General features: G+C 46.0%; 4 protein-coding genes across 4 annotated transcripts in view; 1 reads left to right on the forward strand and 3 right to left on the reverse strand.

Annotated features, from left to right (window-relative positions):
* Nucleotides 1-82,455, reverse strand: part of LOC311228465 (CLIP-associating protein 1-like) — a 257,076-nt gene extending 174,621 nt beyond the window's left edge. Inside the window, exon 1 of the mRNA XM_084314370.1 lies at nt 81,720-82,455. Coding sequence (XP_084170496.1) covers nt 81,720-81,914 — 195 coding nt within the window. The 5' untranslated portion in view covers nt 81,915-82,455. The remainder of the gene's footprint in view (nt 1-81,719) is intronic.
* Nucleotides 82,456-88,202: 5,747 nt separating this feature from the next.
* Nucleotides 88,203-103,494, reverse strand: nifk (nucleolar protein interacting with the FHA domain of MKI67). Its single transcript, XM_084313844.1, has 6 exons — nt 103,254-103,494; nt 100,149-100,277; nt 95,633-95,741; nt 94,788-94,999; nt 94,403-94,456; nt 88,203-89,181 (listed from the first exon to the last, which is right to left on the reverse strand). The coding sequence occupies exons 1-6, from the start codon at nt 103,371-103,373 to the stop codon at nt 88,912-88,914; spliced, it is 894 nt and encodes a 297-aa protein (XP_084169970.1). The 5' UTR covers nt 103,374-103,494; the 3' UTR covers nt 88,203-88,911.
* Nucleotides 103,495-106,846: 3,352 nt separating this feature from the next.
* Nucleotides 106,847-218,587, forward strand: LOC311228467 (high affinity cGMP-specific 3',5'-cyclic phosphodiesterase 9A; the record flags this gene model as incomplete). The annotated part of the gene is made up of 14 exons (XM_084314373.1): nt 106,847-106,880; nt 124,734-124,883; nt 125,340-125,391; nt 125,630-125,732; nt 129,222-129,364; nt 130,180-130,239; nt 162,026-162,203; nt 163,148-163,270; nt 164,551-164,643; nt 196,777-196,844; nt 197,747-197,849; nt 199,447-199,551; nt 199,780-199,926; nt 218,408-218,587. The coding sequence occupies 14 exons, from the start codon at nt 106,847-106,849 to the stop codon at nt 218,585-218,587; spliced, it is 1,539 nt and encodes a 512-aa protein (XP_084170499.1).
* Nucleotides 218,588-230,396: 11,809 nt separating this feature from the next.
* rpe (ribulose-5-phosphate-3-epimerase) overlaps nt 230,397-248,000 on the reverse strand; it is a 25,238-nt gene continuing 7,634 nt past the window's right edge. The window contains exons 4-6 of the mRNA XM_084314587.1: nt 237,740-237,874; nt 232,801-232,887; nt 230,397-231,246 (exon numbers count right to left, since the gene is read on the reverse strand). Of these exons, the coding sequence (XP_084170713.1) occupies nt 231,124-231,246; nt 232,801-232,887; nt 237,740-237,874 (345 nt within the window). The 3' untranslated portion in view covers nt 230,397-231,123. The remainder of the gene's footprint in view (nt 231,247-232,800; nt 232,888-237,739; nt 237,875-248,000) is intronic.

Genomic DNA, 248,000 nt, shown 5'->3' on the forward strand with positions numbered 1-248,000 from the left:
AATAATAATTTTTTTTTATATAAATATCCTCAAACTAAATCCTCAATTTGAATAAAGTGTTTAATCTGATTAAATTAGTCTTTTTCTTTTTTATAAACTTTCCAGCCCCAGCCCCAGCCCAGGGAGAAGCCCCACCCCAACTAAATCAACTTTCTAATGAATATAACTCATCAGTTTCTTTTAATACCATAATATTAGTGTAGCCTAATCTTTATCTGCAACTGTGAAGAAAAACCCCATTGGTTTAAACAGAATGAATAGAAATGTTATTTTTATTTGAATGTTGATTTAGAATTCGAATGCCAACGTAACGAACAAAGGTTCAAACGTTCGAACGTTTGGGCTCAGCCCTACCCCCCTCCCGCACCGCACATTATCTTCTGAGAACCAAACACCTTGCGGCGTGTTACCCCTGATTTACATACAGGCCACTCTAGCCGCGCGCCGTACGTAATGTGATACCGTTTTGGCTTTTCTTCTTCTGCAGTCTGGATGTGTGCGGCTGCTGAGCTCTGCTGCACCGACGACGACGACTGCTTTGATGTCTAGTTACACCTTTGATGTCTACAGGGGTCAGGAAGAGTCCAAGAACAAAGATGACAATACTGTGTGTTCGCATCTTTATCCCCCTTTACACATATACACACACGCCTCGCACACGCACACACACACAGCTGATTGGTTTGGTTTAGGGTTCAACCCTTCACCTTCCTCTAATCTCCGGCAGAAGCCATGACTGAAAATGACACACACTGACACACACAATCGGCCAGATTCAGTCAGTGGTACAGGCCGTGAGCTACCTGGGCCAGAGGACAGAGTAACTGTTGCACTTGCTGACCACATGCATTCCCCTCATACACACACACACACACACACACACACACACACACACACACACACACACACACACACACACACACACACACACACACACACACACACACACACACACACACACACACACACACACACACACAGACACAGACACAGACACACACACACACGCACACGCACACGCACACACACACACACACACAGCCACAGGACCTGTCAGCCAGGATAGGCCAGCGCATCACTCTGCAGTCAGACCAATGTCCCAGTGGAACAAACACAGCTACCAAAAGTGCACAGACACACAGACCCACAGACACACAGGCACACAGACACACAGACACACAGGCACATACTGTAGACATGCAGACACACAGGCACACAGGCACATACTGTAGACACGCAGACACACAGACACACAGACACGCAGACACATACTGTAGACACGCAGACACACAGACACGCAGACACATACTGTAGACACACAGACACGCAGACACGCAGACACACAGACACGCAGACACACAGACACACAGACACACAGACACACAGACACATACTGTAGACACACAGACACACAGACACGCAGACACGCAGACACACAGACACACAGGCACATACTGTAGACACACAGACACGCAGACACACAGACACACAGGCACACAGGCACACAGGCACGCAGACACACAGGCACATACTGTATACACACAGACACACAGACACGCAGACACACAGACACACAGGCACACAGGCACACAGGCACGCAGACACACAGACACATACTGTATACACACAGACACGCAGACACATACTGTATACACACAGACACACAGACACACATGCCCACAGACACACAGACACACAGACACACAGACACACAGGCACACAGACACACAGACACACAGGCACACAGACACACAGACACACAGTCAGGCACACAGACACACAGGCACACAGACACACAGTCAGGCACACAGACACACAGTCAGGCCCACAGACACACAGACACACAGGCACACAGACACACAGGCACACAGACACACAGACATACAGGCACACAGACACACAGACACACAGACACACAGTCAGGCACACAGACACACAGACACACAGTCAGGCACACAGCTGAATCAGGATGTGATCATGTGGACACTGCTGCTTACATGACAGGACCTGGGGATGCGTTAAACACAACTCTACCCTTAATACACGTTACAGCAACATCCAGACAACATGATGCTAGAACAGGTAGAGATACATTAGAACTGTTGCTCCCTCGGCTGTCATCTCTCTCAACTCCGTACCACGATGACAGCCCCAAGGAAACTATAAAATAAGGAAGGGTCATTATTACGTCGTCACTGTGTAGCGCCTGAACGCACATTGGTGCCAAGTGAGGAAACGTTCAGCTCGGCCTACATCGAGTTGAATGGAATCAGCCGTCTCCTCGTTTAGGTCATTTAAAGAGGTTGCTGTTACCTCGGATGTCAGAATCATCAGCAATTCATTGCATTGTTAACTAGCTAACGTTTGATATATTGGTTGATGTATATTTTGAATTTTAATACAGGCTTCGGTAGAACTGGCACCAAAGTCTGACACCAAGAGACCAAGACATAGAACCGCTGGTATTCTGACATGATGACCCTTCCTTCTTTTATAGTTTCCTTAGACAGCCCCACCCCCATACTGTATATAACTTTGAACTACATTGCCTATACCCTAGGCTCTGGTACTCATACTGTACGAATTCTCTGTTGCCTATACTCAATTTATACCTGCCTACAGCTTTCACTGTCTACAGGATTGTTAAGCCACGTTAGGAAATTGGGCCACATATATTGGGGCACCGATCCTGTCTGGACATTTTGTCCAGAGTTTTGTGTCATTGGGTGCATCTGTGCATGTAGATTATGATACAACTTTATTTAAAAAGTTGCCTAGATTTCATTTCCTTGACAGTTTTCTGCAGAAAAACACACAAGAAATACAGTCAGTTTAGTGCGCGCTATGGATTCAAAACCGGGAGCGAGAACAGCATAACTCAGTGCTCCCCTGTCAAGTCAAGTCAAGTCAAGTCAAGAGTTTTATTTGTCACGGCATACAAGTATACAATGAAATGCGGGTGGTCTTGCCCGCAACGATGTGCAATACAGTGGTACAACATATAATAGAATCCAATAAAAAAACATCATTGTGCAATAACAGGTAACAGGTAACATGGTGTGACATCTCGGTATCTGTACATAGTTATTTACAGAGCATATAGGACATTGGTAGTGCAATACACTGTTACTGTTGCTATACTAATTTAAAGTGGCCTTTCCTTTTGGCAATAAGTGTGGGTGAGTGCGGCATGAGTGTGTGCCCGCTCTTGTTAAAGTGGCTGCTAGTGCACAGCGTGCGTGTCGTGTGTGTGCTCATGTGTGCTTGTGTGTGGATAGTTCAGTGTTCTGTGGCACTCAATGTTCATTGTTCAAGGCTCTGATGGCCTGGGGGAAGAAGCTGAGCCTAAGCCTCTCTGTCCTAGTAGCTGGGGTTCGCAGGCGTCTGCCTGACCTCAGCAGCTGGAACAGGCTGTTATTGGGGTGGTGGGGGTCTTTCATTATTCTGCAGGCTCTGGATTTGCACCTCTTGTTGTATAGAACCTGCAGGGGAGGTAGTGCAATACCCGTGGTACGCTCGGCTGAGCGCACCACTCTCTGTAGGGCCTTCTTGTCCTGTGCCGTGCTGTTTCCATACCAGGCAGTGATGTTCCCGGTCAAGATGCTCTCTACAGCTCCTGAGTAGAAGGACTGGAGTATCTTCCCCGATACTCTGAACTTCCTTAACTGTCTCAGGTGGTAGAGGCGCTGCTTCGCATTCTTTACTACTGTGTCTATGTGTGTTGACCATGTCAGATCCTCTGAGATGTGGACCCCCAGGTACTTAAAGCTGCTCACCCTGTCCACGGTAGCCCCGTTAATCCTCAGTGGTGTGTGTGTCTCCTGCTGTCCTCTCCTATAATCCACGATCAGCTCCTTGGTTTTACCAATGTTCAGGAGCAGGCTGTTGTCCTGGCACCAGCGTTCCAGTACCTCAACCTCCTCCCGGTAGGCCTTCTCGTCGTTGTCCGAGATCAGCCCCACCACCACCGTGTCGTCTGCAAACTTCACTATGGAGTTGGAGCTGAACTTGGCCACACAATAGTGTGTGTAGAGTGAGTACAGCAGGGGGCTCAGAACACAGCCCTGGGGGGACCCGATGCTCAGGGTGATGGTGTTGGAGGTCTGACCCCCCACCCTGACCGCCTGGGGTCTTTCACTCAGAAAGTCCAGTACCCAGGCGCTCAGGGCGGAGCTCAGACCCAGCTCGATCAGCTTGTCCACCAGTCTGGTGGGGACTATGGTGTTGAACGCTGAGCTGTAGTCAATGAACAACAGTCTCACATAGACCCCCTTCTGACGGTCAAGGTGAGAGAGGGTGCTGTGCAGTACCTGGGAGACCGCGTCGTCAGTGGACCTGTTTGTCCTGTATGCAAATTGCATAGGGTCCATATCACTGGGGAGGGAGGCACAAATGTGGTTCTTGACCAGCCTCTCGAAACATTTCATGACCACAGAGGTGAGTGCCACCGGTCTGTAGTCATTTGGACATGTTGGGGAGGGTTTCTTCGGTACAGGGATGATGGTAGACATCTTGAAGCAGGCAGGGACCACTGACTCCGCCAGGGATTGATTAAATATGGCGGTGAACACTGGGGCTAGCTGGTTGGCACAGGACTTAAGTATGCGTCCTGTTATACCATCTGGGCCAGCAGCCTTCCTGGTGTTCACCTGCATAAATGCTCTTCTGTTCCGACAACAAGAGAGCACCCCCGCCCCCCCGCGGTTGCCCCCCCCCTCCACAACAGCGGGCGCGCCAGTGACGTCACTAGCCGGAGAGCTAGCAGCGCCACTGTCTACACCAAACCGAGCGTAGAAAGAGTTGAGCTTGTCCGTGAGGGAGGCGTCGTCGCTCCCCATTGAGGGGGCGCTGACTTTGTAGTCAGTTATTGTGTTCAGTCCCCGCCATAAGCCTCTTGTGTCGTTTTGTGCCATTTGTGTCTCCAGTTTGTCAGCATAATGTCCTCTTAGCAAGTTTAACAGCCTTGCGTAGAGTATAGACTGAAGCCTTATACTCCTCCATGTTTCCTGACTCTCTGCCCAGGTTGTAAGCGGTGGTGCGAGAGTTCAGAGCTGCTCTAATAGTACTGTCCACCCACGGTTTCTGGTTTGGGAAAACCTGCACCTTTTTCGTGGGGACAATACTATCAGCTATTGTTGTTATATAGCTCACCACTGTGTCTGCGAGCTCGCTGACGTCACTGGCGCTGCCTTGGAACATATCCCAATCCGTGTCTGCTAACACATCCTGGAGCGTGGCCTCTGATTCGTCAGTCCACTTCTTTGTCTCACGTGACACGACGGCGTCACGTGATCTTTGCTTGTAGGCGGGGAATAACAAGATGGAGTCGTGATCGCTCGAGCTTGAAGACCCCGTTAATGGCGGAGCTGCTACCGCCTTGTAGCCGGCTCTGAACGGGGAATAACAGTGGTCTAGCGTGTTCCTCCCTCTGGTGGAGCAGGCGATGTGCTGAAAAAAGGACGGCATCACTTTCTTCAGGTTCGCCTGGTTGAAATCGCCAGCCACGATCATCGCCGCGTCCGGGTGTTTGATATGGTGTCTGTTGAGGTGATCGTGTAGTTCCCCCAGCGCTTTGCCAGTATTCGCCTGTGGGGGTATATATACGGCGGTCATGATGACCGCGGTAAACTCCCGGGGGAGGTGGAACGGACGGCACAGGATTGAAAGATGTTCCATGTCCGGGGAGCACGAGCTTGAGAGAACATGCACTTCTTTGGGGTTAACCCAGACATTGTTCGTGAAGAGGCAGACCCCACCTCCGACGCTCTTTCCAGAGGCTGCCGTTCGGTCCGCATGTAATACGGTAAAGGCGTCCGAGGGAGAGACGCTGTTGTCCGGAGTCGCTGACTTGAGCCATGTTTCCGTGAAACACATGATGTTGATGTCTCTCATCTCCCGTTGGAAGCGGACCCTCGCCCTTAAGTCATCCATCCTACCCTCCAGCGAACGTGCATTCGCCAGAAAGATGGATGGAATTGCTGGGCGGTAAGCAGCTCTTTTTAATCGCAGCCTGATACCTCCTCGTCTCCCTCTGTGCCTCTTCTTGCCGTGTCCTTTGTTCTTTTCTTTGTCGCCGTTCTCCCTTCTGATCTCGGTTGGCCATTCTAGGCATAAAGTGTCTCCAAACTCCTCTTTGAGCCTGGGGTTTAGGTCCATAAGTGTCTGGCGGTCGTATGACGTACCCGCCAGTGTTGCATTAATAAAAAAAGTAGAAAAAACAAACATAATAGCTAAAAGTGTGTACATCGTTGCGGAGCTAAAACCAGAGGCGTCTGACCGGGGTCGCGTCCTCACTATTGCCTGGGGTGTGTGTGTGGGCTGAGGATCAGCCAGGGGCGAGCAGATAAGCCTATAGGGGCTTAAAGAGACCAGCTCCAGTCGCAGACATACAGGGTTAAAGGAGGTCACACAACTGTCTCCGTTTCCCCAAAATAAACGTCCTTGCCCCCTTTCCACTACTTTTACTTGTGTCTGAGGGCACTGGGGCATGTAGAGGGGCAGGGTAGGGGGGGGGGGGCATGTAGAGGCACAGGGTAGGGGGGGTGGCATGTAGAGGAGCAGGGTAGGGGGGGGCATGTAGAGGAGCAGGGTAGGGGGGGGGGCAGTGTGACACAAGGTTTCATGTTACCTCACCTGCCACCATGTGACGCCGCGCCTGTCAGTGCATCTCAGGATCATATCGATAGGGCTCCCTAATTAGATTAGATTAAAATGTATTGTCATAATGTATTGTCATTATAGCAAATTTTTATAGCTATAGGGTGAATGTGTACTTTTTTTTTTAAATAAAGTGAACACATGAGACAGCACATTCTCGGCGTTTAGACTTATACGTCTCAGACTTAGAGAGCGGAGTAAATGATTTCCATCTAAACAAGCATTTTTAACACACCGCCCCAGGAAAATATTTCCATCTAGCTCTCCTGAAAAATCTCCTGAAGACCTTTCACTCCACTGGCGCGTGCCACCGTGCCTCTGTAAAGCACTTGAGTTGCGTTCTAGCAGTGTGTGCCTGTTAAGGCTGTTTCCCCGAAGCCTGTTTTTGGGATTCGAACTTCGTCAGGGTTTTTCGAAAACGAACGTTTGAACCTTCGTTTTTAACTAAAAAAATATTTAAATAAAAAAAAAAATCCTCAAACTAAATCCTTAATTTGAATAAAGTGATTAATCTGATAAATTCGTTTTTTTTTATTAAATCAACTTTCCAGACCCAGCCCAGGGAGAAGCCCCAGCCCAACTAAATCAACTTTCTTTAATGAATATAACTCATCAGTTTATTTTAATACTATAATATTAGTGTAGCCTAATCTTTATCTGCAACTGTGAAGAAAAACCCCATTGGTTTAAACAGAATTAATAGAAAAAAATTATTATATATATATTTTTTTTTATAAAAAATAAAAAATGTGAATGTTGATTTAGAATTCGAATGCCAACGTAACAAACGAAGGTTCAAACGTTCGAACGTTTGGGCTCAGCCCTAGTGCCTGTGTATTAAACTGTCAATGGGGGAAGATTAATTGAGCACACGTGAAGTAGCCTACTGTAAACTGTGTGAAGTAGGCGAAATGGGTGACGTGTAAAAATACTTATATATATATTCATATGAAAATGTTACATGGAGGGGTACGTGTTTAAATATGAAACACAATGGATCAATAATGTGCACAACTTCACTCCCCAAGAGACTGTTGTGATTATTTCAGCCAAGCAGCCTAACAATGGTGTTGAGAATCAGGGGTCAAAGGTCACAGTGCAGTAGTCTGTAGGATTCCAAACACAGGCTGAAATTCCATTGACCACAGGAACAACCAGCTGTTAGGTAACCAGTCTCTTTGTGTGTGTGTGTGTGTGTGTGTGTGTGTGTGTGTGTGTGTGTGTGTGTGTGTGTGTGTGTGTGTGTGTGTGTGTGTGTGTGTGTGTGTGTGTGTGTGTGTGCACGTGTTTGCGTGCGTGCGTGTGCGCATGTCCCCAGTGTGCAATGCGTTTAACACAACCAGGTGTAAATGGTGCCTCTGAAAAAATAACACAGTATAACAGATACTAAATTTTTTTTTTTATATATATATATAGCCTATATATATCAATATTTATTCAACAGTAGTAGGCCAGGTCTCCACCAAAGTAGGAACATTACCACCACTGCTACAGAAGACAGGAAATATTGGGGGGGGGGGGGGGGTTTGGTGGCTTTTGTTTTTGACTCAGGCTTTCAAAGTTTTCTTTGAGCAGGGCATGCTATAAATAACCTAATAAACACGCTAGACAGTAATCCGCCAAACTAAACTCCTATACAGGATCATTCAAAACTTCACAAATCTCTATCGCATTACAAAACATTGGTCCAAGCGAGCTAATGGTCTGGCTTGCCACGAGCTCACTTGTGGTCTACAGATAATGCAGAGCAGTCACAGAGGCCACACAGCTCAGAGTCATGTTCTTCAACTTATCCAGCGCTTTCAATACCATCCAGCCTTTGTGGCTAGCGGAGAAGCTCACGGTGATGCGGCTGGAGCCTGGCCTCACCAGCACACCACAGTACGTCAATAGCAACACTGGCGCCCCCCAAGGAACTGTGCTGTCACCCTTCCTGTTCACCCTCTACACCTCCGACTTCTGCCATAACTCGAGTGGGTGCCACCTACAGAAGTTCTCAGATGACTCCTCCTCCATTGCGGGTTATGTCACAGACGACAATGAGGATGAGGGGGCGACAGTGGCTCAGGAGGTAGAGCAGTCGCCCGGTAATCGGAAGGTTCCCGGTTCAATTCCTGTTCCTCCCGGGCAGCGTGTCCTTGAGCAAGACACCTCATCCCTAATTGCTCCCGATGAGCAGGTTTGCCTCCTTGCCAACCTTGCATGGTCGCCTCCACCGTTGGTGTTTGAATGTGTGAGTGAATGGGTAAATGTGAGGGGCAAAAATTGTAAAGCGCTTTGGATAAAAGCGCTATATAAATGCACCATTTACAATTTACAGCGCCCTGGTGGAGAGCTTTGTAGGGTGGAGTGACAGCAAACACCTCCAATTCAACATCAGCAAGACCAAGGAACTGGTGGTGGACTACCGGAGAGGCAAGAAGAGGGCCCCCCCAACTGCCATCACAATCCGAGGGGACATGGTGGAGTATTACTGATCAACAAATTAGACTGGTCGGACAATTAGACTGGTCGGGGGCTACATCAACTCAAGGTACACTAACAAACTGAACAAGCTGGTGAGGAAGGCTAGCTCCGTGGTGGGAGTTGGTCAGACTAGAAGTGGTGGCAGAGAGGAGGATGAGAAGGAAGTTGGCTGCTATCCTGGAGAACCCCTCCCACCCCCTTTATGAGGAGCTAGCCAAGATGAGGAGCACGTTCGGCCACTCATACACCCGCCCACCCCACCCCCGACACTCCACTAACCACCTCGGCTAGTCCTCCGTGCCAGCGACCATCATTTATTTATTGACTATATTTATTGTAACGTATAATATAACCAATAGGGCATACAGATCATCATATGTCCCTTTGTTTACACTGTTTATTATTCTCATATTTTTATATTTAGATACAAATTTTATTGCCTATTATGGCTTTCTACTATTACTCTGCCCATACCTTTACCTCCCCTTCCCCCTCCCCATGCTGCTATGATGACGGCCGACTTTCCCCAAGGGGATCAATAAAGAACCTATGTTTCTTTTTAGAAGGAATAGTCTAATGACATTTTTGGCCAATTTTGACAGCACTATCACACAAAGTACATTTCTGCTGCAAACACTCCTTTTCATTCATGATAGACTTACTGGACTTGAGCCCTTAAAGGAGCATGATGGGCTGCTGACAAATGTCCTCCATTAATAATGGAGCACATTGCTATACCGTATAATTTCATGACACAACATATTTCTACAGTGTACACTTTCTGCTTTGATTATGCAGCACATTTACGTCCTGTACAGATACTTTTCCTTCCATGACACGGCAGCACATCCATTGGTCCCCCTGGAGTGGACTGTGCTGACTGAGCAGAACCAATGGCCAGCTGACAACATGATACAGCTGATGAAGCCCCAATCCCATTCATTTATTTATTTATTTTTACCATATCAATTATTCAAAAATTTTTTTGAAGAGTTTGATTTTTCGCAACATGGAACATACACTTTGGATGAAACCTTCTTTTAACCCGTTGTAAATCAGAGCATACACTAAAAACTTCAATTAATCATTGAACACAACCGGCTTATATTTGAGACAGGCGTCTATATATGGGACCAGCTTTTGATTCCTTTCGTCCCAAGATTTTAACTCAGAAAAGATGGGAAATACTATCAAGTCAAGTCAAGACAAGTCAATTCAAGAGTTTTATTTGTCACGGCATACAAGTATACAATGAAATGCGGGTGGTCTTGCCCGCAACGATGTGCAATACAGTGGTACAACATATAATAGAATCCAATAAAAAACAACATTGTGCAATAAACAGGTAACAGGTAACATGGTGGGACATCTCGGTATCTGTACATAGTTATTTACAGAGCATATAGGACATGCTGGGTCCTTTGGTAGTGCAATACACTGTTACTGTTGTTATACTATTTTTAAAGTGACCTTTCCTTTTTGGCCAAGTGTGGGCATGTGCGGCATGAGTGTGTGCCTGCTCATGTTAAAGTGGCTGCTAGTGTGTGGGCGTGCACATCGTGCGTGTCGTGTGTGTGCTCATGTGTGCTTGTGTGTGAGAAGTTCAGTGCTCTGTGGCACTCAGTGTTCATTGTTCAAGGCTCTGATGGCCTGGGGGAAGAAGCTGAGCCGAAGCCTCTCTGTCCTAGTAGCTGGGGTTCGCAGGCGTCTGCCTGACCTCAGCAGCTGGAACAGGCTGTTATTGGGGTGGTGGGGGTCTTTCATTATTCTGCAGGCTCTGGATTTGCACCTCTTGTTGTATAGAACCTGCAGGGGAGGTAGTGCAATACCTGTGGTACGCCACTCTCTGTAGGGCCTTCTTGTACTGTGCCGTGCTGTTTCCATACCAGGCAGTGATGTTTCCAGTCAAGATGCTCTCTACAGCTCCGGAGTAGAAGGACTGGAGTATCTTCCCCGATACTCTGAACTTCCTTAACTGTCTCAGGTGGTAGAGGCGCTGATTCGCCTTTTTTACGACTGTGTCTATGTGTGTTGACCATGTCAGATCCTCTGAGATGTGGACCCCCAGGTACTTAAAGCTGCTCACCCTGTCCACGGTAGCCCCGTTTATCATCAGTGGTGTGTGTGTCTCCTGCTGTCCTCTCCTATAATCCACGATCAGCTCCTTGGTTTTACCAATGTTCAGGAGCAGGCTGTTGTCCTGGCACCAGCGTTCCAGTACCTCAACCTCCTCCCGGTAGGCCTTCTCGTCGTTGTCCGAGATCAGCCCCACCACCACCGTGTCGTCTGCAAACTTCACTATGGAGTTGGAGCTGAACTTGGCCACACAATAGTGTGTGTAGAGTGAGTACAGCAGGGGGCTCAGAACACAGCCCTGGGGGGACCCGATGCTCAGGGTGATGGTGTTGGAGGTCTGACCCCCCACCCTGACCGCCTGGGGTCTTTCACTCAGAAAGTCCAGTACCCAGGCGCTCAGGGCGGAGCTCAGACCCAGCTCGATCAGCTTGTCCACCAGTCTGGTGGGGACTATGGTGTTGAACGCTGAGCTGTAGTCAATGAACAACAGTCTCACATAGCCCCCCTTCTGACGGTCAAGGTGAGAGAGGGTGCTGTGCAGTACCTGGGAGACCACGTCGTCAGTGGACCTGTTTGTCCTGTATGCAAATTGCATAGGGTCCATATCACTGGGGAGGGAGGCACAAATGTGGTCCTTGACCAGCCTCTCGAAACATTTCATGACCACAGAGGTGAGTGCCACCGGTCTGTAGTCATTGAGACATGTTGGGGAGGGTTTCTTCGGTACAGGGATGATGGAATTGCCAACCTCACGTACAAGAAAGAGATAGAAGTCTAGGAGTCTCTAGAGGAATGGATGTTGTTCTCAGAAGGTTTTATTGAGTTTACAAGTGTTGTTACTACTGGTGAGTGACATTAGTCATGCGGGTGCGCTGTGTTTTGGTAGTTAACATCATGCACTAGCAAGCATCGTGTGTGATGATAAAGAGCAGTGTTAAATCAGGGATGATGCTGAATGTGTTATGTTGTGTGGGTGCACGCTAGATGGATTTGTTTTGTACTGTGTGCATTAGGGCTGACCTTAGAATCTTTTTTTGGAATTCGAAGCTTCGGAGCCGAGATTTGATTTTAATTCGAAGCTTCGAGATTAAAAAAATATATATATATTATAAATATATAAATATTTAATTTTTTTATGTTGTGGGACTTGTACAGCACTGTGTTCAACTTTGTCAGTGCTGTAAAGTTTTTTTTTTTTTATCAATTTTTTTTTATTATTATTTACATGAAAACAAGACAACACAATAACCACAATAACAATACACAGAACTTCACAGGGAAATAACAGAAACAATAATAATACAGAAATAACAAATTATAAAGACAAAAAAAAGAAAACAGAGTACAACCTTTTAAAATTTAAATCTAATAAATGGCCTTTCCCAGTATTCAGCACCGTTTCCCGGCCGTGTGGCCCTATATTAATAAAACTTATATCTCTAATTCTCAAAAAGGCCAATTCTTCCAATTCACCTCACAACATTCACCCTCACCGAGTTGAGTCATCACAAAATGTGCATATCAGTGATGTCAGAGATTTCCCAGCTGCATAACAATGTGGCAGATGCCACCGGGTCACACAGTGGTTGGAGCCCAGCCTCAAAACGGCCTAAGGTCCTGAGGTAGAAAAACGCCGCTTTTGAGTACCCGACTAGAAAAACAAAACAATGAACCTTCTTGAAAAACAAAAACCTACAGAGGTGTTCCATAGACTCACAGGAACCGTGTAAAAGTGTCCAAATAGTGAAGAAATAGCAAAATAGCCCCCCCCCCAATAAAATCCCCCAGTTAAAGACAAGAGGACAACACAAAAGACAAGACAGACAAGACATTTCCTCCTCCCCCTCCCACGAGACCGCCGGACTCCCCCGAACAAGCACCCCAACCCTGCTCAGCCGCACACGGCGGTCCTGACCTTCTCAGCTGCTGCGAACCATAGGTCAATCCCAGCCTGCCCCACCCCAATCACCCGCGCCGTGGATATCTCAAGATAAATCACATCCAACAGTGTTAGGGACCAGTTAATCACTGTGAGCTTCTCAGGCTCCTTCCATCTCAATGCTATTAGCTTCTTCGCTGCTGTGACGCCCGCTAGGACAACCCTTTTTTGTTGTACGGACGCGGGTAGTGTTGTTATATCGTTCAGGAGTAGCGTAACAGCTGTGAATGGGATAGTTAAGCCACACAGATCTGAAAGTTTGTCCGTTATTGACCTCCAGAAGCGGGCTACTGGTGGGCAATCCCAATACATATGCATATAAGTGCCAGTGGCCCTTTGAGAGCACAAAGTGCACCGAGAGTCGGTTACCAGTCCCATATTACTGGTGATTGGGGTTGCGGGAAGACAATGCCACATTTGCCCAAACATCATCCCAGTCAAACTCGGGGTCCAACTCCGGGATATCCCCACGCCAGATTGTATCCAATGATAAATTTTTATACGTGGATTGAAATAAGAGCGTATAAAAGTCAGAGACAAACCCTCTGGAGGTCGTCCTGTCCACTATGAGCCTGAGGAAGGGGTGGGGTTGCAAAGCTTGAGCCCACGGCACGCCATGCGCCCTCAGCGCTGACCTCAGTTGAAGGTAAAGAAAGAAGGACTCGCCGGGAAGATCATAAAATAATTTTAAGTCCTGAAACGCTCGAAGGCCGTTCTTATCATAAATATCCTCCAGAGTATGAACTCCCCTCTTTTGCCATTGAGGAATACTAACCGGCTTGTGCCCAACAAGTAGTTGCTGGTTATTAAAAATTAGAGAGTCCAGGTGCCATGTGCATTTAACCGCACACGACTTCTGTACATTACGCCATGTTTGGATCACGTGAGTTATGATCGGTCCATACCTCAGTCGGCATTTCGAAATAGGGACAGTGGAGTACACTACATCCTGCAATCTTAGCGGTGAGACCGCCGCCGCTTCTAAGGAGCACCAAGATACAGCATCTACAGGGTCTAGCCAGCACATCAGAGGTCTTAGTGAAAAGGACCAGAAATAAAGCTTAAAATCAGGGATTGCGAGGCCCCCATCTTGTTTTCTACGTTGAGTGGTAGCTCTTTTGATTCTCGGGCGTTTGTTATTCCAGATAAACTTAGATACCATCGATTGTACATTGCGCCAGTGGTCTATTGGAGGGGGCAGGGGGAGCATTGAGCTAACAAAATGTATCCTAGGCAGGACGTTCATTTTGATTATGGAAGCCCGGGCTTGTAAGGAGTTAGGAAGGGACGACCATCTGTCTAGATCCTGGCGTATTTTATCATAAGTACCCGTGAAGTTGTACTTAGTAGTTTGACTTAGCGTGGGGAATATCTCTATGCCTAAGTATTTAAAATGTTCCACTATGGGGATATCAGCTGGTAGTCACACCGCCTTGGCCAGCTCATTAAGAGGTAGGCAGGCTGATTTGTTCCAGTTAATCTTAAAGCCTGACAATTTACCAAAGTCGTCGATTATTCCCAGTAATTTTGTGGCTGACTGGGAGGGGTCATCCATAAAAATCAGTAGGTCATCTGCATAGAGAGCAATTTTGTGTAGTGTATTATTGACCATTATGGGGACGATGTCCTCCGATTGCCTAATAAATTGGGCCAATGGTTCGAGGGAAAGCGTGAATAGTCCTGGGCTCAGAGGACAACCCTGTCTAGAAGATCTGGAGACTGGAAAAAGTGTGGAACAGTTTTTGCCTGTCAGTATCATTGCCGACGGCGAGGCATACAGGACTTTAATCATATGAATAAAATTCTTTCCAAGACCCATAACCTCAAGTACCTTCCACAGGTATGACCATTCTAGTCTGTCAAACGCCTTCATGGCATCCAAGGACAGAACTGTGGACGGAGCTGTATTGTCTTTACTGTTATCGACTACATGCAACAGCCTCCTAAGATTATCTGCAGCCAGGCGCCCCGGGATAAAACCAGTTTGATCGCAGTGTACCAATACCGTCATAAACCTCTGCAGGCGGCGGGCCAGCACCTTGGCAAACACTTTTAGATCGGCCCCGAGAAGACTCAAGGGCCTATAGCTACCACAATCATTGGGATCTTTATCCTTCTTGAGAAGTAAAGAAATCAATGCCATGTTGACATCTCTTGAGAACTCCCCTTGTTCGATAGCGTAATTGATCATATCGAGCATCAATGGACCCAATTGGTCCCAGAAAGCTAAATATACCTCGGGTGGAATCCCATCCCAGCCTGGTGCCTTACCCCTTTGCATTTCAGCAATCGTCTCCCTAAGTTCCATAAGAGTGATCGGTTTCCCCAGTTCCTTAGCCTCTTCCTCAGAAATGTGGGGTATCTCAAGCCCGCCAATGAACGATTCAAATTTAGAGTTATCGAAATTAACCTCTGAGCTATATAACTGTGAGTAAAACTCTTTAAAAGTGTCGTTGATCTTTTTCGAATCAGTAGTGACTGTTCCCTGTCGCGTCTTGATCGAAGGGATATCCGAGAAATGATCATTCAAGCGTATTTTCATTGCCAACAGATGGCTAGGCCTGGAACCGTGAAAGTAGTAATTTTGCCTTGTCCTATGTATCAAGAACTCAGACTGTTGTTTAAGTATGGAGTTTCTTTCTTTCTTGACTATCTTGCGTTGTGTGTTTAGTCGTTCATTATAGTTAGTTTGCAAAGATGCGTATAGGTCCGCGTATAATGTTTCCAGTCCTTCTAGTTTTTTTTACCGGGATTTACGCAAATCTATGCAATTTGCATACAGGACAAACAGGTCCACTGACGACGCGGTCTCCTAGGTACTGCACAGCACCCTCTCTCACCTTGACCGACAGAAGGGGGGCTATGTGAGACTGTTGTTCATTGACTACAGCTCAGCGTTCAACACCATAGTCCCCACCAGACTGGTGGACAAGCTGATCGAGCTGGGTCTGAGCTCTGCCCTGAGCGCCTGGGTACTGGACTTTCTGAGTGAAAGACCCCAGGCGGTCAGGGTGGGGGGTCAGACCTCCAACACCATCACCCTGAGCATCGGGTCCCCCCAGGGCTGTGTTCTGAGCCCCCTGCTGTACTCACTCTACACACACGATTGTGTGGCCAAGTTCAGCTCCAACTCCATAGTGAAGTTCGCAGACGACACAGTGGTGGTGGGGCTGATCTCGGACAACGACGAGAAGGCCTACCGGGAGGAGGTTGAGGTACTGGAACGCTGGTGCCAGGACAACAGCCTGCTCCTGAACATTGGTAAAACCAAGGAGCTGATCGTGGATTATAGGAGAGGACAGCAGGGGACACACACACCACTGATGATAAACGGGGCTACCGTGGACAGGGTGAGCAGCTTTAAGTACCTGGGGGTCCACATCTCAGAGGATCTGACATGGTCAACACACATAGACACAGTTGTAAAAAAGGCGAAGCAGCGCCTCTACCACCTGAGACAGTTAAGGAAGTTCAGAGTATCGGGGAAGATACTCCATAGGGCTGGGCGATAAAACGATAATGATAAATATCGCGATAAATAATTTCCTCGAAATAAACATGAAACGTGGTCGCAAAGTTTCGATATATCGATTTTCCAAGTTTGGATATCAGGCTCAGCATAATTATTATCCAGTGGCGGTAGGCTGCCGCTGCCCCCTGGTGGAATATAATAAGGGGTATATGCACTGGGGTCTTTAGAAGAAGGTGCGCGGACTGATGATGACATCAACTCCAGACAAGACATTCAGTTTTGGTGGTTTGAAATCACGCTGCATAATCACAAGAGAAAACATTCATTCAGACTGTGTTGGAACAGTTGGATATAACAAAATGGATTTATATGGATTATGGACTTGGACACATTCATGGAGAATTCCAGCCGGGACCACAACGCTTCTCAAAGGGTTGGCTCGACACGCGACGGCTCTCCAACTCGTCTCGTAGTGACCGCAGCAAAACAAGTGAGTCTATTAATAGCCTGTCCGTCGGCGCCGGGCATAAGAAGTTAATTAAACTTGGCAGAAATGTATATCGACGATAATTATCGATATCGAGTTATATGAAAATAATTTTATAATTTTTAGGGCTGTCAGTTTATCGCGTTAATTAGATTAATTAATTACACAGCAAATTATCGCGTTATGAAAATTAACTCAAAATTAATTACAAAAAAAAGTTTTTTTTTTTTTTTTTTTTTTATAACTTTTTTTTTTCATAAGAACGTAGAATACACATTACAGACTTTTTTTATATGGTCCATTTGCATGTTCTTGGTATCTGATTCTAGGGACATCTATGGATCTCAGGGAATGTATTCCCAGTGTCAGAAATACTGTGTCTGTTACTAGGCTTGAGTAAATTGTAATGAACCAAATGAGAATATCAATAATTTTTTTTTATCTTTGACTGTGAATAACACTATGCTCAAATTGACCAGACCTGAAAAATCTAAGCAAATTAATAGATGGAAGATGATTAAACAGAAGATACAGTACTCAATTCTGCCATCCGGACACATGCAATTTGAAATATGATTATAGAATATCAGGCATAAAATGGTTATGCGATTAAAATGCGATTAATTAGATTAATTAATTACAAATCCTGTAATTAATTAGATTAATTTTTTTAATCGCCTGACAGCACTAATAATTTTATCACGATAACGTTTTTGGCCATATCGCCCAGCCCTAATACTCCAGTCCTTCTACTCCGGAGCTGTAGAGAGCATCTTGACTGGAAACATCACTGCCTGGTATGGAAACAGCACGGCACAGGACAAGAAGGCCCTACAGAGAGTGGTGCGCTCAGCCGAGCGTACCACGGGTATTGCACTACCTCCCCTGCAGGTTCTATACAACCAGAGGTGCAAATCCAGAGCCTGCAGAATAATGAAAGACCCCCACCACCCCAACAACAGCCTGTTCCAGCTGCTGAGGTCAGGCAGACGCCTGCGAACCCCAGCTACTAGGACAGAGAGGCTTAGGCTCAGCTTCTTCCCCCAGGCCATCAGAGCCTTGAACAATGAACACTGAGTGCCACAGAACACTGATCTATCCACACACAAGCACACATGAGCACACACGACACGCACGCTGTGCACGCTCACACACCAGCAGCCACTTTAACACTTTAACATGAGCAGACACACACTCATGCCGCACACGCTCACACTTATGGCCAAAAAGTAAAGGTCACTTTAATATTAGTATAACAACAGTAACAGTGTATTGCACTATCTAAGCTACCTAGCATGTCCTATATGCCCTGTAAATAACTATGTACAGATACCGAGATGTCCCACCATGTTACCTGTTACCTGTTACCTGTTTATTGCACAATGTTGTTTTTTATTGGATTCTATTACATGTTGTACCACTGTATTGCACATCGTTGCGGGCAAGACCACCCGCATTTCATTGTATACTTGTATGCCGTGACAAATAAAACTCTTGACTCTTAATTGGAGGCGAAAAGTGTGACATGACCCCTGATAAATCCCTTCAATGCGTTCCACAGGACCCTAGGGTCTTCGACTGTGCCGACATTGATCTGCAAGAATTCAACTAGTTTACTCCTGAACTCAGTACAGAAATCATCGTTCTTTAATAAGGTTGAGTTAAATCGCCATCTGGGAGCTCTCGTGGAGAGTCTGCCAAAGGTTGCCATAAGGAAAATCCCCTTGTGGTCCGAGAGAGCTAGGGTAACCAATGAGACGTCGAAACTATCAGTCAGTGCTGTAAAATTTAAACCTTTTTAAATCTTAGACAAACAAAACACTTTGCTTTCATGAAATATTGTAAGCCGCCATTTGAGGCTTTATAAAAGCAGCACAATGAACACAAATCTGTCAGTGCCGAGTCCGACCTCATCTTAAATAACAAACAGCATTGCTTGTTGTAGTTAACAAAGAGAGGCAGAGTTGATTTTGCACCCACATTTTTTTATAAATAAATTCAAAGATTAATTTTTTTTCTTTTTTAATAATCACATTTTATTTTCATATTCGAATCCCATGCCCATCGAACAAAGCTTCGAAGCTTCGAAGTATTTAAGACAGCAGTAGTGTGCGTACTGGAGAGGGAGAGAGAGATGAAGGAGAAACGTCTTGCTGCTGCATTTCCAGAGTTTTTACGGTAGGTCTAATTTACTCCAATGTTTACAAACATCACCAGCAAAAACAAAACTTTTATAGCCACAATACAAACAACTACTGATATTTACCAGTTGTCTATAGTGTGTGTCCTTGTATCGTGTTCTCAGTCAATCAGCTAGAGAATGAAAATCTGTATTCATTCCTAGTTTCTTGCTTAATTTTAGTTTGGTGGTGGGTTCTACGACAGAGCCTTTAACCCTTTCACTACCATACTACGGAAGGTTAACCCTTTACTATCACACTACATACAGACGGTTAACCGTCTGTAGTGTGATAGTAAAGGGTCAACCTTCTGTAGTGTGGTAGTGAAAGGGTTAACCTACTGTCACATGGCAGTGAAAGGGTTAACCTTCTGTAATGTTGCAGCGAAAGGGTTAACAATTTGGTAGTGTGGCAGTGAAAGGGTTAACGCTCTGCCAGGCTTACATGGAAAATTAGCTGATCAAAGGACAACTCGCTAGATGAAAAGGGCTCTTCTTGGACATCCTTTTGTAAGCTGTTTTATCATTCCAAAGAGCAGGGACGAACACATATCTGTAATTGGGAATAAGATTAATCTGCCCTGGTCCCTGGCCGACCACTGTATTGTTTCTCCTCATTGGTGAAATTGATAATTGTTATTATTAAAAAGATTATTGTAGGTGGTAAGTAATCTAACAATACTATGAACTAAAGTGTACTGTCTTAATTTATTCTATATTTTCAGTTGCTGTTGACTGAATCAGCCCCATCTTATTTGTATAGCATCTATCTATTATACTTTAAATATATATATATATAAAAATTATGATTTTAAAATAAAAAATGAAAAATAAAATGATCAAAATTTAAGATTGTATAATGCATTGAATTGTCGCCTTGATAATCAGAGTCAAGCAGAATTGTTATTGGATTGAATAATTATCCCCACTCTCTCTCTCTCTCTCCCCTCTCTCCTCTCTCCTCTCTCCTGTATAGACGATGGCCTAATAATGTAACAGAAAGTCTTTCCAGAACACAACCGGGTAGTTTTTCAGGCACCACAGGGAGGAATGCATTTGCATCACTTTTCATTGTCCTGTCAAGCAGTAAGCAGGTTGTGCAAGCAGACAGGCCTGTCTTGTCTTGAGGGCTGCTTTTCTACTGCCAACACCCAGGGAGGGACAAAAGCAGAGAGGCGGGGCAGGTGTGGAAGGATCCCTTTTGTCGGATCCAAGACTAACATCTCACACCTTGGGAGTCCGGTGTGCCCTTCTCTCCCTCAAAGCTCATTAAGAAACTTTGCCCTGGAACTAGAGAGACTTGTTCAATTCTTCCCTCCCCTGTCTCGAACGTTGCTAGACCATGCCTCCCACTGGTCGGCTGCAATGTGGACGAAGCCTTGCATCACGTGTCCCATCCGGTACACGAGGAGGCAGCCGTCGCATCTTTTCACCTGTACAGCGCGATCTCTCAGTGGCGAGGAGTAACGCGTGGGAGGCTCACGCTGCCCCCGCTACTTCCTGATTCTGCTGTACAGGCGTCACCCAACCGACCTGTAGGAGTCGCTGTCCAGTGTCCACAACGTCCGATCCCCACCCACCGACTTTCCCACCCCCTAATACTGCCAATTGTATTAGTATGAACGACCAGCCAAGCCGGAAGCAACCCCGAGAGCTGGGCTCGAACCCAGCATCTCCTGCGTTAGTGGCGAGCGCCTTGCCCACTGCGCCACTTAGCCGCCCTACCTAGAGACTTGTTCAGGACCAGGGTCTAAAAAGAAGTTCCGGGATTATTTTACCCCAAAAAAGACCCTGCTCTGGGGGCATGCAGCGCTGAACATTCGGAATGATCAAGTACTCACAGTATTTCATTTCAACCGACATTTCCAAAGATCTGCAGCACAAACCAGTTTTTTGTTAATTGAACTATGCATTAAAAGCCCCCCCGCGAATATTTTAGTTACATCAATATTCTGCTGTCAGAACAGTCCTAGGTTTGTAGCTTAAGTATTTAATGAGACATTTAACGTCCATTTAGCCAATGTCATCTCCTTTCAGCAAGGAAATGCGATAGTGTAATGCAATTATAAACTGATATATCTAGTGATCTATGAACAAAAGTGGTTGTTGTTTCTTTCAACAAATCTCTTAGTTACAATTAGATTGTATGAACTAAGCAATTTGTAATGTCATCTGGACATGTGGTGAGTTGCCAGTGCATTTAGCACATTCCTGTTAAATTTAATTGTTTATCATTTTGTCATAGTATTTTGTTTTGTCTGGAAGTTGTTGACTTCTATGTTTTGTGCATCTCTAGGGGTTTATCCTCAAATACAATTTCAAAATTTTAAATTAAATATAGATCTGTCCACGAGTGTGATTGATGGATCCGGTTTCACCACAGAGCAGGACGGGGCACAACTGCACCACTGATATAATCCAATTACTTAAAGGGGAAATCCACCCAAAAACAAATCACACGTGTTATTTAGCCTATATTTTATTATGATCTTGGACAGTTCATTCATTATTTCTGAACACATCTCTCTCCTAAAGTCCGAATCAAGAGAAGCATGACTCTAATCTTTGATGTGAACAAGAGAGACTCTCTGGAACTGACTATGGATCAGAGGCCCATGTTGGGGTCTCGTAGAAAGTTTGTTTTCTTTTAAATGGTAAATATATGGCAAATGGCTGCATTTATATAGCGCTTTTATCCAAAGCAAAATTACAATTTGTTCCTCACATTTTTACCCATTCACTCACACATTCACACACCGACGGCGGAGGCCATGCAAGGTGCCAACCTGCTCATCAGGAACAATTAGGGGTTAAGTGTCTTGCTCAAGGACACTTCGACATGCTGCCGGGGAGGAGCGGGAATCGAACCGGGAAGCGTCTATATTAATCCCAGCCGAAGAGTGCAAGAGCGCTTCCGCATTCTTCGCCGCGCATGCGCATGAGGTCCTCGCTTGGTTCAGACGCCCCATTCAACACGGTTAATCACAGATGCCAGCACGCGCCATATTAAAGCCTTTGGTTCATATTAGCAACGCTGGTCACATTAACGCTGGTCAATCACATTAATCACAGAACACGCCATATTAAAGCGCTAATACGGTATATATAATAATATAATATAATAATAATATATATACGCGATGGACGCAGCAGGCGATGTTTGCATACTTCATATATGTGTCTACCTCTTCTTGCTGTCATTACATCCATGTATGTGATTGATTGAAAAGTTTATTAACAGATTGCAGAATGGGTACAGTACAGTACAGCTCAATGTGCATCTTCTGTGTTTGTTTCCTTATTTGATCAATTGCAGGTATGAAAAGTACCTGCGGTACATTGAGCGCCTCTACAGTCGCAGAGAGTGCTGGGCACTCAGTTACCGGGGCGCGCGCGGTCTCCTCACCCGGGGAAATAACACAAACAATTATGCTGAAGCAGCGATGCGGTTATGTGGTCCTCGTTTGGATAATATGTAACGCTGCGTTGTGTTAACGTTACAATGTACAGGGAAATAACGTTATGGCGTGTTATAACTTTTCAATCAATCAATCAATCACGTACATGGATGTGATGACAGCAAGAAGAGGTAGACACATATATGAAGTATGCAAACATCGCCTGCTGCGTCCATCGCGTATATATATTATTATTATTATATTATATTATTATATATACCGTATTAGCGCTTTAATATGGCGTGTTCTGTGATTAATGTGATTGACCAGCGTTAATGTGATTGACCAGCGTTGCGACCAGCGTTGCTAATATGAACCAAAGGCTTTAATATGGCGCGTGCTGGCATCTGTGATTAACCGTGTTGAAACTTTATGACTCTTATTGGGGGGAATGTGCAATATCTTGGTGTATGACATCTGTGCAATATCATGGTGTAGGACATCTGTGTAATATATTGGTGTAGGACATTTGTGTAATATGGTGTAGGACGTCTGTGTAATATGGTGTAGGACATTTGTGTAATATATTGGTGTAGGACATTTGTGTAATATATTGGTGTAGGACATCTGTGTAATATATTGGTGTAGGACATTTGTGTAATATATTGGTGTAGGACATTTGTGTAATATGGTGTAGGACATCTGTGTAATAGCTTGGTGTAGGACATCTGTGTAATATATTGGTGTAGGACATTTGTGTAATATGGTGTAGGACATCTGTGTAATATCATGGTGTAGGACATCTGTGTAATATATTGGTGTAGGACATTTGTGTAATATGGTGTAGGTCGGACATCTGTGTAATATCATGGTGTAGGACATCTGTGTAATATATTGGTGTAAGACATCTGTGTAATATCATGGTGTAGGACATCTGTGTAATAGCTTGGTGTAGGACATCTGTGTAATATCTTGGTGTAGGACATCTGTGTAATATCTTGGTGTAGGACATCTGTGTAATAGCTTGGTGTAGGACATCTGTGTAATATCTTGGTGTAGGACATCTGTGTAATAGCTTGGTGTAGGACATCTGTGTAATAGCTTGGTGTAGGACATCTGTGTAATAGCTTGGTGTAGGGCATCTGTGTAATAGCTTGGTGTAGGACATCTGTGTAATATATTGGTGTAGGGCATCTGTGTAATAGCTTGGTGTAGGACATCTGTGTAATATATTGGTGTAGGGCATCTGTGTAATGCTTGGTGTGTATGTTCTGGTGTATGTGGATCTGTGTATGATACTGCATGTTAACTGTAGTTTGATGTACATATACAGATTATTGTGTGTGTGTGTGTGTGTGTGTGTGTGTGTGTGTGTGTGTGTGTGTGTGTGTGTGTGTGTGTGTGTGTGTGTGTGTGTGTGTGTGTGTGTGTGTGTGTGTGTGTGTGTGTGTGTGTGTGTGTGTGTGTGTGTGTGTGTGTGTGTGTGTGTGTGTGTGTGGAGAGGCTGTGTGTGTGGAGAGGCTGTGTGCTGCGGCGTCATCTGTGTCTCGACAGACAAATCTCTCCTAAGGGAGACAATATATAAAAAAGAACGGGAGTGGTTCTTGTATAGTAAATAGATGGATATAGCAAGATAGCATAAGGATATATACTGTAGTATAACTGTAGATTGTATAGTATAGTATTGTATAGTAGTGTACATAAGACCCAGTGCCTCATCCGTAGCTAACACTGTATTGCACTATCGCAGGATCTTAGCATGTCTTTTACCATGCTTTTTGTAAACTTTATGTACATTATACACCTGTTATGTCTTATTCTTATTACTTGTATTATTGCACAATCGCTGCGGGCATGACCACCCACATTTCACTGTAAGCTTGTATGCCGTGACAAATAAAACTCTTGACTTGAATAAAGGCTAAACTAATCTTATCTTATCTTGTCGTATCTAACATCAGAGACTAGCCTGACAGACAGCTTGTCCCGTCACTCAAATAACAAATTGACTGACTGACAGAATGGGGTTTCCTCTGTGCTGAGAGCATTCTGACAGGTCAAGTGGCTTGGAAGACTAGACCACGGGCACATTACCCAGTTCTCCCTGGCTTCCAGAGAGGCTGAGAGCTGATATGGGAACATTGGCAGTGTTCTGTATTCTGTGTTCACACGTGCGTACAATTCACATTTCACACTTTATTTAGGTTTACAAGCCAGCAAGGGTGTAATGATTGGTGATTAGTGTAAGGAATGTGTTGTCAACTCTGTCTGTCCAACAAATGGATACATTGAAAATGAATTAAAAAGGTGGCTGAGTGGCGCAGTGGGCAAGGCGCTCGCCACTAACGCAGGAGATGCTGGTATCGAGCCCAGCTCTCGGCGTTGCTACCGGCTTGGCCGGCCGTCATACTAACACAATTGGCAGTGTTAGAGGGTGGGAAAGCCGGTGGGTGGGGATTGGACGTTGTGGACAGCGACTCCTACAGGTCGGTTGGGTGACGCCGGTGCGGCGGAAACAGGACGTATCGGGGGCAGCGTGAGCCTCCCACGTGTTACTCCTCGCCACTGAGAGTTCCAGCTGCTGCGGTGAAAAGATGAGACAGACTGCCTCCTCGTGTACCGGAGGGGACACGTGATGCAAGGCTTCTATCCTCACTACAGCCGACCAGTGGGATGCATAGTCTAGCAACAGGGGAGACAGGGGAGCGTGTACCACTTCCGCAACGCATTTGATTTCCGGGGTTGGCCTGATTGGCCGAGACGGCCACGTGACGCGCGTGGCACGCCCCCGCGGCAGCCGCAGCGGCAAGCGCGCTACTGCTGGAGTTCACTTCGCCTTTCACATCGCTGCCGTTGGCGAAAGCAGGATGAGAGAGCGTAGATTTCGCTGTGTATCATTTAATCATTTATCATTTAACATTTGAAAGGCATACATTGTTGTCATACAGAAGTACAGAATACTTTTATCCAAAATGCTTCTTACTGTTACACTGTTAGAGACTGTGCTAGACAAATGAATGACTAATTCGGTCAGAAATAACGTAACTAATAACGTTAGTAAGCACTGCTTATATGCTTATCATGTCTGCGGGGTACAGTAAACGTTTCTCCCGGTACATTCTGAAGAGCACACCGCTGTATGTTGGAGAACCAGCGGTCTTCCGCTCCTCCTCACTCGAGTGAGAGCAAAGCCGTGCACAGCTCAGCCCTGTGTGAGACGCGAGCAGGAAGGAGGAGATGGGAGTCCTTCCAATCGGAATATGTTGTTTCTTTACACATATGTTGGATTATGAATATGTCTTTATAGCTACAAATGAATGACTAATTCGGTCAGAAAGCAGTAACACAACAATGTACCGGGAGAAACGTTTACTGTACCCCGCAGACATAATAAGCATATAAGCAGTGCTTACTAACATTATTAGTTACGTTATTTCTGACCGAATTAGTCATTCATTTGTCTAGCACAGTCTCTAACAGTGTAACAGTAAGAAGCATTTTGGATAAAAGTATTCTGTACTTCTGTATGACAACAATGTATGCCTTTCAAATGTTAAATGATAAATGATTAAATGATACACTACACAGCGAAATCTACGCTCTCTCATCCTGCTTTCGCCAACGGCAGCGATGTGAAAGGCGAAGTGAACTCCAGCAGTAGCGCGCTTGCCGCTGCGGCTGCCGCGGGGGCGTGCCACGCGCGTCACGTGGCCGTCTCGGCCAATCAGGCCAACCCCGGAAATCAAATGCGTTGCGGAAGTGGTACACGCGACAGGCGTGGGAAGGATTGGAAATACGAAATTGGGATGGGAGAAAAATAGAAAATGGGGAGAAAAAGTGGATAAAAAAAGAAGAAAATGAATTAAAAACAGACTAGACACGGCGGATGGATGTAGTGCTGTAAGCAGCGTTTCCCTTAGCCGGTAATTACCGGTATTTGACCGGCAAAATATGTTGAAGTCCGAATATTTAAATCTCTCCGGTCATAATGTCCGGGGAAAATTATTCCTCTAAGCACAATTGTATTATTTGAATTGTATTAAAATAGGCTAAAATTAAATAGCCTATGCGATGAACGAAACAATCATTACATTTGTTTCATTGTTGCTTCACTCTGATAAAGCGCGGATGGCGCCGCTCAGATGTGAATGTTTTTTTTTCTTTCTTTTTTTGAGCCTGTCTGGCCAGCCACCATAACGACAAACAGGTATACGAGCGAGAGAGAGAGATGGCCAAACAAGCTAAACTTAACAAATATTTCATGAAACCAAGCACAAGCAGGTCTAATAATAATGACATTGACAACGAAGATGAGTCTTCTGAAGTCACAGAGACCGCCGATGCTCCCGCGGAAAATAAACAGAAATGTCGAGCGTTCAGGCGGCGGCCCGAGTGGAAAGTTAAATTCTCCTGGCTGAGGTACGACATTATAGTCTAGTAGTCTAGCCTCTATGATGTACGAGAGATAACATTGATTGAACGTACACAAAGTACACTTTATTGATTGAACCACAAAGAGCATCCCCAGTCTGCTGCTACCGTTGCGAGCCTCGCAGACGTCCACCTGTTCCAGTGGGGATATATCAAAGTCGAACCAACCAGACGACCCGCTGTTCTCGCACAACGAGAGACGGGGTGAGTGAGTGTTGACATTTTTTAATCATATGCAACTGTTGGTTGACTGCCGTGTCACATAGTAATGCATATTATTGATTATAACTAAATGTAATGAAATCAACAAATGCGTTACGAGCATGTGGCTCGTCCTCTCTGCATGTGGCGACGAGCTAGCAAACGAGGCAATGTGATGATCAACTACAGTTTGCTGTGTGTGAAGTTGAACATTATGATATGTGTGACGTGTCTGATACAACGAGGTGAAGCGATGTCGACTCGAGATTCATTTGGGGGTGCGTGTGACAGCTGCTGCAGCCACAAGCCTGCGGGGCGGGAGCTTGATGCTGGATTAGCGTATCGCACTAACTTGGGAGGCGATAGATAGTAATTTGATTCTGCAAATCAATTTCTCATTCTTCGCTTGATGTAATTAATACAAATGTCCAATATAACGGAATTTGTTAGCTCATAAAAATGTGATTATAACAGACTGCTGTTTAAAACTCTGACCGGAATTTCTCGAATATGTCCGGGGATAGAAATCTTGCAGGACACCCAGACCGGCACGAATATGTTCTAACGGAAACGCTGGCTGTAAGCGCTCTACAGATATTAAGCATCATTATGTAAAATGTCCGGTGTCTCCGGTATTACCAGTGTTGTCATGAGTTTATTAGCCACAGGAAATTTCACATCACTGCAGCATTATTCCGACACAGGATTCCGACAAATCCACACGCAGGCTAACGCATTGTCTGCAATTCACATCAGCCATCCGGCGTCATATGCAGTTGTCTTAATGGTTTTTATTGATTTTAAATGCTCAAAGAAATGTCCTATGACTCTGTTGCACTTGACTATGTTAACATATGCTAGCGCTGAAAAATGTATGCCAACATATTTAGCAAGAACATCTTATGAATAGACTTTAGAAATAACACAACAAAGGATAACATTTCAATTCTTCCTGTCCACTGATCCAACATTTTTGTCAAAGTCTATAACGGTTCAGTAAAAGTAATGGATTGGATTGCCACACAGATTGGCTTACTTTTCACACCCTAACTAACTAGGCAGAGAAAACCATCATGCAGCTAGTCAAGCAAACAATACACCACACTATCTGAGGTATGTTATCTTTGCTATTTATGGTGCACTCATGTCGGATAGGAGATGGATTTACCACAGTGCATAGATATAGATAGATAGATATGGATGGGATGACTCAGCTCTGACACAAGACTGGATCACGCAAAAGAGTTAAATGCAAAGACACAGAGACACAGGAGAGGGACGGAGGGAGAGGGAGAGAGTGAGGGAGGGGGGAGGAAAGAGGGGGAGAGAGAGAGGGAAAAGGTGAAAGGTGAAAAGTACACAATCTCTGGTCTAGTTTGTCATGTCATCTGCCCGCAAATGCATTGGTTACAAGCGGCATAAGAGGTGGAGAGTGCAGTTCTGGGATCAGCTAGCAGCAGTGTTTTTGAACAGTAGTCTGTGGAGAGTGGAGCACTGGGATCAGCTAGCAGCAGCGTTTTTTAACAGTAGAGATAGTATTAGATACTCAGGCTCAGGTCACAATGCCTTTACATAAGAACTCTTATGTACATCCCGTATATCCGTCTTACATAACGCTTGATCTGTGATGCTGTGCTGATATGGTCTTCAGTTGAAGCCCTCACACACGTGCATGCACACACACGCACACACACACACACACACACACACACACAAGGCCCAGTGTTTGAGGTGAGAACACACAACACACAAGCTGATGCTCAGCTGATCCAGCACCCCCAGGTTCTCTGGACACACACACACACACACACACACACACACACACACACACACACACACACACACACACACACACACACACACACACACACACACACACACACACACACACACACACACACACACACACACACACACACACACACACACACACACACACACACACACACACACACACACACACACACACACACACACACACACACACACACACACACACACACACACACACACACACACACACACACACACACACACACACACACACACACACACACACACACACACACACACACACACACACACACACACACACACACACACACACACACACACACACACACACACACACACACACACACACACACACACACACAGAGGCTAATGTTCTATAAAGGGATGTATTTTTCACCCATAAAATGGCATATCACACACCCCAGAACAAAACAGAACAGAACAGTGCTGGGAGGCAAGGATAGGAGAGGAGAGGAGAGGAGAGGAGAGGAGAGGAGAGGAGAGGAGAGGAGAGGAGGAGAGGAGAGGAGAGGAGAGGAGAGGAGAGGTGGGGTGGGGTGAGGTGAGGAGAGGAGAAGGGAGGAGAGGTGGAGAGAGGAGAGGAGAGGAGAGGAGAGGAGAGGTGAGGAGAGAAGAGGAGAAGGGAGGAGAGGAGAGGATGAGAGGAGAAGAGAGGAGAGGAGAGGAGAGGAGAGGAGAGGTGAGGTGAGGTGAGGTGAGGTGAGGTGAGGTGAGGAGAAGGGAGGAGAGGACAGGACAGAATAGGAGAGGACATAATATGAGAGGACAGGAGAGGAGCGGAGACGAGACGAGAGGAGAGGACAGAATAGGAGAGGAGAGGAGAGGAGAGGAGAGGAGAGGAGAGGAGAGGAGAGGAGAGGAGAGGAGAGGAGAATCCCTAGCTAGGAGGCCTCCACTCACTCCAGGAATTATCTGGGATAATACCATGTGCTCTGCTACAGCTACTGTAGGTAGAAGGCATTCAGACGCAGAACACGCTCACACTGCCTGTCCTCTCTTGGACCAGACATGGGCATGGCTTAATGGTGCGAGACAGTGAGTGTGTTTACATGCACATTCAAGTTCACATAAGGTGGAGAAGCTCTTTGTCTTGTTACCTAATCTTCCTGAATGTACTACACAGCTATGTACGAACGAATGCCAAGACATTTACAGATTTACTGCATTTCATTGTATTTTTCATGAAAATATATCATTACTCCTCTATTCCAGTGGAAAGAGGCTAAAACAATTCCCTGAGCCATCCTGCACCTGGGGGCGTAAAAGAAAAACTCCAATCCAATGGAAATATGATCATAATATTTAAAAAGTTATATTTTCTTTTGACTTTCTTTCCACCTCTGAGGGTATAGAAGTGTCTTCATATTGGTCTAAAACCATGGAGTTTGGAGGCGACGATTGCCGTCACTCCATGTTGCCATGATCTTTGTTATGTCAACAGTAGGCAGAGCTTATCATCATTATGCATTCGGTAGCAGCTCTGTGTGGGTGGGTGGGAGTGTGTGGGTGGGTGTGGATGTGTGAATCTGCACAATATCTTGCAAACTACAGGGCCAATCAACCTGTGCTTTGGCGCAGAAGGTTACAGAGGCACAAGGATAGGCATGTGGGAATATGTTTCACATCAGGCAACAGGAAGTATTTTACAGGGTTTATGGAACACCTTTTTACCGCCAGAGGGCGACCACAACGACATTCACGGGTGTGCCTCAGCCAATGTGATCTCATTAACAGTCCAATTGTTTAACCTGGCAACAGCTTGGGGCTTCAGTTAAGTTACAATATAAATTAGACATTTTGGGAGGGGGGAGTTCATTTTGTGATGTGAATAGAGAGTGTGGCCATAGACCTCTTGGCTGAGCCTCACCCACCAGAGCACCTCTTGTGTCCAGTAACCAGCTATCGTTACTCGTTTTGAGAAATGATTGGTCCTCATTCACGAACAGACTTACGAGAAAAGTTACAAGCTAATTTCACCGTACAGTAACTCCACTTACAAGCTTTCCGGGCCGATTTTGTCATTCTCAAACGGTTCCTTCTCTGGGATTCGCTCGTAGCTAAGAGCAGGATTTACGAGCGCGGAAAGGCAGTTGTAAGTCGGACAGACTGGTGTGCGCCCATGTTCTTAAGGGCTTCATTTAGGAGAAATCATGGTGATTACATTCACGTAGATTCTACAGACATCATCGGATTTAAATAATTATAATAATCAATACGACAATATTTGTATCATTAAAAAAACAGTGTGGCGCTCAAGGAGTTAATGTGCAAGACAGTGCACTAGAAAATAGCATACTGAAAGACACACAGGCTTTCATTCAAGCTTTTAAATCCCTGCTTAAGACCCATGTTTTCTCTCTCTCCTTCAACCTACCCTGATCTCACCTGGTCGGGGACTGACCCTTAGATTAATCTGTCTAGTTAGGATGTCTATTTGCTCCCACCTTTTTAACCTCTGTCTGTCTCAACCGGTCCCATGGAACAGCTTCATACCGCCTTCTGTCTGGCCTGCAGTGCTGAACCTTACCTGCTCTGCCCTGACCAATTCTGAGTGGTTTCTCCTGCCCCCCGGGGCATACGGCCCTGAGCTATTGTCTTGTATCTCATCCTGTACACTTGCCCCCCCCCCCATCTCTCTGAGTGGTTGTCTCGTAGTGTTGACCAAGGTGGTGGATGTCTCGGGGTCTTGGCCAAGATTGCAGTGACTGTTCTACGTGCACCACCGAGGCCATGGATCAGCTTCTTACCATCTTCTGTCAACGTGGTTTAGATGTGGAGTTCATTGCTGGGTTAAGTACTTCTATTCTATTCACATAATATGCTTACTACATATATCTATTCTATTCACATATATGCTTACCACTTGTATCTATTGCTATGTCCGCCCATCACAATCACGCAAACTGTCTAACGCCTGTCCCTGTCTCCCTGTGAGTGGCTATCTCGTAGTGATGACCGGAGTGTTGGACGTCCCGTGATGATGACCGGGAGGATGCGACCCTCTCTGCGCCGCCCCCTTGCCTCAAATAGATCCGCCATCAGCTCTATTGTTAAATCTTTAAAAATGTTCAGTTGCTATTGCATGCACTTATCTGTGTTTCATTACACATATGAGTGCATGCTTACCAACTGTTTTGCCTGTTTTATTGCAACACTACTATCACCGAGATCTAAGAAGGGAGATCCCCCCTTGAATGGCCCTTCTAAGGTTTCTCTCCTCCACATTGCCTGTGGTGCATTTTTTCCTATTACTAGGTTTTAGTGAGTTTTTCCTTACCTTCGCGTGGGGTACGTCTGGGAGTGTTGCATTTATTTTATTTATTTTACATTTATTGGACTTTATGGTGTTTTTTGTTTTGTTCTTGACTTATGTGATGTTTCTTCTTGACTTGTTTAAAGAAGACGTGTCCGGCCCATAGGGACATTCACGTGTGTTGTCGGGCCTTACAAATAAATTTGATTTGATTTGATTCAGTAAGTTCCTTATTATTATTTCACGATTATTAAAAAACATTTATGCATTTTTGCATCACCAGGCATCGCTCACAAGATAACATCAAGGTACTTCAAGTGTCTTCTGAGGCTTGGAGAGATCAGGCCTCTCTCGGCCAGCTGACTCCCACCCCCTCTACGACGAGCTAGTCAAGATGAGAAGCACGTTCAGCCACAGACTCATACCCCCCGACACTCAACTAACCGCCTCTGACAGTTCTTCATACCAGCGGCCATCAGGCTCCACAACAGTGGGCAGGGACCGCTGCCAGACATCCAACTAGAACTAATAGGAACCCAAGGAGGACAATAACACCACCTTTTGCATACTGCACCTTATGTGAATTCTGTATTTTCAGTTAGTTAGACAGTAAATTATAACACTACCTTATGCGACCTTATGCACCTTATGTGACACTGTGAATACTGTATATTTCAGTTAGTTAGATAGTAAATTATATTGACTTATTTGTTTACACTGCTTGTGTTGTTTTTACTACCTGTCAGAATACTGAACACTGATCTCTCCACACACACGCACACATGAACACACATGAACACACATGAACACACACACACACACCCCACACACAAATACACTACAAAAAGGTCACTTTAAAAACAGAACTGTATATTTGTATATTATTGTATATATTACTCATTGCCTTTATTTATTAAGCTTTACATTGTATTTTATGCGTATTACTTTTTTTATCATGTCTATTCTATTTAATTATCTATTCTATTATTTGCATTTTTGCACAATCGAGGCGGGCATGGCCACCTACATTTCACTGCATGTCTCGTGTATGTATGTGACAAATAAAACTCTTGAATCTCTCTTGACTATAACGTATATATATAGGATACAGACCCTCATCTGCACCTTGTGTATACTTTTTCCTTTAACCTTTTTTTTTTAATTGCCTATATTTATTGTAAGGTATATTTACCGATAGGGCATACAGACTAGTGCACTGCAACCTTGCCCAGGCCCGACAGGGCCCGGCCCGGCGGGTTCGGGCTGGGTAGGGCTTTTTTTTTAATAAATCATTCAGGCTCGGCCGGGCCCGGGCACCGCCGTTTTTTATTTTTTTTAATTTTTTATTGTGTTTTTTATTATTATTTTTTTTTCATATAACTAGGGTTATATGATAACCTTCGTTTTAAGATTCGCTTTCTCTTTTGCGCCAGAGAAACATTTGGATGTAATTACTGCAGCGCGCAGGGAGAACTCAGGGGACAAGTTCAACTCGATTGGTTGTGTTGGAATATAGCCAGTTGGCAAACGTTTTAATTTGTTCTTGGGATGTATGTAGCCGGTTTTGTTAACGGTGTTCAACGCGTTGCTGACGTCTGGTGAGTGATGTTTACTATTTGCTGGGTCGCGACTCTCTACTTGTTTTGTTGTGATTTTCATTACGTTGCTCTGCTCGAAATCTGATTTCTGTTTTCTGTTTGTTTGTTTGACTGAGTAGGCTATTGTGTGTCGTGTGTGTGTGTGTGTGTGTGTGTGTCAAAGAAGATTCTATAGCCTTCAATACGTTTTACGAGGCTGATGTGTGAGTCTTTGATTGATTGATTGAAAAGTTTATTAACAGATTGCAGTCTATATAAGCGAGCACTGGGAGAGACGGCATTGCGAAACAGGCTATGTAAATGCTTCTTAGTTTTGTTTATTTATTACGTTCATATAAAACCGTGTTTCGAATATTTAAAACAAATACAAAAAAAATTATATTTTAATAATAATAATAATAATAATAATAATAATAATAATAATAATAATAATAATAATAATAATTTTTTCCGGGTTTTCACGCGGGCTAGGGCTTAAAATATTATTTACAGTCGTGCTTATTTTCAGGCAGGGCCTGAAGTTCACGGGCTCGGGCAGGGCTCGGGCTTTATTTCAAGGCCCTTGCAGACCACTAATACAGACCCTCAATCTGCACCTTTGTTTATACTGTTTAATCTTCTCATATTTTATATTCAGATTGAATTCTATTGCCTATATTTATGTCTTCTTCTATTACCCTGCCCATACCTGTACTTCCCCTCCACCCTCCCCCATGCTGCTATGATGCCAATCAATCAATAAAGGAATATATATTTTTTTCTTTTTTCACTTACATTTTTATTTACATTTATAGACATACAATACTTAGACAATACTTAAAATGACATCAAACACATAACAATACATTGACATGGGTCCCTTGAACTCCTACGTAATGGCTGTGTTCAGCAGCCCAATCACCCTTAACTCATTGGACGCCAGTCACGAGTATAGTCGTCTTAACTCGCCGACGCTTGAGCGCCAATCACGAGTATAGTCGGGTTTTAATCATTATTTCTTTTATTAGCGATATCCATTCATTTTCATCCATCCAACCTGATGTTATCGTTGGGAATGGGTCTGAGCTCGCAAAAGGGCAGATACCGCCGCCTATTGTCTCCCGGATGGTATTGCACATCATTGGATTGGATTGGCTGGGACTGTGCATAAAAAAAAAGTCCGGCCCAGGTTTTCCTTCTCGGGCATGCAGTATCGTATACCACATTGACTGGGGACACTCTGAACATTGTGGATTATGTGTTTTGGATATAATGTTGGATCAATAAACGCGATCAATAGTTGGAATGGCGATCAGGAATTGGATTAATCTTTTTGCAGATGTGAGGTAAGGACTCTATGTTACCAATCTTGGGTGAATCAAATGTTTCTTTCACAGCGATCACAACGTGTCTGTGTGTGTGTGTGTGTGCGTGCCTTTGGTGCCGACCCAAGGCACGGATAAGCGATTTTTCAGCCCGCTTCTGTATCGTGCATGAGGACACATATACTATAGATAATCTAGCGTTTATTTGAAAACGATTCATAAATCAGCCGAAAAATTACAACGTGTTTTGTGTATTCCACTAAATGGCTATTATCGCATCTTTCTCTGGAATTACTAGAAATCACCAAAACTATACTCGTATTCAAAACGGTATAAAACGGAAATGTACCGATGAAAATACTATCCGTTTTGTACATGTTGACTGCAAGCAACTCATTGATAAGCGACAGGGGTGTATTAGACCCATAGCCATAATTTAAGATATATTTTAAGCACTCGCAAATATCCCCGTCATCCCATTGATTAAAGCGGTGGCCATCTAGGCCTAATTTTGTCATATAGCTCCGGCGCAGAATGAGTTAAGAGGGACCCCCCCTCCCGCCATCCACCCCGAGAAATAGGACTCCCCCATATCCCAGGTCCGCTATACTCTGGGCCGAGCACCCAGCGACACAGGACGCTTGAATTAAATTGGGCTAGGCTCAGTGGAGGGGAAGGTGGGACTCCCCCCACCCGAGCCAAGTCCGCTACCCCCCATGTCACCAAGAACCCCACCCCACGCACATCGACCCAATAACATACAAGACCCCACCCTCCCGGGCCGAACAGTACCCCCCACTGAGCTAATCCCGTAGGACCCCCCCATATCCCAGGTCCGCCACGCGCGGCGCTCAGCACCCAGCGACACGGGTCCCTTGAATTAAATTGGGCCAGGCCCAATAGAGGAGAGGAGAGGGCACTCCCCCCCACCGAGCCAAGCCTGCTACCTCCCATGTCACCAAGAACCCCACCCACCCCAAACCCACAACACACAAGACCCCACTGGGCTAAGCCCAGCCGCTCTCTGACCCCCTTAAGAGAAACCCCTCCCTCCCGCAATCCTCCCCTAGAAACAGAACACCCCCATATCCCAGGTCCACCATGCGCAGAGCCGAGCACCCAGAGCTGCCACCCGCCCCCGCCCCGACCGCCAGGCCCTTGCCCACGACAACCTCAAGCCCAGACCTGCAGTAGGCCAGGGCACCACGCCTCAATGGCCCCCAGACCCCCCACGACCCCCAGCCTGGTGTCCCCCCGGCCCGGCGACCAGACCGCCCAGGCCACGGCGGCCGAGGGCCCCAAAAAACCCCACCCCACACGTACCAACCCCACAACACGCAAGGCCCCCCTCTCCCGGGTCGAACCGCCGGAACGATGGTCTCTCCCCCCGACATTCCCCCCCACTGAACCAAGCCTGCCCCCTTCTGTACCTCCCATGTCACTGATATCACTATGCACATTTATAGCAACAGCTATTCTAACATGACTTAAAAAATGAAATGAAAATAAAATAAGCTATATGATTAGCACTTTTTGCCCCCCGTTGGTGAGTTGGAGGGGAATCAGCTCTCCTAGGGAGAGGCCCCCCCCCTAGTGACGGAGATATCCCCAATGGAGATTCTCCAAGCCTCTATTATTGTCCACATTTTTTTGAAAATAAAGGAATATCTTCTTTTTTAAGTCGACCAATAGTCGACTAACGGCAAATTTTTGCCAATCCTAGTCGACCATCCAAATCCTTAGTCGGGGACAGCCCTAAAAATTTATAAATAAAAATTTTATAAATGAGAAATTAAATAATAAAACTAAAATGTAAATGTGTGTCAGGAGGAGCTAAACTTGATTTGCCATAAAGCCACATCCCTCCAGCAGCGAGCGCACAGTAAGTGTACAGGCAGGGATTGAGATACAGAACGCTGCTCCTGCTGCTGCTAGCCCAACTCAAGATTAAATGAGGCAGCAGAATACCGGGAGGCCCTCCGAAAAACAAAGGCCCTCCTTCAGTCAGTCCATCAGACCCCCAGCGCCAGCGGCAGCAGCCCAGGAGCAAGCAGCTCCAGCTGGGAGAGATCAGGAGGAGGGGGGGGGTTAATGGAGCTGCTGGTGGTGACCCACAAATGCCTTATTGTAACCACAATGTGTTTGGTTAGGAGGACAGGAGGTGGCGGGCATGGTGTGGTTAAAAATATAGGGCAGGGGGAGGGATGGAGGGAAGGGGGGTATTTTGTTAGAAAATGGGTTAAATGAGGAAAAAAGGAAAGAAAAAACAAGGGCAGTGATGTGCGAGTGTTTGCCTGTTTGCTTGTCTGTGTGTCTGTGTGTCTGTGTGTCTGTGTGTGTGTGTCTGTGTGTGTGTGTCTGTGTGTGTGTGTGTGTGTGTGTGCACGTCAGTCAGGCTATTTCAAATGCTGGATCACCTACTTGCTAAGGTCTACAGTCTTTTCAATTCTAAAATCTACTCTGGCTGATCAGAGTCCACTGAGTCTGCCACATAGAGGCAAAATTCTAGCTATTCTAGCTATTCAATGTGACTTTACAGCGAGGCAATATGACTTTACAGTGAGGCAATATGACTTTACAGTGAGGCAATATGACTTTACAGTGAGGTAGTATGACTTGTAGTATGACTTTACAGTGAGGCAATATGACTTTACAGTGAGGCAATATGACTTTACAGTGAGGTAGTATGACTTGTAGTATGACTTTACAGTGAGGCAATATGACTTTACAGTGAGGCAATATGACTTTACAGTGAGGTAGTATGACTTTACAGTGAGGCAATATGACTTTACAGTGAGGCAGTATGACTTTACAGCGAGCGAGCGAGCGAGAGAGAGAGAGAGAGAGAGAGAGAGAGAGAGAGGGGGGGGGGGGGCAGATACAGAGAAGAGCTGGGAGGCATCCAGGAGATTACGGGCTTTCTATAGCAGCACGTTCATCCTTTTTTAGTTTTCCTTTTCCCCTCCTGCTCTGTCTGTTCCTCCTCCCTCCCTCCCTATGTTACCCCCCACTGCCTTTCCTCCACTCACACCACCTCCATCACGCTCCTGTTGCCAGGCTGCTGTCGTACCAGGACAGTAGCAAGAAGGAACACAGCCGCGCTGTGACTCACATAGACACAGCGGCTCGCTGCATGCGCATCAGGGACGGGCGATTAATCCAGTTTCAATTTCAATTCCGATTCCCATTTTGCCTTTTTCCCGGGATCATGAAAACAAGATACAATCGAGATAATCGAGATAAACCAATTATTCTGCTGCATTGCCGTGTTGCTCTCATTTTGTCTTGTGTTGTAAATGCAGCGCTCCCTTCCTTCACAGCAGGGGGCGCTCCCCCAAACAGTAGCTTCAGCTGGTGTTGAGAGGGAGGATGGAGCCATGGCACGTTCCTCCAGTGTAATGGGAAATATTAAAGGGACAAAACAATGAGCCGTTTACATTAATGATTCTGAGTCATTATTAATAATAGAAAAGTTTATTTCATCCGTGGCCACAAATGAAAGATCAGTTTACAATCAGAGACAACAATGTTCACACACAAGCGTCTGACCATAAAATGATAAAGAGCCCTGGTCAGACATACAATTAAATACATGAAATGACGTAGAAGAAACAAAATGGCTGGTTAGAGAAATTAATAATACGACTATATTATGGCTATAGCCTGGAAGGAAAACAGCTTCGTCTAACAATTCCCATAACCTTGGGTTATGGCTCTGAAGAAACACAATCCTTGCTAAGAGAGAAAAAGATTTAAAGGGACAGTAGTGTCTGCCATATCTGAGCACATTATATGGCTGGTCAGAGTGCACCAGTCAAGCTGTCTAATGACATGATAATATATTCCACGACACCAGTTATTTTTAAATGTCTTTGGTAACTTGTAGAAGATGACAGAAAGGCAGCTTTTGGTTGAGAGGAAAGGATAAAAACAAAACGTTGATGACACGATGTTCTCAAATCAATCAATGAGTAATCGTGTTTAACCATTTCACTATCACACTGCAAAGGGTGAACCCTTTCACTGCCACACTACAGAATGTTAACCTTTCACTACCACACTGCAAAGGGTTAACCCTTTCACTGACACACTACAGAATGTTAACCTTTCACTACCACACTGCAAAGGGTTAACCCTTTCACTGCCACACTACAGAAGGTTAACCTTTCACTGCCACACTACAGAAGGTTAACCTTTCACTGCCACACTACAGAAGGTTAATAATTGTGATTTCTATATCACTCAAACTTTGATTGAAAATATGACTTTTGACATAACCGAGCAGCTCTAAATCGAATCAAATCAAATAAAATGTATTTGTAAGGCCCGACAACACACGTTAATGTCCCCATGGGCCGGACACGTCTTCTTTAAACAAGTCAAGAAGAAACATAACAATAAATCAAGAACAAAACAAGAACACCATAAGGTCCAACAAATGTAAAATAAATGCAAATAAATGATTGACTGCAAACACTCCCAGACATACCCCACGCGAAGGTAAGGAAAAACTCACTAAAACCTAACAATAGGGAAAAATGCACCACAGGCAGTGTGGAGGACAGAAACCTTAGAAGGGCCATTCAAGGGGGGATCTCCCTTCTTAGATGTCGGTGATAGTAGTGTTACAGACTGACAGTTGGTAAGCATGCACTCGTGTGTGTAGTGAAACACAGAACATGAGTGCATGCAATAGCAACTGAACATTTTGAAAAATTAAAGATAGAGCCGATAGCGATAGCAACTGAACATTTTGAAAGATTAAAGATAGAGCTGATAGCGAATCTATTTGAGGCACAGGGGGCGGCGCAAAGAGGGTCGCGTCCTCCCCGTCTTAATCACGGGACATTCAACACTCCGGTCATCGCTCCGAGACCGCCGGAGACAGGGAGATAGGGGGGCGGCGCAGAGAGGGTCGCAACCTCCCCGACATCATCGCGGGACGTCCAGCACTACTCCGGTCACCACTACGAGACCGCCGGAGACAGGGAGACAGGAGGGCATGTGCATTAATGTGCATTGCTCTCCCAAACGGCAGACGTGGCAGTAGAGTATAGTACCGGCTGCTGCTGCGCGAGAGGAGAGCAGATGAAAGACACTACGGTGGGAGAGATAATAGATCCCATCCTGTCCTCCTCCGGTGAGCACTGGTTGATCTCAGACTCACAGAGCAGAGCACAAAGAAACCGGCTGATGCAGTGCTTCCCTGTAGTAGCGGTGGGGTAAGGGTGTGGGGTGGGGTGGGATGTGATGGGGAGGGTGAGTCAATGTTATCGCAAAGACCAGCTCAGTTGAGATCGAGTCAAGACCAAGACGGCTCCTCCAAGTGTTGTGCAGAGATCATTTCAAACTGCTCTCTTAAAGGTGCTGTAACTGGTCTTTTCTTTTGTTGAAATAAGTGTTAAATAGCTCTACATTCCGTACAGCCATAACTGTATGTTTGGTCAGTAACATGGGTCTCCCAGTTCCTCTGCTCTGCAGTAAACAACACAAAATACATTTCCTGGTATGGTATCCCTTCCAACTTTATCCAATCAGGAGAGAGAACCCAAGATATTATTTCAAGAAATCTTGCCAAGCCAAATTAGCTTACTGCACTGGTAGATCATTTTACTTGTTTCAAGGACACATTTGCTTAAAACCAGTTTTTATTTCTTGATTTTGTCAGACCATATTTGCATTGTGGAGTTCTCTCTCCGGATAAAGTGGGAACAGGATACCAGGAAATGTATTTTCTATTTACTGCAGAGCGGAGGGACTGGGCGACCCATGTATATATATATATATACAGCAAGCAACTACAATGCCGCAAATGTATTTTCCATGTGTGATCATTAGGGATGGGTACCGAATTCGGTACTTTTGAGGTACCGAACCGAAACACGTCGGTACTACCGAGTATCGAATCAAGTGAGATACCAAAAAATAAATAAAAATAAAGACTTTTTTTTTTTACTTTTTTTTTTCATGTCAACGTTCACACGCACAATATATGCTTACCTAGGATTTGACTTGATTCAACAACAAAGCAGTCGGAGCAATGGCAAGCCGAAAACTGTCGACGAGACTGAGACAGTGGAAAAGGATGAGGATATGGAGGAAGAGAAGGAGGTGACGGCGTGAGGAAACATAGAGAAGGAGGCGGAGGAGGAGGAGAAAACTGGCACACAGTAGTGCACTGAAGTAGGTTTGAAATTGAATTATTTCCACATGAAGTAAAAAAGAAACTGGAGAAAATTAAGGTGGACAAACTTTGGGAACGAGTTGAAGTCTTCCAGTAGTGCCTTGCTTCTAGTGCGAGGTGACTGAGAGTACACCCTCCCCCCCCCGTTAGTTAGTAAGTAAACATCTCCTGACTAAAGCCCTGTACTCCCTGACACACTGGCGTTCTGGTGTGTTTACACTTAGGCGCTTGTTACACTGACTGTTTTTATACGTTTTTGAATACGTTTGCTGTCCCTTTTACACAGAAATGCGTTTTTTGGCGGATACGTTGTGGCCCTACTGAAAACGCTAAATTGTGTTTTCCGTTTTGGAGTAGCGCCAAAACTCGCCGACAACAGTCGTGTAATTTGCACGGAGCCGTTGTTGCGAAAACGCCCATGCGCAGTAGATACCATCTGCGTGCCCTTCCGGTGACAACAGAGTGTGTGTGTGTGTGTGTGTGTGTGTGTGTGTGTGTGTGTGTGTGTGTGTGTGTGTGTGTGTGTGTGTGTGTGTGTGTGTGTGTGTGTGTGTGTGTGTGTGTGTGAGAGCTGTCCCAAATAGCTGCAGCTACCATGTGTTGTCAAGTTATTGTTATAAGGACCCCAGTCCAAGCTACAACAGTCTGCATTCCCTTAACAATTGTTTGTATTGAGCCGTATTGTATTGTACCCATTATGCAATATGTTAAATAAAGTTTACATCCATTCATTCTGCTAGCATTACCGATTGCATGAGCACTGCCACTGGCTAACATGAGCTAGCGTTAGCTATCAGACCCCGTTAGCTCAAAGCTCCTCTTTCAACTTAACAAGCATTAAACAAAATGGCCCAGTCATCTATTCACCTTTGTTTAATACACACGGCGTTGTCTCTAATGTTATCTAGCTACTGATAGCTCCCGATATCATCAGGTTGGTGCTGGCTAACTAGCGTGAGCTAATGTTAGCTTTTAGCCACAATGCTATACTGTTATAATGGCATATTCCATCCACGTTAGCATGCAGCTAACAATGTAGCTAACAACGTCACAATCTTTTTTGAGACTAAACTATCCGCTCTTGGTGGTCACTTGTGTTGATGTTAGTTTTGTTTCTCAACAAATGAGAGGCAGAACACACAGTGAATGTATCCGTTTTGTTTATTGCACTTTTATTACACTTTGCTGAAAAAGAAGTGCTGCATTGGGTAAATAGGCAAAGATGGCGGCACCCGCCTTGTTGACATTTTCTTTGCAGGAAGTGTATTGGCACATTCAAGTTCTGATTGGTTGAAAATTGCCTTCATGTTCGCCACCTACTGCCACAGCTTACTGCTTTGGCAGTGTACTACATCACTGTGCTCAGGTGACAAAAACGAAAGTGTGACTGGCCTCCCGCTACGTTGCGGCGAAACTCATCTGACAATGAAACGAAAATTAAACGAAAGTCTAACCGCAGCCTTAGTAAACCCAGTGCGTGCAGAATGGAGGCTCTGTGAGTCGTGATGCTCGCAGCACAGCCAAGGCCCCGGCCCACACAGCCATAATGCTACAATGTTACAAGGATTAACGTTTAACGCCAAGAGCACAAAGTCCTCCATCCACTTCAAATGAACCGCCTGGTCAGCCAGCCAACGCACTGTTTAACGTGTCTCTGTCACATGTGCGCACGCGCACACACACACACACACACACACACACACACACACACACACACACACACACACACACACACACACACACACACACACACACACACACACACACACACACACACACACACACACACACACACACACACACACACACACACACACACACACACACACACACACACACACACACACACACGCACACACACGCGCGTTGGCTTCTAGGCCTAAATTGTGGACATTGCGTTGCTGACTTACTGTACATTTATTCGCTAGGCCATAACCCTGACCTTCACCAACACATACATATGTTTCTTTATTGAGTGAGTGAGCCCTTGACACAAGGATATCCAGTATGTCCCAACTGAGCTTTTAATGTATCTTAATGCCGTCATATTTTTGTTTCCATTTGTTCCCTAACATACACACACACACACAGGTCATCACCCAGGATCTATAGGCCAGTGACAACCAGGATATAGGCTAAGCTGACTTTGACAGGCCAACGGTTTTCCAAGGAGCCTGCATTGTAGGGCTGTCCCCGACTAAGGATTTGGATAGTCGACTTTGATTGGCCGAAATGAGCCGATAGTCGACTATTAGTCGACTATGAATTTTTTTTTTAAAGTAAAAAAAATAATTATCATTTAATTTGGGCTGTGGGGGTCTGAAGGAGTCGACTGAAGGCTTCTTGTCCTCTGCAAAAGCATGCAATTGGTCCACTGATGGATACATCTTGATATTTGTCTAGTCTAGTGTGTTCATTAGATGGGTGAAATCCTCTTTCTGTGCCTGTTTTCTTAGGCAGTTAGCCTCTGGTATGTGTGTCATTATTGTTAGCCACGCTTCTAGGCCTCTTTTCTTTTGGAAAGAATGATACAAAAAATATATATAATTATAATATATATATATATTTTTTTTTGCGTTCGACTAAGAGGTTGGCAGTCGACTACGGCTCCTTTCGATCGATTAGTCGACTATTCGACTAATAGGGGTCAGCCCTACTGCATTGTATTACAGAGTAGTGTCTCCAACAGGCAGAGAGGAGGAGGAGGAGGAGGAGTGTGGTAGAGGTGGTCGTCTATCCAAGGTCGACTAAACTCTCTGAGTATTAGCGCAGGGCTTTGGACAAAAGTTAGAGAGTCTTGCCTATCGGTGCTGCCGCTGTCACTCAAACTCGCTCAGTGGGTCCTTGCGCGCGCGCGCGCACACGCGCACACGCACACACACACACACACACACACACACACACACACACACACACACACACACACACACACACACACACACACACACACACACACACACACACAAGCATACACATAGGGCTGGGTGGTACGAAAACAAGACTAGGCAAGCCTAGTTAAAGCCGTACCCTGGTACATGCCAGTGGGGACTCAAGATATACGTATGTATGATTAATGTAAACAACTATGGGTGTACTACTGTATATCCTGTCTAACACTCAGTGGCACTTGATGTATGCACTACAGTTTGGGGGCTACTGGCTAGCAAAGGTTAAGCCACTAAAGCACCACAACCACCCACCACACAATCCCCATGTGCTTTGCTGCTAAGATGCAAAAGAAAAACAAGCTATAAAATCAACGATGAATTGATACACATTACAGAACTGCACGGCCTGCTGGTGCTAACGTTAGCAGCTAGCATCCATCACTATCACTAACATTAAGCCTGCTGGTGCTAACGTTAGCAGCTAGCATCCATCACTATCACTAACATTAAGCCTGCTGGTGCTAACGTTAGCAGCTAGCATCCATCACTATCACTAACATTAAGCCTGCTGGTGCTAACGTTAGCAGCTAGCATCCATCACTATCACTAACATTAAGCCTGCTGGTGCTAACGTTAGCAGCTAGCATCCATCACTATCACTAACATTAAGCCTGCTGGTGCTAACGTTAGCAGCTAGCATCCATCACTATCACTAACATTAAGCCTGCTGGTGCTAACGTTAGCAGCTAGCATCCATCACCATCACTAACATTAAATTAAGCTAAAGCTAGAGGTGACTACTAGGAAAAGCTAAAGCGTTACCCCCAGGCCATATTTTTGCTTCGATAAGGGCGAGTAAAATAGTGTCTAATACACGTTAATTAAGCAAAGATGTAACAGGAAACAAAGCAATGCAATTGTTGATGAATTGATATCCTATGCAGGCAACTGATAGTACTGAAGACTTGCAGAGTGAATGTAGCGTTAGAAATGCACTGCTGTGCTGTTAACGTGATTAACGTGTTCCTTTATTTTGCAACCAAAGTTGGCATTTTGTCAGCCAGCCACCCAGTCAGCCAGCCAGCCAGTCAGCCAGCCAGCCACCCAGTCAGCCAGCCAGCCAGTCACCTAGCCAGCCAGCCAGCCAGTCACCTAGCCAGCCAGCCAACCAGTCACCTAGCCAGCCAGCCAGTCACCTAGCCACCCAGCCAGCCAGTCACCTAGCCAGCCAGCCAGCCAGTCACCTAGCCAGCCAGCCAGCCAGTCACCTAGCCACCCAGCCAGCCAGTCACCCAGTCAGCCAGCCAGCCAGTCACCCAGTCAGCCAGCCAGCCAGCCAGTCACCCAGTCAGCCAGCCAGCCAGTCACCCAGTCAGCCAGCCAACCAGTCACCTAGCCAGCCAGCCAGTCACCTAGCCACCCAGCCAGCCAGTCACCCAGTCAGCCAGCCAGCCAGTCACCCAGTCAGCCAGCCAGCCAGTCACCTAGCCACCCAGCCAGCCAGTCACCCAGTCAGCCAGTCACCCAGCCAGCCAGCCAGCCACCCAGTCAGCCAGCCAGCCAGTCACCTAGCCAGCCAGCCAGCCAGTCACCTAGCCAGCCAGCCAACCAGTCACCTAGCCAGCCAGCCAGTCACCTAGCCACCCAGCCAGCCAGTCACCCAGTCAGCCAGCCAGCCAGCCAGTCACCCAGTCAGCCAGCCAGCCAGCCAGTCACCCAGTCAGCCAGCCAGCCAGTCACCCAGTCAGCCAGCCAACCAGTCAGTCACCCAGCCAGCCAGCCAGCCAGCCAGCCAGCCAACCAGTCACCCAGCCAGCCAGTCACCCAGTCAGCCAGCCAGCCAGTCACCCAGTCAGCCAGCCAGCCAGTCACCCAGTCAGCCAGCCAGCCAGTCACCTAGCCAGCCAGCCAGCCAGTCACCCAGTCAGCCAGTCACCCAGTCAGCAAGCCAGCCAGTCACCCAGCCAGTCAGCCAGCCAGTCAGTCACCCAGCCAGCCAGCCAGTCAGTCAGTCAGCCAGTCACCCAGTCAGTCAGCCAGTCAGTCAGTCAGCCAGTCACCCAGTCAGTCAGTCAGTCAGTCACCCAGTCACCCAGTCACCCAGTCAGCCAGCCAGCCAGCCAGTCACCCAGCCAGCCAGCCAGTCAGTCAGTCACCCAGCCAGCCAGCCAGTCAGTCACCCAGTCAGTCAGTCACCAAGTCAGCCACCCAGCCAGCCAGCCAGTCACCCAGCCAGCCAGTCATCCAGTCACCAAGTCAGCCACCCAGCCATCCAGCCAGTCACCCAGCCAGCCAGTCACCTAGCCACCCAGCCAGCCAGTCACCCAGTCAGCCAGCCAGCCAGTCACCCAGTCAGCCAGCCAGTCACCCAGTCAGCCAGTCACCCAGTCAGCCAGCCAGCCAGTCAGTCACCCAGCCAGCCAGTCAGCCAGCCAGTCAGTCAGTCACCCAGCCAGCCAGCCAGTCAGTCAGTCAGTCACCCAGCCAGCCAGCCAGTCAGTCACCCAGTCAGTCAGTCACCCAGTCAGCCACCCAGCCAGCCAGCCAGTCATCCAGTCACCCAGCCAGTCAGTCAGTCACCCAGTCAGCCAGCCAGTCAGCCAGTCAGCCAGTCAGTCAGTCACCCAGTCAGCCAGCCAGTCAGCCAGTCAGCCAGTCAGTCAGTCAGTCAGTCAGTCAGTCACCCAGTCAGCCAGCCAGTCAGTCACCCAGTCAGCCAGTCAGTCAGTCAGCCAGTCAGTCAGTCACCCAGTCAGTCAGTCAGTCAGTCACCCAGTCAGTCAGTCACCCAGTCAGCCACCCAGCCAGCCAGCCAGTCACCCAGCCAGTCAGTCAGTCACCCAGTCAGCCAACCAGTCAGCCAGTCAGCCAGTCAGTCAGTCACCCAGTCAGCCAGCCAGTCAGCCAGTCAGCCAGTCAGTCAGTCAGTCAGCCAGTCAGTCAGTCAGCCAGTCAGTCAGTCACCCAGTCAGCCAGTCAGTCAGTCACCCAGTCAGCCAGCCAGTCACCCAGTCAGCCAGTCAGTCAGTCACCCAGTCAGCCAGTCAGTCAGTCACCCAGTCAGCCAGCCAGCCAGCCAGCCAGCCAGCCAACCAGTCACCCAGTCAGCTAGTCAGTCACCCAGTCAGCCAGTCACCCAGTCAGTCAGTCACCCAGTCAGCCAGCCAGCCAGTCAGTCAGTCACCCAGTCAGCCAGTCAGTCAGTCACCCAGTCAGCCAGCCAGCCAGTCACCTAGCCAGCCAGCCAACCAGTCACCCAGCCAGCCAGTCACCCAGTCAGCCAGTCACCTAGCCAGCCAGCCAGCCAGCCAGTCACCCAGCCAGCCAGTCACCCAGTCAGCCAGTCACCCAGCCAGCCAGTCAGTCACCCAGTCAGTCAGTCACCAAGTCAGCCAGCCAGTCACCAAGTCAGCCAGTCAGTCAGCCAGCCAGTCAGCCAGCCACCCACCCAGCCAGCCAGCCAGCCAGTCAGTCACCCAGTCAGCCAGCCAGCCAGTCACCTAGCCAGCCAGCCAACCAGTCACCCAGCCAGCCAGTCACCCAGTCAGCCAGTCACCTAGCCAGCCAGCCAGCCAGCCAGTCACCTAGCCAGCCAGCCAGCCAGCCAGTCACCCAGCCAGCCAGTCACCCAGTCAGCCAGTCACCTAGCCAGCCAGCCAGTCACCCAGTCAGTCACCCAGTCAGTCAGTCACCAAGTCAGCCAGCCAGTCACCAAGTCAGCCAGTCAGTCAGCCAGCCAGTCAGCCAGCCAGCCAGTCAGTCACCCAGTCAGTCAGTCACCAAGTCAGTCAGTCAGTCAGTCACCCAGTCAGTCAGTCACCAAGTCAGCCAGCCAGTCACCAAGTCAGTCAGCCAGCCAGCCAGCCAGTCACCCAGCCAGCCAGCCAGCCAGCCAGTCAGTCACCCAGCCAGCCAGCCAGTCACCCAGCCAGCCAGCCAGCCAGTCAGTCAGTCACCCAGCCAGCCAGCCAGTCAGTCACCCAGCCAGTCAGCCAGTCAGTCAGTCACCCAGTCAGCCAGCCAGCCAGCCAGCCAGTCACCCAGCCAGCCAGCCAGCCAGTCATCCAGTCACCCAGCCAGTCAGTCAGTCAGCCAGTCAGTCAGTCACCCAGTCAGCCAGTCAGTCAGTCACCCAGTCAGCCAGCCAGCCAGCCAGTCACCCAGCCAGCCAGCCAGCCAGTCAGTCAGTCAGTCACCCAGCCAGCCAGCCAGCCAGTCAGTCAGTCAGTCACCCAGCCAGCCAGTCACCCAGCCAGCCAGTCATCCAGTCACCCAGCCAGTCAGTCAGTCAGCCAGTCAGTCAGTCAGTCACCCAGCCAGTCAGTCAGTCAGCCAGTCAGTCATCCAGTCACCCAGCCAGTCAGTCAGTCAGCCAGTCAGTCAGTCACCCAGTCAGCCAGTCAGTCAGTCACCCAGTCAGTCAGTCACCCAGTCAGCCAGTCAGTCAGTCACCCAGTCAGCCAGCCAGTCAGTCACCCAGTCACCCAGTCAGCCAGTCAGTCACCCAGTCACCCAGTCAGCCAGCCAGTCAGTCACCCAGTCAGCCAGCCAGTCAGTCACCCAGTCACCCAGTCAGCCAGTCAGTCACCCAGTCAGCCAGTCAGTCAGTCACCCAGTCAGCCAGTCAGTCAGTCACCCAGTCAGCCAGTCAGTCAGTCACCCAGTCAGCCAGCCAGTCAGTCAGTCAGTCACCCAGTCAGCCAGTCAGTCAGTCACCCAGTCAGCCAGTCAGTCACCCAGTCAGCCAGCCAGTCAGTCACCCAGTCAGCCAGTCAGTCAGTCACCCAGTCAGCCAGCCAGTCAGTCACCCAGTCAGCCAGTCAGTCACCCAGCCAGCCAGTCAGTCAGTCACCCAGTCAGCCAGTCAGTCACCCAGCCAGCCAGTCAGTCAGTCACCCAGCCAGCCAGTCAGTCAGTCACCCAGTCAGCCAGCCAGTCACCCAGCCAACCAGTCAGTCAGTATCGCAGCACTTGGGTGGCAGGCAGGCTTGTGTTTCTGAAATTGCAAAGCCACCTTCAGAGACGGCTACTAACGTTGAGTCATACATCGTTCTGTTTACATTGGCACAAACGGCAGAGAACAGTTTACTTACTATACTAGGGGTGGGGGGGGAATCCATACAGCAATATATCCCAATAGTTTGCGTGCCGATATTATATTGATTTGATACAGTGTCACCAAGTATCGATAAAGAAAAATGATAATATTGACAATCCCATTTTACTGTAATAAAAATGATTGGAATGAGGTGAACAGACATTATCGTATTAGATAAAAACAGAAGATGTATATATATTTTTTATTGCAGTTCTTCAGTTACACGGATATCATGATGTATCGTAGATTACATTTCTTGTAATAATATATTGATTATCGCAGATATCGTGTAACGTGATATTATCGTTATCGAGGGCCAAATATCATCATAATATCGTATCATATTGTTCCACCCCTATTCTATACAGATAAGTTAGATAACTAACAAAGGAAACCGCTCAACACCACCCTGAGGACCAGCACCAGTTCCCTGCCGCAGATTTGAGAAACAGCAGTAGTGTAGTCAGTGACAACACTTCCAGGCCACATGGCACCCCGGCATTGACGGCACAGTCAATCTTTCAAAAATCTGTGTAAAAGACAGTAGCGATATATATCTAGCTTATTGGACAACATTGTTTTCAAATGATGAACCTGTGTGACAACCTGCATGGGGTCCTGTTTAGCTCAATGTGTAGAACATGGCATTTAACACCTGATTCCCGGCGTGGACACACCCACATCAACATCTGTATACAGTTATACACCCACATCAACATCTGTATAGTTATACACCCGCATCAACATCTGTATACAGTTACACACCCGCATCAACATCTGTATACAGTTACACACCCGCATCAACATCTGTATACAGTTATACACCCGCATCAACATCTGTATACAGTTATACACCCACATCAACATCTGTATACAGTTATACACCCACATCAACATCTGTATACAGTTATACACCCACATCAACATCTGTATACAGTTACACACCCACATCAACATCTGTATACAGTTACACACCCACATCAACATCTGTATACAGTTACACACCCACATCAACATCTGTATACAGTTATACACCCACATCAACATCTGTATACAGTTATACACCCACATCAACATCTGTATACAGTTATACACCCACATCAACATCTGTATACAGTTATACACCCACATCAACATCTGTATACAGTTACACACCCACATCAACATCTGTATACAGTTATACACCCACATCAACATCTGTATACAGTTACACACCCACATCAACATCTGTATACAGTTATACACCCACATCAACATTTGTATACAGTTATACACCCACATCAACATCTGTATACAGTTATACACCCACATCAACATCTGTATACAGTTACACACCCACATAAACATCTGTATACAGTTACACACCCGCATCAACATCTGTATACAGTTATACACCCGCATCAACATCTGTATACAGTTATACACCTGCATCAACATCTGTATACAGTTATACACCCACATCAACATCTGTATACAGTTACACACCCACATCAACATCTGTATACAGTTACACACCCACATCAACATCTGTATACAGTTACACACCCACATCAACATCTGTATACAGTTATACACCCACATCAACATCTGTATACAGTTATACACCCACATCAACATCTGTATACAGTTATACACCCACAGTGCTGTAAAGTGCCTGGGATAAAAGTGCCCATACCAGTATGTTAACATGCAATCCACAACAGCAAAGAAAGACAGGGGCATCTAGGTCTAAGCACTAGGGCTGAGCCCAAACGTTCGAACCTTCGAACCTTCGTTCGTTACGTTGGCATTCGAATTCTAAATCAACATTCGAATTTTTTATTAATAAAAAAAGAAATACAAACAAAAGATTAAAAAAAATTACCCCCTATTAATTCTGTTTAAACCAATGGGGGTTTTCTTCACAGTTGCAGATAAAGATGAGGCTACACTAATATTATAGTATTAAAAGAAACTGATGAGTTATATTCATTAAAGAAAGTTGATTTAATTGATTTAGTTGGGCTGGGGCTTCTCCCTGGGCTGGGTCTGGGGCTGGAAAGTTGATTTAATAAAAAGAAAATACTAATTTAATCAGATTAATGACTTTATTCAAATTGATGATTTAGTTTGAGGATATTTAAAAAGAAATTAAAAAGAAATTAAAAAGACATTTACATTTTTTTAAATTAAAAACGAAGGTTCGAACGTTCGTTAGAAAAACCCTGACGAAGTTCGAATACAAAAAACGCACTTGCATACCCCGGCAGAGACCCAGGTTTGATTCCCGGCAACTGTACCTCCGGCTTGTCCAGACGTTCCTTCGAACACAATATTGTGTTCGTGGGTGGGAAGTCGGTGGGGTACGAGCCCTGGTCGTTGCAATAGCGACTCCTACTGGTCAGTCGGGGCACCTGTTCCGCAGGGAGGGGATCTGGGGGAGGTGGCATGAACCTCCGTGCGTGTCACGCTCTCCCAGTGAAACTCCCAGCTGTCTGGTGAAGAGTAGCGGCTGGCGACTCCACATGTATCAGAGGAGGCATGTGGTAGTTCTACACCCTCCCCAGACTGACAGTAGGGTAATCTACACCCTCCCCAGACTGACAGTAGGGTAATCTACACCCTCCCCAGACTGACAGTAGGGTAATCTACACCCTCCCCAGACTGACAGTAGGGTAGTCTACACCCTCCCTAGACTGACAGTAGGGTAGTCTACACCCTCCCTAGACTGACAGTAGGGTAATCTACACCCTCCCCAGACTGACAGTAGGGTAGTCTACACCCTCCCTAGACTGACAGTAGGGTAGTCTACACCCTCCCTAGACTGACAGTAGGGTAGTCTACACCCTCCCTAGACCGACAGTAGGGCAGCGCAACGACCAGGAGGGAATTGGCATAACGACTAAATTAAAAAAATTTAAATAAAAAAAAAGACAGAGGGAACATATTTAGACTTTTCTTGCATATCGATTTAGACCATTATTTTGGGGTCGCAGGACAAAATAAATTAGCTATATTATAAAGAGAGCAAAATGAGATATTCACTTTTCTCCATTAAGAGAGATGTAACATGCCACGTGTGTCCCTTGGTATCGGATTTTAGTATTAAGGAAATTACCCAATACAGATATGTTTCAGCCTGGTACTGGTTCCCGCATCCCTTCCTTCTCAGCTTGTTATTGTGTATGATACGGGCCGACTGCCTCATAATCAGGGGGTTTGTTTTTGATTCCTTGGGTGTTTCATGCAGACTCATTGTTCCTATAAGATGTCGTTGCCCAAGGCTGAATAATTAAGATTACATGATGAACGGCCTTAATCATAATCATAATCATCGGCCGGACTGGACCAGAACAGGCGCTAAAAACAAGATTACAAACATCACAAAACAAACTGGTCAGACTTCTACTTGACCTTACTCCTAGAACCCACCTCACCCCTGCCCACTTTGACAACCTAGGATGGCTTAGAGTAGACGACAGAGTACAGCAACTTGCAATGGGCCTGGTCTACAAGATACACTATACGACTAAGGTACCCATGTACATGTCAAAATACTTCCCAAAGGTCAGTGAATACCACAACCACAACACCAGAGGAAGCTCAACAAATCATGTTAAACCCAGATTCGGCTCAAACAAGGGACTAAACACGTTTCGCAATTATGCCACATCAATGTGGAACACCCTACCCAAAGCTGTAAAGGAATGTGAATCCCTACCCACATTCAAAACCGCTCTAAAAGAGCACCTACGGGAGGCTGCAATTCTAAACTGGCCACCGTATATGTCCAAACCCCCCCACCACCTCCTAATAGACAGTCTCCTTCCCTCCGTATGTATATATTCTCTCCCCACCGTATGTATATTTCTCTCCCACCCACCCACCCCATCCTAATGTACAGTCTCCTCCCCATCATATGTATATACTCTCTGTCAGGATCTATGGGTAACAGTACTGTATATTTGCATATCATATGTCACAAATGTAGCAGTACTATATACCTGTATGTCATGTATGTCCCTATGCCATAAATGTCATGATGTCATGTATGTTGTGTAATGTCATAAATGTCACTATGAATTGAAAATGGGGGACCCTGATGTAAACAAGACAAACGTCTTTCTCTGGTCTGCATCCCCTTAACAATTGTGTGTATTGAGCCGTACTGTATTGTACCCATTCTGCAATCTGTTGAATAAAGTTTTCATTCATTCATTCATTCATTCATTCATTCATTCATTCATTCATTCATTCATTCATTCAACATGTAATCAGGGTGAGAGGTGAGAGATGTGAGAGGAGAGGTGGTCTGAGCTCTGGCCGCCAACACACCAGGATCATGTTCAGAGTTCAGAGTTCACCAGAGGATCCTAAATTAAGAAGGAGGATTACCCTGTTATTAGCATTGTTATTATTGTGAAAAATAATCAGGCTCATGTGTAGGGCTGACCTTCGAAAAAAAATTGGCATTCGAAGCTTCGGGGCCGAGATTCGATTTTAATTTGAAGCTTCGAGATTAAAAAATATATATGGGCGGTCAGGTGGCGTAGCGGAGATTGTGCTCATCACCAATGCAAGAGGCTGCGGTCTCGACTCCCGGAGAGTCAGCAATGCCTTGGCTCGGGCGGATCGCTATACTAACTCGTTTGGCTGAGTTAGGGGGAGGGGAGCCGTGGGTGGGTCCTGGGCGTTGTGGACAGCGACCCCTACAGTTCGGTCGGGGCGTCTGCTCAGCGAAGGTAGGATCTGGTGAGAGGTAGTGCGGCCTCCCACACGTTACACTCTCCCAGTGAGAATCTGCGCGGCCAGGCTGGCTGCCGGCTGGCTGCACATGCGTCGGAGGAAAGCATGTGACAGTCTCCGGCCTCTCGGACCAACAGTTTGGGAAAGTGCGCAACAACCAGGAAGGGGGTTGGGAATTGGCATAACGACTAAACAGTGGGATGGGAGAAAAATCGGGGAAAAAAAAGAAGGAGGGGGAAAAAGATAATAAAATAATAATAATAATAATAATAATAATATATAATATATATTAATATTATTTTTTAATTACATTTATTATTATTTTTTTTTTATGTTGTGGGACTTGTACAGCACTTCGTTCAACTTTGTCAGTGCTGTAAAGTTTAAACCTTTTTAAAATCTTAGACAAACGAAACACTTTGCTTTCATGAAATATTGTGAGCCGTCATTTGAGGCTTTATAAAAGCAGCACAATGAACACAAATCTGTCAGTGCCGAGTCCGACCTCGTCTTAAATAACAAACGGCATTGCTTGTTGTAGTTAACAAAGAGAGGCAGAGTTGATTTAGCAAAAAGCAAAAAGAAATTAATATTTTTTTTCTTTTTTTTTTTATATATATTCGAATTTTATTTTCCCATTCAAATCCCATGCCCATCGAATGAAGCTTTGAAGTATTTAAGACAGCCCTACTTATGTGACGCTATTGACGTTTTGAATACGTTTTCAAATATTGTAGCAATTCCTACTACTAATAAACAATACAATGAAAAACTCTGCAAGGGCTAAAACAATCCTAGTCTACTAATAGTCATGGAATTTGTCAACTAATCGAACTAATCAAACTAAGACAGTTTTTCCTGAAATTCCCACATGCAACCACGCAGAAGGACCTCTTTAATTCTAATTCTTACCAGAAATGCGCTCATCATTTATCAGGAAATAACCCATTCAACGTGGAAAAAGCGTAAAATAATAATAATGTCTTGGTCGATTGCAAATCAACCCCCCCCCCCCCCCCCCCCTACCCCTACCACCCTCAGGCTTGAAAAGAATCCGAGCAACAGGCCCAAGTTAAGGCAGAAAACACATGTGATGTCACAACAAGTGCTCATGGGATACTGCAGCAACATGAACGTCAATTTGGGCGTGGCCGCTGCATAGCACCAATAAGACCACAGACACCATTACACTTACAGGCAGAGTGATAAGCACACGCGCACACACACACACACACACACACACACACACACACACACACACACACACACACACACACACACACACACACACACACACACACACACACACACACACACACACACACACACACACACACACACACACACACACACACACACACACACACACACACACACACACACACACACACACACACACACACACACACACACACACACACACACACACACACACACACACACGTACATGCATGCATGTAGACACACACACATAACACACTTGCACACACACCTGGGTTTTCACTATATGCATGAATCACAATAGGGAGGTGTAGTCTGACGTCACTGGTTGTTCCACCCGTATAGGGATTTATCATTGGGAAAATGGATTATCGGCTATTGTAACAATTCTGCCGCATGGAAATTGAAAAGCTTTCCATTTTTGCACAAAACGAGTTCCCTTCTATCACTAACATTATTGTTTAAGCATTTTTGGTTGAAATAAAATTTGACAATTTTTTTTTTATGAACAATTGCGAATATTTTCATGTTGAGCTATAAATTGTGGATGAATAAGCACAGAAAAGTACACCATGCCAATGTTAATGCTTTATTTGTTTTAAACGAGGCGATTTAGAAATGGGCAATGGGGAATTACATTGCGTTGGGACGGACGGACGGACGGTATTACGGCATCTAGACCTGCTGTGTTCAAGGCCTCGCCCTCTCTTTACAGGAAAGGGTTTTGCAGGACTGCAAGCTGCACAAGGACATGGGTGACGGGTCGACTCCATCTCTCATCGTTGCACTGACACCATTCCAGAAAAAGGGGGGGGGGGGAGATGAACTACTTCAGTTGTCCTTTGCCTTCTACTGAACTAATGAGGTCCACACAGAAGTGGCAGCAGAACAGTATATAGGCTACTGAACTAATGAGCAGTGTTGCGATGCTCATATCAACACTGGTTGCACGCACGCTAATGACGCCATGTGCACGCGCGCATAAATGGTCCCTCGCATAAGGACAGACTAAAGAAAGTGCCTAATTGCCTCTACGAATGGAATGTAACACCTGACGACCGCCGCTATTGATATGCAAAGTAGCCAGGTGGGTACTGCGAGTTGGCGCATCAGTCGAGTGCAGCGCATTCCTGTGTGCACGCGCGTGCACATCCGTGTGTGCGTGCACGCGCTTCTGCTCACAAAACTTTGGTTGCACGGAGTGCAACCTTGTCCCATGAGCAACGCATCACTGCTAATGAGGTCCATGTAGAAGTGGCAGCAGAACAGTATCAGGGTTTCCCATTAATGACCTAGACCAGTGGTGCCCAACCAGTCGATCGCGATCGACCTGTAGATCGTGTGCTGGTTTCAAGTAGACCACGAGATTATTTTGGAAAATCATTTAATTTGATTTGATTTGGAGGGGAGGACAAAAAACGTTCGAGCAGTCCTGTGTATAACAGGCAGTCAGGCAGCCTGAGCCAATCGATACCGTCTACATTCCGTACATTCCGGACAGCGAGCTTCACCCATAGGGATGCAAATTGGTGCCTTTGTTTTCATGGAGTGGCACGAGTGGGGGTCGGGCCCATCACCTGGCAGGTACAGTATAAACGTGGCTCTGAGACCAGCCTTGAGTCACTCGAAACTGCAAGATGAATGGAACACCACCAGCAAAAAAGAGGTTCATTCAGAGGACGCTACTTTTCAACAACGCCAGCAAGACCTCACTGCCGCCAGCCAGGACCCTCCGAGGAGCTGCCGCCACCAGGGAGCAGCTCCAACGCCACCTCCGACGAGCTGCCGCCGCCGCGGCCAGGGAGCAGCTTCAAGGCCGCCTCCGACGAGCTGCCGCCGCCGCCGCCAGGGAGCAGCTCCAACGCCGCCTCCGATGAGATACCGGATAGCACCAGCGTCAGCGCCGCAAGCAGAACCGGAGCAGCCAAAAGACCAAAAACATATAATTTCCATGAAGAGTGGGAGGAGGCTTCCTTTTTTGTTTATTTCAATGCAAAATCAGTCTGTCTGATTTGCAAACAAACCGTGGCTGTGCCGAAAAAGGGTAATTTGGAGCGGCATTATACAACGATGCACAAGAAACACTGCGCGGATTTTCCTCCTGTCGTGGAAATATATTATCATACCATTGTGGTGTTGTATGGGAGGGGCTGTCATCATATATCAATGTAATGTGTGCGTCTCTCTGTAGTCAGCCACAACAATATTAAATCTATCCTTGTACTGTATTAAACCCTGAATGGTATAAGGCTGTAGGTCACACTGTTGTGGAAACTGCTTTGTTTTCCTTAAGAGTCAGTCATAACAAGGCATTTCAGCTTTCTCTCCGGGTAGTTTTCCAGTCCCTTCCACGTCATATGCATATATTAACTGTCTTTTCGAACGAGAGCTCGCTCTCACTTGGTGATCAGACATTTGTTTACATGGTCTGATTTCCAACTGTGCATTCCTTATCAATTGATCAAGTGAGGAATTAAATCTATCTTCTATTTCTTATTTCAACTTTGGACTCAGAAAAGTTATTTGCTCATATTATATTATAAATCTCCCACAACAGATGGCGACGAGGTGTTACAGTTACATTAGGGTGTCAAGATAGACCAGACAGCGGGAGTTCAGAGCGGTGCATTGCCGACGAGCAATCCAGGGGAATACTAATTATCCCCTGCCCTAAGCCTCCGGGAAAAGGATCAAGGAGAAGGGGGGACACCTGGAAACAGACTGTTTTGTCATCTCTGGCAGGTAAACCCATATGGATGCGTGCGGGAGTTGGACGTTATTTTGAGGCTCTGAGTCCAGATGTTGTCTAGGACTGGAACATAGTATTGTTTTTTTTGGGTACCCTTTTTATGGTTTTCCTCTGGACACTTGGAATTAAGAGGTATGTTCCGATAATTAGGCGGGAATTACATTTGTATCCGAAATAACAGGCGTGTGCAAAGGGGTACTGTGGGTATAGTGGAGTTCATGCAATAATTTTAGGCACTGATTCTGGTTTTTGGTTGTTTTTTTTCCTCACAGAGAGGCGGGAAGTTGGACCGTGCGTGGGAATACCAAGAGATAGGGGACAGGGGCTTATGTCGTATGATTAGTTTTCCACTACCTTATCTGGTTGAACTGCAGTTTTTCTGAAAAGAAATAAGATAGGGGCATTGTTAGTACGCTGCGTCACAGAGCTTTTTTCTCGAAAGTGTTCAGAGGAAACGATTTGTCTGCCACATATTTTATTGTGGTTTTAATTTTTTGTCTTTAATTTTTTGTTTGGTTTTGTTTGTTTAGTTTGTTTTTGTTATATTTGTTATCTTTATTTTATTTGCGCTATGGGAAGAGGCAGGAGCAAGTTGGCGGGGCCACAGGGTGAGGAAAGTGGAAGAGTGAAGTATATGAGAAGCACTTATGGTTTAGATTCGGTGGCCTACGTCGACAAGTGGGTAAAGGAAAACAATTTTCCGATAGGAGGTTCTTTCTCATTGACTAAATTGAAAGAGCTAGAGGAAGCATTGAGGGAAGTGAGAAGTCGGTTGAGGAAAAAGCAGCGTGTTAAAATAGAGGTTGTGGAGGATTTAGAGAAGCAGGAGGCTTGTTTAGGTCTATGGAAGAGAGAGGCAGAGAGGAGAGAGGGAAAAAGAGCGATGAAGCTTTTGCCTGCAGACGATGTAGAGGATAACATTTTGCTGTCTGTCTCTTCCCCCACGGCGGTGGTGTCGCTGCTGTGTCTGGACCCTGACCTCGATGCCCTTCCGTGTGTGAGGCCTCCCCTACGTCAACCACCTGGATTACCGGCGACTGGGCCTCCCCTGCGTCAACCACCTGGACTACCGGCGACTGAGTCTCCCCTGCGTCAATCACCTGGACGACCGGCGACTGAGCCTCCCCTGTGGCAACCACCTGGACTACCGGCGCCTCTCCTGCCACACTTGGATCCCTCCTGCCCTGGAGATCTGCCTCCCCCTCCGCCTACGCTGTGGCTACGTTCCCCCCCACCTAGACCGTTCACACCAATGGCTGGATTGACAACAACGGATGACCTTTCCAAGCAGATGAGGGACCTCCAGCTGACCGTGGAACGAAATACACGGGCTACGTCAAGATATATAATGGGGGGGAGGTCCGCTTCGGAGGACCCCTCCTCTTTGGTGTTGTCTTCAGGGGGAAGTCCACAAAAGAGGAGCAGGGGGGAGGGTATGAGGGAACAGGAGAGAATTGACTATAGTAGCCAGATGATGAAACATGCCATGGCCCCTTCTGAGGTAGATCCGCTACTCGTCAGTAACCAATTTCCTATGGTTCAGGTAGCGGGCCCTGAGGGGGTGATTCTCGTTCACCGCCCATGGAATTATGAGGACGGAGAAAAGGCTATGGGGCATTTACCGGACATAACTGCATCAGGCCAGCGTTTTGCGGACCAGCTGTTGAGTTTCTGCCAGGAATTCATGCCCACTAACACAGAACTGCGACGGCTGCTAATGAAGAGGCTGGGACCAACTCATTACGCAAAGATTAAGTCAGCTTTGGGTGATGGAGATGTGAGAATGGGCCACAGGGATTGGACGCATGCGAGCAATGGACCTTATGTTGTCGTCATACAGGCAGTAAGGGACAGAATAATTGAGGTTTTCCCACTCAAAGTGGACATGAAAAAAATCACAGCTTGCAAACAGATTGTGAGTGAAAGCACAGAGGACTATTACACTAGATTGTATGGGGTTTTCACTATCAACAGCGGATTACAGGAAGCGCATGATCTGCCGGACGAGCCTGATGTGTGGGAGAGTCACATGAGCAGAACATTTTTGGATGGACTGATTCCGCCTATCGCAGAAAAAGTGAAGAACTATTGTGTGTGTGTCGCGGATGCCAGACTGGCAGATGTGAGAAAACATGCAAAGCACGCTGAGCAAAGATACAGAGAAGAAATGGAGGAGAAAGGGAAAAAAGCCAGCAAGTTACATGAGCAATCGCAGTTGACTTTGGTTAGAGCTGTTACACAGCTTTCGAGGGAGGACACAGCTGGCCAGACCGTTCCGAGAGGATATCAGAGGGGAAATGCCTATAAAAAACAGGGACAGCGTCAACGCCCTGGAGCGTGCTTCATTTGCGGCGAAAATGATCATTGGCACCGAGATTGCGATCAGAGGGACCAATTTGAGATGAAAAAGGAGCAGTGGCGAGCTGAGGTTCAACAACAGCGCCGCAGAGGAGGAGGACGAGGTGGAGCGGGGGACAGAGAGAGAGAGGGACATGCAGCGGAGCCATCGCATTGACTAGGAGGGGGATCACAGCGGATGGGTGTCGAGGCGAGGAGGGCCGGGCAGAGCAACAACCGCAGGCAGAGTATAAACACACACACACACACACTCAACCGACTTCGCACACATGCAATGTGCAATGAAAAACAAAGTGAAGGAATCCACACACTGATAGCGGAAGCCATTTCGCATATTGAAAGTAGAGTGCCTGTCTTATACATATTTAAAGTTTGAGAATACAGCTTACTTAAAGATGCCAGTTATGACTTTGTATATTTCAAATGAACCGGTGACATTCATTGTTGACTCAGGGGCAACACATAGCGTGCTTACTGAAAAAAGTTGTCCAGGGGCAAAGATAAGCGGGCGCTATGCTTTTTCCAGGGGGGCATCTGGGACTGTAATCAGAGAAAACTATACATTGCCGATATCTTGCGTTATACAGGATGGAGGGAAGGCAGACTTGAGTTTTAAACATGCATTCTTGTATTCATCTGCCTGTCCGTTTAATCTCTTGGGGAGAGATTTAATGATTTTGCTGGGTATTCAATTAATATCAACGCCGGGGGGGGTGGAAGTGACAAAACCAGAGAACACACTTTTGAAATCATATTTCCCTTTTACATTTTTGTATCAATGGTGGGCAGAAATGGAGATGGCGTCTCAATTAATTGAGATGGCTCGCTCAGTTGTTCCGCCAGATGCGGATTTTATGGGGGCACACCAGATACATATGACTGCGCAGGTATCACAAGACCCTGACCCTGAGTTTAGTGATCGTTTCTTTTCCAAGATAGATGATGAAATCCTTTGTTCTGCTCTGTATTGGGATAATCAGAGATGTATAATGGGGGTGGAGCTGAATCGGGAACAGGGGGAAATCTATAGCATGCCAGACTCAAGGCCTCACATGTGCTTGTCAAAACATGTGACGGACAGATGGGAGGACTTGAGCTCTTTTGCCGCAAGGTGTAACAACGTGTCTGATTGGGGGCCGACTGAGCGACCCGGGGTGATGTATTCTGCCTTGTCGGGCATTTACAAAATGCAGATGGCACCGTTTATTTGCAAAGTGATAAGAAGTGTGTACATTCTCCCTGACTCGGAGGACACTCAAGTCGGGCAACAGTACAGTGATGAGTTCTTGGTAGATACAGGGGTGCCTAATGAGCTTGTGGGAGTGAACCCTGCTCTATGGGCATGTGGCAAGTATGACGTGGGGCTCATTAAAAATGCAGAGCCTGTTGTCATAGTGCCTAAAAGTGACTATAGGCCTGTAAGGAATCAGTATGCGCTGAAAAAAGAGGCTGTGGAGGGGATCCGACCGGTGTTTGAGTCTTTACTTGAGAAAGGAATAATAGTACCATGCTCAAACTCCTCGGTCAGAACGCCTATATTTCCAGTTAAGAAAGTGAGAGGAGAAGGCCAGGCTACAGAATGGAGATTTGTTCAGGATCTCCAGGCCGTCAATCAGGCTGTCCATAGTAGAGCCCCGGATGTGCCGAATCCTCACACCATCATGAGCCAGATTCCAGCCAATGCTAATTGGTTTTCAGTGGTGGATTTATCTAATGTGTTTTTTAGTGTTCCGGTACACAAGGACAGTCAGTTTTGGTTCGCTTTCATGTTCAACGGTAAATCATACACATTTACTAGGCTCTGTCAGGGGTTTTGTGATAGTCCTACGATTTATCATCAGGGGCTAAGGCTGAGTTTAGACCCTTTGATTCTTACGGAGGGAACGGCTCTTTTGCAATATTGTGATGATTTATTAATAGCAGCTCCTACTAGCGAGCAGTGTAGGGAGGACACTATTGCTCTATTGAATCACTTGGCAGAGGAGGGTCACAAAGCTAGTCTAACAAAGCTACAGTTTGTCAAACAGCGTGTCACTTTTCTGGGGCATATTCTTACTCTAGAGGGAAAGGAGTTATCACCTAACAGAATAGAGGCCATTGTCAGACTCCCGCGTCCACTCACAAAGAAGCAGGTCATGTCTTTTATGGGCACATGTGGGTTTTGCCGGTCGTTCATTCCCAATTATTCAGAGCTGGAGAGCCCTCTAAGCCAGGGGTTCCCAAACTTTTCAGGCCGGGGCCCAGAAAATAAGGCGTCAGAGAGCCGCGGCCCAATGCACATCGTCTGGCTTTTTCTTTTTTTTTTTTTTTGCCAGGCGACCGATTTTTTAAGCCAAATATCACTTCAATCCTATTAAGTTAGTTCAAGTTAGTTATTCATTTATATGTGCTATTTATGAGAGGGCTAACTTGTTGCAAAATAATAATGATAATAATAATAGCCTCATTAAAATACTATTGTTGCTTCGGTTGTTTTCAGCGTTTTATGTGCATAATCTGTTATTTAGTTTGAAATGTTCGTTGAAATAAGTAGATTTTTCGTTTTTGTTTATTTATTAAGTTAATATAAAACCATATAGTCACATTTTAGAATACAATAGAATAGAATGTTAGAATACAACTAGAAACACTGTCCTGGCCTGCTTCTAAGTTCAGTGGCCTGACAAAAAAAATTTAAATAAAAAATTTAAAAAAAAAAAAAAAAAAAAAAAAAAATTAGTTTTTTTATTTTATTTTTTTATTTTTTTTAATCGTCTCGCGGCCCATCCGTGGCTGCTCGCGGCCCACCTTTGGGTCGCGACCCCGACTTTGGGAACCACTGCTCTAAGCGATATGATTCATGGAAAGGGTCTGGTGTCGACCGGCAAGGTCACGTGGACATCAGAGGCAGAGGCGGCGTTTGTAACATTAAAAAAGGCATTACAGACCACTCCTTCTCTGGGAATCCCAGATCCTACACAGCCTTTCACACAGACAGTAGATGAAAAAAATGGTCATATGACGTCTGTTCTCTTGCAGGCACATGGAGACAGGCTCCGCCCTGTAGCATACTACTCAGCCAGGCTCGACCCAGTAGGGGCGGGCCTCCCTCCTTGCCTGAGAGCCGTGGCAGCAGCTGAGAAGGCTGTCACAGCCTCACGTGATATAGTGGGCTACAATGACCTCACACTTTTGGTACCCCATTCAGTCGCTCACATCTTGTTAGAGTATAAAACTACACACTTATCGGCGGCTAGGTATCTCAGATATCATACGACGTTGCTTGATTTGCCCAATATTACTGTGAAACGATGCACAGTACTTAATCCAGCAACTCTGCTGCCATCTCCTGACGATGGAGAGCCACACCACTGTGTGGCAGAGTTAAATGAGATTTGCACACCAATGGCTGACCTGTCATCCGTCCCACAAATTAATCCTGATTTTGTTTTCTATACAGATGGGTCGGCCTCTAGGGATCCGGAGACAGGCAGGGCCAGGGCAGGCTATGCTGTAGTATCTGACTGGGAAACAGTGATATCTGGTCCTCTCCCCTCACACTATTCCGCGCAGGTTGCTGAACTTGTTGCATTGACTCAGGCTTGCATAAGTGGGAAGGGCAAGGTGATAACAATCTGGACAGACTCAAGGTACGCGTTCGGGGTAATTCAGGACTACGGGGCGTTGTGGAAGCACAGGAAGTTTCTCACATCCTCTGGGAAGATGATTATGCATCATGAAAAAATTCTGGCTCTCTTAGACAGCATTTTGTTACCCGCATCAGTTTCAGTGTGCAAATGCACAGCGCATAGGAACACACGGGACCCGGTGGCGTTGGGAAATAGCAGAGCAGATGCTGCGGCAAAACTAGCAGCAACTCTACCTTTTTTATCAGAAGGGGACCCACATATTCTAGTATCAGTTCCATCTCCTTCCCCATTGGTTGAGGTACAGGATGCCTCCACTTCAGAGGAGAGAGCAGCATGGCATAAAGCGGGGGCAGTATTTGAGGGCGGAATTTGGGTGGGGTCAAATGGTAATCCATGTCTTCCGTCTGCACTGTTTCCAGCGTATGCAAAACTGACGCACGGCCTAGACCATGTGTCGAAGGGGGGTATGCAGGCATTGATTGACACAGAGTGGTACACGAGGGGTTTCTCAGCGTATGCCCAGAAATATTGTCAGGCTTGTGTTATTTGTGTCACCCACAATGTGGGGAGGGGCACAAACGTTCCACCTGCAGCACATCCGCCCCCCACTAGAGCATTTGAACATGTGATGATGGATTTCATTGAATTGACTCCATCAGAGGGGGAAAAAATTTGTTTGGTGATGGTAGACATGTGGTCAAAGTGGATTGAAGTGTTCCCCTCTTCTAGGGCGACCTCTGCTACAGTAGCAAAGGCACTACTCACTGAAATTGTCCCACGGTGGGGGTGTCCCCGGACTCTCAGTGGGGACAACGGAAGACACTTTTACAATCAGGCTATACGACAGCGCGTTTCTTGGGATCAATTTACGGTTTCACTGTAGTTATCACCCGCAGAGTGGGGGGGCAATAGAGAGGGAGAACGGAACCCTCAAGAACAAATTAGCAAATATATGTGCACAAACTAATTTGCCATGGACGAAAGCATTGCCTATCGCGCTAATGTACATGAGGATGCGACAGAGATCAAGGACTGGGCTTTCTCCTTATGAGATACTGTTTGCCACGCCCCCATGTGTGGGAAGTAGTAACCCAAGGGAACCTCTTCCTTCAACAGCATTGTGTGAAGACGCGTTACTAACGTATTGTATGTCTTTATCACAGGCATTGGACAAAATCAGGAAAAGGGTGGAAGCAGTGCTCCCGGTTCCAGCCTCTCAACCCCTCCACAAAATACGACCAGGGGATTTAGGCATTGGACAAAATCAGGAAAAGGGTGGAAGCAGTGCTCCCGGTTCCAGCCTCTCAACCCCTCCACAAAATACGACCAGGGGATTTTGTGGCCATTAAAGATTTTAGGAGGAAGAACTGGCGATCCAAACGGTGGTTAGGTCCGTTTCAAGTTCTTTTAACCACCCATACGGCTATCCGTGTTGCAGAGAGACCATCCTGGGTTCACGCAGCCCACTGTAAAATCTGTCCGAGCCTCACAGAGGCCTCTGATAACGCTGAGTGAACAAATTAATTAGCAATTAACGTGACTTGTATTCTTAGCGGGATGGGGTACTCAGTCACACTGACTGTGCGTGTTACAAAGGTCACCTGTTTTTATTTCTCATTTCTTACATCCATCATACTTTTGTCACTGATGACATGCAGGAGGGCAATAGCTGGCCTCAGACTAGGGCCTGTGTTTTTCCCCTTAGTGATCATGTGTATTTTCTCAATTTCAAGCACGATGATGAATGAAAAGGAGGTTCCCGACTGCCATTCTTCGAAAGGGAGAGGCTCATGTATTAACCTGGCTATAACAGTAAGATCTGTGGAGAAAATAGATGACGGTTATTGGGTATTAGGCATAGAACATGCTGGCAAGGATATCATGGTTGTTTTCAGAGTCCTGGTGGCAGGGGGCTCAAACACCCTAGACCAACGTCCGAGGACCACCCCACCTCCCCCCCAACCAGGCGACCACCCTACTCCCCGTGTTAGTGATATGCAGGGACCGGAGTTCCACGCGAACAACAATTATTGGCTCAGTTGGGCAAAGTATACGGCTCAATATCACTTACAAGATGACTGCTATGTTTGTGCAGCAGCCAGACCAGCGCTGGCTACGGCTCCTTTTCCCCTAAATGGAACCAACTCACGTGATGCATCTGAGTGCATGTTAATGTCCGCCGCGGCCACTGTAACAGATAGGTTCTGTCCCGGGCTCAACCTTCTTTTTCCCATTCCAAAGGCCATTTCATCACCACCGCCCTCTACATTTGCACAGGGGGATTATGAGTGTTTCACAGCAATAAGGTCTGGGAAGAGTAGCCCTAGAGGTAGATTCCCTTATTGCACTTCCACTTGGGTGATGGAGGAGAATGACATTTCCTCATATTCCACTTCGGAGGGGGCTCCCTCTCGGTTGTCACAGCATGTTCCTACACTGTCTAACTTCGCGCCCCGAGCTAGGTCTGACGTGTGGTGGGCTTGTGGCGCTGCAAAAGGTTTGATACAAGTTCTCCCCGCTGATTGGTCAGGCACATGTAGTCCAGTGATGTTAACGATGCCCGTGTTCATAGGTAAACTTGCGTCCATCGAACCCCTTACAGCTAATCATGTGAAGAGGCGTGGTCTCTCTCCGCCAGGGGTCCCTGCTTCTCCCGTTTGGTTTGATTCCATTATGGTACCTAGGGGGGTCCCTGATGAGTTTAAGGCCAGGAGTGAGATAGCAGCGGGATTTGAATCCATTTTTGTTTGGCCTACTATTAATAAGAACGTAGCCTGGATTAATCTAATATTTTTTAATCAACAGCGGTACCTGAATTTGACTCACTCTGCAATTGAGGGGGTGGCCGAGCAACTCAGTGCGGTTTCTCTTATGACATGGCAAAATCGTATGGCGTTGGACATGCTGCTGGCTGAAAGGGGAGGGGTCTGCGTGATGATAGGGGTCAACTGCTGCACTTTTATACCATCGAATACGGCAGAGAACGGGTCTGTGCACAGGGCTTTGGAGGGGCTACGCTCACTCAAACAGGAACTGGCTGAGAGTTCGGGTGTTAGTGATCCTTTTTCAGGATATTTTGAGAATCTATTCGGTAAATGGAAGAGGCTGGCTGCCACAATAACCACTGCGGTTTTGGTCGTTGTGATTTTATTTGTGTTTGTTGGCTGTTGTGTGGTACCTTGTGTCAAGGGCCTTATCAAACGAGTGATAGACAGGGCAGTGGCAAATACCATGGTTAGAGCTCAAATTTCTCTTTCTCCTTCCGCTCGTTGCGACACAGGAGAGGGGGAGGTTTCAGATTCATCTGAGGATGAAGACAGTGTGTGATGTCTATTTTCCTTTATGTGACAACTTTAGGTGAAGCACTCTGCAAAATTTGAAGTAGAGCCGCACATTCAGAGAAACTGACAGACACATAGCCGACACATTCTGGTACATTATTTCTTAAATATTTGGCATGTTGAATCGTTTGATGCTGGAATTAGTGTGTGATGTATTTTCTCTTTTTGTTTTCCGAGGGAGAGATGGGGCGTGTCCTGCTGTTCCATTCCCACCGTGGTTGGCTTACGCGGGGAGCAGACCGGGCCGGCTGTGGACGCTTTCCCAGCCCATGACTGCCAGACCACGAACAATAGGATGGTGGGTGGGGGGGTGATAGGTCGCATCCGTGGGTGGAGACAGGCTTTCAAGCCCTCTCGGGTGCATGATTTTTTGGCACGGCGGGGCACCTGTATAACAGGGATCTTTTGCTGCCCATTGAAGTTACAGTGCATAAAAAGCCCCCCACAGCGGCGAGAAGATGAGGGGTAGCTAGCATAGTGTTGTTCGTGGTTGTCAAGCTCTGGTTTGTCTACCTGTGAGATGTCCCATCGGCGCTGGGTTTTTTTTTTTTTTTTGGAATGGTGTGGACGTGTCCTGTTTCATCTCCGGATTCTACAATGTCAAGAGGCAAGTTGTGGTTAATAATACACATTGGAGATTGTGTTGTCCTTAGAGTTCCAGAATGTTTTTGTGTCTGTCAGTTTAGACTTAATTAGACTGTGCCACCACAGTCTAATTAATCCCGCCACAGTTGTATAATGAACCAAAAAAAATATGTAATTCAAATTTTTTTTATTTTCTTTATTTAACTTTTTATTTTATTTTACTATTTTTTTTAAATATAAAGTTTGCCAATAGGGATGTGTCAGTAGTATTGGCAGTGGTAGTAGTCGTAATAGTAATCCACTATATTTTTTTATTTTCTAAAAAATAAACCAGTTCAAGGGTAACCACTTTTGCTTCATTTCTTTGATGGCTCAAATGTATGCTCTGGTCCAGTGGTTCCCAAACCTCTCCTCGATACACTGCAGCCGTTCCATGCATTTGTTAAATTCCACCACAAGCACACCTTGATTCAACTAATAAAGGGCTAGTTAAGTTGAATCAGGTGTGCTGGTGGTGGAATTTAACAAATGCATGGAACATTGAACGGCTGGGGTGCTTCAAGGAGAGGATTGGGAAGCACTAGTCTAGTCGATTTTGTGTTTTGAGCACAAAGTTCTTCATAGATCTAGCCTCTTTATTTTGCTCTCAAAGTGCACCAGATTGATGCATTTAACTTTAAAATGTACACACACAAAAAAAGTCCCAGTATATAAAATACTGAACTAATGAGGTCCACACAGAAGTGGCAGCAGAACAGTATATAGGCTACTGAACTAATCTAGCAACAGTTGCAGCTAGCTGGGGGGTGGGGGTTGGGAGGGCGAGACAACAACACCCTGGGGCTCAGCAGCTCGACCTTGGTGGGTCGTCCGGAATTTGTTTGCTGGCTGGCATTCATTTCTTCCAGCCACGTCGATTTAAATTTGATTTTGAGTAGAGTGAATTTTAACTCTATTGATTGATCCAGTGTTCTGTCTTAACCCTTTGCAGTGTGGTAGTGAAAAGGTTAACCTTCTGTAGTGTGGTAGTGAAGGTGTTAACCCTTTGTAGTGTGGTAGTGGAAGGGTTAACACTTTGTAGTGTGGTAGTGGAAGGGTTAACAGTTTGTAGTGTGGAAGTGAAAGGTTTAAACATTTGTAGTGTGGTAGTGAAAGGGTTGACCCTTTGTAGTGTGGTAGTGGAAGGGTTAACACTTTGTAGTGTGGAAGTGAAAGGTTTAACCCTTTGTAGTGTGGTAGTGGAAGGGTTAACCCTTTGTAGTGTGGTAGTGAAAGAGTTGACCCTTTGTAGTGTGGTAGTGAAAGGGTTGACCCTTTGTAGTGTGGTAGTGAAAGGGATAATGGTCCAGTCTGGCAAATGAAGGATTCAATATTATAGTAATACCTCCCATTGTATCACTGGGCCTGGCCAGCACTGTCCACCTGCACAAAGCCAGCTAACACGCAGGATAAAAATGTGTTGCAATACCAAGTTACAATATGGAGTGTAAAGCTAAAAAGGTCATGCATTAAATTTCAAAGGTTTCCTTGAAAATGGCATGTTAAGAGTGTTCGCATTCTGCATTCAATTCAATGGACACTGTTAGCCATACTCTTGTTAGCTTGGAGCTAGCAGTATCCATTGGTTTCAGTTAGGAATGACAAAGAGGTTTTTAAGGTTGCAGATGGAAAATGTAGAATAAATGTTTCTCGTACCTGGCAACACAATCATGTTCAAATTTGAAATGTGAAATTAGCCTATCCCTTTAAGGGGAGCATGTCTATTCTACACACACACACACACACACACACACACACACACACACACACACACACACACACACACACACACACACACACACACACACACACACACACACACACACACACACACACACACACACACACACACACACACACACACACACACACACACACACACACACACACACACACACACACACACACACACACACACACACACACACACTGGAACAGTGTCTGTCTCTCTGCTGTCTGTCACCCTGCTGGGGTTCTACTAATCACCCCAAAGTACCAGAAAATACCCCCAAAATACCCCAAAGTATACCCCAAAATACCAGAAAGTACCCCAAAATACCCCCAAAGTACCAGAAAATACCCCAAAGTATACCCCAAAATACCAGAAAATACCCCAAAGTATACCCAACCCAAAGTACCAGAAAATACCAGAAAATACCCCAAAGTATACCCCAAAGTACCAGAAAATACCCCAAAATACCCTAAAATACCCCAAAGTAGAAAATACCCCAAAATACCCCAAAGTACCCCAAAGTATACCCCAAAGTACCAGAAAATACCAGAAAATACCCCAAAATACCCCAAAGTATACCCCAAAGTACCAGAAAATACCCCAAAGTACCAGAAAATACCAGAAAATACCCCAAATAGTGTGTAATAGTGTAATAGTGTAATAGTAGTAATAGTGTGTAATAGTGTAATAGTGTGTAATAGTGTAATAGTGTGATAGTCTGTAATAGTGTAATAGTGTGTAATAGTGTAAGTGTGTAATAGTGTAATAGTGTGTGATAGTGTAATAGTGTGTAATAGTGTGTAAAAGTGTAATAGTGTGCTAGTGTAATAGTGTGTAATAGTGTAATAGTGTGCTAGTGTGTAATAGTGTAATAGTGTGTAATAGTGTAATAGTGTAATAGTGTGTAATAGTGTGTAATAGTGTGTAAGTGTGTAATAGTGTAATAGTGTGCTAGTGTAATAGTGTGTAATAGTGTAATAGTGTAATAGTGTGTAATAGTGTGTAATAGTGTATAATAGTGTAATAGTGTGTAATAGGGGGCGACAGTGGCTCAGGAGGTAGAGCAGTCATCTGGCAATCCGGAGGTTCCCGGTTCGATTCCAGCTCCTCCCGGGCAGCGTGTCGATGTGTCCTTGAGCAAGACACTTAACCCCTAATTGTTCCCGATGAGCAGGTTGGCACCTTGCATGGTTGCCTCCGCCGTCGGTGTGTGAATGTGTGAGTGAATGGGTCAAATGTGAGTAACAAATTGTAAAGCGCTTTGGATAAAAGCGCTATATAAAAAAGCAGCCATTTACCATTTACCATTTAATAGTGTGTAAAAGTGTAATAGTGTGCTAGTGTAATAGTGTGTAATAGTGTAATAGTGTAATAGTGTGCTAGTGTGTAATAGTTTAAGTGTGTAATAGTGTAATAGTGTGTAATAGTGTAATAGTGTGTAATAGTGTAATAGTGTGCTAGTGTGCTAGTGTAATAGTGTGTAATAGTGTAATAGTGTAATAGTGTGTAATAGTGTAATAGTGTGTAATAGTGTAATAGTGTAATAGTGTGTAATAGTGTAATAGTGTGCTAGTGTAATAGTGTGCTAGTGTGTAATAGTGTAATAGTGTGTAATAGTGTAATAGTGTGTAATAGTGTGTAATAGTGTGTAATAGTGTATTAGTGTGTAATAGTGTAATAGTGTGTAATAGTGTAATAGTGTGTAATAGTGTAATAGTGTATTAGTGTGTAATAGTGTAATAGTGTAATAGTGTGTAATAGTGTAATAGTGTGTAATAGTGTAATAGTGTAATTTTGTGTAGTGTGTAATAGTGTAATAGTGTGTAATAGTGTGTAAAAGTGTAATAGTGTGCTAGTGTAATAGTGTGTAATAGTGTAATAGTGTAATAGTGTGCTAGTGTGTAATAGTGTAATAGTGTGTAATAGTGTAATAGTGTGTAATAGTGTGTAATAGTGTAATAGTGTGCTAGTGTGCTAGTGTAATAGTGTGTGCTAGTATAATAGTGTGTAATAGTGTAATAGTGTGTAATAGTGTAATAGTGTAATAGTGTGTAATAGTGTAATAGTGTGTAATAGTGTAATAGTGTGCTAGTGTGTAATAGTGTAATAGTGTGTAATAGTGTAATAGTGTAATAGTGTATTAGTGTGTAATAGTGTAATAGTGTAATAGTGTAATAGTGTAATAGTGTAATTTTGTGTAGTGTGTAATAGTGTAATGGTGTGTAATAGTGTAATATTGTGTAATAGTGTAATCGTGTGTAGTGTAATAGTGTGTAATATTGTAATAGACACTATTACACTAGCACACTATTACACTATTACACACTATTACACACTATTACACTAGCACACTATTACACACTATTACACACTTACACTATTACACTATTACACAATATTACACTATTACACACTATTACACACATTACACTATTACACTATTACACTATTACACTATTACACTATTACACAAAATTACACTATTACACTATTACACACTATTACACTATTACACACTATTACACTATTACACTATTACACACTATTACACTATTACACACCATTACACTATTACACTAGCACACTATTACACACTAGCACACTATTACACTATTACACTAGCACACTATTACACTATTACACTATTACACACTATTACACTATTACACACTATTACAGTATTACAGTATTACACTAGCACACTATTACACTAGCACACACTATTACACTATTACACTAGCACACTATTACACTATTACACACTATTACACACTATTACACTATTACACACTATTACACACTATTACACAAAATGTGCACATTTTAGTTTTTCATTTTAGGTATTTTGTGGTACTTAGTGGTATATTTCCAGGCACTTTAGGGTATTTTGGGGTACTTTGGGGTATTTTGGGGTATTTTCTGGTATTTTCTGGTACTTTGGGGTATACTTTGGGGTATTTTTGGGTATTTTGGGGTATTTTGGGGTATTTTCTGGGGTATACTTTGGGGTATTTTAGGGTATTTTGGGGTATTTTCTGGTACTTTGGGGTATACTTTGGGGGTATTTTAGGGTATTTTGGGGTATTTTCTGGTACTTTGGGGTATACTTTGGGGTATTTTAGGGTATTTTGTGGTACTTAGTGGTATATTTCCAGGCACTTTAGGGTATTTTGGGGTACTTTGGGGTATTTTGGGGTATTTTCTGGTATTTTCTGGTACTTTGGGGTATACTTTGGGGTATTTTGGGGTATTTTCTGGGGTATACTTTGGGGTATTTTTTGGTACTTTGGGGTATACTTTGGGGTATTTTCTGGTATTTTGGGGTATACTTTGGAGTATTTTGGGGTATTTTCTGGTACTTTGGGGTGATTAGTAGGACCCCTCTGCTGTCTCTCTCAAAATAGTATAAGTGGCTATCTTGGCCCTGAGAGCGTTGCTCTCCGGCTATGCAGCTGGACCCTTCTCAAATAAGCATGAAAAAGGCTATAAGCTTATAAAACGATTTAATAGGCTAAACTTAGTTTAAAATTATTTAATTCACATTTGTTTATTTCATAAAAATGTTCCCGACATAATGCTACCTGCCCCGACCAGATCTGTGACTCTGTTCAGTTCAGTTTCAGTTCAGAGTTTTTATTTGCCACATGGAATAATACAATCATAGTTTCTTCATTAAAAAAATCATAAATAGTCATTCCATGGACAAAAGGAGCAGGAAGAAGAATAAATCTTATAGTTACCTGCCCCTTATTCCTAAACTAACATGTATTTTCTTAATGGTCGGCGTACAACCTTATTTACAAAAATAATCATTTATACCATTATAAAAGAAATACAATCCACAGTTAAACAAGACAAATTTAAATAATAATAATAATGATAAAGAAGAAAGAAGAAAAGAAAGAGAAGAGAAAAAAAAATCTCACTATTCAGATCACATTTTGATTTTCATACTGACTAAATTTTTTTTTTTATAAATGTTTTTGAATTGATAAACACTGTTACATCCCTTAAGCTCGCTATGGAGAGAATTCCACAACTTTACACCAATAACTGAAGGACACATCTGTTTAAGTGTGGTACGTGCAAACTGATGTTTAAAATTGTATTTTCTCCTACTAAACTCACTTTCTAAATGAAAAAGATTTTGTAGTTTTTCTGGCAGTGTATTATTTCTTGCCCTAAACATAATTAACATTGTTTGAAACTTAACCATGTCTTCAAGTTTAATTATTCTAGATTTAATAAATAATATATTTGTGTGTTCTCGATAACTCACTTTATGTGTGATTCGTACAGCCCTCTTCTGAAGTATATATAATGGTTTTATATTTGTCCCATAAGTATTCCCCCATACTTCAACACAATAACTGATATAAGGTGAGATGAGTGAGCAGTAGAGTGTTCTCATTGCCTCATACTCTAACACATCCTTTACTTTATTCATAACAAAAATACTCTTGGACATCTTTTTTTTAACGTGTGCTATGTGCGATTTCCATGTTAATTTATCATCCATAATCACACCAAGAAAACGAAATTCATTAACTCTCTCTATATCAACTCCATCTATGGTCAGTACTATATTTTCATCTAGTTTTCGATTGCCAAAAATCATAAATTTAGTTTTTTTCAGATTCAGTGATAGCTTATTTACATCAAACCATTTCTTTAGCTTTGTCATTTCATACACAATATATTCAGCTAGTTCCTTTAAATTATTTCCAGAACAAAAAAATTTGTATCATCAGCAAACAAGACAAACTGTAATAGTTTTGAAACATCACAAATATCATTAATATATAAAAGAAAGAGTTTGGGCCCCAAAACCGAACCTTGCGGTACCCCACATTCAATCTTCATGAGCTCAGATTTAACATCTGCCAACTGCACATATTGTTGCCTATTGTGGAGATAACTACTCAACCATTCAAGAACCATTCCTCTCACACCATATGAACGTAATTTAGAAATTAGAATATTATGATCTAAGGTATCAAATGCCTTTTTTAAATCAATAAACACCCCTATTGTTAATTTCCTTTTATCTGTTGCTGTTGTTATTTCTTCAATAATATTCATTAAGGCAGTCGCTGTTGATCTGTTTTGCCTAAAGCCATACTGGCTTTCGCTCAGCAGTTTGTTCTTTTCCACAAAACCACCTAACTTATGCGAAAACAGTTTTTCAAGCACTTTCGAGAACTGTGAGAGCAATGACACTGGTCTATAGTTAGTGAAGCTGTGCTTATCTCCTACTTTGTAAAGTGGGATCACTTTTGCTACCTTCATCCTGTCTGGAAAAATACCTGTCTGAAAAGAAAGATTACAAATATAACAGAGAGGTTTGATTATACAATCAATTGTCTTCTTCACTATAATCATATCTATCCCATCACTGTCAATGGATGTCTTATTCTTTGACTTTAATACAATGGACATGATTTCTGCTTCACTGACATTTCCTAAAAACATAGACTGCAGTACTTTACTATCTCCTCTCCATCCTTCCTGTAATGGTTCATCGTGTTTTTGAATGGCATCTGCCAAATTTGGCCCCACATTCACAAAAAAAGAGTTGAATTCATTAAGACTATGTTTTTTATAGTCTTACTATTACTAATGAAATGGCTAGGCATTTTTATGGACGCTGATTTATTTCCCATTACCTTATTTAGAATGTCCCATGTGCCCTTTATATTATTTTTATTTTCGCCTAACAATCTATTGTAATAATCTTTCTTGGCCCGTCTCATAATGAATACTAACTTATTCTTATACACTTTGTATTTAGTTTCAGCAGCCTTTTTTCTACATTTGATAAAATCTCTATAAAGTTTGTTTTTCTTTTTACATGCATTCTCTAACCCCTTTGTTATCCATGGTTTTCTATTGTCATTACTTCTTTGTTTATGTTGAACCATTGGGCAGTGCCTATCGTAAAGTGTCCGATAGATATCCAAAAAAGTATTGTAAGCAGCATTGACGTCTTCTACATAGACCCCCTTCCATTCCTCATTCAAAAGATCATTCCTGAACATGTTTACAGCATCATCCCTTCTTAACCTTTTATATCTGTACCCATTCTCCTCCTTTGTTCTCTTCAATTGACAATCAAAAGTAACAAAAACAGGTAAGTGGTCACTTATATCATTTATGACTAATCCACTTATGATGTTATCCTTAAAGCTATTAATAAAAATATTATCTATTAATGTAGCAGAGGTTTCTGTTATTCTACTTGGCTTGCTGATCAGTGGATATAACCCTCTTCCATACAATAATTCAAGAAAATCTGCTGAAGCCTTGTGCTTAGAAACCTTTAGTAGGTCAATATTATCCCACAAATAATAAATGTCTTATTTCCGTTTACCCTACTCAACAAATCATCCAATGTATCTGTAAATGTTTCTATCTTTGACCCAGGTCTCCTGTATATACAAGTAACAATTATATTGCTTATTTTTTCCATTTCGATTTCCACCGTTAAACATTCCATTATGTCATCAATAGCCATTGTCATATATCCAACTGGTTTACATTTAAAATCTCCATCCACAAAAAGTGCCACACCTCCTGCTTTCTTACTTGTTCTGTTTATATGATATAGTTCATACCCGTCAATGTGGAAATCAACACCCCTTTCATCCTCCAACCATGTCTCCGATAAGGCTATCAGCTTAAACTTGCCTTTAAGAGTATTCAAATAATCATTAATCTTATCAAAGTTTTTGTAGAAGCTTCTACAGTTGAAATGTATTAACGAAAATGTGTTATCTAATACTATACATTCACTAAATTGTTCCTCAGTATAATAATTACAATTGGCTTCAATGGAATTAAACACATGTCTTTCTGGGTCGATATCGCATTCAAAGTCTTGTATTTTATCGTCACATAAATATTCGATTTATGTGACTTTTTTGTTGCGATACAGATGAATTATCTTCTCAAAATAGTATAAGTGGCTATCTTTTATGAGTATTTTACCACTGGTTGAAAACCACTGCTGTAGATCACTGCCGGTACGTGCGCTGGGGTGGCGAGCCTTTAACGCTACCAGGGAACATAGGACCCGGGGAACATAGGACCTTATTTCAGCATTTGGCGAGCCTTTATCGCTACCGGGGAACATAGGACCCGGGGAACATAAGACCTTATTTCAACATTTGGCGAGCCTTTATCGCTACCGGGGAACATAGGACCCGGGGAACATAGGACCTTATTTCAACATTTGGCAAGCCTTTATCGCTACCGGGGAACATAGGACCCTTTTTTTGTTCGGGAGCGTTCGGGAGCGGGCGGGACCGGGGAACATAGAACCCTTATTTCGGGAGCGGGGAACATAGGACCCTTTCTTTGAAAAAAAGCGGGGAAATTGTACAAACTTGCTTCACCAATAAAAACTTTTGTTAAAAAAATTATAAAAAAGCGGGGAACATAGAACCCGGGGAACATAGAACCCAGGGAACATAGGGATGACCCCCCCCCTTTAAGGTATCAGCTAAAGACCACTTTCCATTTTCGAAAAAGAACTTCCGTTTTGATATTGTGTGACGATATCATATCGCATCATATGACAGGCAAGTAAGGCGGAAGAACAAAGCCAATGTTTGCCATCTGAACACAAAAAGATACGCCGAGTGCAGGAAACACAACTAGGCTCAATGCAAAATGGAAGTACAGGTTAGTGGGCAGTGAGAGAGCCTGCAGTAAGTCAGTAGAACGCCAGCCTTAAAGAGGAAATCCACCCTCATCCTAGAAACATAGACGACCGTCTCCCGAAGCTGCAAATCAGAGACTTGCGTTTGTGACGACATCAAGCGACACTCTTTAAATCAGAGACATGCGTTTGTGACGACATCAAGCGACACTCTTTAAATCAGAGACTTGTGTTTGTGACGACATCAAGCGACACTCTTTAAATCAGAGACTTGCGTTTGTGATGACATCAAGCGACACTCTTTAAATCAGAGACTTTCGTTTGTGACGACATCAAGCGACACTCTTTAAATCAGAGACTTGTGTTTGTGACGACATCAAGCGACACTCTTTAAATCAGAGACTTGTGTTTGTGACGACATCAAGCGACACTCTTTAAATCAGAGACGTGTGTTTGTGACGACATCAAGCGACACTCTTTGGAGTTGGTTTAGCTGACAGTGACCTGACTTTGTGCGCTTGCAGAATTTTAGTTTGAGCCATTACAACCAAATTAGTTGTATTACAGTAACGCAGGGCTTACAGCCCAGAATCAGAAAATGTACACATACACCAGTAGAATCACCATGGGTGGGGTGCTCCAGTAGCACACCATGTTACCGCGCTGCGTCGCGGGACTCCGTGCTGCGTCACGGATCTGGTTGACTCCGAGTTCGATTCCCGGACTCGCCGTCATTTGCCGAATGTCTCCCCCTGCTCTCTCTCCCGTTTCACCCTACAACTGTCGGTCATGCTTGACCAGAAAAGCGATAAACGCTAAAAAATAAAGTTTAAAAAAAGAAAAAAAATAATCACCATGGGTACTGTCTGTCATAGTGTCCTAGGAGTTGTTATGTTATTCACTGTTCAGGATTAGTCTCTCGGTGATGACATCATCATCACTAGAGCTTATGAAATTATGTTAATCTCCCATAGCAACCGGTCACACACTGGTCCCATGTGTTTGTTTACATTTGAAAGCTGTGTATTATGATACTAACTTGACATTCCCTTTCAGTAAACAGAAGGCCACGCCCCCTCAACGTACTGGCTGTGCTCAGAGAGGAGGGTGCACTGAAACAGTTAAATAACAAATCAAATGATACATCTGAAGCTGAAAGAATTACACTCCTGACATAAAAAAAAAAAAAAAAAAAAAAAACGAACTAACCTTACTGTCATGCACTTGTCCTAATAAACTAACCTACACTGTAGCACTCAGCACTTTGATGAACATTGTTGCTCAGCTGATAGAGTTGTGCCCTTCCTGATGGCTTGTCGTACAGAACATGTAAGTCGCTTTGGATAAAAGCGTCAGCTAAATGACTAAATGTAAATGTAAATGTAAATTAGTAACATTCCACAATAGGCTTTTTTCCGACCGAACTAACATCATTGTACTGGTTCTTTAAGGTGAGAGACCTTTTCCTATTCACAAATCAAAACGGAGCTGTACAAATATTACAGAAACAAATTATATTTTTACGGTGGATTTCCCCCCCCACCCCCCCCCCCCCCTTAACTTGCTGTTACAGGCGTCTCCCCAAACCCAAACCTCCGTTTAAGGAGAACGACTCTCTCCCCCTCTCACTCTAACTAAATACTTTCCACATTAGTTGCCTGGTGATCAGATTCAGCCACAGCCTGCGTCCGGGCGGCCCGCTCAGGCGGCTGCTGCCTGAAACGCTGCGAGGCTTTCGCTGGTGAGTCAAGTCAGACCACGGAGAGAGAAAGGCTTTCCTGTCAGGAGCAGCACACAAGTCCCATCCGAACATGAGAAAAGACTCCATCGTCACCTGCTCGGACGGACGGACGGACGGACGGACGGACGGACGGACGGACGGACGGACGGACGGACGGACGGACGGACGGACGGACGGACGGACGGACGGACGGACGGACGGACGGACGGACGGACGGACAGACAGACAGACAGACAGACAGACAGACAGACAGACAGACAGACAGACAGACAGACAGACAGACAGACAGACAGACAGACAGACAGACAGACAGACAGACAGACAGACAGACAGACAGACAGACAGACAGACAGACAGACAGACAGACAGACAGACAGACAGACAGACAGACAGACAGACAGACAGACAGACAGACAGACAGACAGACAGACAGACAGACAGACAGACAGACAGACAGACAGACAGACAGACAGACAGACAGACAGACATAGATAGATAGATAGATAGATAGATAGATAGATAGATAGATAGATAGATAGATAGATAGATAGATAGATAGATAGATAGATAGATAGATAGATAGATAGATAGATAGATAGATAGATAGATAGATAGATAGATAGATAGATAGATAGAGGTTTAGGTTAAAGGAACACGCCAACATTTTGGGAAATTACCATATTACCGTATTGTCTTCTCCAGAGAGAGACAAGAAGATAGATACCAGAATATTATATTCCTCTCTGTGCGTTGAGTAGAAAGCTATCTGGCTGCATGTTAGCCTAGCTTAGCACAATGAATGGAAGCGGACATGACCGGTTAGCCTTCGGGAGAGGTCTTAGGTTGGACAATGCTTAGGCTAACCGGTCATGTCCACTTCCATTCATTGTGCTAAGCTAGGCTAACGTGAGGCCAGATAGCTTTCTACTGAACGCACAGAGAGGAAACTGGTATCTATCTTCTTGTCTCTCTCCGGAGACGACGATAAGTTAATTTCCTCAAATGTTGGTGTGTTCCTTTAAAGGATACGTTGGCTAGACAGGCCTCATCCAGGACAGATGCAGGTTTTGGGGTAATAGGCTATACAAAGTAGGCTGCAAACAAAAGTAAGATAGAGCCCTGCCCTGCTCTGGCCTCCTACACCCTGTCTGAACTGTAACCAGGTTACACCCAATTAATCCAACCTTCTCTCTCTTACTCTCTCTCTCTAACTGATTCTTGATCACTCTCTCCCTCTCACCACCACTCAATCTCATACATGTCCCAGCAGGTTCTAAATAATGACCACCTTGTGGGCATGCAGGCTAACACGCAGCGTGTAGCCTGTAGCCTGGTATTGAGTGGGGGAGAACCAGGAATAGCTCTCCACAGACAGAAGTAATGGGAGGAACACCCTGCCTGGAGGCTCGACTCGTCCCTGAGATATGTTGGGCTGGCATCAGGGGCAAGCTGGCTTTGTTCAGATACAGATCTAGGGAATGCCACGGTTTTTCAAATCAGCACCAAACAAAAAGCGGTATCGCAATGTGGAACCACCGCCTTTAGTAAACAATATGAGAAATGTTCTCACAGCCAATGGGGGGGCACTGACGAGGCTGCTGATGTCAACACAATTCGGGGTCAGATAAACTGATGCCGGTGCCCCAGATCCAATTCCAAAACACGGCACAATCAATCATGCTAAAAGAATGTAAGCCAATGTCACGAAGAAACACAAGAAGTCTGCAGTATTGTTCCGTGACTCCTGGAAACAATGGAGTAAACGGCCGCTCGACGGTGGAATTGCGGCCTTAACTTAGCACGATTTGAAATTGTGAATTATCTTATCTCAGTAGAGTTTGGATTTTCTATTTGTACTATTGGAGTCGTAGGTTAGTTATAATGTGTTAATCTCCAAAGAGGGCACCACTGAACAACTAAACCTTGTTTGTTGCTACATTAGAGCATAGACATATCTAATGTATGTATCGACATTATAAATCATTGCTTCAAGCCATAAACCTATTGAACCCACTTATCTGCTGTTATGCTTCCTCTGCTAAATCCCCTTAAGTAATGTATCCGTCTTATGCACCTTGAAAGAGGTTATACAATAAACACATGGCCAAATAGAGCACAGAATCTGGGTTGTCAAAGAGTTCATCAAAAGATGTCTTGTAGATCTGGTAACAGAAGATACAATTCACTATATATCCTGAGAGCCTCTGTGGGTGGCGGCTGTTGCACCATTTGTCAACAAGTACAACTCTGTATTGGAAAAGATTACTTTGCATTATCAGAATGAGAACTTCCAGCTGAAAAGAAATGAGAGCAGGTAGCTGGTTGCAGATTAACGTCTAGATCCATATTTAGCTAATTAACTTTCCAAATAGCCAGATGCTGTTTGGTCCGACAGTACCAAACCTGTGTGCCTATTTGGGAATACTTCCCACCACAGTAACTTATTACAACCTATTTCCAACCTATCCACCTCCATTTGAGGACATCATTTACCTTGAAGTTGCTGCAATTGACCCAAGTGGTGGCGATACCGTCCACCATCTTGTCCAGCGCTGTCTGGTCGTGCTCCAGGTCATGGGACTTGTCCTTGTCCGAGATGTAATCGATGATTTCCTGGCCCACCTGTAGGCGCCGGCCCATATCCTTCTGCAGGACCTGGGTCAAGCAGTGCTCCATGCTGGGCTCCATCCTGGCCTCTGACTGCCCCCCTCCGCCTCCCTCAGTTTGCCTGGCTGACTGCCCCCTCTACCACCTATCCTCCACTGCTCAGAGCAGCAGACACAACAGCTAAAGAGACACGTGTGGGTGGGTGACCCGGATAAAGGGAAAAAAGATTGGAGTATACACTCACTAGCTATATTTGTATTCCTGAAGGCAGGCCTTTTATGTGTGCCAACCACTAGCTAGCTAGCAAGCTAGATGCCGTACCCTAGAGATGGGTGGAGTAGGGCTTGGGGAGCTAGCTAGTGAGTTAAGAGACCGTACCCTAGAGATGGGTGGAGTAGGGCTCGGGGAGCTAGCTAGCGAGTTAAGAGACCGTAGTCTAGAAATGGATGGAGTTGGGCTCGGGTAGCTAGCTAGTGAGTTAAGAGACTGTACCCTAGAGATGGATGGAGTAGGGCTTGGGTAGCTAGGTAGCTAGCGAGTTAGAGATTGTACCCTAGAGATGGATGGAGTAGGGCTTGGGTAGCTAGGTAGCTAGCGAGTTAGAGATTGTACCCTAGAGATGGATGGAGTAGGGCTTGGGTAGCTAGGTAGCTAGCGAGTTAGAGACCGTACCCTAGAGATGGATGGAGTAGGGCTTGGGGAATGGCAGCAATGCAGCATGTGTGTGTCTGGACAGCAGCTGGAGAGGCTTTTCTTTTCTCTGCCTTTTTCTTTTTTCCCTCTGAGAGTCACAGCCACTCTAGTGGGAGCAGAGGCAGTGGTTTGGAGAGCGGCAGGCTAGTCTGCAAATGGAGGTAGATGGAAGGAGAGGGCTGCTCCACAGCTCACTGGTCTATGCCTTGTCCCGGGGTCCTCCCTGGGGAGCCCTGTGAGGGGAGATAACAAAACACACCCTGGTCAAATCTCTTGATCAAATCCCTTCAAACACGTTGTGCTGCAACAAGTCATGGCACAGTCAAGGTTGGACAAAATCGAAAATGTCTACATCAGAGGAACGGCCCATGTTGAGCAGTTCGGGCAGAAAGTGAGAGAGGCAAGACTGAGAGGGTTTGGACATGTGCGGAGGAGGGAGGTACATCGGGAGGATGATGGAGATGGAGCTGCCAGGAGAGAGGAGGAGGGGAAGGCCCAAGAGGAGGTTTATGGACACCGTGAAGGAGGACATGCAGGCAGCGGGAGTGACGGAGGACGACGCAGATGACAGAAAAAGATGGAAACGGATGATCCGCTGTGGCGACCCCTGACGGGAAAAGCCGGAAAAAAATAAGATTGTGGCAAACAATAATAAAAACAAATAATAATAATAATAATAATAATAATAATAATAATAATAATAATAATAATAATAATAATAATAATAATAATAATATATAGAATTTAGAGAGAGGTAGAACACTGGAATCACTAAGGTAAGGCCCCAATGGTTTCCAACAGATAGAATGTTCAATGTGCCAAAAAGGAAATATGATATATATATTTTTTAGAAGCAGCACCAAAATTGTCTTCCCAGCGGATACAAACAAAATCACTGGAGCTTAAACTAATTCCAGACCCTTCAATGTCACACGACTGTCATAAATACATGGCTCTTGGTGACACTAAACACCCCTTCTCTGACAAACTTCCAAATGGTCCAGCTTGGCAACACGCTGCCATGATAACATCATGGCGGGGGCGGGGTGGGAGGTCATCGGTAGTGCCAAGTTCACATGAACAAAACACATAGATGTCACTGCTGCAGTGTTTATGTGTTCCACATTGCACTGTCACACATGATGTCAGAGCTCCCTGCCTTCAGATCATCGTGTGACAAGATCATGTGGCGGCAGAGAGGATTATGGTTCAACCTCTTCTAGATGTGAGAATTGGTCTGAGGTATATTAAGGGGCGGACCTTCCTACAGGCGATATAGGCGGTCGCCTAGAGCGCCACCCAGAGGGGGGCGCCAAAAAAAAAAAAAAAAAAATTTAATTTTTTTTTGTGCAGTTTTGGCGCCCCCTCTATATCTGCAACCATTATTTTTACATAAAAAAAATTCTAACATAAGGGAAAATGAGCCAAAAATCTAAAACGGTTGGTCGGTCTGAGCCTCAGCTTTAGGTGTTCACAGTCAGAACATGCTGGAGCGCTGTGCATTGATGGGTATCGGTCAAGTGTTTATAGAATTGAGCGTTGAGGAAAGAAAGACTAATGGTAGAGAACTATGAAGAGGCAAAAGCCATAAAAAAAAGGCTGCCATACTCTCTCAAGTCCCATAAATCAGAACAAGTCGCTCACTTTCACTTATCATCAGTGCAGTCATGTCTTTCTGCCCTAATCATCTCAGCAGCACATTCAGGGTTGGTTGTTAACCATTCATTCACTACATGCCAATGTCAATAAACACGGAAGCCATAAAGTGTAACACAATGCAACTAAAAGAAGATTGTTTTACTCCTCCTAGCATACTACTATACAATAACAACGTGTAAACCATGGCTATATTAAATACAAAAATACAAACAGTGCACACACGGGCCGTGAATATAACAGATTAGAATATAATAATAAAGCAGAAGACAATGTAATGGAATATTACATATTCGTGCTATTATTATGGGCAAGTGCTATTCTGATGATTTCATTCAAATGTGTTGTAATAATTTACCAGCAATAATTCGGGGAATATTCCTTGTAGGGTTGGCGACGAGCGCCATTATTACAGTATGTACACGTCACCTGTCATATTTTTACAAGGCATTATTTGTGCAGCTTTGCCACGCAGAGGTGTGTGCGCGTCTGTGTGACGTCAGCTCGGGTCTGACCAGCTTTAATAAGCACACAGCTATAAAAATACAACATTCATATTCTAACATAATTATGTTGATGATAATATTAACCAAACGACTTTCATTATTTATTTAGTTATGATTACCACGATACATCTTTTTATAGCCAACCGGCTGGATGTTACTGACTGTATACCAGACAGTGTGTGTTTGTGTGTGTAATATAGCCGTAATAACGTCAGTCCGTACTAGCAGCAGCAAAGCCCTTCCTTTCATTGAAACGTCAGATCACAGCTACATCACAAAGAAAAGGGAACGCTGCAAGAAGAAGCCGCGGCCACACATGTCATCAAGTCATTATAATTTACGTACTCACCATAATCCTATTCAGATGTGTCGGTAATGATGATTCAAACATATGGCCAGTGCGTTTGTTATTGTAAATAGAGCAGATATTGTTGTCGGTGTGAATAATGTGTGGCTGGTCGAGGCTCCTCTCTCTCTCTCTCTCTCTCTCCACCCCGGAATGCTGCTTGCAGGACAAGAATGGGATGGCCACGCCGCGCAGGCGCCGTCAGAGACGGGATGGTGTTGGGGTTGTGTCGCATGATGCACGCCCCTGCTGCTGTCTCTGGTCCCCAGCGACACCTCCTGGACAGACCAGCATGATGCACGCCCCTGCTGCTCTGTCTGTGGTCCAGACAGTCCCCAGCGACACCTTCTGGACAGACGAGTCTAGGATCGAGGTGCTCTAGCAGTGATGCCACAGATTACTTGTAAAAAATAATCTGATTACTCCTTTAAAAAGTAATCTAGTTACTTTACTGATTACTTTGAAAGTAACTAGGTTACAAAGTCGTCGCCGTCCCCCTGCTGCTGCCACAACATAATGACAATGATAAAAAAAATTCAATTGTAAAACCGTTGTGTAAAATAAAACATGGTATTATAGTTTGTTATTCTCATGTGTGTGTGCGTGCGCGAGCGCACGCCCCATCTCCGGTCTAGCTGACTGTACCCCTGGCTCTCTTATCAGCATTATGAGATAGTAACTAAATAGTAACGCACAGCCACTTGGTAAAGTAACTGTAATCAGATTACTGGCTTGTAAAAAGTAACAAGTTAGATGATTATTTACTGAAAAAAGTAATCAGATTACAGTAACTAATTACTTAGTAACTAGCATCACTGTGCTCTAGTAATGCCTCGCCAGTTTGACTAGGATTCTCCCCACGCCAACCCATATAAGGTCCCTTGGTAAGAAAAGTGAGACCCTTTAGCAGATAGTAGGATTGTTACCTCTGTATTTACAATGATTATTTACAGCATGCTAGCTTTTTTTTTTTTATATATATATATATATATATATATATAAAGCTGTGGCCTACTCTGCCAGTTAATCACCCAATTTAGCAATGGCAGCTATTCAAATTTAAGATCAAATCCTGTAAACACAATTTAACTCACCCTTGGTAGCTAGTAGGATGTCAACCTAAAAAAATTCTCCTACCAATAGATTTTTGGGCAGAACATGACCGAAAGCAATGCAGCTTTGTGTGCTGTACATACAATAGAATAGAAATACTTTTATTATCCCTGCAGTGTCAAATTTCCCTCGGGATAATAAAAGTATTTCTATTCTATGTACAGCACACACAGCGTTTGTTTACTATAAGACAAAGATAATATGCACAGGAATTTTCAGAACACATTGGATCACCTTCCAAAAAGTTAGAGAACCTCTGTACTACGCAAACTACCTGCATTCAGTTGACTGTTTAAGCCGTTCTTGACAATGCAAACTTGCAGTGTACCGTGGTCTTAAAATAAAAGGCTTTCCTCCTAGTTGAGGCAATCAGTGCCAAGTTAGTCCTTCACTCTTGTGTAGTCATGAAAGACATTGTGACATTTTCAAGCAATCAATCAATCGGTTACTCACTGTTCAGATTTATTGCTTTAGCTGAAGGTGTTTTAGCAGCAAGACCGAGAAAACCATTAACATTATGGCTCATTAAATGTGTAGGGTAGCTACTTGATCTAACCAGTACCTGGTCATGATACATAGTACCGAAAATGTAATGTAGTGATAGGCCTAATATATTAATAGTCTCCCTTTACCATCATACGTCTTGCACAGCCTTGGGAGGTCCTTCCGTCCTCGTACCACATGCAGAGCTTGTACTGTGAAACCATGTCAGCTGCACAGACACTGCAAAGGAACACTCATGTACACTTACTGTATTTGGCAATTCAAGATACAGATGATCTATTAGTATTTACTTGCAGCAGATGAAAATATGTATTGCCCTCCTAGAGTATCATAACTTCACGTTAGGGCTGACCTTCGTTTTTTTTTTTTTTTTTTTTATTCGAAGCTTCGGGGCCGAGATTCGATTTTAATTCGAAGCTTCGAAAGAAAAAGAAAAAAAAAATCTTATTTTATTTTTATGTTGTGGGACTTGTACAGCACTTTGTTCAACTTGTCAAAGTTTAAACCCTTTTAAATCTTAGACAAACTAAACACTTTGCTTCCATGAAATATTGTAAGCCGTTATTTGAGGCTTAATAAAAGCAGCACAATGAACACAAATCTGTCAGTGCAGTCTGACCTCATCTTAAATAACAAACAGCATTGCTTGTTGTAGTTAACCCATTCTCTGCCACCACTTTGACCATCCTAAACCATCCTCTGCCAGCGCCATTTGTCTATGGAGATGTTCACCTTCTTTGCAGGGCTATAACTTTTTAAATTGTATTGCTAAATTGACATTACTATGGCCCATTCAACATCAATTATCTATCGTTCAGGATGTAGGAACGTTTTACTTTTTCATTCACACTAAAATACCGTCTAGAGTATAAATATGTTATCGTTTTCTGCAGTATTTCATAGAAACGTGAGATATAGGCATAAATGCATATATTAGATTATCAAATGCAGTTTGATACCGATCCATGCTATATTAAAAATTTCAACTGTACATGGTCCTAAACGTCATGACTGATCATCTGCGGGTGAACAGAGAGGGGGGGGGGGTCGTTTATAATTCGTATGGGTGATATATTGATCAGAGCAGTTTGTATCGAAAATGATAAAGAAAAACACTGAAACTCACGTCAGTCTCCTCGTAGCATTGGGCGATGAGAGTGGAGCAAACGGATCACAATTATGTGATGTTGATCGATGCGATCCATTTCCGGTTTGTATATTACTAATACACGTCCAAATCATGTTGAATATTGAGTTATGGCAAAGATCCATATCCACGGTGTCTGTATTGAGCCCCGGGATGATAAACGAGTGGCCGGACGAAATTAGGAGACGGACCGAGCTCCCCTAATCGGCGGTTTTGCAACTTGCCGATCGGCCACCAGGTGGCAGTAGTATTGAAGCGTTGCAGAGTTGTGCTGGCTCAGACAGCATCAGCCAAGACTCCGTGGGTGAAATATAAATACCATGACGAAAATATGAAATATTGATCTCAAACACGCCTTACGCCGTGATTGGCAGACAACGCATGGCGGAGAAACACGCCTTAACAACAACAAATATCGAATTTTATTTTCATATTCGAATCCCATGCCCATCGAACGAAGCTACGAAGTATTTAAGACAGCCCTACTTCACGTATGATAGGATTACACCAAAGTAGATTCTTATATTTATTATTAAAGGTCACGGCATGTGCACATGACCATGCTAAAACAGTTTTTTTTTTTTTTTTTTTAACAAGAGTAGAAGTAAAGCATGTTATCAAATTAGAGGGCTAACAGGAGCATGCCTTAGGTCAATAATACTCGAATCCACGTTTCCTGAAGGACACAGCCTGGTCTAGACTGAAATTAACATTTGACATTCGGAAAAGGTTCAGTGACTCCACACACAACCTGTGTAAAAAGAAACTCTTCCTTAGGTGCCATTATGAGTAGCATCCACAGGGTGGAACTCACTCCTACAACACATACAATAAGGGGTGAAAAATTCCTAAGAGCCTCTTTCAATAGCAAATATCCCCCTTCGTAATGTAAAATTGCGTAGATGTGAATTCAATTTCCCCCCCAAATATTCAATTTTCACAAATCAAAAGCGTCCCTGATCAGGAGGCAGATACATATAGACTTATATAAACAACAGTCCATCGCTGTCCTGCCAATCCCAAAGCAATATACAGAGACCATTACCATGCATGACCAATGCATGTGTGTCTCTGCCTCGAAAGCAAGGGAACCCAGTCCGTCAGTCGAGACATTCACACTGCCTCCCCCTCCTCTGTCGTCGCCATGTCTCCTTCTGAAGGCTCCTCTGTCATCGCCTTGTCTCCTTCTGAGGGCTCCTCTCTCTCTGCAGAGTCCTCCTCCTCCACATGGTCGTCCTCGCTCTCTTCCTCCTCGGAGTCAACGTTGTCACCACCACCAAGAGCCGGAACCTTGATGATGATCTCGTCGTCTACGTCGTCGTCGTTGATCACCATGGATTTCCTCCGCTCCAGATAGGACGGGGTGCAGAGCGGTGTGACGTCCTGAAGGAAGACAGGATCAGTAAGTAACACTATAAAAATGTCTTAAGCCCAGAGGAAGCATGCAAAAATAAACAACTCAACACTGCAGTAAATACTGCAACTAGATCACTTTCAAGCTGTTGCATCAGTTTTTTTTTTTTTTTTTTTTTTAATATATATATATCTCTCTGCTCCTAATGTCCTGTGAAAATTATTCCCTTATTTTTTTATTTGGTTACCATGTAACGCATGTCCAAGTGTTTATTTTTGCCACTGAAAGAGAAATCTTGCCTAAAACAGAAGTATCTCTGAAATCATGCGAGAGGTGTGCTCGCACAGAAGTAGAAATGTGCCATATGTAGTAGGCGTTTGTCAGGATTATCTCAGGGAGAGTGTGATCCAAGCTGCTGTTTTGAGACTAAATAAATATGGCACTTTTTTCCATAGCCTAACTTAAGTTGAAGTAGTTGTCATATTTTGCACAGATGTTTACATTTAGAAAGCCTTGTTGAATGCATCCAGTGAAATTAACACATCAATGCAATCAATCAAATCTATTTGTATAGCACATTTGCTTCACAGTCGCATAGCAAAGAGAGTGCTCCTAAAGTATAAAATAAACAGAAAATATCAACAACCAACAGACAGATAAAGGGGGATTTCACACTAGCCATTCGGGGTAAAATCAGAGCGTGATCGCACCAAAATATCACGTGATGAGAAATAGCTACACTACAAAGAACACTACTTGGTTAAAAGAAGCAACACTATTGAGAAATGTAGTTAAGCTATGTGGCATTGCTAGTGCCCCACGGAGCTCCCGTGCTGTACTCTGTAGTAAGGCCAGTGGCCCCCCACACGGAGAGTGACTGACAAGGGGTACTGGGACCGCCTCATTAAAACAAACGCGCAAATAGCAATTAATCGCGCCCCGTCAAAATCATTGCATTCATTTTAATTATCGCGCCAATTAATCGATTTATTGCTTATCGCAGCAGGCCTAGCCATGATCAACCGGTAGATGCAGGCTGATTTTCAAGTAGAACGCAAGATTATTTTTATATAACATCGAGTATGTTGTCAAGTCGCGGCTGAGATGAGACTTGCTTTAGCGCAGAGCTTTCCTCTCATTTTATTATAGACACAGACCAGCGCAGACGTTCAATGACCTGCAGTATAATTGACGCGAGCAATGGGCTAACGTTAGCTGCTAACAGTTATCCAATAACTAGGCTAAGCAAACTAGCGTTAGCCGCTAACCCTGGAAAACGCTCAAAGCGGACTCCACGACACCAGTTCCATTCGTGAGAAAGGGGGGTGGGTTATATTGACATGGCTTGACAGCAGAGGTTCAAAGATAAATTCATATTTATTGGTTATTTGTTTCTTTACATCGGGCATCTAGTTTCCATCACCGTGTGTTCAACTGTGATGTGTTGACGTTCGAGTGTGACATCATTGCCTACGGCAGCTTACACGCTCAAAACACAAAACCGTAAACAAAACCCGGAGGGAACCAAGACTGCAGTGTGTACACAAACCAGAGGGGGGAGAGGGAGTTCGCAATCAAAGACGGAGCGAGAACGGAGCGGAGCACCCGTTCCTAATGAGAAAGCCCCCAATGAAAGAGAACACCACGTCAAAATACATAAGGCAAGAGTCACTGTCAGAGTGAGTCAGGGAAGGCTAGAGAGTATAGATGAGTTTTGAGTTTAGATTTAAAGGACTCGATGGAGGGGGCAGATTTGATAGACATGGGGACGCCTATTGCTTAATAACAGCGGAGCAGTGCTGCCGTTGCTTCCGCGTTTTCCCTGATTGGCTGCGACACGCCCCGCGGCAGGCGTGGCAACCACAGAGCGGAGCGGCAGAGCTTGCGGCATTATGTAACCGCCCTAATCCGCCATGATTTTCATTCAGCGCTCAGCTCACCTGGCAGCGCAGCGGTCCGTTGTTGACAAGTTCGAATCCCATCAAATTTTTTTTTTAACGTGTATTCTTTCGCCGGTCAAGGTTAGGCATGGTTAAGGTTAAGGTTAGGCATTGTTTCGGAGTTGGTTAAGGTTAGAACGGTTAAGTTTAGGCGCTGTTAAGGAGCTGGTTAAGGTTAGAGTTTGTCTTAGAGAATGGCAATATTCTTTCTATGGTTAAGGTTAAGGTTAGGCATGGTTAAGGTTAAGGTTAGGCATTGTTTCGGAGTTGGTTAAGGTTAGAACGGTTAAGTTTAGGCGCTGTTAAGGAGCTGGTTAAGGTTAGCGTTTGTCTTAGAGAATGGCAATAGACAGCCTATTTCCGCACTGCCGCTCTCCCGCGGTCACATGGTCAAATTGTCACATTCTTGCACTGCTCCGCTGTTAAAAAGCAACACGCCATGGGGACGCTGTTCCAGAGATCAAGGGCTGCGACAGCAAAAGCACCCCCCCACCCAGGCTGTAAATTGGACCTACGGGTAGTTAGGAGACCCTTATCAGCCGATCTGAGGGCCCCCGACGTTGGTATAGGGGAGGAGGAGGTCTGCTAGGTAAACAGGGGCCTTACCATTAGGGCTTTATAGACTAATCGGAGAACCTTATCGATCCTGTAGCACACCGGGAGCCAGTGAAGGGAGGCAAGAACAGGGGTGACGTGAGCTCTCTTCTGAGTACCTGTGAGCAGTCTAGCAGCAGCGTTTTGGGGTAGTTGTAGGCGGGCTATGGTTGACTTATTAAGCCCCAGGTACAGGGAGTTGCAATAGTCTAATCGTGAGGATATGAAGGCGTGAATGACTCTTTCAAGGTCTGAGGGGGAGAGAATGGCCTTGATCCTAGCTTTGGGCTGTCAGTTTATCGTGTTAATTAGATTAATTAATTACACAGCAAATTATCACGTTATGAAAATTAACTCAAAATTAATAACAACAATTTTTTTATACTATTTTTTTTGTATCTCATTCATTCCACAAGAATGTAGAATACACATTTACAGACTTTTTTTTTTTTTTAATATAGGTATTTGCATGTTCTTGGTATCTGATTCTAGGGACATCTATGAATCTCAGGGAATGTATTCCCAGTGTCAGAAATACTGTGGGCTAGATCCACAAAGAATGGATTGCACGGTGCAAGTTGCACCCTTACTTACAATTCATGATGAATTGAAAATGGGGGACCCTGATGTAAACAAGACGAAAGTCTTTCTCTGGTCTGCATCCCCTTAACAATTGTGTGTATTGAGCCGTACTGTATTGTATTGTACCCATTCTGCAATCTGTTAATAACATTTTCATTCATTCAATCAATCTGCGCAGTGATTGATTGAACATTTTATTTTGAGTAAATTGTAATGAACCAAATGAGAATATCAATAAATTTCTTTTATCTTTGACTGAATAACCATGCTCAAATTGACCAGACCTGAAAAATCTAAGCAAATTAATAGATGGAAGATGATTAAACAGAAGGTTTTGTAGATACAGTACTGAATTCTGCCATCCGGACAAATGCAATTTGAAATAGGATTATAGAATATCAGGCATAAAATGGTTATGCGATTAAAATGCGATTAATTAATTACAAATCCTGTAATTAATTAGATAATCTTTTTAATCGCCTGACTGCACTATATATATATGAGTTTTTTTTTTTTTTTTTTTTTTTACTTTTTTTTTTTTTAGCGTTTATCGCTTTTCTGGTCAAGCATGACCGACAGAAACAGGTTGAAATGGGATGTAGAGCAGGGGAAGACATTCTGAGAAATGATGGCGGGTCCGGGAATCGAACTCATGTCCCCCAGATCCGCGACGAGCACGGTTTTCCACGACGCAGAAATAGCGCCGAGATATGCGGTGAGCTACGGGAGCTCCCCATGAGTTTATTTTCAAAAGTATGCATAATGTTGTGTTAATTAAGAGATATGTAATGTTAGTTACATGAAATTATTTATTTTTTGGGGGGGGTGGAAACCCTGCATATATCGGTATCAGTTGATATCGGTAATTAAGAGTTGGACAATATCAGTATATCTGTAAACAAATTAAATTAAAAAAAGCAAATATCGAACATCCCTAGTCATAATGTAATCACAATGTCCGCTCCGCTCACTGCTTCTGCTTTCAACTCTGAAATATGTGATATATGTGGATATAAAAGCGATTGAATAATTTTACAAGTACCTTAGGAGCTCAACAGTGCAATTGTTTACGTTTATAACCAGGAATTATGCTAATTTAACAGTGTTGATGGGAGACAGGCAACACATGTAAAGTTATTCCAAAAACAGTCACCTAATGTTACAATTATGGTCAGCCTCTTGGTAAGTGAGGGTCATTATATTACATTATTATACAACTCTTGCCCATCTGATGCAGACATTAAACCCCACTCTAACTAACAGCTAGCCACAACGTCAGCGCATCCTTTCGTATCAATAGTAATAATTAACGTTACATTACTATCCGCTCTTGTCTGCACTGCATGGTACAACCAGGTTGTCTTGAGTGTTTGGGTCCATGAGTCATGACCATGTAGCACAAACTAGCCACAACTTGCATGTCCCATCTGTATCAAAAGTTCATGAAGTAGGCGCGAAGTAGGCGATGTTGGCACAATTCGGAACCATTATTTGTATCCGATTCCAACCTAACAAACGTTTAGTGGTTAAAGTTACTCCATAGCAACCTTGTTTGTTTTCCTGACATATCTCGTGCATCCAGCTCTCGTGCTAAACAATCGCAAGCTAAACACAAACACGCCTCACAGTCAGGGCGAACACAACCACACAGGTACGGTGGCTCACAATGAACAAACTGGACAATCATTTAGCCAAATGTTCTACACACAGTAATAATAATTTTTTTTCTTAATAATGTCAATATACCTAACAAATTCTGAACCATTTGAACGTTCGGGGGCCAACCCAACATCAGAAATAGGGACTTGAGTCATGTTGAGACACATGTAACTTGACTTAGACTTGCCGGTGTGTGACTGAAGAAAACAAGTCACTCATTCTCATTGGCAACTATTATTTATGACCATGTACAAGTATAATGGGCTAAAAACATTTTTAAACGCTTTAACCATTTGGAACTTGTATGAAACAAATATAAGACTTGGAAAATAAAAATATAGACATAACTTTTAACTCTGACTTGAGACTTACTCGAGACATGCCGATAAATACTTTAGACTTAACGATACTTTTCTGCTTTCTCTACTGCTCCACCTACACAGAACTAGATAGCCATGTAATATCTGGTCCTTACCAGACTACAAGTCGAGTCATTCATCACATCCGAGGACCTTTTGTTCTGAGCAGCCTGTAAAAAAAATGTAAAGGTTTTCCAAAAGATTAAACCGATGCCATCAAAGTTAACATTCAGATACATTTATATAAAAGCTGTCATAATTTCCATTAGGGTTGGGTGATTCATTGAGTTTCAACCAATTTTGGCTTCCCATGATCATGAAAAAAAGACAAAATTATTATTCTGCCATGTTGCTCTCATTTAGTCTTGTTGTAAATGCAGCCCTCTCTTCCTTCACAGCAGTACACTCCACCCTGCCCAGTAGATAAATCAACAATTGTGATTTAAATAATCAAAGATAAATCGAGCAGCCCTAACATCCATTACAAAACGGAGTGCTTACAAATCCTGGGAACTCGTAGTCGATGCCGTGCGCCGCCAGCCTCTTGCGGAGCTTGGACTCTTTGCGCAGGAGCTTGTTGGTCATCTTGGTCACCTCCTCCGCCGTGTGCGTCTTGTTGTAGCGCGTCACGGCCGGCAGCCTGGGCTTCTTGAACTTCCTCTGAGAGCCCACAAACAGCTTCTCGTGCACCTTCTCCGGGGGCAGCAGCTGACCTGGGTCACGGTTAAGAGGAAACGGATGTATGAATACAATTTAGGCCATTCACGGGCAACAGCAGTCCAGAACTACTAGGAATGTCTGATCACCACAAGTGTGTCTCGGCTCTCAACACCTAAACTGCACACTACAACGTATATCATGCCAGTTGGGGTATCTTATGCATACTGCACCCGTGTATACTATACTTAGTCATAGTATATATATTCAGATTCTAAGTGTTATTGACCATATTTATTGTAACGTATAATATAACTGATAGGGCATAAAGAAAGGGCATAAAGAAAGACCCTCATCTGCACCTTTGATTACTGCTAACTTATGTACGTCTTCTACTACTCCCCCATGCTGCTATGACGCCTGAATTTCCCCAAGGGGATCAATAAAGGAATATCTCATCTTAAAGCTCAAATCTTAACTTGAAAGAGATGCCGATTGTCAATGTTTACAATCGCTGATTGTATTGAATCCTGACCCTTTTCTTCAATTACACAACTGTTCAAGTTTGTTTATTATACGTCACAACAAAATATAGAATACTTTATATGAAATGCTTATTTCTGAAAGAGCTATAAATGAAGTCACACTGGATGTTAAAAGATATGAGCCTCATTTTGCAGAATGCTCACATTTGATCAGTCTCTCTCCCATGAGGTAATTGTTCATGGTCTCCGCAACGATCTTGGCCACTTCATCACACTCAAACTCCACGTACGCATAGCCTTTACTCCCGCCCGTCTGAAAGACAACAGAAGAGGGTAGACATAGTAAAGAGAAAGTTATCCATCCCACTACACATCCTACCAGGGACCGAAATTAGAGAGCGCCACCCGCCATTTGCGCTCAGTTTTTACGTTTGGCGCCTCCCACTGAGACGTCTGAGCGCCGTGTGGCGCTCAATCAAATAGTCATGTGAAAACCGAAAATCATGATCAAATTCTTTAGCGGAGTTCTCACTCGCTGTCTCAGCAGACATGAAGCGCGCACCGAGCACTGCTGCTGCTACCCCCTCCCCACCTGTTTCTGTATGCTGCATGTAAACAGAGGCTATTGCCTCCGAGTCACCGTGACGTTAGTTAGCACTTAGCACTGCTGCTCCTACCCCTGTATGCCTGCATGTAAACAGAGGCTATTGCCTCACTGTGACGTTAGTCTAGTCAGTGTGGGACCTTCGTGAGATAACGTTAGCTACCGTTACAAAATGACCCAGTCAACTATTCACTTAGTTTAATACACGAGGCATTGTGTAACGTTATCCAGCCGGCTAGCTACGGATAGCTCCCGACATCAACAAATCCTCCAGCAATAGTCCAGTGCATAATACCTCCGTTGGCTAGGTAACTAGTCACTACGAAATGTCGCAGTAAACTAAATAGTTCACTAAGGCGTTGTCCCAACGCCATCCAGCAGTAGCTACAGATAGCTCTTGGCATCAATGTCCTAACAACAACCAGGGCTGTACGCTAAGCTTTTTCACTAGGGGCACACTTGCCCCTAAATGAGAAATTTAGGGGCACATTTTTTAATAACAATTTTACCATTATTAAAAAAAATATGTTCCTGCCTCATTACTGTGGTCCTTTTATTTAACATTTAAGTGCGTTTGTTTTCAGGTTTGTATCTTTTATAATGAACCAACCGAGAAAGTGTGTAAATCACTAATAGAACAAAAACAACAAACTGTGTGTGTGTGTGTGCGCGCTTGTGTAGTGCTCCTTGAATGAGATCACCACAACACACACACCATTGCATTAATCAGGAGGACAAGAAACTTTGCATACATTTGTTTCACAATGAAAAGTGCTTTAGAAATCAAATTAATTATTATTGTAAATAACCCCATGAAAGGTTTATTATTTGTATGGGTAATTACCTGCTTCATATTTGTGATGTTACTGGTTTCAGTGTGTGCCTAAAGTGATCAATGTGTTGGGCCGTTTATAGAGATCTATGCCAATTAATGTTTATGTATATCCGGGACTTTTTTTTATGTGACCTTTATTTTGAAAACCGTGTTGCGACGCAACCTTATTTACATTTGCGCTTTTGACAGTGAAATGTTCAGTCCAACTTAGCTCGAAGGAAAGACTAATCAAAAAGGTTTAATTGACCCGTATGAGGCTCTTACGGTAGGACTTTGATTGTTTATAGAAGTGGAATGTAATACTATGCTAAACTAGAAATAAACAGTGATTTTACCAGCAGTAAAGTTGCAAGCCACTTTCATTTCATATACGGGGACACCGTGACAATTATTAGTATTATCTTATTTGCATATTGTCTCATTATTAGATAGATAGATAGGTTGATATTTTATAAATTTAAGTAGACAGTATTTCACGTCCTAATAGTGGGCTACTACTACTCACCAAATCGATGGCTGAACCTGAACGTTAGAAGTGTCCGTGTCCGACTCCCCGTCAATCAATCATAACATCATCATGTCAATCATCATCATCTTATCATCTCTCCACATCGGACGTGGTTGTCATAAGATGGACTGATATCCACTCCGTTGTTCTTGCAGAGCAAAATTTGCGTCTTAAATGTATTGAAATGAGGTGCTTCTTTGGCGATGCAATAGCCCATATTGAAAGGAAGAGAGGCCACATTCAGTTTCGTTTTGCTAGGAATTATGGGATTTGGTGTTGGATGTATAGACTACGCAGATAGGGACATGGTCTTTAATCGCACGATAGACTACAAGTACCAAGTATATAGCGTGACCCAGATTCACTCCACGCGCAAATCTTTTTTTTTTTCACTCAGGCTATCGGTGATCGCAGTAAGTAGAGATGTTCCGATACCATTTTTCCCTTTCCGATCCGATTCCGATACCTAAGCTTTGGGTATCGGCCGATACCGATATTTATCCGATACCAGTGCATTAAAAAAAAATTTAAAAAAATTATATAAATTATACATTTTTTTTTTTTTTCAGATACTGTTATACTGTTTTTTAGTAATAACTAGAACGTATGGTATTTATTCAACAACAGGTGATTGTATAGATTTGTATTAGTATCATTAATCAATGAGTATGGGCTGCAGCACTGCAGATATACCCTACTCCAATGATCCACACGGACATTAAACGGTGTTGCACTCGCTACTCAGTGGCTCTGCAGATATACCCTATTCAGTCTGTAAGCTAGTGGCAGATAGAACGTTCATGTTGTGATTTTTGATGCAAAATAAATATTCAACTTTCTCTTTTGAAACTCCGCCTCAGACTCTTATCCTTTGGCACTTGCTGTACTTTGCTTGCAGGTCTGCAGCCATTATTGCTGGATTATGTGAATAGCACCAACTTTAGACACGGTAACGTTATCAAGCTAAGCTAACTGACCTAGCTCGCCTTGCCGCATTGACATTAAGATAACGTTAGTAATAGTCAGCTAACGCTAGTCCGTAGCTACTTAACTTAAATACAATTCACCGTGGGTGCATTATTGTTGATAGACGGTCACGGACAGTGTTAGGTCCTGGAGAAAGGACAGGCGATCATCTGATTTGATGTAACGTTAAAAGCGGATGTTGTTCCAACTAGCTATCTTTCCAGCTAATGCTATCATAACACCAGCCAAACACATCCCGATTCCCGTCCGAGCTCCCCGTCACACCGCACTGTCGGGGACAATGGAATTTAAGAAAGTGTATCTGCCGTTAAAATGACACAGCATCACACTTTAAAACATGTTCATTTTATAATCCTCACTCTCCGCAGGACTCGGCAGGAGATAAATTACATCATGGGATCGGAGGCTAGAATTTACGTGTACTCGCCGATACCGATACCAGCATTTTAGGCAGTATCGGCGGCATTTCCGATACTAGTATCGGTATCGGAACAACTCTAGCAGTAAGTTCATTCATTGCCGACAGATTCTTTCATAGCACCACGACATACACTGTGCACTGTACAGCCTTGGTTGTAGGCTAATGTTTTTTAAAAAATGTATCCAATTTGTATGGATTAATTTAGGAGTGAAATGCGAATGAAGGGTTGAAATCACAACTCGCAACGTTGCTCCCAAATAATATTTCCAACTCGCAACGGCCAAATTAAGGGGCAATTTGCGACGAGATCATCGCAGTGTACAGGCCTGACAACATGCGTATTCGAGTCCCTGGTTTACATCGCATGAGTGAGGGCTGCTGACTAGGGTCCAGGTGCAGCGCCGGAGAATTCTTTTGCATGCTGAATGTAGCGTTTAGGGTCCAGCTGCACCCCCGGAGAATCCTTGCTGGAGCTGGAGGCCACTCGAGTATACACACAGACAGTGGAGCTGTTTGCAGACAGCGAGGTGGCGATGTCTCGCAGATAACACAACCACAAGTATGATTATATAATATATATATTTTATTAAAAAAAAATCTATATAAAATAATAATAAAAAAAATTATCAAAAAAAAGTTGGCGGGTAAGAAATATGCTTGGCGGGTAGATTCTTCCCATCTACCCGCCACTGGCCGGTGAGTCAAAAAGTTAAAGTTAAGACAGCTAAAATGCACTTAACAGGAATGACCTTTTCACCGGCAATGCTGATTCAAAGTACTTAGAATTCTTGGCCAATACAGCATGAAAGTCTCTTCGACAGTGAGTAATCGTGTTAAATAATCGTTCTCAATATTGACCAAAAATAATAAGTATTATGATTTGCGCAGCCCTACTATAGTCCTCTATGGCTACTGATATGCACACAGAACATTGTTACTCAGCTGAAAGAGTTGTGCCCTTCCTGCTGACTTGTTGTACAGAACTTGTAAGTCACTTTGGATAAAAGAGTCAGCTAAATGACAAAATGTCATGTAAATAAATGCACACAAAACAGATCCGATTCAAACCTAAGCCCCATCCTTGCAAAAAAATAACATACTGTAAAACCACTCAGTCAGCACCCAATAGTGGATTCTTCTCTGAAATTACAAGATCCCAGGCTGGGCCACGCCAGAGTAATCATCAAATGTCACATGGCCCCATGGAGAAACCACGCTAAGTTCATGGGCACGATAATTCCAGACCAAATTGTAAAGAAAACATTTTCCAGCGAGTAAGAGTGCGTCATTAGGTTACAGGGTTTCAGGCAGGGTGTCTTTGCTACAGACGCCAATAAACATCTAATGTGAGGCACCCCAAGTTACCTTTTTACTCCTTGCCAGACGTAATCTCAGGACTTTTCCAAACTGTTGGAAGTAGGCTTTGAGCTGATTCTCGAAAAGCCCAACAGGCAGATGACCGACATAAACAACTCCTGGATTCAAATGAAAACCCTGCAGAAAAACAAGATTTTATAGAGACAAGAGACAGTTTAGGAGTGGATTCTTCCCATTGGTCATTTATAGTAGTGGTGGTAGGTAGCAGGCTGGGGACAGAGTTGAGCAGTAACACAAAGTACAGCATGCGACACAACACAACTACTGTAACATTAATATGTAATTTGATCAGTTTTGGAAACTGTTGCACTTAAAGGGTAAATAAGCCCAAATAAAAAGTTATATGTTACCGTCTAACAGTCCAAACTATTAGTGGAAACAAACAACTCACGAATCCAAAAACTAGAGTGCTTAAACGCACATTTAATGTCTGGGGCAGCTGCTCTATAGAAAATGAATAGGGAAGGACGGTGAAGGTAACAGCAGAGTATGGGTCATTTTCTGTTTCAGAGCTGAGAACACTACCAGAATAACTCTCGTTTGGGTATAAAATAAACTTTATGTGGGTCCACAAAATCAGTCTCATGCATCGTCTATGGAGCAGCTCCAGACTATACCCGACGACAGCAGCTTTATTAAGAGTGCATATCATGTTCAAATATTGACTCAAACTTTCCTGGGCCATGGCGAAAACATATTTAAATTCTTAAAATTTGGGTGGTGTTCCCATTCAATAATGCAACCAAGCTGGGCCCTGTTGCGGGCCGTGGGACAGTGTGTTGTGTAGGAAACAGTAGTCACTAGTCAGTGTCAAGGATTCATACGGGCGCCGAAATGCGGCAAAGTTAAGTTGACATGTTGCATTTTGTAGTCAGAAACGTTTTTCTGAATTAACATTGTTTTATTGTCCGCTATTATAGTTAGATGTACAGTTTTGCTTGTACAGTTGTACAGTTTCTACGTCAAATGTATATACTCTTTTTTTATAACACAAACAGTACTGTATTTGCAAATCTGGTATGTCATAAATGTATAGATGTAGCAGTACTGTCTATCTGTATGTCATGTATGTCATATATGTTATGATGAATTGAAAATGGGGGACCCTGATGTAAACAAGACGAAAGTCTCTCTGGTCTGCATCCCCTTAACAATTGTGTGTATTCTATTGAGCTGTACTGTATTGTACCCATTCTGCAATCTGTTAATAAAGTTTTCAATCAATCAATCATAGCTGTACGTGTTGGCCTCCTCATGGTACCAAAGCACCTCAAAGGCACGAAAAAACAAATTACAAACATCTCTCAAAACAAGCTAGTCAGACTACTGCTTGACCTGACTCCTAGAACCCACCTCACCCCTGCCCACTTTGACAACCTAGGATGGCTTAGAGTAGACAACAGAGTACAGCAACTTGCAATGGGCCTGGTCTACAAGATACACTACGCGACCAAGGTACCCATGTACATGTCAAAATACTTCCCAAAGGTCAGTGAATACCACGATCACAACACCAGAGGGAGCTCCACAAATCATGTAAAACCCAGATTCGGCTCAAACAAGGGACTAAACACGTTTCGCAATTATGCCACATCAATGTGGAACGCCCTACCTAAAGCTGTAAAGGAATGTGAATCACTACCCACTTTCAAAAACACTCAAAACACCTACGTGAGACTGCAATTCGAAACTGGCCCCTACAAATGTCCTAACCTAGTTGTACAGTAAATGACCAAGTAAGGCTTTGTCAGTATTCCAATGTACAGTGTAAAATGTGTGTGTGTCCTACCCCCCCCCCCCCCCCCACCTCCAATGTACAGCCCTCACCCACCCACCCAACCCCACCCACCCAACCTCCTCCAATGTACAGTTTCTACGCCAAATGTATATACACTCTTTTTCTGGACACTTTTGTATCACAAACAGTACTGTATTTGCAAATCTGATATGTCATAAATGTATAGATGTAGCAGTACTGTCTATCTGTATGTCATATATGTCATGATGAATTGAAAATGGGGGACCCTGATGTAAACAAGACGAAAGTCTTTATCTGGTCTGCATCCCATTAACAATTGTATGTATTGAGCTGTACTGTACCCATTCTGCAATCTGTTAATAAACTTTTCAATCAATCAATCAATCACTGACCACCAGCGACACGACGTCCATCATTAACGTAGCAGGATAGGAGGAGTCAACAAATGTGACTATAAACGTTAGCAGCAGCATTAATACATAACGTTCGTTTTAAATCATATCAAATCACATAACGCTAAACACAGCCAGGCCAGCTAAATGAGAGCAGAATATAAGCTCACGTTTTAGTTCAAAGTTTCAGCTTGTTTTGTTTGTGCCAGCAGCAGCATGGCATGACGTCAGTCCAGGGACCTGCATATACCTTATTGATTGATGAAAACTGTATTAACAGATTGCAGAATGGGTACAATACAGTACGGCTCAATACACAGTACACAATTGTTAAGGGGAAGCAGACCAGAGAAAGACTTTCGTCTTGTTTACATCAGGGTCCCCCATTTCAATTCATCATGTGGTTTCACCTTATTGTGGTAACTTCACTTAGTTATCAGTGAGGTATAGACTCGGGGTCCAATCTTTGCAATGCAGCTGATTCTATACTACTGAGGACATCTCCATCTCTGCTTATTTTTTTTTTAAAGCAAACTAACTGCTAGCAAAAAAACTAGCAAAAAAATGCTCATATCCAAAAGTAGTAGATATAGATAAATAGGTCATACGTGTAAGGTAAGATGTTAGGTATGCATTTGGTTATGTGGGTGGGTAGGTTTGTAGGTCATTATGTATTATTATTATTATTATTATTATTATGTAACACAGCATGTATGTATGTTTGTATTAACACGTATCTTTTGAATGTATTCTGGTATTTTATAAACATGTATATTTGTTTGATTTTACAAAACAGGGGAAGTTCCCAATATGCCTCTCTAGGCTTCTAACTTCTCCTTCACAAATTGGTTATAACTCAGTATGTATTGTTTAACTGTGTTAATAAATAAATAAATAAATAAATAAATAAATACAAAATACAAATGGCAGCATGTTACAGACCTGGCTGGGCTGCTTCTTCACCGCCTGGACCTTCCTCTTGAACTCAGCCTCCTCCTTCGGGTTGAGCGCCAGCAGCGCGTTAGGCGGCTTAGCAGCAGCCGGAGTTTTACCTTCAGTCATTGCACTAAATAACTGATACCGATTATTGTGTGTAATAATAAAGTGAAACGAACAACTAACAACTGCGTTTATGTTGTCGACCAACTTTCCACACAAAAAACAACCACGCTGGTCTTTATAAGTTCTCTTCCGGCGGCGTCTGTGACCATGAGGTAACAATCAACGAAGTGTTGTAAAGAGAGGATGCGTGGACCTGGCTCTGTGGCGCGATGCGCTCTAAACAGCGCCATCTACCGCCACGGAGGTCTGTTTCATACTCAACCAACCAACCACACCTCGAATAATAGACCAATGTGACTGGACTGCCGTGACTGGACTGTTGTAGCCATAGATATATATCTGTTCTATAGATATCTATGGTTGTAGCTACGTTCTATAGATATCTATGGTAGCTACCATATTCTCCAAGACACACTGACGTCACGAGATCGCCGCCATCTTGGTATTGGGGAAACAAACGGATTTCTACTGATCAAATGTATGCGTTGAGCTCCGTTTTTATTTTTATCACATTCTTGTTTATTTCATAACCTTTTCATATAATTTGTTTTGAAAATATTGAGGTCTGTTTCAATGTGTTCTGTCTGTGTCCCGACTGTACACAATGAAGGGTTAAAGCAGACTTGCTTACTTGTACTTTATTCACAGTTGTTATGGTTACAACATAAGCTTGGTTCCACCCTAAGCGAACCCTCGGTGTCACCTCTAAAAGAGTCCTACGTGCAACAGCACTTAAATAGAACAATCCTATTGTTACATCTTTCTTTTTCTTTTTCCAAGTACAGATATATACACAATCTCGATATTTAACTTACAGCTACTTAACCTGTGTTCTACTTACTTACACCAGATCCAAACAACAACACTGTGTAAATGGCTCATTAGTACCCCTCCACACTCAACCGCTCAAAACATGATTGTGCACACATAACCCATTTCACTATTTTTTTTTTCTTTTTTTTTTCTCTCTCTCCAGTCCATTCTCTAATCACGAAGTATAGTCCTTCAGGTATTGAGGCCTGACAACCTGTCGACCAGACCTGGTAGTGACCGTACCTTGGCTCCCTACCGGGTTGACTGGCGGGCCGGCCTTCTCAGTCACTGGTGACGCAGGTGTGATTGTACCTGGTGTGTCTATAGTGGTGTGATCGTGTCTGAGGTGGCGACGATTTCTTCTCAGAACACCTCCCGACTCTAACTCCACCTCATATGATCTGTGGCTCACTGGTTGGATCACCTTTGCCACTCTCCAAGTCCTGTGTGTTTCACCAGGCTGTACTCTCACACTGTCTCCTCTTTTCAGAGTGTCCATGTCCTTTGCTGTGCGATTGTAGTATTTTTCCTGTCTCTGTCTGTTGCGTTTCAGTCCCTGGTCATTGTCCGTTACCTCTGGCTCCAGCAGAGTGTCTTTTGTAGGAAGCAGGGTTCTGGTCCTCCTGCTTAGGAGTCTCTGTGCTGGACTTGTGTTGAGGCCCTGGCCCCACGTGTTACGATGGTCCAACATAGCCAGGTACGGATCCTCTCTCGCCGCTGCAGCCTTCAGCATCAGGCCCTTGGCTGTCTTTACCGCCGACTCCGCCTTCCCGTTACTCTGTGGGTATCCCGGCGAAGATGTCCTGTGTTCAAAACCCCACTTCTGACTGAAGTGTTGAGACTCTTGTGATGCATACTGTGGCCCGTTATCAGACATAACGACATCAGGTATCCCTTGCCTGGCAAAGTGGGCCTTGAGTTTTCTGATTACTGTGTTGCTCTTAGTGTCAGACAGATAGTCAACCTCCCAAAAGTTAGAGAAGTAGTCTACAGTGATCAGGTAGTCTTTGTTGTGGAACGAGAAAAGGTCTGTCCCTACCTTGGCCCAGGGTCTGCTGGCCATGTCATGTGGGTGTAGTGTCTCCCTCTGTTGCCTTGGGTCCACTGACCTGCATATACCAGATTTAGCGATGAAGGTCTTTAGCTCCTCGTTCATCCCATGCCAGTATACACACTCCCTCGCTCGCCTCAGACATCCTTCTACTCCCAGATGCGAGGAGTGGATCCTGTACGTGATGTCACCCCTGAGTGCATCTGGTATCACGGCTCTTTCTCCTCTGAAAACGATGCCGTCCTGGAAACTCATTTCCTCCTGGAATGAATAGTAGTGCCTGATGTCACTTGGCAAGTCTCTTTTCCTCTTGGGCCACCCTGACAGTATTCTATTTGCCACACTCTGTAACTTTAGGTCATCCTTTGTTGCAGCTCTGATAGCGCTCAGCCTCTCTGCTGAGATGGGTAAATAGCTAACCATGTTTACCGTCTCTACCTCTGTCTCACTGTCTCCCTTAGTGCTCTCTGGTAAGTATGCTCTACTCAACGTGTCTGCAAGCAACATATCCCTTCCTGGCACATATGTCACACTAATATCATAGTGCTGCAGTCTGAGTAGCATCCTTTGTAATCTCTTCGGTGCACTAAGCAGTGGCTTGCAGTGGATATTTTCTAGAGGCTTGTGGTCGCTTTGCACGGTCACCGGTCTACCATATGTATATTGATGGAACTTTTCCATACCAAACACTATGGCTAAACACTCTTTCTCTATTTGGGCATAGCCCTTTTCAGTTGGCGTGAGCGCCCTACTACTAAATGCTACAGGCTTACCTTTCTGTGTCAGGGCGGCCCCCAGTCCTGTGTCGGACGCATCACATTGTAGCGTCAACTCCTCTTCTCTGTTGTAATACTGTAGGACTGGTGCTTTGGCTATCTTGTCTTTCAGCCTTTGAAACGCTTCCTCTTGGACATCTGCCCATTCCCACATGTTTTCCTTCCATGTGAGTTGTCTAAGAATCTCGCAGTCATCTGACAGGTGGTCAAAGAACTTCGCCAGGTAGTTGACCATCCCAACCAGTCTTTGTACTCCTTTTACATCTGTTGGCTTCGGCATCTCTCTGACCGCCCGTACTTTCTCCGGGTCAATTCTCAGCCCCTTAGCCGTGAGCAGATGACCTATGTAGGGCACCTCTTTTTGTCGAAGCTTGAACTTATCTGCGTTCAGCTTGATGTTGCGCTCCCTGCATCTGGTTAGAAAGCCTCGGAGTTTCTTGTCGTGGTCCTTTTCTGCCTCCTCCTGCATTGCTCCTTCCCCTGTGATTAACATATCATCTGCTATGACGTAGACTCCTGGTAGGCCCTCTAGGGCCTGCATGAGCTTTCTTTGGAACACCTCCGGTGCTGGGCTTATTCCCATCGGCATCCGGAGCCAACGGTAGCGACCAAATGGAGTGGCGAATGTGGTCAGGTAGCTTGACTCCCCTTCTAGCTTGACGTGCCAGAAACCGTGCTTCACGTCGCAGACTGTGAATACTTTTGCCTTTGACATCTCCGGCAGGATGTCATCTATAGTCGGGAGTGGATAGTGACTTCTCTTTAGTGCCCGATTCAGAGGTTTTGGGTCTATGCACAGCCTTAGTTTCCCATTCGGCTTCCTTAATGAGATCATGCTGCTGATCCAGTCAGTGCTGCGTTCCACTGGTGTGATAATCCCTCTTCTCTCCAGATCCTTGAGTTCCTCCTGTATCGGTATGATCATCGCTACAGGCACTCTGCGCTTTGGCAGTTTCACTGGCGGCACTCTGTCATCTATCTCTATTTTATACTCCCCCTCCATGCATCCATCTCCGGTGAACACATCCCCAAACTCAGCATTTATTCTGTCCCTTGTCATGTGACTGTCACTTTCTCCCCCTGTCACTGGACTCTGCTCTTTCCTCACTATGCTGTCTATAGCTAGGATATTTTCGTACTGTACCTTTATCAACTTCATAGCCTCACTGTCTTTCCTGCCCAGTAAACGGATTCTGCTACTCTGGTCTACCACCTGAAACTCTAGCCTGTAACGCTTGTTGTTTCTGGGGTTTCTGATCCTAACCTTACATGTACCCAGAGGAATCACCCTAGTCTTATTGTACATCACCAGCACTTTCTCAGTGTGTTCTAGCTGTGTGTCAGGGTTTAACAAATGTATAGGGATGACATTACAGGTGGCCCCACAGTCTATTTGGAAGTTAACTAGCGTTTCCCCCAACATCATCCCTGCAAAAAGCTGTTGGCCCTGCCTGTGGCCGTCTTTTAACTGATTAACATTTTCATCCTCTCTATTTACTTCTGTTATGCAGCAGAGGTCTTCCTCATAAGAATCACTATCACTGTGCTGTTCTGCTACTGCATGCACTTTCCTAGTTTTCTTGCTGCTCTCCTGTTTTGACTTGCATTTAGCCGCAAAGTGATTTTCTCTCCCACACTTTTTACACTTTTTCCCAAAAGCTGGGCATTTCTTCTTGTTCCTCTCATGTGTTTTCCCACAAAACATGCAGTCAACCTCGCTGTCTTTTTTCCACTCTTCTGACTGTTTTCCACTGCCTGCCCTTGTTGCAGTGTCCTGCTATTAGACCTTGACAGCTCATACGCTCTACATATTTTTAGGCATGTTTCCAGAGTCAGCCTATCCTCCCTGAGCAGTCTCTCTCTCAGTTCTGAGCTATTTGTACCACATACAATTCGATCTCTGATCAGGGAATCTCTAATGTCCTCAAAGTTGCAACTACTAGCAAGCATTCTTAAGTCTGTTACATAGCTGTCCACGTTTTCATCCAATCCTTGGTTCCTGATAAAGAATCTGTATCTTTCCACTGTTTCATTTACCTTTGGATTGCAGTACTCGTCAAACTGCTTGATGATAGTTGTCACTGTTGTCTTCGCCGACGGACTCGGGAGAGTTGACCATAGTTCTCTGCCCTTTTCTCCGACGAGATATTTAAATAGCTTGCCTTTAGTTGTCTCTTCGGCGTCGGGCATGGTAAGGTCTGTATACAATGTGAACTCCTCCTTCCAACTTTTCCATGCCTTCGCCAAGTTGCTGGAGTCCAAAAGTAGTAGACCAGGAGGTCTCAGCGCATTTAGCCCTTCCATCGCCGATAGCTAGTAAGAGTTTTCTCCCCGAAGTCCGTGTTAGCCACAGCTCGCCAGCTCAACTCTTTACTTCTCCCGCTACCGCGCGAATTACTTTCCTGATCTGTACCCAGCTGTCACCATGTTTCAATGTGTTCTGTCTGTGTCCCGACTGTACACAATGAAGGGTTAAAGCAGACTTGCTTACTTGTACTTTATTCACAGTTGTTATGGTTACAACATAAGCTTGGTTCCACCCTAAGCGAACCCTCGGTGTCACCTCTAAAAGAGTCCTACGTGCAACAGCACTTAAATAGAACAATCCTATTTTTACAAGGTCAACATGGCATTTCACTATTTCGAAATCCAACGTTTCTGGTGATTCTAAGTGCATGTTTCCCCCAAGCCATAGACATGCACTTTTAGACAGAAAGTTAAAAAGACAGAAAGTTGACTTTGAGAATATTAGATATAATTGATTGATTGAAAACTTTATTAACAGATTGCAGAATGGGTACTGTCGTATATTCCTAATGAATATCTACGGTTATTTACAGCACAATGAGGTTGCTATCTGGAAGGAGGGAAAGATCACAGAGTGATAGAATGGTCTCCTCACCTGATTTAATCAGCTGAGAAATAAGCTTGTATTAGCCAGACAACCAGGAGCTTTGGTCCAAACTAATTTATTTGCAGCGCGGCCAAGAGTTAATGCATTGGTTACATACAGGAAATGTATTCAGCATAATACATGATTTGTACAAAAGGATTGATGAGGTAAATCCCAATAGCCCTAACACGGTGGCTCTCTACATCAAGACAGTATTGCACATTAATAATATTCATGTTATGTTATGAAATAAGACCATAGTACTCCTTGTCACCACATGATTAAACCTGGGTCTAAGATAGGCATCTTACTCTAGTTATCACAAAACAGTGATTATTCCATATACAGTTTACTCACGTAGGGCAAAGTCGAACCATGGTCTGTGGAAGTGGTGGAGACGCAGCCCCAGACCCCCTGGGGAACGGTCGTGGCGGGTCTGAGCTGGCCTGCCTCCCCCTCACCAAATACATTGTTTTATACCCCATTATTTCCCCTTGCTTCCATACATGGCGTTTCTCCTAAGATGACCGTGTGGGGGAGGCTGGTCCGCCCCCCCCCCCCTGACTTCCTTGTTGGTGTCTTCTTCCAGTTTTCAACATCGAGGAGGTCTGATGACTTCAGACTTTTTAACATTCCCTTAATAGGGCTTGTGTTGATCTAGCATTAACCCAGTACAGTCATTGCTTCTTAGGTTAATACCATTCAGTCCACAAGAGCCAGCACCAAACCCCATCTACCAAACTGACACTTTGTATTACTCTATGAAAGGAACCAGCTTTGGCATTCCTAAAATGGTAATCTATTATTGTATAGATTCAACCACATTTGTCTTGTCTCACAGAGGCATCTCCGCTTTCAGCCTCTTGTGCTGTGCTCAACCGTCACATGTCTAGAAGGTGTTTGGTTCTTGGGGGTTTGGAATGGCGCCTCTACAACTGTGTAAACAACCTTATCATTAGAGGGGGTTTGCCTGAAGGCTCCCCAGAATGTCACACACCACTGACGCCTGCTACTGTTTGTTCCATCACTCTGAGAGTCCATGTAATGAACTATTACCACAGATATTTTCAGTTTTCAGGGTTGATCTAACAGTTTTGATTATGAAATCTCAGTCAAGGGTACCACAATTCCTCCCTTTGACATTTTAATAATGTCATATACAAGTACCTTGACTTGATTTCTATACATACTAGCCATACAATTTAACATAATAACAAAAAGCATAATTTCTTCAATTTTTTTTCAATTTTTTCTTTTCTCTCACATCTTTTTTCATTATTCTTTGGTACATATCATCAATGAGTTTTTTCTTCTTAAGGCTCATTAGCCAGAGGCCCACCTTTTAAACAACAACTTTCGGGTTTGTTGAAAACAACAAAACAATTCAATCTAAACATTACACCTTAAAATAAAACACAATTTTTAACAACCCAATTTTCTTAAGTTACAGAACGTTTGGTTCCACATTATTTTATATGATCTGGGGGAGACAACATGCATTAGTATTCATTTTTACATTACATTCATTCTCTGAAATAATCTCTTCTTTCTGCTAACTTTTTCTTAAAAATAGTACAATCACATTTGCATAATCAATCAACTGCTTCCCACCTATCCTCCCCCCTTTATGACACATATAATGGTCATAACCTACCACCTTGGTTTCCACAGCCCAGTCTGGCAGAGGAAAGCAGATTTTCAACGAAAAACTTCTTTCACTTCCTAACCTCACTCTGGCCATAATCGATGTGTATGTTCTTACTTATCCCTGCGTTGTGTAATCTATCCGCCCTTTGTTTGCGCGTCTTACCAATCAATGTGCACAAAACAAAGCCCATCAGTAGCTATTTGTACAGTCACCTCCCTGTCCCCCACAGTCCACTCCATCCATAACCTCTGAGACTCTTGCCCACATTCTTCAGCTCAGCCCTCAGGCCGGCCCGCCCCCCAGGCCAGGCGTCCCCAGGTCCAGTCATCCATCTTGGCATGACAACCTGGTCGTCAGATGAGTTTTTTAGCCTGGAAATTTGTCCCAAAACCCCATCTGTTCAGTTATCACAACCTGGCCCCACCCGTAGAGATGGGGGCGAATGCATACAAGAATTCTCCTACCACAATTTGGTAACTGACCACCGCTGGACTGCAGAGTAACAGGGAAGATGAAATCCTACGTTACCGCTCTAATGTAATGTATTCATGTGTCTCCCACCGCTGATCTGCAATCCCCCTCCTTGACTGAGCTGTTGAAGAAACACAAGCACAAAGCAAATCCCATTACACCATATGTCAACATACTTTATAAGGGAAGCCATTAATTCCATATGCAAAAATGTGGTGGCACTACTTATCTGTCATCGACCTGTTCCAATGCATCCCAGCCTTCAACAGTCCTCTCCCACCAGATCATAACAAAAAACATTTGGGAAGAAAAAGAGAAAAAATCAAACAAAGCCACACACTTCAATAAACAAACACCTCCAGTCTGTTGTGGCCCCAGTCTATGTAACAACCATGCACACCCAAAAACATGAAAAAAATCCACGAATTTTTTAAACATGAAAGAAAATAAAAACCACGTTTCCAAAACCATCCATTCAGCAACATCCCTGCTGCAATTCTCACACACACTCTCAACCGGAACAGCATCCTGTCCCTGTGACTTGACACCTCTAACGCTTTGACCTATTCAACCTCCTTTCAGTTAAGAGTACCCTCCTCCCGTTCGGATGCACTCCTTGCCCTACTTAGATGCACCTCTCCCCAAATGAGTTTAGGTAGTCCGCTACGTCGGTACAACCTGCTTCTCAGGGTCGCCTTGCCCGACGCCGGCCCCTCTCCCCCAACAGAGATGCAGGTCTCCACTTCCAGGCTAAGGTCTCCTCTCATGAACAGAAGAAGTCCCCTTATTTTACCTTCAGGTGCAGTTTAAGGCTGGGTCCCTTTCCAATCTTAGGAGAGACAATCCAGATTCCTCTGAATTGACACCCCTCATCCCTCTGCTTCCCAGCATTTTCTTTTCAAAAACACTGATCACAGAAGCACAACTCGCCTACTAACCCTGTATCGGCTAGTAAGGTTACTGTGGCCTGACTGTACATTGAGCCAGGTGCATTTATGGTCTCTGCCATAACGCTCTCCCAACCGGCTGGCGACCCAGTCGATAGCGACCTCATAGTCCGTCATCAAGTCAGGACCCCAAGCGGCTGACTGTCCGTAGTACCTATCAGCCACTCAGTTTAGAAACCGACAGTCTTGTCCCCATCCCGCTTGCTCTGGGCATGGAAATATTGACCGTTTTCGCCAGCCTTGCCTGTTCACGGCAGGAGCTGTGCCCCCTCCGGTGCACTGCCCTGCTCCTAGGTGTGGACTGTCGTCCACCTACCACCCAGTGCCCACACTTACTTACGTGCAACGTTTCCTGGGCCGACTAGACGGTACCACAGTGGTATGTTAATTCATACCTCGTTACGCACGGAGGCCTTCAGTAACTACCCAGCACTATAGTTTGTGTTTAGCGTGCGCCCAGACTCTTGCGAGCCCACTGCCGCCTGCTAGTGTTTGTTCCATCACTCTGAGAGTCCATGTAATGAACTATTACCACAGATATTTTCAGTTTTCAGGGTTGATCTAACAGTTTTGATTATGAAATCTCAGTCAAGGGTACCACAGTACAATACAGTACGGCTCAATACCAGGGCCGTAGCCAGGGTTTAGAAATTAGGGAGGTCCATTTGTTTGGCCCAGACCGGCCCACTATAATCGGTCGGACACCACCCACCAGTACACCATCCTTGCGGTCCCCTTAAATATGCGTACCTACTGTACTATTCCCCCAACCCACTACAAAGCTGGGTAGTAAGTGCCATGGACAAGTGGACCAGTGTACTCCCTCGCTCTTGGCTGAATCTTGTTTTGGGTGGTGATGTAAAAACACCTGCATCATAGCAGGCTCAGGATGGGCAAAGTAGTCTATAGCCTGTTCATCCCTGTCTCTCTCCTCCACAATCTGGCTTGACTAGACATAAGGAGAGAGAGATGATTACAATTAACTGGTACATTCAGGTCCCGAATTGTTGGAATTCCCTGACAAAGATGTGCAAAAAGCTGTACAATTTAAACAATACCATACTGGTAATGAGCAAATAGTTGTTTATTCAATGAATGCATGAGCTGTTCCATCTTATTTCATTTGATACTAACTACTCAGTTCATACAGATTTCAAGTATTCAAATATCAATGATGAATATTGCATAAGGTTTACACAGTTAATAGATCACCTTCTTGTTTTATATTCATGTTCAGAGAGGAGTAATAGTCAGATCTTTGTATGTGATTTATATGGCAATTAAATCAATGGTGTGTTTGTTTGGGGAGTTTGACCTACAGTTAATGTGCCTACCATGTGAAGGTGCATGATCAATGGACAGCACAAAAACTATTTGTGTAGGTGGAGACTAGAGCTACCACAGATAGTAATAAGTTATTAAGAGTAAGTAATCCATACCATATATATCCTAATAGTTACCTTATTACCATACTTGGCTGAAAATAAACTTTGCTGCCTGTTGTGAATGTGTTTTTCCCTGTAGGCTAATACATAAGTAGGCATACATCTTTGCAGTTGAGGAAAAATTTGCAGTTGAGTAGGCTATGTGCTGTGTTTTTATGTCTTCCATCGAGGACCACCTTGGAAATAAGTGTTTTAATGAATGCTTTTAGGTGATATCCTCAGGAATACAAATTGGTCAAGATCATTTGTTTTTATGATGTGTTTTTAATTTCCAAATAAATCTAATCAAATCAAAAAAGCAGTTTTTGCAGTTGAGCTACAGGTGTTGTATATTATACAGCCTTTTCATGCATCTTTATCAAGGGAACCCTTATCCTAATGATTTAAAAAATAATATTATGATGATACGATATGGACCTAGTATTGGGTCATCTCTGGCACTTCGTTTCTCAATGGATTTGTCATCTAGGAGAGTTGATAAACTAATTTAGCCGGGGTGTATTTTTTTAAAAGGCAGGGGAAATTTGTGAGAGACAAAATCCAAAATGGCTGCCGTGGAAATTAACTTTTAAATGGTTTGACCTACAATGATGCACAATACATGGTACCAGCCCCCTCTCAGTCATGTACCAGCCAACCCCCTCTCAGTCATGTACCAGCCAACCCCCTCTCAGTCATGTATACCAGCCCCCTCTCAGTCATCTACCAGCCCCCTCTCAGTCATGTACCACAGCCCCCTCTCAGTCATGTACCACAGCCCCATCTGAGTCATGTACCAGCCCCCTCTCAGTCATGTACCAGCCCCCTCTCAGTCATGTACCAGCCTCCTCTCAGTCATGTATACCAGCCCCCTCTCAGTCCTGTATACCAGCCCCCTCTCAGTCATGTACCAGCCCCCTCTCAGTCATGTACCACAGCCCCCTCTCAGTCATGTACCACAGCCCCATCTCAGTCATGTACCACAGCCCCATCTCAGTCATGTCCCACAGCCCCATCTCAGTCATGTACCAGCCCTTCTCTCAGTCATGTATACCAGCCCCCCTCTCAGTCATGTACCAGCCCTCTCTCAGTCATGTACCAGCCCCCTCTCAGTCATGTACCAGCCCCCTCTCAGTCATGTACCAGCCCCCTCTCAGTCCTGTATACCAGCCCCCTCTCAGTCATGTACCAGCCTCCTCTCAGTCCTGTATACCAGCCCCCTCTCAGTCATGTACCACACCCCCCTCTCAGTCATTATACCACAGCCCCCTCTCAGTCATGTAGCACAGCCCCCTTTCAGTCATGTACCACAGCCCCCTCTCAGTCATGTACCAGCCCCCTCTCAGTCATGTACCAGCCCCCTCTCAGTCATGTACCAGCCTCCTCTCAGTCATGTATACCAGCCCCCTCTCAGTCCTGTATACCAGCCCCCTCTCAGTCATGTACCAGCCCCCTCTCAGTCATGTACCACAGCCCCCTTTCAGTCATGTACCACAGCCCCATCTCAGTCATGTACCACAGCCCCATCTCAGTCATGTACCACAGCCCCATCTCAGTCATGTACCAGCCCCCCTCTCAGTCATGTACCAGCCCCCTCTCAGTCATGTACCAGCCCCCTCTCAGTCATGTACCAGCCCCCTCTCAGTCCTGTATACCAGCCCCCTCTCAGTCATGTACCAGCCTCCTCTCAGTCCTGTATACCAGCCCCCTCAGTCATGTACCACAGCCCCCTCTCAGTCATATACCACAGCCCCCTCTCAGTCATATAGCACAGCCCCCTCTCAGTCATGTACCAGCCTCCTCTCAGTCATGTATACCACCCCCCTCTCAGTCATGTACCAGCCCTCTCTCAGTCATGTACCAGCCCCCCTCTCAGTCATGTACCCTGCACGACTGGCGGGGTGGGTGCTTAGTAAGAGATGTGATTGGGCCAGCCCAGTGTCAGTCAGTACCAATGGGCCGCTGTCCTAGCCTAGTAGTGGGCCGGTCGTTGACCAAAAACAATTTTTTATTTTTGTAATTTTTTTATAATCTTTTTTTATAATTTTTTTTTTATAGTTACAAATAGTTACCGAGGTCCGGACCTCAGTGACCTCATAGCTGGCTACGGCCATGCTCAATACCAACAATTGTTAAGGGAATGCAGACCAGAAAAATACTTTCGTCTTTTGGTAGCTAAGGCTCACTAATCAACATTCATTCACGTGCTGTGTCATTTGGACAAATGTGTGAGAAGAATGAAATGTTTAGGAGGAAGAGGGGGGTGGAGCTCCAGTAAATTGATGCTGAGAGACCCTTATAGATCAGTGACTGAGATACAGAAAGTGAATTCAGAACATCACTGAGCACAGCAACATTCATTAGCTCTGACTGGGACCTTGATATGGCAACAAAAATTCTTTATTTTACAGTAAATGGAAGACCAGAGCAGGCAGAGTTCCCAGTGGATTGTCCTGCCCAGGATGTCAAAGGTAGGTCTTTATTATTATTATTATTATTATTATTATTATTATTATTATTATTATTATTATTATTATTATTATTATTATTATTATTATTATTATTATTATTATTATTATTATTATTATTATTATTATTATTATTATTATTATTATTATTATTATTATTATTATTATTATTATTATGTTGTTATTATTGTTATTATTATGATTATGATTATGATTATGATTATTATTATTATTATTATTATTATTATTATTATTATTATTATTATTATTATTATTATTATTATTATTATTATTATTATTATTATTATTATTATTATTATTATTATTATTATTATTATTATTATTATTATTATTATTATTATTATTATTATTATTATTATTATTATTATTATTATTATTATTATTATTATTATTATTATTATTTGAATTATACAGTAGCCTCTATGTATGTATGTTTGTATGTATGTATGTATGTATGTATGTTTGTATGACTGTGTATCAAGGTAATTACAGGTAATTGAAACTAGGCATGAAAAAAAAAACTTTAACTGAAATAAAAACAAAAGGAAAGCTTAAAAAACTCCAATCCTTCATTCAAACTTAACTTTGCCCTACCACCAATTTACCACCAACCACCAATTTACCACTAGTTGATTGACTGAGCCCTTGATATAAGGAGTAAGACAACAGGTGAACCAGAGTTTCTGTTATGTGTCTGTGAAGCGTAAAAACAGTAAAACAGACCTTGTATTTGCATTTGCAATGGGTTACAAATGTCCAAAATGCTTATTTTCCATTTTAAACTCTTCGAGAATGTTTGTAAATATAGCCCATATCTATGTGACCAAAAAGCATCCAAAAATGATTGAAGCTTTATTAATAAAAAGAAAAAAACTGAAATGATACAAAAACTAAAAAGCTCTTCCTCCAAAACAAATGTAAATGCATTAAGGTGAAGCAGAATTCTCTACAATTTAGTCCTTTTACAATTGTGTGTGAAGCAGAGGACTAGTGCTCAGCTGGTGATGCCATTGCCAGATCAACTATTAATAGTTACCTGATATGCCTACCGAAAGACTAGGTAGGTTGTCACTAGATTATGTGCACAAAAGAGGTACTGAACATGCTACATAAAGGCAAGACCGTTGAAAAACTGCAACTATGTGAAAACTAAACTGAACATTTCTGGAAGATAAGAAATAAAAGCAAAATTGATGTACTGATGTATTCTATTGTTGTGTGTGTGTGTGTGTGTGTGTGTGTGTGTGTGTGTGTGTGTGTGTGTGTGTGTGTGTGTGTGTGTGTGTGTGTGTGTGTGTGTGTGTGTGTGTGTGTGTGTGTGTGTGTGTGTGTGTGTGTGTGTGTGTGTGTGTGTGTGTGTGTGCGTGCGTGTGTGTTCTGCGTGTGTGTGTGTGCGTGCGTGTGTGTTCTGCATGTGTTCTGCGTGTGTGTGTGTCTGTACTCTGTATATACATGCATATGTATAATGATAGTAAATGTAATATGGGAGTAATAGTTAAGAAGTGGTTCCTTTCACACTTATTTGAAGTATTTTCTATCTATGATCTATTCTTTATATAATTCAGAAATGTATCCACATTTTTGCTATGAACAATTGTCTGTAAATCTGAAATATTTTAGCTGGTAAAGGTCAAATCTATTTCACAAATAAAAAGGTGGGTTAAGTTAGTCGTAGGCGGGCTTCTCAGCAGAGGGCTGTTTCTGACAGCTCCTCAGTCGCAACAGTATCTATCGTATGTTGTGTCTGAGTGGTAAGGGTCTCTTACCGTTGTTTTGGGTGGAGTGGCAGGATGAGTGAATCTTATTATGATGAAAGATTGATGAATTTCATGAATAGAAATCAGGATGGCAGCACATGTGAATTAACAAAATAAATCACTGACTAATAATCATACGCTTTTGTATACTCGTTCCATTTAATCGACAAACCTGTGCCTGCCGTTCTGCCTAACTGATAAACTGCTTTAGGTCATGTATAGTTGGGGTGGTTCACTACAAGCTACATATTTCCCTAGAAATGTAGCAGTTTTCTTTACTCCTCCTCAACAATTGCTCCCTGTTCTCTCCATTAAAACACCCTCAGGCTGCCTAAGTGGGGTTATATTTCGTATGGCTATCGCATCCCGCTCAAGCCTATGGAGATACCCCTTATCTCCTTGTACCTAGTGTACACCACCACGAACAATTTATGCACCCACACCTGACCGGGTCCCGCCTCTATGGAGGCGTAGCCTATAAGACCATGGTACTGGTCACCAAACACCCTTCCTCTATTTTCGTTCCATCATACTGGATGCTGTGCACCTTATGTAACTAGTAGTATGAAAAGATTAGAGAAGGTTCGTAATGTTGAAAGCTTACCGGAGGTTTGCTTTTCCCTGGCATCTTCGGAGTATGTTTCAGCGACACATTGGGCCGGTGCTGATGTTTCCTCGGCTGATGACGGCAGACCGAGGGGCAGCGTACAAGGTTTGACTATCAAGTCGGCTTGTACAAAGGTAAGGCCTGTGTCATTAGGCATCAATGTCAGTATTGGTAATGCTGTGGAGTATGTTTCGGCGCCAGGGCCGGGGCGGCTTGGTGATCGTTCCACTGCAGTGGACGGTTTCCTGGCAATCCTGGAGCACGCTGCTAACGTTAATGCTACTACTGCTACTTCTGCTAATGCTAACGTTGACGCTGAAATGGGTCGTTGTTCTAATAATCCCCGCCGCGGGATACCGCTTTTCCCTCCTCTTACCAGCTTCATTGATGAAGGTCAGTCGGTGGTTGATGTGGGGGGTTTCGCTGAGTCCTATTTACCTTTTTTACAGGTGAACAGGCTAACAACAGGGTGCAGGCCGGGTGTACCGTGGCTAAGCAGCCAGGTAGCTTTGTTCCTGTGCCCGACGTCCCGCCCGGCCGTGAACGACGTCCCGCCCGGCCGATGCTTGATAGCGAATCGGCTCGGAGGGTGGCAGTATGGACGGATGAGTTGTATACTGCTACAGGATGGTATTTGGCGGCGGCCAGTGTTATGGCTCAGCTGGCTAGTTTCCTATCCATATTGGCGTCGGGTAGTAGGACTTTGGGTCCAGCCGACATTGTAAACATGTTGCATGTTTGTGGTGTTATAGAGATCTTGACTCAGTCGCAAGCTATAACTGCGGGGAGGATTAGGATGCTATCAACTTTTGTTGTTAGGCATGTTTGGTTGGAGCAATCTCCTCTTGGGGAAGAGGATAGGTTTTCTCTCCTCACGACTCCTTTTTCCACAGATAGTCTTTTTGGGCATTCTGTGGAGGCGCAGGCGGCTGCTGATCTGGGTCCTACACCGCCTCACGCTGTGCAGCCAGAGGTGGGAGCACGGTCTCGTCAACGACTGTGGCGAGATCCTCGACAGGCGGCCATGTTTCCCCCGCCAGTGGTGCCCTGGGTGGAGAGTCAACAGGGTACCACAAGGCCGACATTTTGGGTGAATTCGAGTTTGGTAAAACAAGCCGTCGTCACTTTGCCACGAGCAGCCCGCTCCCCGTTCAATCCTCTCTCTGTTACCCACGGAAATGGGGCTCTGATCGTTCTCCTTTGGCTGCGGGCCGCGAACCTTCATTGAAGCGTATGCGGCCCCATTCTTCACTTCTCATGGGGACAGGGGCTGACACCCAGTTGATGGCTGAGCCTGGGTCTGTCCATGAGAATGTTCCGTCGCGCGGTTCCTGCACCACACGTTGTGTGTTGGATGAGCCTGGTGTTATAGCTGCCACTAGCTACAGTGGTCAGCTGGGGGACTCGAGGCCTCTTCTGTTGAATGCACAGCAGGGGTTACCCCGGCTTCGCCATCGCCAGGCGGGGTATCGCGCTGGTGCCTCCCACTCCCGTCACAGCGGCAGTGGTCTGCAAAGATTTGGGTGGGAGTGTGATTTGGGTGGTAGCAATATCACTGCAGGGCTTCGGCGTGTAGGAGCCCATGGGGTCCTCATGCCTTGCGTGTCTAGCTGCGGAACAACTCCTCAGCATGCGCTAGAGGGGTGTTCAGGGGGGGGGGGTGTGTCAACCAGTTTGATGACAGCTTCTCCCGTATCAAACCGGCCCTTTCTGTCGGGGTCCCCCCTTGGGTGCGTCGCACAGCGGGAGGGACCGGGCCAACAATCTACTGTTCCTTGCGGCCCAGCGTCAGTTGACGGCGGGTGCGCTGTGGGATTATTTTCCCAATTGGCGACAAGAATGCCGTTTGGGGGGGTGGATGGAGAGAACGTTGAGGGGGGGGCTTGTTTTGCAGTTCGCACAACCCCACCCTCCGTTCTCAGGTTTGGTGCCGACCCTATTGTCAGGGTCAGACGCAGTGACAGCCCTGGCCGACGAGATCCAATCTCTGTTGGCGAAGCAGGCCGTCGTCGTGGTTCCGAGAGAGGACGCGATGTCAGGCATCTACTCCCGTTATTTTCTGGTGCCCAAGAAAACAGGGGGGGTCAGACCTATACTGGATCTGTCCGCGTTCAATCGGTTGATTGTAGCGAGACCGTTCAGAATGTTGACCGTCAAACTCCTTCTGCTTGCTGTCAGGAGGGGAGACTGGTTCACCTCCATAGACCTGAAGGATGCGTATTTTCACATCCCCATTTACCCTCCTCACAGGAAATTCCTACGGTTCCTGTTTCAGGGCGTAGCGTACGAGTACCAGAGGATGCCGTTCGGTTATTCTCTGGCTCCCCGCACATTCACCAAGTGCGTGGCGACTGCACTGGAGCCCTTACGTCGTCGGGGGTTACGAGTTCTATTCTATCTCGACGACATTTTACTCCTCAGTCGTTCGGAGGAGGTTGCCAGGTCTCATACCAGGCTGGTGGTGGAATTCCTCACCAACCTGGGTTTTGCTGTGAATTGGAAGAAGAGTACCCCTCTTCCCAGTCAACAGGTGGAGTACTTGGGCTTGACGTTGAGGTCAAGGCCCATGATTGCAACCCTCTCGGAGCAGCGTCGGGTGGTTCTCCGTCACGCGCTCGGGGGTTTCCATCTGGGAGGGACGGTCACGGCGCTGCAAGTGATGCGTCTGCTCGGCATTATGGCATCTGCTCACACGGTGGTTCTTCTTGGCCTCCTCTTCATGAGGAGGATACAGAGGTGGTTTCTCTCTATGAGAATAGATCCGGTGAGGGACAAAAGGAAACGGTTGACGGTTCCTTTGTCGATATGGGGAGATCTCGCCCACTGGAGGAGGCTGGGTATCCTCACCATTGGGGTCCCCATAGGCAGCAGGAGCTCACACGTCACGGTCTTCACCGACGCCTCTCTCACGGGTTGGGGAGGGACGTGTCGGACCCACGCAGTGGGGGGCAGCTGGACGGGTCATGCTGGCGCAGCTACCCCGCATATCAATGTGTTGGAGTTGAAGGCGGTCCTCCTGGTCCTCAAACGGTTCGACCACCTGGTGGTAGGCGAACACGTTTTGGTCAGGACAGACAGTATGACGGCAGCGGCGTATATCAACAGGCAGGGTGGGACTCGTTCCATCCGCCTGCTCCGGGCGGCGGTCGAACTTTGGCTATGGGCATCCCGCAGGCTGCGCAGTCTGAGGGCGCTCCACATTCCTGGTACAGAGAATATGGGTGCGGATATGATGTCTCGGGGCGGTCCTCATCACGACAAGTGGGAACTCCGCCCCGACATAGTCAGACTGATCTGGGATCGGTTCGGGGAGGCCTCGGTAGATCTGTTTGCGTGCCGACGCTCTCACAAGTGCCCCTTGTGGTTCTCGCTCACTCGAGCAGATCATCCCCCCTTGGGGGTGGATGCCTTCTCGACCTTTCCATGGCCGCCCGGTCTTCTGTACGCCTTTCCTCCTGTACATCTGTTGAGTCAGCTGTTGGAGCGGATACGGAGGGAGCGCAGGACGGTGATCCTGGTCGCGCCGGACCGGGGCAAGTCAGTATGGTTCCCGGTCTTGATCCAGCTTCTGGTCGCTCCTCCTTGGGTCATTCCTTGGTCGGCGACGGCCCTCTCACAGCACGACGGGTCACTGTTCCAGTTTCCGGCGTTGGGCCAACGGCTGTTGGTGTGGCTGGTGGGAGGGTGAGTCTGGAGAGGATGGACCCTTCGGTGGTTGATACCATCCAGAGTGCGCATGCTCCCTCCACTGTCGCGGTTTACGTGGGCAGATGGCGTGCGTTCCAAGAGTGGTGTAAGGCGGGGGGCCGGGACCCAGTCTCCTGCCCCCTGGATGCTGTCCTGAGTTATCTCCAGTCTCTCCTTGATAGACTGTCGGCTTCGATGGTGAGGGTATATGCGGCAGCTATATCCTCCTATCATGAGGGGTTTGAGGGGACTGTCTTGTTCAGCCACCCTCTTGTGAAGCGTTTCCTGCTTGGCGCTTGACGCGTTAAGCCGGTGCAACGCTCCTTGGCTCCGACTTGGGATCTTCAATTGGTCCTCGGTCGGTTGTCCTTGGCCCCATTTGAGCCACTCGAGCAGGCGCCGTTGGAACGGCTCTCTTTCAAGACTGCGTTCCTGCTGGCTGTCACTTCCGCTAAACGCGTGGGTGAGCTCTGTGCTCTCTCGGTACGTCCAGAGTGCCTGTCTTTTCGGGCCGATTGCGGTGCCACTCTGCGACCTTAGGCTTTCATGCCTAAGAATATCCGGAGTTCCTTCCGCTCCCGGGATATTGTGGTTCAGGCGTTTCGTCCTCCCCCTCACGCTAGTGAGTTGGATGCGGGCCTTCACCTGTCATGTCCGGTCCGTGCTTTGGGAATTTACCTCAGCCGTACTCAGGACCTCAGGGTTACCGATCAGCTTTTTGTCTGTTACGGTGGTTATCGTGCCGGTAAGGCACTGTCGAAACAGCGCCTGTCCCATTGGTTGTGCAAGGGCATTACCCTTTGCTACACATTGGCTGGGCAGGATCCCCCTGGGGGCGTCAGGGCGCACTCCACTCGTGGGGTGGCTGCCTCTGCCGCTCTCCTGGGTGGGGCCTCGGTGGAGGACATCTGTGCTGCAGCTTCATGGTCCTCCCCGGGCCCCTTTGTAAGGTTTTACCTCATGGACATGACCGGGGGTTCTGTCTCCCAGGCGGTTCTGGGGTCTGTGGCCTTTCCTGCTTCCCGTCCTTTGGTAGGGTAGCAGGAGTGTGTGGGTATGGGCCACAGTGTGTTAAGTCACACGTGGTTCCGCCTGTGCTGTGTGTTCAAGGGGTTCTAGTTCCCTCTTGTTCGCACTCAGGTGGAGTTGACTGCGCCCCCCCTTCATTAGGAAGGATGGGGTGACAGGGCTCCCCGCACCCCTTGATGTGGGCTTACGGGTCCTCAGGGGGTACATCTGTCGGGTCTTGCATCCGCTCTAACCCATATCTCAATAGGCTTGAGCGGGACGCGATAGCCATACGAAATATAACGATAGGTTATGTAGATAACCTAGTTATATGAGTATTGGCTGAGCGTCCCGCTCTAAGCGGCCCTGAGTTCCCTTTTTTTGAGGGATCTTTTACTGGAACGGGATTTTGGCGAGGAAGGGTGTTTGGTGACCAGTACCATGGTCTTATAGGCTACGCCTCCATAGAGGCGGGACCCGGTCAGGTGTGGGTGCATAAATAGTTCATGGTGGTGTACACTAGGTACAAGGAGATAAGGGGTATCTCCATAGTCTTGAGCGGGACGCTCAGCCAATACTCATATAACTAGGTTATCTACATAACCTATCGTTTTGTCTGCTTTGCTCACAGGATCGAACACACCCACAGTTTACTCAGTGTTAGTTCAGATGTACCTCTTTGCAACTATAGGAGAGTCTAGACTCGGACTGTGATGCTTTTCCGCAGTGTAGTTTGGATGTAGTTGAGCTGCTTTTTCAAAGTGGTTTTAGGTCGACAAACACATTTATTTTTATTTTTTATTTTTAAATGACAATTCGAATTTGGCTGCGCTTCTTTCTATTGTGGTGTCTCTCGTGGTTTGGTGAACTATATTTCTAGTTGTGGAGTAGTTTCCTAAGCACTGTGCACAAATATACATGTGTAGACATATATTGACATACACTGTTGTTTTGTATGTCTATTGTCTATGCCTTGTCTATAATTTTGTATTTGAAAAGTCACAAATAAATCTAAAAAAAAGGCCATTGTAAACAACGCATTGACCAAAGATTTGTTGATTGACTAAGAATATAGCTGATTGATTATGATGGTAACAAAGTTAATTTATGATTGATTCTGAACATGGGACAGAGTTAATTTATGATTGATTCTGAACTTGGGACAGAGTTAATTTATGATGGATTCTGAAGGGGACAGAGTTCATTTATGATGGATTCTGAAGGGGACAGAGTTCATTTATGATTGATTCTGAACTTGGGACAGAGTTAATATTTACGATTGATTCTGAACTTGGGACAGAGTTAATTTACAATGGATTCTGAAGGGGACAGAGTTCATTTATGATGGATTCTGAAGGGGACAGAGTTCATTTATGATTGATTCTGAACTTGGGACAGAGTTCATTTATGATGGATTCTGAACTTGGGACAGAGTTAATTTATGATGGATTCTGAAGGGGACAGAGTTAATTTATGATGGATTCTGAAGGGGACAGAGTTAATTTATGATGGATTCTGAAGGGGACAGAGTTAATTTATGATTGATTCTGAAGGGGACAGAGTTAATTTATGATTGATTCTGAAGGGGACAGAGTTGATTTATGATTGATTCTGAAGGGGACAGAGTTAATTTATGATTGATTCTGAACTTGGGACAGAGTTCATTTATGATTGATTCTGAACTCATGGGACAGAGTTAATTTATGATGGATTCTGAAGGGGACAGAGTTCATTTCTATAGGTTATAAGCCATAGCATCTGTACCATGTGGTCTGTGTTATTATTCCAGACCTGTTCCGCTCTGCAGCCGAGGCCGGACCCCATGACATTCTGAAGCTGTACAACCCCAAAGGAAACATCATCAACATCTCCCCCTGCCTGGAGCCCAACAGCCCCGGCTCCCTGTACAAGCTGGAGGTGGTGGCTGCCAACTGCAACAGTGAGCCGTTAGGTATCTTTGTTATGGCTGCACGGGGCGCGTCTATTCTTTTACCAACTAACTTGCATTTTTCCGCGATCTGATTGGCCACTGACGTTTCTGGTCATGTGACATCTGCGCCAATCGTGTGACGCCTGTTTCTATCACTGGTTAAGCTTAGGCACTCTTTCGAAGTTGGTTATGGTTAGAGTTTGGAATCAGGGCTGGTGTTCTATCGCCCTGCTCTAAGACACACTCTAACCTTAACCAACTTCGAAAGAGTGCCTAAGCTTAACCAGTGATAGAAACAGGCGTCACACGATTGGCGCAGATGTCACATGACCAGAAACGTCAGTGGCCAATCAGATTGCGGAAAAATGCAAGTTAGTTGGTAAAAGTATTGAGTCGCACGGCGTGCCGTACGTCACCTGTTGATCTCAGTGTGTTGATAGTCTCCTTCGTGCCCTCTGGTTTCAGGCGTGGAGCTTGCCGTGGCACTAGGATTTGACCTCTCGGACATGGAGAAAAGGTGAGGGGGGCGGCGGGGGCTAAAGTTGCATCTAATCAATATTATCGTGTGTGTTTATGTATTTAATTGTTTCGTTCAAATAATGCTGTGAACTTGGTGAAAGAAACCCAAATGAATACGGCATGCATTTTGCAGATTCCCATCCTGAATCCTGTCGTTCTGGTGTTGCGATGAAGACATTGTGATAATGAGACGTAAAAAACATGTCATAATGTATACCCTGTGTGTCCGTCTGAAGACTTCAGGGCCTGGAGAAGAAGGTCCTGTTTGAGGTCGAGGAGACTCCTGCGGTGGTGTACGAGATGAAGAAGCAGGTGGACTCATTCCGAGAGAAATTAGAGGTGCCTTCAAAGCATCCGGTGGTTCAAAGATGCAATAATGGATTTCTGGAATTAATTAGAATAAATAAATAAATAGAACAAAACTGAATAGCGCCCAGAGAGAGCTTGTAAACCCTCCCACCAGAATATAGAGGACAATACCAAGTAGACTGAGAAGACTCATTATATTATTTTAACATTTTAACATTATTACATTATTATTACATTATGATTTTTTTGTACATGTTTGTCCCCACACAGTGTCCCTCAGGTCTCAGCCCTTAGTACTATACACTAATGGCTAAATAGTTTACCTTGATCTTTGACTGAAAAAAAATCAATAATTCAGATCATTGGCTGACTTATTTGAGCCAAATCAGATAAGAAATCCATATGATATGATTATTAGTTATTAAGGGTATACACTATGCAGTTTTGGAGGAGGGAGGTTTGTTTGCAGAGCCTGCAAAATACATCTACTGTAATTCTCAGAATTATTCTATCCCATGTTATCATAAATAAGAAGTACAAAGAAAAGATAAATAGACAGTATAGCACAGTTTAGTAGTATTGCAGTTTAGCATAACAGGATAATATAGCATTACAGTATAGGCTAGTAGGAGTATAGTAATATAGTATATAGCAGCTTAACATAGAATAATAATATATAAAAATATTGTATAATACTGTATACCAATATAATATAGTGTGGTATAAATAGAATGATTTAGTTATATTATAATAAAATGAAAGAAATACAAGTATATAGTATAATAGTATAGTACATAGAAGTATAATATAGAATAATACATTATATAATAGAACAGTGTGTGTGTGTGTGTGTGTGTGTGTGTGTGTGTGTGTGTGTGTGTGTGTGTGTGTGTGTATAAATTAATGGTGTGTGTGTGTGTGTATAAATGAATGAACCTCAGTAAATATGCAATTTAACTGATAGATACACAAAATGTATTTATTTATGTTAATTTAATTGTGTTGATGTTTTCATTTCTGCAAAATAAGTATGTATATTTTGTTTGTTTGGTAAACATTGCACTATGAACAGTCTGTACTGTATGTGTATGGGCAGGTACAATAAGAGTTGTCTTCTTCCGGTTCCTTTCGGCCATGGAATTTAGTGGATCATATTAAGTGAACTCTATGTACTGAAGACATTGTTGAACTGTAACAATTCCATGTACGAATACAAAAATAAAATATATATATATATATATATTAACAAAATAATTTTTAGGCACTGTGAACCAAATGTAAGCCAAGCTGCCTTTGTAAACGTCAGCAATGAAATAGTAGCTTTCCCTGGTGGTAGCTTTATAGGATCAAACAATGTTCCAGGGAGCGTGTAGCCTTTTTACAACGCATCCGCGTTTCCAGCGCTCTGATTGGCCAGGTCATGTGACATGTGCGCCCAATAGTGTGTTTGCCCATTTCCGCGTCGAACAGCCTGCAAACTACCTGCCGTTCTATCGCCATGCTCTAAGACAAACTCTAACCTTAACCAACTTCGAAATTAGTGCCTAAGCTTAACCGGCGAAAGAACTTGCCGTCACGCTCTAAGACAAACTCTAACCTTAACCAACTTCGAAGAGTGCCTAAGCTTAACCAGTGTATAAACTTGCCGTCCCACGATTGGCGCTCATGTCACATGACCTGGCCAATCAGAGCGCAAAACGGGAACCCGGAAACGGCGATGCGTTGTAAAAAGGCTTCAAGCTTCCAGGGATCCAATTTTCCCCTGAGGACTGTTTGTATATTCAGTTGTGAAAATATACCTTGGATATTATTCACTTCTCTGAATCTAAAACTATAGGTTATTAAAATACAATTTGTGCACAAATGTAGTAAATAAATACAATAGAAGATAATTATATAATATGATAGAGATTATTTGCAAATGTTAAGAATTAATTTCTAATCCTATCTAATTTATAATCTCTTTGAATTTCTAACCTAATCTTCTTGATGCTAAGGGAGCCAACAGTGAGCCTAGCCCTAGAAAAGAGGATGCTTTTTACAACTGTAAACCGCCATTGGGGCAACTTACTCCTTGGATCAAACCCGAAGTTACAAGTCTTGGTGTTATAATAGACTCAGACCTAAGCTTTAAATCACACATCAACAAGGTGACAAAAACATAATTTCCACCTTAGAAACATATAAGGTACGGCCGTTGCTCATTTTATGCCTGTCTTTTTTCTGTTGTGAAGCACTTTGAGCTGCAGTTTCTGTATGAAAGGTGCTATACAAATAAAGTGTATTATTATTATTATTATTATTATTATTATTATTATTATTATTATTATTATTATTATTATTATTATTATTATTATTATTATTATTATTATTATTATTATTATTATTATTATTATTATTATTATTATTATTATTATTATTATTATTATTATTATCAGTGTGTGAATGTGTGAGTGAATGGGTGAATTTGAGACATAAATTATAAATCGATTTGGATAAAAGTCCATTTAAATAGGATGTCTTTTTTGCTGTTTAAAGTGGTATAAATGAGTTTGAATATGGCCACCAGTGTTATCATTGGGGACATTGAATCCTTGTGTTATGTTAATTACAGCACCATGAAATGATGTAGATGAAACTATTTCAATACCTTGTCTTATAGGGACTGCTACCGTATCATTAGGTATCCCCAATGACATCACAGGTGGCCATATTCAACCTCATCTACTCTCAATAACAGTCAAACTAAATTAATGTGTGCAAAACTGTTTATAGTTTTTAGATGCGTGTGAAATTATGTGCAAAATAAATCGGCATTGTTTTCTGGTGAAGTGCCCCTTTACCACACAGTAGTAGTAGTAGTAGTAGTAGTAGTAGTAGTAGTAGTAGTAGTAGTAGTAGTAGTAGTAGTAGTAGTAGTAGTAGTAGTAGTAGTAGTAGTTTATTCAGTCATCATCTCACACAATACAATATACACCATCATTTAACAATATTTGATTTTACAGTGACTGAAAAGGCATACAGACTGAAGCATAATGCTTATATATGCCTGTCCTATATTCTTAACAAAAATAACAAAAATTTAAACTCCAAAACAGTATTCTAAAAGAAAATAGCAAAAATAGCAAAAAAAACAGTATTATGACCCCTTGTAGTTTTCAAAAATAGCTTTACAAACCATTTTCTTAAAAACCAAAAGCGAATTACTCATTCTTAACTGTATATCAGCATTGTTCCACAAGTTAACCCCAATAATAGAAATACACCTCTTTTTAATCCCTTTCTTAGCTTTTTGAACAGTACATTTACAAATATCTCTCAAATCATATTTTCTTTCATGTATTGAAAAAAAACCTTTGCACCCCGTCTGGGAGTAACTTTGCTTTAGCTCTGTACATTATTTGCATAGTTTTATAATAAACCAAATCATAAAATTTCATAATATGAGACTTTATAAACAATGGATTTGTGTGTTCATACTCGTAACCAGCCTTGAAAAGTATATCTCCGTCTCCACAGAGTGTGGAGCATTTGAGCTGGCTGGGCCTGTTCAAGGAGCTGTCGGAGGGAACACACAAGCCATCCCCGTTCTACCACAAGAGAACACTGCGGAAGACGCAGGAGGAGTGTGAGCGTGTACGGGAGACATTTCTCCAAATGAGGCAGGTTTGCAGGCAGCGATTACTGACAATCTTGTGATTTATACATTGAATGTAGTACCAGCACGTGCACACATAGAGCCCAAGGGGTGCTTGAGCACCTGCCTTTTTGAGCCTCATAAAAAAAAGTGAAATGTTTTACCGTTACGCATCGACTGCCCTTCCAACTGAAGAATTTCAGGATCGAATCAAAATATTAGGTAAAGAGAGAGAGATGCCCCATATTCCATTGCAGTTTGCACGGCCTCCTCAGCGTGCCTCTCCACGGACCTATATATTTTATGCATAGCGTGGGTGGTGATGATGATGATGATAGAAACCGCTGTGGCGCATACAGTTGAAGTCAAGTCCGATGGGATTTGGGAATCTCAAATACAAATCGGGATTGGAATAAAAAATGCATTTATATTAAACAATACAGAATATACAGCACTTATTCCCTCCACCCTGAACATTTATGGAGATGTATGGGCCTTTTAAGTCAGTGATAAAAGTGTCTTTCAATGATAAGTGAGCTCCTGCACTGATTATTATAGTTCAATATTCAATATTTGATCACCAAAACCCCCCAAAAAGCATAAAAAGCCCCCCCCCCCCCCCCCGGCCAGAAAAGGGCCCTTAAACGCGCGCTCGGTTAAAACACACACACACACACACACAGGTATAGTGCCCTTTTTCAGCCTTTGAACACCTGCCCCTCTAAAGTCCTGTGCACGTCCCTGCAGAGGAGTCATACGTGCCAGAGATATAGAGATTCTCTCACTTTGATGACTACAGTAACTGGGCCCTCGAACAGTTTTTTCTTCCCATCTTCACAGCTCTCTGGAGGTATCGGAAGAAGTGAGGCAGTATCTAAAGACTCCGACCTTTGATAACTGGTGAGGTTTTATTTTTCATTCTCATATGATCTGATGTGTATAACAATGTCGGGTGTTGTATGAAGTACAGTAGAGGCATCAGAGTAACCAGTAGCTCCCAGCCTGCTCTCTGAGTAGTTCATTAGCAGGGCTGTCCTCGATTGAAGAGCTTATTAACTGATCATAATAATCATAGGACTTTGTTGACTTGCTGATTTGATCATCAAATCTATAGAATGATGTTTCCTACATGCAGTTGTGCAGGAGGACCTAAATCTAGTGCTTACCAGTTCATTTCTTTCCATTGAGTTTGGATGCATTTGTGCTCTGAATTTAGTTTTGCATTGTATTTTAACATACTGTAATGAAGCTATACTTATTCAGACTGATCTCATCTTTATTCCCTAAACAACTGGCTGCAGTGGATGTTTCTTTGTGTGAAACTTGACAGCCTGACAGTTTACGTTTAGTTTAGGTTTATTTGCACATAATATAAAATCAAATGTATTTGTAAGGCCCGACAACACACGTTAATGTCACAACCCCCCCCCCCCCCCAATGTACAGTAAATTACCAAGTATGGTCTTGTCAATATTCCAATGTACAGTTTTGCTTGTTCAGTTGTACAGTGTCCCCCACCCACTCCTCCTACCCAACCCCCCCCCCCCCCCCCCCCCAACCTCCTCCAATGTACAGTTTCTATGTCAAATGTATATACTCTCTTTTCTGGACTCTTTTCGTATCACAAACAGTACTGTATTTGCAAATCTGGTATGTCATAAATGTATAGATGTAGCAGTACTGTCTATCTGTATGTCATGTATGTCATATATGTTATGATGAATTGAAAATGGGGGACCCTGATGTAAACAAGACGAAAGTCTTTCTCTGGTCTGCATCCCTTTAACAATTGTTTGTATTGAGCTGTACTGTACTGTACCCATTCTGCAATCTGTTAATACAATTTTCAATCAATCAATCAGTCCCCATGGGCTGGACAAGTCTTCTTTAAACAAGTCAAGAAGAAACATCACAATAGATCAAGAACAAAACAAAAACACCATGAAATCCCAAATAAAATGTAAGATAAATAAATGAAATAAATAAATAAAAACACTCCCAGACATACCCCACGCGAAGGTAAGTGTAGCTAAGGGGCTACACAACCCTGACTGTATTTAGATGTTTAGATTAAACCACTGCTAAAGAATGTTAATGGCCAGACAGTATAAGTACACAAAATGGCGGACACTCTATTAACGGCGCGGGGACAGGGATACAAGTTGAACAAGCATTTTAATGTTAATAGTAAACATACATATTATATAACACAGCTCTCCTTTAATAATAGAATGTCAGTGCAACAACGTCAGAGGTAACGATAGTTCCTATACTACGGGTACCCGACCGGTGGAGCTCTGAATGGAGTGAGACGGAGCAAAGCGGCACAGGGAAAAGCAAGATGGTGGCTGGAGACGGTGGTCCTCTGGAGTTCCTACTTCCAGAGGGCTGCAGACACACTTAGGATAATCCGGTCGTCGCTGGGGAGGAAAGGGTCTCGTACGGACCGGTCCTTCCTAGCGCCCGATGGCAGGATTAATAGCTATTAGTCCGAAAGCCCGTTGGCATGGATGATAGCTAGTTAGCTCCGTTTGTACTTAAAGCTAACCCGCAGGAGGTCTTCAATGAGTAGTTATGTCCAGAACGTCGCTGGGTTCAACTATAAGTCTCTCCACGTTACTTCGCTTACACAAGTCACTATACTGTGCCAATAAGGGCTCGACAATATTATGGTTGTATCTAAGTAGCCGTGCGGCTCGCTAATAACGATACGTTGCCTGGCCGTCCTGTTTACAACTGCGCCAAACGTTACTTCTCTCTCACTCTGTTAGATTTCCTGTGGACTGAGCCTGTTCACCCATACAGATCAATACGCTCTCTCAATTGTCCGGGCATGTCTGAACATGTTCTGAAACATGTCTAGAGGGGCGCGCGCACTGGCGCCTACGGCGTTAAGAATGGGACATATACAAATAAGCGAATGATGAATCCTGTTAGGCAAACAGATGACGTGAAAGTATATATCTTATATATATAAACAATATATAAGTTATACAAAATAATAAACGCAGACTTTCAGTGTTAATCTGGACCTTCAGAACAGCCGCCCCCTAATTAGTCCGAACCTAATTAGCAAATAAAATGTGGGGCACAGATTAATATTAAGGGTCAAGTCAAATTCTCCATAATAGGCTATGGGAAGTTGGAAGTAATCTATAAAGTCAGTGGGTTATCGTCGTCGTCAGGGGGGTCAGGGAACGCAGGAACTTAGCTACTGGTCTGGTATAAGTCCGCCCTTGTACGATGACCTCTGCCGCTCTGACCTTCCCATCCGAACCATTGATCACTCTGCTCACACGGCCGGCTGGCCACGTAGCTCGGGGTAGTGACTGGTCTATGATCATCACGACGGTCCCCACGGTCAGGTTGTCCCTGTCTTTCACCCATTTCTGACGGGCTTGAAGGGAGGGTAAGTAGTGTAGGAGGAAGCGGGCCCAAGACTGGTCGGCCAGTACTTGGCTGTGTCTCCACATTCTCCGTCCGTTCATCCCGTCCTGTCTGTACACCGTCTGAGAAAGGGCAGGGTCCGGCCGCCCCATCAAGAGGTAGTTTGGGGTGATGGGGTCGATGTCAGCTACGTCGCTTGGAACGTAGCCGAGGGGCTTGGAGTTCAGAACTCCCTCTTCTCGAGCCCTCAGGTAGGCCACTGATCCGTACGCCACTTCTGAGGCGTCGCTGAAGACGTGCAAGTCGACCTCACAAGTCTCCAAGCGCACGGTAGGAGGGAAGTAGCTCCGCGGGATGGCAACCTCGCGGAGTAAGACAAGTTCATCCTCCCACTCTCTCCATGTGGTGGCTAGGTGCTCGGGTATGGGGTCTTCCCAGCCCTGCTCCTTGGCCCACAGTTCTCTCACCAGCATCTTCGCCCGGGTGGTGTAGGGGAGGATACACCCCATTGGGTCGTACTGGCTGGCGAGTGTTCGGTACACACTCCGCCGAGTGGTCAGTCTAGTCGTGGACGTCTCCTGATCCGTCCTCAGAGGTGTGTGTCGGTAGTGAAGCGAGTCCGTCTTGAAGCGCCAGACGAGGCCCAGAGTCATCTCTTGCGCTTCGCCTGGGGTGTGCGCCATCCAGGTCTCGCTGCTCATGGCCTTAGTCTCTGGAGGGAGGTGCCGGAGAACTTGAGGGTCGCTACTGGCCCACTGTCGGAGGTCGAATCCACCTTTGGCTAACGAAGCCCGTAGCTTCAGTAGGATGCTCTCTGCTTCTTCTGGGGTGGATACGCTCTGTAGACAGTTGTCCACGTAGAAACTTCGTTCAACGCTGTGTCGGACATCATCGTCGGCTCCGGGGTCTTCGGCCACGTGCTTCTGTAACGCGAACGTGGCGCAGCACGGGCTGCAGGTGGTGCCGAAGGGGAGTACCTCCCATTGGTATATCGAGGGTTGTTCGTCGTCGAGCCTCTCCCTCCACAGAAACCTCAGTAAAGGCTTGTCTTCCTCCATCAGTCAAACTTGTAGGAACATTCCCTTGATGTCGCCGCTGATGGCCACTTTGTCCTGACGAAAGCGTATCAGGACGCCGAGGAGGGAGGGTCCGAGTGTCGGGCTGGGCAGGAGTAGGTTATTCAGATTCTGCTGTCCAATCTGATAACTGCAATTGAACACGATGGGGTTCTTTCCGTTGTGGGTGACCTTGTGGTGGGGCACGTACCAGGACTCTGTCGTCCCTTCTGCCTCGTGGTCATCGATTTTCTTTATGTGGCCGGCCGTTACCAGCTTCTCGATCTCGGCGCGATAGATCGTTGCTTGGGGGGGATCCTTGGCGAGGCGCCGCTCAGTGCTCTGTAGGTAGTGGTGCGTCGCTCCCTTAGGCACATGCAGAGTGGGCATCCCTTCCCGCCTCAAGAGTGGGGTTGCGTATCTTAGCACTCCGTCGACCTCGACCCTCATAGTCTTCTGCTCTAGTAGAGCGATGGCATACTTGTCCTCCTTGGACCGAACCATCTTGCGTTCGTTCTTGAATGGCAGTGCGTCTAGTGTCCATAGCCTCTCAACATGCTGTAGGAGAGTGTTGTTTGTGTCGCTCACCTTGGTGTAAAGGCAGCGTGTGGACGTTGGTCGGCTGGAAGGCCCGGAGAGGGGGCCCTGGAGCGTCTACCCCAGTCGGGTCTTAACCGCGGCTGGGCATCCTCTGGGTCCGATGTGGACCGCATCAGTTGGGACAATGAGGTCCGCGTGGTCGGAGCCAATGAGTAGGGTCGGTGTAGCGCCGCTGATGAGCGGTATGGGCAGTTGGCGTAGGTGGTCGTACCTTTCCCTCAGCTGTGGGATGGGGTAATCGTAGCGTGACAAACCTATGTCGTAGCTTGTGAACGCCTTGCTGATGCTGTACCGCTTCTCAGGCTGGTCGATCGCTGCAATGGTGAACGAGACGTTTTCACCTTTGATTGTCTTTAAGTCTCGACGAATGGTACGGAGGGTCATGGTCTCCTCTGGGCCCCGCAGGTACAACTGGGTCGCGGCGTAGGCGAGGAGGAGTGTCTTCTCCGACCCGTCATCGACGACTGTGTAGGTGTCGAGTACCTTGTCCCCGTGACTGAGGAGTACTCGTACCACCTTGAGGAGCACCCTGGAGCTCCCACTCTTCGCGGGGTCGATGTAGAGTACTTCTGCTCTCGAGTTGCTTTGTGGAGCTGGGTTTCGCTTGTTGCTCTCGTGCAGTGCTTCGAGGTGAGCGCCGTCACACTTGCCACACTTCTTCTTAAGGCGGCATTCTGCTGCCATGTGGCCGCGCGCGCAGCGGAAGCAGCGGCGGTTAGCTTTAATCCACTGACTCACTTCGACGGTGGTCAGTTTCTTGAATGCGTCGCACTGTGACAGCCAGTGTTCGTTGTCGCAGTATTGACATGCAATCTTCCATTTTCCCTTGGCGGGGGGGTTGTGACTCTTCTGTCGTGACACCGACTCGGCCTGGTGCATCACTGTGATGGGCCTGCTTTGGTCTTTAAACCTCCTCGGTCCCTCTTTAATGTTCGAGCCACACCATGCGAAGGTGTCAATTCTTAGGCTGCTAACCTCCCTGGCTAGGAAGTCAGCAAGATCCAGCAGTGACTGTTCTGGGCCATTCGGGTCACAGTAGTTTCGTTGCCGCCGAAAGCGTTCTTGGCGAAATGGGGGGAGCTTCTCCAAGATGCGCTCCACGTTGGAGTTGGCGTACAACTCGTACATCCCCTTCTCTCGTTGGGACTCGAGCATCCCTACTAGGGACTGTACTTTGACGGATAGGTCGTCCAGGGCTCGGTTGTCTCTAGCCGGGGGGAGACGTTCGATCTCACGTATCTCCTGAATGACATAGTCCCATGTGCGTCCGTAACGTCCGTCGAGGGCCGCCAGGGCGTCAGAATAGGGAGTCCGCAAATTGGAGTATGCCAGCGCAATGTTGTGAGCTCTAGTTACCTTGAGATGCTTAAGGAGAATGGCGTACTTGTATGACTCGTCTTGTACTCCTGACATGATTGTCTCTAGGCACATACGCAGCTCGGTATACTGCGCTCGGTCTTCTCTTGTGAAGTCTGGGAATGTGGGTGTCCCAATGTAGGGTGCCATGGATGGCTGTGACACTGACGCACGTGGGGGGAGAGGCATCCGCGGCGAGTCTCCCTGTACGTTGGGTCGTTGGTTCGTGCTGGGCGGGAACCAGGGGCTGGGTTCCCAGGCACTATTCCTCTGTGCCGTCTGGTGCTCGAACTCCCCACTGGGACGTGTTGGGGGTTCATAACGCAGCGTGTCGGGACTGAGACCGGGGCTGCGCTGAGCCTCCTGGTCTGAGATGGAGTAGTGCGGGTGGGCTTTCTGTCCTCCCTCGTCCTCCGTCAGGCTTTGTAGTCGCTCGGCTAGCTGCTCTGCAACGTAAGCAGGTTCTTCCCGTAGGCGGGGTCCCGTGTAGCTTTGTCGGGGAGGGGAGGGTGCCCTCGACCCTTGTCGTGATGATCTCCGGGAGCTCCGGGTGGAGGAGTGGGGAGTCCCATTCTGGAGCGCTTGCGCCATCATTTGTGCTTGTAGATGGTCTCGCTCCGCCTCGCGCTGCGCGTTGGCGCGGTCTCGCTCCATGGTTTCTTTTGCCTGGAGGCGCCTCTCTTCCAGTCTGTGGTCAGCTTGGAGGCGTCTCTCTTCCAGTCTGAGATGTTTGCGCTCACTCTCTCGTTGCGCCGTGGCGTCAGCCTGTAGGCGCCTCTCTTCCAGTCTGAGGTGTTCGCTTTCACTCTCTCGTTGCGCCTGGAGGCGCTTCTTTTCCACTCTGAAATGTTCACGCTCACTTTCTCGTTGCGCCTGGAGGCGATCCCTTTCCGTCGAAGCGGTTTTCGTGGCGATCAGGACTTGCGCTAGCCTCTGGTCGGCCTCGCTTGGGGATGACGCTGATGATGGTGATTTGGAGTTGGCAGGGCTTGGCGGTGACCTGGTCTCCTCACGCGCTCCGAGGTCCATCTCGGAGGCGCTGTACTTTGTCTTCTCCCGCGCTCCGAGGTCCATCTCGGGGGCACGGTGCTCTTTACTTTGGTGCGCTCCGAGGTCCATCTCGGGGGCGCGGCGTTCTTTACTTTCGTGCGCTCCGAGGTCCATCTCGGGGCGCGGCATTCTATGGGTATAGTCAAGTCATGCCCCGCTTGTCCCCCCCCGTAAGCTAAGTCAGTTTCACTTAAACTAGCTTGGGTCTCTACATCTGGGGTTGACAGGTCGATAAGGTTGGGCATACTTGAGCTACCAATGTTATCCTTGCTTAACGTCCTCGTAGATAAGCTAGGAGGTAACTCTACAGCGTAGCCCTCCAAGTGGTGAGGGAGCTGACGCTGGCGCCTAGGGTGCTCTAATGGGGGAGAGCCGATTGGAGAGTGTCCGCCGCTGGCCATGTTATCACTAATATTATTATTATTACTGATACCCTCCGGCTCGAAGGACCAATTGTAGCTAAGGGGCTACACAACCCTGACTGTATTTAGATGTTTAGATTAAACCACTGCTAAAGAATGTTAATGGCCAGACAGTATAAGTACACAAAATGGCGGACACTCTATTAACGGCGCGGGGACAGGGATACAAGTTGAACAAGCATTTTAATGTTAATAGTAAACATACATATTATATAACACAGCTCTCCTTTAATAATAGAATGTCAGTGCAACAACGTCAGAGGTAACGATAGTTCCTATACTACGGGTACCCGACCGGTGGAGCTCTGAATGGAGTGAGACGGAGCGAAGCGGCACAGGGAAAAGCAAGATGGTGGCTGGAGACGGTGGTCCTCTGGAGTTCCTACTTCCAGAGGGCTGCAGACACACTTAGGATAATCCGGTCGTCGCTGGGGAGGAAAGGGTCTCGTACGGACGGTCCTTGTATTCCTAGCGCCCGATGGCAGGATTAATAGCTATTAGTCCGAAAGCCCGTTGGCATGGATGATAGCTAGTTAGCTCCGTTTGTACTTAAAGCTAACCCGCAGGAGGTCTTCAATGAGTAGTTATGTCCAGAACGTCGCTGGGTTCAACTATAAGTCTCTCCACGTTACTTCGCTTACACAAGTCACTATACTGTGCCAATAAGGGCTCGACAATATTATGGTTGTATCTAAGTAGCCGTGCGGCTCTCTAATAACGATACGTTGCCTGGCCGTCCTGTTTACAACTGCGCCAAATGTTACTTCTCTCTCACTCTGTTAGTTTTCCTGTGGACTGAGCCTGTTCACCCATACAGATCAATACGCTCTCTCAATTGTCCGGGCATGTCTGAACATGTTCTGAAACATGTCTAGAGGGGCACGCGCACTGGCGCCTACAGCGTTAAGAATGGGACATATACAAATAAGTGAATGATGAATCCTGTTAGGCAAACAGATGACGTGAAAGTATATATCTTATATATATAAACAATATATAAGTTATACAAAATAATAAACGCAGACTTTCAGTGTTAATCTGGACCTTCAGAACAGTAAGGAATAACTCACTAAAAACCTAGCAATAGGAAAAAAGCACCACAGGCAATGTGGAGGGGAGAAACCATAGAAGGGCCGTTCAAGGGGGGTTATATATCGCATAGCTCTGCTCAGCGTCATAGTGCAATACTCTTCATATCCAGTATTGAACTGAAATAAATTCTCACATGTACCTTTACTACCATCATCTGTCTGGCCACACCCCCATCCGCTACCTACATAAGCAGGGGTGTGGCCATACCATCAGCTCCTTCTTCAATTTTCACCACATTGATTGCCTGTTTACACCACTTTAAGTTTGCTGAATTGTTTTTGAAGAAAGTAGAAGATCAAGGAGCTACGTTGACATTATATCTTTGTTTTCTCTCTCACTATTTTCGAGAAAATACGGCGATAATGTCTTCGTCACTGGGGTGTCTGGAAGATGATCATCATTCTGACCTCCACCGGCATTTTCGTATTAGGGGCTCGCGTCGCTGGTCTAATCCCCACCTGCAGTCCTCCAAGCTGCAGCTGGACAGGTATTACCTTCGGTTCTGCAGCTGGACTATGCAGGAGGCATCAGCTGTTGTGAGAAGCTAGCTACCTCTGGGTGAGTGATGATTTTGCTACGCGAGCGGCAGTTGTGTTGCTATGAGGGGGTTAGCTGCACAATTTACAAAAGCCGGCCCCAGACTAGTATCCTTTTTCTGCCTCTTAGACGGCAGAGGGAGGGTCCTGGTTTGAAGCCCACGGTAGTCTATCTAGTGGGCCGTGACCAAGATCTGTGGTTAAAACCCGGGATCTTTGGACGAGCGGATTCTTCTCTGTCACGTGAAAGGCCCCATCTTTCAAGTTGAAAGTTACCCTAAACACGAGGAAAAGTGGGTTTGGTGCTTCGTTATCGGAAGCTCCACGCTCAAGTCGGCTGCAGCCCATGAGGGAATTGTGCCGACACCGCTGTATATCTGTTAATCACCGTTCTGGAAACAGTTGACTTCTTTTTCTCTTCTCTCTTAGGATGAGGAGGAAGTCAGACGGCGGCTGTCTGAAGTGTTGGCTTATTGTGTTCTCGTGTGCAGTTCGGTGATAGCTGCTTAGCTTGCGTGCTAGCTGGGTGAGCTAACTGTTAGCCAGTTAGTTGTTAGCTGCGGCGCTGGCTCGTTACGTTCACTAGGCCAGGAGCGTTAGCTTGTTGCTATCAGTCGGCCTGAGTTGGCTGTTAGCTTATGCTACACCGTTGAACATTAGCCGTGAGAATAGCAGGCCATAACACTCTGACTACGACGTCATCTTTGACAGAGGATGTTAGTCGGCCCTACACGGGTTGTCCCGCCAGCGAGGACTTTCGTCAACATGGAGACCAGTGTTTGCAGTCCTCTTAGCCTGCGTTCATGGTGTAGGTAAGGGTCCTTCTGGACACTTAACGCCTCTTCCTTCTTTCCCTTCTAAATGTTTTGTAATAACGATGTTTTTTTCCAAAACGTATGTTGCTTCACTACATTGGGGATACGACATGTGATGTGTGTGAATTGTCTTGTCGCTGGTATAGTTTCTCTCTACCTAGAAAAAAAAGTTGTTTTTTACGTGAGTAAAAATGAACTGGTTTGGTTGTGATGAGAACTTGTGTGTTCATGTAACGTTAGTTAACGTGGTTGAGCTCACAACTAGTTGGGTTAATAACCCTGCAAAGCTATGCTTAGTGACATATGATCGAGGGGTGAGTCCTTTTCTCAGCCTGTGATGACAATAAACAGGTAGCGTGTTCACATATTAACAGGGCGGTACCTGTTCAACCTAGTCGTATCAAGGTGGGGAGGGGTGATCCCCCCGGTTTCCCTGGGGCTTCCCCCCTCCTCTCAAACATGTTTTTGTTTACAATATATTGTTTCACTATGTTTGTGGGGACACGGTGTAATCCCTCAGCTTCTGCTGGGGTTGTGCTCCTGCTTGGGAAAACGATTTTTTCCTAGGGAAAAGATTGTTTTGGTCGCTATCATGTGGACTTAGCAAGGCCTGTGGCCAGTACTTAATCGAGGACTTGTGTCTTCTCAGATTCAGATTCAGATGACTTTATTCGCCATTTTATACAGGTACAAAATGGAACGTGATTTGACATTACAGTGCATACTTTTTTCACAATTAAGAACAATACAACAGTAAATAAATAATTTTAAGTAAAGTGCAAGACAGGACAGAACAGTGAGACAACAATAAGACTGTGAAAGTGCGGTGGTTGGGGACATGGATACAGTGCAACACAAAGTTCAAGTCCAGAAGTCCAGCCCTAGCAGCTTGCCATTGAGGGGGGGGGAGCAGGGGGACACCTGACTCGTTTACCAGGCGGGACTTTAGTGTCTTGGGCAGCCGTAGCCGCCTGCCGTGGGGGAGCATGTTGAAGAGGTTGTAACCCGGGTGGGCGGGGTCTGCCATGATCTTCCTCACCCTCCTCAAGGCGCTGGTGGAGTGTAGGGACTCGAGGGAGGGAAAGGGGCAGCCGATCACCCTCTCCGCCGAGCGTATCACCCTCTCTCGTTATGAAAAACGGCGTTCCTCTTACGGTAGTGAGAGTGTACTTTTGCCTTTTTTGTTGTGATGGAGGGTTGTGTGTGTCGTTAAGATCCACAACTGGGTTAGGTGTTGGCCTACAGAAGTCACATGTGTAAGCTCTGGTACCGGGGCTCTTAAAGGGGCCCTCTCTGGGTCTGTGTTTTTCTTCCTTTGTAAAATTCAGATGGCAGGTTTTTCGCACATGAGTCTATGTGAAGCTGTTAAAACGCTTCATGTAGCATGCTATGACTGGTGTCATGGCTCTACTTTGTCATTACATCGTATCAGGGGTGAGGGGTCATAAAGGGGTGAACTGGTAAAACCTTCCTCCCCTTTTTCTGATTGGTCAGGGGTTAAAACCCCCTGTCCTTCGGGCTTCCTGTCACGTTGCTGGATCAGCGCGTTACAGGGTGGGGGGGGGGGGGGGGGAGTTTCCTGGTCCCACACCATATTGGGCGGTGGGCCACGGAAATTCCCCCGCCATAGAGTACGTCACTGGGCGCGTTTCTATTGGTAAGACTTCCGTGGGTTATTCAGGCTCCATGTTATGGACCTCTGTTACAGGGACTTTCAGAGCCTCCTCCTCAGGGAGTTCAGAGCCTCCTCCTCAGGGAGTTTCAGAGCCTCCTGTGAGTTCAGACCCTCCCTCCCAGTGAGGGAGCCTCCTCAGAGTTTCAGAGCCTCCTCCTCAGATTGTCAAGGTGAGTAGAACTTAAAAAGAAGTTCTGCTCTGTTGTATGTGTATTGAGCTTGGTGGGTGGTGCAACGCAGTAGAGACGTTTGTTCTTCTGCTTTGCTCCCTACTGGTAGTGTGTGTATTGGGTCAGAGCCTCCTCCTCAGGGTGTTTCAGAGTCTTCTTCTCAGGGAGTTCAGAGCCTCCTCAGTGAGTTCAGAGTCTCCCTCTCAGTGAGGGAGCCTCCTCAGAGTTTCAGAGCCTCCTCCTCGGGGAGTCCTAGTTACATAGCTCAATGTTGCAATATGTCTTTTCAATCTATTGCTCACGTGGGAAGTCTCTCTGGGGGTTCCCCGTCCCCTCCTTTATGGAGCAGGTTGACGGGGTAGTGTTTAGGGAGTTCCCTGACTCCTCGCCGGTAATGGTCTGTTGAGTCATGGTTTTCCCCCCATCATAGGGTACGTCGCTCCCTGTCCCCTCTTTTATGGAGCATGGTTGACGGGGTGTTGTTTTTCCCTCAGCCGCGTCGTATGGGACCCATGACCGTATTTTTTTCTGTAAAAAAAGCGGCTTCTTGTCGTTCTCCCAGGCGGCTTGGAGGAACGGTATCTGGTGTCTTGTTAGACTATCCATTGATATGTTTTGGGTCTCGACGTGTGCATAGTGCTGGCCCTGGGTGCTTCTGATAGGAATCACGCATGGGCTTGCGCGCCTTGGTTGCTCATCATTGAAACAGCGTTTTTATGGGGCAACTGGGATGGAGTTTTGTCTCTTCCGAGCACCAGTGTTGTCTCGACGAATTCTCGTTCATATCTGGGGGATGTTAATGGAATAGATCAAAGCATAGGTAGAGGGGTCTCACGGCCTTGGGGTGGACCACCGAGCACGGTACGAAAGGGACCGTCTGGGTGGCGCCCTCTATAATGTTTTGGATCGACACGCGTACTTACCCCCCTCCTAGGGTTGGGGATGTCGGCGTGATTAGGGCACAGGACTGATTCTGGTCGCACCGGTCCAGGTCAGTTAACCCGTTGTCCACGCAGATCTGCTGTTCTGGTACCCTGAGGGACTTGTGCTTTTTTCGCGGGGGGAAATGCCGGGTCGGCCCAGGTGTTGCAGGGTTTGACGTTATGGAGATGTTCGTGGTTGTGTTACTACGTATTACCCCTCACTGTTGCTTGGTCCATGTTGTGTTGTACCTTGCGCTGTGCTAAGGGGGCCTGGTCCTTCTCCATTCTTTTCGCCCCTCTCTTCTCCTGCTTAAGCATGGCTGGGAGGGGGCTGTTGAGGTGATTCTTATAGAACTCCTCTGGCATCCCTGTGTACGTCCCGGTCCACCGGGCCCGGTCCGAAGTTGTTTCGTCGACCCGTAGGCCTGGGATAACCCCTTTTTGAAAACTGAAACACTTGTACTGTGGTATAGCCAGTGTATACCCGCAGTTGTGTTTTGGAGTTTTTTCTTGAGGGGTTATAGGAACAACCACCTCATGTTTGAACCAAGGGGGTGGTTGGTTCCCTGGTATGTTGGTAGCGGAGTCAACTCTCGGGTTAGGCCGGTTGAGTGTGCCCCCGCACGTTTCATGACGTCTGCCAATCGTGTCAGCCTTCTCTGCCTCGACCCCTCTAGAGAGTCGGGGGGTTTTGTGGAGGCTGTGACATGGTGCACAACAATACCAGCATACGCCCCTTCCGCCGGGGTGCTGTTTCAGCAGACCCCTTTGGCGCCTGTCTAGTCCGCAGTGCTCCAGGCTCAGGTCAAGTGCCTGTTGCCTGGATTGAGGGATCGACCTCTTCTGGGGGTCGTCTCCCCGGTGCGCTGCCTGCTCCCACTGTGGGTGTAGCCTCTTGAGTGCTTCGAGCTTACAGCCATGTCAACCTGAACACGCCCGATCTCGTTCGATTTCGGAAGCAGTATAGGTTCAGGCCTGGGTTGTGCTTGGATGGGTGACTGCCTGAGTATGCCAGGATCAGTGAGCTAGGCGGCGTGCTATAGGGGGGAAGGGCCTGCTCTTGGATGGGCCCTGTCCGAATACGCTGGCGATGTGGGGGGCGGTGTCACTAGTGACCGCCTGGTGAGGTCTTGATGCTGTGGCGTCGTTGGCCTCTCCAGGCCCCCTTTTTTCCGGGGGGGTCCAGTCCCTTCTGGGTCTGGGTCCTCCTTCGCGCTCCGCTGCTACGGCCTTGCCACAGGGTTGGGCTTTGCTCTTGACCCTGTGATATTAGGGGTGGTAACGGGGGTTTGTTCCATTCCGTTCGTTCCCTAGTGGCATGCGGGTTGTGCGTTTGTGTAGTCGTGGGTACGCCCCACGGTCTGCTCACCCTGTGCGTTGAGTTGCTGAAGTCTCCTCTTCGCGCAGTCGGATCCGACTCCCTCCCATCCTCCACTAGGGGGGTTCGGGGGGCTCGGGTCCTCCCCGGTTCTGATGGTTGTGGGGGGCCTCAGCGAGTACATTTGTCGAGCTCAGCTCTGCTCAGCTCCTGTGTTGCACTATGACGCTGAGCAGATATATAACGTACGGTTATGTATATAACCATAGTTATATGAGCATAGTGACGCTCAGCGTCAGGACTCACTGAGGACCCCTTGATCTTGCCTTGTGGTGAAAGATTGGGAAGGAGCTGATGGTATGGCCACACCCCTGCTTATGTAGGTAGCGGATGGGGGTGTGGCCAGACAGATGATGGTAGTAAAGGTACATGTGAGAATTTATTTCAGTTCAATACTGGATATGAAGAGTATTGCACTATGACACTGAGCGTCACTATGCTCATATAACTATGGTTATATACATAACCGTACGATCTCCCTTCTTAGATGTCGGTGATAGTAGTGTTGCTATGGATGATCAATGGGTGGAGAATAAAACAGGCGAAACAGTTGGTATGTATGTACATATACGTGTAATAAAACACAAATATGTACATGCAGCAACTGGGGTACATAAGAACATTTTGAAAGATTGAAAATAGAATAGAGCTAATAACGGATCCATTTGAGGTATGGGGGCAACGTAGAGAGGATCGTATCCTCTTGGCCATCACCAAGTACGTCCACCACTTTGGTCATCAGCACGAGACATCCACTCACAGGGAGACAAGGAGACAGGGAGACGGAGACAGTTTGCATGTTTGTGATGGGCGGACATAGCAATAGGTACATGTAGTAAGCGTATATTATGTCATCATCATCTTTGTTTTACGTCCTTTTTTCCCACTACAGTGAGGTTGGACGGGGCGATGACTCCACACCACTGGGCACGGTTTTGCGCCATGTCTTCATGTATCTCCAGATCCCTCATATAATTTCCCACACATCCCCTCCATGTCTGCTTCAGTCTCCCTCTCTGCCTTCCTTCCATCCACAATCATCCCCCCCTCCTCCGATCTTCTCACATGTCCAAACCACCTGAGACGTCCATATCTCACCTTGAAATCAATTTCCCTGACACCACAGATCTCATCCACCTCGGCACTGGTCCTCCCATCCTGCCATCTGACTCCCGCCACATACCTCAACATTTTCTGATCACAGCTCCTTAACACCACCATCACCCTTTTTGTCATTGCCCACGTTTCTGAACCATACAGGAGAACTGATCTCACACATGCTTCATATATCCCTCCTCTGATTTTTACCTCTATGTTTCGATTCACCAGTAGCCTACTAATTTCCCGCCACTTCCTGCACCCCGCCGCCACTCTCGCCCTCACCACTCCCGCCTCACAGTCCATCACATCTCCCAGATAGCGAAACTGCTTTACCTCCTCCAGCACCTCCCCTCCCACCACTAGACCACCATCTCCAACCACCTCCTCCTCTTCCAAACCTGAACATCTTTGGTGACACCATTTGTCACATTCTCTACACCTCACAGAGTTTACTCCCACTCCTCTTCCACAGACTCCACATGGGTATCTTCCTGACTGAATTCTCTCTCCTTCACTCCCTGTTATCATCACCTTCGTCTTGTCGATATTTATCTTCATTCCCCTCTTTTTCATTCCATCCCTCCACTCAAGATACATGTAGTAAGTAAGCATAATTATGTGAAGCGCTTTGTAGTATGTCGGGGGGGGGGGGGGATAAGTCTGTGGCTAAACGTGGACTGCATTGCGGTCAGCTCATCATGGAGGGGGTGGCAGGGGTTCTCAAGGATAGCATACAGCTTCCTCCTCGTCCTCCCCTCTGCCACCACCAGACTGTCCACCAGGTCCGCTCCCACCATAGAGCTTGCTTTTTTGACCAGTTTGTTTATTTTGTCTGTGTTGGTGTTGCGCCCCCAGCATACCACAGCGAAGAAGAGGGCACCAGCAACCACAGACTGGTAGAACATCTGCAGCAGTTTGCTGCAGACATTAAAAGACCTGAGCCCTCTCAGGAAGAACAGTCTGCTCTGTCCCTTCCTGTAGAGGGCCTTGTGTTGTCCGTCCAGTCCAGTTTACTATCACTTGACCCAGGGTTGTTCCCAGCCTAGTGCGACTCAAGGTTCTTTGGTAGACTATTGCATTGGTCCATTCATTGAAGATGAACGCAATGCCACATCCTTTACTAGGCTCACCCACCAACAGTTCAGGTGCTGAATTGCTGATCCGAATGTATAGGTAAAAACCATATGCGTGGGGAGCTCCAGTAGCTCACCACGTACCGCGAGTGCTATTTCAGCGCCGTGGACAACCGCGCTCGCGCGGATCTGGGGCTGAGCGCGTTCGAATCCCGGACGGCAGCCGTGCCTTTCCCAGAGTGTCTTTCCCCCCCATCTGAACCCTTTCAGCCTGCTCTGTCGGTCGAACTTGACCAAGTATGAATGCGAAGAAAAAGCGATAAACGCTAAAAGAACCAGGTGACTGGTCAAAGTTAAAAAAAAAAAAAACATATGCGTTTTCATCAATAAATAAATGGCCAAATTTTTTTTGGGTTGGGGGCCCACAAATACATTCTTTCATGGGGGCCCAGAATCTACAGCTACGCCCCTGTGTGTGTGTGTGTGTGTGTGTCTGTGTGTCTGTGTGTGTGTGTGTGTGTGTGCGTGTGCGCACGTGCGTGTGCCTGCACTTGCATCTTCAATAGGCAAACAGACGAGAGAGGTTCAGGCCTCTGATTAATTTCTTCTGAAGAGGCTGAGAGTTTAAAACTCATCCCTTTCATCTGACCAAGACGTGTATACTATCAATATGAATAGGCCTGTAGTGTGTTTACGAATCAAAAGCAGCTCTTCATCACAGGCTCCTCATTTACACGGCATGTTTGAAGTGGGCCTCGCTGGAGGAGGTGTGAGCTACAGATCTGGTTGTTTCATTCACCCCCCCCGGCCTTTTAGGCAAATGTGACCAGATGGTTATAAGGAAAAAAGAAGCGATGCATTTCAGCGTAAAATTACTAAAGAGTCCTGGTGAGACTCGCCTACCATTTATTTTTTATTTTGTATTTAACCTTTATTTACTCAGGCAAGCAATTAAGAACAAATTATTATATACAAAAGCAGCCTGATCAAAAAGCAAAGGCCTTTTGAGGGAAGGGGGGGGGGGGGTGGGAGGCTGTAACAAAAACAAGTTCTGTTTCGTTATGGATCTCGCTCAGCATCATACTGCACTGTACTTCACTTCGTGCACGAGCACGGAATAAAAAATTCCACCATGTACCTTTACATCCCAACATTCGTCTGGCCACACCCCCATCCGCTTACCTTCATAAGCAGGTGTGTGGTCACCTACTCGCCTCCTTCTTCACTTTCACCACAAGGAAGTGCCTTCGGTAGATCCCCACTTGACGAGGTTGTTAGCTGAAGAAAGTTGAGACGTGCTTATTTTTTTCTTCTCTCATATTTTCGATAGAAAAAACTAAGTCATAATGTCTACTCCGGAGAGTCGTGTTCACAACGCTACTCTTCACCAGCGGTTCTCCATTTCCGCCTCCGTCGCGCGTCTTGGAGCAGGGCTGTTACCTCTCTCGTGGTTGGCAGCCACGCCCGGTAGGGGTCCGATGGGTAGTTTGCCTCTCCGAGGAGCTGGTGCACCGGTGCCGTCGCCTGTGCGATGGCCTGGTTCCGGCTCTGGTTCCTCTGTTTCCACGGAATCGTCCGCTGTTGGGCGGCCGGTTCCCTTGGTTGCAGGGGATTTGAGACGCAAACTTTTTGCGTCGGCTCGCTCCCGTCGCAAGATGGTGGCTTGCAGACGCGAACGGCCCGGTTTTGGTGAGTTGCTGGAGCCAGGTGAGGATGCGTCGGTCTCTACATGCCCGATGGAAACAGAGGACTACATGATAGAGGCGGACGGGTTCTTATTTGAAGGCCCGGTGGAGACAGGTATCCCGGCCGTCCAGGTAACACTGGAGGGGGGTGAGATGTCTCCTTGGGGCGCCTCGTTCGAAGACGTTGAGGAAGAACCTCTGACTCGTCGGCGGGATGCCCTGCTATCAGCCACATCGGAGTGTGGCTCCTTGACCAGTGGTAGCCTGCTGTATGTGAGGGATGCGGGCTCGTGGAGGAAAGTCTGCAGGGGGAACTGCAGGCTTTGTTTCCCGAGCTCATGGCGGCGGCAGTCACAAACGGCGTGCCGCTGCCGCAGCCACTGCCTGTTCCTGTCCCTGATGATCTCATAGGTCATCTATGGCAGCGTCGCCCGGTGAGAGGGGTGGACGTTGTCTACCCATTTTTCCCCTCAATGGCGGCCTATGTCCGTCAGGGCCAGGTGGTCTCCCACATCATAGGCCTCACCCCCGCCTACGTGCCAGTCACGCGGGTGGCGGGTTTGGTCGACGGTATGAAGGAGGACGTGCCATGGCTTGATAGGCCGATGGCCGCGCTCCTTTGTCCGGAGGTGGTGTGGGAACCGTTACGGAAGCCAGTTCCCCAGGGGAAATCGGCGAGGCGGTTGGCATACTGGAGTGACCAGTCATTTATTTCCGGAACACAATCTCTAGCTGCCACGTCTAACATCGCGCAGCTGGCAAGATTCATGTCCGGGATATTGACGGGCGGCATGGAGCTGAGTGATGTACAACATGACCAGCTCGCCCAGGCGGCAGGAGCTATCCTGCATCTGACTCAGCCGCAGGCTATAGCCGCTGGGAAAGTGCGCGCCCTGGCAACTCTGGTCCAGCGCCACCTTTGGCTGGAGCAGGCTCGTGTGCCGGAGAAGAAGAGAGTTCCACTTCTGATGGCACCCCTCTCCGATGCTGGACTATTCGGGAAGGCCCTGCAGTTGATGACCTCGACGTGCAGAGAGATGCAGGAGGAGCGCTCCGTGCTCCAGCCTCATTTTCCCCCTCCCGATGTCGCCGGTGGAGTCAGACGGCTGCCACGTCGTCGATCAACTTCTGCCGTGGCCGCTGCTGCCACCACAGCCACTGCTGGTCCTTCGAAGAAGAAGGCCAGGAGGAGAGAGGGCGTCTCCGCTACAGCCGGCCCATCTACGCCCGGAGGCGACGGTAGGGACTGTCGAGACCAGCCGCCGATTGTTTACCGTCCCTCCGGTGCTCCCCGGGGTGGCAAATCCCGAGCGGCTCGTGGCAGGCGTCGCTAGGACCCAGTGACTTTTTTCCCCTGCGGTCCCCTCTGTTCCCTTCCCGGCCCACCATATTATGATTTTGTTCAAAAATAAAGAGTCCCCTCTAAAGGGGGACTGTATTTTTTGTTAACAAACTGTGTGTTTATTCACCAAACATATGATGGGTTGCAACGTGTGAATCTTCACTAGTATGGGTTGATAGGAGGGTTACGTTCATGTTAAGAGCTTAAGCAAGGCCTGCAGCCTACACTCGGTTGAAAAAGGTTTTTTTCTGCCTCGGCCTGAATCTCCACATAAAGGTAGAGGCTACTTGTATGTTCTGTTGCTTACACAGTGATGTTGAGCTACAACACTGTTGTGTTGGGTTTGCAGTAATGCTTGTATGAACACGTACCACGGCTCAGCCGTTCTCTCTCTCTCTATCAGTGTTTTTTCTGTGTTACAACATGGATGCGGGTGTAGGATTCACACACACACACGACTTGGTCTTGTTGTAAACCCTGTTCACAGATTGTCTGTGGTTAGCGTGCATTGTATTAGCTTGCGCTATTCATTAGCATTGCTACAAAAGGTATCATATGGCTAAAGTTGTTGTTGTATGCAAGGGCTGGGCTTGTGAGGGGGTACCGGATAAACCCCTCCTTCCCTCTTCTGATTGGTCAGGGGGTTTATTCTTCTCTTGTTAGTCCAGTCAGGGCCAAGCTGTTAGGCGGCTTGGCAGGGGGGGGGGGGGGGGGGGGGGGCGGAGAGGGTTTCCCTGACTCTGCACCTATTAACAGGCGTTGAGTCTTGGGTTTCCCCCCGTCATAGCACACGTCACTACGCACGTTTCTATTTGACGATGGCTTCCGTGAGTTAGACCCATATGTAAGGTCTGTTATTGTCAAAGTGTCGGGATAGAGCGTAGGAACTACGGTTCCACTACGCTCGATATATGTGTAACTTGAGTCGGTTGGTCACATGACTCAAGATTACCATGGCTTTTTCACTCTATGGCTCACGTGGGAAGTCTCTCTGGGGAGTTCCGTCTATCCTCTTTGGTGGGGATGACGGGATATAAAAATGTAAACAGTTTTTATCCTCAGCTGTGTCAAGTGGGATTCATGTCAGTCGGTGTTTCTTTTCTTTTTTAATAAAAGAGTGTGGAGTATATGAAGCACCACACCCTTCTTGTCGTTCTCCCAGGCGCCTTGAGGATTCAATGGGGGGTCTGGTTAGACTGTTCATTGATGTGTTTTGTGTCCCGACGCATGCATGGTGCTAGCTCGGGATGTTTCTGATAAGAATCACGCGGGTGGCTAGTACGCCTTGGTTGCTTGTTATTGAAACAGCGTTTTTATAAAGCAACTGGGATGGGGGTTTTTTCCTCTTCCGAGAGCCTGTTACTGGGTCTCGACGGATTCTCGTTCATATCTGGGGGATGTTAACGGAATAGATCAGAACATAGGTAGAGGGGTCTCACGCCCTTGGGGTGGGCCACCGAGCACGGTTCAAACCGGCCCGTCTGGGTGGCGCCCTCTTTTCATGTTTTAGATCAACACGCATATCTGCCCCTTCTCCTGGAGTAGGCATGTCGGCGTGGTTAGGGCACGGGACTGGTTCTGGTCACGCTGGTCCAGGTCAGTTAACCCGTTGTCCGCCGGGGATGCAGATCTGCTGTTCTGGTACCCTGAGGGACTTGGGCTTTTTTCAGGGGGAAAAATGCCGGGTCGGCCCGGGTGTCACAAGGTTAGGCGTTATGGAGACCCTTGTTGGGTACATGTTGTACTCTGCACTATCATAAGGGGCTGGTTCTCTTTTCTTTGCTCCTCTCTCACGCATGGCGAAGAGGGGGCTGTTGGGGTGGTCTTTTGGACCTCCTCTGGTAACCCTGTGCTTCCCGAGCCGCCGGGCCCGGTCCGAAGTAAAGTTTTGTTGATACCGTAGGCCTGGGATAACCCTTTTGGGAACTGAAACGCTTGTACTGCGGTATAGCTGGTGTATACCCGCAGGTGTGTTTTGGGGGTTTTCTTGAGGGGTTATAGGACCAACCACCGTCTGTACCAAGAGGGTGGTTGATTCCCTGGTATGTTGGGGCAGTGTCAACTCCCGGGTTGCCCGGTTGAGTGTGCCCCTGCACGTTCATGACGTCTGCCAATCATGTCAGCCTTCTCTGCCTCGACCCCTCTGGGTGTTTTTTTTTTAATGGAGGCTTTGTCATGGTGACCAACAACGCCAGCATACGCCCCTTCCGCCGGGGGGGCTGTTTCAGCGGACTCCTTTGGCGCCTGTCTCGTCCGCAGTGCTCCAGGCTCAGGTTACAGCCTGCTCCCTGGTTTCCCCGGTGCGCTGCCTGCTTCCGTTGGTTAACCTTTTGAGTGCTTACGGCCATGCTGACTGCCTGTGTTCAGAGTCAGTGTGCCAGGCGGTGTGCTATTGGGGGGAAAGGGCCCGCTCTTGGAGGGGCCTTGTCCGAATATGCTGGCGATGTGGGGGGCGGTGTCACTAAGTGACCGCCTGGTGGGGTCTTGATGCCTGGCATCATTGACCTCTCCGGGCCACCTTTTTCCAGGGGATCCAGTCCCTTCAGTGGGTCTGGGTCTTCCTTCACGCTTTGCTGCTACAGCCTTGCCACGGGGTTGGGTTTGCTCTTGACCCCGTGATTTTGGGGGCAGTAACGAGGTTGTTCCTTCCGTTCGTTCCCTGGTGGCATGCGGGTTGTGCGTGTGTAGTCGTGGGGTCAAGCCACGGTCTGCTCACCCTGTGCGTTGAGTTGCTTGAGTTTCTCTTCGCACGTCGGATCCGTCTCCCTCCCGTAAAGCCTCCAATAGGGGGGGTATCCTCCATTAGGGAGGGTCGGGGGGGCTCGGTCCTCCCCGGTCTGATGGTTGTGGGTGGCCTCAGCGGGGTACATTTGTTGGACTATGGCTCTCGCTCAGCCTCCCTTGTGCAGTATGATGCTGAGCGAGATCCATAACGAAACAGAACGTAAGGTTATGTATATAACCAAGTTCTGTGAGTTATGGTGACGCTCAGCATCAGACGCCGCTGCGGCCCTTGATCTCGCCTTGTGGTGAAAGTTTGGGAAGGAGGCGAGTAGGTGACCACACACCTGCTTATGAAGGTAAGCGGATGGGGGTGTGGCCAGACGAATGTTGGGATGTAAAGGTACATGGTGGAATTTTTTATTCAGTGCTCGTGCACGAAGTGAAGTACAGTGCAGTATGATGCTGAGCGTCACCATAACTCACAGAACTTGGTTATATACATAACCTTACGGTTATGTACATGCATGCAAGTAAATAAAATACAAAATTACAGTAGCAATAGTATACAAGGACAACAATAAATAAGGGAGAGAAGAAAAGAAAGAGAGGGGAAAAGAGAAAGGGAGAGTGAGAACCAGAGGGGGAGAGAGAGAAGAAAGGGGGAGAAGGAGGGAGGTAGGTGAGGGGGCCTAGGGGAGGAGAGAAGAGTCTGAGGGCTATGCGTGCGATTGGGAGGCAGTCAGCAGGTGCAACAGTCGGTTATGATTTGTTGCAGATTTTGTTTAAAAGCAGTGAGCGATGTGAGGGTAGTGAGTTAAGGGTGTTTTGTAATGTGTTCCAGTCAGATGCAGCAGCAAATCGGAAGGCGTTTTCAGCCAATAATAATCATCTCAATAATAATCATTCGCCAACACGCCAGCGAAGCAAGCACGTCTGGCATCATTGAAAATTCAGACTTTCCCACTGGCAATTGCCACTTTGTTGAGGTTGCTATTGACCTCTCAACTCATAATTATAGTATATCTCTATGACTTGGAAGTCTTATCCACATGGGTCACACAGTTCCCCATAATTTCCTATGGGACGGCGGTAGGGGTGTAACGATGCGACCTCACAATTAATTTCGATTACGATTATTCAGGCAACGATTCAATGCATCATAAAATCTCTTCATTTGACCACGATTCGATTCGATACATTTTCGATGAATTTTCTCAGTTAAAAATCTGTTAATTCCCCAACAAATTTTGAATACACAAATGTGGCTGGGGTAACTGATTCACTCAGCATGAATGGACTACAGGTCCATAAAAACAAAAACAAAAAAAGAAAAGAAGTTATTTCGATTAATTTAGATTATAATCGATTCTAACATATTCAAATCGATGCAGTTGAATCGTCACATTAGAATCGATGCATTTCGATTAATCGATGCATCATTACACCCCTAGACGGTGGATATCTTCCAGTCAAACAAAGCCCCCCCCCCCGAGGGATACTAGGCTTACTGAGCTTCAGAAAAGGATATTCCTTTTTATAATTTTTTTTATTTGTATTATTATTCTTTTTTGTATTTTATTTTTTTATTATTTTTTAAACAAACACATAAACAAACATGACAACACACAATAAGATATACAAGCATTAGTTGACAGTGCACATCCAATGAAATCACATTTTAGTTAATTGTCATATATAGGATATACCCTTAATACCTGTTATCTAAAAACCTACACACATATGCTCCAGCTCGTACCCCCCCCTCTCCCGGACCCCCCATTGGATAATCCATCCATTTTCCCTCGCTCCTAACCAGACATTACCATTATATGCTAGCTTTTATTTTCTCCACCACTTCTAACCACAATGTCATTTTGGATTCATTAGACCCAAAATTCTTGCTGTCGATATCGGTATTATTATTCTTTAATTTATTATTATTATTATAATTTTTGTTTTTTTTGCCTTTTTATTTTGTCCTCCCATCCCCCAATTTTTGTCGTTATGCCAATTTCCTTCCTGGGGAGGGTATAGACTATCACATGCCTCCTTCAATACATGTGGAGTCAGTCGCCATCTGCTTCTTTTCACCTGACAGCGAGGAGTTTTAGGGGGAGAACGTAACGCGTGCAGAGGCTTCACGCTATTTCCCCAAGATCCCCTTCCTGCTGAACAGGCGCCCCGACTGACCAGTAGGAGTCGCTGTTTGCAATGACCAGGACTCATATACGTACCCCGCCGGCTTCCCTCCCACGAACAATTATGTCGGTCTGGGTTTCACTTTCTCCTGTGACACACCTGGACTGCATTCAGTTCAGATTCAAATGTCCCCTTTTATTTGCACCATCCCCTCAAGGGGAAATCCTTTAGAACAGTGTTTCTCAACTGGTGGGTCGCAACCCAAAAGTGGGTCGCAGGGCCATTTTGAGTGGGTCGCGGATGTGTGTGTAAATTTTTTTTAAATAAAAAATAATAATAATAATAAATCTTTACAAAAATAAAGAATTTGCACTACCTATCTTTGTGAAAGTGGCTTCTCAGCTCTGGTCCAGCTGAAGACGAAGCAGAGAAACAGATTGGACATTGAGCATGACCTCAGAGTTGCTTTGTCTACCATCACCCCAGACTTTGAGACTCTTGTCAGGAGCAAACAACATCCCCAGTTATCCCATTAGTTCCCTGGGATGTAAGAAGTCTGCTAAGAAGGATATATTATTTATTATTATTATTATTCTTTTATTTCATTGTGTTTTTAGCCCTTAGTTGCACTTTTGTTGCAACCCCAGTTATCCCATTAGTTCCCCCAAACTTAGGTCTGTTATGTTAAGCTAAGAAATCTGCTAAGAAGCATATTATTTATTATTATTTTATTTCATTGGGTTTTTAGCTGTTATGGTTTGACACCGACCCCAAACGCAACGACACAAGAGAGTTGATTCAGAGTTGCCAAAAACAAGGGCTTGTTTATTTACACTAAATAAACAGCATAAACTTGGGAGAGAACAAACAAAGACTGGGATACAAGCATAGGTGAATGTTGCTGCTCTGCAGCTTCTCCCGGGATGGTTCGTCTGGGGAAGCAGATGGTGATGTCAGAGCCGCTCTGCAGACTTCTCTCGGCAGATCTCCGAGGTGGTAAGCGGGACCGAGAGGGAGAGAGGGAGCGGGTTAGCTCGGAGTACAGTGGGGAACAGAGCAGGTGACAGGAGAAGTGACTTGTCCCAAAAACAGAGTTATCCAAGTGACAGAATCTTCGGTGTATATACACACTGTGAGTAACGTCCCAAACACAAATCCGCGTGATTGAATCTTCGGTGCAAATAAACACTGTGAGCGAAGTCCCAATAATTATCCAAGTGACAATATCTTCGGTGTGAATACACACAGTGAGCGAAGTCCCAATACAATTCCAAGTGATAATATCTTCGGTGTGAATACACACAGTGGGCGATGTTAAGGCCAAATATTATCCCAATGAACAATCCAAAAAAGCTGACACTGGGTGAGTGACAGTCTGATAAAAAGCAGGATATCTTCAGTGTCCTTAACCACAGGAAAAACTAATAGGAGCAAAGACAGTCATAAAAACTCACCCAGGCGCTGTGCGTAAAGAGAGTAGGATCAAAGGGGCGAGCGCGTCGCCACGGGGAACTGGTTGTCCAAGCGGAATACTTCTTGAATATCCTGGAAGCAAAGCACAGGGAAAAACAGCAGGCAAGGAAGGAACAGCGAATGCAAATGAAATATCAAAACGATCCAACAAAACTTGAATGGGGAAACGGGGTATATATAATCAGAGGAATGCTTAATTGACAAGCTGTGACAGCTGCGGGATGAGATTGACAAGCGTGAGGTTGGGGGAGCACCAATCAAACGGCGTCTACGGGAAGAAGCGTGTGAATAGGGGAATGCAATTGATTAACAGAAAACTAAAGGAACAGAGCGAGTAGGTGAGCAACGGACAAAAACCTCACAGTACCCCCCCCTCCACGGGAGCCACCCGGCGACCAGGCCGACCCGGCTCGTCAGGATGGGCACGATGGAAGTCAGTGATCAAGCCGGGATCCACGATGAGCTGTCGGGAGACCCAGCTCCGCTCTTCAGGGCCGTAACCCTCCCAGTCCACCAGGTACTGGAACCCCCGACCCCGCCGTCGAACGCCCATCAACCGGCGGACCTGCCACTGGGGGTGACCATCCACCATCTCGGGAGGCGGAGGATCAGGAGCTGGAGGCATCAGGGGACTGAGGGAGACGGGCTTAACCCGGGAGACATGGAAAACGGGGTGAATGTGCATGGACGCAGGAAGTTTCAGACGCAGGGCCGCCGGACTGAGTACCTTCAGGACCTCGAAAGGTCAGACGAAACAGGGGTTAAGCTTCTTGGCCGAGGACCGAAGCGGGAGGTCCTTCGCGGAGAGCCACACCCTCTGCCCAGGGTGGTAAATCGGCGCAGGAACCCGGCGCCGGTCGGCCCCACGACAGGCGCGCTCAGATGTCCGGAGCAGCGCGGTCCTGGTGATCTCCCAGACCCGTCGGCAGCGGTCGAGGTGGACCTGCACGGAGGGAACTGCCACTTCCGTCTCCTGTGCGGGGAAAAGAGGGGGTTGGTAGCCCAGGGAAACTTCAAATGGTGAGAGGCCGGTGGCGGAACTGACCATGGAATTGATGGAGTACTCAACCCAGGGAAGGAAACGGCTCCAGGAAGCTGGTCTCTCGGCTGCCACACACCGAAGAGCAGACTCCACGCTCTGGTTCATCCTCTCCGTTTGTCCGTTAGTCTGGGGATGATAACCAGAGGAAAGACTGACCGTCGCCCCCAATCCCTTGCAAAAAGCCCGCCATACCTGGGAGGTGAACTGGGGCCCCCGGTCAGAGACGATGTCCTGGGGAAAACCATGAAGGCGGAACACGTGGTGAGTCAGGAGGTCCGCCGTCTCGGCCGCCGAGGGAAGCTTGGAAAGGGCCACGAGGTGAACCCCCTTGCTGAATCGATCCACCACGGTCAGAAGGCAAGTGTTCCCCTGGGAGGAGGGAAGACCTGTGACGAAGTCTAGCGCCACATGTGACCAAGGACGGCTAGGAACGGGAAGTGGCTGTAAAAGCCCGGAGGGTGCCTGGTGCGAGGCCTTGCTGCGGGCACAGACCGCGCAGGCCAATACGAACTCCTTGACGTCGTTCCGCATGGTGGGCCACCAGAAACGACGAGCCAGGAAGGAGAACGTGCGATGGACGCCCGGGTGGCAGGCGAACCGGCTGGTATGGCCCCATAGCAGCACCCGGGACCGGACAGAGTCGGGGACGAAGAGACGATGAATCGGAACGTTGCTTGGAGCACGCTGGAAGCGTAGAGCACGTCTAACCACCCCCTCGATGCCCAAGGTGATGGCTCCAACCACCCTGGCCTCCGGGAGGATGGGAGTCGGGTCCTCAGAGGGTGGAGCCCCCTTGGAGTGTAACCGGGACAGGGAGTCGGCCTTCGTGTTGCGGGAACCAGGACGGAAAGTCAGCGAGAAGTCGAACCGACTGAGGAAACTGGCCCATCTCGCCTGCCGACCGTTGAGGCGCTTGGAAGCGCGGATGAACGTCAGGTTCTTGTGGTCCGTCCAGATGGTAAAAGGCTCCTCGGCCCCCTCAAGCCAATGACGCCACTCCTCCAACGCAGCCACGACCGCCAGCAGCTCCCGATTGCCGGTGTCGTAGTTCCTCTCGGCAGGGAGGAACCGACGCGAGTAGAAGGCGCAAGGATGTACCTTCTGGTCCGTAGGCGAACGCTGGGATAAGACAGCCCCCAGTCCAGTATCCGAGGCGTCCACCTCTACAATGAACTGTCTCTTGGGGTCAGGGTGGAGCAAGATAGGGGCGGAAGTGAACCTCTTCTTGAGGGAGCGGAACGCAGCACATGCCGCTGGGGACCAGTCGAACGGCAGAGCGGGAGAGGTCAGTCTGGTAAGTGGCTCCGCCACCTGACTGTAGTTCCGGATGAACCTTCGGTAGAAGTTGGCGAACCCGAGGAAACTCTGTAACTCCTTCCGAGTGGTGGGTTCAGGCCAATCCTCCACAGCTTGGATCTTGCGAGGATCCGCTCGGGTCAAGCCCTTCTCAACGATGAAGCCCAGGTAGTCGACGGAGTCGGAGTGGAAACGGCACTTTTCCACCTTGACGAAGAGCCGATTGTGGAGGAGGCGCTCCAGCACACAGCGGACATGCTGGATGTGCTCCTCGAGGGTCCTGGAGAAGATGAGGATGTCGTCCAGGTACACCACCACGAACACCTCCAGCATGTCACGAAGGACGTCGTTCATGAGTGCCTGGAATACCGCCGGGGCGTTGGTGAGACCGAACGGCATCACCAGGTACTCGTAGTGGCCCCTGGGGGTCTTGAAGGCGGTCTTCCATTCATCGCCCTCACGGATACGGACAAGATGGTAGGCACTCCGGAGGTCCAGCTTGGTAAAGACGGTAGCCTGGGTGAGTGGCTCGAAGGTGGAGTTCATCAGAGGAAGAGGGTACTTGTTCTTGATGGTGATCTCGTTGAGCTGGCGATAGTCGATGCAGGGTCGAAGGTCCCCGTCCTTCTTCCCAACAAAGAAGAAACCGGCCGCCACCGGGGAGGAGGAAGGCCGAATGAGTCCTGCTTCCAAGGACTCAGAGATGTACTGATCCATCGCTTTCTTCTCCGGAACGGTCAGACTGTAAAGGCGGCTGCCGGGAAGGGGAGCCCCTTGGCGGAGGTCGATGGCGCAGTCGTAAGGGCGATGGGGTGGAAGGGCCTGAGCCCTGGACTTACTAAAAACCTCCAAGAGGTCGTGGTACTCGGGAGGTATGGATGAAGAGTCCGGAGGCGACTCACCAGCGGGCCTCCGGGGCGGGGGACAGGACGCCGCCTGCAGACACAGGGCGTGACAGGAGGAGCTCCAGCCCTTGATGGTACCGGAGGACCAGGCGATGTGGGGCTCGTGCAGCGCGAGCCAGGGCCTACCCAGGACCACCGGGACCAGAGGGGATCGGGTGATAAGGAACTGGATTCTCTCAACGTGGTTCCCAGCGATGGTCAGCACGACTGGGCAGGTGCGTTGAGAGATGTCGGCCAGGCGGTGTTGGTCCAATGCAAAGATCTCCAAAGGCCTCACAAGGTCCTCAAGTGGAATGTTGGCTCGGGTAGCAAACTCGAAGTCGAGGAAATTCTCGTCTGCCCCAGAGTCGATGAGTGCCTCCACCGTGGCTCGTTGGTCCGCCCAGGCCAGGGTGACGCTCATCAGATGGCCAGGTGGTGCGCGGCTCTGGGAATGGGAAAAACGGCTCACCAGGATTTCCCGGGGTCTCGGCGAGCCTGGTCTTTTGGCCGGGTGGGGCAGTTGGCGATTCGGTGTCCCTCCCTTCCGCAGTAGAGGCAGAGACCGGACCTGAACCTCGCCTCACGTTCAGCCTGGCTCAGATGAGAGCGTCCCAGCTGCATGGGTTCCTCCTCGCGAACCGAACGGGAGGGTACGCTACCACCAGTCGTGTTGAGGGCAGGGCGACCAGCAGTAACGTCATGAGTACGGGGGGTCCGGGGTCCCTCAGGAGGTAACAGTCGGGACCTCTCACGCCTTCTCTCCTGGAGGCGTCCGTCGATGCGGATGGCGAGGCTAAACAGGTCCTCGAGGGAGTCAGGCTCCTCCCGGGTAGCGAGCTGGTCCCTGACTGCGTCACTGAGCCCCCTCAAGAAGGTTAGGCGAAGTGCAGGGTCGTTCCATCCACTCTCCACCGCCGCCAGTCGAAACTCCAGGACATAGTCAGTTACCCTGCCGCTCCCCTGTCGGAAGGTACCCAACCGGGCTCCAGGGTCCAGACCACGGGCTGGATGGTGGAACACCCTGCGGAGCTCAGCCACGAAGTCTGGATAGGAGAAACAAAAATCTGCATCCATTGCCCAGGAGGAAGTGACCCACTGGGCAGCCCGGCCTGAAAGCAAGTTTGTCATATAGGCCACTTGGGCTCCTCTAGAAGTGAATCGACTGGGTTGATGACGGAAAACCAACTCACATTGCATGATGAATGTGGCACACTCCTCGGGATTGCCGTCGAACAGCCGTGGGACGGAGAGACGGGGTTCCCGAGGTGCGGGATCGGGAAGCGTGGGAACTGCTGGGGCTGCGGGGAATGCTCCTGAAGGAAGTGAGGGAATTAAAGCGTTAACGGTGTCGCTCAGCGTGTGAAGCTGACCGAGTATACTTGACTGTTGTCCAGCCAGAGCGGCCAGGGACCCTTGAATAGGCAGGACCTGTTCCCTGAGATCATGCACCGCAGCCGCAGCCCTCTCTAGTTGGTGACTGTGATCCTTGGTCAACTCGATCTGATTAGCTAGTGCTGTTCTGACTCTCTCTGTGTCGGCTGGGGTCGTCATTTTGGTTGGATCGTAATGTTATGGTTTGACACCGACCCCAAACGCAACGACACAAGAGAGTTGATTCAGAGTTGCCAAAAACAAGGGCTTGTTTATTTACACTAAATAAACAGCATAAACTTGGGAGAGAACAAACAAAGACTGGGATACAAGCATAGGTGAATGTTGCTGCTCTGCAGCTTCTCCCGGGATGGTTCGTCTGGGGAAGCAGATGGTGATGTCAGAGCCGCTCTGCAGACTTCTCTCGGCAGATCTCCGAGGTGGTAAGCGGGACCGAGAGGGAGAGAGGGAGCGGGTTAGCTCGGAGTACAGTGGGGAACAGAGCAGGTGACAGGAGAAGTGACTTGTCCCAAAAACAGAGTTATCCAAGTGACAGAATCTTCGGTGTATATACACACTGTGAGTAACGTCCCAAACACAAATCCGCGTGATTGAATCTTCGGTGCAAATAAACACTGTGAGCGAAGTCCGAATAATTATCCAAGTGACAATATCTTCGGTGTGAATACACACAGTGAGCGAAGTCCCAATACAATTCCAAGTGATAATATCTTCGGTGTGAATACACACAGTGGGCGATGTTAAGGCCAAATATTATCCCAATGAACAATCCAAAAAAGCTGACACTGGGTGAGTGACAGTCTGATAAAAAGCAGGATATCTTCAGTGTCCTTAACCACACGAAAAACGAATAGGAGCAAAGACAGTCATAAAAACTCACCCAGGCGCTGTGCGTAAAGAGAGTAGGATCAAAGGGGCGAGCGCGTCGCCACAGGGAACTGGTTGTCCAAGCGGAATACTTCTTGAATATCCTGGAAGCAAAGCACAGGGAAAAACAGCAGGCAAGGAAGGAACGGCGAATGCAAATGAAATATCAAAACGATCCAACAAAACTTGAATGGGGAAACGGGGTATATATAATCAGAGGAATGCTTAATTGACAAGCTGTGACAGCTGCGGGATGAGATTGACAAGCGTGAGGTTGGGGGAGCACCAATCAAACGGCGTCTACGGGAAGAAGCGTGTGAATAGGGGAATGCAATTGATTAACAGAAAACTAAAGGAACAGAGCGAGTAGGCTTAAAGGAACAGAGCGAGTAGGTGAGCAACGGACAAAAACCTCACATTAGCCCTAGTTGCACTTTTGTTGCAACCCCAGTTATCCCATTAGTTCCCCCAAATTTAGGTCTGTTATGTTAAGCTAAGAAATCTGCTACGAACCATATATTATTTATTATTATTTTATTTCATTGGGTTTTTAGCAATAGTTGCACTTTTGTTGCACTTTTTTGTGTTTATTTCATGTTTTGAAAGATTGCGTATTACTGCAATTTTCTTTTTACAAAAATCATAGTGGTTAAACATTTTGGGTCGCGACTTAATGACTAAGGAAAATGTTGGGTCCCGAGGCTAGACCAGTTGAGAACCACTGCTTTAGATATACCTGGATGTAAACGTGGTGGTTAACCGAGGGCCGCTCAGTTCTGAATGAACCCAGAGTAGGGTCGATCTCCACTCCTATTATCTGCCCACTGTTTGAGGCTGCAAAACAACATTCCTTCTGGCTGAGAGTTCACTTGCGCTGATGTCACAGATGCATCAGATGGACATGCTCATTTGAAATGAACCCTGGTCCCCTGTAAAGGAAGCCAATCATCTACTGGACAGCCAAAGTGGGACTCCCGCAGCCCCAAGGGAGATATAGGCTTTACTATATAGGCTTCAAACAAGGCTACTCTGATATTCTATCATTAACCCTGATTGTCTTATGTGTGGTGCGTGTTGGGTGGTTCTTATTGTGTGTGTGTGTGTGTGTCTGTGTGTGTGTGTGTGTGTGTGTGTGTGTGTGTGTGTGTGTGTGTGCGTGTGCGCGTGTGTGTGTGTGTGTGTGTGTGTGTGTGTGTGTGTGTGTAGGCAGTGGGAGGATGCAGAGATCATGGTGCTGCTACAGGTCATGTACACAGATCTGGATTTCATCGCCACCTTCAACATCGAGCCAGAGGTGCTTCAGCAGTTTCTGTACGAGATTTACCACCGATACAACAACATCCCCTTCCACAACTTCAAACACTGCTTCTGTGTCACCCAAATGGTGGGTGAGTGAGTGAGTGAGTGTGTGTGCAGGGGTGTAAAGTACTTGAGTAATTGTACTTTGTTACAATACTTAAGTACTGTTTTTGGGGATTTGTACTTTTTGTGGATTTGTACTTTGTACTGCGGTGCGGGAGACCGGGGTTCAACTCCCACTCGGGGCATGTCAAATAAGACCAGTTACACTAGCGTGTGTGCGTGCATGTATCAGAGTGTGTAACACAGGGGCCAACCAGGAGGAGCCCCCGCCCCCTCTTTATAATCATCAAACCATATAATTCTTCTAACATCCTGATGACTGACCTTGGTGAAGGGCACAGGGTTCTCGCAGCCTGCAAATAAACAAGAGGAGTGATGTTTATCTCAACCCTGCAAGAGGACCTACAAGACACAACACTTAATAACAGACTGAAGTGAGGCACTGAAGACAACGGCGAGGTGGTTGCACCAAACATGTAATGCCTCTGAATGGATGAATATATAAATAATTATGTAACAATAACAATTTATATGACATAAATGGTTACAATAAAAAAAAATGGTTCAGGTATTGTGGTGAGGATGGCAACAAGGCCATTATTTACACATAAATGTGTCACACTGGATGTTTCAAATCCATAATTTGTCACTTTGGCCACTCCATATTCTTTACCTGGGGGGGGGGGGGGGCGACAGTGGCTCGGGAGGTAGAGCAGTCGTCTGGTAATCCGTAGGTTCCCGGTTCGATTCCCACTCCTCCTCCAGGGCAGTGTGTCCAAGTGTCCTTGAGCAAGACACTTAACCCCTGATTGCTCCCGATGAGCAGGTTGGCACCTTGCATGGTCGCCTCCGCCGTCGGTGTGTGAATGTGTGAGTGAATGGGTAAAATGTGAGGAACAAAATTGTAAAGCGCTTTGGATAAAAGCGCTACATAAATGCAGCCATTTACCATTTACCTCCTGGCAGATGTATGGACTGATCTGGCTGACAGACCTGAGAAGCAAGATAGACAGCATCGACCTGCTGACCATGTTGACCTCGGCTGTCTGCCACGACCTGGACCACACAGGATACAACAATGCCTATCAGGTAGACAAATACAAACATACAGGATACAACAAGGTAGACAAATACAAACATACAGGATACAACAAGGTAGACAAATACAAACACACAGGATACAACAAGGTAGACAAATACAAACACACAGGATACAACAACGCCTATGGTAGACAAATACAAACATATAGGATACAACAAGGTAGACAAATACAAACACACAGGATACAACAAGGTAGACAAATACAAACACACAGGATACAACAAGGTAGACACATACAAACACACAGGATACAACAAGGTAGACAAATACAAACACACAGGATACAACAAGGTAGACAAATACAAACACACAGGATACAACAAGGTAGACAAATACAAACATACAGGACACAACAAGGTAGACAAATACAAACACACAGGATACAACAAGGTAGACAAATACAAACACACAGGATACAACAAGGTAGACAAATACAAACACACAGGATACAACAAGGTAGACACATACAAACACACAGGATACAACAAGGTAGACAAATACAAACATACAGGACACAACAAGGTAGACAAATACACACATACAGGATACAACAAGGTAGACAAATAAAAAGATACAGGATACAACAAGGTAGACAAATACACACAGGATACAACAAGGTAGACAAATACACACAGGATACAACAAGGTAGACAAATACACACAGGATACAACAACGCCTATCCGGAGACTAGAGGTATTTTACAGTAGATTAATAATATAACTCTCCTATTTGCTGTTGAAAACCTCATATCTTCAAAAGGTCAGAAATACAGTGCGGTCTGAAACTGTTAATGCTCTAGGAGGGCCCTAAGCTCAGAACATAGAGGATAATGTAAACTTTCAATCCAAGTACAATGAAAATGACAAAGATTGGAGTTACAAATCAAATCAAATCAAATCAAATCAAATTTATTTATTTGTAAGGCCCGACAACACACGTCAATGTCCACATGGGCCGTACACGTCTTCTTTAAACAAGTCAAGAAGAACCATCACAATAAGTCAAGAACAAAACAAGAACACCATAAGGTCCAACATTTTTTAAATAAATGCAACACTCTCCCAGACATACCCCACGCGAAGGTAAGGAAAGACAAGGTTTTCACACAGTAGCAGCAGTATGCCATTAGGTGGGGATGCCCCTGGAAAGAACTCATTAAAGCTATGCTGTATGGTTTGTGCTTATAGAATTCCAATACTGCTCTTAACATTGCATATGATTATTCCATTACCGCTGTGATCAGATATCCTGAAATAAATCTTTCAGATAAATGCTAGGACTGAACTGGCTCTTCGCTACAATGACATCTCTCCACTGGAAAACCATCACTGTGCTGTCGCTTTTGAAATACTGGAGAAGGTACAGTAACGCTTGTACTTTTTTATTTTTTATTTAACCTTTATTTTACCAGGTAGTCACTTGAGATCAAAGATCTCTTTTTTGAGCAAGACCTGGCCAAAATGGCAGCAAAACAAAAACAAACATACAAATACACAAAACAGAGACTGTGCTGTCCTCCCGATGATGTTCCCAATCAAAGGTAGACAGCCAGCCAAACTCTTCTCCAATAAGCAACACGAGTCAACGTAACTTCCTCGTTTCTTGTTTAATACAGTTCTTTTTGCTAGGATATGATTAAAACTGAAACAGAATGAAGTGCATAGTGTTACTACTAGTGCACGTAAAAAGTATAGATATACAGTAAGTGTACTAAATGATTATATGTAGACATGTTGTACTAAACATTCCAAGTATTATGCACATCTACTGTATCTGCCATTAGCATGTATCATAGGTAATAGAATACGAACATAACAGCGACCCATCTACGACAATATACTTCAAAACTGAAAGATAACCTTGCAAACAATAAAGGATTACTTACAGACAATGCTTACGATGGGGCAAATCAAAGGATTACAACAGATAAAAACAGCATGTTGTTCATAATGAGAACTCTCTTCCTGGTGAAGCTGCAGGTCCCACTTCCTGTTTATCTGTGAGCTACCACTTCCTGTTTTACCATGAGGTCCCACTTCCTGTATATACCAAGTTCGACCAACAGGTGGTGCTAAAGCAAATCAAACCCATATACACTGCCTGGGAGGCAGAACACTCCCCACATTAAACGTGTACGCTATAGTACACATTAACTTAACACATAACTTTAGTCCTCTTTAGGCAAAATAAGCACGATTTCTGAAATGGGTCTCAGGAATGTCTTTGGACTTCCTTGAGCTGTGGTCTTTACTTCGACCTTACGCACCTTTCCGTCCTGGCTTGGGAAGGTGGAAGTGGAAGGTGGAAATTACCAGTGCCACAGGCCACTCGTTCCTTGCAGCTTGGCTGTCTTTCAACGGCACAACGTCGCCTTCCTGTAAGTTGCGGTGATCTTCGACCCACTTGCGACGACTCTGCAGTGTCCGGAGGTACTCACGTCTCCAGCGGGTCCAGAATGTGCTGGCAAGGGCTTGCACCTGTCTCCATTGGCTTCGGTGGAGGTCCTTGTCTGAGAAATCTCCAGGTTTCCTGTCGAAGGTTCGACACAGTGAAGTAGGGCGATTGAGTGCCTGCTTGCGGTTGTTTGGGAGTCGTCTTCGTGGCATCTTGAAGGGTAGTGGGGGAACCCAGCTGTTCCTCTCATCCCTGTACGTCTCTGATAATATAATAATAACCATAATATTTAAAGTGACGGTATCTTCTATGGATAAGGCAAGCCTGTTGTCGTTAGCAGTCGTTTGGCACACACTGCGACCCAGGTTATCCTCTGTAACTCTCTCTGAGTTGGATTTGTGTGCACTGATCAGGCCGTTCTGTTGCTCCCCGCCGTGCCGCGTTCTCTCTTTCAGGTCTGTGAAGTTGGAAGGGTGTCCTGAAGCAGGGGAGGGGGAGTGTCCTGAGACAGCAGGGGCGTGTCCGGGGACGGCAGGGGAGTGTCCGGAGACAGCAGGGGAGTGTCCGGAGACAGCAGGGGCGTGTCCGGAGACAGTGGGGGCGTGTCCAGGGACAGTGGGGGCGTGTCCGGAGACAGCAGGGGAGTGTCCGGAGACAGCGGGGGTGTGTCCGGAGACAGCGGGGGCGTGTCCGGGGACAGCAGGGGCGTGTCCTGAGACGGCAGGGGCGTGTCCTGAGATGGCAGGGGCGTGTCCTGAGACATCAGGGGCGTGTCCTGAGACAGCAGGGGTGTGTCCTGAGACAGCAGGGGCGTGTCCTGAGACGGCAGGGGCGTGTCCTGAGATGGCAGGGGCGTGTCCTGAGACAGCAGGGGCGTGTCCTGAGACAGCAGGGGTGTGTCCTGAGACGGCAGGGACGTGTCCTGAGACGGCGGGGGCGTGTCCTGAGATAGCAGGGGTGTGTCCTGAGACGGCAGGGGTGTGTCCTGAGACGGCAGGGGTGTGTCCTGAGACGGCAGGGACGTGTCCTGAGACGGCGGGGGCGTGTCCTGAAACGGCGGGGGCGTGTCCTGAGATAGCAGGGGTGTGTCCTGAGACGGCAGGGGTGTGTCCTGAGACGGCAGGGGCGTGTCCTGAGACAGCAGGGGCGTGTCCTGAGACAGCGGGGGCGTGTCCTGAGACAGCAGGGGTGTGTCCTGAGACGGCAGGGGTGTGTCCTGAGACGGCAGGGGCGTGTCCTGAGACAGCAGGGGCGTGTCCTGAGACAGCGGGGGCGTGTCCTGAGACGGCAGGGGCGTGTCCTGAGACGGCAGGGGCGTGTCCTGAGACGGCAGGGGTGTGTCCTGAGACGACAGGGGCGTGTCCTGAGACAGCAGGGGCGTGTCCTGAGACTGCAGGGGCGTGTCCTGAGACGGCGGGGGTGTGTCCTGAGACAGCAGGGGCGTGTCCTGAGACAGCAGGGGCGTGTCCTGAGACGGCGGGGGCGTGTCCTGAGACGGCAGGGGCGTGTCCTGAGACGGCAGGGACGTGTCCTGAGACGGCGGGGGCATGTCCTGAGACGGCAGGGGTGTGTCCTGAGACGGCGGGGGCGTGTCCTGAGATGGCGGGGGCGTGTCCTGAGACAGCGGGGGCGTGTCCTGAGACGGCGGGGGCGTGTCCTGAGACGGTGGGGGCGTGTCCTGAGACGGCGGGGACGTGTCCTGAGACGGCGGGGGCGTGTCCTGAGACGGCAGGGGTGTGTCCTGAGACGGCAGGGGCGTGTCCTGAGACAGCGGGGGTGTGTCCTGAGACAGCGGGGGCGTGTCCTGAGACGGCGGGGGCGTGTCCTGAGACGGCAGGGGTGTGTCCTGAGACGGCAGGGGTGTGTCCTGAGACAGCGGGGGCGTGTCCTGAGACAGCGGGGGTGTGTCCTGAGACAGCAGGGGCGTGTCCTGAGACAGCAGGGGTGTGTCCTGAGACAGCAGGGGCATGTCCTGAGACGGCGGGGGCGTGTCCTGAGACGGCGGGGGCGTGTCCTGAGACAGCAGGGGTGTGTCCTGAGACAGCAGGGGCGTGTCCTGAGACGGCAGGGACGTGTCCTGAGATGGCAGGGGTGTGTCCTGAGACAGCAGGGGCGTGTCCTGAGACAGCGGGGGTGTGTCCTGAGACAGCAGGGGCGTGTCCTGAGACAGCAGGGACGTGTCCTGAGACGGCGGGGGCGTGTCCTGAGACGGCGGGGGCGTGTCCTGAGACAGCAGGGACGTGTCCTGAGACGGCAGGGGCGTGTCCTGAGACGGCAGGGGAGTTAGGTTGCAAATCCCCATGTGCAGTTCCCCATTCGATTAGACTGCCATCAGGTCGAATAGGCAAAGGGGCAGGGACATCATGACGCAAGGTTTTATGTGACTCATTCTGTTGTTTTACGTAGGCACTTGTGCGGTCGTCAATGTCTCTCCTTAAGGACGTCTTCCTGCCTCTGCGTAGCGGTGTTCTATCCTGCTGTTCGGCTGCCTCCAATACCTCTGCCTGTGCTATAGCGACGGCTGACTCTCTTTGGATGGCCAAAGCTTCAGCGTCCAGTCTCGCCTTGGCCAGCTCATATATTAATTTAGCCTCTTCCACTGCGAATGATGCACGTACACGTGCTGCCTCTGCCCTTGCACGGGCCCTTGTGGTGTAGGCTGAATATGTAGGTGTGCCGTCGCTGCTTGCGCCGACCCGAGAGGCCCTGCCGCTCTCCCTGGCAGGGTCCGTCATGCTGTTTTACATGCTGAGGTTGATCTGTTGAAGGGTGGCATTGCACCAGCTGGTCGCTTGTCTTTTTACTGTGCTGTCCTCCCGATGATGTTCCCAATCAAAGGTAGACAGCCAGCCAAACTCTTCTCCAATAAGCAACACGAGTCAACGTAACTTCCTCGTTTCTTGTTTAATACAGTTCTTGTTGCTAGGATATGATTAAAACTGAAACAGAATGAAGTGCATAGTGTTACTACTAGTGCACGTAAAAAGTATAGATATACAGTAAGTGTACTAAATGATTATATGTAGACATGTTGTACTAAACATTCCAAGTATTATGCACATCTACTGTATCTGCCATTAGCATGTATCATAGGTAATAGAATACGAACATAACAGCGACCCATCTACGACAATATACTTCAAAACTGAAAGATAACCTTGCAAACAATAAAGGATTACTTACAGACAATGCTTACGATGGGGCAAATCAAAGGATTACAACAGATAAAAACAGCATGTTGTTCATAATGAGAACTCTCTCCCTGGTGAAGCTGCAGGTCCCACTTCCTGTTTATCTGTGAGCTACCACTTCCTGTTTTACCATGAGGTCCCACTTCCTGTATATACCAAGTTCGACCAACAGGTGGTGCTAAAGCAAATCAAACCCATATACACTGCCTGGGAGGCAGAACAGAGACATAAAAGGCAAAGTGGGGCAAGGGGATACATTTGAGCTGCAGCAAACTAGATTGAATGGGATTGGGGGAGATTGGAGGGTAGGGTAAAAAGGCAGAAAGAGGATGGAAGGTGAGGCTCCGCAGGAGGTCGCTGGGCAGAGAAGGTCAAGTTAAAAAATATTAAATATAACACCACATTATGCAGTGAAGCATCGTCATTCTCCCATCTCATTCTTTAAAATGCCCTTAATTTGAACTTTAAAATCAGATATGGTAGTGAGGGCCTGCAGTTTCAACGTTTTTTAAAGTCCATTCCAGGCAGAGTAGTGCGGTGGCTTAGCACCAGATTTGAGAAGGATGTGGACGCGCCGGACAAAAGCACCAAATTTTTCCCACGTGTTCCTCATCATCATAGCTTTCATTTTGGGGTAGGGGCCACGTCATCATGATGGATTTCAAGATGGCCGCCATGTAAAATCAAGGTTCTGCCCATTAATAAATATCTTGGCCCATAGCGCGCTCAATATTTGAGCGAACACAAAGGTATTGGTATCCCTGTAAACTAGAGAAGCTAAGCTTTCCATTGGTATCATTAAGCCCAACTGTTGGGAAGGGGGTTTTAATAGGCAATGATTCAAAATTATGTAAAATTTTCGCCTAGAAAAAACTGCCATGCTCATCTTCCAAAAGGTCCCTTGGCTGTTCACATGAATATATCAGAGTGAACATTGGTTTTATAGGTACCCACAAGCCTCTTCTTTCCAGACATACCCACTTTGTCCAACTTGCATGCTATTTGGGGCAATAATCAAGCAGGTTTGTGCATGTGGTACAAATGTGTCGAACATTCTAACAACTGCCAAAGATTTGAATGTTGGATTTGTTGTTAGAATGTTGAACATAGAAGATCAATTTTGGTGTCAAACTATACATTTTCTGGGTCAATAAATGTGTTAATGCTATGAAGAATGTCACCAGATGAATATTTGTACCATTCTAACAACATATTTACATAATTTTTTACTTGTTTAACAGTCAGACATGCATGAATCGAATAGACATTTTATTAGGATCACTCGTTACATTTATTATTATTATCATAACTCTTTAGCCCGTATAGGCGTATTTAACTGTTATGGAGATATTTTCGCGGGTCTTGTGCAGTGGTCTCGTGCCCGCGAAGATATCAGAATGTTTCATAAAAATTCTGGCCAGCTCTCAGTGTGCGTCTCGTGACAGCTGTCGTGGCTTAGCGCAGCCAGAGGACAGCGCGATAAGGAACATGTTTAAAAAGGCAAAACATAATATAACAGGTAAGTCAAGTGTCATTACTTTAGTTATCAAAGGTGGAATCTCTGGACATAAGCAATAGGGATGGGTACCGTTCACATTTGAACCGATCGATACGGTACCGGTACCTGTGAATTGATACCGGTACCCTTTTTCGGTACTTTAGTCTCTAAAAATGTAATCTACCTACCTCAGTCGTAAAAAGAAAATCCAAACTTCAAATAACTACACTTTCGACCGTTTTCGGCTTGCCATTGCCCCGACTGCTTTGTTGTTGAATCAAGTCAAATCCTAGGTAAGCGTATTGTAGAGGAGCCAAAGCTATATATTTAGGTTATTGTATTATGAATGTTTATATGTTTATTTTTATAACCTTACATTGAAATGGCATTAGGAATATTGATTGGATTCATTGACGAGGAATTAGGGGAGGTGAAGTACTCAAGAGTTTTGTGGGATGGGAACCTGGCCGTAGGGTGTGGTAGTGAGGAGCAGGTGGGGAGGGCTAGGAGATTGAGGAGCATTGGTGGGGTGGGTATACGGCAGGTGGTGAGAGTAGGGGAGAAGAGGAGATGTAAGGGGGTGATAGCTGGGGTGCCGGTCGGGATGGGCGTAGGGCAGCTGGTGGACGAGTTAAGGGAGGACAGGCGAAATGGCACAGTTAAGAGAGTAGAAAGGATGAAGAGGAGAGCGGATAGGATAGAGACGGAGACGGTAGTGATTGAGTTTGAGGGTGGGGTTGTTCCTAGGGAGGTGTTTGCAGGGCAAATGGTGTATAGGGTTAGGGAATTTGTTCAGAATCCTCTTAGGTGTTATAGTTGCCAGGAGTTTGGCCATATAGCTATCATGTGTAGGAAGGGGCAGAGGTGCGCTAGGTGTGGCGGGGAACATGAATATGGGAAGTGTGGAGAGGGAGTGAAGCCGATGTGCTGTAGTTGTGGTGGGGAGCATAGTGTAGCGTTTAGGGGGTGTGAGGTGATGAAGGAGGAGGTCGAGGTGATGAAGAAGGAGGTCGCGGTTCGGAGAGTGAGAAGGGAGGGTAAGTTGTCGTATGCTGAGGCGGTTAGCAGGGTAGGACAGGGCAGCCAAGAAAGGGTGCAGGGGGTTGGAGAAGGGCATTTGGCAGAGAGGGTAGAGCAGGAGGATAGAGAGAGGGTAAGGGAGGAGAAATTAGGTATTGTGGCCTTCGTGGCAGGGGTAGTTACTGGTCTGGCAGAGGCTAAGGGTAAAACAGAGAGGGTGAAGATGATTGTTAGGATAGCGGTTCAACATTTGGGAATGGAAGGTCTGAAATGGGAGGAGGTGGTTAGGGAATTGGGTGAGGGGGCTGAGAGGGACCAAGCAGCCCAGAATAAGATCGCGGGGGGCAAGGAGGGTCCCGCGGAGGGGGGCTCAGACAGGAAGTAGCAGCATTAGCTGCACTCCAATGGACAATGTAGGGGATGACGGGATCCAGTAGACTGCGGGAAAAGAAGAAGAAGAAGAAGAAGAGCCCATCAAAAGAATTGCGGAGGGCAGTAATACGCCACAATGCGTCTACACTGCCGGAAAATCAAATAAGAAGAAGAAGAAGAGCTCATTGTGCATCTTGAAACAGTGCTGAGCAGTACTGAACAGATAGACTAACAACATACATTGAAGCATGCATTTCTAGACCAGGGTGCCTTGCCTACCGTTTTGCTGTTTATTTACGGCTTTCAGGTAAGGAGGAATTTTCGCGTCGGCTGTGATTTTGGAGAAAATACAGTTTTCTTACCTTGTAGTAGTGACGTGAATATTTAGGAAAATAGCTTTAGGATCACTTCTGTAAAGAAAGACTTCGCTGTGGAAGAGAAATAAACCATTTGGATATCTTTGTTTTACACCGGAGCGGCTGTGGACCTTATTTTTCTTTATCAATGAACGTACTACTCACGAGTAAGCAACTTTAACCAGTAGAGTGGAACGTCGGCGCTGATATTGTGCATGTGAACGTTGACATGAAAAGAAAAAAGGTTAAAAAATAAATAAAAAAGGTGCAATTTTTTTTAATTATTTTTCTTTCTTTTACGGTATCTCACGTGAATCGATACTCTGTAGTACCGACGTGTTTCGGTAAGTACCTTTAAAAGTACAGAATTCGGTACCCATCCCTAATAAGCAATGACGTTATAGTTTAAAGCTAAACTATACGTTTTTCTCTCTTGTTAGAAGAGGGATAACTTCTTCAGTTAGATTTGATTTGATCTTTATTTATCTCGAACATTTTCAACCATAAACACACATTTGTAATAACACAAAATTAATAAAAATGAAATAAAATACAAATACATTTAAATATATCTTCCTATGGAGGGAATAATCAACATAGCTCAAGACAAATGGTTTTGTTCGAGAAGGGACAGAAATAAGCAAAGCTTATCTGGTCCTGCCCCTTACAATATCATATTAATATGTAATAAGTTATCTATCAATACATAGTTAACTAACGGAATAGATAGTTAACTAATCAAAGTATCAGAATGTTTATAGAAATTCCTGCGGCCTGCGGGCCATCCCCTCCTCAGTCACGACTCAAGAGAGCACTCGCAAATTATGCTGCATGCATGCATATCATTGTCAAACGGTGCACGTCTCGAGTCGTGCCACTGTCGGTTGCTTGGTTGACAGTGGCACGCACGAGACCACTGCACAAGACCTGCGAAAATATCAGAATGTGTCATAAAAATTCCCGCAGTGGCCATACTCTCAGTGCACGTCTCATGACAGCTGTCGGTGGCTATACCGGTCATCAACACCGTAATGACCAAACGACCAGGATATTCTTCATAGCATTAACACATTTATTGACCCAGAAAATTTGTAGTTTGACATAGGGGTGGACGGTATAAACGGTATACGGTATAAACGGTATGAATTTGCGCTACGGTATGGATTTTGACTATACCTTGTAACCAGCTCTAAAATAGCAATGACGTCATGTAACCACAGCCAGGGCGTGACTATTTCACTCGTATTTGCCCCTAAAAATAGATAGAATTAGTCATAATAGATGTGCGAACTGGAAAAAGTTATTTAGGAGCACAGAGGCTTCACGCAGTGGGCGTGTCAACAAGCAATTGTCATTTCATAATACACAGAAGCAAACTAGCTCTTCCACCCTGCGTTTGACGGCTGTGTGACAACTTCTCTCGCAAGTCGCGCAGTTTCTATGTGTAATGTAAACTCTGCGATGAGTCCAATGGTCTAACATGCTTTGCATCCTCGCCATTCTGGAATGCCCACGTTGCGCTAAAACCTTATGTAATGTTAACTGTCGTACTAGCCTCAGCAAGCTAACGTTAGCTGGCTCCACTATAGCAGCCTGTCGATGTACTAGCCTCAGCAAGCTAACGTTAGCTGGCTCCACTAGCAGCCTGTCGATGTACTAGCCTCAGCAAGCTAACGTTAGCTCCACTCTAGCAGCCTCCTCCCTCCTTCTCTCTCTCTCTGCTAACAATCCTGATTCGATTCTTGAACCTATTTAATTAAAAAGGAAGATATTGATGGACAATAGCTATAGTATAGCTCAGCAGCTGTAACAGAATAACAGTGTTTACCCTTTCAGAAGCATTTATATAGACATTTTAAGATAAGTTAATATACCGTGATATATACCGTTACCGTCTATGCTTCAAATTATACCGTGATATAAATTTTAGACCATACCGTCCAGCCCTAAACGACACCAAAAATGTATCAACATGTTCAACATTCTAACAACAAACTGTTATGTACCATGAGCCTGATCATTCCTGTGTCACTGGGCATGCAGGTGAGGGCTACTAATTAGCTAATTGCTGCTGATTGGTTACCTGCTGGCATGGTTAAAACCAGGCCTTCAGACACACATGCAGGTCTGTCTGTGGTTAGAGGGAGAGTTGTCACGTTCTTCCAATCCTTGTACTTTAGTTTATACCAGTATTCCTTGTTAGAGTAGCATTTTGAGTTTGAGCACGGGTTTTGGTGTTGGTTTGCACATAGGTTGCATGCCTTTGAGCCAGGGTCGTAACAGTTGGGCGCTCGTCCGGGATATTTACCCCTAGAAATTGTTTGGTGGTTTTTTCTTTTTTTTTTGCATGGTGTGTCATGGTGCTATGGTGTGGTTGGTGTTCGTTACATATTGTGTAACGTGGGGGCTGGAGCCGTTCATCAAACAGGTGAGTATGCCCTTATTTGTTTGTAACTTGATGTGACTACTTACTGCTGTTAAAATATATAGTTTAGTGCACACCACATGTAGATAGGGACATTATTTTCTGGTTGTTGGTTAGCTTCCTGTGCACCACATACTCCTGGGGCAGTCAGAGAAGTGATTAGTACCATCTGCTTGTCTTGTACCATACATGTACTTGACGGGTGGATGGTCAAATATGATCTCTGGCTGGTAGCAGGTGTGGTTGAAGAGGGTTAGGTCTACAGGGCATTAGTTTAAGGGTAGGTAGGATAGGGGGGCCAGAGAAAACAGGTAGTGTGGTAGGGCCTGATTTAGTGTTTTTTTTAGGGTAGACATGTGGTGGGCCGTTTTGACTGCAGTTTAGATGTAGAAGCGTAAGTAGTCATGTCAGGTTAGAGGGGGCACCTGTTTGAATTTGTTTGTTGTATTTATTTTGTTTGTTTTGAGTGTTTGGATAGCCTACCTGTTAGCACCTGACCTCCTGCGCGTATGGCGCATCTATTTATTTCAGGTTGTTTTTTTTTTTTTTTTTTTTTTTGCAAATTAGAAAGGTGCGCTCAGTAGAGCACACATTTCCACCGCGTCCCTTTATGGTTATTAGTGTTGGCTTTGGCATTCTTTGTAGTTCTTCAGTGGTTCTTCAGTGGTTCTGTAGTGTGTCTTCAGTGGTTCTTTAGTGGTTCTTCGTGGTTCTTCAGTGGTTCTTCAGTGGTTCTTTAGTGTTTCTTTAGTGGCTCTTTGGTGGTTCTTTAGGTAGATTGTGTGTGTGCTAGGGTGCTTTTGGCAGCTTTTTGGTGACTCTAAAGTGAACGGGTTGTGGCGCTGGTGCAGGAAAGATGGCTTCCATTAGGGATTTTGTTGATCGGCCTTCGCATGACATGTTGGAGAGGTTTTCCAAAGAACAGCTTCTGGAGCTTGCTGTACACTACAAGGTGGAGCTTTCTCCCAGTGAGAAACGTTTGAAGCCAACTGCCTTGAGTGCTTTGAGGGTTTTGCTTGTTAGGGAGCAGGTGCTTGTGGCGAGGGTGGAGGAGCCTACTTTTTCTGACGCATCTCCGCTGCTGTCTGGTGCGGAGAGTGAGTGGAGGCTTAGAGAGTTAGAATTTAAGGAAAGACAACTACAGCAAGAGCGTGAGGAGAGGAGAGAGGAGCGTGAGCATGAGCGTGAGCGTAAGCTTAAGGAGCGTGAGCTTAAGGAGAGAGAGCGTGAGCGTGAGCATGAGCGTGAGCTTAAGGAGAGGCAGCTACAACAAGAGCGTTACTTGAAGGACTTAGAGCACGAGCGTGCGCAGAAGGAGCTTGATTATAAGCACGCTGTCTTGCAGGCGGGTGCTCTGCATTCAGAGTCGCGTTCTGGCTTTGATGTAGGCAGGAATATTAGGATGGTGCCTCCTTTCATTGAGAGGGATGTGGAAAAGTATTTTCCCCTTTTTGAACGGGTGGCAACCACGTTGAAATGGCCTGATACGGCCTGGACACTGCTGCTGCAGTGTGTTCTTGTGGGTAAGGCGCAAGACGCCTATACTGCTCTGTCCCTTGAACAAAGTGCTGACTATGAGCTTGTTAAAGCTTCCATATTGAGAGCTTATGAGTTGGTCCCCGAGGCCTATCGTCAGCGTTTTAGAGCCTATCGCAGGTCGGAGGGACAGACTTATGTTGAATTTGGAAGAGAGAAGGAGAACCTGTTTGACAGGTGGTGCACCTCTCAGAGAGCAGAGTCAAGAGAGCAGCTTAGACAGTTGATTCTCCTAGAGGAATTTAAAAGATGTGTTCCTGATACCGTTTCCACTCATCTAAACGAGCGTAGGGTATCGAAGATAGGCGACACCGCTGTCTTCGCTGATGAGTTTGTGTTGACACACAAGTCCGTTTTTTTGGAGGACTACCGTGTTGAGTCCAGGGATAGGCGTCCTGTTCAGGGGGGCCGTTTCCCAAAACCTGTGTCTGTTGGTCAGTTAACTTCACCTCCTAGGCGGGGTGGTTCTGCTGGTGCATTCCCAGAAGGGATTATCTGTTTCTACTGTAAAGAGCCTGGTCATATCGTTGCTGGGTGCCCGGTGCTTGAACAGAAAAATTTCAGAATGGTGGCTCTGGTAGAAACCATATGCAGAAAACCTATGCCGACGTTAGAGGGTGATGGGGAAAGTATCAAACGTGTGGACAAAGAGCTCGAGGGTTCCTCAAGATTTATGATGGATGGATTTGTTTCCCTGACTAATGCACTAGGGTCCAAACAGGCTATAACAATTTGGAGAGATACCGGTGCTTTTCAGTCCCTCATTCTGGAGGGGATTTTGCCGTTTTCAGAAAACTCTTCTTTGCATTCCGGTGTCGTTGTTCGGGGTTTTGGGGGTGGATTTGTGGATGCACCTTTGCATGAGGTCACGCTCAATTCTCCCTTAGTATCAGGCAATGTTGTTGTGGGGGTATGTTCTCACATTCCCATAAGGGGGGTGTCCTTCATTCTAGGGAATGATTTGGCTGGTGACAAAGTGTTGGCTACTCCAGTTGTATCTCCCATTCCTGTGGTTTCTGAGGTCCCTAATGAGCTGGCACAGAAACATCCAGGAGTGTTCCCTGTGTGTGCTGTGACACAGGAAATGTCAAAGGACAAAAGTGATGTTGTTGATACTTCGACTTGGGACATTACACTTAGTGACACATTCTTTGTTGGATTGAAAAGTGTACCTGTTGAGAATTTTGGAAAGCACACTGTGGATGTACCTCTGCATAATGATTCTCTTGATTGTGCCTTTGTGTTAGGCCCGGTGGTGAAACCAGGGTTGACATGCGTGCCGGAGAGGCATGTGGCAGGAGATGATCTGGCAGCGCAGTGTCTCAAGGTCTTCCCAGCCTGTACGGTGGCTGAGGCCACGAACGAATTGGAGGATGAGTGTGGGAAGGATGCTATGAGAGGTGCTGTTGATTCATGTGACACCGTTCTAGTTGAAGAGGCTACTAGGCCTGACTTAGGCTGCCAGACTTCCCACAGTAGCTCTATTGTCCCTAATGTTTCACTTGTGGGCAGGGATGGTCCCAGTATGTCAGTTGATGATTCTGACATTGATCCACATGTCCACACTGATTCTCTGCCATGCACTAGGTGTGATGGTCAACCTAGTTACCTGTGTCCTGTGGAGCAGGAGCCGCCATCGCGACCTGGTCTGTTGAGTGGCAGCCATTTTGATCAGGACAATGTTATTTTGGGTGACGCCATTTTAGATGGTGTTCCAGACGTTTTGGTGACTGACGTACTGCCATGTTCCAGGGACGGTGGGGCTGTACCTGAGGCGGTACATCCTACTCTGGATGTTCACGGTTTGCAGTATCCTGAACTGCCAGTGCCAGGTGGGATGGATATGGGCGCGGTGGTGGTATCAGTGATCTATGGTTTTTGTTTTTCTGTGTTCTGTCCTGTTGAGCGCAGTGAGATTACTTCTCAGATTGATTTTGGTTTGCAGTCTATTTTTGACAGGTCGGTATCGGTGGAGGGGCCTGTTGACAGGGAGCCTACCACACGGTTGGTGGTCGTGTTCGACAGGGGCCGGCCCGTTATCGCGGTTGTGGTAGTGGCCCTGACGACTAATGGGTCACAGTTGTTTTTTTTTGTTTATGGGTTTGATGTGTTGTGGTTGCCTCTTGGGCAACCAGTTTGGTGGGGGAGGTGTTATGTACCATGAGCCTGATCATTCCTGTGTCACTGGGCATGCAGGTGAGGGCTACTAATTAGCTAATTGCTGCTGATTGGTTACCTGCTGGCATGGTTAAAACCAGGCCTTCAGACACACATGCAGGTCTGTCTGTGGTTAGAGGGAGAGTTGTCACGTTCTTCCAATCCTTGTACTTTAGTTTATACCAGTATTCCTTGTTAGAGTAGCATTTTGAGTTTGAGCACAGGTTTTGGTGTTGGTTTGCACATAGGTTGCATGCCTTTGAGCCAGGGTCGTAACAAAACCCTAACCTAACCCAATGTTCGACACATTTGTACCACATGCACAAACCTGCTTGATTATTGCCCCAAATAGCATGCAAGTTGGACAAAGTGGGTATGTCTGGAAAGAAGAGGCTTGTGGGTACCTATAAAACCAATGTTCACTCTGATATATTCATGTGAACAGCCAAGGGACCTTTTGGAAGATCATTGCCTATTAAAACCCCCTTCCCAACAGTTGGGCTTAATGGAAATTATACAAATGGAAAGCTTAGCTTCTCTAGTTTACAGGGATACCAATACCTTTGTGTTCGCTCAAATATTGAGCGCGCTATGGACCAAGATATTTATTAATGGGCAGAACCTTGATTTTACATGGCGGCCATCTTGAAATCCATCATGATGACGTGGCCCCTACCCCAAAATGAAAGCTATGGTGATGGGGAACACGTGGAAAAAATTTGGTGCTTTTGTCCGGCGCGTCCACATCTTTTTGCTAAGCCACCGCACACCGAGAACAGAGCACAGTACACAGAGCTACGAATGTGCTTAGAGACAATGATGTCCGATGTCCCCGATGAGACGTACAAGTATGCTATCCTACTCAAGCACCTGAAGGTGCCCAGAGCGCACAATATAGCGCTGGCATATTCCAACTCTACTACCCCATACACCGCGGCTCTAGTAGCCCTCGACCAACGTTATGGACGCATATGGGACTACGTGATACAAGAGATAAGAGACATCGACCGTCTCCCCCCAGCCAGAGACAACAGAGCATTAGATGACCTCTCTATCAAGGTACAGTCCCTGGTAGGGATGCTGGGGTCCCAAAAGGAAAAAGGGATATACGAACTGTACGCTAACTCTAATGTAGAGAGGATATTAGAGAAGCTCCCTCCCGCCCGACAAGAGCGTTTTCGGCGGCAGAGAGACAACCGCGACCCCAACGGCCCAGAGGCATCCCTCCTAGACCTATCTGAGTTCCTCGCCAGGGAGGTCAGCAGCTTACGACTGGACACGTTCGTATGGAGTGGACCAAGCCCAAGACCAGGACCTCGGGGATCAAATGATAACCGCCGGTCAGTGACCGTTATGCACCAAGCCGAATCAGTACCGCAGCACAAGAACCACAACACCCCCTCGACGAAAGAGGAGTGGAAGATTGAATGCCAGTACTGTGAAGGGGAACATCGGCTGTATCAATGCGACGATTTCAAGAAGCTGACCACGGATGAGGTGAGTCAGTGGATCAAAGACCACCGCCGCTGCTTCCGCTGCGCGCGCAGCCATATGGCAGCTGAGTGCCGTTTGAAGAAGAAGTGCGGCAGGTGCGGCGGCGCCCACTTGGAGGTCCTGCATGACATCAACAGGCGTCCGCCAGGACAACAAAGTGGGCCCGTCACGGTAATGTACCAGGCCGAGGCGGTGGCACCAGTACCAAAGATCCACCAGACCGCTCCCTGGTGTACCGACTGCTACAGCAGACACTGGGAGTCACGGTGCTAATCGGACGACCGCGAGTCGGCACCACTCCAGAAGATCCAAAGCAACCGACCAACAGGAGTGCTCCACATTGACCAGCATAGCGGGACCCCCCGAGTGCTCATCAAAGTGGTCAGAGTGCTCCTGAGCTACGAGGACAAGGTCCTGGACACTTACGCCGTCCTGGACGATGGGTCTGAAAAGACTCTCCTCCTCGCTTCCGCCGCAGCCCAGTTGGGCCTGCGGGGTGCCAAAGGTACCATGACAATACGCACCATCAGAAGGGACCAGAAGACCATAAAGGGTGAAAATGTCTCCTTCAAGATAGCAGCGGTGGACCAGCCCGAGAAGCAGTATAGTATTACCAACGTCTTCACCAGCCACGACATAGGCCTGTCTCAGTACACCTACCCCATCCCACAGCTGATGGCAAAGTATGTGCACCTACGTCAACTACCTATACCGCTTATCGACGGCGCCACACCGACCCTGCTCATCGGCTCCGACCACGCGGACCTCATTCTCCCAATTGAGGCGGCCCACATCGGACCCAAAGAATGCCCAGTCGCGGTTCAGACCCGACTGGGGTGGACGCTCCAGGGCCCCCTCTACGGACTTGACAGTCAACCCACGTCTACACGCTGCCTACACACAAAGGCGAGCGACACCGGCCACTCCCTCGTACAGCCCGTCGAGAGGCTATTGACATTAAGCGAGAGGCCTGTGAGAGAACCGTGGGCACAAGAGGGAGTTCGGAACTCCACCCCCCTCAGCTGCGCTTCAGACGTAGCTGACCTCGAACCCAGCACCCCAAGCGACTCCTTGATGGGGCGGCCGGAACCGGCCCCTCCTCAGACGGGGTACAGAGCAAACAAGAGAAACAGACGGAGGAGGTGGAGGCGCAGCCAAGCACAGATCAAAGCAGTCTCAGGCCCGCTTCCTCCTAACCCCCCTACCATCCCTTCCAGCCCGTCAGAAGCGGGTCAAGGACGGGGACAACTTAAAAGTGGACACAGTCGTCGTGATCATAGACCAGTCACTACCCCGAGCTGCGTGGCCGGCCGGCCGCGTAAGCAAAGTGATCACTGGTGCCGACGGAAAGGTCAGAGCGGCAGAAGTGCTCGTCCAGGGGCGGACATACACCCGACCCGTGGCGAGGCTGATAGAGTTGCCAAGGCTCCCCGACTCTCTTGATGACGACCATGACCCCCTGACTTTGTGAACTGCCCTACCCTCACAACGGACATTGAGTAGTGGACAGTGCGGTTAATCTGTCTCTGCTTATCTAATTAGGTGCGGACTAATTAGGAGGCGGCTGTTACAAAGGGTCAGATTAAACCGAATATATATATATTTATTGCTTGAGATCCCATGTATACTATTTGTATATTGTTTGATATCCCTTGTATATTCTTTGTACATATACACGGAATATCCCTTTACCTGGTACAGGACAGACCATAATATTCGTTCTCCTATTGGAAGCGATCCACTAGGCGCCACGGCCATACCCCCCAACGTCTAGTTCAAAGTCACCGCTAAGACATGTCTGTACATGCCCGGCTCTGCGCAAGAATACGAGACAGAAATAAGGCTGGTACTAGATTATTCACTGTACGTATAAATACGTCGCAGGTGGATACAGCAGCACTTAGCCTAAAGTCAAGTTAACCTAGAAACGTGTTACCCTCAAACGTTACAGCCTTCATCACGAGTCAACGACCAAGTGAAGTGAGCAACCGTGCGTCTAAATAGAGCACTTATAACCGCGCGCGAATAGGATGGTAAAAGTGTCAGAGCTTAGTGTAATAACGTCAAGTTCGACCTAGTTAATGTGAAGTACCGCGCACCGGAGAACCTACACCGGTGAATGCAGAGCCTTTTCCGGCTGGATTATTGCTTTGGTCCTGTGGCTGTTGGAGCGGAGGAGAATCGTCTACACCCACTGCTGTGTGGGATTTACCCGTGAGGAACATCACTCGAGCCCTGTCTCTAGGAGAGGCTGGCTGGCTTTCACCTATGCTGCACGCATACTTGGATTATAGCTGCTGCTTTCGTCTGCCGATCAAGGGAGTAATGTACCGCCTCCCGTAGCTGGAGCTTATTGATTCCCTGTTGACCCAGACTTTGCATTCGAACATTCCTCCCCTGCTGGCTTACAACCAGAGGGACCCTCTTAGTACCTCCAGCGGACCTACTAGTGTACCATATATATAATTCCTATGATACAGGTGGTATTGATTATCTCCTGCGTAATATTCTAATGGACTTACGCTCTTGACCTATTCATGCACATTCTTCGCCTTACAAGCGCAACTCTCAATCTTGATAAGTAAAGTAATGTAAGATAATCTTCGTGCTGCTAATAAATATTCTTCTAAACGAGTATTTGTGTGAAACCGTGTTATTGTGGATGTGTTCATCTCATATACCTGTGTACTGTATGGCCAGTAGTAATGTACATAAAGCAGTAGTGGTTTAATGATACCATACTTATTAATACAGTCAGGGAATTGTACCCCTCAGTTACACTTTGGATAGCTCGCCCAGTCTAATAACGAGGTGAGGTGCTACTCTTCTCCGGCTTCAGTATGGATCACTAACAATAACATTGACCTGGGAGCGAGAGGACCAGGAAGCTCTCTTCGGCAGTGAACTCGACGTGAACAGTCGCAGTCGCAGCGGGTGTGTGCTCTGGAAGAGCCCCGTTGCAGAAGTTATGAGGAGAGCCCCGTTGGAACGAGCAACGGGTGATAAGAAGTACTTGCTAGTTGACGGGTTATCCTAGAAGTACCAGTGATAGTGTGTGAGTAAGCGATACAGAACGAAGGACTAACGTCTAGAGTTAACGGGACTAACGTCTATAGTTAACGGGTTATAGTAGTAAGTGTGCAGTGTATTAGCATGCTGCTAACGGCTCCGTCTGACTTCAGTAGATTACCGGGCGCGCGGCGCTGAAGACCGGTGGTATAGTCAGCCACGTTGCGTTAGTAGTACAACCGATATAGCAGGAGGGTGCATCCAGACCCGAAGTTTAGCTGTGTTTAGGGTAGCAACAGTATTAGCTCGCGCGACAGCAGCAAGCAACAGCCAGCAGTGGACGTCTCCCCGACGTCACAGAGGACGCCTCTTCCCACCAGCAGAGGTCGCCATCACAGCACGCTCCTCCAGCTAACCACTGCCCATGCTGTTCGCCCAGCCCGCTGGCTGTGCTCGCGGGATCGCCGACGCCATCTTGTCACCTGGACGAGAGGTGATAAGAGTGGGTCTGCCATCTTGGCTAAGTACGAACGGTACCTCGTGTATCCACATCAACGTCCATTCAAGTGAGCGCTAACAACCAGTGTCTAAGGGGTACCCCAAACAATCTAAGCCGGCTTTAGTGTAGGTTTTATTTTGGTAACGTGGGCCCACATTTGCTTGGTTTTCTTTTGGTATTTTATTATTCTTGTTATTTGAATTCCCAATGTTTCTCTACTTTATGCCTGGGTCTCCCCTAGTACAAGCGGGGTGTTATTAATGTATTGAGTACGCGGTGCCTATGGTGGGAATAGTGTTCCCCTACATTATCAGTGAGAGCACCCGGTGCCATTTATGAATAAGTGCTGTCTGAATAAATCTGAAGTACTATCTGTAACTGATAACCTGCCCAGGCTTCAATACAAAGTAGACCTTATTGGGAGCACTGTGTGTGTGTCTGTTTCTTCCATTTGCTAATCTAACCCCTGGGTAAATACTGTAACTGCATAATTATTTAACCCTTACACCCCATTCACAGAATAGCATTTGAAGGGTCTATACAGGTGGTCAAGGAAGGGTACTTGTAACTGAGGGGTTACAAAACCCTGACTGTATTAAAGATTGTGATAGATTAAACCACTGCTAGGTATGTACTTTAATTACTGGCCAGACAGTACATCGAATAGATATGGTGGACACTCATAATAACACGGCATTGACAAAGAAATAGTATTTGAGGGTATTTTATTATTATGCAACATTAGGTTACAGAATGAGAATTAGGGTCGCGCTTGTATGGCGAAGAATATGCATAAAGTCAGTCAGTAGCATAAGTCACTGGGAATAGAATGATTCCTACGATGGGTACTAGGCTGACGCCACCTGGCGTATAATAGCAATTATAGAAAGCAACGCTGGTACCGCCTGGAGACACTGGGTTCCTCCCAGAGTTGTAAGGTCTGGAGGATAGAGGAATGTTCGGATACTCAGTCTGATTCAATGAAGAATAAGGGGATTCACGTACAGAAGCCAGTCCTTGTAAATCCAACGATCAGCAACAAAAGCAATAACTGTAATCCAATGCTCGATAGCAAACGATGATAGCCAGCTAGCCTCGGTCCATGAGGCCAGCCCGAATGTAAATCCTCACGAGGGGTTAAATCCCAAACGACAGTGGAGATTAACAATGCTCTTCTCCGGGTAACACGTTCCACAATCAATATAATCCAACCAGTAACGGTTCTGCAATCGCCGCCGCTGGTTCTCCTGTGTACATGTCCAGCAGGTTCTCCGACTAGGCCTCCTCGTGTGCTGGTACTAAGGTATTTAGTCCACGCGCACTGGCTAAGGTCCACTAGCTAACACGAACGAACCGCTGGGTAATGCTACACACGAACGAACTGTGGTTGGCACGATATACAATAAATTAACGACTATTTACTTCACATTAAACTAAGTCGAACTTGACGTTACTGCATTAAACTCTGACACTTTACTATTCAATTCGCACGTGGTTCTCAACGCTCTGCTAGACGCACTGCTGCTCACTTCACTACACGTTGACTCGGGATGAACTTGATGAACCAACTACTTAGACGAACTGCTGCTGTGCGCACCTGCGCCGTATATATACTTAAGTGATTATCTAGTCCCAAACCTCAGTTCTTGTCTCGAATCAATACGCTGTCTCCAGGCATGTTGTGACATGCCTGGGCTAGTCTTTGAACCTGACTTTGGGGGCTTGCGGGCTGGCGCCTACGGGCGTTATCCAATAAGGAGAGCGAATATTACTATGATTCGAACGCAGGCTTAAAGGGATATACCGTGTATATATAAATAATATACAATGTATATAAAACAATAAATGTAGATTCTCAGCTTTAATCTGGCCCTTCACAACAGCCGCCTCCTAATTAGTTCGCACCTAATTAGTTAAGGGAGACAGATTAATAGTCCAGTCAACTGCTCAATATCTGTTGTGAGGAGTAGGGCAATCTACAAAGTCAGTGGGTCATGATCGTCATCAGGGAAGTCAGGGAGTTCTGGCAACTCTATCAGCCTCGCCACGGGTCGGGTGTAAGTCCGCCCTTGGACAATAACTTCTGCCGCTCTGACCTTCCCGTCGGCACCAGTGATCACTTTGCTTACGCGGCCGGCCGGCCACATAGCTCGGGGTAGTGACTGGTCTATGATCATAACGACTGTGTCCACTTTTAAGTTGTCCCTGTCCTTTACCCACTTGCTGGCATAGCGTCAGCGAAGCGTCGAGAAACGAAGAGGGACAAAGAGGAGGAGTTTTCCTGGAGTTCACCGCAGAGGGATCCACCGATCCACCCAGTGCTAAGTACACCATAATCCCATATTCCCGTCCCACTCTGCTATTTCCCTACTATCTCGCTTCCTCCCTACCCCCTTCAACCTCCTCCTACCACTCTTGACACCACAATGTGCCTCATACCTATATCCACAATCTGCTCCTCAAGAACAGAATCAACCCATCCACGCCAGTTTGCTAGCAACCCGGCTAATCTCTCCTACCCTCCTACAGCCACTAATACACCTGTCACAGTACAGGGAGGCTTATGGAATTGTCAATCAGCAGTCAAGAAAGCTGACTTCATTACTGCCTACGCCCATAGTCTAAATCTGCAGCTCCTGGCTCTAACTGAGACCTGGATAACCCCCAATAACTCGTCAACACCTGCAGCATTATCTACAAACTATAACTTCACTCACACACCTCGACCCTCCAGACGGGGTGGAGGCACTGGCCTCATGACATCTCCTTCATGGGCTACAAACCTAACGCAACTCCCAGAACTGTCACTCTCCTCCCTCGAATATCATGCAGTATCTGTCTCTAATCCTTTCAATCCCACCATTGTTACACTCTATTGCCCTCCAGGTCCCCTCGATCACTTCACAGATGAGCTGGACATGCTTCTAAGCTCCTTACCGGAAGATGGTACCCCGCTCCTTCTATTGGGCGACTTCAACCTGCCTGACTCATCTCAGTCGGTCCCAGTGGTCTCCCTCCTACAACACTTTGACCTGACTCCCACTGCCATGCCTCCCACCCACAAAGCAGGCAACTCCTTGGATCTCATATTTTCCCGTAACTCCAGCATCATTAACACCACGGTAACTCCCCTACATGTATCTGACCATTCCTTCATATCCTTCTCACTAACTCTCATGCTTAACCGAAAAGTCTTCACCCCAACTCAAACCGTCTCACTCAGACGCAACCTGCCCTCCCTATCCCCCTCCACCCTCTCCTCTGACATAATATCCGCTCTACCTTTGAGTGACACCTTCTCTGCTCTCCCCACAGAGATGGCAACCTCCACCCTCCTCTCAGCCCTTGCAACCTCCTTCGACAAGCTCTGTCCCCTCGTTGAGAAACCTGCCCGCCGTTCCCCACCCAGTCCATGGCTGACAGATGCAGTGAGAGAACAAAGACAGGTCCTGAGAGCGGCTGAGAGGAAGTATAGAAAGTCACGCCTCACTGCTGACATCGACACATATCACAACCTCTTGTTAACATTCTCCAAAACCATTACTAATGCCAAAGCTTCTTTCTTTCACCATAGGATCAAGGCCTCTGCCAAGAATCTTCGCAAACTGCATGCTACCATGTCCTCCCTCCTCACTCCCCCCCCCACCTCCTCCTCCCTCATCTTTTTCTGCCGAAGACTTTGCGATCTTCTTTGAGGAAAAAGTGGAGAACATCCGCAGCTCCTTCTCCCAACCCCCACCCATTCCAAACGCTGAATCGAGAACCTCATCCTTCACTCTGTCATCTTTCTCTCCCATTACAGAAGCCGAGACCCTGACACTGGTAACGTCGAACCGTCCGACTACATGCCAGCTGGACCAGCTACCCTCCCCACTCCTCCAGACCATAGCACCGGACATCCTCCCATTCCTAACTGCAACCATCAACTCCTCACTCAACTCGGGGGTGGTCCCCACCTCCCTAAAACAAGCCAGAGTCACGCCCCTCATAAAAAACCAACCCTGAACCCCACCGTCATAGCCAACTATCGCCCTGTCTCTCTTCTCTCCTTCCTTTCTAAAACACTTGAACGTGCTGTATCCAACCAACTTACTGCTTATCTCTTACAGAATGACCTCCTAGACCCCAATCAGTCTGGCTTCCGGACTGGCCACTCCACAGAAACGGCCCTCATTGCGGTCACAGAGGCACTTCACTTAGCAAAAGCGAAAGGCCTCTCCTCTGTCCTGATTCTCCTAGATCTATCTGCAGCCTTCGACACAGTCAACCATCAGATCCTCCTCGCGGCCCTCGCAGGAATGGGAGTGTCTGGATCTGCGCTGACATGGCTGACATCATACCTCAATGACCGCTCCTACCAAGTGTCATGGAGAGGGACTCTGTCGGCCACCCGCCCCCTCCGGACGGGTGTCCCCCAGGGCTCGGTCCTAGGACCCCTTCTCTTCTCCCTCTACACTAAATCACTGGGTAACATTATCACATCTCATGGCTTCTCATATCATTGTTATGCCGATGATACTCAACTCTTCCTCTCCTTCCCTCCCTCAGATATCCACGTCTCTGAGCGGATCTCGGCCTGTCTGTCCGACATCTCCGCCTGGATGACGACCAACCACCTCAAACTGAACCTAAGCAAAACAGAATTGCTCCACCTGCCGGCCAAATCCTCCCCCCTGACCGACCTCTCCATCACAGTCGAGAATGCAGCTGTGACCGCGTCGCCGACCGCCAAGAACCTTGGTGTTGTCCTCGACGACCAGTTGAACTTCTCTGCTCACATCGCAGCGACAACCAGAACCTGCAGATTCCTCCTGAGCAACGTCAGAAGGATACGCCCCTTCCTGACAAAAGAAGCCACCCAACTCCTCGTCCAATCAACAGTCATCTCCCGCCTCGACTACTGCAACGCACTGCTAGCTGGCCTCCCGGCCACTGCCACCAAGCCTCTTCAACTCATTCAAAATGCAGCGGCCCGCCTGATCTCAAACCTACCGAAGTCAGCCCATGTCACCCCACTTCTTAGGGACCTGCACTGGCTCCCCATTGCTGCACGTATCCGCTTCAAGGCCCTCGACCTAGCATACCGTGCGGCAAAGGGAACCGCTCCCGCCTACCTCCGGTCAATGGTCTCTAACTACACACCCTCAAGACCCCTACGCTCTGCGTCTTCTGGCCGCCTCAGATCTACTCCTATCCAAGCTCCCGGAGGGTCATCAAAGAGAAGCCGCCTATTCTCAGTCCTTGCCCCACAATGGTGGAATGAACTACCCATCCCAGTTAGGACAGCCGAATCCCGTCCAATCTTTCGCCGTCGACTAAAGACTCACTTCTTCAACCATTATCTGAAATGATAAAAAAAGAAAAAAAAAAAAAATCTAACCCCGACTAACCTTAATGTCATGCACTTGTCCTAATAAACTAACCTACACTGTAACACGCAACACTTTGATGAACATTGTTACTCAGCTGATAGAGTTATACCCTTCTTGCTGTCTTGTCGCACAGAACTTGTAAGTCGCTTTGGATAAAAGCGTCAGCTAAATGACTAAATGTAAATGACGGGTTTGGAGGGACGGTAGGTAGTGGAGGAGGAAACTGTTCCAAAACTGGTCAGCCAATACTTGACTGTATCTCCACATTCTTCGGCCGTTCGCTTCTTCAGGTCTGTACACCGCCTGTGGAAGGGCAGGGTCCAGCCGCCCCATCAAGAGAGTGTTTGGGGTGACTGGGTCGATGTCTGCTACATCACTTGAGACGTACCCGAGGGGCTTTGAGTTCAATACTCCCTCGATCTCCGTGAGGACTGTCGTGAGGACTTCTTCCGCCACGGTCTGGGCCCCAAGCACGGCGTACAGAGCTGTCTTTATGGAACGGACTTCTCTTTCCCAGGTTCCCCCGAAGTGAGGGGCGTTCGGGGGGTTGAACTGGAACTCGATCTGAGAGGGAGCAAGGCGGGTCTTAAGTTCTGGGCCCATGGCCTGGAAGCTCTCTCTCAGTTCTCTTTCTCTGCCTTTGAAGTTTGTCCCTTGATCAGACAACAATGCAGACGGTTTCCCTCTTCTTGCTATAAATCTCCGGAGGGACATGAGGAATGAATCCGTACTCATGGTCTGCAGGAGTTCTATATGCACTGCTCGGGTGGTCATGCACTTGTATACAATGCCCCACCTCTTCTCTGTCCCTCTTCCTTTCTTGACGTAGAGCGGGCCGAAGCAGTCCACGCCTGTGGAGTGGAAGGCCTTCTCGCCGAGTCGGAGGCGGCAGGGAGGCAGGTCGGCCATCATAGGTATACTGGGCTGTGCTCGCCACTTGCGACAGTCTAGACAGGTCCGCTGGAAGCGACGTACTGCTTCTCTTCCTTGCAGTATCCAGTAACGACGTCGGATCTCAGCGAAGACTCTCTCTGCCCCAGCGTGGTGCACATCCTCGTCGTATTTCTTTATGATAAGCTCGGTGACCTTGTGTCGACTGTTGAGGACGATAGGATACTTGACGTCATCCGTTAGGTCCGGGGCCCGTCTCAGACGACCACCCACCCTGATGAGGCCATGGGTGTCGAGCTCGGGGGCCAAGTGGAGCAGTCGGCTGTCTGAAGGGATTGGCTTTGTTCCCTGCAGGCAGTCTAGCTCATCTGGAAATGAGTCTCTTTGGGCTCGCTGTAGCAGAAGGAGTTCTGCCTCTGCGTAGTTCGATGCGTCAATGTCTGTAGTGGGGGGATCCTCAGGGTGGTGCCACAAGAATGTTTTTATCTGCGCACTCTCAAAGGTTAGGCAGTCGTCTATGTTAGGGTCAGTGGGGGCTGGGATGTGCGTCAGCCCACAGAACATAGATTTCTTGATCTCTGCCTCCTCTTGACTAGCCTCCCGTGGTGTGGGGGTAGGCCACTCCTCCTCCGGGAGCTTGAGGAACTCAGGACCGTCACTGTAGATATTGGGACGTGTGAGGTCATCTAGGGACATCCCCCGTGTGATGACATCGGCTGGGTTCTGTTGGTGTCAACGTACCTCCAGCACGCTGATCCTACCAGGTCTTGAATCTCGGTGACTCTGACTCCCACGAAGACCTTGTATCTACAAGAATTGGACTGGATCCATGTGAGTACAGTCATGGAGTCTGACCACAAGATTGTCCATTGCACCGTTATGGTGAGTTCACGTTGTATCAGCGTGGCGAGTTGCGCGCCTACCAGGGCTGCGCAGAGCTCTAGACGCGGGATCGACTGTTGCTTGCGGGGGGCTATTCTTGAGCGAGCCAGGACGAAAGCTGTGTGTACTTCTCCTCCCTCCTCTCGGGCTCGCAAGTAAGCCACCGAACCGTAGGCTACTTCCGAGGCGTCACTGAAGACGTGCAGGTCCATCTGGCACGTCTCCAGCCGCACTGTGGGTGGGAAGTAGCTCCGGCGAATGTTCACATTTTGGAGCGAGCTGAGTTCTCTCTCGGGGTCGTCCCAGCCCTGTTCCTTGTCCCACAGTTCTCGCACAAGCATCTTCGCCCGAGTGGTGTAAGGTAGGATACACCCCAGCGGGTCGTATTGGCTTGCGAGTGTTCTGTATACGCTCCGTCTAGTGGTCGGTAGAGGGGTCGACCTTCCCTGCTCCTGGGTCAGGGGTGTGTGCTTGTAATGGAGCGAGTCTGTTTTGAAGCGCCAGACGAGGCCCAATGTCATTTCCTGTGCTTCACCTGGGGTGGTCGCCATCCAGGTCTCGCTGCTTGCTGCCTTTGTCTCTGGGGAGAGGCTGCAAAAGTACTTGAGGGTCACTGCTGGCCCACTGCCTAAGATCGAAGCCGCCTTTGATCAGGGAGGCGCGGTTGCCATCCAGGTCTCGCTGCTTGCTGCCTTTGTCTCTGGGGAGAGGCTGCGAAAGTACTTGAGGGTCACTGCTGGCCCACTGCCTAAGATCGAAGCCGCCTTTGATCAGGGAGGCGCGGAGCTTAAGCAGGAGGGCTTCGGCTTCTTCTGGCGTCGAGACGCTTTGTAGACAGTTGTCCACGTAGAAACTCCTCTCTACGCTTTGTCTGACCTCGTCAGCTTCAGGGTCTTCTGTCACGTGTTTTTGTAGTGCGAATGTAGCACAGCATGGGCTGCATGTGGTGCCGAAGGGGAGGACCTCCCATTGATAGATGGAGGGTTGCTCATCGTTGATCCTCTCTCTCCATAGGAACCGCAGCAGGGGCTTGTCCTCCTCCACCAGTCGCACCTGCAGGAACATCCCTTTGATGTCGCCGCTGATGGCCACCTTGTCTTGGCGGAAACGTAGTAGTACACCGAGGAGGGAGGGGCCGAGTGTCGGGCCGGGCAAGAGCAGTTTATTCAGGTTCTGTAGTCCGATCTGGTAGCTGCAGTTGAATACAATGCGGTTCTTGCCGTTGTGGTGGACCTTGTGGTGGGGCACGTACCAGGATTCAGGCGTCTGGTCTGCCTCTTGATTGTCAATTTTCTTGATATGTCCCGCTGTGATCAGTTTGTCGATCTCAGCGCGGTACACAGTGGCTTGAGTGGGGTCCTTGGCTAGGCGCCGCTCGGTGTTCAGTAGATAGCGGTCTGTCGCTTCTTTTGAGGCGTGGAGGGTGGGCATACCCTCTCGCCTCAAGAGTGGAGTTGCGTATCTCATCACTCCGTCGACCTCGACCCTCTTTGTCTTCTGCTCGAGGAGAGCTATGGCATACGTGTCTTCCTTTGAACGAACTCGTTTCTTTTCGTTCTTAAAGGGCATCGAGTCTAATGTCCATAGTCTCTCGACGTGCTGCAAGAGGGTGGTGTCGTCTTCGTTTATCCTCCTGTAGAGGCAGCGAGTGGCTGTCGGTCGGTTGGAAGACCCGGAGAGGGGGCCTTGTAGTGTCCAACCCAGGCGGGTCTTGACCGCTGCTGGACAGCCTCTGGGCCCGATGTGGACCTGGTCCGTTGGGACGATGAGGTGTGCGTGGTCGGATCCTATGAGCAGGGTCGGGGTGGCGCCGTCGATGGGCGGTATAGGTAGTTGACGTAGGTGCACGTATTTCTCCGTCAGCTGTGTGATGGGGTAGGTATACCGTGACAGACCTATGTCGTGGCTTGTGAAGGCGGTAGTGATGCTATACCGCTTCTCGGGCTGCTCGACCGCTGCTATTGTGAAGGAGACGTTTTCACCCTTTATGGTCTTTAGGTCTCTTCTAATGGTACGGATTGTCATTGTTTCTTCGGTACCCCGCAGACCCAACTGGGCAGCGGCGGAAGCGAGGAGGAGAGTCTTTTCCGACCCATCATCTAGGACGGCATAAGTGTCCATGACCTTGTCCTCGTAGCTTAGGAGCACTCGGACCACCTTCAAGAGCACTCGGGAGCTCCCGCTCTTCGCAGGGTCTATATACATGACATTTACTCTCGAGCTGCTTTGTGGTACGGGTCTCCTCTTGTTGCTGTCGTGCAGGACCTCCAGGTGGGCGCCGTCGCACTTGCTGCATCTTTTCTTTAGGCGGCACTCAGCTGCCATATGGCTGCACGCGCAGCGGAAGCAGCGGCGGTTCGCTTTGATCTACTGACTCACCTCGTCAGCGGTCAGCTTCTTGAAGGTGTCACATTGAGACAGCCAATGTCCATTTTCACAGTACTGGCAGGCAATCTTCCACTTTCCCTTCACGTGGGGGGTGTGGTGGTTCTTGTGCTGCGGCACTGACTCGGCCTGGTGCATAACTGTCACTGACCGGCGGTTGTCATTGAACCTCCGCGGTCCATCTCTAGGGCTAGAGCCACTCCACACGAATGTGTCCAGTCGTAGACTGCTGACCTCCCTGGCGAGGAAATCAGCCAGGTCTAGGAGGGATGGTTCTGGGCCGTTGGGGTCACGGTGGTCTTTCTGCCGCCGAAAACGCTCTTGACGGGCTGGAGGGAGCTTCTCCAGTATCCGCTCCACGTTAGAATTTGCATACAGTTCATATCTCCCCTTCTCCTTTTGGGACCCCAGCATCCCCACGAGGGATTGTACCTTGATAGAGAGGTCATCCAGTGCTCTATTGTCTTTGGCTGGGGGGAGGCGGTCGATATCTCGTATTTCTTGGATCACGTAATCCCATATGCGTCCATAGCGCGCGTCGAGGGCCACCAGAGCCGCTGAGTATGGGGTGCTTGAGTTCGAATATGCCAGCGCTATGTTATGCGCTCTGGGCACCTTGAGATGCTTGAGGAGGATGGCATATTTATAAGACTCGTCGTGGACATCGGACATTATAGTCTCTAAACACATGCGTAATTCTGTGTACTGTGCTCTGTCCTCGCGCGTAAAGTCTGGGAACGTCGGTGTGCCAAGGTAAGACGCCATGGATGGCTGGGACACCGATGAGCATAGGGGGAGAGGCCTCCTGGGCGAGTCTCCCCGTACGGGTGGTCGTGGGTTAGTACTGGGTGGGTACCAGAGGCCGGGCCCCCAGGTGCTGTTCCTCGGTGCTGACTGTACATCAAACTCACCCTTGAGTTGGGTCGGGGGTTTGTAGCGCAGTGACTCGGGGCTGAGGTCGGGGCTGTACTGGGCCTCCTGGTCCAAAGTAGGTTCGTGCTGGTGGGCTTGATATCCCTCCTCTTCCTCCGCTAGGTCTTGGAGTCTTCTAGTTAGTCTCTCGGCGACGTAGGCCGGTTCTTCCCGTTGGCTGGGTCCCGTATAGACCGGTCGGGGAGGGGGCTCGGAGACGTAGGCAGGTTCTTCCTGTTGGCCGGGTCCCGTGTAGATTTGTCGGGTAGGGGAAGGTGCCCTAGACCCGTGTCGTGATGATCTCCGGGAGCTCCGTGTGGAGGGGGGGGGGGTCGCCCTGGCGATCAATTGTTCTATCATCTGCGCCTGCAGCCGGTCGCGCTCCGCTTCGCGCTGTGCATTGGCGTGTTCTCGCTGGATGTTCTCTTCCGTCTGGAGGCGCCTCTCCTCCAGTCTGATGCGTTCGTGCTCACTCCGTTGTTGCGCCTGGAGGCGCTCTCGTTCCGCTGCAGAGTGTTCGCGCTCACTAAGGGCTTGTGCTTGGAGGCGCTCTCGTTCCGCTGCAGAGTGTTCGCGCTCACTAAGCGTCTGTGCTTGAAGACGGTCGCGCTCACCCTGGATACGGTCCCTTTCGGTTGAAGCTGTCAGCGTGGCGATCAAGGCTTGCGCCAGTCTCTGGTCAGCCTCGCTGGGGGATGACACTGATGGAGGTGATCGGGCGCTGACAGGGCTTGGTGGAGACCTGTTCTCTTGGCGCGCTCCGAGGTCTATCTCTTGAGCGCGGTACTCTTCTCTTGGTTGCGCGCCGAGGTCTGTCTCGGGTGCGCGCTCTTGGGTTGGTTGTGCTCCGGGGTCTATCCCGGTGGCGCTTTCTTTATCCTGGGGCGCTCCGGGGTCTATCCCGGTGGCGCTGTCTTGAGGTATAGTCACGTCATGTCCCGCTTGGTCCCCCCTGTGAGCTAAGTCAGTTTCGTTTGAACCCACTGGGGCCTCTACTGGTGGGGCCGACAAGTCGATAGGATTGGGCATGCTTAAACTATCCGCTTTATCCGTATTTAACGTCTTTTTAGATAAGCTAGGGGGTAAAACGAAAGCGAAGTCCTCCAGGTATGGAGGTGGCTGACGTTTGCGCCGCGGGCGCTCTAATTTGGGAGAGCCGTCTGGAGAGTGTCCACCGCTGGCCATATCAATATTAATATGATATTAAAGACTACTGATACCCTCCGGCTCGAAGGACCAATTGTAACTGAGGGGTTACAAAACCCTGATTGTATTAAAGATTGTGATAGATTAAACCACTGCTAGGTATGTACTTTAATTACTGGCCAGACAGTACATCGAATAGATATGGTGGACACTCATAATAACACGGCATTGACAAAGAAATAGTATTTGAGGGTATTTTATTATTATGCAACATTAGGTTACAGAATGAGAATTAGGGTCGCGCTTGTATGGCGAAGAATATGCATAAAGTCAGTCAGTAGCATAAGTCACTGGGAATAGAATGATTCCTACGATGGGTACTAGGCTGACGCCACCTGGCGTATAATAGCAATTATAGAAAGCAACGCTGGTACCGCCTGGAGACACTGGGTTCCTCCCAGAGTTGTAAGGTCTGGAGGATAGAGGAATGTTCGGATACTCAGTCTGATTCAATGAAGAATAAGGGGATTCACGTACAGAAGCCAGTCCTTGTAAATCCAACGATCAGCAACAAAAGCAATAACTGTAATCCAATGCTCGATAGCAAACGATGATAGCCAGCTAGCCTCGGTCCATGAGGCCAGCCCGAATGTAAATCCTCACGAGGTTAAATCCCAAACGACAGTGGAGATTAACGATGCTCTTCTCCGGGTAACACGTTCCACAATCAATATAATCCAACCAGTAACGGTTCTGCAATCGCCGCCGCTGGTTCTCCTGTGTACATGTCCAGCAGGTTCTCCGACTAGGCCTCCTCGTGTGCTGGTACTAAGGTATTTAGTCCACGCGCACTGGCTAAGGTCCACTAGCTAACACGAACGAACCGCTGGGTAATGCTACACACGAACGAACTGTGGTTGGCACGATATACAATAAATTAACGATTATTTACTTCACATTAAACTAAGTCGAACTTGACGTTACTGCATTAAACTCTGACACTTTACTATTCAATTCGCACGTGGTTCTCAACGCTCTGCTAGACGCACTGCTGCTCACTTCACTACACGTTGACTCGGGATGAACTTGATGAACCAACTACTTAGACGAACTGCTGCTGTGCGCACCTGCGCCGTATATATACTTAAGTGATTATCTAGTCCCAAACCTCAGTTCTTGTCTCGAATCAATACGCTGTCTCCAGGCATGTTGTGACATGCCTGGGCTAGTCTTTGAACCTGACTTTGGGGGCTTGCGAGCTGGCGCCTACGGGCGTTATCCAATAAGGAGAGCGAATATTACTATGATTCTAACGCAGGCTTAAAGGGATATACCGTGTATATATAAATAATATACAATGTATATAAAACAATAAATGTAGATTCTCAGCCTTAATCTGGCCCTTCACAACAGTACTGCTTAAAGGCAAGCCCAATAATACTATTGAACTGACAGTCACTGGGTGTGGGAGGGCTGTCGGAGGTACTGGGGGAAGTGAGAGTGTGTGGGGAGCTACTGCTGACCGCCTTGGAAGGCGAGGGAGACCAGAGTACCATTCCCCAGGTTAGTAAATCCTGGGCCCCATCCACTCCTGCTGCAAGCCCTCCAGAACGATGATCCGGGCCAAAGACGGGGGTACATATAGGTCCAATTCTATAGTATCCTACTACCCAGTGGCTGTGTACTACTACTCCCACAAGAAGGGATAATCCACCCTTCTACAGTACTAAGGAGGAAACACTTTCAGAAATGTGATTTTTGATCAATGGACCTATCTACAACTCTGCCCTCTTTTCTTGATCCTCCGATCAGTGATTGGCGGATCAAGAAAAGAAGGCGGGGTTTGAGACAGGTCAATTGTTCCATATGGTTGGCTATGTATGAAGAGGGTGCACTGCACGTCAATAGTACAGGTAACAACAATTAAGTTTAAGTTAAGTTTCTCTCTTTCAGACGGAGAACAACATCTTCAGAAATCTGACTACAGAGCAGTACAAACAGATAAGGGAAGGCATCATTAAGTAAGATCATCTCTGCTTCAACACCACCACACACACAGAATCGTCCTCCACCACCCATGGTTTCTAATAACGGGTCTGAAATGATGGCACCACAACATTATCATATTGGAAGGAGATGACAACGGTTGCTATGTATCCCACAGTTCTTTGCATTTATGAGCAATCATTCCTCTATATAATAATAATAACTATATTTATATAGCACCTTTTTAAAACACAGTTCAACAATCTAAATAAAAAAGCTTGACATTTTCCTCTGTTGCACAATCTATCACAATTTAGTGCTATTTCCTTCAGGTAGACAGATGGACACATTTATCTCATTCAATTTGAGGAGAGGTTCCTAGAGAGAAAAAAGGAAGAAAGGATCACAAGTTGTATGTGTTTTAATTGATTTATTATCCTTGCTTTTGTCTACCCTCATCTTGTTGCCTTATTGTTGTGATCTTATATGCTGTGTGATTGTATATGCTTTCATGCTCATTGCTGTATGTAAACTCGACGTAACTGTAAATGAGGGAAACCTCAGTTGCCTTTCGAGTTTACATAAAGGTTTGAAATTAAATTAAATTAAATGAAAAGACAATCAAATAAAAGAACCATTAACAATAGAACAGAGCCGAGGTAATAAAAACACGTAATGAATTCAATCACATGAAAGCAAGTCTATAAAAATAGGTTTTTACAGGTGATTTAAAAGACTTCAAGCCTCAGGTCCTCATGCAGGTCATTCCTAAATGTCTGGGCGCCCTGATGACAAAGGGCCCTGTGACCTTTTAGTCCTGAGTACATGGGACCAGAGTCACGGCTGGTGTGAAAAGGAGTCAATTAGCCTGACACAGACATTCTTTATCAAATTGTAAAAATGGCAACACATTCTAAGTCGTTCTCTCCGATTCCAGGTGCATCTTGGCCACGGACATGACGAGGCACAACGAGATCCTGAGCAAGTTCAAGTCCATCCTCCCTGTGTTTGACTTCAACAACAAGGACCACAGAGATGTGGTGAGATTTATTAAACATAAATAGAACAAGTGCACTAGTTAGGTGCACTTGTTAGGTGCCCAAGAAGGGTTTGTGCCACCACAGTTGCAGAGTGTGTTGATGAAGAATTCAATGTTGCAACTTGGCCAACTGTGAGTGAGGAAGTGTCTGCACAAACCTACCCCCGAGCACATCATAATACTATCTCTTCCTAAAATGTTTTCCTCCCATCCCCCATTTTAGTCGTTCGGCCAATTCCCTTCCTGGTCGTTGCGCTGCCTTATACTGTCGGTCTGGGGAGGGTGTAGACTACCACATGCCTCCTCCGATACATGTGGAGTCGCCAGCCACTTCTTTTCACCTGACAGCGAGCAGTTTCACTGGGATAGCGTAATGCGCGCAGAGGTTCACACTATCTCCCCCAGATCCCCTCCCTGCTGAACAGGTGCCTGGACCGACCAGTAGGAGTTGCTATTGCAACAACTAGGACTCATATCCCACCGGCTTACTACCCGCGAATCCGACTACCAATTGTGTTCGTATAGGATGACCAAGCCGGAGGTACCGCTGACAACTGGATTCGAACCCAAGAGTCTCTGCGGTGGTAGGCGAGTGCTTAGACCTCTACGCTACCCAGCCGCCCTGTCTCTTCCTGAATTAACTATATTTACATCAAATGAGTGCTATTTACTTCAGGTGGACGGATGGACACGTTTCTCTCATTCAATTTGAGGAGGGGTTCCTAGAGAGAAAAAAGGAAGAAAGGATCACATTATAAAGAGGAGGTCAGAGATAGGGGTATGGGAGGCACCTGCAAGGAATATTTGACAATAGTGCCCTTTTTTTTATTTAAATTTTTTATTATCTTTTCCCCCCCTCCTTTTTCCGTTTTTCTCCCCTCCCAATGTTAGTCGTTATGCCAATTCCCAATCCCCTTCCTGGTCGTTGTGCACTTACCCCCTACCGTCAGTCTGGGAGGGTGGAGACTATCACATGCTTCCTCCGACACATGTGTACCCAGCCCACCGCTTCTTTTCACCTGGCAGCGCGGCCTCTCACTGGGGGAGTGTAACGTGTGGAAGGATCACACTACCTCCCCCAGATCCTTCCGTCGCTGTGCAGGCGCCCCAACCGAACTGTAGGAGTCGCTGTTTACAACGACCAGGACCCACCCCACCGGATTTCCCACCCGCTGACACTGCCAATTGTGTCAGTATGGACGGCCGACCAAGCCGGAGGTACCGCGGCAGCTGGATTCGATCCCACTGTCTCTACGGTGGTAGACAAGACGCTTAGTCTGCTGCGCTGCCCGGCCGCCCCAATAGTGCCCTTTTAATTCCCTTCTAAATTGTCTCCTTTTCCAGAAATGGTGCAGTGGTTCTGCCTCTGGAACGTCTTGTACCCCTTCTGGCCTTGAGATTGAATCTCACCACAACCTTCTCTCATGTGTCCTACTTTGTCCTTCTCTCAGCCGCCTTACTGTCTCGATATACTAAATACAAAAAACTAGTAGAGTGCCCACTCTCAAACATTCAATTAACCAATCGGCCAACCAGTCCATCAAACCATCAAGCAATGACTGTCTGCCTGCTGTTTGAACCTCTTCTATTACCTGCAGCTGATGATGATTCTGATCAAAGTGAGTGACATTTCCAACGAGGCACGGCCCATGGAGGTGGCTGAGCCCTGGCTGGACTGCCTTCTGGAGGAGTTCTACAATCAGGTAACTGACTCTCGCTGTACACGGAGGAACCGCATACTGCTGCACACCAGCTTGAAAACAGTTCTCTAAAATCAAAGACGATTGTATGGTTGTTGACCGGACCTAATCATTTTCGAATGTCATTTGACCACTGAAAAGAGGATGGTGGAAGAGATGGTAAATCAGGGTAGGAAACGGAAATAATTTATGAAAGTATAATAAGTTATTATCACAATGCTCTGTCCACAGAGTGACGTGGAGAAGTTGGAGGGACTTCCGGTCACTCCCTTCATGGACAGGGACACGGTGACCAAGCCGTCCTCCCAGACCGGCTTCATCCGCTTTGTCCTCTTCCCCCTCTTCATGGAGTTGGCCAACCTCTTCCCCTGCCTTGAGGTCATTCCCTAGGGATTTTGGACATTTAGAACACCCGCTGTGTATTATATTCAGCTCAGTACATTTAGTAGGCTAAGACATATTTTCTTCACACATGTTCCTGATATATACCTCTACTTCAATTTATTTCTCTATTGGGCGGCTAGGTGGCGCAGTGGGCAAGGCGCTCGCCACCAACGCAGGAGATGCTGGGTTCGAGCCCAGCTCTCGGCGTTGCTACCAGCTTGGCTGGTCGTTCATACTAATACAATTGGCAGTATTAGGGGGTGGGGATCGGACGTTGTGGACAGCGACTCCTACAGGTCGGTTGGTGCGCCTGCGCAGTAGAATCAGGAAGCGACGAGGGCGGCGTGTCCCTCCCACGCAGACCCTCGCCGCTGAGAGATCGCTCTGTGCAGGTGAAAAGATGCGACGGCTGCCTCCTCGAGTACCGGAGGGGACACGTGATGCAAGGCTTCGTCCACATTGCAGCCGGCTTGTGGGAGGCATGGCCTAACAGCGTTCGAGACAGGGGAGGGTAGAATTGGACAATACGAGATTTGGGAACGGGAGAACATTTGAAAAAATTGGGAGAAAAAGTAGATATAAATTTTTTTTATTTCTCTATTGAACAAACCTTTGCATGCAGGTGGGCACCTTGCATGGCTGCCTCCGCCGTCTGTGTAGGAATTTCTACTCAGTTTATTTGAGGGACAGTGCATATTAATCAACAGTTTATACATTTATAAATTAATACAAATAAAAAAAAACTGTAAATATGCCAACATTAGCAGGGTTGCTATAGTTTTCAGGTGTAGCTAGATGTTTAAGCCAGAAAAGAAACAGAAAAAATGGGGAAAAAATAGAAGGATATTAAAGCTAATATAAAAACAGTTTAAAACATATTCTGTACATTCACTCTCTAGGCATTTTGTGCATCTATAAAAAAAATAAAAATAAATAGAATAAAAATAAAAACAGTGTACAGGGACAAATCAAAGCTATACATGTATAAACACCATATAGGCAGGCACACCATATGATAATCACACATATGTACACATATACATAATCATAAATCATATAACCACATAATTACAATAAGGACAGTCAGGCTAGTAGGCAAGCATACTGGGGCTGGGCAGCTGGACTGCGATGTGACTTGCTAATGGTTATGGTCACATGTGTGAGTGAATGGGTGAATGTGAGGAACAACATTTTAAAGAGCTTTGGATAAAAGCGCTATATATACTGTAAATGCTCCATTTACCATTTAGGTTACATTTGGCTGCTTCACTACTTAGAGACACACTTTAATGACCTATAACTGTACTACTGTACATCTGCAGGCCAATACTTATATTTATATGTCATGAATGCAGTGTGTTTGTGTAGTACACAGTGGCACAGTGGTTAGCACTGTTGCCTCGTCGCAGCAAGAAGGTCCTGGGTTCAGACCCCAGCAGGGGGCCTTTCTGTGTGGAGTTTGCATGTTCTCTTGTGTTTGCGTGGGTTTCCTCCGGGTTCTCCGGTTTCCTCCCACACCAAAAGACAATGCAACTGGAGTTGGTCCTCTGGTGCCCCACTATGTGTGGCTGCTGCCCACTGCTCCTAAATAGTTAGGATGGGTCAAATGCAGAGGGCACATCTCCCCAAGGGGACATTGCAGTCTGCAGCCTTCACATTACAAGACAGTCAGTCTCTCTAAGCACAACTCTGCAGCCAAGGAGACACAGTAGACACTATAACATCACATCCATACGGTCTCTACAGTATATACTCTACTAGTCTCTACAGTACAGTATATACTCTGCAACCTACAGTATATACTCTACTACAACCTCTACAGTATAAATCAAATCAAATCAAATTTATTTATAAGGCCCGACAACACACGTTAATGTCCCCATGGGCCGTACAGGTCTTCTTTAAACAAGTCAAGAAGAAAACATAACAATAAGTCAAGAACAGAACAAGAACACCATAAGGTCCAAATTTGTTTAGATAAATGCAAATAAATGAAAGAATGCAAGCACTCCCAGACATACCCCACGCGAAGGTAAGGAAAAACTCACTAAAACCTAACAATAGGGAAAAATGCTCCACAGGCAGTGTGGAGGAGAGAAACCTTAGAAGGGCCATTCAAGGGGGGATCTCCCTTCTTAGATGTTGGTGATAGTAGTGTTGCAGACGGACAGTTGGTAAGCATGCACTCATGTGTGTAGTGAAACACAGATGAGTGCATGCAATAGCAACTGAACATTTTGAAAGATTAAAGATAGAGCTAATAGCGATAGCAACTGAACATTTTGAAAGATTAAAGATAGAGCTGATAGCGGATCTATTTGAGGCACAGGGGCGGCGCAAAGAGGGTCACGTCCTCCCCGTCTTAGTCACGGGACATTCAACACTCCGGTCATTGCTCAGGGACAGCCGGAGACAGGGAGATAGGGGGCGGCGCAGAGAGGGTCGCGAACTCCCCGACATCATCGCGGGACATCCGGCACTCCGCTCACCACTACGAGACCTCCGGAGACAGGGGGGCACACAGAGGGGGTCGCAACCTCCCGGCCTTCATCACGGGACGTCCGACACTCCGGTCAGCACTCCAGGACAGCAACTCACAGGGGGACAGGGAGACGGGACAGGCGTTAGACAGCTCATGTGATTGTAGTGGGCGGACATAGCAATAGATACAAGTGGTAAGCATATATGTGAATGGAGTAGATATATGAAGTAAGCATATTATGTGAATAGAATAGAAGTACTTAACCCAGCAATGAAACCGCGTTGACTGTTAATCTGTTAACAGTCTGTTAATACTGTTAATCAGTTGACAGGACCACGGACAGACGACGGTAAATAACTGATCCAAGGCCTCGGAGGTGCATGTAGAGTAGTCACTGCAATCTTGGCCAAGACCCCGAGGCATCCATCACCTTAGTCAGCGCTAGGAGACGGGCACTCAGAGAGATAGGGGAGGGAAGGGGGGGGGGGGGGAGGGGGGAGGGAGGGGGGAAGGGGGGGGGGGGGGAGAGTTAGAGAGTTCCCATGTTTGTGGTGCTGCAAAAGAGCAGACATGTAGTACCCTGTAGTGCCATGTAGTACCATGTAGTACCCTGTAGTGCCATGTAGTACCCTGTAGTGCCCTGTAGTGCCATGTAGTACCCTGTAGTACCCTGTAGTGCCATGTAGTACCCTGTAGTGCCATGTAGTACCCTGTAGTACCCTGTAGTACCCTGTAGTGCCATGTAGTACCCTGTAGTGCCCTGTAGTACCATGTAGTACCATGTAGTACCCTGTAGTGCCATGTAGTACCATGTAGTACCCTGTAGTACCATGTAGTACCCTGTAGTGCCATGTAGTACCATGTAGTACCCTGTAGTACCATGTAGTACCCTCTAGTACACTCTACTACAACCTCTACAGTATATACTCTACTACTAAAGCCTCTACACTACAGTATATACTCTACTACTACCACTACTACTACTACCACTACTACTACTACTACTACTACTACTACTACTACTACTACTACTACTACTACTACTACTACTACTACTACTACTACTACTACTACTACTACTACTACCACTACTACTACTACTACTACTACTACTACTACTACTACTACTACTACTACTACTACTACTACTACTACTACTACTGTTGTAGCCAATTTAATGATTTTCTGCCGTTACGTTATTGTATGAAGGCACCGTGTCACCATGAAAGTGTTGACCAATTAGCTGGCAATGGGCACAGGAGGCGGGGCTCAGGTGTGCTCAGGTGCAGTCTATATGTATAATAATAACTTTATTTGTATAGCAAATATGTATGTGTTCACAGGTGTGCAGCGGGAGGGAATTGGGTAATTATCACAGGGAAGCCACACTATCTTTTTACCGTGCTTGTTTGTTTTGTTTTCAGTTATATTGAGTCACTTTTTGGGTTTATTTTGTAGCAATTATCCTATGTTTAAAGTCCAGTTTAAACACAGAGTTTACAGTATGCTTATATTTGTCCACACTGCAAGTAAGAATAAAAACTCTCAACAGTACTCAAGGAGAAGACATCATTTTATTATCAACAAGCATCACGCGTTGGAAAGAGCTTCACCCAGTATTCCCTCACTGGCATCTTTTCTTGTTAGGTTGCCCTTACACAAGTAAAAAGATAAGCTTCTAAACAAGATTGTTTTCGAAGACAGACAGACACGGAAGGAGTCAAGGAACAGCGCCCCTTTCATTGACGTTTCTGCCGATTCAACCACGATATCAACATGCACGCAGCACAACGCGGAACAACACATCAAAGAAGCTACGGTGAGACGGATTCATGAATGAATGGAATAAAGTTGTGGAAGGAGTGGCCTCACGCAACTGGATATAGGCAAATCCTATCAAGAATTCTAAGTAAAACCTCCGCCTATAGCTTGACATTGTAAACATGAGTAACGTGGGGAATCAGGAAATTAACGTTGAAATGGATGCAGCTGTCAATCAAGATGAAACAGAAAATGAACTTGGCAAAAGGCTTTCTAAGCCCACATTTAAAGCTTTGGAAACAAAGATCATGTTGTTGCATAAAGAAAGGAACTTTGGACTGAAACAAATGTGTAAAATGGCTAAAGAGTTGGATCAAATGATGGGCGCAAATGAAAATATTTCCGTCATGCAAATTAAGCACGACACACTGTGGAAATTGCTTGGTGAAACTACACGGTTGCATGAATCACTAAAACCTCTATTGCCTGAAGACGAAATGTCTAAACAAACAAAATGGTTTCAAGGTCACATGCACAATGTTAATCAAATCATTGACAAAATGGAGAAATGGGTGCGTGCTAACAGGGAGCAGTGCACGCCCACACAAGTTGATGACAATGATTATGAATTCAGTGGTGTGCCCAATGCAACTGAGGTTGTGGTTGACCCAAAGAATAATGCTGTGTTGAGTACAAATGAGGTTCTGAATAACAACGGTTCAAATAACAATGCTGTGTCATATACAAACGAGGTTCTTGATAATGATGGTTCAAATTTCAACTTTGTGTCAAATGGAAATGAGGAGGTGGATAGTATTGGGCCAGATGACAGTGTTTCCAATACGGGTAAATCAAGGGTGTCACGTGGTAGTTCTACCAGACACTCAATGTCATCAAACATTTCTGCATCCATCTTGGCACAGGCCGAGGTGGCGGCACTCGTGGTATTGGAAATGGCGTTAAAAGAAAGTCATGAACTGGAAGCTCAGGAGGTACAATTAAAGGCACAAATGGAAGCCCAGCAAGCACAATTAAAAGCACAAATGGAAGCCCAGGAGGCACAAATAAGAAAAAAAAGGCAATTGCTTCAAATACAAAGTCAAATTGCTGCTCAGACAGCTAAGGTGACTGTTCTCAGGAACAGAGGGTCTGACATTGAAAGCAGAGTTACAGATGGAATGAACTCTTATGCGTCAAAAGAAAAGGCTGCTCTCAACCCCTCTGCTGTACAATTCATTCCATCACTGTCAGACTGTCATGTCAACTATCCACCAACAGGAGGGAGTGGACCTGCAATGGCAATTGATGCACAGCCAATGGATTCAACACAGCAATACAGATTTCTACCAACAGGAGGCAGCAAACCTGCAAGACCAACTCAATCACACCAAAAGCCATACAATCAGCTCAGTACTGTAGCCACCCGGCACAAGGAAATCATTTCTCAAGGAACCAAAACAAAACCAAGTGCTCCAACTCTCACTGCAAGCATGCCACAAAGATCTCAACACCTACCTCATGCTGTATATCCACCACAGCAACCCATTCAAAGCAGTGAGGATCAAGGCAATATTTTCACGATCATGCAGAAGCAAAATTACATCACAGCATTACTTGTGCAACAGCAATCTTCCCTATCACTACCCCCCAGGGATATACCAATCTTTGATGGAAACCCTTTTGAGTACAACACATTCATTAGAGCCTTTGAACATGGAGTGGAAGGAAAGGCTGCTAACAGTGTGGACTGCTTGTACTACCTGGAGCAGTACACTCGAGGGCCAACCTAAAGAGCTGGTAAAGAGCTGTCAACATATGCCATCCGACAGGGGGTATCAAAAGGCTAGAACGCTTCTGCATGAAAGTTTTGGAAATTAGCAGAAAATAGCCACTGCATATATGGAGAGAGCGTTTGGATGGGTACCTGTAAAATCAGAGGATATCAAGGCCTTACAAGCATTTTCATTATTTCTACGCATCTGCTGTAATGCTATGGAGGACATCAGCTACATGTCTGAGATGAATATGCCATCAAACCTACGGGCAATAATCATGAAGCTACCTTATAAACTCAGAGACAGATGGAGAAACATTGCTTTTGAATACCAGGAGAGACACCATCGTCAAGCAGGTTTCAGTGAAGTTGTCACCTTCATTGAAAGACAAGTGTCTATTGCATCTGACCCACTGTACGGGGACATTCTAGACACTGTTGTCTCAATGTCAAAGTTGAAGATTGGAAACAAAACATCACAAGGACGCATGCAGGAGAGAGGAAGCAGTTTTGCTACATCTGTGGCACCTGTTGAGTTTTACAATCAAGAGGAGAGAGACAAACCAACAAGAGAATCCTGCCTGCTGTGTGAAGAGGGCCACAGTTTGGAAGCATGTTCTAAGATGGAGAAGAAGTGGCATGGTGAAAAAATAGATTTTCTAAAAAGAAAGGGTGCTTGCTTTGGATGTCTATATGTCGGGCACATAAGCTCACAGTGCCATAGTAGGCTGTTTTGTAAAATATGTAACCTAAGACATCCTACCATTCTCCATATTCATGAAAGGGAATGGAAAGAACTAAGATCACGACAAGATGACACACGAGATGAAAACCGAATGAGTCAAGTCACCATTCCCAAAACTTGTGGCCACATAGGGGCCGGAGCACAGAATTGCGTTTTGTCTATTGTGCCTGTCAAGATCAAGGCAAAGAAAGGCAGCACAATCTTAGAAACGTATGCATTCCTAGATCCCGGCAGTTCATCCACTTTCTGCTCCGAGCAACTCATGAGGAAGCTCAACGTGACAGGAAGGAACACTAGATTCCTAATGAAAACGATGAACCAAGAAAACTTCATCAACAGTCACGTCATCTCGGGACTAGAGGTTGCTGCACTAAACAGTGACACCTACATTGAGTTGCCTGATGTGTACACCCAACACAAGATGCCTGTGACTTGCGACAACATCCCGCGACAGAAGGACTTGTATGCTTGGCCATACTTAAACACTGTGGAAATTCCTGCTATTGACGCTGACGTGGAGTTGTTAATTGGAACTAACACTCCAGACGCAATGGAGCCATGGGAGGTGATAAACAGCAGGGGTAAAGGACCTTATGCTGTTAAAACCCTGTTGGGATGGGTTGTTAATGGACCATTGAGAGAAGGCGATGACAGTGGGATCGGCTGCCCCACAGTCACAGCCAACCGCATTTCCATTGCTCAGATAGAGGAATTGTTGATTGAACAATACAACCATGACTTCAATGAGAAATCAACAGCAGATAAGCCAGAAATGTCCATAGAAGATCTCAAGTTCATGCAGATTGTCAATACTTCAGCCGAACTAAAGAATGGACATTACTGCTTGCCATTGCCTTTTAGAGGACAACGTTGTCATGCCCAACAACCGCCACCTTGCTGAGCAAAGAGTCCTCTGCCTAAAAAAGAAACGAAACAAAAATCCTATCTTCAAAGAAGAATACACTAACCTTCTCAACGTCATAAGCAACGGCTATGCAGAGAGAGTGCCAGAGCACCAGTTGGAAGGAAAAGAGGGAAAGGTGTGGTACATCCCTCATCACGGGGTACACCATCCTAAAAAGAAAGACTTGAGAGTGGTTTTTGACTGTACAGCAAGCTACAAGGGAGTGTCACTCAACACCAAGCTACTCCAGGGACCCGACTTGACAAATTCCCTGCTTGGAGTTCTCACAAGGTTTCGCCTAAACTCTATAGCAGTTATGGCTGATGTAAAGGCTATGTACCATCAAGTCCACGTGGCAAAACGAGACGTGGACTTCCTTCGCTTCCTCTGGTGGCCAGGAGGTGATCTAACACAGCCGCTCACTGAGTACAGAATGACTGTCCATCTGTTTGGTGCAGTATCATCGCCCAGCTGTGCTAGCTTTGCCCTTAGGAAGACGGCTGAAGACAACAAAGCAGACTTCCCAGTCCACATAACAGATACCATCCAGCACAACTTCTACGTGGATGACTGCCTGAAATCTGTGTCTTCAGAGGCAGAAGCCATATCTTTGGTTACAGACCTGACAGCTGTATGCCAGTTGGGAGGGTTCCAATAGTTGAAGTGGATGAGCAACAGCAGATCTGTGTTGGAAACCATTGATGTAGAAAAAAGAGCCAAGAATGTAAAAGAACTGGACTTCGACAGGGACAGCCTTCCCGTCGAGAGAACCCTGGGACTGCAATGGTGTGCAGAAACTGACACCTTTAGGTTCAAAATGTCAGTTCAAGACAGACCATTCACAAGGCGAGGTCTTTTGTCTGTTGTAAGCTCCGTCTACGACCCTATTGGGTTTCTAGCACCCTTCACCTTACCTGCCAAGATGCTGCTGCAAACCCTCTGTAAAATGGACTACAGTTGGGATGAGCGTATTCCTCAAAAGTATCAGTTGCAATGGGTGGGGTGGCTAGAGGACTTAAAAAGACTCAGCACCTTTAGTGTGCCAAGATGCTTTCAACCCAAAGATTTTGGACAGCTCTCAGGTGCCAGACTACACTACTTCTCTGACACCAGCGAGAATGGCTACGGCACAGTTTCATACTTGAGGCTGCAAAACAATGATGAGAAGGTCCATCTGTCTTTTGTTCTAGGAAAGGCACGAGTTGCTCCTCTAAAGAGTGTGACAATTCCAAGGATGGAACTGACTAGGGATGCCCCGATCGATCGGCCACCGATCGTTATCGGCCGATAATCAGTATAAATATGCGATCAGGGAATTCCGATAATTAGTCATATTCGCCGATCGCGGAAACTGATCAAGTGGATATCTCACTCGCTTGTCTCAGACACACAGGACCTGCAAACTGCTCCTCCTCCCTAGCCCCGCCCGTACCCGTGTAGAGTTTGTAAACACAGAGGAGGCGGACCTCCTCTGCTGAGTCTAGATAGTGCATTCGACCTGAGCTAACGTTAGCTACCTAGCTATCGTCATAGGCGCCCACTTAACGGAGCAGACGATGCACGGGCTCCAGGACTATTGAACTTGGGGGAGCAAGCTTGTCTCTTTGCTCCCTCACTTTTTGATCATATCATATGATATAAATATCCCCCCCAATATATAAATCTTATCGAACCATAACTACGTAATTTCAATCAAATTAATAATACGCAATGACACTTAATAGCAAGTTTTTAAGTTTCCAAAGATTGTGTGACCCCCCCACTTTAATGGTTTGATCCAGTGCCCACGGGCCACGGTTCGTCGGCATGACGTATACGACATGTTGGGGGAGGCGGCTTTTTCGAAAGCGTTTGAAAAATTCAGGCTGGATATTGGATAACATTGTGACTCGTGAGGATTATTCTTCGGCGTTTACATCAAAATGGAGCAAATCATCACGTAAGTCGAACACTGTGACTGTATACTAAATGCGCAAACAGATTGAAACTGAATATTTCTCGTATGGTGAGCCTCGGCGCTGCTGCACCGAGTGAATCCAGAGATACAGGATGGTGCGCAGGCGCTGTGATCACCCAACGGCGGAAATAATGCCGCTTTGAGCAGTTTATAAAAAAAATAAAAAAAATATTTATTAGCAACGCCGAGCTTTCAAACCATCCCGTATCTCTGTGCGAACCCCTCGTGCAACTGTGAGCACCTTTGTAATGTCTCTGTGATACTTGTATAACGAACGGTTCGGCCAGAACCAGTCCTTCATGGTAAATCTAGGTTGGTTTCCCATTGAGGAGCACAGTCACGAAAGGGGACCCTGATGTAAACAAGACAAACGTCTTTCTCTGGTCTGCATCCCCTTAACAATTGTGTGTATTGAGCCGTACTGTATTGTACCCATTCTGCAATCTGTTAAATAAAGTTTTCATTCATTCAGCCGCCGCGCTCACTGGGGCTATTGATAGCGTCAATTAGTTGTTGTTGTTGTTGTTGGTGCTGCGGATGTGAACGGGGCTGGAGGGGCTTTGGGAGGATGGGAAAGTTATTATTATTATTATAATAGTAATTGGCTATCATACGTGCCTAGCTAGCGTTAGCTAAAAGAGCCCTCGCAGTGAAGTTATTATTATTATAGCTATCATACTGCAATATAAACTGAGTTTTATAGTGAAAAGAGCAGCTTTATTTTGGTCAAGATTGAAGGCTCTATATTGCAGGAAATTGCACATACAGGTGTTCATTAAATGTAAAAAAATCTGCCGTGGAGGGGGTCGTGCCGGACCCCCTCCAAACCACCCCTTGCAAAAAAAAAAAATAAATAAAAAAAAAATGTAAAAAAATTAAAGAATAAAAAAAAAACTTGCACCCCCACTTTCAACTATAACTAGGCGGCCATGGCTATCGTTACTGTTTAAACAAAATTACCCAGTCAACTATTCACTTTTAGTAGGCATTGTCTAACGGTATTTAGCCGCCTAGCTACTGATAGCTCCGGATATCAACAAATGCCCCAGGAAGTCTAGTAGTCCATGTTGATATCTCTGTTAGCTTGCGTTAGCTTGCGTTAGCTGACGTTAGTTCACAGTTCAAAACGAAATGTCCGATTGAACTAAATAGTTGTCTTAACGTCATCTAGCCGGCTAGCAGTAGCTACAGATAGCTCCTGATATCAATGTCTTATAACATTGATTGAATGCGTATTCGAGCTGAGGGCTTGCTGAATGTGAAATGACCAAAGCATAACGTTACCAATAGGGTCCCGCTGCAGCGCCGGAGAATCCTTTTTGGAGCTGGAGGCTACTAGAGTACACACAGACAGTGGAGCTGTTTGCAGATAGCGAGCATTTTGACTTGTTGCATGGTGGCGATGTCTCGCAGATAATACAAGTACAAGTCTAATTATATAATATATATATTTTATAAAAAAAAAAAAAGGAAAAAAAAACGTTTTATATAAAATAATTTTTAATTTCTTTTTAATCAAAAACGATCGGTATCGGATCGGTATCGGCCGATATGGCTCACGACGATCGGTGATCGGTATCCGTGGCAAAAAACGTGATCGGGGCATCCCTAGAACTGACAGCTGCTGTGCTGGCGGCAAGAGTTGACAAGCTCCTGACATCAGAGTTACAACTGGAGCTGGAAAACTCGACCTTCTGGACAGACAGCACAACAGTGTTAAAATACATCAGGAATGAAACAAAGCGCTTTCACACCTTTGTTGCTAATAGGATTGCCGCTATCAGAGAAGCTACAGATATCTCACAATGGAGGTACGTTGACACAAAGCGGAACCCAGCAGACGAGGCCTCCCGCGGGGTGAAAGTTGAACACATTCTCACCTGCAGTAGATGGATCCACGGCCCGGAGTTCCTTTCCAAAAGTGAGGAAGAATGGCCTCTTAACATTATGGATTCAAGTTCCGTCAACAGCGATGACCCAGAGGTCAGAGGAGAGGTCTCAGTTAATGCTGTCATCATCAACGATGCACCAAATGCAACAGATCAGCTGAAAACTTACTTCTCCTCATGGAAAAGACTTAAGACCTCAGTTGCGTGGTTTCTCCAGCTGTGGAAGACGTTGCAGGTGCTGCGTCAAAGGAGAAAAGAAATACAAGCTGCTCTGTCCAGCACCGAGTTTGACATAACTCATAAGAACAAAGTGGAAGAGGACATGAAGAGTTTCAGAGCCACAATGGGTGGTCACACCTTATGTCCTGAAGACATCGACACGGCGGAAAGAGCCATCATTCAATACTGTCAAATGGACAAGTTTAGTGATGAAATCACTGCTTTAAAATAAGGAACATCTGGAGTAAAGAAAGGCAGCCACATTTGCAAACTTGATCCAGTACTGGAGCACGGGCTCTTGAGAGTGGGAGGAAGACTTAGCAAAGGAGCAATGCCCGATGATATAAAACATCCAGTCATTCTTGCTAAAGGTCAACACATCACCACTCTCATCTTACGCCACATGCACGAACAGCTGGGACACTGTGGAAGGAACCACCTGCTTTCGGGACTTCACAGACGGTGCTGGATCACCAAAGCAAATGCGGCTGCCAGAAAAGTACTCAACTCCTGCGTTGTCTGTCGACGAAACAGAGGAAAGCTGGGTGAACAAAAGATGGCAGACTTACCAAAGGAAAGGTTGCAAGCCGACCTTCCACCGTTCACAAATGTCGGCATAGACTATTTTGGACCATTTGAGGTGAAGAGAGGAGTTATTTTTACATGCATGGCCAGCCGGGCAGTCCATCTGGAAATGGCCTACTCATTGGACACCAGTTCTTGCATTAACGCCATACGCAGATTCATTTCCAGAAGAGGCCAAGTGTCACACATTAAGTCCGACAACGGAACCAACTTTGTTGGGGCAGAACGTGAGCTGAGAGAAGCTCTAACTCACCTAAACCAGGAGAAAATATCAAACTCACTACTTCATCTTGGAGTAAAGTGGAGTTTCAACACTCCAGCTGCATCCCATCATGGAGGATTGTGGGAAAGGGTCATTCGCATGGTCAGGAAGGTGCTGACTTCTGTTGTTCATCAACAACATCTGGATGACGAAGGATTGCAAACATTCCTGTGCGAAGTGGAGGCCATATTGAACGACCGTCCCATTACAAAAACCTCAGAGGATCCAAATTACCTTGAACCGTTGACTCCAAATCACATTCTCCTGTTAAAGGGCAAACCTTCCCTACCACCAGGGCTCTTCAGCAAAATTGACTCTTATTCTAAACGTCGATGGAGGCAAGTTCAATTCCTCTCCAACCTCTTTTGGCACAGGTGGATTCGAGAATATGTACCACTGTTGCAGGAGAGACAACGGTGGACAAAGGACAAGAGGAACTTTGTCGCAGGGGACGTCATCATGATTGCAGACTCTAATGCCCCTCGTGGATCCTGGCTGTTGGGCAAAGTATTGCAGACCTTTCCTGACAGACATGGACTTGTGCGATCTGTGAAAGTTCAGACCAAGTATAACATTCTGGAGCGACCGATCACCAAGATCTGCCTTCTTTTGGAAGCTGACTAGATTAATATCCATTTTCCTTTGGACATAGGAGACGTTTCCATGGTAGCGGACTCTAATGCGCCTCATGGATCCTGTCAGACATGGACTTGTGCAGTTTGAATGTTCGGATCAAGTACAATGTCCTGGAGCAAACCATCGTAAAGACCTATTTTCTATTGGACGCTGAATAGACTGAAGCCAATTTTCTATTACTGGGGTTACCAACCCTACTGGATTACACAAACTTTATGAACTACATGAACTTTGAACTATCACCAAGATCTGTCTTCTTTTGGAAGCTGATTAGATTAGTATCTGTTTTCCTTTGGACTACATGAACTTTGGACATTACGAATTAAATATCAACGTGGACTACGCACTTGGCTACAATCACTTGCATGCATTGAATTGTTACATGTTTATATAGTATCAATTGGGGGCCCGGCGTGTTGTAGCCAATTTAATGATTTTCTGCCGTTACGTTATTGTATGAAGGCACCGTGTCACCATGAAAGTGTTGACCAATTAGCTGGCAGTGGGCACAGGAGGCGGGGCTCAGGTGTGCTCAGGTGCAGTCTATATGTATGTGTTCACAGGTGTGCAGCGGGAGGGAATTGGGTAATTATCACAGGGAAGCCACACTATCTTTTTACCGTGCTCGTTTGTTTTGTTTTCAGTTATATTGAGTCACTTTTTGGGTTTATTTTGTAGCAATTATCCTGTGTTTAAAGTCCAGTTTAAACACAGAGTTTACAGTATGCTTATATTTGTCCACACTGCAAGTAAGAATAAAAACTCTCAACAGTACTCAAGGAGAAGACATAATTTTATTATCAACAAGCATCACGCGTTGGAAAGAGCTTCACCCAGTATTCCCTCACTGGCATCTTTTCTTGTTAGGTTGCCCTTACAACTACTACTACTACTACTACTACTACTACTACTACTACTACTACTACTACTACTACTACTACTACTACTACTACTACTACTACTACTACTACTAGTATCTACAGTATATACTCTACTACTACTACTACTACTACTACTACTACTACTACTACTACTACTACTACAGTATCTACAGTATATACTCTACTACTACTACTACTACTACTACTACTACTACTACTACTACTACTACTACTACTACTACTACTACTACTACTACTACTACTACTACTACTACTACTAGTCTCTACAGTATATACTCTACTACTACTACTACTACTACTACTACTACTACTACTACTACTACTACTACTACAGTATATACTCTACTACTACTACTACTACTACAGTATCTACAGTATATACTCTACTACTACTATTACAGTATCTACAGTATATACTCTACTACTACTACTACTACTACTACTACTACTACTACTACTACTACTACTACTACTACTACGTACTACTACAGTCTCTACAGTAATAATAATAATAATAATAATAATAATAATAATAATAATAATAATAATAATAATAATAATAATAATAATAATAATAATAATAATAAATTCAATTTGTACCGCACTTTATATTTGTGAAAATCTCAAAGTGCTACAGGAGATAAAGATAAAAAGTTAAATGAATAAAAACAATTAAAACGAATAAAACAACCAATGAAATGGAAGAACATAAAAATAAAATAATAAAAATAATAATAAAAATGAATATAAATCAAATTAAAAGTAAAAGAATAATTCAGGCAAATGCCTTGTTAAAAATAAATGTTTTTAGGCCCCTTTTAAAAACCTCAACGGACTGTGGTGCTCTCAGATGGTCGGGGAGGGCATTCCACAGCCGAGGAGCAGCTGAGCAAAAGGCCCGGTCACCCCCATGGTGCAGAGGTGTGTCCTGTGTATGGGTTGGAGTGTGTTTGAGTGTCCAGAGCGGAGGGAGCGGGTGGAGGTCGGGGGAGCGATAAGCTCTTTTAGATAGGAGGGGCGTTGCTGTGGATGCACTGATGGGTGAGGAGGGAGACCTTGTATTCAATCCTGGAGGAGACAGGGAGCCAGTGTAGGGAATGGAGTATTGGTGATGTGGTCATATTTCCGCACTCTCATCAGGATCCTAGCAGCACAGTTCTGGATGTGTTGGAGCTTCTGGATGCTCTTGCTAGGGATCCCGATGAGCAGTGCGTTGCAGTAGTCAAGCCTTGAGGAGACAAAGGCGTGAACAAGCTTTTCCGCATCTGGCAGGGTGAGTGTGGGACAGACTCTTGCTATGTTTCTAAGGTGGAAGAATGAGGTTTTGCACAGGTGCTTAATGTCGGAGTCAAATGTCAGGTGGGGGTCCATTTTTATGCCCAGGTTTGTTATTACAGGTGAGAGGGGGAGGTTCTGGCTGGAAAAGGTGATGATGGTTATTGGGGATGATTTGGTTTGGTGTGGGGTGCCGATTAAAATGGCTTCTGTTTTGGCGGTTTAGTTGTAGGAAATTGTGACTCATCCACGCCTTTATCTCCTCAAGGCAGGTGGTCAGTGTGGTTGAAGGTGATGATGGTGGTGACGGTAGGGGGGCAGAGGGAAGTGGGGCAGTCCTGAGGTAGAGTTGGATGTCATCAGCGTAGCAGTGGAAGGATATCCCAAGCCGGCTGATGACACGACCAAGGGGGAGCATATATAGAGTGAAGAGGGTGGGGCCGAGGACGGATCCTTGGGGGACGCCGCAGGTGACAGGAGACGCGCTCAGTTCTGTCTGTGAGGTAGGAGGTGAACCACTGTAGTGCAGAGTCGGAGAGTCCTATGGAGGAGTGAAGACGGTCCAAGAGGATGGTGTGGTCGACCGCGTCGAAGGCTGCTGACAAGTCCATGAGGATGAGGAGGGAGGGGGAACCACCGTCATCAGAAGGTCATTAGTGACCCTGACCAGCGCTGTTTCCATGCTGTGGGCTGAGCGGAACCCCGACGGAAATTTCTCATATAAATTATTGTGTTTGAGGTGTTGGTGAAGTTGGGCGGCCACTACCTTTTCCAGCACCTTGGAGAGAAAGGGCAGGTTGGAGATGGGCCTGTAGTTAGAGAGAACTTCCGGGTCGAGGGTGGGTTTTTTCAGGAGGGGTGTAATGATGGCTGTTTTTAGAGCAGGTGGAACATGGCCGGCTTGGAGGGTGTGGTTAATGGCTGTGGTGATGAGAGGACTTATGGCAGTTATATGTGTTTTTACAAGGGCTGTGGGGAAGGGGTCAAGAGAGCAAGTGGAAGGTTTCATTTTGGTGATAATGTCCTCATCCTCTCGCTGCTAGATGTTGGCCAAGCAGCGGAGAGGTTGGGAAATCCCTGGCTGTGGGGCGGCGGTCAGGGGAGGTGGAGTGGAGGAGTGAGAGAGGGCGGAGCGGATGGTGTTGACCTTAGACCTGAAGGCGTCAAGGATGCTGTTGCATTTATCGTCTGTGGTGTCACTGTGAGTGGCTGATTGTGGTTTGAGGAGATTATTGATGGTGGAGAAAAGTTGTTTGGAGTTACCGGGGCTGTTGTTGATGATGTTGGAGTAGAATGATGTCCGTGCATCTCTGAGGGCCTTTGTGTAGGCCTTCCGGTGGTCTCTGTATGCCTCTCTGTGGACAGTGAGCCCTGACGCCTTGGAACGGCGCTCAAGGACACGGCCTGTTGCCTTCAGTTTCCGCAGCTCACTGGTAAACCAGGGGGAGGAGCGCAGTATATACTCTACTACTACTACAGCCGCTACAGTATATACTATACTATACTACTACAGTCTCTACAGTATATACTATACTACTACTACAGCCTCTACAGTATATACTATACTACTACAACCTATACAGTATATAATTTACTACTACAGCCTCTACATCAGGGATGGCCAATCCGCGGCTCTTTGCCCGTCAATGTGTGCCTCCTCAATCCATTGATAATTTTATTAAAAAAAATTCATTCCATAACAACGTAGAATAAACATTTACAGACTTTTTCTTTTTTTAAATGGTCCATTTGCATGTTCTTGGTATCTGATTCTACTCTAGGGACATCTATGGATCTCAGGGAATGTATTCCCAGTGTCAGAAATCTTGTGTCTGTTACTAGGCTTGAGTAAATTGTAATGAACCAAAGGAGAATATCAATTCTATTTATTTTGTTGTATCTTTGACTGTGAATAACACCATGCTAAAATTGACCAGACCTGAAAAATCTAAGCAAATGAATAAAGGGAAGATGATTAAACAGCAGGTTTTGTAGATACAGTACTGAATTCTGCCATCTGGACACATGCAATTTGAAATATGATTATAGAATATAGAATATCAGGCCTATAAATTACCTTATTATGGCCAAGTCGCACATCTATTGATCGGGCCAAATATCCCCTTTCCAATGGCAGAGTTCAATCTGGATTTAGTATCACCAGGCGTGCTTCACAAACCGTGAATGAAATCTAGTGTAAGTACAGTTACTTTTTTATAATGTAAATTTCTCCACCATTCATCAGATTGCAACGCCGTTTTTTGCTAGACATTCACAGAAAGGTAGAGAAACTAACTGTGTTATGTTTTATGGCAATAATGTTCAGGTTTGTGGGAGATAATCCCGAAAAATAAGAGAAATAAAAAAGTTTATCCAGAAGTCAGACTGGCATGAGCTGGGTAGTGTAGTTTTTCAAAATTCGAAAGCCCATCGAAAGCCCTGGGTCTCTTCCTTCAAAAGACTACACTTACTTTTGGCTGCGCCACTTCCTCCCGTCAATATGCGCCGGTTTCCGACTCAATGCCCTGAGATTTCTATAATCTTATATTTCACTAATATTAGCTTACCGTCTTCTCCAGAGAAAGACAAGAAGATAGATACCAGTTTCCTCTCTGTGTGTTCAGTAGAAAGCTATCTGGCTGCATGTTAGCTTAGCTTAGCACAATGAATGGAAGCGGACATGGCTGGTTAGCCTTCGGGAGAGTTGTTAGTTGGACAATGCCTAGGCTAACCGGCCACGTCCGCTTCCATTCATTGTGCTAAGCTAGGCAGCCAGATAGCTTTCTACTGAACGCACAGAAAGAAAATGGCATCTATCTTCTTGTCTCTCTCTGGAGAAGACGATAAGCTAATTTCCCAAAATGTTGGTGTGTTCTTTTAACCTCTACCTGATCCAAGGGTGCTGCAAATGGCTGAGCCTGCTCTCTGACTCCTCTGGTGAAATGTACATGTTTGTACATGTATGTATGTCTCAGAGTCAGAGGGATGTGTGAAGGAATACATTCCTAATTACACAGTGTATAATATGACAGAAGAAGCGCTCCAAATTCAAACCTTACCTTCTCCATTCGCCCCTGCCTGCAGCAACACATCATTGACCCGGTCCGGAAGGCTCTAGACTACTACACAGAGATGGAGAAGGCCCTGGATAAGAAGAAACAGAACAAGGAGCTCAAAAGCAAGGAGACACCTCTGGCACCACAGTGCACATCTGTCAATCAAACAGAGGCGGGGACAGATGACTCAAAAGCAGTCTCTCAGTGAACTATGGTGATATAACATGCGTGATCTGTGATATAAATAGTAATACATTATTGTTATTAAAATTATTTAGATTGCACTGACCCATCTTAATTATTCTATTTGTTTATTGAGCACTGTGTCTATGTTTGGAATGAATTGCACTGTACTTTTAAACGTGATGTTCTGCTTCCAATGGGTCAGTTCAGAATCAGAAATCAAGGTGAAAACATGAGTGAATGTTTTACTTGATTAATTATGGTGGGAGGCTGTAACAAAAACAAGGTTATGTACATGCATACAAGTAAATAAAATACAAAATGACAGTAGCAATAGTATACAAGGACAACAATAAATAAGTGAGAGAATAAAAGGGAGAGAGGGAAAAAGAGAAAGGAAGAGTGAGAACCAGAGGGAGAACCAGAGGGAGAGAGAGAGAAGAAAGGGGGAGAGGGAGGGAGGTAGGTGAGGGGGCTTAGGGGGAGGAGAGAATAGTCTGAGGGTTATGCGTGCGATTGGGAGGCAGTCAGCAGGTGCAACAGTCGGTTAAGATCTAAAATACTGGGTGCTAAATAAAATAAAGCCTAGAAATGTATTCTGATAAATTTTATCATACCATGATGGAACCACCTCAGATAGGATTGTCATCCTAGTGGTGGACTGCAAGTGGTCCGGTAAAATAAATCCAACCCTGTTGCCACCTAGTGGACATGATGTTCAAACCCAGCTTCAGTCGCTGTCAGGGCAACTAATGGCACTTTGTGCATAATTTATTTTGAGCCAAATTTATTTCCCGTGAAGACGTTCTCCATTGTTGCTTTTTGTCTTTAAAATGAATAAACCAAAATGAAAGTGGCGCAGTGTCTGCTAGTGGAAGCACAACTTGAACAAGTGTGAAGCTTTTGAAAATAACTTTGATATGTCAAAGTTAGGCCTATGTTAGGCATTATGTTAGACCCAGAGCCCTTTAATTAAGAGTTCCTGAATCATAAATCAATTGAAACTGTATGGGTGGAAATCCTATTCGAAAGGGCGAAATCCCTACTGGTTGGCACAGTCTACAGGCCGCCAGATCATAGTGGCTTTTATGATACACTGGATGGGTGTTTAGCTGGAGTTGAGGATGTAGACAAAATTCTTATTGGAGACTGGAACACGGATATGCAACGAAAAGATGCACCCGTCTTCAAGGCCTTCAGTAGGTTTTGTGATCTGCATGGCCTCAGCCAGCTAATCACCCAACCCACACGTGTATGTGAATCAACTCAGACTACCATTGACCTCATTCTGACCTCCGACAAGTCCAAGATCTCAAATAAAGGGGTTATAGCATGTGGGTTAAGTGATCATTATATGATATTCTGTACCCGAAAAAAACTAAAACAAAAGGCTGGCTGCCACAAAACAGTCACATCTAGAGACCTCAAAACCTACTCTAGCGAGGCCTTCAACCTTGAACTGGAGAGTCTGGACTGGTCAGATGAACTCAATGGTACACTGGTTGACGAAACATGGCTTGGTTTCAAAACCAAATTCTCAGCAATACTAAACGACATGGCCCCCCTAAGAACCACCAGGGTAAAAAATCGCGCTGAGCCGTGGATGCACTCCGAAATACTGGCCGCTATGAAAACCAGAGACAAAAAATGCTCTGAGTTTCGTAAAAGTCAGTCAAAGCTTACTAAAAGCACGAGCAGTGAACTCCAAGCCCACGTGACTGAACTCAAACTAAAAAGAAACAGACTAAGAAACGACGTAAACTCCATGATCAAAACTGCAAAAAAGAATTTCATCAATGACAAAACTGAGGAAAACAAAAACAAACCACGTGAACTTTGGAAATTACTCAATAATCAACTAGGATGCAGTAAAAAACTTAAAACCAGATTCTCAAACATAAACATAAAAACGGACAACACGCTCATCACAGACAAGCTGGATGTAGCCAATTACTTAAACATTTTCTTCACAAACATAGCCACAACACTGGTAAACAAACTACCCTCCCACTCAGGGCTTTATGGGGTAGAACACATAGTAGCTTACTACAAAAACCTAGGGGTCCGCAAGGACGACTTCAAGCTGGAAATGGTAACAACAGATGAGGTACTCAATAAACTGAGCGCCCTCCAACCTAACAAGGCCACTGGCCATGACAACATCCCCTCCAAATTCCTCAGAGACTCAGCAGCCGCCATCACACCAATCATCACACACATAATAAACCTCTCCATAAAACAGGGACACGTCCCCAAGGACTTCAAAATTGCGAGGGTGACCCCTCTGCACAAAAAGGGCAGCAAATTAGACCCAGGCAACTACCGCCCTGTTTCTATTCTCACCTCCATCTAGAAAGTCATGGAAAAAATAGTCTACGAACAGGTCGAAAAGTACCTAGCGGAAAAAAATCTAATCTACGAATTCCAATCTGGCTTCAGAACATCCCACTCCACTGACACATGCCTTCTCTATTTGAATGACCACATCAAACAAGAGGTGGACGCAGGCAAATACTGCGGCATGGTCATGCTGGACCTACAAAAGGCCTTTGACACGGTCAATCACTCCATTCTGATTGACAAGCTAAAAGCAATTGGTTTTGATAGTCTATCAGTGAGCTGGATGCAATCCTACCTTGAGGGGAGGGAACAGATGGTGGAGGTAAACGGTACCCTATCCCCCCCCCTCACAGTGAGCTGTGGTGTTCCACAAGGAAGCATACTAGGACCGCTACTGTTCCTAATTTATGCAAATGACATGTCGTCAGCTTGTGACTGCAACTTGTTCCTGTTTGCGGACGACTCAGCCCTGCTGGTCTCTGACAAGAACAAGTTACAGGTTGAAAAAACCCTCAGCTCGGAACTAGGCAGAATCTGCATATGGCTCGCTGATAACAAACTATCATTACACATGGGCAAAACAGAGTCCATTCTCTTCGGTTCAAATAACAAACTCAGCAAGACCGACGGCTTCTCAGTTACAGTGGGTGACAATATTGTCACAAGGAAAGATGAAATTACCTACCTGGGTTCCATCCTAGAGGCTAATCTCTCCTGTGACAAAATGGCATCCAATGTAATAAAAAAAGTCAACCAACGAACTCGATTCTTGTACCGGATCTCCTCTCTGGTAAACAAGAACACCCTGAAGACTCTGGCAGGAGCACTCATTCAGGGGTACTACGACTATGCTTGCACCTCATGGTACCAAAGCACCTCAAAGGCGCTAAAAACAAAATTACAAACATCTCAAAACAAACTGGTCAGACTACTGCTTGACCTTACTCCTAGAACCCACCTCACCCCTGCCCACTTTGACAACCTAGGATGGCTTAGAGTAGACGACAGAGTACAACAACTTGCAATGGGCCTGGTCTACAAGATACACTACACGACCAAGGTACCCATGTACATGTCAAAATACTTCCCAAAGGTCAGTGAATACCACGATCACAACACCAGAGGGAGCTCCACAAATCATGTTAAACCCAGATTCGGCTCAAATAAGGGACTAAACACGTTTCGCAATTATGCCACATCAATGTGGAACGCCCTACCCAAAGCTGTAAAGGAATGTGGATCACTACCCACTTTCAAAACCTCTCTCAAGGGACACCTACGGGAGACTGCAATTCAACACTGGCCCCTGTAAATATCCTAACCCAACCCCCTCCAATGTACAGTCATTTACCTAGTATGGTTTTGTCAATAGTTCAATGTACAATTGTGTTTGTTTGTACAGTGTCTCCTCCCCCCCCTCCCTCAATGTACAGTGTTACTTGTTTATACAGTGTGCCCCCCGCCCCCAACCACCTCCAATGTAAATTACCCAGTATGGTTGTCAATATCCCAATGTACCCAACCCCCCCCACCCAACCTCCTCCAATGTACAGTTTCTACGTCAAATGTATATACTCCCTTTTCTTGACTCCTTCTGTATCACAAACAGTACTGTATTTGCAAATCTGGTATGTCATAAATGTATAGATGTAGCAGTACTGACTATCTGTATGTCATGTATGTCATATATGTCTATATGAATTGAAAATGGGGGACCCTGATGGAAACAAGACAAACGTCTTTCTCAGGTCTGCATCCCCTTAACAATTGTATGTATTGAGCCGTACTGTATTGTACCCATTCTGCAATCTGTTAAATAAAGTTTTCATTCATTCATTCATTCATTCATCCGCCACTCCGACCCACTTTCGTTGTTATCGTGGAATGCGGAAGTAAAGCGCCTCAGGGGTGCGTCTCTACAATTCGTAGCCGCATTTCTGCAGACCCCTCTCTGATTGGTTGAACTCCATTTTTGCAGACCCCTCCCATTTCTGCAGACCCCTCTCTGATTGGTTGAGCGAAGCCCCTCTCTGATTGGCCCCCCGCATGAGCCGAGACAAGCTCCTCTAGCCAGGAGTCGAAACTCCGTTAACTCCAGAGAGAGAGGCTGAACGCAATTTATACGCATGGAAGTATTGATTACGCCATAACGAATCATTAAAAAAATATACCGTTAACTGGAATATGTTGTGTGTGCCTTTACACATGTTGGATAGGATTATGTAATTGGTTTGTATAGCGTCGCGTATAACGTTATTTCGCGTGACTTCACGGTTTATTCACATTTCACAACACAGCCAGCGGTCAACTTGTTTACACTCCCCACTTACTGTACAATGTAACATTTAGATTAACCCAGTTGTCTATCTGTATGTCATATGTTACGATTAATTGAAAATGGGGGACCCTGATGTAAACAAGACGAAAGTCTTTCTCTGGGGTCTGCATTCCCTTAACAATTGTATGTATTGAGCTGTACTGTGTACTGTACCCATTCTGCAATCTGTTAATAAAGTTTTCAATCAATTCAATCAATCAATAACTAGACAGTTACAATATAACATTTAGATTAATTAACCCAGTTAATGCCTTAAGAGAGAGAGGCTGGTGGTCAAGTCAAGAGTTATTTGTCACAAGTTGTTTATTAGCCTAGACATTTTCAATTCATCATCTTGTTTACATCAGGGTCCCCCATGTTCAATTCATGATAACATATATGACATACAGGTAGACAGATGGACAGTACTGCTACATTTAGACATTTATGACATACCAGATTTTGAACTTGTGGTAGGCCTAGACATTTTCAATTCATCGTCTTGTTTACATCAGGGTCCCCCATGTTCAATTCATGATAACATATATGACATACAGGTAGACAGATGGACAGTACTGCTACATCTAGACATTTATGACATACCAGATTTTGAACTTGTGGTAGGCCTAGACATTTTCAATTCATCGTCTTGTTTACATCAGGGTCCCCCATGTTCAATTCATGATAACATATATGACATACAGGTAGACAGATGGACAGTACTGCTACATCTAGACATTTATGACATACCAGATTTTGAACTTGTGGTAGGCCTAGACATTTTCAATTCATCGTCTTGTTTACATCAGGGTCCCCCATGTTCAATTCATGATAACATATATGTATGGGCCACTCTCCAGGTGACCTGCATCGACCTTGCCCACACCAGGATCTCCTCCTCAGACTGGTGAGTCATTCGCACAGTGGCCTCAAAAGAGGTATGGTCAACGCAGGTCCAGGATGGGTTCACCGCACGTCTGTACGTGCAGACATGATATGTGTAACCCTTCGGTAAAAGTCCTTCAACACACAAGCAACAAGATGTTATTTTTTTGAAAGCCAGTAAATACTGACAAAAAAAAGCATAGACACTTAGAAGAAGCAATGTATAGTCCCCCCCACCCACCCAACCTCCTCCAATGTACAGCTTCTACGTCAAATGTATAGCCTTTCTTTTCTGGACTCTTTTTGTATCACAAACAGTACTGTATTTGTAAATCTGGTATGTCATAAATGTCTAGATGTAGCAGTACTGTCTATCTGTCTACCTGTATGTCATATATGTTATCATGAATTGAACATGGGGGACCCTGATGTAAACAAGACGATGAATTGAAAATGTCTAGGCCTACCACAAGTTCAAAATCTGGTATGTCATAAATGTCTAAATGTAGCAGTACTGTCCATCTGTCTACCTGTATGTCATTTATTATGTTATCATGAATTGAACATGGGGGACCCTGATGTAAACAAGATGATGAATTGAAAATGTCTAGGCTAATAAACAACTTGTGACAAATAACTCTTGACTTGACTTGACCACCAGCCTCTCTCTCTTAAGGCATTAACTGGGTTAATTAATCTAAATGTTATATTGTAACTGTCTAGTTATTGATTGATTGAATTGATTGAAAACTTTATTAACAGATTGCAGAATGGGTACAGTACACAGTACAGCTCAATACATACAATTGTTAAGGGAATGCAGACCCCAGAGAAAGACTTTCGTCTTGTTTACATCAGGGTCCCCCATTTTCAATTCATCGTAACATATGACATACAGATAGACAACTGGGTTAATCTAAATGTTACATTGTACAGTAAGTGGGGAGTGTAAACAAGTTGACCGCTGGCTGTGTTGTGAAATGTGAATAAACCGTGAAGTCACGCGAAATAACGTTATACGCGACGCTATACAAACCAATTACATAATCCTATCCAACATGTGTAAAGGCACACACAACATATTCCAGTTAACGGTATATTTTTTTAATGATTCGTTATGGCGTAATCAATACTTCCATGCGTATAAATTGCGTTCAACTTCAGCCTCTCTCTCTGGAGTTAACGGAGTTTCGACTCCTGGCTAGAGGAGCCTGTCTCGGCTCAGCTGCGTGTAGCTTTATGCAGGGGGCCAATCAGAGAGGGGCTTCGCTCAACCAATCAGAGAGGGGTCTGCAGAAATGCGGCTACGAATTGTAGAGACGCCTCAGGCGTGGTCCGTAGTTCAAGTCTCAGCTCAACGCCATGCATTTTCATTGTTGCCGAGCGGCACTCGCTTGTAAGTTTACTTTACTTTTACTACTTTGTACATTTTAACGCATTAGCAGACCACTCATGGATTTAGTCAATATTGGTATTTTATGTAGCAAGCTTTAGTTAATGTTGATCGTAAGTTAATAGCTTGTTAGATTCTAAATGCAGTTAAGAACGTTACCATACTGACGTGATGTTGGCCTAACGTTATATTTACCAAATTATTTGCAGTTATTATATTGGTTTCATTAGTTTATCATTGTTTATTAGATGTATTGTTAAAGTGAGCAACACGAGATAGACTGGTCTTCATATAAGGTACAGTAAGGTTATAATATAGACAATAACACATGACACATCTATATGAATTGAAAATGGGGGACCCTGATGGAAACAAGACAAACGTCTTTCTCAGGTCTGCATCCCCTTAACAATTGTATGTATTGAGCCGTACTGTATTGTACCCATTCTGCAATCTGTTAAATAAAGTTTTCATTCATTCATCATTCATTCATTCATTCATTCATTTCATTCATTCATTCATTCACACTAGATAGACTGGTCTTCATATAAGGTACAGTAAGGTTATAATATATAGACAATGACACTAGATAGACTGGTCTTCATATAAGGTACAGTAAGGTTATAATATATAGACAATAACACATGACACGAGATAGACTGGTCTTCATATAAGGTACAGTAAGGTTATAATATAGACAATAACACATGACACTAGATAGACTGGTCTTCATATAAGGTACAGTAAGGTTATAATATATAGACAATGACACTAGATAGACTGGTCTTCATATAAGGTACAGTAAGGTTATAATATATAGACAATAACACATGACACGAGATAGACTGGTCTTCATATAAGGTACAGTAAGGTTATAATATATAGACAATAACACATGACATGAGATAGACTGGTCTTCATATAAGGTACAGTAAGGTTACATAATATAATATATAGACAATAACACAGTGGATACAGACCTGTCTGGCTCTCCTCTCGTGGTCTTGACTCTAATGAGAGACGTGTCCCAGTCATTTGGAGTTGTGAGGTTGATTATTATTAGTAGTAATGTAGTTTGTATATTATTAGTAGATATGTAGGTTGTATATTATTAGTAGAAATGTACAGTCTCCTCCCCACCGTATGTATATTTCTCTCCCACCCACCCCCTCCTAATGTACAGTCCCCTCCCCATCATATGTATATACTCTGTCAGGATCTATGGGTAACAGTACTGTATATTTGAATACCATTTATGTCACAAATGTATCAGTACTAAATACCTGTATGTCCCTATGCCATAAATGTCATGTATGTTGTGTATGTCATAAATGTCAATATGAATTGAAAATGGGGGACCCTGATGTAAGGTAAATTTTATTTATATAGTGCTTTTCCAGATTAAAATCACAAAGTGCTTTACAGGCAGTAAAAGGTTAATCAGAATAGAATAACCACACATGTTACATCACATACAAGATTGTAGAATACTTCAAAAAATAAATGAAGTAAAATACAATCACACATACACACGTTATACCACATACATGATCAATTAAAAGCCTCACTGTATAAAAAGGTTTTTAGACCTTGTTTAAAAGACTGCACACTAACAGCAGACCTGATTTCATAAGGTAGCTGATTCCATAGCTTGGGTGCTACGAAGCCCGGTCACTCTTGGTTTTCAGTTTGGTCCGGGGGACGACGAGCTCTCCTTGGTCGGAGGAGCGGAGAGCCCTATTAGGGCAGTAAGGGGTTATTATAAGCTCAGCAATGTAGCTTGGGGCTTCACCCTTTAAAGCCTTGTAGGTGGTGAGCTCAATTTTAAAAATAAAAATGTAAACAAGACAAACGTCTTTCTCTGGTCTGCATCCCCTTAACAATTGTGTGTATTGAGCCGTACTGTATTGTACCCATTCTGCAACCTGTTAAATAAAGTTTTCATTAATTCCAGGAGCCATGCTGTTGTCTGGTAAGATGGAGGTCGTTGTTCCTGCTCCACCATGAATTTCAGGCCAGCACTTGTTGCAAAGAACCCGGACACATTGAACCTGTTGTGGAATATTTTAAATGAGTCAAACAGTGAAACTGTAGAAATTCAGATGAGTCAAATTGTATCAAAAATAGAATAGTTTATTATCTGTTTTTATGGCCATAGAAAGATTATGCACAAGATGTGTGTTGTTGTAGAGTGCATGAGCAACTCCATAACTATCTCCCTGTTTTGTTTTCTAGGATAAATTACCACTATAATGACGTGCATGTGTCCAGTCTGAGGTGAGCAGCAGTCGTGACAGAAAGGCCCTAGCACTACAAACAACAGGAGTGGAAGACTGGACCTCTACATGGACATTGGACATATTATAGGCCTATAATAATAAAAAATGTGTGGAATGCAATTGGTTGCTTTGTATATTTTGTACTGTTGACCAAACTTCTTTCTTGGCTTAATTGAGTAGTATCAATGGTTACAGTATGAAATGTAAATGCTAAGAAATGCAGAGTAAACAGCTTGATATGATATTCACTGCATTTTCACATGTGCATGTATGAATGTCTTATACTATACTTATATTATAGATAGCATTAGGATGTGTAGAAGCACAAGTCTCTCTGCCACTCACCTGAAATGCTATTATATATATTGAATATAAATAGCCCACATATAATGTGGGCTGATTAATACAATGATGCTTGATTGTGTAACAACTGGTGATATGGCTCATGTAAAATAAGTCAGCTAGCACAGCTAGCATTTAACGTTCGAAATTGCCATCATCGCCTAGTGATATAATGTAAATATTAAAGTAGCAGATATGTAAATGATATATCGCAACAGTGATCAATGCACATTGTATTAATAAGTACCAAAAATGGCTGTAACAGTAGTAGCAGAGCCGTACAATTAGTTCTGCCGTTCTGTCCCGCTGATATCAAGTTGACAGGAAGGTCAAATTGGAACTACAGGTAGCTACGTGAACCACGTGATATCCTGTCGGCGAGATCAAAGCGTGTCGCAACTCTCAATTAAAGGGCTCTGGTTAGACCTAATCAGCCATTAGGCCTCTCCGCAGTGCCATTATCTCCCACGTTTATTTCCCACCACCCGTCTACTGAGGATGTGGAAACCTCTACGGCAGCAGTCAACACAGGAACAAGCTTGCATTATTTCACTTATTTCAAGTGTCGAGATCAAATAGTATGATTGATATCCTGTTAAAATCTACAGTATGTCCAATTCAGGTTCTGTGGTTATTAAACTTTATTTTTTAATTGTGTAATAAAAACTAACATAGCCTAATAGCTTGATCAATTAAGAAGACGTGTTCCCATATTTAAAAATTAACATTACTTCACCATGCTGTACATTAAGAAGGCATTTACAAAACTACACCAGAGACAGTCAATATACAGTAATGAGGCGAAAGAGCACAGTTTTGAATGGCTAAATGCAGAAAATAAATTATACCTGCCTGGATTCAAACCGATAATTTTTGGATTGTGAAAGCACTTTGAGAGATCTTTACTTAGAACTGAAATACATTGAATCTTAAATTAAAACATTTAACCCAGTGCATATCTTAAAAACTGTCTCATATTTGTAGGTTAACTCTCACCTTATCTGCCAGGAAATGCATTAAAGAAATGCATAAAAGATGTTACTTGTTTGGATTCAAACCTGTAATGATTGGATTGTGAGATTTCTTTGAGATAACTTTCCTTAAACTGGACTTTGAGGACGTCTTTATTCATTGCACACATTGACAATGTCGTCATGCAGCGACGCACACATGCGATGGGCGGCAGTGGCACACACACAGATACACACACATGCAATTTTTTGGGGTCGCTGATGAAAGTTTGCCTCTGCAAACTCATAAATTCATCTGGAATGTTAACAGTTATTGTATGAAGTCCCGCGGATGTTAAAGGGGCACTTCACCAAAAAACAATGCAGATTTATTGTGCACATAATCTCACACACTCTAAAACTGTTTTGCACACATTCCTTTAGTTTGACAGTTATTGAGAGTAAATTAGTTTGAATGTGGCCACCAGTGATGTCATCGGGAACATTGAATCATTATCAATGAAATGATAAAGTAGCAGTCCCCATAAGACAAGGTATTGCTATTTTTTTATCTACATCATTTTGTCCAGCGATAATTAACACAACACAAGGATTCAATGTCCCAAATTACATCACTGGTGGCCATATTCAAACTCTTGTACTCTCAATTACTGTCAAACTAAATTGAATGTGCTAAACTGTTTAGAGCTTTTGGATGCGTGTGAGATTATGTGCAAAATGAATCAGCATTGTTAAGTGTCCCTTTAAATGGTATTGGAGGAAAGAAGAAAGGATTCAAAGAAAAGAAGAAGGCGTGGCCCTGGTTCTATTAGTAGTATTATGACCAATCAATCAACCGTACCAAACAAACTTCACCGTAGTAGGCTGGGTTCTATGTGCTTCCACCACTGATTGGAGTAATTCTAAACGTTAGCAAGCAATACCATGTCATTTAATTTAAACATTGGAAAATATATACAATATATATAACAATTATAATAATTTGAAAAGACATGTTTGGTAACATGTAGTATGAATGAATGAATGAATGAATGAATGAATGAATGAATGAATGGTCAACATACTTGTAGAGACAGGTTAAACATGTAGAGCCAGGTTAAACATGTAGAGCCAGGGTCAACATGTAGAGCCAGGTTAAACATGTAGAGCCAGGGTCAACATGTAGAGCCAGGTTAAACATGTAGAGCCAGGGTCAACATGTAGAGCCAGGTTAAACATGTAGAGCCAGGTTAAACATGTAGAGCCAGGTTAAACATGTAGAGCCAGGTTAAACATGTAGAGTCAGGTTAAACATGTAGAGCCAGGTTAAACATGTAGAGTCAGGTTAAACATGTAGAGCCAGGTTAAACATGTAGAGCCAGGTTAAACATGTAGAGCCAGGGTCAACATGTAGAGCCAGGGTCAACATGTAGAGCCAGGGTCAACATGTAGAGCCAGGGTCAACATGTAGAGCCAGGTTAAACATGTAGAGTCAGGTTAAACATATAGAGCCAGGTTAAACATGTAGAGCCAGGTTAAACATGTAGAGTCAGGTTAAACATGTAGAGCCAGGTTAAACATGTAGAGCCAGGGTCAACATGTAGAGCCAGAACATGTAGAGCCAGGGTCAACATGTAGAGCCAGGTTAAACATGTAGAGCCAGGTTAAACATGTAGAGCCAGGGTCAACATGTAGAGCCAGGGTCAACATGTGTGATCCATCTGCTCCTTTGTCTCAGGCCGAGGCTTACTGTGAGTCAACAGCTTGGTTTGAGTTAGTGATCCAGACAAGCCAGGTTGATGTTTGATAGTCACAGGGGGGGGGGGGGGGGGTTCTGGCGGTCCAGGGCCCAGTTTCATTGGATCAAGAGTGATGTGGGTTTGGACCCCAGGTCATACCTCTGACAAGGTCCCCCTTCCTGGGCCCCGCCCTCTAAACCCACAGAGAGAAATGTCCATAGAGACCATCCACCACACTGGCTGCTGTGGTGCGCTGCAAAGAGACGGGCTGGTATGGGGGGGGCGTTGCCATGGGGACGTCCTGGGAGAAGAACCCTCAGCGGTCGAGCGAGCGCTTCTGGATGGCCTCTGAGACGGCGGTGCGCAGGAGAGCGATGACAGAGCGGGGGTCGTCACTGCCAATCACAGCGCTGCCCGATACGATCATGTTGGCCCCGGCCTGCAGCACATACAACAGGTGGCATAGGATCAGAATCATGGTTTGAAAATAACACCAAATAGGGAGGAAATGCCACTCAATGTAGCTCCATTTTGGTTATTTTATTCACCAATGTTTTCAACAGGAGCTACATTTGAGTGTGCCATAGTTCCTCCCATTTGAATCTTGCTGCCAATACCAGCATCCCAAAAAGACTTTGACGTGCGATGACCTATCTTCTTATTAGGAAATAAGACCAGCCAAATGCTGCCTGGTTCTGACTGTGGCAGGTTAAGTCTGTCAGTTCTACAAGCTACTTTGGCAGGAAGCCTTCCTTTCTTACAGCACTCGGTTTCTAAAAATCACTTGGCAGCTAACCGATTTAATTGGATAGTGAAATCCACGCGGCACTGTGGCTGGTTCAGTTTCATGCCCTGGGCATCTCACCAAAACGGATTAGAGCGTTTTTTCTTTGGGGAATTTTAATGTGTAAAAGTAGGGCTGTCCTCCCGATTACCACTTTTTGGGCTTTGAAGCTTCAGCAGTAAATATTATCATTGAATAATCGAAGCTTCATTCTTCCCACACTATGGTTTCAATGTAGTGGGTGGATGAGAGCTGTGTTGTAGATTTGTAGAACGTTTGCATGTCGTTGTCTGAGAAGAACCGATTCTCAAAATGAATGTTCATTGAATGTAACGCAACCAAAAACAAAAGAAAATAAAGCATTCAAATAGTGATTTTGACATTCATTACCATGGCAGTGATTGAAGCATTTGGGTTCAGACCTAATGGAATGTGATCCCTAATGTGTTGACAAATTGTAAATTATTAACAAAATATCTGAAATTATTCAATGATATTATTTTGAGGTTATCCGGCTAACTGCATAATCCTGCTGTATTATGGCTGGGCGTGAGTAATACATTACTCAAGTACTCGCCGGTTCAAGTGGGTTTTGAGGGGATTTAAAAAAAATATATATATATATATATATAATATATATATTTGGTTACCACTAAATACGTCCACCAAAAGTGCTTGTTTTTGCCACTGAAACATAAATCTCGCTCTGAAATCCTGCAAGGCATGAGTGGTTGCAGTGGAAGCTGTGAAGATGGATAGTACGCTTATATTACTGCATAAGGTTTGTTGCGTTGCCAATACAGCTAGCTTAGTGTTATCTAAAAGATTAAAAACAGCGGTTCGTGTTTGTGCATTTCAAAATTGTGCCAACAACAACATGTTGCCCACTTTGCGTAGCGTTCATAGACTATCGATATGGACACAAACACTATTTTCTCAAGAAATATGCCGTTCCATGAATGGAGAGACCTGCTGCAGAGTGGAGGTAATGTAATTATTATTACAAATGGTAACAGTTTTGACTGACAATAGGCATTAAGCATAATGCTGTGCATCGTTATTGCTGCTGTCATGCTCATTAAGAAGAACAATTATTTCCCTAAACAAGTACTCGAGCACTACTCAAGTAATTCATGCAGGTAACTCAATCTGGGAAAACATTAACTCATGCCCATCCCTAGACTATGCACGTCTGCAGTTCTTCCTCACCTCAGCACATCTGTGGATGGTGTCTGGTCCGACTCCTCCGTCTACCTGGATGTCCAGGGAAGGGAACTGGCTCCGCAGCCAGCTCACCTGAAGCACGTTTTAAAACAAATTACATTAACCTCTTAACCCTTTCACTGCCACACGACAGCCGGTTAACCCTTTCACTGTGACTGACAATACAGAAGGTTAGCCCTTTACTATCACACAACCGACGGCGATGCTCCATCATTAGCTCCACGGTTGTGTGATAGTAAAGGGCTAACCTTCTGTCATGTGGCAGTGAAAGGGTTAACCTTCTGTCGTGTGGCAGTGAAAAGGTTAAGCCCTAGCCATATTTTCAGACATTTCGCCTAAAAGTACATACCCAAGTAAATGGAAGAGTGCCCCACTTCTACAAGGTCCATTTGCATGTTCTTGGTATTTAGGGAATTATTATTTTTTTTATTTATCTTTGACGGTGAATAACACCATGATGTAACATTGACCAAAAGTGGAATTGCCACTGAGCTCATTCAGCACCTTCTTGAGATCAAGTGTACAAAAAATCTAAGCAAATGAACAAAGGGCAGATGATTTACAGGGGCTTTTGTAGATGCAGTAGTGAATTTTGCAATCCGGACACATGCTATTTGAAATATGAATATAGAATATCAGGCCTATAAATTATCTTATTATGGCCAAGTCATACATCCATCGATCGGCCCAAAAGATTATCTGGATTTAGTACCACCAGGCGCCCGTTACAGGGCAGCAAAGACCGTGAATAAAATCTACTGTAAGTATAGTTACTTTTGTATGTCCATAGCTCTGCCATTTTTGTACCCGATTCCAACACGTTTTCCCCCCCTAGACGTTCACAGAAAGGTAAAGAAACAATATACGTTGTATTTTATGGCAATAACGTTTAGGTCTGTTCGTGAGATATAATCACAATTTTAACGTAAAAATATATTATTTTTCACGTCAAGCAGCTGCAGCTTTGACTGCGGCTGGTGTGAGCTGGGTAGTGTACTAGTTTTATGAAATTTCGACGTCCATCGAAAGCCCTGGGTCTCCACAGGTCTACAACAATTACATGACGGCGTCATGTCCTCGCGTCTAACTCATCCGGTTTCCGGAGATTTTTATAAACTCATATTTCGAAACACTTAAAATCATTGCTAAATAAACGTAGTGGTGAAAATATACACTTTCACTGCTGTTTTGATAGCGTTAGGGTCTTTACTCTTGGCTACATTTGAAAAAGAAATGCAACATTACTTAATACGGACTGTATTGATATATTTATGACATGAAATAAATCTTGTACTGGTACCGGGCCGATCGGACTTAAGAGGTTAAGTGTGACATGAATAGATCCCCCTAATAAACTAACCTACACTGTAGCACTCAACACTTTGATGAACATTGTTACTCAGCTGAGTTGTGCCCTTCCTGATGACTTGTCGTACAGAACTTGTAAGTCGCTTTCAGCTAAATGACTAAATGTAAATGTATAAATAATGCTTTTTGAGAAAATGAAACACAGAATGAAAGCTGACCGAAGGTTTGAAACTGTGATTATTAACACTTTGATCGCCAGGGTTAAATTCATAATTTACCATCCCTCGCCAGCCCTATTTAACATGGAGAAGTTCCCCTTCTTTGCAGGGCTATAACTTTTTAAATTGTATTGCTAAATTGACATTACTATGGCCCATTCAACGTCCTATATCTATTGTTCAGGGTGTAGCAACGTTATACTTTTTCATTCACATATTCATACTAAAATACGGTCTAAAGTATAAGTATGTTTTTATCGTTTTCTGCAGCTTTCTCCAGAAGTTGATTTATAGCCCCAAATGCATTATATTGATGATGAAATACAGTTTGATAGGAATCTGTGCGAGATAAAAAATTTCAACTGGACGTGCTTCTAGGAGTTACTAAGTATGATCTGATGTTGACCGGATGGGCGGGGGGTCGTTTATAATTCCGTGGCCAACGTTATATCATTCATCTAGTGTGGGTGATATGATCATTAGAGCAGTTAGTATCGAACGCGTTGAAAAATAACGCTGGATCTTACCGTATCTTCCTCGCGCCGTTGGACGATGAGCGTGGAACTGAAATATTCCTATTATGGGATGTAGAAATATCCGATCCATTTCCAGGTTGTATAATAGTATATACGTCCAAATCATGTTGTTTATCGAGTTATTGGTAACGCAGGGATTAAAGCAAAAAAAAATCTCCTGACTGAACTTTTTTTCAGGCCAAGTCATATTCTTATTTAACCTCCACTGTATTTCTTTTTAATAGCGTTGAAGTTTTAAGGGAGCCTACTTGTTTCGGTTTCGTCGATAATCCAATGTACAGTTACACCCCCCCCCCCCCCCCCCAAACCACCTCCAATGTACAGACACCCCCCCCCTCCACCCAACCTCCTCCAATGTACAGTTTCTTCGTCAAATGTATATACTCTCTTTTTTAGACTCTTATTGTATCACAAACAATACTGTATTTGTAAATCTGGTATGTCATAAATGTATAGATGTAGCAGTATTATCTATCTGTATGTCAAGTATGTCATATATGTTATGATGAATTGAAAATGGGGGACCCTGATGTAAACAAGAGGAAAGTCTTTCTCTGGTCTGCAACTGCAACCCCTTAACAATTGTGTGTATTGAGATGTACTGTATTGTACCGATTCTGCAATATGTTATAACAATCAATCAATATTTAACAGATTTCAGAATGGGTACAATACAGTACGGCTCAATACACACAATTGTTAAGGGGATGCAGACCAGAGAAAGACGTTTGTCTTGTTTACATCAGGGTCCCCCATTTTCAATTCATAGTGACATTTATGACATGCACAACATTTATGGCATAGGGACATACATGACATACTACAGGACAGGTATATAGTAATGTTACATTTGTGACATATACGATATGCAAATATACACAGTACTGTTACCCATAGATCCTAACAGAGATTATATACATTATGATGGGGAGGAGACTGTACATTAGGGTGGGTGGGAGAAATAAGATACATACGGTGGGGAGAGAATAGGAGACCGTCTACAGATACACCTGTGTGATGTTGCTACGGAGTTAAGCTAATAAAGGATACTCACAACCACAGCAGAGGACTCACATATTTGTACTGTGAAGTAACACGACAATGACAAATGTGTTGTTTCTGTTTTTCTTTTTGACATAGTTGCGGAACACTGAACAAGTTAACAACTCACCACCGTCTACAGCCCCCGCATCATACTGTAGCCTAGCCAGTCTCTTGAAACACTGCTATCTTCAAACTTCCATCCTCTCGAAACTTTCTTTTGTTGAGTGGTGCCGCTCATCCTTTTCGTCTGAGAACACTGCGTGTGTTTTCTTTTTAGTGGCCGGCTTACTCCTTCCATTATCGTTATTATGCTGACGTTAGCTAATAACTATGTGTTGGGGATAATGGTTCCGCACGGACCATATTGTTTGTTACATTGCTGTCGGCAAACTCGCTCAGAGTGTCAACATAGTGTTGACATTGAGTTGATGTTAGCTGCTAGCTGGCTACCCAAATCCACAACAGCCAGGCAGCCAAAATACAGTCTCAGACAATCACATCGATTTGTACAGTTAGTTAGCTATACTCCATTGTGAAATAAAAGTTAGCCAGCCAGGACAGTGCGTATTAGCAAGCTACAGTTGCTAGGTAGCTAACCGTTAGCCACCCGAAGAACGGTAGCTAGCTAACGTTAGCCACAGCTTCAAAAACGAATTTCAATTATGTTATGACTTTGAGCTATCAGCTAGATAACGTTAGAGAACGCCTCGTGTAGTAAACTAAAGTGAATAGTTTACTGGGCCATTGTTTAATGCTTCAGTGGTGTTAAAAGAGGACCTGCACGCTTGCTATCTTCGGTGCAAATGATACGGGTCTGTGACAAGAAGACAGGTCTGTGAGGGGGAGGGCACTGTGAGCAGCGTGTGTGCGTCTAGCTCGTTTGATTGGTTAGAATGGTCAAAATGCCCTACGCATCTACAAATCATAATACCAGGTAGCCAATTCCGTCAGACTCCAAATCAAATTGACGAAAAAAAAAATAAAAAAGACGGAAATCCGTCTGGAGACGGAATGCTTTAATGCATGGTAACGGATTGCTCTCCGTTGTGATCAGCTCGAGTCCTGAGACTATTACCGAGTGATCGGACCGAATTGAAATGAGCACCAGCTTTAATTTCCTGTTTCCGCCCTGGCGATCCGCCGATCGGCCACCAGATGGCGCTCTTGAACCGTTGGAGAGTTGAGAGGGGCTCAACAGTACATATCATGTCTCCGGGGGAGAAATATGATTTCGATCACAGATTTTTGAAATATTGATATCAAAGACGCTGTCCAGCGTCTTCGGCAGAATAAGCATGGCGGGGAAAGACGCTGCCCAGCGTCTTCGGTGATTAAAGTGTTAAAAGGCCCAATTTTTGTATACAAAATTAAATAAATGGTATGCCCTACCACCAAAAGAAAAGAAAATGCACATTAATTAACATTTCTGTAAATGTGACAATTTTAACCTGCTATTTTCAACTGCAGTCCCTGGGCAAGATGTTCCTGAGAAAGCAACAACTTATTCTAACTAAGTAACTATCTAACTACCTAATTAACGCACATGCCAACTAACTATTTAACTAGGTTGATTAACAATTACTGTTGAACTGACCTATATCACCCAGCAGAAATCAAGAGTAAGATATTTCTAGGTCTGTACTCAACTAAAGACATTCTTGGTCGACCTATTAGTCACAGGACTTTAGTTGACTTAATTGGTTTTCTGGAAATAACTCATTCAGCACAAAACAAGGATAAAAAAAAATTAATATCAAAGCTAGGACCAAACTGAGTGATTCATTGACTAATGGACTCAGTAAGGGCAGTCTTGGATACCTTGGGCATCATGTCATCCATGAACTTCTGTCCTCCAAAGCCAGGTTCTACAGTCATGACCAGGGCCATGTCGATCTGGTTTGCCCAGGGACCGAGCTCCTCCACTGTGGTACCAGGCTTTATAGCCAAGCCAACCTAAAACACATATATAAATAAATGATTTATTCATGTCCACATAATTACAAGCATACAAGGTACATACTGTATACATTGTAGATGGATGCAAACAGCTATTAAGAGGAAGACAGCCGGGGGCTGTATTTTCCCCCACTATCTAATGTATGTTTTTTTTTATATAATATTTTCTTAATTTTTTTACAAGTCGGTTATTAATTAGACTATCGAATATTTATTGACAGTCCTAGTACGTCTGCCTTCGCATATCTCAAGAATCGTTCATCCGATCGGCTTCATGCTCAGCAGGTGTATTGCTGAGGACCCAGATGAGTGCAGTGTAAGGCTGAGCCCGAACGTTCGGTGAAAAAAAAATAAAAAGCAGGCGCGCGACGTTGAGGCGATGTGAAGCGGCGCGTCCCCCGAGTGCGCTCGGCTCAACCAGTGTGGTCTCTGCCGGGCTGTAGCTGGATGCTATTGTCTCAACCAATGCAATAGAACCATTTTGATTGACAGGCGATTCTGCCAATTACGTCACACCGCTTGCACCCGCCTCTGCTGTTACCACCAATCGGCAAGCGTTTTTTTTTTTTTACTTCCGGCAATACATTTATCTGCTTGCGAGACCGAGAAGCACAACAGAGTGAACAGACTCCGTAGCTCCCCGCCGAGGAAGGATCATTAATGAATACCATCCTTTTTCGGCCACGGAGCGCGAGCTTCATGGCGGGAGGTGGTTGCGTTGTAAACAACTCTGGCCGAGGGCGGACAGGCGGCAGGCGTGTTGGGAGCCCGGCGGCACCCCGCCGGTGTCTCTCTGTCGTCCCCCGTTCCGAGGCAGACGGTGGAAGGAGTCGAGGCGCGCGCCTCTCCTTCCCGTCGACCAAGAGTGAATACCTGTTATTGAACGTGTAACACTAACTTACTAACTATATAACGCTAATGCCACAAAACGAATGCATTTGTTTATCTAGCCCCGTATGTGACTGCGGTGTGCAAGGGCTATTGTTTATCATTATCATAAGTAGGAACTTTATGCAGTACTCAGTAGCTTGTTTATTTTCTTCTGAGTGCTTTGTTTAATTACATGTTTACATGAACAGCCACCACTGTAAACAACATGTTTTTTCACCAATAGATTATGCAATGCCGCCCTCCGTACGATCTATAATACAAAAAAAAAAAATGTAATAAAAAAAAAATTTATTAAAAAAATTACAAAAAACGAACGTTCGAACGTTCGTTCGATAAACCCTGGCGAACGTTCGAACCCTAAAAACAGGGTTCGGGCTCAGCCTTAGTGCAGTGTAGAATATAATGGTGCAATTTGGCCAGATGGTGGCGCTATAGTGTGCGTCTGTCCTTCGTATGTCTCGAGAACCACTCATCCAATCGACTCAGTGGGTGTATGGCTGAGGACCGAGGGGAGTGCAGTGTCGAATTTGTTGCCATTTGGCCTGATGGTCAAGTCAAGTCAAGAGTTTTATTTGTCACGGCATACAAGTATACAATGAAATGCGGGTGGTCTTGCCCGCAACGATGTGCAATACAGTAGTACAACATATAATGAAATCCAATAAACAATAAACAACATTGTGCAATAAACAGGTAACATAGTGGGACATCACGGTATTTGTACATAGTTATTTACAGAGCATGAAGGACATGCTAGGTCCCTTGGTAGTGCAATACACTGTTACTATACTATTTTTAAAGTGACCTTTCCTTTGTGGCCATAAGTGTAGGGATGGGAATCGAAAACCGGTTCCGGTTGGGAACCGGTTCCTAATTGGCCGATGCCTAGAACCGTGTGGCTCCTGTGACTTTCGATTCCCTTATCGCTGCCAGGTTTTTCCTAGTTGCGTAATAATGTTAGCGTTAGCATGTAGCCATGGCAGACTCTATTTGATTCATTAAGGGCTCGAAATTGCCTGGGTTTTGGTAATATGCTCCCGCTGTTTGGCTACTTCTATGTGCAGTGAAAACTACTTGAATGCTTTAGAACATAGTCATTGATTTAGTTTAGGGTGAGCTAAAATTAGCCGCGGAGCTATCGCTAGCTAACGCTATTTAATCAAGCTCACAAAGAGAGATAAACAGCTGACAGCGGATAGTACAGGTACAAATACAATAAAACAGCGGGTGGGGACTGTTGTGTAAACCTTGTACTCTTTAGTTCACATATAATAAGAGCCGGATTGTTTATTTACTAAGTCTCTACTCTGAGTCCGTCAGACAGGAAGTACCATGGTGCAACATACAAATGTGTCCGTGTAGCAACACAAGCCAATACCTACAGGACAGGGGCCCAGGGAGGGAGCTCTGTGTGTCTGTGTGTGTGTGTGTGTGTGTGAGACAGAAGTCAGAGGAATAACGACTGTTATTCAATAGATTAAATTAGTTTAAGAATAAAAAAATAAATACATTTTATGAGAATCTCAAATACATTATTTTATTTAAGTGTAGGCTATAGTTAATGTTTTATTTTTTACAGTTTTTGTATTTTTCTGACATGGTAAATGGCTGCTTTTTTATATAGCGCTTTTATCCAAAGCGCTTTACAATTTGTTCCTTACATTTTACCCAATCACTCACACATTCACACAACGACGGCGCAGGCAACCATGCAAGGTGCCAACCTGCTCATCGGGAGCAGTTAGGGGTTAAGTGTCTTGCTCAAGGACACATCGACACGCTGCCCGGGAGGAGCGGGAATCGAACCGGGAACCTCCGGATTGCCAGACGACTGCTCTACCTCCCGAGCCACTGTCGCCCCTGACATGGGGGCTCAACAATAAATGACAATCAGAAATGTCAAGTTGCATGTTGTTATTCTAACCAGCTTAGTTCTGTTGCATTTCCAATTTATTTATTTAAATTATAAATTGATCAGGTATCGATAAGAGAATCGATAAAGAATCGAATCGATAAGCAGAATCGATAATGGAATCGTATCGATAAAATCCTATCAATTCCCATCCCTACATAAGTGTGGGCGTGTGCAGCATGAGTGAGTGCTTTCTCATGTTAAAGTGGCTGCTAGTGTGCGAGCGTGCACAGCGTGCGTGTCGTGTGTGTGCTAATGTGTGCTTGTGTGTGGAGAGTTCAGTGTTCTGTGACCCTCAGTGTTCATTGTTCAAGGCTCTGATGGCCTGGGGGAAGAAGCTGAGCCGAAGCCTCTCTGTCCTAGTAGCTGGTGTTTGCAGGCGTCTGCCTGACCTCAGCAGCTGGAACAGGCTGTTATTGGGGTGGTGAGGGTCTTTCATTATTCTGCAGGCTCTGGATTTGCACCTCTTGTTGTATAGAGCCTGCAGGGGAGGTAGTGCAATACCCGTGGTACGCTCGGCAGAGCGCACCACTCTGTAGGGCCTTCTTGTCCTGTACCGTGCTGTTTCCATACCAGGCAGTGATGTTTCCAGTCAAGATGCTCTCTACAGCTCCGGCGTAGAAGGACTGGAGTATCTTCCCCGATTCTCTGAACTTCCTTAACTGTCTCAGGTGGTAGAGGCGCTGCTTCGCCTTTTTTTTACGACTGTGTCTATGTGTGTTGACCATGTCAGATCCTCTGAGATGTGGACCCCCAGGTACATGAAGCTGCTCACCCTGTCCACGGTGGCCCGTTTATCCTCAGTGGTGTGTGTGTCTCCTGCTGTCCTCTCCTATAATCCACAATCAGCTCCTTGGTTTTACCAATGTTCAGGAGCAGGCTGTTGTCCTGGCACCAGCGTTCCAGTACCTCAACCTCCTCCCGGTAGGCCTTCTCGTCGTTGTCCGAGATCAGCCCCACCACCACCGTGTCGTCTGCAAACTTCACTATGGAGTTGGAGCTGAACTTGGCCACACAGTCGTGTGTGTATAGTGAGTACAGCAGGGGGCTCAGAACACAGCCCTGGGGGGACTCAATGCTCAGGGTGATGGTGTTGGAGGTCTGACCCCCCACCCTGACCGCCTGGGGTTTTTCACTCAGAAAGTCCAGTATCCAGGCGCTCAGAGCGGAGCTCAGACCCAGCTCGATCAGCTTGTCCACCAGTCTGGTGGGGACTATGGTGTTGAACGCTGAGCTGTAGTCAATGAACAACAGTCTCACATAGCCCCCCTTCTGACGGTCCAGGTGAGAGAGGGTGCTGTGCAGTACTTGGGAGACCGCATCGTCAGTGGACCTGTTTGGCCTGTATGCAAATTGCATAGGGTCCATATCTCTGGGGAGGGAGGCACAAATGTGATCCTTGACCAACCTCTCGAAACATTTCATGGCCACAGAGGTGAGTGCCACCGGTCTGTAGTCATTGAGAGATAGAGAGAGAGAGAGAGAGAGAGAGAGAGAGAGAGAGAGAGAGAGAGAGAGAGAGAGAGAGAGAGAGAGAGAGAGAGAGAGAGAGAGAGAGAGAGAGAGAGAGAGAGAGAGAGATAGATAGATAGATAGATAGATAGATAGATAGATAGATAGATAGATAGATAGATAGATAGATAGATAGATAGATAGATAGATAGATAGATAGATAGATAGATAGATAGATAGATAGATAGATAGATAGATAGATACTTTATTAATCCCCTTGGGGAAATTCAGGGTATCTCGCAGCTCACATAGTATACAGACATTGACCGTTCCCATACAGTTATTGCACGTTATGTCTGCATCATGAGTTAAAAATAAGTACATGATAAAATTCAATTAAATCATACCCATCAATATTAAATATGAGCGTGATTAGATAAAAGCAGGTGTATAAAAACAGGTGTAAAAACAGATGTAAAAACAGGTGTAAAAAAACAGGTAAAAACAGGTGTGTGGGTCAGAGGTAAGGTCCCCCGCACTATAATACGCTGTTGTACAGTCTGATGGCTGTGGGGACAAAGGATCTCCTGTGCCGCTCAGTCCGTGAGTGCAGGGAGATGAGCCGTCCGCTGCGACTGCTGCTCTGCCCCACCAGGGTGTGGTGGAGAGGGTGGTTGGTATTGCCCATGATGGCCAGCAGCTTGCTCTGAGTGCGGCTCTCCACCACGGTCCCCAGTGGGTCCAGTCTCCTCCCTACCACTGAGCCAGCCTTCTTGACCAGCTTATCCAGCCGTCTGGTATCCCTGGCCGTGGTATTACCACCCCAACAGACAGCGGCATAGAGGAGCACACTTGACACCACTGCCTGATAAAACATAAACAACATTTCCCCACACACATTAAAAGACCTGAGCCTCCTAAGGAAGAACAGCCTGCTCTGTCCTTTCTTGTAAAGCGCTTCCGCGTTAGCAGCCCAGGCCAGCTTATCGTCCAGGTGCACGCCTAAATATTTGTATGTCTGCACCGTCGCAATGTTGTTTCCTCGTATGCTGACTGGTTGCAGAGGTGGTTTCGACCTGCGGAAATCCAGTACCATCTCCTTGGTCTTTTTTGCGTTCAGGAGAAGGCCGTTCCGTTCGCTCCAGTCGCTGAAGGCTCCCACCTGGTCCCTGTACTCTCCCTCCTGTCCCTTCCTCACACACGCCACAATCGCTGTGTCGTCCGAGTATTTTTGGACGTGGCAAGACTCAGAGTTGTAGTTGAAGTCTGCCGTGTAGAGGGTGAACAGGAACGGAGCGAGAACAGTCCCCTGTGGAGCCCCAGTGCTGCTGACCACTGTCTCCGAGACACAGTTGCCCATTATTATTTTTTTTTTTTTTTGATATTTTTCCCCCTCCATTTTCCTCCGATTTTTTCTCCCATCCCAATGTTAGTCGTATGCCAATTCCCAGTCCCTTCCTGGTCGCTGCGCACTTACCCCCCACAGTCAGATCATCTGGGAGAGTGGAGGCTACCACGTGCTTCCTCCGACACACGTCCAGCCAATCACCGCTTCTTTTCACCTGGCAGCGCGGATTCTCATTGAGAGGGCGTAGCGTGTGGGAGGATCACACTATCCCCCTCAAGTCCTATCCGCGCTTAGCAGGCGCCCCGACCGAACTGTAGGAGTCGCTGTTTACAACGACCCGGACCCACCCCGCCAGCTTCTCCCACCCTCTAATACAGCCAATTGTATTAGTGCGGACGGCCAGCCAAGCTGGTGACAACCCCGGAGCTGTGAGCTGGATTCGAACAGGCGAATCCAGCTCACAGCTCCGGGGTTGGTGACGAACGCAATCTCCGCTCGGCCACCTAACCGCCACAGTTGCCCATTCTGACAAACTGTGGTTGGTCTGTCAGGTAATCTGTGATCCAGGAAGTGAAGGAGGGATCCACCCCCATCTTCCTGAGCTTGTCTTTGAGTATGGGAGGTTGAATAGTATTAAAAGCGCTCGAAAAATCAAAAAACATAATCCTCACATAACTCCCCGGCTCATCCAGGTAGGAGTAGGCCCGATGAAGCATGTAGAGGACCGCGTCGTCCACCCCGATGCTCTCCCGATGGCGTGTTCAGTCTGTGGCCTCAGATGGTGTAGAAGCAGCCTCTCCAGTGTCTTCATGATGTGTGACGTGAGGGCCACCGGTCTGTAGTCGTTGAGCTCGGCCGGGTGCCCAGCTTTGGGTACCGGCACAGGACATGAGTTTTCCACAGGACCGGCACCCTCATGTCCCGCAGGCTCATATTGAAGAGCTTCTGGAGCGGCTCAGCCAGTTGGTCTGCACAGAGCTTCAGCAGCCTCGAACACACGCCATCCGGGCCAGCCGCCTTTCCTGGACGCAGTTTCCTAAGTTCCGCCCTCACCTCATCTACTGTGAGGGACAGGGGGGGGGGGGGCTGGGTGACACAGGGGGGGGCAGGTGACAGGGGGGGGGACTAGGTCACTGGGTGACAAGGGGGGGGGGGGCTGGATGACACAGGGGGGGGCAGGTGACAGGGGGGGGACTAGGTCACTGGGGGGGGCTAGGTGACAGGGGGTGGGCCAGGGAGCGGAACTGCAGAGTTGTGGTTGCAGCAGTGAGGAGGAGATGGTGCAGGGGGAGGAGCTGCAGCTGGAGAGGTGGGAGGGGGTGTTGGTGTGGCCTGGTCAACAGGGGCAGAGCGAGCCCTGGCTGCCGTGTCAACCGGTTGTAGAATTGGTTAAACTCGTTGGCCTTGTCCACATCACCCTCTGCCTGGCAGTTTACCTGCTTATAGCCGGTGATGGTTTTCATTCCCCTCCACACCTCTCTGTGTTGTTGTGCTGCAGCTTCCTCTCCACCTTCCTCTTATAGTCCTCCTTGGCCTGCTTCAGACTCCTGGCCTGCACAGGACTTAAGTATGCGTCCTGTTATTCCATCTGGGCCAGCCGCCTTCCTGGTGTTCACCTGCATAAATGCTCTTCTCACACTGTGTACCGTCAATGAGAGAGCGTCCCCGCCCCCCCTCCACAACAGCCGGCGCACCAGTGACGTCACTAGCCGTTGAGCTAGCAGCGCCACTGTTTGCACCAAACCGCGCGTAGAAGGTGTTGAGCTGGTCCGCAAGGGAGGCGTCGTCGCTCCCCATTGAGGGGCCGCTGACTTTGTAGTCAGTTATAGTCCTCAGTCCCTGCCATAAGCCTCTTGTGTCATGGTGGCGCTATAACCACAAACATTATGTATCGCCGGTGTATTGCTGATAGGGCTACAACTAATGACAACCAATCAACAACTAGTTAATTCGTTGGGTGTATCTTATGATGCAACTCCATGGTCTGCAAGCAACACAAGCAATTGGTCCATTCCGAACAGCCATGCGTTCTGAAGAGGCACGCACTAGTAAAACACCAATGATCATTTACTAAAATAATAACAATAAAACGGGTCCTTTGAGTCGATCTTTTTCCTGCGAATCGAACTCTGCCTCCCTCCCTCTCTCCTTCTCTTCCTCCAGCCTCCCTCCTTCATCTCCTCTTCCTCCAGCCTCCCTCCCTCTCTCCTTCATTCCCAGTGGTGCAGTCGTAATATGGCCAAGGCCAAACGCCACGTGCACGCGCATACATGTCTCTCTCCTCTTTCATGAGGCGGAGCTGGGGACGAGACGGGCGGTCTTTTGTCACATAACCACACGCCCACACTCCACACACACACACACGCGCACACACACACACAGTCTAGGTGATAAGTGCCGGGGTATACGGCGCGACGAGTCATTTGTGTGTCGTCGCGCCGTATAGGCACCCCGGCGGCACTTCTCACCTAGACTTTGCATAATAATAGGATGCGCGCACTTCTGCCTCAGTGACGTAGCCTAAATGTCGTTTGACCGCGTATGCCCACCACTGCACCCCTGTTCATTCTCCCTCATCCTCCAGCCTCCCTCCCTCATTCCTCCCCTCTTCCTCCAGCTCCCTCCTTCATTCTCCCCTTCCTCCAGCCTCCCTCCCTCTCTCCTTCATTCCTCCCCTCTTCCTCCAGCCTCCCTCCTTCACTCCTCCCCTCTTCCTCCAGCCTCCCTCCCTCTCTCCTTCATTCCTCCCCTCTTCCTCCAGCCTCCTCCTTCATCCCCCCTCTTCCTCCAGCCTCCCTCTTTCATTCCCCCCTCTTCCTCCAGCCTCCCACCCTCTCCTTCATTCCTCCCCTCTTCCTCCCTCCTTCACCCCCCCCCCCTCTTCCTCCAGCCTCCATCTCTCCTTCACCCCCCCTCTTCCTCCAGCCTCCCTCCCTCCCTCACCCCCCCCCCCTCTTCCTCCAGCCTCCCTCCCTCTCTCTCTCCTTCATCCCCCTCTCTTCCTGCAGCCTCCCTCCCTCACCCCCCCCTCTTCCTCCAGCCTCCCTCCCCTCCCTCCCCCCCTCTTCCTCCAGCCTCCCTCCCTCCCTCCCTCTCACCTTCATGCTGCTCTCTCTGATGTCCTTGATGAGGGCTCCAGGGTTACTGGTGGCCTCCAGGTGGAAGGTGTACTGGTTGGCTCCAGCAGCAGCCATGGGCCTCACCCACTGCTCTGGCCGAGACACCATCATGTGCATGTCTGAATCATCCAAACACACACCGAGTTAGGTTATTCAGGATGATTTACTAAGAAGCTGTCGATCAAATGATAGATCATTCAGGACACATCTTTTGGTTGAGTCCGTCTGAACCTGTGTTGTTGCACCCTATTGTTAGGTTTTAGTGAGTTTTCCTTACCTTCGCGTGGGGTATGTCTGGGAGTGCTTGCATTCTTTCATTTATTTGCATTTATCTTAAATTTTTTGGACCTTATGGTGTTCTTGTTCTGTTCTTGACTTATTGTTATGTTTTCTTCTTGACTTGTTTAAAGAAGACCTGTACGGCCCATGGGGACATTAACGTGTGTTGTCGGGCCTTATAAATAAATTTGATTTGATTTAGATAGTCTCTATATATAAAACGGTGTTGAAATACAGTATAAAATTACCCTTTTCTCTCCAAAGTGTCCTTTCAAATCCTTCTGTCTACGAATGCTTGGTGCTGCTACCACTGGTCGCCAATAAGATCAGCTTGACAGGTTAACAGTGATAGTAATGTGTTTTATTGGGGACCAGTGGTGGCAGGAGACAGCACTTAGCGTTCGTCAAGCTTTCACACAAAAAACACAGAAGATCAGATGCCATTACCGATTTGAAAGAATCTTTGGAGAGAAATATTATACTGTATTTCAGCAGCAGCTTGTGTGTATTCATTTATTCACCCCACCGGCCTTTGTCTAGACTCTTTCAGCTTTCTGTTGGTCCCTTCGAAAAAACACAATGTGAACTTGTTTAGTGTACATTTGTTTTTCTTCTCACCAAAGAAAGGATCGGGGCCGACAGTTTCCTCAAACACTCCACCATGGGATGGCCAAAGGTGAGATTGGGGACAAAATGCCTAGGGGGAGAGACATTTTAACATTTAGCTCACAGCTCCTGCTGACAAGAGTCTCTTAGCATTGGGATGGGAAGTACTGTAATAGCCACATCTTCCTCTGTGTTATATTGCACACGTGTGCAGAGGAAGCGTGTTCCAAGATGACACAACATTACAATAGCGCCTCTCAGTATATACAGTACTTTTGGTATCACAAACAGTACTGTATTTGTAAATCTGGTATGTCATAAATGTCTAGATGTAGCAGTACTGTCTATCTGTATGTCATATATGTTATGATGAATTGAAAATGCCCCCATTGATGTAAACAAGACGAAAGTCTTTCTCTGGTCTGCATCCCCTTAACAATTGTGTATTGAGCTGTACTACTGTACTGTACCCATCTGCAATCTGTTAATAAAATTTGCAATCAATCAATCAATCAA

Source organism: Notolepis coatsorum (assembly GCF_963971535.1).
Source record: "Notolepis coatsorum genome assembly, chromosome: 5".
Classification (NCBI taxonomy): domain Eukaryota; kingdom Metazoa; phylum Chordata; class Actinopteri; order Aulopiformes; family Paralepididae; genus Notolepis; species Notolepis coatsorum.

Bases quoted from the DNA above. Each gene is read 5' to 3' on its own strand.
- nifk (XM_084313844.1), bottom strand. From the start codon at position 103,373: ATGACTGAAGGTAAAACTCCGGCTGCTGCTAAGCCGCCTAACGCGCTG. The intron at 95,742-100,148 runs GTAACTTGGGGT...GTTGTCTTTCAG, and splicing joins GTCTGGCAAGGAGTAAAAAG to ACGGGCGGGAGTAAAGGCTA. The intron at 94,457-94,787 runs GTAAGCACTCCG...TTTTTTTTACAG, and splicing joins ACTACGAGTTCCCAGGATTT to GCTGCTCAGAACAAAAGGTC.